We start from the raw sequence: 284,108 nt of genomic DNA on the forward strand, positions 1-284,108 counted from the left end.
ATTGTAGATGTAAACATAGTGGTGCATGTCTCCTTTTGAATTAGTGTTTTTGTATTCATTAGGATAAATTCCCAGAAGTGTGATTATTGGGACAGAGGGCAGGTTTGTTTGTTTGTTTGAGAGAGAGAGAGAAGGAGAGAGAGAGGGAGAAGCAGCTTCCCCGCTGACTGTCTCCACTCAGTATCAGGATCAGTGTATCTGCCTGATACAGAACTCCATCCCAGGGCCCTGGGATGATGACCTGACCCAGGCAGATGTGTAACCAACGGAGCTGCCCAGGAGCCCTCATAATAAGGAAGTTCTATTTTTAACTTTTTGAGGAGCTTCCATATTGTTTTCCAGAGTGGCTGCAACTGTTTGCATTCCCGCCAGCCGTGTAAGAGGGTTCCCCTTTCTCCGAGTCCTCGCCAACACCTGCTCTTTCTTGTGCTGTTAATGTCAGCCGTTCTGACAGTGCGAGGGGTCCTCATTGAGGGTTTGATTTGTATTTCTCTGATGATGAGTGATGCCGAGCACCGATTCATGTGTCTGTCGGCTGTTTGTATGTCTTCCTTGGAGAAGTGTCTGTTCATGTCTTTCGCTCATTTTTAATTCGATTGTTCATTTTGGGGGTGTTAAGTCAAAAAAGTTCCTTATAGATTTTGGATACCAGCCCTTTATCTGACATGTCATCCACAAATATCTTCTCCCATTCTGTTGGTTACCTTTAAGTTTTGTTGACTGTTTCCTTTGCTGTGCAGAAGCTTTTTATCCTGATGAAGTCCCAATAGTTCATTTTTGCTTTTGTCTCCCTGCCTTTGGAGACAAGTCTTGAAAGCAGTTGCTGCGGATGAGGTCGAAGAGGTTGCTGCCTGTGTTCTCTAGGATTTTCATGGATTCCTGTCTCACATTGAGGTCTTTCATCCATTTTGAGTTTATCTCAGTGTGGGGTGTGAGAGAATGGTCGAGTTTCAATCTTCTGCATGTGGCTGTCCCATGTCCCCAGCACCATTTGTTGAACAGGCTGTCTTCTTTCCACTGGACATTCCTTCCTGCTTTGTCAAAGATTAGTTGACCGTAGAGTTGAGGGTCCACTTCTGGGCTCTCTCTTGTGTTCCATTGATCTATGTGTCTGTTTCTGTGCCAGGACCATGCTGTCTTGGTGATCACAGCTCTGTAGTAGAGCTTGAAGTCCAGAATTGGGATGCCCTCTTCATCCATTTCCCCCACCCTCTATTGTCCCCCTCCCCACCAGTTTTCTCTCTGTATTTAAGAGTCTTTTCTTTCGGGGGGAGTCTCTCTCTCTTTTTTTTTTTTTTTTTCTTTGTTTTTCTCACACGTAAGTGAATCATGTGTTACTTGTCTTTCTCTGGCTTATTTCGCTCAGCATCATACCTGCTAGTTCCATCCACATCATTGCAAATGGCAAGATTTCATTCTTCTTGGTGGCTAGTGATACTCTCTTTACACATACGCCACATCTTCCTCATCTCTTCAGTGGGGAGATTCTTTTTTTTTTAAAAGATTTTTTTTATTTGACAGATCACAAGTAGGCAGAGAGGCAGGCAGAGGGGGAGGGGGAAGCAGGCTCCCTGCTGAGCGGAGACCCTGATCTGGGGCTCGATCCCAGGACCTTGGGATCATGACCTGAGCTGAAGGCAGAGGCTTTAACCCACTGAGCCACCTTGGCGCCCCAATGGGGAGATTCTTGAAAATTTTTTAAACAGTTATAATTTTGGATATATTCTTAAACGTTTTGTACAATATTTTATGTTTGGGGGAAGCACTTGGAGGAGCCACACAGTCATTTCACTGTGTTCGTCGGGGTCCCTCCCCTCATCACCAGCTACATGCTGGTCCCAGTGCTGGGCACTGGTTCCTTTAAAGTGGTCAAATCTGCAAAGCAAATTGTGGTACCCTTAAAACATTTAGCTATTTTTCTCTATATGAAACTGCTTTCCATGTCTTGGCAGTTGCAAGAGTAATAAGTAAAACCAAGTTTATGAATTGGAGAAGATTGTGCATTAAAATATCAAGAATGTTTTTATTTTTTCTCACAAGCTCTCGCAGAATTTTCAAGTCTATGACAATTGCGTCTCGTTTGCTTTAACAGAGACCTTTTGTTCTGTGGGAGCGCGCGAGCTCTCCCTGACGACTGACGACTTTACCGCTCAGATCTCTCCGCTCGCCTGGTCCGTGGGCCTCACAGAAGCTGTGGTCAGGGTTTCCCGTCAGGTCTCCTGCCGGCGTGCTGGCTGCCTGCTCGGGCCCACAGTCTTGTTGGTCTGCTTTGTGCTGTTCAGTTGTGACCGCTGTCCCCCGTGCTTGAAGGTGCCTGTGGCCGACTGTCAGCGCCTGGGTGCTGTGTCCTGTGGGCCTAGCCCCCCGTCAGGTGTCCTGGAGGCTTTCTGTGGGAAGGCCCACCCTGTCCGCGGTCCTGGAAACTCTTGGGCCCATCCGAGCTGGCACCGTGGAGCTGCAGGATTGCAGCCTGGTGCCCTGACCCCGGCCCCGTATTTTGCCTCTGAAGGGGTCACTTGGGTCAGGGTGTGTGAAGGCCAAGGAGGGGCACATAGCAGGTGTTTGTGGCACTCAGCTGAGACCTGAATGGGGAGAGGCCGGCAGGTCGACAGCTGGAGGGGAAATCTTGAGACAGAAGAGACATTCGCGGTGAGGAGAAACAGCTCGTTTCTTAGAGCCGGGAGCAAGCCAGCATGGTGGGTGCGGAATTGAGATTTGTAGGCCTTGAGGGCCGCAGTGCCGCCGGGCCCGGGGGAGGCTGTCCTTCGGGAACGAGGTGGTTTGGGCCGTCTGTGGTGTCCTCAGCACTGTCGGTGGGGGGGAGGGTTTGGTTTCTAGATTGTTTTGTAGATTTGTGTGATCTTTCTTGTGTGATCTTCTTGGGTATTGCGGCCAAAGTCCTCTTGGAGGAGGCCAGGCCTCGGTGTAGATTGGGTGCGAGAGAAAGGGAAGGAAGGGCTGACATCTGTGTGGGCTCGTGTCCCTGGAAACAGAACATGTTTCGGCTGCGAAGCGAGATCTGGATGTAGAAGGGGCCGACCTGAGAGTCATCCGCTGTCCAGGCTCCCTGAGCCAGAGCCCTGTGCCTGCAGCGGGGACCTGGCCCACCCCCCGGCCCTCCTGATCCTGACGTGTCCGTTGCGCCAGACTGAAATGTGCATTTTCCCGAGTAGCTTCGTTCAGCAGCCTTCAGCAGCCCTCCGGTTCTGACCCGAGCTGAAGTGCAGGCCTCTGTCTGCTCCGTTGCCGAGCACCGCAGGCGGACCCCACTGGACGACGCCCCCTCTTGTAACCTCATCCCGTCGCCGCTGGGCACTGCCACCTGGTTTTCTTCTGCCTGGACCACCCTTTTCGCCGTGAAGCCAGCGTGTGACGCACAGCTGGTCCTGGGAGTCCACTCGGCCGCCACGGTGACCAGATGGTTCAACCCTTTGTCCAGAACCACGTCAGCACATTCTGCGGGCGAGCTTTTCAGGCCTAGTGCCTGGAGCGAGGCGCGGCGGGGCGGGATCAGGACGGCTGGAGGGTAGAAGAGAGCGCGCGGGCGAAGTCCTTCACTGGGAAGTGGGCAGGCTGAAGCGGTTCGTTAGTTTTGTCAACGTTTCATTCATTTGTGCTTTTACAAGAGGGAGTCCGGGAATCAGCGACTGAATAACCGGAGGTAATCGACTAAAGGACACGATGCTGTGTCACCGTGAACAAACCCCAGGGAGGCGGCAGCGGCCTCGGTTAATGTTGCATTTCAGGACCAGCTTGCGTGGAGATTTGGGAAATGATTTTGTCTCTCGAGGTCCTTGTGGTGGTGATCAGCGTCAGTAATGACTTTCTGTTCACTCCTCAGTGCTGCTGCCGGGCTCATGCGCCGAGGACCAGCCTCATCGGCGCCTCGGGAGGTGCTGTCGGCCGCGGGAGGCGTGTCAAGCAGGAAGAGGGGCCGCGAGTCAAGGTCTGTTGTAAAGCCTCGGGATGAGTAGCAGTCGTGTGTGTGTGTGTGTGTGTGTGTGACCTCCCGGACCTTCAGTGATGACCTGGGAGTGGGGAGGGGCGGCGAGTCAGTGGGTGTGACGAGCTGTGCTGTGTCCCGTGCCGTCCCGTAGTTGTCCTCTGCCCACTTGTGCCCTCAGATCGCAGATGGAAGGCGCCCGAGGGATTCTTTGTGCGGATGGCAGCTGCCTCGGTGATGTGCTCACAGAGAAGGGCCTGGTGGCCTCGAAGGAGCCTGTGGCCCACGTCCAGCTTGCTTGTAGCGCTCAGTACTGTGCTTTCCCTGCAGATGGGAACACGCTTTGTGTGTGGAGCACCGAAGACCCTTCGTACCAGGTAGCTAGGAAGGCGCGTGCGGGTGTCCTTGGATCCGATCCCACAGGCGGTGGGACCTGCCCGCTGCGCGGATGCCCCGGGCCCCTCCAGGACCCGCCACAGGAGAGATGCAAACCCTGTGCCAGGGGTGGCGTCCCAGAAAGTAAACGGCCTGGAATTGCCTCGTTAAAGAACGTTCTTGGGTAATGGACGCCTGAAGTGTGCGTGTGAATGTGACCAGACAGGTTCAGTTTCTTCGGTTTTCCCTACAGCACATTAAGGAGGTTATGGCAGAGTCTTTTACATCAAGCTGACAGTTTCGAAGACGTAGTTTTCATTCGGACATTGGATCTGGGCCAGCACCCTCATGGCAAGGCTCTTCTCCACGGGTCTCCCTGGGCAGAACGAGTGGTCCGGTGTCGGGACCCCCTTTCGCTCGCTTTCGGCTTCGGGGCCAGCCCGTGTTTGCCGAAGTTCCCTTTCGTTCTGGGGCCCCGGGCGCTCCCGTCGGGGCAGGACGCGCCGCTCGCGGTGGCCCCCGGGAGTCCCCCGAGTCACGGCGGTTTAGCGCGTTTCTGCGTAGGACTTGCCACCCGCAGGCGGGCTGTGGCCGCGGGTTCGCGTCGCGTCCGTCCCTGGGCGGCTCCGGGCCTCCTTCGGGGTGCGTTTTGGTGCCGCCGCCGAGGCGCAGGGATGCGTTCGTCCGGGTCGGCGGGTCGCACGGAGAGGGTGTCCAGAGTGCTGCGGGGCCGCGGGATCTGGGCTCGTGCGAAGGCCACGTGAGGCTTCCTCGCGGTCCGCGTCCATCAGTCTGTCCGTCCTCGGCTCCCGGTCGGGGCCTCCCGGCGCTCAACGGCGCTGAAGGCGCTTCCAGCTTTGGACGTTCCCCTTTGTGACCCGCGCCCCGCGGCTGCGGCCTTCTCCGGCCAGGTCGTCCGTCCGTCCGTCCGTCCGTGTCCGCGCGGGCTCTCGGCCGTGCGCGCTGCGGCTGCCGGGGAAGGGACCGGTGCGTCCTCTCCGTGTCTGACCCTGGGACCGCTGCTGCCGAGCTGACCTGCCCCGGCCGACCGTGCTCGTGGCCACGTCGGGGGCTTCTCGGGGCGAGAGGACGCGGCCGTGCTGAGTCCTGCGGCCGTCGGGGGCCGCGCGGGTCGTTCTCATTCCGCGCCTCGGATCACGTGCCGCCGCCTTCGCTGTCTGAGGCCGGGCCGCCCCGTAGCGCCCACGGGGCCTCGTGCTGGGCCGGTCCGTCCGGCCTGGTCCGGCCGCTCGGCCGCCTCGGCCAGCCCCGTGGGATCTGCGCGGTCGCTGCTAAGGGTCCGCTCACAAGGGAACGCTTATCTCGGGGGTATTTTGGCTCCATTTTCCGTTTTAGGGGCTCCTCTTGACCCTTTTTTAAAATTGTAAGACTTTATTATTGTATTATTTTTCATTTTTTAAAGATGATGTATTGGTTCGTCGCAGAGCACAGCGAGCAGGAGACGGCAGTGAGGAGTGGGGAGCGGGGGGAGCGGGGAGGGTCGCGTGCTCCGCTGGAGATCACGGCTTGAGCTGACGGCAGACCCCTGACGGCGGAGCCCCCCAGGTGCCCCAAGACTTTATTAATCTCTTTAAAGCAGTTTTAGGTTCACAACCAAACTGAGGGGTGGGTGCCGGGATGTCCTGTGTGGCCCGTGAGCTACCGGTCACCCACGGCCACCCCGTGGTCAACACCCGGTACCAGAATCCTGCCTCGTTGCAGCTGATGACGCTCCGTGGCACGTCCTGGTCACCCAGAGTCCACGTGACCTCAGGGGTCACTCCAGGCGCTGCGCATTCTGTGGCTTCGGACCCATGCATAGTGATGCATGTCCGTGGTTAGGTTACCACTCGGAGAGTTTGCACTACCCTAAAACCCTGTGCTCTGCTGCCTTCATCCCTTCCTCCCCCACCCCGGCAGCTGCCGATCTTTCCCTACCCTTATGGCTGAGCCTTTTCCACGGTTCCTGTAGGTGGGGCCACCCACTGTGCGGGTTCACACCAGCTTCTCACACTGGGTGACACGGGCCGAAGGTTCCTCTGGGTCTGCTCATGCTTCAACGGCTCATCCCTCTTTAGTTGTCTGGATGCAGCAAGTCTGTGTTTCCCTGCGGCTTCCGAGTTCTGGCGCTTCTCAACAGAACTGCTGTGGACATCCGTGGCAGGCTCGGAGTGGCCACACATTTCAGCTCCTTTGGGTGAATACTGAGCAGCGTGAGTGCTGCGTCATCATATGCGAAGAGATGATTTAATGTTGTAAGAAGCCGCCAAACTGCCTTTCACAGTGGCTGCACCGTCTCCCAACGGCTGTGAGTGAGAGACCCGCCCCTCCACACCCACACTGGCAGGTGGGCTTGTCGGAGCCCTGGGTGTTGTTACTCTGGGCGGTGAGCAGTCGTGACGTTGTAGTCTTCATCCGTATGTCCCTGATGACTCATGACGTGGACTTTGCTTTCTTGTCACCTGTGTATCTTCTTTTTTTTTTTTGGACAGAGATCACAAGCAGGCAGAGAGGCAGGCAGAGAGAGAGGAGGCAGCAGGCTCCCTGCTGAGCAGAGAGCCCAATGCGGGACTCGATCCCAGGACCCCGGGATCATGACCTGAGCCGAAGGCAGAGGCTTTAACCCACTGAGCCACCCAGGTGCCCCGTCACCTGTGTATCTTCTTTAGTGAGGTGTCTGTCATGGTGTTTGGCTCATTTTTTTAACTTGGTTATTTTCTTATTGTTGCCTCCTAAGAGTTCTTTGTATATTTTGGGAATAGTCCTTTATCAGACATGTCTTCAGCAAATACTTTATCCCAGTCCGTGCTTTGTCTGCTCATTCTCTTGATGGAATTTTTATTTATTATTTTTTTAAGAGAAGTTGCCTGTTTATTCTTCCCATTATAAAGTGGAAACTAGCATTTACTTTCTCTTAAAAAAATTTTTTTTGTGTGTGTGTTATGTTAGTCACCATAAAGTACATCATGACTTTTTGATGCAGTGTTCCAAAATTCATTGTTTATGCAGCACACCCAGTGCTCCATGCAGTCCGTGCCCTCCTTATCCCCACCACCAGGCTCACCCCACCTCCCACCCTCCTCCCCTCCAAAATCCTCAGTTAGTTTCTCAGAGTCCACAGTCTCTCATGGTTCATCTCCCTGTCCGATTTCCCCCAACTCTCTTCTCCTCTCCATCTCCCCTTGTCCTCCATGCTATTTGTTATGCTCCACAAGTAAGTGAAACCGTATAATAATTGACTCTCTCTGCTTGACTTATTTCACTCAGCATAATCTCTTCCAGTCCCGTCCATGTTCCTACAAAAGATGGGTATTCGTCCTTTCTGATGGAGGCATCATACTCCATAGTGTATATGGACCACATCTTCCTTATCCATTCGTCCGTTGAAGGGCATCTTGGTTCTTTCCATAGTTTGGCGACCGTGGCCATTGCTGCTATAAACATTGGGGTACAGATGGCCCTTATTTTCACGACATCTGTATCTTTGGGGTTAATACCCAGTAGTACAATTGCAGGGTCATAGGGAAGCTCTATTTTTAATTTCTTGAGGAATCTCCACACTGTTCTCCAAAAAGGCTGCACCAACTTGCATTCCCACCAACAGTGGAAGAGGGTTCCCCTTTCTCCACATCCTCTCCAATGCTTGTTGTTTCTTGTCTTATTAATTTTGGCCATTCTGACTGGTGTAAGGTGATATCTCAATGTGGTTTTAATTTGAATCTCCCTGATGGCCAGTGATGATGAACATTTTTTCATGTGTCTGATAGCCATTTATATGTCTTCATTGGAGAAGTGTCTGTTCATATCTTCCGCCTATTTTTTGACGTGATTATCTATTTTTTTGAGTGTTGAGTTTGAGGACTTCTTTATACATCTTGGATATCAGCCCTTTGTCTGTACTGTCATTTGTGAATATCTTCTCCCTTTCTGTGGGTTGCCTCTGTGTTTTGTTGACTGTTTCCTTTGCTGTGCACAGGAGTTTTTAATTTGTTGACTTTTTTTGTTGACTGTTTCCTTTGCAGAAGCATAGGAAGCTTCTGCACAGGAATTTTTAATTTTAATGGAAGTCCAGCCTATCAGTTCTTACTTTCATAGATCATGCCTTTGGTGTCTTATCTGAAAAGTTATCACCAAACCTAAGTCATCTGTTTTTTCTCCCATGTATGTATGTATGTATGTATTTAAAAGATTTTATTTATTTGACAGAGAGAGAGACAGCAAGAGAGTACACAAGCACGGGGAGCGGGACAGGGAGAAGCAGGCTTCCCGCTGAGCAGGGAGCCTGATGTGGGGCTCGATCCAGGACCCTGAGATCATGACCCGAGCTGAAGGCAGACAGTTAACGACTGAGCCACCCAAACACCTCCCATGTTATTTTTAAGGAGTTTATAGTTTTCTCCGTTGTATCATGTTTGTCCCTTAGTCAAAGTTCACTTGACTGTTTCTGACTCTCTTCCTTCCCATTAATCTGTTTGTCCCTTCACCAGTTCCATACAGTTCCAGTTAGTGGAGCTTCCTCATAAGTCTGGAAGGTGGGTAGTGTCAGTCTCCCAACTCGATTGTTGTTCTCCAGTATTATGTGGCCATTCTGGGTCTTTTGCCTTCGTATAAACCTTAAAATCAGTTTGTTGATTTTTTTTCAAAATTAAGGTTTATTTCCCCTATATGCATATAATTCTTAAAGGTCATTACATTCGTCTTACAAAGTTCCATAACAAAGTTGATCCCATACCAAAGGAGTAGTGCAGATGAAAAGGAATCACATTCAGTGTCCCCCGCCCGTATCTGTCCGGACTTTGGTTTTTATCTTGTGATGTTTCCTTCTGTGCTCAAATGTGGTCCACATGTGAGTCTAAAAAATATTTATATTTTAATGGGCTAACTATCCGCTGTAACTTCTTTTATTTTGTTTTGTCTTTTTATTGTAGAACATTTCAAACATAACAAAAATAAGATAGTAAAATGAACGTCATGTACCTGTCACACATTTTTATTTTTTAATTTTAACTCCAGTATAGATAACATACAGTATTACATATTTTTAATAGTCATTCCTATTTCACCTTTCTTGTTAATCTTCCAAATGTTTTTGACTGGGATATTTTAAAGCCAAGTCAGTATATTTTAGCATTTCCCCTCTACATATTTCAGTATGTATCTTGAACAGATAAGGACTTAATATCTAGTAATTTTTCAGATATTAATGATTATAGTTGGTTTATTTGAGTCAGGATTTAAAAGACATCTGCTCATTGCATTTTGTTGGTGTGTCTGCAAAGGAAACGCCTGCTTTTCTGACTTAAAGTGCGTGCAGAACAAGACACAAACACAGCGACAGCAGTGCCGTGACGCAGCCTTCCTGTCCCAAACGGAGTGCTCAGGTCATTTCTCTGCTGCTGCAGACCGCTGCAGTAAATGTCCTTTCTGCTTATTCTTGCACATTTGTGTTTTTATTTCTACAGAATATATTCCTACAGATTAGCAAGTCAAATTGTGTGTACATTTTAGATTTTTAAGATTATGCCAAATTTTGGAATAGTTTACATTCTCATCATTAATGTATGAGAGTACTCATTCCCCATACCCTCACCAGGAGCAAAAAATAAGGACTTCCTTTGGAGCCATGATGGAATAGCAGGTTTAAACAGGGACTATTATCCCCAACAAAAGAGGTACAAATTAAGTGAGCACTATGATTGTACCAACTTTCTACCTGGAGACACATAAACTACCACAACTGAAAGAGGAAGAAATAGAAAAACAGACTGATAACCAGCAAATAAATTGAATCAGTAATCAAAAAAACTACCAACAAACAAAAGTCCAGGACCAGATGGCTTCACAGGTTAATTCTACCAAACATTTATTTTTTAACAAATAAAAATTTAATTTTATTTAAATTTAATTTTAAGTTAATTTTAGTTATTTAATTTACATATATAAATTATGTATATATATAAATTAAGCAGAGAGTCAATTATCATATGGTTTCACTTATTTGTGGAGCATAAGAAATAACATGGAGGACAAGGGGAGATGGAGAGGAGAAGGGACTTGAGGGGAATTAGAAGGGGAGGCGAACCATGAGAGACTGTGGACTCTGAAAAACAATCTGAGGGTTATGAAGGGGAGGGGGGTGGGAGGTTGGGGGAACCAGGTGGTGGGTATTAAGTATTAAGGAGGGCACGTGTTGCATGGAGCACTGGGTGTGGTGCATAAACAATGAATTCTGTTACACTGAAAAGAAATTAAATTAAAAAAATTTTTTTTAGCTTAATAATAAAACAAATACCCCCATTTTATGAGACTGACACGCTGCCTACTGCGCTAAGGAGGCACCTTACGCAAAAGTCAAATAAGCACATGAAAAGATATTCAACATCATGTCATTACAGAAATGGAAATTACAGCAAAATAAGCAAATAGTATACACCTATCAGTATAGTTAGCATTTAAAAGTTGACTATACCACATGCTGGCAAGGATGAGGAGGAGCTGGATCTCATACACTGCTGGTGGGAATTTAAATGGTAAAACAGTTGTTGATTTTGATTTGAATTAGATTAAGTCTATAGATCAAGTGGGAAGAATTGACATCTTGACAATATTGAGGCTTTCTATCCATAAACATGGGATAGTTCTCCATTCCTTTAGTTTTAAAAATTTCTTTCAACAGTTTTATTTTTCCTCATAAAGATCTTATATAATTTAAAAAAAATATTTATTTATTTGAGAAATAGAGAGTGAGAGACAGTACAAGCAGAGGGAAGGGCAGAGGGAGAAGCAGGCTCCCCTCTAAGCAAGGAGCCCAGTGCGGGACTTGATCGCAGGACCCTGGGATCATGACTTGAGTTGAAGGCAGACGCTTAACCAACAGAGCCACCCAGGTGCCCTGTAATTTTTTTTTTTTTTAATAGAGAAAGTGATCACTTGTGGGTAGGAGGGGAGGCAAAGGGAGAGGGGAGAGAGGATCTTAAGCTGGTTCCATGCCCCGTGTGGAGCCCAACCCGAGGCTCAGTCTCCCTGCCCTGAGATCATGACCTGAGCCCAAACGGAGTTGGGTGCTGAACCAACTGAGCTACCCAGGCACCCCAGAGATCTTACACAACTTTGTTAGATCTGTTAGCGTTTCATTTGTTGGAGTGCTGATGTGAATGGTATTGTGCTTTTAAATTCAAAATCAACTTGTTTATTGCTGACACGTAGGAAAGCAGTGGGATTTTGTGTATTGACTTTGTATCCTGCAACCGTGCTGTAAGTGGTGAGTGTCCGGCGCGTCTTGCCGATTTTTTTGGATTTTCTACATAGATGATCATGTCATCCATGGATAAAGTCAGTTTTATTTCTTTCCTCTCCATCACTGTACTTTCTATCTCCTTTTATTGTGTTGTTATGTGAGCTCAGATTCCCAGTATGTGGAGAGGAGTGGAGAGAGGGACGTTCTTGCTCCTAATCTTGGCAGCACAGTTTGTAGTTTCTCACCTGTTCACAGATTAGCTTCGGGTATTTTGTAGATACTCTTGGAAGGTTGAGGAAGTTCCCCTCATTCCTAGTATACATATGGGGAGTTTTCATCATGAATTGTTGTTGGATTTTGTCATATGCTTTTTTCCTACATTTCTTAATGAACTGTACTGTGAAGCAGCTACTGTTTCTATTCGTTTGTTCGTTTGTTTACTGGTTAGAGTGCAAGCACCTATGAATGTGGGGGCAGAGAGAGGGGGAGGGAGAGAATCTTCAATAGGCTCCCGGCCCAGCTGGAGGCTGACACAGGGCTTAGTCTCATGACCCCGAGATCATGACCTGAACCAAAATCAAGAGCCGGATGCTTCCCTGACTGAGCCACCCAGGCACCTGAACATTTTTTGTTATTTTCATGTGACTTTTCTTCTTTAGCCTGTTGATGTGATGGACTAATTGGTTTTCAAATGTCCAGCCAGACTTGCATATGTGGAATAAATCTCCAAATTCTACTTGGTCATAATGTATAATTTTTTAGTATATTATATGGTTTGATGTGCTGATATTTTGAATATTTTGTTGATATTGGCATCCATATTCATGAGGGGTATTTTTTTTTAAATATTTTATTTATTTACTTGACAGACAGTGATCACAAGTAGGCAGACAGGCAGGCAGAGAGTGGGGGGGAAGCAGGCTCCCTGCCGAGCAGGAAGCCCGATGTGGGGCTCGATCCCAGGACCCAGAGATCATGACCTGAGCCGAAGGTAGAGGCTTTAACCCACTGAGCCACCCAGGTGCCCTGAGATATGGTTTTTAATTTTCTTTTCTTGCAATGTCTTTGTCTGGTTTTGGTATTAGGGTAATCCTGGCCTCATAAGATGAGTAAGGAAATATTTTCTCTGCTTCTTTTGAAAATATGTTTCCCTCCATTATCTTTCTTCAGTTTTCTGAAAGAGATTGTAGAGAATTAGTAAAATCTCTTCCTTAAGTATTGTAGAATTCACCAGTGGAACCATCTTGGTCTGGTGCTTTTTGTTTTAGATGATTATTAATTATTGATTTTTTTTATACTTCCATTTAACTTTTCGAACGTACGGAGTAGAAGTATAATGATTGCTTTAATGTCCTTTTCTAGTAATTCTGCAGTCTGGGTCAGTTCTGGTTTGGTTTCAAGGCCTGCTGGATCTGGATGACCCATGGGTGGGTGTTTTCCACGATTAATGGAAACCACGATCTTGGTTTTTGACTCCTTGAATACCTGATTATTTTTGATTGACTGCTGGACATTATGTATGACAAAATGCACAGCGAGCTGGGCTCTGGGTGATCCGAACTTCTTTCCGAGAGAATTTACGCTTGCTTCTCGTAGCCGGCTGGCTGAGGGCACTGGCAGTCCCAGGTCACGAATCCAGTTGGACTGTGAGAACTTGAAGGTGAGCCTGTGAACACCTTCTCTTGCCCGTTCACTGTCCTTCCTGGGGCCTGGCCCTTCAGGTCACTGCTCTAGGCCTGGGCATTTGAAAACATGCCCTTCTCTCCTACCTTAGTAGGCGGTTATGCTTTTTTTTAAGGGGAAATTTATTAAAATCCATTTGTAGTGTTTTAAAGGAAAAGCAATGCGTGGAGGCCTCAGCCTGAAGGTCGCCAGCCCTGTTCTCTGAAGTCCTTTGTCCAGCTGTGGAATTCTTTGCCCTTTTCCCAATAAGATAGGTCTATTTGTGCCTGAAAAGGATGCATTTAATTACACCATTTTGGGGCTCCTACTGGAGTAAGTGTCTCAGGTTTCAACTGCCTTTCCTGGGATTGTCAGAAACCTGCCGTTCGGCAGAGGTCTTCCTGGGTGAATGGCCTCCCATGTAGGGTCCCTCCTCTGTTTCCTTCTTCTCTGTTCTTAATTCTTTGCTGTGTTCACTGCTCTCTCATGTCTTAAAGTGTATCTGTATGTTCTTGGCAGTTTCCGCCACTTTCTTGTTCTCATCAGGAGCTTGGTACAGGTGACCGGGCCGCTGTGAGCAGAGATGGGGCGCTCCTCGTTCTCGCGTTGAGCGACGGCTTCGCGTCCAAGCGCCCACTGTGTGCTGCCCATCAGCTTCAAAGTCCCTGCGGAACACCGCCCCCGGGTGACCTGTGTTCCTCCTGGTTCTGTTCCCCCTGCTTATGCCGCGGTCCCCCAGGGTTTCCGCCCGGGGCGCTGATTATCCGTGCTTCTGCCCCTCCCCCAGCCCTCCGTGCCCACGGGTCTGAGTCTCCGTCTCTGCCACCCCAGTTGAGGCCTTTCTGTGCTTGCTTTGGCACGCTTGGTCCCACTGTCCCCACTGCGGTCCATCTTCCATACTAGCAGCGGTGTTGAAAGTTTGCTCGTCTGAAGACGGGTTTGCTGGTCTCCTGCTTCTGCGTGTACCGTCGCTGCCGGCTTCCCGTTCCCCGCCGTGCTGGCAGCAGCCCGCCCACAGCGCCCGGCCTTTCTGTGGCACCGCGGTGTCCCGCGCTTGTCCCCGGACCCTCTGACATGCGCCCTGTCGGCCAGCAGCCCGAGCACTGCCCTCCTCTTGGGGATTTGTCTTCATTGCTATGTCCTTCACTGTCCAGCGCAGCCTTTCTTCTCGGGCAGCGGGCAGGGACGGGGTAAGCCTTCGCCTACTCAGTGACTGTCGAGGAGGTGGAACAGCGAGGTGACCGGTGCGGCTTTCCTCGTGCGGCTCGGAGTCGCGTGCAGGGACAGGGCTCACTCGAGGGAGTGACCAAGTGGAACACTAACAGGAATTTTAATAAATGAATATGGGGGGCGCCTGGGGGGCTCCATGGGTTAAGCCTCTGCCTTCGGCTCAGGTCACGATCCCAGGGTCCTGGATCGAGCCCCGCATCGGGCTCTCTGCTCAGCGGGGAGCCTGCTTCCCCCTTTCTCCCTGCCTACTCGCGATCTCTGTCTGTCAAATAAATAAATAAAATCTTAAAAAAAATGGATATGTGAACTAAATGTATTTGAAAACTCAATCCGTTTGATTTATTAGGTTTGAGATCATGCTGTTATGTTTTTATTCTTCAAGTGTCGTGTGTAGTTTCTGAGAGTTTCGTGTCTGTTCCCTCTTGCAGCCTCTGACCCTCGGAGGCCACCGCGAGCCGGTTACTGCCGTGGCGTTTGGGAACGCAGCGAGTCCGCTTCTCCTCTGTTCTGCCTCACGAGATCACGTTATAATGTGGAGACTAGATGAGTGCAGACAAAAAGCACTTCAAGGTAGATGAACATTCAAAATATATTTTAAAAATGTACAAAGGGAATAACTCATCCTTCAACAGCTTGGTTTTATAACGGGGCTTGGAGAATTTTTACTCCTCCGACCCGGAGACCAGCCGGGTGTCCGAGGTGGCTGTTCTGTGCGGAAGCGCGTCAGACGTTCCCATCTCGGACCCGGGCCCTGTGTGAGGCTACACGATGGGCTCATTGGTTTAGGCTTGCGTGGCTTGTTACTGTGAAACCTGTGGTCTTTGCTGAGAGTACGCAGGCAAGGGGAAATACTCTTTCCTTCCAGGCAGTGAGGAGCGGCAGACCTGTACCGGACGCGCAGGCGACTGGTTATACTTGTGGGGAGCACAGCAGAGAGGGCAGGTGAGGGGGCAGAGGACGTGGCCAGACGCCCTCACGTGCTGCCGTCTCTGGGGAGGCGGCCTTTGCGCCAGAGGAGGGAGGGGAAGCCGATGGCAGGGCTGGCGCCGGGCAGGGGCACCGTGCCGGGCGTGTGCTCGGGCCCTCTGTCCCGAGAGCTCTACCTGCAGGCCTCGCTGAGGAGGGGCCCCGTGGTAGCAGCACGGGGGGTGTCGGAGAGCGTTCTCAGGTGAGCTGAGAAGCAAGGCAAGGACCAAGCTCAAGGGTTTGAGCTTTAGGTCACGGAGCACACGGAGAACTCCCAGGATCGCTCTAGAACACGAGCATGGGGGTCTGAGGCAGCAGCATACGGAGTGGTTTATGCCTCATCTCGCGTACTTGGCAGTTGAGTGTGTTAGCACAGACACATGTGCACAGCCACACACACATGCACACACATGTGCAAACCACACAAGCACACGCACAGCCACACACGTGCACACACGCACATCCCATGCACACATGCACAGCACACACATGCACTGCACACGTACATACACATGTGCACAGCACACACGAGTGTAGTAAATATACGGCACACGTGTAAATGCATCCAGCGGTGTATACATGTAGTAACGCAATCTCCTGTGCACATACACACATGCACATGTACGCTACACACGTGCATACAGTAAGTGCACACATGCACACAAGTACGCACGATTCGGAAGCATGTTCTTGTGCGTACATCGCAGGCACACCCATGAACGTCGGTACACGGGTCCGTATGGACAGCGAAGCACGTGTGTGTTATCTGCTCCCACGGAGGTCTTTGTACGCAAGTACCCTTCCATGTGGGAATGGGCTGCGCTCTTCGGAACTCACACGCCCGTGGATGCAAGTGGTCTGGTCCGTGGACGGGGGTGCAAGCCGTGCCGGAGCCACACCCTGGCGCTCCCATCGGTGCAGTGGGAGGCAGCTGCTCCTGTGTCCCGGAGCTCCAGCAGTGGGGCTGGGTAAGCTGCCCATTCCTCCTCCAGGGAGGCGGCAGGGGCCTGGCAGGCTGCAGCCCCACCAGGCTTGCTTTCCATCCTGTGGTGGGTGTGGGCAGGTGTGTCGGATTATAGCATGTCCAACATGATTGTGTTTGCACTTGGACTAGAAAGGACGTTGTGACCTGGGGCTGTCCTTGGTCACTTGTCCCCAGTGTCCTTTGCTGGCTTCGTGTCATTCTCTCATCTCTTCACATCGGAATGTGGGCTTTTCCTCTTTCCCATCAAAAATTACTGCTTTAGTGATGACAGCAGGCTCTGATAGCTGCCCCCTCTGCTCTCGCCGAGGCCTCCCTCCTGCTTGTGGTCTCCCATGTGAACTGCGCCGGACCCCTGCACGCGGACGTCTGACAGCATTGCCGCTTTCCTGTCCCGATCGCCTTCCCCCCACCTGCCTCCTGCTTCCCCGCAGCAGCTCAGGTCACAAACCGTGGCACTGTGCTTCTTCCCTGCACACCTCCATACCCGACCGACCCCAAGTTCTGTCTGCTTTACGTTCAGACTGTAACCAAACCTGCACACTCCTCACCCCGTCCACTGCTGCCCTGCAGTCCGGCCACAGCGGTCACTCAGCGGGGTACCATGTTCGGTCCTCCTGCCCACCTTGCCCAGGGCTCTGCTCTCCACTCAGCAGCCAGAGGTCCCTGGAAGACCGGAGTCTTGAGCACGCTACACTTCTGCCCAAGCCTCCCAGTGCCTTCCCACCTCAGGCAGACTAGGGACTGACAGAGCTATGGGACCCCCAGCCGAAGCCCCCGTCTCAAGGAGCAGCCCGCACTTAGTCCTGCCCCTGGGCCTTTGCACCTGCTGCTCCATCTCAGGATCATGGTGGATTCTGCCACATCCTTTAGGATCTACTCAAGTGTCTCCATTGCCGTGGGCCCTTCTGACCACCGCCCTGGACCCCAGTCCCTTTGTGTGCTTTGCTTTTTCTGACGGTATTCACTTCCTTCTATCGTTGTACGTTGCTTGTTTACTAATTTTGTTTATTGGTGTCTAAATGTCCTGACCCCTACCCCAGGTAAGCTTTCCACAAAGATAGGACTTTGTCTCCTTGTTCACCGATCTGTCCCAGGTGCGGAGGGAGATGCCTGGGTAGCACAGGTGCGTGTTAGACACTCAGGGAACGAGACCATGGGATTTTAGCCAAGATAGAACTCCAGTGATGTGTGCACATCTCCCCCCCTGTAGTCTGCGGGCTCAGTGACGTGACCGTGCTGGACAGGGCCCTTCCACAGGGCTGCTGAGTCCTGCTGCGTGGTAGCGTGTTCGTTCAGGGACGCTGCCTGAGGCTGCGGTCTGCACATGTTGTCACCTCAGGCCTGCAGGCGTGCCTGGAGACACCCTCCTGGGGGTAGAGAGGCTCCGGTGGCTCCGGTGGGCACCCGGTGCCTTCCGCCTGTCTGACACGGACCTGAGCAGCTCACACGACTGAGCCGGGAGCTGGCCTGGTCACAGGGGAGGGAGGGTTGGGATCATGCGTGATTCTGTATGACCCCCGTGTCTGTGCACATGCAGCCTTCCCAGAGACCCATTATCTGTGACGACGTGGAGTCGTTTTCTGATGGTTGATCCCTGCGTTCCACAGATGTCCAGAGCTGTTTACACTTGATGTTTTTAATACTGTCAAGGAGCCGAAGTCACACCCAAGCTCGTGGTCACTCTGCGTGCCATGTTAGGGGAGAGAGCCACATTGTCAGCACCTTCCTGTGACCTCCCAGTAACCTGCCACTAACGCCGAACTTCCGTCTAGGGCTGACTCCTCGGGGGCTGGTCGTGGGCACCCTGCTGGGAAGGGTGCTGTGTCTGAGGTTGAGCCCGGACGACCGCGCGGCTGCTGTGTGCGCTGGAAAGAAGATATTTGTGCTGGATACTGCGGTAAGGTTCGGCAGTGGGTGAGCGTGTGGTGAGCACGGCCGCCCCCCTCAGCAGCGGCACTGCTTCCCGGCGGTGGGGGAAGGTGTCCGGACCCTGCCCTCGGAGCGCCGCCCGGATCCCACACGGCTGTTGTGTCCGTCGCGACGCCGGTCCTTGAGATCAGGCCATCGAACACGCGTGTTCGGGCAGATGTTGGCTGCTCTGATTTCTCCTCCTCTGGTGATTGTCCAAGCCCTCCCAGCTCCGTGCTTTGTTCATCGCTTTTCTCAAAGCCCGCTTCCTGCCCTGCTGGACTTCCTCACCTGTCTCTTACCTGGGTGGGTTTAAGGAAACGTGTCTCCTCTGCTAGGCTCCGCGACTTCTGCATCTCGCATCTGACTAGGAGACGGGAGCCCGCTGGGCTCTGCTGGGCGGGCGCGAGAGAGCAGGGCTGGGCGTAAGGGCACCTCCCGCTTGCTCAGAGTGCGCCCTGTGCTGCAGACCTGCTCCGGAGACGGCTATCCAGGGCCTGGCCTTGGCTTTGGTTTGCCAAGTGAATGCAGTTGACCAAGCTGTTTGCCCGCGGGGAGTTTTCTGCCCTAGCTACTTAAAAAAATCTCGGTTAGGGAAGATGTTAGGCATAAAATCTTCACTGGGGATTAACTGATGTGTGCTAGGCAGTTTGGGGCACAGAGTGTGCCTTCCTCTGTTCATGTGATTCTCGGCTAAATCGTGCAAGTGAGGCTCAGTGTGACACAGTTTAACTGAGTGCTCACGCTGTAAGTGAAGTCCCAGCCGATGGGACGCGTCGTAGGGTTCAGTGATTCCATTAAGGCAGCCACCACACGTAGCAAAGCTCACCAGCTTCGTGTTGGGAGAAGGAACACAGAGAGCTGGGGGTACAGCAGGCATGTCAGGTGGGAAGGAAGCTGAGCTGTCCCGGAAGGAGAAGGCGAGGAACCCGAGTCAGGCCTCGACCGCGCGGATGGAGAGCGGGGGGGCAGGTGCCTGTTCCAGACTGTGCGGCCCTTAGTGACCAGCTTAAGAACTTCGCTTTGAGAGACGTCAGCTGATCCCAGAGCATGCACACTGATGTCCACATGACCATAAACAGTGAAGGGAAACCGGTATTTTCCGGGATACGATGTGATCATAGACAAGGACTATTTCGTACTGTAGACATTGGAGGTAGCAGAAATGTGCATTTCCTAACATCCAACCTGGGAAGTATCCATGTTCTGATGCACATTATGACCCCCCTTTTATCTTTAGTTGCCTGGCAATAAGAGGCATAAGGGGCAGGCACAGGCTCAGCTCAGCCGTCTGAATTTTCACTTCTCGGTTCATGGACAGGTAGCCTCACATTTGGAAAGGGGAGTTACGCAAAGTAGAGCTTAACGGAAACCGTTTTCTGTGAGATGTGCGTAACTTCTTAATAACCACAATCGCCAGAACATTCAGTTACTGATCTTTCTTCACAAATCCTCCCAGAGCCGGTCTACACTAGCCGAGCTGGAGGGTCACCGGGGCGCCGTGACCGCAGCCGAGTTCTGTCCGTGGCAAACACGCATCATCGTCTCGGTGTCTGAAGACAGGAGCTTTAAGGTCAGCCGTGGGTACCGGAGTGCTTTGTCCGCTGCCACCGCACACCTGTGATTTTATTTCTGCCACACTCTGTCCTGAACTTGGCCCGAGGTGCCAGCTGGCATGTCCCAGCATTCCTGGGGGGCTTGGGTCAGCTCTGGGACCTTCCCCCTCAAATCCAGGGCCCAGGGGAGCTAGAACATTAATGGACTCCACAGTATTTCCCTGGGGGCCCAGAGCAAAAAAGCCATTTTCCAAAATCAGAGGCTTCAATCAGAACTCAATCGAGCTGAAGAAGAAAATAATTTAAGACGCCAACTCTGTTCTCCCCCAGCTCCCAGCCAGCTGGGGTTAGCGTTGCTATGCTGTTGGCCCCGTGAGGACTTGTACAGCGGAACTGGAAGAAGAGGTGTGGGTGGTTTACACCGGCAGGGGCGGGCAGGAGAGAGACCGAAACTCCTCCTGGGTCATCTGGCCGCTTCCCTCCAGCTGCCACAAACACACGGGCTGTGCCTAGATGGGTGTGAGGAGGTGTCAGGAGGCTTTTGAGAACGGGAGCTGAGTTTGGAAATCACTAAAGTGGGTCCAAAAACATGCCCTGGCACCTTACAGACGGCGGGGAGCATGGCCGGCCCCCTCTCCCGGGCAGGCACCTGACAGTCAGATGACGGAGACTCTGGCCGGCCCCTCTCTCTGGGTGCCCGAGATGTCTGCAGCCTGTCTTGGGTCTTCCAGACCCGCAGGTGCTTCCTTCTGGAAATGTTCGCTTTTTTCCATATGATTCTGAAATCTTTCATGGTGTTTCTACAGTTTTATTATGTATATACCTATTTTATTATCTTCTCCTTCAGGTAACCGCTCACACAAATTAATCTGTAGCCGAGTAGATGTATCAGTTCAAGCTACATCAGGAATGTGGATCAAAGCAAAATTTATGTGTATCTTCTGAAGAAATGTGTGTGTTTCCGAAGGTTTGGGATCATCATGTGGAATCACTGATCTACAGCTCCTCAGTGCTAACAGGTGCCTCAAAACTCGTGTGTCGGATTTGCCAGTGGGCTTCTTGGAGTCGTTATTTCCGCGTGTGTTTATAAGCTGGAGGTGTCCCACTCAAGGGGGTCGAGAGTTTCCCTCTCATCTACACCTTGTAAGGATTCACTGGACAGGTGTATTTCTTGAAGTTTTTAACTTAAAAGTAAGCTTATGCTTGCAGACTGAGGGGCGTACTGGTGGGGGGGAGAAGCGTGCAGCCTGCCTCTGCTGTGCCCGGGAAGAGGGGCGGCCAGGCCAGCACAGGCTGCGTCTGCCTCGCGGATCGGAGGCTGTGCTCAGGCGGGAGGTTCTGTCCAGCCCCTGAGCTCTCAGTCTGTCTGGTGGGGAGGCCCCGGTATAGGCCACTAGGTCTTCACACACGTCCTGGCTGGTGTCCCGCGCTCCCGGCGCTCGTCCTGCTGCCCAAGGAGCCCCTTTCTCGGGATGAGTCGCACAAAAGTGCAGCTTAGCACACGGGCCATGCCTCGTTACCCAGTGCCTTCCCAGAGACTGCGTGTCCTTCCTGGCATCACAGCCGTGCATGGAGGAGGAAGCTTTATCAGCTGGGGTACATTGTCAGTCTCAGGGACAAAACACATTTCTTGGAATTCCGTTGACATTATTTTCCTGAAATTAACTTGTGGAATTATTATTGACTGTCAAGAAAATAGTTACTAACTCGATTTTGATATCATTTAGTTTATTTAGGACATGTTTTTAAATGTCTTTTTGTCTTAATTTTCCTCCTGAATTCTTTTCTTTTTCTTTTTTAAATGATTTTATTTATTTATTTGACAGACGGAGATCACAAGTAGGCAGGGAGGCAGGTGGAGAGGGAGGGGGAAGGAGGCTCCCCGCTGAGCAGAGAGCCCGATGTGGGGCTCGATCCCAGGACCCCGAGACCATGACCTGAGCCGAAGGCAGAGGCTTTAACCCACTGAGCCCCCCAGGCGCTCCAGTTTTCCTCCTGAATTCTTGACAGTGTAGATTCAGAATAACTTTTAAAATGACATGCGAGGCAGTAGTTCAAACAGTAAGCATCATTAATTGCTGTTTTCCTGACTGATGCCATAAATGTGTTACTTCTGGTGCCAGTTTCATGGCTATTGGGTGCAGCGTGGGTGATGGCGCTGCCGGGCCTGGGGGCGCCGAGCAGCGGGAATGGCCGGGCCTCCGTGGGGAGCTGCTGTGGGCTGTGGGGGGGCGGCTTCGCTCCCTCCCCACGCACGCACCTTCTCGAAATGTGTACGCACTTAGGGTTTCTGCTTCCTGCTGCGGGCATTATTTCAGGAGCGTTCAGACTGACGACAAACAGTAGAAGTAAAACTCAGATACTTTCCGCCAGAGTTTTGACAGATGCGTGTCGCGTGCCCCGTCCACAGCCTCCCCCCTCCTGAGTCTCCTCATCCACGCGGGGAGCCGGCAGCTGGTGACAGGAAGCGCGCATGGCCAGGTGAGGGAAGCAGGACCTCCAGCGCCGCGGCCAGACGCCGTGGTGACCGCGTGAGCGCCGCCGAGAGGTCTGTGCTCGCTCCCCGGTGCTCCTGCTGGGAGGCCCGTGGGCCCAGGGTCGCGGCGGGGCTCACGCTTACACGCGCCCACCACGGCCGGCACAGGAGCCAGCTGTGCAGTAGTTTGAAAAAGACACTTGATTTTTTTCAGAACTTACTTTTTTTAGGGGAGAAATTCGGGTGTATTCACAAAGCGTGGGTCCTGTTCTCTTCTTAAAAAGTTGCTGCTGAGTAATTTGGGCAAGATGCCCTGTTGGCAAATAAGGCAGCTCTCGCTCCTCCCATGGGCGGAGCACCTGGCCTCCGGCAGTTCGGGTCACCGCACGCGGGGTGTCCGTGCGCACGGGCCGCACCCCACACGCCGGCCGGGTGTCCCGCAATGTCAGCCAGTTGTGACGCCGTCTGCCTGGAGCCCCGGGAGATGGGCCCCTTCACACGCCGCCCACGGCGGTGCGGCCTCGGGCTCCGCGTGACCTGGCCACTTCGGGACGGGCCTGCGGCCCCTGCTCAGTTCCACGGACCTGCCGGAGCGACCTGCGGACCTCAGGGGACGCCTCTTGCCGGCGCAGCAGCCCAGTGCACGAACACTCGGGTGTGGATTGGGGAGCGCGGCGGGAGGGCAGAGGCAGTGAGAGAGAGAACCTCGGTGACTCCCCACCCAGCAGAGCAGGGAGCGCGACCAGGGTTCGGTCCCGGGACCCTGAGACCCCAACCTGCGCCGAAACCAAGAGGAACACCTCACCTACGGAGCACCCGGCCTCCCGCTGCTGACCAGTCTGGTAAAGGAGGCGGCAGAGGACGGAGATGAGCCCCAGACGGAGGCACACAGCACAGGGGGAGGTTGGGGAGGGTCACCCTCCGGCGCGGACTGTGCACGGACGTGCTCAACGACCTGGAAGCTGGGATTCCCTGGAGGCCTCAGTACGCAGGCCTGACCAGTGAAACCGGTGGCCACTGGTGACGGAACCCATTCTCCAGCCCCCACCCCTCCCCAGGGTGGGGCTGAAGGGTGCCAGCCTCTAATCTCGGGATTCATTCTCCTGGCAACGTGCCCCCACCCTTAGGGTCTTCTCACCAAAAAACACCTTTGTCACTCAATGCTGGGGAAGTTCTTAGGGTTTTAAGAGGCCTGTGCTGGAAACAGGAAGTCCAGAAACGTGTATTTCTTGTTGTAAATCACAATATCACAGATGTATTTTTGGAAACTAAGAAGTTTTACTTTTCCTTTTGACAAAGGTGACTGCTATTACTGTGCGCTTTTGCCAGTGACATGCCCACCGGACTTGTGGCTGTGTTCCTGGTGCTGGGTTCCGAGAGACTGGCCTGACCAGTGGGGATCAGAGTGCACGCCCTCTTGGGCTGTGGTTGATAAACTCGACGTCTGCGGAACGGACGGGCGGGGCTCGGAAGGGGCAGGGAGGGGTCCGACTGGCAGAGGAGGGTCCGGCAGGCTCTCGGGCTGCGCACACACCCTTCTCCGGGGCCTGGTCCGCGTGTTCACCGGTGCCCTGGGGTGGCAGACCTGCGGTCTGTGCCTTGTTGGCTTTTCCAGCTTTGGATCTTCAGTTTGGTCGAAGGACATCATTACCGTTGTGTGGCACGAGCTGACCTGAAGAAGACGACAGAGAGTTTCTCCCGGAGGACTGAGTCCAGGCTGTGCAGCCGGCCAGGTAGGCGGCTTGGAGGGAGCACCGTGCAGGGACAGCTCTTAGTGGGCGAAGTCTAGCGTCTGACCTCAGACATGCCCCAGCACCAGGGACAGCGCAGCTCATCCTGTGTGCAGGGGTGAGGTCCGCTGATGAGGAGAGCACGCGTTCCCCCCACCCCCGCTCCCCGACCCAGGCAGCCTCTTCTCACCTTCTGGTGGTTGTCCTGGGCCAGCCCCCGTCTCTGCAGGAGTCCCCTCCCTCTGCTCACAGTGGTTTCCATGTGGCCAGGCCTTCCTCCTTCCCCATTTGTCCGATGCCTGCGCAGCGTCACCGGCACAGGAGGGTTGGGGAGGCGCTAGGGGTCTTCCTTCCCGTGGCCGCGCTGTCCTGCCTCACCTTCCAGCGAAGGCGTCTTTCCCTGCTGGCCTCAAGCTTCTCATCACCGAACTTCCTTTCGGTGTAGCTCTGTGTGTGTGTGTGTCTTTAGGCAGTTTCTTTTGAAAGAAGGTCAGAGATTACCTTTATCCACTATATCTGTTTTCTTCCTATTGCTTTCAGTCTTGGCTTTCATTGTTTCTTGTGTAAGTGCCGTTTATTTTAGGTGAACGTGATCCTGCTTTAGGAACAGAGTTAACCTCCGTTGTGCCTGGAACCCCCCTTTCTTCCGGACAGGCCTCTATACGGGGTGTGCTCGGCGATGATCAGCTCAGTATGAGTCATGTGCACGTGTGGCTGTTTTCCTTGATCGAGAACTGATCCGAGTGCCTCTGACCCACACGCATTTCCTCCAGCGTCCCGTGCTGCCGGCTGGCTGCCTGCGACTCGGTGGGCCCTTTAGTCCCGTAACTCAGCTGATCAGTTCTGTTCCTAGAAGACAGTCCGCCTCCCTGCACAGACGGCTTGGAGGAGGGACAGGAGGTCGAAGCAAGCCTCCCGGTCCTGGGTCTGGCGTCATGCGATCTGTCCGTCATCCTTCCTGCCGAGTGTGGGGGGTGAGTGTGGCGAGCTGCCCTCGTGCCCCAAGGAAAGCCTCAGAAGTGTGAGGTTCACTTTTTAGGAATGATTAAAATAAAGCCAAAGTATTTTTGTCTTTTGAAGTAATAATATTAAGTATTTTTAGGATTGCATATTCTAAGTCTTAAAGCCGGTAAACTGAGCAGTTGTTTTTAAGTTTGTTTAATAAATGAAATTGGTAATTTTGCTCAGCAAAGTCTAGGCAGATCTTGATCGTAACGAGGTAAAGGGGACGTAGTTATACGTCATTTTGAACCTCCCCTATGTGCCCTGCCGCAGACGTTTCAGAATGTACTGTCACGGCTGTCCCTCCGGAGTCCCGACAGCTCTAGGGACAAGGAGGGACGAGCCTCTGTCTTCCCGGACAAGGTGGGGCTTAACAGGGTGGGGAGCCGACCGTGCTGCGGGCCAGGCCCGTGCACAGGCGCCCTGCTGGGTCTGCCCCCGACGCAGGGCACGGGCATCTGAGATGGCCTGTGCCGAGGCTCCCTGAGGGTCGGCCGGGCTTCCTGCCCCAGATGCACAGGGACTGGCTTGGCCGACCCGGGGACGGCTGTGGGAGCCTGAAGTCCCGAGAACGCACAGGATGTCAGGGTGGTCAGAGGCCCCAGGGCACTGAGAGGCCGGTGGCAGAGAGGGCGCCAGCCGTGGGTCCGGGTCCCAGGTCTGGCCCAGCCAGAGGAGGCTTCTCCATTGAAAAGTAGAATTGGAGGCAGGTCTGTTTGCCCGCCCTGGGGCTCTGCGGCTTCCGTCCGTTTGCTGCTGCCTCGCGTGGCAGGACCCGCCGTGCGGCGCTGGGCCTCTCGCAGGGACGCCCCCTGGGCAGAGAGTCCCGTGGCCTCAGGGAAGGGAAAACCGTGCAGATCGTGATCGAGTTGGGATCCACTGTGGCTCTTTAGTACTTGTCTGCACCGGACGGCAGGTGTCCCTGGAACCTGAGATACCAGCCGAGCGCCAAGAGCCGCCGCCTGCAGCAGCCGTAGGGTTGGGGGATGGGAGCCTGAGGAGGGGGATGAGCTGGGCGTTTTCTCTTTCCTTGAAATTAGTCAGTCTTCTGAGAATGCCGTGTGCTTATGGATCGGGAGCTCCGTGGGCCTGTTCCTTTTTAACTTGGCAAGCTTTGAACTGGAAGCCGCCTTACATTACAAGGGTAAGATCGAGTTCAGTTCCTCTTTTTCTCTGGCATCTGGGAGAGTGACCCTCTCGGTGTAGGACGCTCGGCCGTCAGAACGCGCAGCAGGCCACGGGCAGCCTCTGTGCATAGGGTCCCAAGGACACGCTTCGAGTCTGCTCCCAGCTCTTGGTGGCTCTCCCTGCCCTTGGTCCCCAGTCCTCCCGTCCTCCAGGTGTGTGCAGGGCCGCCAGGGACACTTGTTTTCCTCAGCACTCCCGGGTCTGTCCCAGCTCCTGCCCAGGATTCCGAAGTCCACACCATCAGTGTTTCCCCTGGAGACGTAGCACCATGACCAGGTGACTCACAAGCTAGTCGGACTCAACTTGTCTGAACTGAGCTGGGCGCCCTCCTGTCCAGCCCTGGTTCCGGCCCTCAGGTTCTGTGACCACCATGCGCGGAGTCGTCCCTCTGCCCTCCCTGTGTGCCCGCAGCCAAGGTCGCCTCTGGATGCAAGCTCCCTCCCTTCTCTATTAAGGCCCTCGTGCTTTGGGGACAGAGTCTGAGTTCTTAGTTTGGGCCAGCCCATCCCCCTCCTGGTGGGAAGTCACTGTGCCTTTCCTCACCTTCGGGACTTTGCTAGAACTCTCCAAACCTCTGCTGGCCTGAGCTCCTTTCTCTCCTCCGCTCATCCTGGAAGCTTCACCTGAACCTGCTCTGGGAACCGTGTTCTTCCCGGCTCCCCGTGGCTACAGTGTGCGCAGCGTCTGTGGTCTCTCTGTGGGCGCCTGTGTCCCCATGACTGTGGCTGCTCGGGGCCGGCGGGGGTCAGGGCTCGTAAGGGCCTTGCTCCTCGTGCCCCAGCAGCCCCAGCACGGGCCTGTGAGCACGGCTGTGTCAGCGAGGGGCCGGTCCCCCGCTTACCGCCAGCGTTGCTGCTCTGTTTCTCTTTGCCGGGAACGAAGACTTCAGGAGCCTCAGCGTTCGGGTTGCCGGGTCCTGCGCAGTGGAGAGCGGAGCGGGGGGTGACAAGGTGAGTCCTGCCTGATGCATGTCTCCGGGCTTAGCTGTAGGCTCACTCGGACCCACAGAGGACCGTGGGGCTGGCTGGCGGGTCACCGTCTCGTAGGCGGCAGGTTGGGACGCACACGGGGCCACTCGCGGCGACGGTGACTGCTGAGGTCATCGGGGCTGTGCTCACGATGGGCGTCGCGAACGTGTGCTCCGTGTTGACTGTCCCGTGCAGGCCGTCTGCTTACTCACGTCCTTGTTTGGCCACAAGATCGCCTTGCTGGAAATCCACGTGGCCGCTCTGGTGACGTCGCAGCGGAGGCACGCCGCGGGAAGGGGTCTGTCCGTGCTGCCTCGGTACGGTCTTCCTGCGCAGGCTGTACGTGTGCCGCTGCAGCGGCTCCTAGAGTTCCCGTCCCTTTTGGTCTTAAGAGAGAAAAGTAAAGCCTAGTGAACTCCAGGTGTGCTAACCCTGTGTGGAACAGGTGATTGCTCGTGGCTTTACTTCTGTCTTGTGCAAGACCAAACGATGCCTCATTGATCTTGCTGTAACCCAGGATGGAGTGGAAATTAGGAAATAGCACTTTTATTAAAAATACTACAGTGTATTTCTTAGAAGGGTAAGGACGAGCTTGACGGGTTGCAAACCTTGCACGCCCATACGTACGGGCGTTACGAGCTGCTTGTGACTGTCCTGAAATGCAGGTGTCCTTGCTGCGAGCGCGTGTGCGAGTTTGCTCTCCCGGTGCTGTTTCTGTTTCTCCCTTAGTGCCCACGTTCTGTCCACGTCTCCGCTGCGCTTCAGATCCGCGGAGGAGAGGGCGCGGCCGGCTCCACAGGCGCCGTCCAGTTCGGGTAGTGTACTTGGGCGCTCCGCACCAAGCTCGGGGTGCTCTCCGGGTCCGCGCGCGTCCGCACCTTTCTCTTGCTTTGTGAATTCATGTTGGGCAGCAAGAAAGTTCCGGGTTTCCTCCCTTCTGGTGTTCCTTCATTTCTCTGCCTCTCACATGGGCGTTACCTGCCGTTTGTGGGAGAGAACGTGCTCGATGTTTCTTTTCCCGAATTGGGTAGAAGTCTTAGGGCTTCAGAAACATTTAGAAACGCTGATGGCTCTTGTGGCCAGAAGAGCCGTAGTACCTGTGGCCGCTCATTTGTCGCGGGAGCGATCTTTCCTTGCTCGTCTGTGCTGAGGAATTTTCAAGCCCAGCACAGACACCATGCTGTTGGACCTGTGGACGGCGTTTCTAAGACACGTGCACGTTTGCTTACCTCGTCCTGATGCTGTTACGTGGAAACCAGGGCTAATCCTCTGGTGTCTTGTGTTAGCCAGCCCATATAAATTATTTCCCATTCTCTCAAAAAATTTTCTCATTGTTTTATTACAAGCATAAAACAAATGCATTTGTTGCTTTTTACAAAGAAATGATTTTAAGATTAACTTCTGTTTTAAAATGGTAGACTTCATTACATCTCATTTATTTCCGTTATAATAATCATTGATAATGATTGTTTTTTTCCTTCAGTGACCAACCCAGCATCCTAATCAGTCTTGTTAAAAAGCCCCTATTGACCTAATTAAAAGCCAGTCGAATAGTAGCTCTAAGCAGTAGCTCGGTCGGTCTGCTTTTATCTCCGTCTCTGGTGAGGGACTCAGCTCCTGGAGGCCAAAGTACTAGGCAGGGCTGGGCGGGCTGGGCCCCACTGCTCGGACCTCCAGGCTCTCCGCTCATGGGGATCCTGTCCTGCCCAAGTGGGCCCCTGTGTCAGCTGTCGCCTCCCTTCTCTGGGAAACCTTCTGACATCCTTGACTGTCGTCCTGAGAAAGACCGTGCAGAGCCCCCGAAGGCCACCCTCACAGGTCCCTGCCTGCCAGGTCCCCTGGGGATGGGATCTGCCCCACCCCCTTCTGACCCTTCCTGCTCTCTCTGCTCCCCGCTCCCTCCCGCTGGGTCTGGAAGCCAAGCCGAGCACTGCTCAGCAGGAAGTTGCTGCCGGTCCTTATTTAAGTAGCAGCTTCCTCAAGGAATTATCCATTCCTGTGTCCTTGTGTTACTCCAAGTGGAAGTAGTGTTTCACTCTAATGCTTTGGGCATTTATTCAAATAGTATCATTGACATATTCATGAGCTTTCTTCTAGGAATTTCAAGACCTTCTCCTGATCAAGTATACTAATGCCTCCGTAAGCGTATTATCTGATCCTGAAAATACTTTCCTGGAGGCTTTACTTTCCGTGGACACTTTTCCTTCCCTCAACACTGATGTGGAGAGGTTTTCTGGGGCCCCTCTAGGGTGTAGTTTCATCTCCAGGTGTCCCCTGAGGGGCCGGCCTCTCGCCCCGGAGGGCAGGGCTCTGCCTTGTGTGAGCCGGAACGTGTCCCCACCTCCTCATCCCATACCTGTCCTGTTAATGGTTTGCTCCTCGGCTTCACTCGGCTTCTGAAGGGAACGCGGTCCAGGTTGTCAGGTTTGAAACAGTGCCAGAAACAGAACGAAATCTGTTTCTTTTTTTTTTTTTTATTATTTAAAGAGAACTATTTTAAAAATAATTCAAATGTTATTCAATTATCCATTTTTCTAAAGTTATTTTTCTACTCTTGTACAGAAAGCTCCTTTTGGATACCAAGTATTAAACGTATGTAAAAATAAGGAATTCTGGCAGAATTTTATCTCCTCTGAGAATTTTTGAGATTTATAAATATTTGTGGTGAGTTCACACAGTGTCAGAGTTTTTATGGGTCTGCAGTGTTGTGGGAGACTAAATAGGGTTATAGGTTTTATCGCCATTGTGTTTTAGTGGCTTTTCTTTCTTATTCCGTCTTCTGGTAAACAAGAGCATAAATGAGGACTCTGAGCTCGCTTATGATCGTGGCCGTTCTTGTCGGTAGGGAAGACGGCGTTGCCACAGTTTCTGGAGCGAACGGCTCCCGACGGGTGGTCTTGATGGTCCCGTGGACAGAACTTCACGCAGGCCGGGCGAGGATGTGGGCCGTGTGGTTACAGCGCGAGCAGACGTGTCCGTCAGGCGTGTTCGGAACATGTGACCGTGAACATACGTTCAGTACCGTCCGAGGAACCAGAAAAACCCGTTCTTGTTTTCTTACTTTTAAGGCCCTTGATGTAACCTTCTTTGGTGGTGGTGGTGGGTTTGGCATCAAGTATGAAAGTTCTGAGGTTTTTAGGGCACAGCCTCGCTCCACTTGTGTGGCTTTCTGTTCTCAAGGCACTTGGTTCTTGTCACGTTCAATGGCTGCTACCTTTGACGCTTGTCTTACAGCGGTGCAGAGCGCCGTTAAGGACCAGCCCCTGGTTTTCCACAGCAAAGTGAGGTCGTCTGGGTACGCGTCCACGCCACGGTGAGTAAATGTCTCAGAGGCTGCTCGTGCTGGGACGTGGACGCAGGGTTCTGGACGCCTGAGCCCTCTTCTCCCATCCTCCTGCGGCTGGCGTCCTCCCTCATCTGTGCCCCAGCCCCTCCTCAGCCCCAGGGGACCTGCGGCTCCTGCGGCAGATGCAGAGCCTGCAGTGCTGGCCTAGGGCCAGGCCACCCTCTCCTGCGCCCCCCATCCTGATGACTCTGGGCACGGCCTGTGCAGAGTGTGCTGCTTGCCGCCTGCTCCGGGCAGCTTGGATGCAGGTGTGGGGGGCTGTGGCTGTGCCCCGTGCCACCCTGAGGCTCGGCACCCTGGGGCCCAAGGTCTTGTTTCTTCATCTGAGTAACAGGCCAGTACCGGGCGACTGTTCAGCTACCACCAATATGCGATAATCCGATTTCATTAAAGGGGGGATTCAGCGTGACTTCCCAGTAATGTCACTTCTGTTTCTGAGTAGGTTCGCAAATAGTGTCCACAAATGCAGCTCAGTTTCTGATGTGAGTCTGTAGCTTCGTTCTCCGGAAGGAGACTGTGTGTCCAGGATGCTTCCGCAGGTGTCTCAGGGAAGGATAGTTGTTAGGGTTAAAGTAATTGAATGTTCAGTGTGGGACGCAGAAAGCATAAATACATTTAAATATGTATGTACATTTTGCTGCAAAATACAGGTCTCTTAAGAAGGAAGCTTGAACTGTAATCTTTGAGAGTAACATGGTTTCTTTCCACAGCACAACTATGTTCTTGCCAAAGACCAACACCAGGGGCAGCGGTGGCCGCTCTTTACCACGGAGCCACATTCACAGGTGGTACAGCTCGTTTTCCCAAAGTAAATGTGATGTAATTTGGGGAGGCCTTTTGAGTACTTCAGGAGACTTGTTTCCAGCAGTTGTACGGCCTAGGACGTGTTTGGGGATGCGTTACGACTTGGCTGTACATGGCCTTGTGGTCACATTCGGTTCTTCCTTATTAACCCTTTTTCGGACAGGCGGCTCTCTTCACCACCTTAACAACTTAGGAATTTTAATTTTGGTTAAAATTCTGTTTTAGAAAGCATTGGGGTCAGTGAATGACGCTCTTGGGTAAGTTTGTTAGGTAGTAGCTGGGCGGAAGACCGTGTGCACTCACAGGGCTGTCGGCCCGAGATGAGTGCAGGGGCCTGGACTTGCTTCCTGTCCAGCGGGCGCTGCACCTGCGGGACCTCAGCCAGCCCTGCTGGTCCCCGGGCCCCGTGCGCCTGCACAGGGAGGTGTGGGGAGACCCCAGGATGCTCCCCGTCGCACACATGGAGGTGTTGCATCTGGACAGATTCCGGGTGGTGGTGCTGGCTGAAATGTCACTTGCTCTCGGCCCCGGCACATCTGTGCTTGGGCGGTCACTGGCAGAATGCTGGTTTCACCCCGTTCTGGGATGTTTCCTGTGCCCCGAGGCTCTTCCTGCCCTACTGTGCTGCTCCTGTCTCAGCGTCGATGGCAAGGATGTGACCCCAGCAGGTGCCCTCAGACCCTGTGATACCCAGACCGGGGGTTGGGGACAGAACACAGCACCAAAAGCTATGCTCAACTCTGCTCTTCTTGGTGACATTTTCCTACGAGAGCCCAGCTCTCCAGGCGGAACCAGTGGCCTTTGACACGTTTCTGGCCCGGGAACCAGCATTTGACGTGTTTCTGGCCCGGGAACCAGCATTCCGCTGAGGGGTTTCAGTGAGGGGAGGACCCCAGACAACGTCCTGGGCACAGGCCGGTGTTCCTCTGGGAATGGCTGCTCTGATCACCTACCGAATTTCACTCCAGAGGGGTGGCGCTGCCGGGCTGTGGGGCGGGCTCGCCCGGCCAGGCTTTCCAGCTCGCGCGGCCTCCGAAGGTGTGACAAAATGTGACTTGTCACCAGTAGCTTCCAGCTTTGACAACAACCTCTGCCGAGCGCCTGGCGCCTTTCCAGGCTCCCGAAGCGCGTAGAACACTGTGTGACGGGGGGCTCTGGGCTGAGGAGAGGGGCTGGTGGGGGGCACGGGGGTGTCAGGCAGGAGCCTGGCCTCCAGCGCCCTGGCCGGCCCCCGTGCCCGTGGCCTTGCTGCTGCCCAGAGGCTGCCGAACTACTTGCTGAAAATGAACCCTGAGGAGACTTTGCCTTAAGTTCCACGTGTCTTCAGTGGGCTGTGCTGCCCGCTCCCCAGTCCTGTGGGACTCACCCCACCAGGGCCACCCCAGCGCGTGTCCTAGCCGTCGGTCCTTTTCCCCAAGCCATCCGTGGTCTCTTCCACAGACTGGGAATGTGGTTATTTTCACGGCAGATGCAGGCCGTGTGCAGAGGACGTGAGCAATCACTGTGTGACGCGCAGAGTAGGAAACCAAGAAGGGCAGTATGTCTGTCTCGCCGAGTCCTTGCACAGTCGCCCATGAGAAACCCTTGACGGTTTGCCCTTAGAATGCAAGCGTTTTGGCTTCCTGGGACGGAAGTGCACTTTGCGGAGCTGTTTCGTGGATTCGCACGTGTTTCTGGGCATTCAGTGGGAGAGAATGAGGCTGCACGGGTAAACGGGAGAAGCCAGCATTTCCAACCCCTCGTTTTGTTTCTTACCTCACTTGGAACTCTCTTGATCTTCATGGTCCTGCTGTTTCTTCAAGTAGGGAGTACCCTTTGCGGCTTTCTCTGCCAACCAGAGTCCACAAGCAGCTTGTCCTCGCGCACGGGCCGCCCGCCGCCGCCACCTGCGTCCAGTACTCAGGTACGCCGCACCCGGGATGCCTACGCTGTATTTTCAGGGATCTCTGAACTGCCACTGTTCCGACATAAATAGAGCTTTAGAAATCCTGGTGGCATGAAGTTCTCTGGCATTGTTGGAGTCTGGATGAAAGTCAAAGGTCACGTTGCCCTTGAGTGGCCTGGTGTTAGGGCCTTTGCGCCGGCTGCCACCACACCGTGGGAGCTCCTGTGTTTGGAATTAGGGGCTCGCCTGGGTTTGTGCCCTGTGTGTGACCCTCCCTCTGTAGTGCTGGAGGGAGCCACAAAGGGGGTGAGGGGCTGGTTCGCGAAGGTTGGGGGAGACCGCTCAGGGCGGGTGAACCTTGATGTCCTCTGTGATCGCCATCCCTCCTCGGAGGGAGCCTTTCCTGCAGGGCCCGGCGTGTGCCTCTGCCGGAGTCGTCTCTGGTCTTCCTCGGGAGAGGGAGTGGGGAGCAGGTCCTTTCAGGGTGGCCCTGTGATCTGAGCTCTGTCTTCAGAAGCACGCGCTGTTTCTGCTTTCTAGACTCACCTCGAGGTGAGAAGATGTGTTTGCCCTCAGTCCAGGTGGCTGGAAGGCCACCCCTCAGCATTTTGAGGGCAGTCCTATAGTTTTCACGCCTTCCAACCATGCTGAGTTCCCTGCATTTTTCTGTGAGTGTCGCCCAAGCATGTCTGAGGGATGTGGGGAGGTAAGATGCGTGGTGTGGTCAGTGCAGTAGCTTCGTGGTGTGAGATAAGAGGTCTTATCTCTGCTCCTGTGATTGTGTGGTAGGGTTAGCAGTAAGGCTGCAGAATCGTGGGGGCCTCTGGCTTAGTTCTGCCCCGTGTTAGGGGTAGGGTTGGATATTCCTGCGTGGCTGAGTACTGGGTGTCTTTACTGTTGATGGGAGGCAGGTGCCTTGGGGTCAGGGTTCTCTGGGTTCAGAACCCCGTGCTGACTCTGACTAGCCCTGCGGCTCCTCCCTTCCGGATCTCTAAAGGACGTCCTGGGCGAGGCCACCTGGTGGCCCTGCAGAGGATGGTTGACCACTGAGCATGTGCTGTTGTAGGATCTCTTACTACCTGACAAAACAGATCGGGTTAGCTACAGATTCTGTATTTACCTGCTGCACGCGTGACTCCTGGGAGCTCTGACTTTACAGGGATGACCTTTACTGTGTTTAAGCAGGAGATGGACGGTGGCTCGCCTGCGGCTTAGCCAACCACTTGTCACTGGTCCTCCGCGCCGATCTCGGCGGGACGCCTGCTGTTTTCTCAGGTATGGTGTGTGTTACTTCTAGTTACTGTGAATTACGGGGAGTCTCCTGTCCGGGTCCGGGTTGCTCTCCTCTCCCAGATCAGACTGGCCTAGAAGGAGGGCTCGTGTGGAGGTTCAGCGAGACGGGCCCTGCTGAGCCGGCAGAGGGGGTGGAACCGGGGGCCAGGCTGCAGGACCGTCGCGGTGCCCCACGGTCAGGGAACACAGCTTCTCCAAAGTTCTGTGGGGGCAAAGTCTGATCTTCCCGACATGACTGAAGCACATTTGGAAAATTAGGAGCATCTGTACATAGGCATTTTTTTTTAAAGATTTTATTTATTTATTTGACAGAGAGATAGATCACAAGTAGACAGAGAGGCAGGCAGAGAGAGAGAGATCACAAGCAGGCAGAGAGGCAGAGAGAGAGAGAGGAGGAAGCAGGCTCCCCGCTGAGCAGAGAGCCCGATGTGGGGTTCGATCCCAGGACTCTGGGATCATGACCTGAGCTGAAGGCAGAGGCTTCAACCCACTGATCCACCCAGGTGCCCATAAAAACCAATTCTTTAAAAAAGGGTGAACTTGAGTGAGAACGTGTTGCTTTCTGTGTTAAGTTCTCCGGCTGCTGTTGCCATCCTGCATTCCTTCTCCGAGGCACGGGGCCCCACGTCTCAGGCAAGGCCCCGGCCCCAGGCAAGGAGAGGACTCGGATGTGTCTCATTCCGGTTCCTTCTGTTCCTGAGCTTTTTCACCCCAGTGTGCACGCAGCAGGGGCACCTGCCGTCCGAGGCGGGAGGCCGCCGGTGTGGCTGGGGGCAGCCGAGCTGAGGGGACGAAGGACGAGCCCAGCCCAGGTCCCTTCTGGGCTCGCCGGGCCGCTCGAACCGGGGTCCCTTCTCTAGGCCTTGAGGTCAGAGCTGCTTGTGTGCGGGGCGGAGCGGGGAGCAGCCCCTGCGGGCTCCCCCGGTGTTGTCATTCGCGGTCAGCCCTGTCCCTGCCCGCCCGGCTTATGCCCCGGCAGGGTGCCCCTCACAGTTTGGCGACGAGAGCACGTCTGTTGTCCTTGGCAACTCCATGGACCTCGTGTGGGTGCCCAGGCCTGGAACACGAGTGAGCAGGGAGGGACGGAAGGAGGGGGGTGTCCCCGCTCTGCCGTGGATGACCACTTCATTGGCAAGAATTACACGCGGCTGAATGGTGGTGACTTTGCTGCACGTGTCCCTCTGACGTGCGGGTCGTCGGCCTCGCCACTGCCCGGTGAGGCGGTGCCGGTCCGCGCTGCGCTCTGCGGCGTTGAGGAAAGGCTGAGAGCTTGTGGGCTCTCAGACACAATGACCCTCGGCGAAACCTCCCACGTGCCATTCCTGGCACGGTGACTGCGTGGTGGCCCTGGCCCAGGCAGCTGTGGGCGCCACAGGGCCTGCGTCCTTCTGTGTATAGCCCAGAACCGACGCCAGAGGGCAGCAGAGCTGTGTCGGGGACTCGGCCGCTGTGGGCTGGGGTCCGCAGGGCACTCAGGTGTCGGGCCTTCACGGCTCTCGCGGGCTGGCTCTCCCGAGCTGGTGCAGCTTGGTCTGATCCTCGGGTCTCCAGCCGCAACTGTCCTCGCGGGGCGCTGGCTTCCGTGCACGGTCACTCGTAGGCTGCTGCAGCCGGAGGCGGGCCAGTTTCCGGCCAGACACGGGGGCTGCAGAGGAAGGCAGCTGCGCTGCGGTGCTGGGGTGGCTGGGCCTGTCCCGTGTGCCCCGTGTGGCACAGCGCTGTCCAGAACCCCCAGCTGTGCTGTGGTCAGGGCAGTCGCGCCCCAGCCTGTCCTCTCGGCCCCTCTTTGCTGCAGAAAGCCCACGGTTTCATGTCCCCAACGGCCCGTGTCTGCCTTTCCGCGGGTACCTCTGCTTCTCCGAGCAGCAGGTGGCAGCAGCCTCGGGACCCTGTGGAGATTGCCTCCTGGCTAGTGACCTGTTCACACGGCCTCTGAGGGAGGTGGGATGCAGAGTCGGCCTACGTGAGCGAAGGCAGATGCCCAGTGGGAAGGAGCATGGCTGGCGGGCGCTGGCGAAGGGGTTGTGGGTCCGGCTCCCCAGGGGCGCATCCGTGTGCTCCCTTCCGCACCCTCAGGACCGCGTGGACTGCTGGGCAGCATGGAGCTGAGGCCCATGGGGACAGGGAACCCACATGCAAGGGCAGGCTGTCCCATTGACTCTTGTGTGATGGGGTAGTTGACGGACCGCGTTGGGTGCCCAGCCCCCAGCAATGCACATGCCCTGGAACCGAAGGAGAGGCTACTGCTCCAATGGCTGGGCCCGTCCCCGGACACTTAGGGATCTGACATCCTGTTGGTTGGACTTGAGGAGGGGTCACATCAGGAGGCATGCTTTCGCTGTCTGCCAGGTCAGGGCCAGTGCTGGTGGCAGCAGAGGTCAAGGGGTCATAGCGGCTCAAAGGACAGACCGCGGCTGGCATGGCGGAGCTTCTCTCCCGGGGTCTCGATAGGGAGTGAGAAGCGAGTAGCCACGGAGTTCTTGAGCCCGTGGTGGGGGTTCCTTCTCATCTCACGCCTGCACGTCCCCCGTCTGCTGCTGAGGCCATTGTGGGGCGCGATCCTTGACCCTGTCTCTGGCAGGCGGCCTGTGGGCGACCGTCCCAGAGCTGAGCTCCACCGCGGCCTGGGGCCCAGACCCTGACAGCCCTACAATAATCCGACCGTCTGTGGCCGTGCTCAGCAACTCCGCTGACCTCCGCCAGCATTAAGGGAATGACGCTCCTTGAAGACGCGTTACTGGGAAGCCCGCAGATGTTGGCACATCTTGTGATGCTACGTTCTGTGCGTTTCTGCAGCTTATGTTCTTCTTCTTCTTTTTTTTTTTTTTAATATTTTATTTATTTATTTGACACAGAGAGAGAGAGAGAGATCACAAGTAGGCAGAGAGGCAGGCAGTGCGGGGGGAAGCAGGTGCCCCGCTGAGCAGAGAGCCCGACGTGGGGCTCGATCCCAGGACCCTGGGATCATGACCTGAGCTGAAGGCGGAGGCTTAATCCACTGAGCTCCCCAGGCTCCCCAGGCAGCTTATGTTAATGCGCTTTTTAAACATATGCTTTTTACTCAGCCTTTAAATGGAGTAGAATTCATGTCCTTGGGCTTCGGTGTCCCTGGTGCCACCAGAGCTTGGAAATGCCCTGGCCCTGTGCTCTGCTGGACTTCCGGTGGGACTGTGCTCTGCCAGATGGTGGTCCCAGTAGCCCCCTTGTGTCTCTGTTCCATTAGGTCACGACGGGCCGGTGAGCACTGTGTGCTGGAGCCAGGACGGCAGGTGGCTGCTGTCTGCTTCCCGGGACGGGACACTGCGGCTGTGGTCGCTCCGCAGGGCAGAACACGTGTTGTGTGTGGTAAGGCTCAGGGCTTCACTGGCCAGCCCTGTGGTCCCCAGACCGGCGGTCCCAGAGGCATGCTGGCGCTGTCTCGGGGCCCTAGGCTTGTACCCTCTCCGGGAGTGTGGGATGTGGGGTGGGGGGCTGCTGCAGTGCACCCACTGTGGTCGCGGACGCATCACTTTTGTGTGCGTGCGTCTGTGTGTGTGTGTTGTACACGTGTGACACACATGGGCATGTGTACACTTGGACATGTGCACAGTTACCTGTTCGCACGCGCTTAGAGGAGACCATTTGGAGGCTGTAGGAGCGGCGAGAAGGGCCAGTGAGGTGCTGTCGTGGCTGAGACGGGGAGGAGAGGGGATACCGGGGCCGTGTCCCCACGAGTCAGATCAGGGCTGGCGAGCGGCAGGTTCTCAGAGCTGGGGTTAGCGTGGACCCCTACGGGTCTCACTGTGAAAGGGGGACTCAGCTCCGGGAAGACCAGCAGGAGGGGAAGCCGTCAGACCCGGGGCTCCAGCGCGAGGTGTGTGGGAGCGGCTGCAAGGGCACGGGTCTGCTGTGGCGCCGTGGATGCTGTCCTTTGCCACGCGTGACACCGGGGGTTCTGGAGGACACACCTGAGGGCTGACGCCTCAGAGCTGTGTCCCACGGTTAGAATTTGTCCTTAGTAAACTGCACCACTGACGATGCTCACTGCCAAGTATCAACTTTATTTTATTGTAAAGTTTTTAAGTAGCTGGGATTCAGATACTCGTTGCAGGAACATTTGAGTCATGTCGTCCGCAGTGGGCGTGTGGGTTGGTGGGAAACCGTCTCCGCGTGTCTGTCCTCTGCCTCCGTTGCAGGGGCCGTGATTCCCGATTTCTGTTCCAGGGCAGGGACATGTTTTCCAAGCCCGTTGGGTCCGCACAGTTTTACTACCTGGACGCTTTCATCTTGTCGTCTTCTGGCCCCGAGCTCCAGCTCCTCAGGCACCACCTGGACGCCAGCAAGGACGAGATCCGCAGGTGCGCGGCCGGCTCTTCTGCCCCTGCTCCCTGTGCTCGGGAGGCCGTGGCTCATGCTGGGACAGAGGCCGGTTGCACCAGCTGCAGTCACCGCACCCCGGGCTCCTGGGAGAGCCGAGGGGCGGGCTTGTCCCTCCTCCGAGCTCGTCGGCAGGGCCGCGTGCGGGGGCCTCGGTGCGACCAGAAGCTCTGGGCTTCGGAACGTGGAGCTCTTGTTGGCTCAGCCCTGTCTCTGATTGATGTTATGCGGGACAATTCCTGCTGCGTGTGTAGAGAGGTTAAACCAGGAACCGTTTCCTACACACGCGCACATCCACAGCTCAAACGTGTTCGCTCCTCCCTGTGCAAGTATTAACACTCGTTTTGTTTTCAGACTTTTTAAAGAAATAAAACGTTATAGGGATATTCTGTGGCCTTCCCAGGCCGGCTCCCACCCCTTCTTCCCTGTTTTTTTTCCTACTGTGGCAAGTGAAGCTGCCGTCTGTCACCATACGCGTCACCCAGGTCTGTTCACCTTGTCCCCTGTGCTGCACCCCCAGCCCCAGGACCTGCGTGTCGTCATCCCCTTTCCCACCTGTTCCCCACCGCCCGCCTCCGCCAGCCACCGGGTCGTTCTCTGTGAGCATGAACCTGTTCTGTTCTGTCACTGGTGTTCTTTGTTTCTTAGATTCCACGTGTAAGTGAGGCCGTGGGGTATCTGCTTTTCTCCGACTTCGCTTAGCGTCCCACTGTCCAGGCCCATCCTTGCTGCACATGGCAAGGACTCCCCCTCTCTGACGTCTGAGTCGTGTCCCTCGGGGCGTCGGCGTGGCTCATCTGTCCGTGGACACCCGGCTGTTTCCAGTCTTGGCTGTTGTAACTTTGCTCTTGTGGAGATTGGCATGTTTGCTCCCGTGCCCGCAGCAGACCTGTCGCCGAAATCCGAGTTCTGTTTCTGAGATTTAGCCACATTTGTCAGTTTGACTTCAGTCTCTTTGCAGCAGCTGTTAGGACATTTTATGCAACAAGAATGTGCTGCGGCTTCCTCTCCCGTCCTCTTGTTGCCAGAGATCAGCTTCTTCCGACTCAGCCTTGTGCTCGAACCCGGGCGGTGCTGGATTCCTTGTGCCCGTGCGCACACGGACCCTGATCCGCTCTGCTCTGCCGGCAGCGAGCTGTGTGTGGCACTCACAGTGAGGGCAGGTTTTGTCTTTCTCTGGAGGCTGTCCTCTCTGTGCAGGGGATGCCGTCCTTCCTGTAACTAAGCAGCTGACTGTGGTGCTTCATTCAGCCTGGACCGGAGCCGTCTGGAGGGAGGAGGCTGACAGGCTCGAGGACTGTGCTGTTCTGTTCCGCTGCTCTCACTGTATGATTCCAAGGTGGCTGCTGTGGCTCCAGGCATCACAGCCATGTTCTTCCAGGAGCACGAAGGGGGAGTCCATGCCAAAGCCAGCAGGCTGCAGACCCTGGGAGCATCCCAGGCCTTTGGGGCTGGGACCTGTCTCAGGAACGTGTGGACAGGGATGGTCGGGTTTATAGACTGGCGGCCGCTGGAGACTCCCCTCCCCCATCAGCGCATCGGTGGTCTGATCGTGGGGCTTCTGGAGTCTGAGCTCAGGGTCTGTCCTGCGTCACTGTGGGTTCTTGGTCACCCCAGTTGCTTGTGCCCGTCGGGAGACCTGTGCGCAGGTTTTCAGCTTAGTAGCCTTATTAGGTAGCTTTTCAGCTGTGGAGGAGGAGCACACTTGGCAGGTGCCCCCGGATCTCAGCTGGAAGCTTCGCCGCCTCCTAGGTCAGCCGCTTGGCTAAGAGCTGTGTGCTGAGGCCAGGATGGGTTTGGCTCAGGTGTGGTGTATCCACGGGTCACGGCTGCCCATGAGCCGGGCGCGGGCGGCGTGGCCGGCCCACGGCAGAGAGTGCTGCTCCCTGCTGCGTTTCCCCCGCAGCTCCTGGCCCCTGGGCTCGCGAGGCCGCGGCGTGTCGTTCTGTGCCTGCCCCTTCCTGGCCTGAGTCCGGGGCAGGTTAGGGACTGAGTGTGACGAGCCTGGTGTTTCTGACGTCTTCCCGGTTTTGACGGTGCGGTTCCCTGGAAGGAGGTACTGTGTTTGCAGACCGTCCGCTTCCGGTCCAGCGGCCAGAGCCGCGGCACGGAGACGGCCTTCACGCCTCCGTCCTTCCGCGCCGGCCTCCCACGCGCTCGCGGGGTCCCTTGTGAGCTGGGGGACCCTCCAGCGTGGTTGTGTGCGGCCCGGGCAGCCTCACTGCCTCCGTCTGGGGAGACGCCGCGTGGAGCTTGCTTGAGAAGGGCCCTTCCCGGGCCTGCTGCTCGCCCGGGCTGGGGCTGCTTTCCCGCTTCAGCGCCAGCGTTCGCCAGGGCGGGTGACTCTTGGGAAGTGGCAAGGTGGCCAGGCCTCAAACGATGGGACGCCCGACCTCACACGGCCGCAGGCATGAGCGCCCCTCGGCCCCGCTGTCTGCTCCTCGGCAGGGCTCCGGCCGGCCCCTCAGGGTGCCATGGCCCCTCTCGTGGAGCAGAGCCTCCCCTGCCCATCCGCGTGGCCTGCTCTGCCACAGCAGTACTTGGGCCTTAAATGCGGACGGTCCCTTCCCTGTTCCCACACCCCTCAACGCCCCCTGATTTCAGACACATGTGTTCTCCCTGGGCTCGAGGGATCTTTCTGACATGCCTCTCCTGGTCTGTGGTTTCTGCAGAGCATCCCCATGACTCTCCCCACGAAACACTGGCTTTCTAGCCCATTACCACCTACTGTATGATCCCGTGCATTTTTTCAGCAGTGATGCATAGTGATTTGTGGGATCTTTGTGTCGTCACTGAGCTTCCCCTCAAACCTCTCCTGTGACTCTGTTTGCCCTTGAGTCTGTGTAGCTGACCCCTGCATATCTGTTGCCCCCAGGACCTGCTCCCTGAGTCACTGTCTCTGTGCCTAGCCTGCATAAAGGGCCGCAGGCCCCTGTGCGGCACTCACCGCCTTGTGGAAGGTACAGGCTGATGGCCTGTTCATCACCCCCCCACCCCACGCAGGCTCAGATAGGAACCGTCCTGGTGCTTTGCCCCACCCCCCACCTGCCCCTGCCCCGCTGGGCCATCCCCAGAGATCTCCCCTGGCCCTGCCTGGGCCACGATCACATTGAAATATTGCTAGCAGGTTTCTATCCTTTACAAAATTGTTAGGGATTCTTGAGGTCATATGTTTGTTAAACCAATACTAACTGCTTGCATTATCCTTTAGAAAATATTAACAACATATGTGCTCGTGGAAATACAGATAATTTATAACTAGTTGGAAGTCTTCTTAAGTATACATAATTATTTTAGAATTAGGAGAAAAATTTGCTTTCTCACAGACAATAATGAATTATTTGGAGCTTTATATATTTTTTCATGAAGTTTTCCTAAAGGAAAAGTTAGAGTTTCCTAAAAGAAAATTAAGGCAGCCGACTTATTCCTTTGATGTTATAAAATAGAATTATTAAGTGATATGAAAACTTTCTTCATATTCAGCTTTTTAATGGCAGAATGCGCAGTTGTGGGAGAGAAACAGAAAGATCGATTATCCTTATTTTTTTTCAGATACAGACAGAGGAGCTGGTGCAGACGTGTCTTCAGGCTCCGTACGACCGGTGCGACGGGGATCACCAGCTTATCAGCCGTGAACGACTTCTACTCCTGTATCCTTGCCTCTGTTCTTGGTTTCCACGCCCCGAGCTTCAGCGTCCCGGCAGGAGCGTCTGCTGAGGGTCCCGGCTCCAGGCGCCGGCCGGGGCCGCGGGACTCAGGGCGCGCACGTCTTCTGCGTAATTACTGCACAGCGATCCCATCTCCGCGGCGAGGAGAACTTCACAGGAAAACCGGACACGCGTGCCACGGAGTGCATGACCCACAGCAGGGTCATGTAACCCGGCATTTCTGGTCTGTAGTTTATTGTACAACGTGTAGTAATTTTGTGCCTTTAAAAAATGGGCCAGTACACTTGCGATGGGCATCCTTCCATTAGCAGAAGTCGGCCCCGGCTCTCTGGAGCCCGGCAGAAGTCGCAGCAGGGACGCCGAGTAGGAAACTGAGTCTAGGAGTTTATTTTTTGACTGGCATTATCCGTTTTAGTTAAAAACATTGATTTTGATTTATTTAGAAGAAAAGCTCTGATCTTCAGGAATTCGTCTTATAAAATCTGAAGTTATTCGGAGGTCTAAGTTATGTTCTTTGAAGAGTTTTATAGTTGAAATTTCAGAAGGACTGAGATAAGGCATTAGAGGTTTTAGAGTATTTTAATTAGAAATGTGGTGCCAGAGCCCCTTGGTACACTCAGAGCACAACACCTAGCAGAAATGTGTCCTTCCGAGTACTCTGGCCTTAAACGGTGCTTTCTGCATATTTTAGCATGAGCGCTGGGCTAGTTACCGAACTGTGATCTTTCTCCCACATAGGTCACTGACGGCGGTGTTCTGGTGGCCATGGACGTGGGGTTGTTCTGGTGCTGACACGAACCCCGAGTCCGTGGGCTGCTGCTGTTGCCCCGAGTGTGGGCGTGGGCAAGGCGTGGCTGGCGGCTCGCCGCGCGGGGAGGTGCGTGCTCTCGTGTGGCCGGCTCCGGCGGCACCGTCCACGTTTGCACTTGCACTGCCTGATTTGACCCTTAGACCGGTCTTCGGAGCTCCGTCCCTCGCGATGCAGCTGGGCTTCCGGCTCCTGACTGGGGCCTCTCCCGGACACCTCAGATCTCATTGCACTGAAGTTAGACCTCTGTGCCTCCCGCCTGGAGGTGTGCACCACCGGGTCTGCCCTCGCCCATGGCTCAGCAGCTGCTGCTGGATGCAGCAGCAGAAGGGGGGAGCGGGCTATGCGCGCAGACAGTTGTAGCCGTCATCGCTTGCGTGTCTTCTGGTGCCCCACAGTACTCACTGCGTGTGCGGGGCCCCCCTCCCCCTGGCGGATGCTTGAGAGGCGTTCCCTAACTGCGTCACGTAGATCTGGTGCTTGCGGCTGGCAGGAACAGGACTCTCGAGGTTTTCGACCTCAATGCAGCGCGCAGTGCAGCCCTGATAGTGGAAGCCCATTCCCGGCCTGTCCACCAGATCTGCCAGAATAAAGTGAGTAAGCTGTTGACAGCGCTTATCATGTGTGAAATTGTATCTTTAAGTGTTGGACTCGTACAGATGTCTGATGCAGGTTTCTAACAGTTTGCTACCAAATATCCAATGCTATTTTTTTTCTTGTCATCATTCAGTTTTCTAGGCCTTGATGTTTGACCTTAGCAGATGGTTTAATATCGTATGGAATGTAACTTTGTATTTTTGTCTTTGATTAATTTATGGGCTTATTTTTCAACTGTACTAGTGATGCATTCACACTTAAAACTTGGTGGAGGGTTTGGGTGTTTCAGACTAAACAACCAGTGAGTCACGTAGCTCCTGCTGGAATGGAAGCCACCGTCAGGAACCAATGGTTTCCCTCTTCCAGATGCACCTGCTCTGTCTGGACAGGGTAGTGGTTTAAGACTACCCCCAGCTGAGGGTTAGAGCCTGGAGATCAGAAGGGGTGCCGTTTTGATGAATTCATTGTCTTGTACTTTAGTTTAAAAGACACTTTGCAAACCAAAGACATCTAAGAGATTTGTAAACAAAACTTCTCTTTTTAAGACTACAACTACAATTTTGTTTTTTGATATATTTGGAATAACTTGAATTTATAATGCCTTCTGAAATCTGCATTGTGATTTCAAGGATATCATTGTTCTTTGATTTCTGGGGTTTTTTAGAGGGAGGAAGAGGGAGAAAGAATCCTAAGCAGAGGGGCGCCTGAGTGGCTCAGTGGGTTAAAGCCTCTGCCTTCGGCCCAGGTCATGATCTCAGGGTCCTGGGATCGAGCCCCGCATCCGGCTCCCTGCTCAGCGGGGAGCCTGCTTCCTCCTCTCTCTGCCTGCCTCTCTGCCTGCTTGTGATCTCTGTCAAATAAATACATTAAAAAAAAATCGTAAAAAAAAAAAAAAAGAATCCTAAGCAGACTCCACCCCCACTATCACTACCATCATTTTTGTGTATGGAAAGTGGTTTGTCGACATTTCCATTAAGATCCCTATTTTCTTTTTCTTTTACTTGCTCTCTTCTTTCTTTCTGGGACTTGTTGCAGAGCCCTGAAAACTTGAGATGAAACTTATTATGAAAATCTGAAAATCTCAGTCTGAGATTTATTTTTTCCATTTGGTTCTAAATTTGTTTTATATTGTTTCAGCTGATTAAATTGGAAATACAAAGTGGAGTTTTGGAATTTGAAATGCTTTTTAATTATAAAAAATATAACCGTAGTTTTAAGATAATGGTAAAGATAATTCTTTTAAACTAAATAATTTTCTCATGTTTTCAAAAGAAGTTGTTTCATTTTGAAAAATAATGGGATGCTATTTTGTCTGACAGCTCAGTGTTCCCTTTCCATTCCTCTGTTCCCACTTCACGGTAGAAGACTTTTGAATCTTTTGCATTCATTACTTTTCTCTGTTGCAGGGTTAAGTGAGATAATGCAGGTGAATCTGTTAACATATTCCTAGTTCATGAAATGACAAACATTCTTCCTGTAATTTTTAATTATAAATTTATGAAGGTTGATGGGCATTGCCTTAAAAACTCTCACTTCTCAAATCCACCTAATTTCACACAAACCCTTTGTTCCTGTCACTGTTGAGGGTGGAGGCTCCGGAGTCTGCTGTTTGCCGTGGAAGGTCGGAATCTGAACTAAGAAATCGCTTTCGAAGAAATTATAACACAGGACGTGGTGGGTGGGGACAAGGGTCATTTTACACCAAGCTGACTGTGCGAGGGCCATCGTGTGAAATGACGGAGGTGCCGGTGGTCATGAGGATGTTTCCGGGGTCCGGGGAAGACCGGAGAAGGTGCACCTGACTGGGCCCCTCCCCCGTCACATATCGTCAGGCAGAACTTGATTTTAGGAGGAATTGGAAGGCACATAAACTAGGTTGCCTTAGCCCTTGCAGTTAGTGCGTCTGGGCTAAAAGCCAGGAGGTTCCCTGTGCTCCGTGCATCCTCACAGCCTGACTCCCAGACACAGACCCACGCGTGAACGCCGGAAGTGCGCCCAGTGCTGCGTAGTCAGCCGCTGCCTGTGCAGTCTGTGTGTCTGTCCTCGGCCCCAGGCGCCGCCTGCTGCCACCCCAGTCCGCGTCTCCGCAAGGCGCTTCCTCCGCGCGGTCGCACTCCAAGTGACCATGTCAGTGTCTTCCTTGAAATTCCTCGAGGTTCCCAGGGACTCGTCAGACAGAGTCGGACTTGACTGCAGGCCCTTGCTGCCCTCCTGTCTCATCCCTCTGTGGACTTAGGTCTCAGGCTGGGCCTGTGAGGGAACCTAGGGGTTGCTGGGCCCAGGCCCTCGTCTTGTTCCAGAGATGGCTTCGGTGGGATGTGTCGTGCTCTGGTGACTTTTAGCTCCTGGCAGGGGGCACTCGCCAGGACAGGAGGAGGCCCACCCCCGGTGTTTGCCTGTGACACTCTTACAGGCCGTAGCTCACGTGTACGGACATGGTGGGCTGAACGTGCATGAGCGCCGTCCTCCGAGACCCTGATGCATGCACACGGACACTGAGACACTTGGTGTCAGTTCCCTGAGCCGCATCAGCGGCGAGTGCGCCCTCGGCTGAAGTGCCGTGGGGTGCTGTGGTCTCGGGGCCTCCGTGCCGCGTCTCTGTGTCCAGGCTTGGGCCTTCCCCACAGCCGGGTCACGAGCCTGAGGAGCAGAGCTGGGGTCCGGTCCCTCCACGACTGCCGCACTCACTACGGTGAGGTCGTAGGGGACGGTGGAGGCCAAATATGCCAGAGCCTGCCCCTGTCCCCACCAGTCTCGTGGCCTGCACCGGATCGGGACATGCAGATGCACACATGAACACGTGTACTGCTGTGCACACGTGTGTGTGCACATGTATCAAGCCAGTGACCCATTCACCTAGATGTGTGTCTCGGCGGGTCTGCACCGGCGCGGTAGTGAGCCGTGCAGTGCACGTGTGCAGGAGAGAGTGGGGTCCTCACGGCTGACGGATCGGGGTCCTTCTGCAGGGGGGCGGGTTCACACAGCCACACACGCGCTGTGCCGAGGCCCCTCTGTGTGCCCTCTCTGAGGAGGTGAGGTGGGCACAGGGCCAGGCGGTACGGGAGTGGCCGCGTGTGCGTCAGGAAAGCGGCATGTGGGCCCATGCGGGAAGCCCGAGGTGCAGCTTGTGGGCTCTGGGCACCGGGTGGGCTCTGTTGCGGGTGCAGGGCAGCTGCCATGGAGGCCGAGCAGGAAGGCGAGGGACCGCGCCGATGCTTGCGTGGGTGTGCGTGAGCGAGCTGCACGGGCATGGAGACGGTGACCTTGCGCCTCTGGCTCCGGCGGGAAGGGCTTGAGCTGCGCTCTGTGCGCTCCCCCACGGGCAGGGCGCTGGTGCCCGGGGAGCGCATGGTGCTGGGCAAGCCCCCCTCCGTGGAGTGGCGGTTGGGGGACGAGAGAAGGGATGGGATGGAGCGGCAGGTGGGGGATGGGATCCCGAGCGGGCCGCGCCAGCTTGCGCCACGCCCCTGCACCTGGTGGCTTCCCGGCCTCTGGCCGAGGGGGCGACCCTAGCTGCTGCATGGGCACACGCCCTGCTCCCTCCGCTCGGGAGATGGAGCTCCCCCTGCCCGGGTAGCCGCCTGGGGCCGCTCCTGCCCACATGCTGGCTCCCTGGCTGGTGTGGAGAGCTTGGGGCTGCAGCCGGCCAGGGGGCGGGGGGCTTAGGATGGAGCCTGTGTCCAGGGTGTGGTGTCAGACTGGACGGAGGGTCCCCTTCCTGATGGACATGGGGTCTCTGGGACGGTGTCTCTGCAGAGCCCGAGGGAACTCCGCTCCAGGCGCACCAGGGCAGAACCACTGCTGCGAAGAGACAGCTGTCCTTCCTCCTCGGAGACACGGTGACCGCTCCGTCCCTCTCATGAAACCTCTCGCCGTTCCGAGTTTTCATGCGTTGGCTGTAGGAAACTGCTTAACATTTCTTCTCCGTTAAGTAGCAGCTTATGCGATGACCCAGCAGTAGCCTGGTCGACCTCAAACTGATGTGGTCGTCCAGTGACGACTGGTATTTGGGGCATCGTGGTGTGTGCTCTGGGGGGGCGGGTGTGGTATGAGGAAAAATAGTCCTGAGGTTTTTACTTGCTGGGGACAAATAACTGGTTTGATTTCCTGAAAATACCCCTCTGAGTGGTATGTGACGGGAGGGTAGGGACGGAGTGTGAGGTTGCAGACGCTCACACTGGACTCTGATAGCCTGTTCTCCTTTTCTAAGCTTCTCTTAGATTTTTGTCCCGTTACACAATACGCATTCAAGTGCTCTGACTGACCGCGGCCGTGTGGGGGCTGCTGACCCAGCAGTGCTCAGGGAGCACAGACCCTAAGTGGCCCAAATGTCATATTTCCAGTAAAACGTGAAAGAGATCATTCCGAATTTCTCTCGAGCTCAGGAAGAGCGTAGCCACGTTCAGCACACAGCAGGAACGCTCTTGTGCAAGTGTGCGGCCGTGCAGCCTGAAACCCCTGTCCTGGGGATTGCCCCGCGGTCCTGGCTGGAGAAGCAGACTGTTCCGTTTCATCACATTCACAAGAGTTCCACACCGAAACATGAGCGCCACAGTTTCCTGTTTTTAAATGGTGTGATAATATTAAGTGATTTATTTTTACAATGAAAATACAAAAATCTTTTTTTAAATTTATTTTTTATTTAATGTCGGCACAACAATATTCATTATTTTTGCACCACACCCAGTGCTCCATGCAGTCCGTGCCCTCTATAATACCCACCACCTGGTTCCCCAACCTCCCACCCCCGCCCGCCCCTTCAAACCCCTCAGATTGTTTTTCAGAGTCCATAGTCTCTCATGGTTCACCTCCCCTTCGAATTTCCCTCAACTCCCTTCTCCTCTCTAACACCCCTTGTCCTCCATGCTATTTGTTATGCTCCACAAATAAGTGAAACCATATGATAATTGACTCTCTCTGCTTGCATTCCCACCAACAGTGGAAGAGGGTTCCCCTTTCTCCACATCCTCTCCAACACATGTTGTTTCCTGTTTTGTTAATTTTGGCCATTCTAACTGGTGTAAGGTGATATCTCAATGTGGTTTTAATTTGAATCTCCCTGATGGCTAATGATGATGAGCATTTTTTCATGTGTCTGATAGCCATTTGTATGTCTTCACTGGAGAAGTGTCTGTCCATATCTTCTTCCCCTTTTTTGATATGCTTGTCTGTTTGGTGTGTGTTGAGTTTGAGGAGTTCATTATAGATTCTGGATATCAACCTTTTGTCTGTACTGTCATTTGCAAATATCTTTTCCGATTCCGTGGGTTGCCTCTTTGTTTTCCTGACTGTTTCCTTTGCTGTGCTGCAGCTTTTGCTTTTAATGCCATTCCGATCAAAATTCCACCAGTATTCTTCAAAGAGCTGGAGCAAATAATCCTAAAATTTGTATGGAATCAGAAGAGACCCCGAATCGCTAAGGAAATGTTGAAAAACAAAAATAAAGCTGGGGGCATCACCTTACCTGATTTCAAGCTTTATTACAAAGCTGTGATCACCGAGACAGCATGGTACTGGCATAAAAACAGACACGTAGACCAGTGGAACAGAGTAGAGAGCCCTGATATGGACCCTCAACTCTATGGTCAATTAATCTTCGACAAAACAGGAAAAAATATACAGTGGAAAAAAGACAGTCTCTTCAATAAATGGTGCTGGGAAAACTGGACAGCTATATGTAGAAGAATGAAACTCGACTATTCTCTTACACCGTACACAAACATCAACTCAAAATGGATAAAAGACCTCAACGTGAGACAGGAATCCATCAGAATCCTAGAGGAGAACATAGGCAGTAATCTCTTTGATATCAGCCACAGCAACTTCTTTCAAGATACGTCTCCAAAGGCAAAGGAAACAAAAGCGAAAATAAACTTCTGGGACTTCATCAAAATCAAAAGCTTCTGCACAGCAAAGGAAAATACACAAATCTTTTATGATTTATTGATCTCTTTAAAAATTATAGCTATCGTTTTCCCCTTATATATAATTAAAACTTGACTGTTACTTCTTTTCAATGCCTGAATAAGAGATACACATTTTTGTGATTTGGATACACAGTGCTATACAGCTCATTTGATGTAAAAAATTAAATATGTAATAGTTGAAATAATTTCTTATGGAAAATCATATCACACAGAGAACTTTTTGTTTTCTGCAGGAATGGTCAGTAAAACCCATATGATCTCCTTGAAATGTATTACTTTATTATCTTTTTTTTTTTTTCTTAAAGAAATGAAGTGCTTGGTCAGACACAATCTGTATCTTTCTGCCTTGTTCTTCTTTCATGACCGCAAGTGGATTTGGTGCAGCTCTTTCCCAAGACACATCAAATGATTTCCTGGGTCGTGTGCTGTGTTGTTCTTGCCCATAACGGCAGCAGACTGTGCATGTCCCTGTGCCACCTGACGCTTATTCCCCACTAGAGAGTTTCTAATTCCCAGTATGACTTTTTTTTTTTAACCTAGACTTTATTTAGATGTGTGCTTTTAGAGTTCTACACACACGAGCTTGTTTTCGGTAAACTTTTTGTGGCTGGTTTCTGATTTCATGGATGGCATTCTATGCACGTGACCCATCTGGCACTGATTCTCCTCTGCTGCTGGGATTTCTGCATTTATTGAGGAACCGGCTCCCTGGTGGATTTTTATGGCTATCACGTGTGTGTATGAAAGGAAGGTGTTCTCGCCCGCCATGGTGTACAGATGGCCACTGGCCCAGCTTTATTAATCGTACTCAGGTTATTCATGTTCCTAATTTTTTGTACTCTCGATTGTTTTTATTTATTAGAGAAATGTATTAACATCTCTTCCTATGATTGTAATCTTGTCTATTTTTCTTATAATTCTATTACTTTTTGCCCCATATAGTTACAGGCTGTGTCATTCGGGATATTTAAGTCAGCCTTCTTGTATTTCCATTGCACTGCTCCTTTTATAATATCTACAAACTATTTCTAATGAGGTCTTATTTGCCTGGTGACTATTTTTTCGAGTACTTATGCAATCTGTCTTGCCTTGTTTTCTTTAGTATATGCTATTTTCCCCCCACCCTTCACATTCAGCCTTCAAAAATAATATTTTAAGAGCTTTTCTTGAAATCCAACTAAGAATCTTTTTTTTAACTTGTTTAGTCTGCAATTGGTATGATTACTCATACATTTTATGCTTTCTACATTAAAGAGAAAAAAAACTTCTGTATTTCCTATTTATTATGCATTTTCTTTGCTTATTCATTTCTTCTTCCTTAGTCTCAATTGGATTGATTGAAAAAAGATTTTAGTTCTCTTTTTATCCCTGTGAATGCTTGTGGTTTTTTACTGGTTAGCTTCAAGAAACTGGCAATGCCTCCATCAGAAAGGACGAATACCCAACTTTTGTAGCAACATGGACGGGACTGGAAGAGATGATGCTGAGTGAAATCAGTCAAGCAGAGAGAGTCAGTTATCATATGGTTTCACTTATTTGTGGAGCACAACAAATAGCATGGAGGACAAGGGGCGTTAGAGAGGAGAAGGGAGTTGAGGGAAATTGGAAGGGGAGGTGAACCATGAGAGACTGTGGACTCTGAAAAACAATCTGAGGGGTTTGAAGTGGCGGGGGGGTGGGAGGTCGGGGTACCAGGTGGTGGGTATTATAGAGGGCACAGCTTGCATGGAGCACTGGGTGTGGTGAAAAAATAATGAATACTGTTTTTCTTGAAAATAAATAAATTGAAAAAAAAAAAAAAGAAACTGGCAATGTTGTAAGGTATCATAACTCTGCCTGCCTGTTGAACTAGGTCTGGGACTTGTTCCCACTCAGGGCCTTGCGCCATGCCCAGCGTCAGTGCATGAGCTCTGGATGTGTGCTGGACAGCTGTGGGACGGTCTGGATGTTAGAATTACAAGGTGGCTTGACCTTGTCATCGTTAGTGGACTGTTAAGCTCTCTTGAGAGACGTAGCTGGGTGGCCATGAGTGCATTCCTCTGTGTCATGTTTCTCACTGAAATGGGTATAAAACAGTTTACGTCTCTTAAGTTTGTTAAGAGGATGAAATGTTCAGTGTTTAGAATGCTGTTGGCACAGAATTAAGACTCTCTGTTAGTCTGTTGTTGGGTTTAGGTAAACCTTCATTTCCTATTTGTAACTGAAGAATGACCTTGACATACATGCACACTGCAAGGATAAATGCTTTCAGATGTACTTTATTACGTTTTTCTCTTTTTAAAAAAGATTTTATTGATTTAATTGACAGAGGTCACAAGTAGGCAGAGAGGCAGGCAGAGAGAGAGAGGAAGGGGAGCAGGCTCTCCACTGAGCAGAGAGCCCGATGTGGAGCTCAATCCCAAGACCCTGGGGTCATGACCTGAGCCGAAGCCACTGAGGCACCCATGCACCACTTTATTACATTTTTCTTAATAATATGGATATTCTTGGCATGGAAGGAAGATGGACATTTTTTTCTTGTGTTATGTTGGTCACCATGCAGTACGTCATTAGTTTTTGATGCAGTGTCCGAAGACTCATTGTTTGTGTGTAACTCACTGTTCTCCAAAGTGGCTGCACCAACTTGCATTCCCACCAACAGTGGAAGAGGCTCCCCTTTTGAATAATTGTTAATGGTACACTTTAACCTTACGAACTGTTGGGGTATGTTTTCCACATAGGAAATACCACAGAGAGTTATAAAAGTATGATGAAAGATCAAAACACTACAATATTAATACACCAAAAATTATTTTTAAAGTATAGATCATAATCCATCTTCAATAAATTATCTGAAAGATGCTCTGAATGGGGCATTTGAAGTCTGAGGTCAGTTATTAATGTACTGGTCATCACACCCAAAGACCCATGTGTCCCTGGCTGGGGTCACTTCAAGGACCCACCTCTGATCTGATCCATCATCACCTCCCCTCATGCTGCAGTCAGAAGGAAAGCCGAAGTGACAAAATACCTCCTGGAAAGAGCTGAACTACACTCCATCAGAAAGTTCTGTACTCCAGGTACAGAACCATGTTTGGACACAAACATTAAATAACTAGGGTTCATAACAATGTCCATCTTGAATATCAGATTGATATCCAAGATCTGTAAAGAACTTCTTGAACTCAAACGCAAAAAACAGATAATCATGTCAGAAAATGGGCAGAAGACATGAACAGACACTTCTCCAAAGAAGACATACAAATGGCTATCAGACACATGAAAAAATGTTCATCATCACTAGCCCTCAGGGAGATTCAAATTAAAACCACACTGAGATATCACCTTACACCAGTCAGAATGGCCAATAACAAGACAGGAAACAACATGTGTTAGAGAGGATGTGGAGAAACTGTTGGTGGGAATGCAAGTTGATGCAGCCTCTTTGGAGAACAGTGTGGAGATTCCTTAAGAAATTAAAACTAGATCTTCCCTATGACCCTGAAATTGCACTCCTGGGTATTTACCCCAAAGATACAGATGTCGTGAAAAGAAGGGCCATCTGTACCCCAATGTTCATAGCAGCAATGGCCACGGTCACCAAACTATGGAAAGAACCAAGATGCCCTTCAATGGATGAATGGATAAGGAAGATGTGGTTCATATACACTATGGAGTATGATGCCTCCATCAGAAAGGACGAATACCCAACTTTTGTAGCAACATGGACGGGACTGGAAGAGATGATGCTGAGTGAAATAAGTCAAGCAGAGAGAGTCAATTATCATATGGTTTTACTCATTTGTGGAGCATAACCAATAGCATGGAGGACAAGGGGTGTTAGAGAGGAGAAGGGAGTTGAGGGAAATTGGAAGGGGAGGTGAACCATGAGAGACTGTGGACTCTGAAAAACAATCTGAGGGGTTTGAAGTGGCGGGGGGTGGGAGGTTGGGGTACCAGGTGGTGGGTATTAGAGAGGGCACAGACTGCATGGAGCACTGGGTGTGGTGCAAAAATAATGGATCTTGGAACACTGAAAAAATTAAAAAAGGCAAAAAACCCCCCAAAATTATTCAAAAGGATGTTTTTGGAGACCAGTTCTGAAATTGTTATAAATAAGAAAAATCTTTGCGTCTGTTTCTTACTTGACATTCACTGTTGTTCATCATCATTTCATGGTTTATGAATTCAGCCTCTAAAGAGCACGTCTCATTTCCTCCCCTTTGACCCTAGGGATCGTCATTCACGACCCTGCAGCCGCTGCTGTATAACCTGTTTGCCACCACAGCCGCTGGGGACGGCGTGAAGCTATGGGACATGAGAACCCTGAGGTGAGGCCCGTCCCGGCCTGCAGGCCGCAGGTGGGGGTACACCGGGACACACGGGCTCAGTGCCTGTGAACTCAGTTTGACGTCTTTTTCCAAATGCGGCGTGATTGTGGTGAACCCGTTCCCGCTGACGCATCTAAGAGAGGCCTGACTTATACACAGAACAGGTCATAGCAATTGGGCATGCTAACGGGAGAGGTGCTGGGCTTTCCTGTCTGTGCGTGTGCCCTGTGCCCTGAGGGTCAGAGATGCACGGAGGGGGCGGGTCATGAGATGCTCCTAAGCGACAGTGATGGGAGTGTGTGCATCAGGCCGTTCCTGTTCCGTTTCGGGGAGTGACCACTAAACAGCGCATGTAGCCGAGCGTCAGCAATGCTTGTGTGTGCGCCTGCACACAGCTGGGTCGCAGGGGCGGCGTGAACAGTGTCCCTGCTCGCCTCTGTAATGGCAAGGTGGGGATAAAAGGCCCTGTGACGTGTGGGGGCGTGATCCCAGGGGCCGGCTCTGGCGGGGGCTCGGTGGGGCATCCTGGAGCCCCCGGAGCCCAGCCCCGTGCTGGCCCTCGCTGGCGCAGGCTTTCCTGGAACTGCTCCCCCCCACCCGCCCCGGTCCGTAACACTTGGCGGGGGGTTGGCCGGAGCACCTGACCTGCTTGAGAGAGCGCTGCGCCTGCCAAGTCTTCGATCAGTGATCCAGGTAATCTGTGGTTTGGAAACGGTTGGTTTCTATTTTGCATGTCCGGGACGGCCTGCGGCCTTCCATGGCTCGTGAATGCAAGTCCCTGCGCTGGTTCGTTCGTTGTCGGGAAGACAGGCTGCACGTCAGCGTGCTTTGCCCCTTTGTGTTAAAATTAAAGAATCATGTTTTTCTCCTGGTGTTTCTCCTTTTCCTATAGATGCGAGCGCTGTTTTGAGGGACATCCAAACCACGGATACCCCTGTGGGATTGCCTTCAGCCCATGCGGACGCTACGTGGCTTCTGGTGCGGACGACAGACACGTAAGTGCCGCCACGCGCGTCGCTTCGTCTTCAGTCCTGACCCCAGGCTCATTCTTGTGGGGACAGTTTATGAGCACAAACACCGTTAATAAGCGTGACGCGAGAGCTGTGACCGGCCCTCCTGTGTTAATTTTGGTGAGGCCTGATTTTTTAACCCCCAGTCACATGTTGATTCATTTCTTCATCCATTCATCAGTCGCGGCTCACGTTGTGGGCCGCGTGAAAGGAGCCGCACGCTGCTCTCCTGCGGTCACCCGGCAGCAGCGGTCATGCGTAAAGGCCAGATCCGAGGTTTTCTCCGGGAGTGTTTCTTTTGGGTATTTTCGGGAACAATGTACTGATTTTATCGTGCGTTTTTCTGACTTTCCAGAGGAGCGCTTTTATTGATTCGCAGGGCTTGGGACGGGGAAGGACGCAGGGAAAGGGACTTTCAGAATCGGCCCTGGCACGGCGAGGACTTGGCAGGGCCCGGGCCACAGTCTCCCGTGCGTCCTGGCGGTCACTGCCTGTCGTGAAGGTGTCCTGCGTCTCCCGGTCGGCCACTTTGGGCCTGACTCGCAGGCCCTGGCGACGTCTCCGCCCCGGGCCGGCTCCCTCACGCTGCGGCAGCTCTGCCTCGTTCGGACTGTCGCGGTGCCAGGGGTTCCCTTGGGGCCGATCCGCTCGCAGATGTGCGGTGTCGTCGCGAGGAGCCGCCGTGTGGGGGCGTCGCCGGTCAGCCGGCCCCGCAGATCTGGTCACGGGTGGCGCCGGAGGGGAGAGCCGGGCGCTGCCTCCGCGGCCGGTGGCCCAGTTCGCGCTCTGACGGGCGGTCGCCGTGGTGCCGCGGCCGCGGCTGGTCATCCTCCTTGTTCGCCGGCGGCCCAGCGGACCCCGTCGGCGGCGGCTCTCAGGCTGCTCGCGGCCCCTCCCCCGCGGACGTGGCTGTGTGGCTGCGTGCAGGGGTGAGGCGAGCAGACGGGCTCCGTTTCCCTGAGCAACGCGACGCCACCCCGGTTCAGCCGTGCGCACCCAGCCGCTCAGTGGGCGGCCCGAGACCCTAGAGCCGCACGGGCAGCTCGGTCCCCCCTCCCGCCGCTCGGTCTCGGGGTGCAGCTGCTCACACAGAGCACGGGGCCTCTTTACTGGGCCGGGTCACGGGCGGGGCCGTGCTGCTGTCCTGGGCCACGTTCCGCTCTGCCGGCACCGGCCGGTCAGAAGGACACCCGTCCCTGGGCTCGGCCACGAGGTTGCGGGACCCTGGGGGCCTGGACGCCTCCCAGAGAGCTGGCGGCCGCGGGCGGCGGGCAGGTGCTTCCCGCTTTCATCGTCGTCTGCCGGAGGACCCGCTTTTCTCTCTGCGCCCGCCTGTGGCTTCTCACACCCTTCGCCATCGGGTCCTCCTGCGCCAGTTGGCCGTGGTTCAGAGAACGTGTGTGATTGTCCGAGAGTCAAACGCCAGTTCCGACGCTGTGGCTGGTGGCTGGCCGCACACTCCTCCCGCAAAAACTCCAGCCTCGCTCTCTGTCCCTCGGCTGGGCCCGCACCTCGAAGTTTCCTGTGAGTGCTGGTCTCTCCCCGTCAGTGACCCAGTCCCCGGGCGCTGATGGTGCCAGCAGGAATGCCCACACCTCTGAGGTTCTTACCTGATGGCAGACTGGTTTTCTGCTGCTTCCTCCTGTGGGACACAGCGTGGAGGGCACCGAGGGGCCGCGCCCCAGCTGGCCCCCAGCCCTACCCCAGCTGGGACACCACCCGCTGCCCCGCCAGCCGGCTCAGTGTATATTTTATTTCATTGTTAAATTGATTTTTTAGATTTAGTATTATTTTTTTTAGAGAGAGAGGTTGGGGAGGAGCACAGGGAGGGGCGAGAATCTAAGTGGGTTCCATACCCAGCCTGTGGCACAACTTGGCGCCTGATCCCACCACCCTGAGATCATGACCCGAGCCGAAATCCACGGTCAGACCTCAGCTGACGGAGCCCCACAGGTGCCCCTCAGTGTACTTATTTTAGTGATGAAAATCCCTTCCTCTGCTCAACATACATTACATGAGAAACTCTCATGTCTTATGGTGGATTTGGAATAGAAACTAATACATTCCCATTTGTCCTCAACATACTTAAAACCATTTTGTGTTAGTTCCCTAGGGCTGTTGGAACAAGTCACCATGAATGTGACAGCTTGAAACAGGAGAAGTCTATTCTCTCTCACTTCTGCAGCCTGCAAGTCTGAAGTCAAGGTGTTGGAGGGTTGGTTCCTCCTGGGGGCCCTGAGGAAATGTCCGCCCCCCCTTCCCCTCCTGACGTTCGTCTGCTGGTGGGCATCTTGGTTCCTTCCACAGTTGGGCTCTGGGAGATAATGCTGCTATAAACATAGGGCTGCATGTCTCCCTTCAAATGGGTGTTTTTATATTCTTTGGGTGGTGCAGTTACTGAGCCATAGAGTAGTTCTACTTTTAACTTTTTGAGGACCCTCCACACTTTGCACCAATTTGCATTCCCACTAATAGTACATGAGGCTCCCCTTTCTCCCCGTCCTCACCAACACCTGTTGTCTCTTGCGTTGTTGATTCTAGCCATTCTGACAGTGTGAGGTGGTATCTCACTGCGGTTGTGATTTCATTTCCCTGGTGATGAGTGATGTGGAGCATCTTTTCATGTGTCTGTTGGCCATCTGGACGTCTTCTTTGCAGAAATGTCTGTTCATGTCCTCTGCCAACTTTTTAATCGGACTGTTTGGCTTTTGGGTGTTGACTTGGATGGGTTCGTTGTAGACTGTGGACACCAGCCTTCATCAGAGACGTCGTTTGCAGACATCATCTCCCATTCCGTAGTTGTCTTTTAGTTCTGTTGATGGTTTCCTTTGCTGTGCAGAAATTTTGATCTTGGTTTCCCCCCACTAGTTTCATTTGGGCTTTGTTTCCCTTCCATCAGGAGATGTATCAGGAGAGTTTTCTATGATTGATGTCAAAGAGATAACTGCCTATGTTTTCTTCTAGGAGTTCAGTGGTTTCAGGTCTCACATTGAGGTCTTTCATCCATTTTGAGTCCATCTTGGGGTGAGGTATAAGAGAATGGTCCAGTTTCAGTTTTATGCATGTGGCTGTCCCTTGTTCCCAGCATCATTTATGGAAGAGACTGTCGTCTTTCCATTGGACATTCTGTCCTGCTTCGTTGAAGATTAATTGACCGTATAATCGTGGGTTTATTCCTGGGCTCTCTGTTCAGTTCCACGGATCTGGGTGTCTGTGTTTGAGCCCGTGCCATCCTGTTGTGTTCGTTCCACCCTCGTAGTAGATCTTAGGATCTGGCATTGTGATACTTCCAGTGTCGTTTTTCTTTTTCAAAATTGCTTTGATTTTTTTTTTTATTAATTTCAATTAGCCAGCATGTGGCCCATCATTACTTTTGATGTAGTGTTCAGTGACTCACCGGTTATGCGTAACACCCCGTGTTCGCTCGACACACACCTCACTGCACACGTCAAGTGCCCTCCTTCACATCCCCTGGTTACCCCACCCCTCCACCCCTCCTTCTGTAATCCTCAGTGTGTTTTCTGGAGTCAAGAGTGTCTCATGGTTTGTCTGTGTCTCTCTGGTTTCTTCCCATTCAGGTTTCTCTCCCTCTGTGGGCCCCACGCTCTTCCTTATGTTCCGCGAATGAGTGAAACCACGTGATTGTCTTTCTCTGCCCGACTTACTTCACTTAGTGGGATCCCTTCCAGAGCCATCTACAGATTCAGTGCAGTTCCTACCAGAATACCAACAGCATTTTTCACAGAACTAGAATAATCCTAAAATTTGTATGGAACCACAAAAGACCCCAAATTTCCAATGCAATGATTTTTAGGAAGGAAAAGACACTTTAAAGAACAAATTAACAGAGATAGCACAAATGGTGGGAGCAGCAAACAGAGGGGGAGAGAGAAGCAGGCTTCCTGCTGAGCAGGGAGGCCGGTGTGGGGCCAATCCCAGGACCCTGCGATGATGATCTGGGCCAAAGGCAGACACACAACCGACTGAGCCACCCAGGCACCCAGGAAAAGACCCTTTATGATGCCAAAGGCTAAAACTCACAAGGAAAACATAATATCTATTCATCCATGAAAATAAACAGAAGAGCAAATTCGTAAAGCAGATATACAAGCACTGAAACGGTAAGTAGCCAGACACCAATGATGGGGCTTTAACAGATCCGTCTCTTGCTCAGCGGACCAGCTGCACCAGCATGTGAGGTTATAGACGGCGTAATCAGCCGTTTATCATCTTGTGGAGGTGCAGAGCTGTACTTGCACACCAGCAAGGAAGGCACATCGGACACGGGAATGTTAACCATATATGAATCCACAGAAAACACAACAAATTAAAACATGAACAAAAATAGCACTCTCTCCATGACGCAGTTAACCCATAAATTGGTAATGAGACATAAAACAAGAGTTCCTGGCCTAAGCGAACAAAGGTTCTGTTAGAGAGCGCTGGGTTTAAAGATGTAAAACAAAATGAAATTGTAGTATCTTTTGAAAACAATGATATTCCCAACATGATATTTCAGTGTCTCTGGAATATAATAGAGCCGTGCTTGGAGGAGATTTTAGGGAAGGGACAGTAGGTGAAGTAACTCTGTCTGTAAAGCAGAAAAAGGAACAGCAAAATAATTAAGTAGGACATTGATTGACAGAAAAGACAAAAGAGACAATAAAGGAAATACTTACTTTTAAAAAAACACAAATTACAAAATAAACTTCGGCTAACCCACATTTTTGAGACAGAGCTTAATATATAATTAATAACAAATGATGAGGGGGAAAATGGAACAGAGGAACTTTTGAAAGTTGGGAGAATGCTTTTCAGTGTATGCAAATAAACATGAAAGGCATATAAAAATGGAGGAGTTAATGTAACACAATAAGAAATAAGAATTAGTGGATGACTTGCACGAAATACATCAGAATTTTCCCAAAAGACAAATGGACAGATTAGTTTTTATAGAATAGAAAAAAAAAAAATTCCGAGAGTGTTTCTGCAAAAAAGTACTAGACCCAGATGATTTCTCAGGGGACTTTACCAAACTTTTAAAATCAGAAATACGTAACTCTTGAAGGTAAATAAGGAAAGCATCCAGATTATTTTTTTTTAAATGAACATAACCGATATGAATACTTGATAAAATTGCAGAGAAAATCTACATTTTACTTATAAATTCAAAAATCTTAAGTGAGATAGGAATAAACAGAATCTGACCACACGTTTACAATAATTTATCAATGCTCATGAGATTCCAGGACGGCTCAGTATCGAGGAAGCCATCAGCCAACTGGAATGAGATTGTGTCATCATTTTTGCATATGCAGAAAAGCCATTTCAGCACAAGTCCCCATTCATTTCATACAAAACATCCCTTACGGGATAAATGTGTGGACGCTTGTTTCAAATGATAAAATACTTGTTCACATGCCAGCATCTTACAGGGCAACAGCCAAGGCAGCCTCTGATCAGGAACAAAGCAAGGATGCCCATGAGCCCCACCACTGTGTCATGGAGCAAGATACGAGAGACAGTTGTACCTGAAAAGGAAGAGTTGAAACTACCATTATTCATAGATGATAAGATTACATGGTCGTTATTAACAGTGAAGTAAGTCAGGAAAGTGTTGACGGCAGGATTTGAATTACTATCTGGAATTTCATGGTCTTTACCTATGAAAACAATGATCGGTGAGAGAACATAATAAAGAGGAGAATCCATTTAAAAGACGCTTAAGAAGACTAAAATGTTCAGGCATAAACCTAATAAGAACTCTGCAAAACCTGTATGAAGAAAACTTAGTTTTCCCCCAGAAATGTAGACTTGAAAAATGCAGTGTCTTGACTTTTCTTACATAGGGTGATTCTGTCTCACAAAGAAATTGGTTCTCTGTAGATAAATTGTAAACTTAACACTTTCGCAACAAAAACTGAACAGGTTTTCCTGTAGATAGTCACACTGTAAAATTATTTCAGACAGCAAAGAAGTAACGATTGTTGACACTCTGGAAAAAAGCATTATGTTGGGAGCAGGGAGTCTTGCTTTACCAGTTTTCAAAAACACTGTTAGAAGGTCTCTAATTAAAACAGTGCAGGGGGTGCCTGGGTGGCTCAGTCCATTAGGTGTCCGATCCTTGGTTTGGGCTCAGGTCATGACCTCTGGGTCCTGGGGTCCGGCCCCGGCTCTGTGCTCAGCAGGGAGTCTGCGTGTGGATTCTCTCCCTCTCCTCCTGCTCGTGTGTGTCCTCGCTCTCCCTTGCTCTTTCTCAAAACCCATAAATCTTTAAAGAAGCCAGCGTGGAACGGCTGCGCACACATGAGAACGGGGTACTTCTGAGCACCGGCCACTGGAGTTGTTCGGCAGCACCTGCTTCCAGCCCTCCTGCGCGACCGTGCGGAGCCCCCACCTGCCATTCCCTCTGACGGACACCAGAGTTCCCTGAAAGATTAGCTGCTTTCAGGTCGGTGGCAAAAAGATGAGCCAGGGGCGTCTCGTGCCAAAAGTAAAGGAAGAAATCGAAGCGTCAAGGGTCAGGCCTCGGCCGCCGGGAGCAGCGCCAGACCGTCGTCCAGAGAAGGCGCCACGGAGCACGAGGGAGTCCTGACAGTAACTGATTTGAAAACGTTGCATGTCTAGGTTCTTTCCACAGTTTGGCCCCCGTGGCCATTGCTGCTGTGAACATTGGGGTACAGATGGCCCTTCTTTTCACGACATCTGTATCTTTGGGGTAGATACCCAGGAGTGCAATTGCAGGGTCGTAGGGAAGCTCTATTTTTATTTCTTGAGGAATCCCCACACTGTTCTCCAAAGAGGCTGCACCAACTTGCATTCCCACCAACAGTGGAAGAGGGTTCCCCTTTCTCCACATCCTCTCCAACACATGTTGTTTCCTGTTTTGTTAATTTTGGCCATTCTAACTGGTGTAAGGTGATATCTCAATGTGATTTTAATTTGAATCTCCCTGAGGGCTAATGATGATGAGCATTTTTTCATGTATCTGATAGCCATTTGTATGTCTTGATTGGAGAAGTGTCTGTTCATATCTTCTGCCCATTTTTTGATGTGTTTGCCTGTTTTGTGTGTGTTGAGTTTGAGGAGTTCATTATAGATCCTGGATATCAACCTTTTGTCTGTACTGTCATTTGCAAATATCTTCTCCCATTCTGTGGGTTGCCTCTTTGTTTTTTTGACTGTTTCCTTTGCTGTGCAGAAGCTTTTGATTTTGATGAAGTCCCAAAAGTGTATTTTCGCTTTTGTTTCCTTTGCCTTTGGAGACGTATCTTGAAAGAAGTTGCTGTGGCTGATATCAAAGAGATTACTGCCTATGTTCTCCTCTAGGATTCTGATGGATTCCTGTCTCACGTTGAGGTCTTTTATCCATTTTGAGTTGATCTTTGTGTACGGTGTAAGAGAATGGTCGAGTTTCATTCTTCTACAAATAGCTGCCCAGTTTTCCCAGCACCATTTAAATAACACTCCAAAAGAAGTAACTAAAAGCAAACAAAAATCAAACAAAGCCTGACCAGTTCCCATTTGGAGGTGACTGGGGCAGCGGTCCCTCACTCAGAATCATGTTCTTTTAAGGGAAATAATTCAGCAACTGTCTTGCTTTTCCTGTTTGGACACTGATACCCTCTTTGAAGAAGAAAAGTTATTTTTTTAGGAAACAATTCCAGACAAATGGAATGAATGGCAGAGTTAGAATATTCCCCTCTTGCAATCTCAAAGTAATTGACTTTGGCGAGTGTCCTCAGTAGATGACATGATCAGATAAAGTCGATGGTCCCTAGACAGCTCGAAGAGACGTTTCTCCAAAGAAGACATAGTAGTGGCCTGCAGGTTCATCATGCTTCATCAGGGAAATTCAAGCCAAAAGAGTGACACATCACCTCACAGCTGCTAGGATGGCCATCCTTGAAAAACCGGGAGATAAGTGTTGGCAAGCATGTGGGGAAATTGGAACCCTTTTGCACAGCTAGTAGGGATGTAAGTTGGTGCAGCCACTCTGGACAATAGTGTGGAGGTTCCTTAAAAAATTAAAAATAGAATTACCATAGGGTCCAATAATCCCACTCCTGGGTGTTCATCCAAAAGAATTGAAATCAAGAGCTTGAAAAGACATTTGCTCTCCTGTGTTACTGCAAAATTATTCACAATAGCCAAGATGTGCAAATGACCCAAATATTTATTAATGGATGAATAAGAAAATTTGGTGAATACATGTAGTGGAATGCTGTTCAACTTTAAAAAGAAGGAAATCCTACCATTCGCAATGAAGTAGATGAACCCGGGGGATTTTATACCAAGTGAAATACGCCTGGCCCAGGAGGACAGGTGCTGCATCGCTCTATTTCTGTGAAGATTCTGAAACAGTTGTACTCACAACGCAGGGAAGTGGGCTGGTAGCTGGCAGCCAGGACGGGCCTTGGGGAGACAGACGTTGGTCAAAGGCACAGAATTTCGGGTATGCAGGACGAGTCTGGAGCTGTCGAACCCAGGCCCACAGTCAGCAGGATCACACCTGCACTTGCACGTTAACAGACCTCATGGGCAATGTTCTCACTCCGTTAACAAACAGGCTGACGGACGTTCTCCAAGGACGTGGTGCCGTCACACTCAGCCCTCCTGACCAACATCAGCAGCATTCAGCGCGCACTACGTTAGGTGGTATGGGCATTCCTAGAGATATTTTGGGACACACCATGCTAATAATCACCATAAAGTATTCTTAAGAAAAATCAGTAGAAACTGGACTGAATTGAGTCTTTGTAGATAATTTCTGGCTTAGGGCACACACGCAGGGTGACGGAGCCATTGGAAGACATCGCACAGAGGGGAGCAGACAAGTCCTGAGTGGCACATTCTTCAGGACACTGACCCCTTGTCTTCAGCGAGTCTCTGGCATGGGGGAAAGGATTGCTCCAAACAGCCGTGCTGGAGAGACGTAGCAGCCCCCTGCGGACCCTGCTGGAGGCCTGCGTGCAGGGACGCTTGTGGACGCCGGCAGTGTGCTCTGACTGGGCTCTCCAGGACTTCCTCTGTTTCATCTGGGTACAAAAGAGCAGCTCAAGCATGCGCACAATGTCTGTGTGTCTAGAAATCCTCACAAAGTACGGGGCATATCATCGTAGCAATTTGCTAAAAACACTTCATAATTCTTCAGTCACAACAATTAAATGACAAAAGTAAAGAACAAACATTTGGTAGTTGGACAAGCAGAGCAGAATCTCGACAATGTTGTGTTTGGGTTATGCATGTATGGGCGGGTTATGTGATTCCCCATACTTTTGTATATATCTGAAATTTTTCATAATAAAGCCAAGCACAGACTTTGGAAGCAGAAGCAGACACGAGACCTGGGTTTTTCCATTGTGCGAGCCCTGCTGTGTCGGAAGGAGGACCCTCAGGTTCGAGGGAGGCGGGCTCTGTGTCCCAAGCCCAGACCCGTGGGATTTCCTCTGCAGCGGTGTGCAGTGATGGCTGCTGTAGGTTGAGGTAGGCTCTGGAGCTGCGTTCCGGGACACTGGCTTGAATCTCACCTTCTAGACAGCTGCAGTCAGACTGTGATGACTCCGTCAGGGTGTTGCCAATGGTACAGGGATCCAAGTGGCGTTTTTGCCAGATCCTCTGCCCCGACGTGTGATCACATTTTTGAAGAATGAAAAACGGGTCCCTTGAGATGACTGGTTATGTAAGTGGTCTTAGGCCCAAGGACGCTGGAAGAGTTAGAAAGAATGCAGATGACAACTCACGCAGGACTCTGCTGGGTGGGCAGCCGGCGGTCCACACCATGCCGGGGACCCCCTGCGTGGCTCTGCCCGACCACGGTGAGGGCTCTCCGAACCTGAGGGCGAGCCCAGAGTCCCACCAGTAACGTCCATTGTTCACATGCTGGTGGCTCCGTGTGCCAAAATCCGGGGCTTCCTGATGGAGTCTGGGCCTCTGCTGAAGTGGGCAGCAGTTCTGTCCTCGTGGGATTAAATAAGGCTGGGGGCTGAAGCCGGGACCCCTGGGTCTTCTGAGAAAACTGTACTTGGTGTGTGTGGGGGAACCAGAAAGGCAGTGATCTGAAGCAGCACGCACAGTTCTGGGAAACATCGCTTCTGGAAACACTTAAAAAAACACAAAAAACCAAAGTGAATGAGCATCTTCCCCTGCCGACAGCATCACCGCTGTCGGGAAGCTTCCGGAGTGCGCGTTAACTTGGGTTTGCAGTTCCTTTCCCTGCTCCTGTGCAGAAAATCCAGGCAGTGGGCGGCGAGGGACGTGGTAAGAGTAACGTGAGACGAGAAGGCGAAGGCAGCTTCATCTTCGAGGACACGGTTCAACAGAACGACAGAACGCTCGCCCGGAACTGGTCAGAGCAGCGCTTGGCCTGAAGCACACGGCCCTTCTGCTTGCGACTTTAGGCGCAGTGACTGACTTCCTAAGGGTTATTGCAGGTTGTATTCATTTCACAGTACATTTTAGCTGGGGCTGCTTTCCCTTGGGTGGGGAGGACTAGCTTCATGAGGTGGTTTTTTTTTTTTTTTTTAAGATTTTATCTGACAGAAAGAGAACACAAGCAGGAGGAGGGGCAGAGGCAGAGGGAGAAGCAGGCTTCCCGCTGAGCAGAGAGCCCAGTCCCAGGACCCTGAGATCATGACCTGAGCCGAAGGCAGAGGCTTCTCCGACGGATCCTGCCAGGCCCACCGGACTCAATGAAGCTAATTAAAACCTTGTGTTCTGCGCAGGGACTGTAGTGGGCTGAGCTGTTATTCCTGTGTCCTCAGCATCAAACAGGTGCATCCTGTGCATTGCCAGGAGACTGTGGCCACTGTTTGAAAGCGCAGCTGGTGGCAAGTCTGTGTCTAATTAAGGATACTCTGACATTTACAGCTGCCCAGCTGCTTTTGTGTTGAAACCTGGCCACAACCAGAAAGATTGAGTGGATTCAGGAACCTTCTAGGCAAAAAGATGTTTCATTTAAAAGCGTTTTCATATGGAAAACAAAGGGCTGTCTCTTAAATGACCCTTATCTAGATGCCTGTCATGATGTCACAGGATCATTTTATCTGCTTGGCGAGATCCAGGGCCACAGCAGGGCCGTGCTGATCCCCACTCAAAATTCGGTAAAGACATAAGGAGTCTCAGGAAGGACTTCGCGGACGCTGCTCCGTGAAGAAAGCACATCGACCTCCGGTCCCCGTGCTCTCAGAGCCCGCCCACACCTGTCGGCCTCCTGCCCTGGCCTTCCTGGGGAGGGAGGGATAGGCGGCCCCCTCTCTGCCTGTCCTCTCCAGCCGGCCCCCCAGGTGCATGGGGGCCGCTCTGTCCGGACCCTCTCCATGCCTGCTGTTCTCCATCATCTGGACAGGCGTTCCCTGCCGTCCGGCCGTGTTAACCAGAGCCATCACCGGCTTGTACTTGGCTGGCTGCTGTAACTGGAGTTGTGTCCCACGCTGGACGAACCACGAAGCTGGTTCCTGAAGCGTTAGCCCTGCCAGCCCGATTCCCTCCCCTCCCGACCTCTTTCCCGCTGCGTCTCGTTTCTTGAAACCCGGCTTCTGGCCTCATGCTTCCCTACCCCTCTGCTTCTTCCTCACCCTTCCTACTCGTCCCTCATCTCTGTCATAAGTTCATGACCCAGGTCACAGGTCACCTTGATGTTGCGCACTGGCGGTCACCTAACTCTGGAGCGTGCAGAACTGGCTTCTCGGGCATTGGCTTCTCAGAGCATGGTGCCCCTTCTAGGGTGGTTTTCCCCGTGGAGACACCCCCGTGCTGAGATGTTTGCTCCTTGTGACTCTCTACGGTTTGGGATCCGGAGAGATTCAGGTGTGTGTGACCAGTGGATGCCTCCAAGAGTCCCGTTTTGTACTGGCACACGGTTTACATAGAGGGCATGAAGTTGTGATCGGTTCGCTCATTTGAGGAGCTCTGTGCAGGTGTGTGTGGACGCTGCATTCCCGTGGGCTGCTGCGGAGGACCGAGCCTGGTGTGGGTTTAAGCTCCCTGGAAACGGCCAGCGGGCGCTTGCACTGGCCGCACCACTGGCCAGTACGGCATCAAGGCTTTGGCACCCACACGTGTGCACTGATGGCAGTGATGGAAACACGCCGAGCAGGGCAGGGTTCCGGTGAGGCGGCCACGGTGCACCGTGAGGGGCTTGGACTACGACTCGAGCAGCTGTGTAGCCTGGTGTCCTCGTGGGCAGAGCAGGGTCGGTGATGGCTGTGTCTTTGGAGGTGGGGAGGATGACACCAGGGCGTCGGTGCATGTGTCCGTGTGCAGGGGCCTGGGCTGTCCTTGTTAACCTCCCTATTTGATGATCACATGTGATGGGTGTGGGAGCGCTGTTGCCCTTGGGGGCCTCCTGAACGCAGATGTGGGGAGAGTCCGGAGTCCAGAAAGCCCTCAGTGTTATTCAGCAGGACGTCCCACCTGAGTGTGTCCTGCAGGGAGGCTAGTGCTGAGCTGTTGCTGCAATGGGAGGACGTCCGAAGAGGCCCTGAGCCCCCTGGGGACAGTCGAGGTCACAGGCAGCCCCACAGAACAGCAAAGGTTTAGAGTCAGAAAAAGCCAGTAGAACATCAGTGTTGCATTGGATCAGATGGGCCTCATAGATAAACACAGAACATTCCACCCTAAAAGTACAGAATTCTCATTCTTCTCAAGTGCACATGGAACCTTCTCCAGAATAGATCACATGCTGGGCCACAAATCAGGACTCAACCGATACCAAAAGATTGAGATGATTTCCTGCATATTCTCTGATCACAGTGCTTTGAAACTGGAACCTCACCACAAGAAAAAGTTTGGAAGGAATTCAAACCTGAAAGCTAAAGACCACCTTGCTTAAGAATGCTTGGATCAACCAGGAAATCAAAGAAGAACTTAAACAATTCATGGAAACCAATGAAAATGAAGACACATCGGTCCAAAACCAATGGGTTTGAAGTGGCGGGGGGGTGGGAGGTTGGGGTACCAGGTGGTGGGTATTATAGAGGGCACAGCTTGCATGGAGCACCGGGTGTGGTGAAAAAATAATGAATACTGTTTTTCTGAAAATAAATAAATTGGGAAAAAAAAAAAAAAACAATGGGATACAGCAAAGGCGGTCCAAAGGGGGAAATACATAGCCACCCAAGCCTCCCTCAGAAAAATTGAAAAATCCAGAATACAGCAGCTCTCTTTATACCTCAAAGAACTAGAGAATGAACAATAAATTAAGCCAACGGAGGAAGGGAAATTATCAAGATTAGAGTAGAGATCAGTGAGATAGAAACTAGAGATACAGTAGAACTCATCAATGAAACTAGAAGCTTGTTTTTTGAAATAGTCAAGAAGATTGATAAACCATTGGCCAAATGAATCCAAAAGAAAAGAGAGAAGACCCAAATTAATAAAATTATGAAGGAAAAGGGAGAGATCAGGACTAATGCCAAGGAAATAGAAACAATCATCAGAAATTATTATCAACAGGGGCGCCTGGGTGGCTCAGTGGGTTAAAGCCTCTGCCTTCGGCTCTGATCGTGATCCCAGGGTCCTGGGATCAAGCCCCACATCGGGCTCTCTGCTCAGCGGGGATCCTGCTTCCCTTCCTCTCTCTGTCTGCCTCTCTGTCTACTAGTAATCTCTGTCTGTCAAATAAATAAATAAAATCTTAAAAAAATTATTATCAACAGTTACATGCCAGTAAGTTAAGCAACCTAGATGAAATGGATGCATTCCTGGAAAACTATAAACTTCCAAAATTGAACGAGGAAGAAAATGACAACATGAATAGACCAATATCTCATAACGAGATTGAAACGGTGATCAAAAACCTCCCCAAAAAACAAGAGCCCAGGACCTGATGGATCCCCCTGGGGATTTCTATCAAACTTTCAAAGAAGAAACAATACCTGTTTTTTCCTGAAGCTGTTTCAAAAAATAGAAGCAGAAGGAAAACTTCCAGACTCTTTTTATGAAGCCAGCATTACCCTGATCCCCAAACGGCAAAGACCCGACCAAAAAGGAGAATTTCAGACCAATATCCCTGATGAATATGGATGCTAAGATTCTCAACAAGATCCTAGCCAACAGGATCCAACAGCACATTAAAAAGATTATCCACCATGATCAGGTGGGATTCATCCCTGGGTTACAAAGATGGTTCAACATTCACAAATCAATCAATGTGATAGAACAAATTAATATGAGAAGAGAGAAGAACCACATGGTCCTCTCAGTTGATGCAGAAAAAGCATTTGACAAGATATAGCATCTGTTCCTGATTAAAACTCTTCAGAGTATAGGGATAGAGGGAACATTCCTGAACTTCATAAAATCTATCTATGAAAAACCACAACAAATATCATCCTCAATGGGGAAACGCTGACAGCCTTCCCGTTGAGATCAGGAACACGACAAGGATGCCCACTCTTGCCACTATTGTTCAGCATAGTACTAGAAGTCCTAGCAACAGCAATCAGACAACAAAGAGAAATAAAAGGTATTCATATTGGCAATGAAGAGTCAAACTCTCTCTCTTCACATATGACATGGTACTACACATGGAAAACCCAAAAGACTCCACCCCCAAACTACTAGAACTCACAGCAATTCAGTAATGTGGCAGGATACAAAGTCAATGTGCAGAAATCAGTGGCTTTCTTATACACTAACAATGAAAATACAGAAAGGGAAATTAGAGAATTGATTCCATTTACTATAGCACCAAGAACCAGAAGATACCTCCCATTCCGAGGTGCCCCTAGAGGTCTTGCTTCTGCTACAATGTGGCATTTCTCTTTATTGCCAGTAGACGCCACAAAATACTTGTTTGCACTATTTGTTACTTAAAAATTCGAGTGGGGGGCTCCTGGGTGGCTCAGTGGGCTGAAGCCTCTGCCTTCGGCTCAGGTCATGATCCCAGGGTCCTAGGACCGAGTCCCGCGTCGGGCTCTCTGCTCAGCGGGGAGCCTGCTTCCTCCTCTCTCTCTCTGCCTGCCTCTCCGCCTGCTTGTGATCTCTGTCTGTCAAATAAATAAATAAAATCCTAAAAAAAAAAATTGGAGTGGATCTCTCATTTCTTACGTCACTTCAGAATGGCACCCAGTCCCAGACTTCTGTCCGTAAATTGGAGTGTCTGACGGCAGCTGTGTGTGTATTTACACGCATACGTATCTTTTCACGTAGTAATACAACTAGAGAGGAGGGTACATTTTTACTTTCAGTTTTATCAGCATCATACAAAATGTTCAAAATATTTGAATTGCTCAAATTCCAGACTAATTAGCCAGAAGCAAAGAGTAGAAGGTTTTGTCAAGTTTATGGGAAAGGACAGCAAATCCCCACTTTGGGATTGCAGGAAGGTTGGACTGTGGAGGCTTGAGGGGCTGCGGGTCCATGAATCCAGTGGGGACCTGACCAGGCGAGGAGGGGAAGGCAGGCATTGTGGGGTCACTGGTCTGTCCGGGGCCTTGACGGCGATGTCACCCGCCGTGGGGGTGCTGCCGCCATGCGCCTTCCCGGACCGTTGGCCCTTTGGCGTGGAATCCCGTGTGTTTGTCTTGCAGGTGTACATGTATGACGTGGGCTCGAGCACGTTTTCTCACAGACTGGCTGGACACACGGACACCGTCACTGGCGTGGCCTTCAGCCCGTCAGTCCCTCAGGTACGTCTGCTCGTCCACGCCGCATGAGGCTTTCCTCGCGTTTTCTGTATCTGCTGGCCTCTGTCTGGGTGAAATCCCGTCACGTGTGGGGTGACGAGCCCATCATCGCGTGCAGGGACACCGACACGTGCGTCGTCTTTGGGCGCACTTGCTCGTGGCTGCAGAGGACATGGGCGTGTGAACACGGTCGTTGGCGGCCCCAGAGCAGCTGAGAAAAGGGTGTAGGGAATTCGGGTGGAGGAGGAGGACCACAGAATTCCGAGACATTCGCGGAGTCAGGAGAAGGGCCGGGAAGAGAGCAGCGTGAGCTGCGGGTCAGTCAACGGGAGTGTGCCGTCCTGCAGTAGGATCCTAACTGTTCGCGCTGAGGTGCGGCGAATATTTGGGGATGTCGGTTCAGAGGAGAGCGTTACCGTGTGAGTGGGTCACCTGGCGGCGTGTGCACGGGTCCACGCGTGAAAGAAGTGGGGCCGCCCTTCCCCCTCCCTTGCCCCCTGCCCCGCCATGCCCCGCTCTGCCCACTGCTTCCGTCAGAGGCCCCTTAGACACTCGGGCACATCTGGCTTTCAGTGGCACTGGATGTCAGAGGCACGGATGCGACAGGCTGGCCACGTCACTGACCACAGAGCCCCTGTCCGTGCCACGGAAGTCCTCACGTGGCTCGGCCTGGCGTCAGCCGTGTCGTAGCCGTGTGGGGCACTGCGGGGGGGCGTTCCGGTTCAGGTGTTCTCTGCACGGGTCAGGACACAAGGCCGTGCTGTGACGACCTCGGGGGCCCGCTTTTCTGATTGGTCGCACGTGCTGTCGTTCGCTGGGATTGAGGCTCGGATCCTCTCGCTGACCTGGCACGGGCAGGGGAGCGAGGGTCCGGGAGGGAAGGGGCGCAGACAGGTGGCGGGGCGGGAGGTCCGTGGGGCCTGTGGCAGAGGGCGGGCTGCGGGCCCCGCAGGCAGGGGTGATGTCAGTGGGCCTGAAAATGCAGAGTCGGCATCAAAATGCGTAACGGGAGGAGGACGGCTCTGAACAGCTGACCGGTTCCCCGCACCGTTCGCGGAGGCACGGGAGGCGAGGGGAGCGGGCCGTCCCCCGCGCGCTGATTCCTGACGTGGCGGAGGGGAGGTCGGGCCCAGGCTGGCTTTCTGGCTCTTCCTCTCGGGGCACTGGGTGGGCACACGGAGCACGAATGAGCATTTTCAAACGTTAACGTGCGACGCCGTTGAGTTTCCGCAGCGCTGCTGCCGCCGCCTGCCTCGTTGTCTTTGCACATGCGAGTTCGTGACAAAAAGCCTCATCGTTCAAAAGTTTTGCACGTGTCTGATCACAGCTCTCAGAAAGATCTGTGAATGCTTCTTCAACAGTGTCCTCGAGGTGTTGAAAAGTCTCTGTTTTTTAGTGTATTGGTTTGATTTTAAGACACACATTATCCCTTCACTAACATTTCCAAAGCAAAACTCAGACTCCTGCTTCCTCTCAAGTGCGTGTCCTTCTGTTTACAAACGTGCTGGGACCCACGACCCAAGCACCCGACTCAGCTTCTGTTGTAACAGATCGATTAAATGGTGCATCAAAACCACAATTTGATATTTTTATTTGTGAAAAAAGACTCCTCTGAGTTCTAATCACATCAACATTCAACTATTAACGTATTAACGTGTTAGCATTTCAAGCGCATGTGTAGGCGCAGACATGCCCGAGCGTGGTCGGAAGGCGGGGGTTCGAGTCTGCAGGCCGGGGCGCCCTGGTCCGCGGGGAGGGCGGGCCTGTGGGCGAGGGTGCCTCCTCTGTGTCCGGTCGGCCAGGATGCTGGACTGTGCGGCGTGCTGCCTTCCTGGTGGGCGCCTGAGATCATCCTCTCTCCTCACAAGAGGAGAGGAAAGAAACACCACCCCGGGCACGTGACGGGGGACACCACACGTCTGGGTTGGTGGCATGGGTGCAGTGAAGCCTGACAGCCCTGAACCCCGCGGACCACAGCAGCTCACGTGGCTGCCTTCCCTCCACCCCTGCCTCACCTTCCTACATTTCTCCGTGGCTCGAAAGCTGGGTGACTGCCCTCGACTTGATTCGTGCTTGTGCCGATCAGCCCTTTATTAACCTGTAAGATTTTCTCCTGGGTGTGTGGTCAGTCCCTGCCCTCCACAGTGGCCCTAGTGCTGGGTCATGCTGGGGACGGTGCTGGACCTGCAGGTCCAGGGAGGAAACCCAGAGGTGCCCACACAGCCTAGGGCTGGGTGCCGTGACCCCAGCGTCATGAGTTCAGTAGGGCAGGGATCACGAAAGCCCTGCAGAGTCTGCTCTGGTGTGTCTGTGTCGCATCTGGGAACTTAACTTAAGGGCCTTCTCCCAAGTGGCCGGATCGTACCGAGGAGGATGCTGACCTTATGCCGGGGACTCAGCACGACTCTTGGAAAGGCAGGAGATGGATTGCTTGACTAGATTTTTGTTAAGTACATTTAATTATGAGAAATATTATTCTCTCAAAATCAAAGTTTGGTTCTCTCAGAAAACTGCTAGATATGGTTCAGGAAGTTGTGTTTTTCACCAGTGCTGTTGCTCAGTCATCAAAATGAGTCTTGTGGAAGAAGATCGCACTCGCACTGATGAAATTATTCTCACAAGGCGTGTGGCTAAGAGAGGACTCCGAAAATGAGCAGGAACCCTGGCAGCTCACAGGGAGCGTGGGCTCAGGCCCCAGAGACCGTGGCAGCATCTCACATCCTGCTGGGAAGGGCAGCCGAGTCCCCACGGCCCACGCTTGTCTCGAAGGCTGGGCCGTCAGCTTGCGGTCACTGTGCACACAGAGGCCACTGGTGTACTTGTCCTAAGACACATCCATTTAGATATTGCGCTGTTCAGGGTGGGAACGTGCACCCATCCCCAGTGATGTCCCTGGCTGGGACTGTGGCCGAGAGGTATGAGGAATCCAAACTCGGTGCTACAGAAGAGAGAGGACAGGTGTGTGAGCTGATGGGTTCTGGTTGGAAGGGACGGGGCCACCAGTGACATGGGAAGTTCAGGAAGAAATTTAGGGAAACTTTGGTTTAGCCATGGCAGAAAGCTGCTCCGTGTGCAGACAAGTTGGTGCAATTTGTTGGAGTGTGTGACCGGAAGTCACAGACGTGTGACCAGAAGTCACAGACATGCTTGTCATCACGTTACTGAACTTACTGTGTCAGTACTGTAATCATCAACTTCACCTTGTATCCAGTATGAAATTATAAGAGCACTGATGTAAGATAATATGAAAGCACTTTTTTTTGGTCTGTAAGTCATACATTTACCTGTCTATTTAATTATTGTGTTATGTTAGTCACCATAAAAGACATCATTACTTTTTGATGCAGTGGTTTAAGATTCATTGTTTAGGCAGCACACCCAGTGCTCCATGCAGTCTGTGCCCTCCTTAGTACCCACCACCAGGCTCACCCAACCCCCACTCCTCTTCCCTCCAAAACCCTCAGGTTGTTTTTCAGAGTCCACAGTCTCTCATGGTTTGTCTCCCCCTCCCATTTACCCCAACTCCCTTCTCCCATGTCCTCTGTGTTATTCCTTATGCTCCACGAATAAGCTAAAACATGTGATAATTGACTGTCTCTGCTTGACTTATTTCACTCAGCATCATCTCCTCCAGTCCCGTCCATGTTGCTACAAAAGTTGGGTTTTCATCCTTTCTGATGGAGGCATCATACTCCATAGTGTATATGGACCACATCTTCCTTATCCATTCGTCCGTTGAAGGGCATCTTGGCTCTTTCCACAGTTTGGCGACTGTGGCCATTGCTGCTATGAACATTGGGGTGCAGATGGCCCTTCTTTTCATTACATCTGAATCTTTGGGGAAACAAAAGCAAAAATGAACTTTTGGGACTTCATCAAGATCAAAAGCTTCTGCTCAAGTGCCCATCAACATAATGCAGATAGATGGTTACATACTTAAAATGTTATATATAACCTCATGCTAACCTCAAATCAAATTTATAACAGATACACAAAAAATAAAAGGAAAAAATCAAGCATAATACTAAAGAAGGTAATCAATCACAAGCAAAAAGAGCAAAAGAAGGAAGGAAGAGAAAAGGAATACAAAAACAATGAGGAAACAATTAACAATAAGGCAATATCCGTGTACAAACCTATGTATCTCGTGTAGCTCCTTTGTGCTTTTAATTTGGATTAAAAAATGAAAATTGTTTGTATTTTCATATGACTCAGTATGATCAGTGATCGCAGTTGAACCTCTGTTTGTGTATCAGTCCAAACAGCTGAGCCTCCCAGTGATGATATTAATGATAGCAAATATTTACAGTGTGTGTTTCAGAAAGTCAAACAAATAGGAATAGGTTTATTTTGTGGGAACAGGGACATCTTCTGAGAGTTCCAACTGCCACAGAGAGGAGGTTCTTTCAAGACCTAGCCTTTGTACTCAAAGTATCAATCAATTCATAAAAATAAAAGGAAAATGGAAAATAATAGCATAGTAATGCCCACTTGGAAAAAAGAAAGCATATATATCATCATGAAGTTAGGGGAAAAGTTCAAAGCTCTGGACCTAACTTTGAGGGAGTCCTGATTTCCCTATGTCTTCTGACTTTGTGACTGATCTTTCCCCATATGGTCCAAAATTTCTTCTCCGCTTCCTTCATTATAGCTGATGGCTTAGCAAATGTAAGAATACAGCATATTCATATGAACAGAATTAATGTTAAAGTTAATGGTGAGAAAAAGAGCAAAAAATTAGAAATTACAGCATAAGAAATTTTATCTTCAAGTAATCATAGAGGGCTATCATGTAAGTTTATCTTTTTTGCTTTTGCATTAATAATTTATTAGATGTCACTTTTTATTTGATATTACAGTTTTGAGACCAAATAAACTTTTTTTTGGCAAAAAACAAAACAAGACAAAAACTTCTGCACAGCAAAGGAAACAGCCAGCAAAACAAAGAGGCAACCCACAGAATCAGAGAAGATATTTGCAAATGACAGTACAGACAAAGGGCTGATATCCAAGATCTATAAAGAACTCCTCAAACTCAGCACTCAAAAAACAGATAATGTCAAAAAATGGGCAGAAGACATGAACAGGCACTTCTCCAAAGAAGACATATGAATGGCTAACAAACACATGAAAAAATGTTCATCATCAGTAGCCATCAGGGAGATTCAAATCAAAAGCACATTGAGATCCCACCTTACACCAGTTAGAATGGCCGAAATCGACAAGACCATAAACAACATGTGTTGGAGAGGATGTGGAGAAAGGGGAACCCTCTTCCACTGTTGGTGGGAATGCAAGTTGGTGCAGCCTCTTTGGAGAACAGTGTGGAGAGCCTCAAAAAAATAAAAATAGATCTACCCTATGACCCGAAAACTGCAGCATTTGAATTTTTAAGAGAAGTTGAGATTCAGCATATTTTAGGTTTACTTTCTTAGATTTTTGAAAAGTGGGAGCATTTTGCTTTTTAAGTTTATTTTTATTTAAAGTATTATATATTCATAGATATTATATACATCTTGAATATATTTGAAATGAATCTTGACAATTTTTATTTTTTAATTTAATCTTATTTTTTCAGTGTTCCAAGATTTATTGTTTATGCACCACACCCAGTGCTCCATGCTATACATGCCCTCCTTTATACCCACCACCAGGCCCTCCCATCCCCTACCCAACTCCACTCCAAAACCCTCCTAAACTTAATTCATTGCCTGAAGACTTTTAATCTGTTCATCATGAGTAACTTTAACACAAAAGGAAGGCACTTTGCTTGTGAATATTGACATTTACTTGATTTCTAAATATAATAAATAAGATATTAAATTGAATGAGCTTAAGGAAACTAGATCTTAATATTAGAGCCTTTAGTAAATTGAATTGTAATTTTAAAGAGTCAGAGTGAACCATCAGTCTCCAGCATTGCTGTGGAGATGAGAGTGAGAAGGCGTGACGCTGAGTCCTTCCTTCCCGTGGTCCCTCTGGAGAGTCTGCAGTTGCGGGGGCACGAGGACGGGGTCCAGGTAAGGCGGGGTGTGGGCGCCGCGTGGGGTCAAGCCCGCCCTGTGGGGGCTGCCCGCGGGGCGCACGCGGAGCTGAGACCGTGGTAGCTGGCGGAGCGCATCTGCCACCACAGCGGGCACAAAAGCCCGACAACAGTCCTGCGTGGCCTTAACCGTAGCTCAGTCTTTGAGAAAGTGGCGTGCACGGGGGCTTCTGGGGGTTCGTGGCCTGCACTCGGTTCAGGATTGAAGGTTACTAAAGCGGCACTGAAGACATCTACCGTTCACTCAACGGGACACATCTCCCCCTTTTCTGTGGTGACGTCATTCTGCGTTGGGTCACAGACGTCGCTGCCTTTTACGAGGACGCTTCCTTAGCCCTGCAAGGCAGAGTGGTGGGGTTTGGGCTTGAGGTCGTGACCCCGGCAGTGTGTGGCCTGCTCCCTCTCTCAGCTGTGTCGGGAGACGGACGGCCATCTGGCAGAGCTGTTTGTCCTCTGGACGGGAGGTGTGTGCGGTTCCACCGCTCTCACTCAGGGCGAAGCCCTGACCCCCAAGCCCGTTGCTGTGTGAGGCGAACCTACAGAGTCACGTCCGTGAGTCACGTCCGTGAGTCACGGCGGGTGCAGTCGCTCGTCTCGGCGAACGGCAGGTCAGAGTGGTCATCATCGGAACAGTTCTGGCTTCTCGTGGAGCCTGTTCGAAGGCCGGGAGCACAGGGAGGATCTGCTCAGGGGCCACGAGCATGGACATTGCAGGCACCTTCTCGGGGGAGGCAGGAGGTCACGGTGGAGCACGGACACCTGCTGGGGCCCCCCAGCCAGAGGAGACGCCTGTGCTGCCCTGGCGGTCGGTCCTGCCCAGACAGAGCTGGGTGTTCTCCAGCAGTGTCCCGATGACGCTGAGTGTTGTAGCGTGATCAGGGTCTTACTGTGGATGTTACAGAACCTTTCTTCCATTTGTCACTGATTGAAAGGGTCCCTCCGTGCGCGGTCAGTCTCGGCCAGAACCAGGCTCTTGAGGAAAGATCAGTAATAGAGGTAACCACGGAGCTGATGCTGTCAGCGAATGTGAAAATGGAGCTAGGTCTGCAAAACGCGCCTCTTCACGCTGAGGTCCTTGGCGATGGCTCCGTTACAGGAAGCGGATGGCTTCACTGCGTGTGTCCCCAGAACGTTCTAGCGGTTCTGCAGTTCGGGAATACATACCGTGGAGGGAAATTCTTTCTTCACCATTTAAAGTCAGGAAGGAAATAAATACGGATTTTAGACTTTTAATGTCCGGTGAGGTGTTTTTAGTAGATGAAAGTTAATGACCGACCCCCTTACAATAAACAGAAGTAGACCAGGATCCCCAGTGTTCTTTCTAACTTAGAGTTTCCATTCACGACGGTGTTTCTAATTTAGGACATCACGTGGAACTTAATATTAAAGGTCCGTCTCCTTGATGACTGATGGAGAGCGAAGTTTCATCTTAGTATAAAATTTTACAAAAAAAAAAAAAAATAGACCTGCCTTTAGGAATCGGCCTTCACGTCCCGGTGGAAAGAGAGCAGAGTCCACGCTGCGCCCGCACCTCTGCCGGCTGCTGCTGGGGACACCGGCTGTCCAGCCGCCGGAGCAGTCAGCGGGGGTCTTTCTCTTCTCCAAGCAGAGCACCTCTCTGGGATTGGTGCCTTACGAGTGCTTCGTGGAGAATGGCCTTTCCTCTTACTCTTCTGAACGTGGAACTCAAATAGATCGTTGGTTCACACGCCCGTGACTGTTGCAGAAAACGCTCCCGCAGCTCACGAGAGGTGGGGCTTCGGGTGAGCAGGAGGAGCGCGCGGGCCGCGGCTGTCGCAGGCCAGACTGCACTGCCGTCGGGGGCTCTTCCTCGTGTGGGGGTCCTTGGGGGCCCTCCTGCCTCCCCAGCCTCCCCTCTGCGTCTTGGGCTGTGAGGCGCGGCGCGGACTGTGGCAGGAGTCAGGGCCGGAGAACCAGGCTGGGGAGCAGGCGGCAGCCGAGGTGCTCCTCAGACCGGGGGGCTGCGTGCGCTCTGGCCACGCGCAGGAAACCAGGCTCCAGCCGTGTGCGCCGTGTTGACACACAGACCGGAGGGCGGGAGCCGCGCCGGCTGCCCTCTGCCTTCTCGTGCCCGTGTCTGGTCCTCGTGGCGCCCACCACGACTGCCCGGGACAGGAAGAGCTCGTCACCTGTCCAGCACTGGGCGCCGTGTGGACAGGAGTGGACGCAGGGGCCTGGGCTGCGGAGGCCTCGTGGTCTTTGCGGTGAGCTGCGAAGTCGTGTCTCGTACGTGGCTCTTCTGAAGTTCTCCGGCAAGCGGGTTCTCTCTCGAACCCCCCGCCCCGGCACGCCCCAGCCCCTGCCCTGCCCCCACCCTGCCCCCACTCCCACCTTGGCCTGGGTGACTCCTTCACGTGTGGACTCCGGGATCACCAAATTAGGCCAAACAGTGAGCTTGATAAATCTTATCTTCATGGTTTGGACTTTCAAATTTAAAACAAGAAAATAATGTACTTTAATTCTACTCAGTCCTTAAAAACCATATTGAAAGGAAAAAGGGTTGTGTTAACCTGCTTGTTTCAACAGTCTGTCTCCCTTTGCTCTGTCGTGAAGAAGTAGGTCTGTGCTCGCCCCTTCCACTCTTTTTTTATTTTTCCAATTTATTTATTTTCAGAAAAACAGTATTCATTATTTTTTCACCACACCCAGTGCTCCATGCAATCCATGCCCTCTATAATACCCACCACCTGGTACCCCAACCTCCCACCCCCCCCCACCTCAAACCCCTCAGACTGTTTTTCAGAGTCCATAGTCTCTCATGGTTCACCTCCCCTTCCCATTTACCCAAATTCCCTACTCCTCTCTAACACCCCTTGTCCTCCATGATATTTGTTATGCTCCACAAATAAGTGAAACCATATGATAATTGACTCTCTCTGCTTGACTTATTTCACTCAGCATAATCTCTTCCAGTCCCGTCCATGTTGCTACAAAAGTCGGGTATTCGTCCTTTCTGATGGAGGCGTCATACTCCATAGTGCGCCCCTTCCACTCTTAAATAGGATGGTTTGTTTTTAAATCCTACTTGACGTTTTTGGTGGAAAATCAGTTTGGTCGGCTGGACGTGTGTCCGCGTCGGCAGAGGCTGATTGTGTGGAAGAAGCCCACGGGGCCCCCTCGGTGCAGAGACACTGACGGGACCTCCCCCTCCCCCAGCACCTGCCACTCCGCAGGCTCTGTTCCGGTTTCTGTTTTGAGTCCGTGACGGTCCCCACGCTGCCCTCTCCGGAGTGGACGGAGTCATGGCCACTCTGGTGACTGCGGTGGACCGCGCGGTGAGCGCAGGTTTTCCCCAGGAAACTTCACTGTCCTCTCTCCGCGCGCAGCCTTTCCTGCCCGCTGGCCGCCCTTCCGCAGACAGCCCTGCCCCGTGCACCCTCCCCGCCCGCGTCCCCCGTCCACACGCGCCTGCCTCGCACACGGCGCTCGTCGCCACCACCTGTGCTCCAGCCCATCCCACTCCGCCTTGTGTCTACTCTGGTGCCCTCCCTGCCCTCCTTCGCCCCTAGCAGATGGCACGGATGCTTCCTTCTGGGGCCCTTGTCTCCAGGCCTGCCCTGCCAGTGACCCCCCAACCCCTGTCACCGGCCCTCGCCGGCCCACAGGCCACGGTGGAGGCAGGCCACCGTCTGTGCCTGCACAGGGCAGGGTGCTGTGCGCTCCCTCCAGATCCCGCCGTGCACGCGTCCCCCTGTTTGGATGCATCTAGTTCAAGACACTTTCTAGTCTCCTCTGATTTCCACACTGATCTGTGGGTTATCCAAACACCTGCTGTTCTGTCCCCAAGTGTGTGGGGACTTTCCTGAGATCTGTCCTTTAATGACATGTGGAGACCAGGCACGGCGTGGCCTGAAGCCTCCGAACCGGGGTTCACGGCCCAAGTGTGTGGGGGTGGGTGGGGCTGCGACGTCTGTGTAGGCAGGTGGCCGTCGCTCGTTGTGTCTTTATCAGCCGGCAAGAGCGCCCTCGCGGTCCGTCCGTCCAGACCTGTGGGTTCCCTCCGCCCCGTAATGTTTGCTGCGAGCGTTTGGAAGCTTGCTGGTTAGGGCAGGACGGCTCTGCTCTCTGGCTTTCTTCCCTTGTGAAGTGTGCTTTGATCCGAAGGGAGCCCCTGCAGCTCTCTTGATTAGTGTTAGGATGGGGTTTTCTGTTCTGTTTCCTTTTAACCCACTTGGGTCATTTATTTTCAGTGATTTTCTCATAGATACTAAGTTTTGTTTCGTTCTCTTAACCAATTTGACTGTCTCTGCCTTTCACTTAGTGTGTTCTGTGGTTCCATTTGATGAGATTATTAATTTTTTGAAAGATTTTATGTATTTATTTGAGTGAGAGTGAGAGAGAGGGAGCATGAGCACGGGAAGGGCCACTCGGAGTCCGACGCGGGGCTCCATCCCGGATCCTGGGATCACGACCTGCACCGAAGGCAGACGCTTCACCGGTGGAGCCCCAGATGCCCCCGTTGGACGAGACTGTTGATAAGATCCCGTGTAAGCCTCTGTCTTGTCTGTTGCGGATTGGCCCCTCTGATACTCCTCTCCATCTCCTGCCCCCTCCTGCGCAAGTAGATACATCGTGTTTGGTTTTTCCACGTCTTCACTTTTCCTGGCTTTTGTGTGCAAGTCCCTGTTCTGTTAACTTGCGGGGCTGAGCAGGGCCCGGAGCGCGGTCACCGCACACGTGCGGCTGGGCATGCGGGGTGGCGAGTCACACGTCCTCACAGTCCGTACAGAACTTGGCTCGTTTTGACGCAGTCGGTAGTTACCTCCTGCAGAGACCTTAGAATGCCCAAGCCTGTGTGTTCGCCTTGTCATCCCACATTACGCTGCTGGAGCCTTGGGTTTCTTCTCTCTAAAGTTCGGTAGTTGAACTTGGTGGCTCTGTGGTTCTGCAGTCGCTTTCTTCTGCGCAGACAGGCCTGGAACAGCGCAGGCCTCCGAGTGTGCACGCGAGCGTGGTGGTTTCTGTGTCTGTGTGTACAGGGTCTTCCATTTTGTGTCACACAACGTGTGCATACACGAGACGCGTGTGCAGCTGCGGGCTGATCCCGCGTGCGCTGGACGGGTGGCTTAGGGCTGCAGGGCGACCTCTGGATTCACACCCACAAGGCGTCGACTCAGTGCTCATTTGGCCTCTGATGCCATGCGCGCGGCTCCCTGCACGCGGGCTGCGGTGGGGTGCATTCACAACGTCCTTTCTTGGCTACACAGCCACGACTTTTACCTGGAGCCAAAAAAAAGGGTTTGAGTTCATCGTAAGCATTTACTTGTACTTTAATCACATTCTTCTTAGGAAGTGGGAACGGAGTCATCTTCACAGTGCAGAGGGGAAACTGAGGCATGAAGACGCTGACAAGCCGACATTCTTGAGCGATGCTGTGCTGTGTGGTCTGCCCTCCGTGGAGCTGACATCAGCCCAGCGCGTCCCGCACGACACACCATGGCGCTGTGTGTGGACGCAGACGGAGGTCAGGGTGCCCCCAGGAGGGGCCGGGAGACACGAGGGGCTGGAGCTATGGCCGCAGACGTGGGAGCAGAGGCCGCGCGCTCCTGCCTGGGGAGGCTTCCGTCCTGGATTCGCACACCAGAACTGAGTTCCACCACGAGACTTTGTTCCGTGGCGGGCAGGGTGTTCTGTTTTTCTCGATACGGCGATAGCTCTCTTTTCTTTAGCCGCGAGCTTTCAACTTCGCTTTCACATACGAGGTTCCAGTTCTGAAGCCGTGTCCTTCCCGATGTTTCCCGCCCACCTCATCAGGCCACATCACGGAAGCTCGTTTCATTCCTAAGAACCTAGGAGTCCCACGTACCTTCCTTTAGGAAACCGTTCTGTGGAATCTACGAGAGTCAACAGCAAAGCCGAAAATTTAAATTTAACACAGACTTGAAGATAAAGCCAGCTTTTGTCATATTACTTGTTTTAGTGTTCAAGTAATTTTCTATAAGAGCCAAATACTGTACCAGAACTCGACCTTCCACTGTAACGCAGGCATAGCCTGTGCAGGCCGTGCGGGCTGCCGACAGCAGGGGAAGGAGGCTGAGCTACGAAGGCCTCTGGGTCTGTCAGGCCCCCCAGCACGTGGAGAGTGCCTCGCCGTCTGTGCGCCACGTGGAGGACGGCCAGCGTGCACCGTCGGTGAAGGATTTACTCCGGGACTCAGAGGCGAGTGGCTTCCGTCTGGCCAGCGAGGGTCCAGACGAACAGCCTGTCGGCTGTACACTGACGGCTCGCGCACTTGCACGAATACGAGGTTGGGGAACGCTTGCACCAAGGTCTGCTGGAGTGTTTCTGGAAATACCAGGGTATTTTGGCCCCTGTCCTGGATGTTCCGTTTTCGCAGATGCATGGAAGAGGCTGGAATGTGAACGTTCACAAGGTCATCCGGTTTTGGTGCAGCTGGGCCTCGGGTCATGCCTGGAGAGTCCGCTCTGGGTTACCTGGGAGCTGGTGTACTGGTGTCTGCTGCACACAGACCCTCTGCACGCAGACTCTCATACCCCGGGCTGCAGCCCCTGGCTTCCAGCCACTTCCCCCAGAAGACCCATGTCTGACATGCAGTGTCAATGCCTCCGCCGGACCCGGCCAGACTCCTTCTTAGGTTGCACCTGTCTGTCTCCGACCCGGCTAGGGGGACGGACAGCACCGCCTCCTGATTCAGATAGCTCAGGGTCACTAATTAACATGCCTGAAACACAGCAGTACGTTAGAGAGGAAGGTGGCTGGTGCCCAGAAGGCATCACTTGTGTCGGAGATGGGAAGTCGAGAGGAAGAGTGAATCCAGAGCCTTCTGATGAAATCTAGGTCACACTTGCCTGTTCGAAGCCGGAACATCTCAGATCACAAAGGGCTATGATGCCATGATCTCACTACTTTCTTACTTCTTACGGAAGCTGAAAGTGTCTCACAGACAGGAGGCCCCCAGAGCAGCGACGGGGATGTCTGTGCTGTTGATGCCCACGGTACTGTCCAGTGCAGAGAGCAGCGAGGAAACCATCTAAGGTCTACTTCTGACCCTCATCCTGACCATCGTTTGTGAAGGGTTCGAGCAAGATATTTTTCTATACTTGGATACATTTTTTAAGGTTTTATTTATTTATTTGACGCAGAGAGAGACAGTAAGAGAGGGAACACAAACGGGAGTGGGAGAGAGAGAAGCAGGGTCCCCACTGAGCAGGGGGCCCAATGCAGGGACCCAGGACCCCGGGATCATGACCGGAGCCAAGGCAGATGCTGAATTATGGAGCCCCTCAAGCCCTCCAATACTTTGATACTTTTAATCAGAACTGAAGTATTTTTTGAATAAGAATTAAAATGGTGGGGTGCCTGGGTGGCTCAGTGGGTTAAAGCCTCTGCCTTCGGCTCAGGTCATGATCTCAGGGTCCTGGGATCGAGCCCCGCATTGGGCTCTCTGCTCAGCGGGGAGCCTGCTTCCTCCTCTCTCTCTGCCTGCCTCTCTGCCTGCTTCTGATCTCTCTCTCTCTGTCAAATAAATAAATAAAATCTTTAAAAAAGAATTAAAATGGCAAGATTGAAGGTAGAAGCAGCCGGTGTGGACCGTGCTGCCACAATTGCGCTGATAGTGTGCTCAGAGTCACGTTGGAGGCTGGCTCTGCCCCTCTCGTAGGTAGGCGGTGGTCACAGTCACTGTGACCCGGTGCACATGTCCCTGGGATCCACGCCGCTCCAGAGACAGGACATCCCCTTCACTGGCACCTTCCATGGCCCAGAGCAAAGAGTGTCCCAGCATCTGCCCCAGAGCCTGGTCTATCTTTTCTAGAGCGCCAGGCAGGGGGACCCTTTCTGTGCTGCTGGTTGTCCTGGTGGTCCCTCCTGTATGTGATGGAGAGCTTTTCCGTTGGGTCAACCAAGGAGGTTCTGGTGTTTCCAGTTTGGGCGTTCAGGACTAAAGCTGCTTCTGGTGCAGGCATCTGTGTGGAGATGTGTTCCCTTTTCTCCTGAGCAAGCAGATGGGGGCACGGCTGCGGGGCAGGTGCAGGCTCAGAACCTTCTAGAGCAGGTGCCATTCACCCCCCAGCATCCCTGCATTTCCTTAACAATGCCTGATATCGAGCACTATGTCCTGTGATTATAGGCCTATTTTTAACTGTTCATTATTACTGCTGAGTAGTAGAACTTTTTGCTTTTTATTATTTTTAAAGGTTTACTTATTTGCGAGAGAGCGCGTATGTGTCCGTGAGGTGGGGAGGGGCAGAGGCAGAGAGCACCTCAAGCAGAACCCCGCCGAGCACGGAGCCCCATGCGTGTCTGGATCCCACCATCCTGAGATCCTGACCGGAGCCGAAACGAAGAGTCAGGTGCCGCACGGAGCCAGCCAGGGCCCCCCCACCCCGTTGAGGAACTTTAGGAAGTGCCTTCCAGATACTCTCATAGGTATATGTGTTGCCCGTGTTTCCCCTAATCTGTGATTTGTCTATTTGTGTTGTAATGTCCCTTAAAGAACGTAAGTGTGGGATTTTTATGAAGAGCAAATTTTACTTTCCGGCCTGTCTGGAAACTCTCGCCACGCTGAAGCCTGCAGGCACATTCGCTGTGTCTTCTTAGGGGTCGTTCCTTGTTCGTGTTCATACTCAGCGGTTCGTTCAGTGCGGTCAGCCTCCTGCCGTTCCGCAGCGGCGCGCTGACCTGTGCGCAATGCGGGGCGAGCTGCGCGGGTCCTCCGGGCGGCGGGTTCCCGATCACGACAGCGTGTCCCGTAAACACACATTCTCTTCCACGTGGCCGCGGCCGCGACGTTCCTTCTCTCCAGCCGACTCTGTCGTGAACGCCCGGTGTGAGGTGCGTGGCGCGCGGACTGTGTGCACCGGGAAGGCTGCCCCACAGCGGGCTGTCGGTTGTTACGGTGTCGAGGCACCGCAGGTTACGTGTGGCATCCTGGCACGCAGGGCTTGGCGTCCCTAAGCCCCACGCTGTTCGAGGATCAAGCGCAAGCGAAAACACAGCGTCCCAGCGTCTGTTCTCACTGCCCGGGCACGGCCAGCTGCGTCCTCGGGTCGGGTCCTGACAGCTGCGGCCGAGGCGCTGACCGGGGCTCCTGCTCGTCCTGTCACAGAACCTGGACTGGTTCTTCCAGTCCTGACGGCAGAGGCAAGCCGCCCTGGGAGACCTTGGAGGATGGAGGTTTACGTAGCGCCGGCCGGCTCGGAGGAGGGTCGCCTCCCGAGGTCTGAGCCCTGAGCACAGACAGAGGAGGGACCTTACACGCTTTTACTCCGTGTCTGTGCCACTTCTCGGCGGCCGCGGCCGGGGGGCAGGAGGGACAACCTAGAATGACCCTGGCACCGGGACTGGGATCTCCCCGCGGGACTGGCCGGCCACCTTAGGAGGCAGATTTCCCTTCTCATCCCCTTGCAGTCGCCTCCAGACACCGAGTTTAAGGGCGTCGTTTCATTTCCTCGGGGTGACAGTAAGGAAGGACCGATGGCATCTGGTGTCAGCGGTCTGCGCGGTCGTTACCTGGTCCGGGCGTTCCGAGTACGAGGACCACATGCTGCTGTGAGGAGGGGCCAGACGGGGGGGTCCCACCCAGTTGTCTGCCGGAGCGCTTCCCACCGCGAGCGACTCCCTCCTGCCGCTGGGTTGGGGCTCCTCGGACACCCCCGGCCCGTGAGCGCAGAGATCAGGTTCCCACTGCGCGGCTGCGAGCCGGCTTCGGAGGAGCAGGACGCCGGCGGGTCGGGCTGGCGCTGTCCGGCCAGGCCAGGCTCAGGGAGGGCGGAATGTCCGCTGTGCGCGGTCACGCTAGCCCCGCACCGGACCGGGGACTTCCTGACGGCGGCGGCGCCCAGGGTGCTCCCGACACAGCCTCAGGCTCACGAGAAGGGGAAGGGCCGTGGGGGAGCGTCAGGGGCGACCAGGAGGTCTCGCGTGCACGTGGGACGTCGCTCCCAGGGAGGCCAGAGACCGGGGGAGAGACTGACGAGCGAGCAGCGTTGTCGTGGGGGGGTGTCCGCCCTCCGCCGGGTCGGGCAAGCTGAAGGCCGTGGAGGACCAGCGCCCCGCGTCGCGGGAGGCCAGGACCGCCCGTGGTTGGGAAGACCGTGCTGCAGTGCGCCCGGGAGCGGACAGCTGGCGGCCGGCCGTGAGAGCGTCCTCGTGGCAGCCCGGCAGCAGGTCAGAGCTGCAGACAGGTAAGGGCGGCAGAGCACCGTAGGGTCCCCCAGTAAACAGTACTAATGGCAAGTCTCCGGGGAAAAGTCCGGTCAGAGGTGCAGCAGTGCAGAGTCCGACCCCCAGGAGGAGGGTCCCGTGCCGGCGGGAACCAGGCACCGCAGCGCGCAGGTGTCCGTCCATCGTGGTCTCACTGAAGGCGAAGCAGAGCGGGTCTGTGGGGGTTGGCTGGACTTTTACTGGTGTGGCTCCTCGTCCGGGTGACGGGCTGTGTTCGCTTTAGAGTGGTGGACCCGCGGGGGGACAGCAGAGACCTTCAGGGCAGTGGGGTGCTTAGGAAAGAGTGTGGGGCCCCGTCCACTGTGGTGTGCGGGGGTCCCTTTTCCAGTCTTTGACCTGGACTGAGTCTCAGCTGGAAGGAGTGCACCTGGGGCCCCGAGGGGATCGGGGCTCTTGGTGGTCACCTTCGTCATTTATTCAGGATGGCCCAGGGCCTGAAGTTGTCTTTTTATTTTTTTATCCCCAGTCTGACGTACGTTTCCAGGAAGGCTCTCCAGGCACGGGGGAGGCCGTCGCACACTAACCCGAAAGGGGAGAAACCTAGCCTCCCCGCGGTGCGGCGGGCACGCAGGGCGGCGGATCTGGCCGTGGGAGGTTAGTCCCCCGAGCAGACTTTGCCAGGGTCCCCTTGAGGGTGCGGTTCCTTCGCTCTCCTTTCCCTGAACGTCGGGGCCGGTAGGCGATGCGGCGCCTCCAGGTGATGCTGAGAGACGGTCAGGACCTGGGCATCGTCTCCTACACACGCGGGCCCGTCGTCACTGTGCACGGTCGACGGCGGGCCGAACTGGGGCCTGACCTCCCACACGAGGACTTTGGCTTCTTCTGGCTTTGCTCCATGCAGAGCGCGTGCGCGTCATCGCCAGGAGATGTCTGGGCCCCCGCTCGGCTGCCCGTCTGCGTCTGTGTCCAGGTCTCCGAGCGGGGCTGCGGCCCTCCTCCCCCGCACTCCTGGCGGGGCCGAGGCGGGGCCGGGTGTCGCGTCAGTGCATGGCTGCGGGCTGCGGGCGGGTGCAGGGGAGCTCCTTGGCGGCGGGGGGGCCCTGCTGCCGTTTTCCCCAGGTGGGTGAGCCGGTGGCGGTCCTTGACTGGGCGCCCTGCTGTTGTTAGGATGAAGATGTGCCCGTCTGGCATCACCCATCGTCCCTTCTTAGTCAGGGTGAGCCCCTCAGCCGGGGCCCGTTTTGTCAGTGTGACCGGGGGGAGGGACTTCTCCCAGGGGTGTCCGTGCCATCGCCAAGGAAGGGACTCTGTCTGGGTCCCCACTGGCTGGAGTCTTGGCAGCCTCATCTGCCGGATGATTTCCCCGCACTATGGGGTCGTCTCTTTTCTGGGTCCCTTACTGTGCACAATTGCTACTTCTCTTGGAAGCCAGATGGCTTCGAGGAATTTTAGTATCTTCCTTGTTGTTGATAGCTTTTCCCGCGGCGGTAAGGAGGCCCCTCTCCTTCTGGATGACCCCATGTATGTGCACAGGAGCAAAGGCGTACTGAGAGGCATGTGGAGGTTGACTCGCTTGTCTTTGCTGAGGGTGAGGGCTTGGGCTAGGGCATGGAGTTCAGCCCGTTGTGCTGGCCGTCCAGCTGGTAATGCCTTAACCTCCAGGACTTGAGTGGTCACGGTCACTGCATAACCTGCTTTCCGGGCACCCTCTCGTAGGTCACGGCTGCCGTCACTGGACAGCGTGAGCTCCGGATCCTTCACGGCTCGGTCCCCGGTCTGGACGCTTGCGTGGGCTTCATCAGTCGCCTCGGAGCAGTCAAGGTCTGGTTCCCCCTCTTCCATGGGGACAGCGGCTGCTGGGATTAATGTTCCAGCCTCAGGTGCATGGACTTGGCTGTGGAATTTCTGAGATTTCCTTAGCTGGCAAAGAGCGTTCCTCTTGGTGATTGCTTTGTGGGTTCAGAGGATTAGGATTTGTTTGTTTGTGTTCCATTTTAGTGGGGCTGGAACGGCAGTGTTTGGAGCTAGAGGGCTGTCAGGAAGCTGGACTTTCTGTTCCTGGACCCAGAGTGTGGCAAGGCTCCTAGCACATCTGCCCCCTCACCAAGACCCGTGCTTCCCGTCTGGCCCACTCTGCGCTCTGCGGTGCGACTCCTGCTGCCGGGACCACACACCCCAGGCCGGGCTCTCGTCGGCAGGCTCCCCGCTCACAGCAGTGCCGCCGTCCCCAGAGCACCGCCGCGCCCTGCCAGTGTGGAGGCTCCCCCGGCGGTCACGGCTCCGATCACGTGTCGTCCCCATAGGCTGACGGCTTTCTGTTTGAGTTTGTGTGTGTCGAGCTGGGGGGTACTGGTTCTTTGCCATCGAAGATACTCGTCTGCTGAATATTGACGATTCTGTATCAGAAGTGGGAACGCGGGCCATTTTCAGGAATGGACTCTAAAGGGACTCGAGGCGCTCCGTGTTCCACATGTCCCAGACTCGAGGCGCCCCGTGTACGACGTCCGTCCCGGCAAACGCCCGCCTGCCTGTTCCTCTCATGCCGTGGCGTCTGGCGCAGGTGGCGGGCAGGTACCCAGGGTCAGGAGAAACAGGGAGGAGCGACCGCACCAGTGGAGAAGAACGCAGAAAGGGGCTCTGGTGAGGAGTACCAGAGGGTGAGGCAGGGACCTTTAAGGGAGAATTTAATACTTTCCAGGGAAACGTGACTGTTGGCATTTATGCACGTGTGGTGCTGGGGTGCGCACCACCTGCACGGAGTTTCCGCGTGCCCAGGCCGGCCCTCTGTCCCGTGTCCTGTCCCCTCCCACTGACAGTCACGCGGATGTGTTCAGAGGTGGACCGAGGCCGGTGTCTTAACCATGTGGCCCGGCCAGGCGAGGCCTCCATGTGGGTCCCAGCCGCCACCTGCCCTCGGAGCCCTGCATGGCCATTTCCGTGGGTGTGTGTCAAGGCTTCTAAGGCCGCGTGGTGCTCAGACAACACGGGGGCCTCCCTTGGAATTTCCAGGACAAGCACGTCAGACTCGGAGGCAGAAGCCCCACGCTTGCCCGGCGCCGGCTTTCCACGGACTCCCGTCTGTGCGGGGGACCTGCCCGAGCCGGCTGCTGCCGCGCACTCTGAGGGGCGGCCCCAAACAACCTGATTTTCACGGGCCGTGGGCATTCAGAAAATGAAATAAACACAGTAGAATAAACTACAGCAAATTGAAGTAGAACTGCAAAATAATTTTATTGTAACATAAGAACTAGAGACAGATGAAGAAGCCAGGCAACGTGGCCCCAACTCTGTCCTCTCTTGACACGCGACAGCAGAGGCACAATACTGTTAGTGGAACCCGGTGTTCGTTCAGACGAGCCAGCTCGTCTGGCCGCAGGACGCGGAGAAGGTTAGACTTGGCCAGAGGACGTTCTCAAGAACTAGTTAGGTGTTTCCAACGAAGGCTCAGCATCGCTGATGAAGGAGAAAAGAGGCCTGAAATGGAGACTGAAGTCCTTCCGTGCAGTGGAAGGAAGGGAGGGGGGAAGGGAGGGAGGAAGGGGTAGAGGGAAGGAGCGAAGAAAAGGAAGAAAGGAAGGAAGGAAAGAGAGAGGGAAGGAGGGAAGGGAAGGGAAGGGAAAGGAGGGGAGGGAGGGGAGGAGGAAGGAGGGAGCGAGGTAGGGAGGGAAGAAATACGCAGCCACCGCAGTAACCCAGAGACCCAACTTCAAAGTGCTTTTCCTCAAACCACGGCTGGAGAAAGGAACAGCAGAGGGTCCTGTGTTTAGATGTCACATGAGCCCAGATGACAGTTCTGGCCTCCGCTCACATGTTTCAACAGTGAATCACATTTGAAATAAGGATTTGCCAGTGTGTTCTCATCACCGAGGACCGAAATGCTTGCATGTGGACGGGAGCCTGTGACCACAGGCTGATCCCCAGTGGGGAAGCACACGGAGCGGGATGGGTTGTTCACGGCCCGGTCCCCAGGGGGGTTGCACATGGGGGCGGGGGTGTCGACGTGTTCCCCACGGCGTGCACAGCCCATGCTCTGGTGGTCTCTGTGGTGCTGTCCTCGGGTCCTCCGCAGCCACTACTAGCTTTGCTAAGGGGCCCTTTGGTTCAAGGCGACCCCGGGGCAGAGGGATCCGCAGGCCTGGACCGGTTCCCTTTCAGAAATCGTCTGTGGACCTTCTGTAGGTCTACAGGACACTTAGCGTAGGTGTAATTCATGGTGGACGTCAGACTCTTCTAGAAGTTCCCGTTTTAAAGTCTCTTTTAAGTTTCTTCTTGATAATTGCTCTGAAATTCGTTCCAGCCCACAGACCGAACTTTCGGAATAAGGTGCTTGTGAGTTGGAACCCGCCCTAGGCTCACTGGGGCCCCAGGGCTGCTACGGGCTCTGAATCCCAGGCAAGGCTCCCCGAACGCTGTGCCTTGATGTCATCGGGCCACGACTTCAGGACTCAGCGCCGCTTCGGATCACTGTGTTCTGGAAATGCTTTCTTGAAAATTTTAAGCAATCATCATGACAACAGTGTTTATTTCTAACAAAAATATAGGCCCCTGCCTGCTTCTGGAGCTGATTAGCTGGAGCTCTGTTCTCCACTGAGATGAGATGTTGACTTTGCAAAACCGCTCCGTGGGCTGGAAGCGGTGCCCCAGGTCCCCCGGGAAGGCAGTTTCATGAGTCGGGTGTGCGTGCCCCGTGACCAGACCACGCTGTGCACGCCCAGGGGTCACCTCGGCCTTAGAGCCGCGCTGTAGCCTGTGAGAGGCCACGAGTCGGGACGTCCTGAAGAACACTCAGCTACTGATTTCAGCCGGAAAGTTGCTGTTGTGAATCCTTCACCCTCTTCTGCAAGAGATCGACAACCCCTTGTATCTAAGATTCTTGAAATTCTTTGTATTTTAAGTTCCAGTAAATTCTTCCACTTGCCCTGAAATTAGCAATTAACACAAAATGTTAAGCATGTTCTTTATTGCCTGTGATACTGGATGACTCCGGTCAGCTGACCGCTGAGGGCTCGCTGTGCTTGCTCCGTGCCCCTCTGTGCTCCCCGCCAGATGAGGATGTCCGAGCTTCCGCACGATGAAGGGAACACCCGACTGGACAGAGACACGTTGGCCTCATGCTCACAAGGGCCTCACCTTCATGCTCTCGTGTCCTCTGCCACTTGGGGTGGGAAAACTCCTTACGCCTGTCGGTTCAGGGGGAAGAATTCAGAAACGGGATTTAAATGAGTCCGTGCCGACTCTGGCCAGTTTGGAGCGCGATAGAAACGTGTCCTAGGATGACCTTCCCGCTGCGCACGGTTACCCATCTGCCCACCTTGGCACATGAGGAGCAGCCGAGAGCTGGAGGTCAACGCCGGCCGTCTGTGGGCAGAGGCAGGGCACAGCACAAGGTCTCGGCACTTGGGGCTCGCGGCGGCCAGGATTCATCCGAGAACTGTCCTCAGGATGCGGCAGCTCCTGCCCCAGGGGACCCGCGGAAGCTCCGCTCCGGTGCGCATGGAAGGCAGGAGGGCGTGGGGCGGGGGCGGCAGGGGCGATGCCCGTGATGAGTCTGCCGACACGTGGATAGGTGTGTCCTTCTCCGTGTGCTGGCGTTCGGTTGCCTTTGTCTGCACGTTGTCGTCTGCACCGCACGGGCTTTTGAAGGTTGTATCTGGTGTATGATTTTCTTTAGTTATAAATGACGCCGTCTCTGACATTGGTTTCCTCAATTATCCGCATACGAGACGAGGTGGGGTTCTGTGATGTGACTTTGGTCGCGTTCTAGGGGTTGCTCTTTGTGGTTTGTTTTTTGTGGAATGGTTTTGGTTGTCCTCTTGGGATTTTCTCCGTGGATATTCGTGTCATCTGCAGAGACGGACCGTTTTCTTCCCCGCAACATGCACATCACTGGGCCTCACTCTTGCCGTATTGCCGTTGTCGGGGCTTCCTGCACCGGGCCGACTGACTTGACTTTTGTTCCTTGTGTCTTTTCAGGAAGTCCTACACTTCGAGTGTTAGACTGTGTTTGCTGTGTTTACCCTCGTGCGTGGAATATCGGTTACGAGACTTTCTGTGTTGCTGCATGTGTCAGTACTGTGTTCCGTCGTGTGGGTTCACACGTGTTTACCCTAGTTCAGCAGCTTGAGGAACTTGTTGTCGTTTCCAGCTTGTGTGTATTATGAGTAAAGCTACAGAAGCATTCATGAACACCTCTTTGTGCCAACACATGTGTTTAGTTTGTTTGGATAAATAACTTACCTATAGAATTTCTGAGTTCTATATGAAATATATATTTTGTTTTATAAAACAGGTGCCAAAAAGTTTTCCCAAGTGGCCACTGTTCCCTTTCCAGCACTGAATGTATAAGAATTCCCCTTGTTTTGCAATGAGGGCAGGGTATTTCTTATTCTAACACCACGTAAATATAATGCAAAATGTGATCATCTGCCTGTTTCAGTTGTGGACAAGCCTATGTGAATCCTAAATAGAACAGGGCCAACTGACTTCAGCTGTATGCTTAAAAAGGCATTTTGATTAAGTACGATTTATCTCAAATGCAAGGTTTGTTCAACATTGGAAAATCTAATGACTTAATTCACTATTTTGATAGAAAATATTTTGAATTATCTCCGTAGATGCAGAAAAAGCATTTAAATCCATGACTGTTTAGGATGAAAAGAAAATCTAACAAAGTACGAATAGAAAAGAGATTCTTAATCTGATGAAGGTTATATGCCAAAATTTATAGGAAATATTATACTTAATAGATTTTACATCTATTCTCTTTAATATCAGGCATATGACAAGGATAACAACTCTTACAACTCCTTTTAACATAATATTAGAGATTCTGATCAATAAAACAAAGAAACAAATGAGAGTAAAAAGGCTTGGAAGAGGAGAGACAAAACTCATTATTTGCGGATGGTTTGATTCATTTAACTAGAAAAGACGAATAGAATCATTAAGCTTTTAGAAGTAATATAATTCAGCAAAATTTCAGTAAATTTGCTGCATGTAATATCTACTAACAATAATCAATGTCCCAGTAATAACTACCTGAAATTAAAATAAAAATAAGATCTCCTTTAGAATAACAAATAATACTTGAAAGTATCTAGGAGCTTAACTAAGAAAAATAACTATGGAAAAAACTTTAAAACTCCAATAAACTGCATAGAAGATCTGAATAGTATTCCATATCCTTTCATAATTTTAGTAACAACTTAATATAAGGTTGCCACTTCTTCACTAATTTATACATTTATTCCAATCTTAATAAAAATTCCAGCAGGATTCAATAAACTTATTCCAAAGAACATTTATTGGAGAACAAAAATCCATAAAGGCAAAGTCAACCTTATATTTTATTTATCAGATATTAAGACATGTTGAGTGAAATAAGTCAAGCGGAGAGAGTCAATTATCATATGGTTTCGCTTCCTTGTGGAGCATAAGGAATGACACGGAGGACATGGGGATGGAGAGGAGAAGGGAGTTGGGGGAAATCGGAGGGGGAGGTGAGCCATGAGAGACTGTGGAGTCTGAGAAACTAACTGAGGGGTTTGGAGGGGAGGAGGGTGGGGGGTCGGGTGAGCCTAGTGGTGGGGACTAAGGAGGACACAGATTACATGGAGCACTGGGTGTGGTGCATAAACAGTGAATCTTGGAACACTGAAAAAATAAAATTTAAAAAAAAAGACCTACGAAACCATTGAAATAAAAATAATGTGACATTAGTTCAAGAGCTGAAATAAAGCCAAAAGAATATAATTGAGAATTCAGAGACAGACCCATGTATATTTGGGGACTCAAAACATATTAATGTGACATCATAAAACAATGGGTAAAAGAGTTATTATTTGGTACAATGTTTAGGTAAAATTGATCTCTATAGTGAGAAAAAAGAAAATTGTATTTCTGTTTAAACATATATCTAATGATTCAAGTATCTAAATGTGAAAGGTAAAACTATAAATAAATAGGGGAAATGTAGAATAGCTTTATGACCTATGCTTTGGAAAGACTTCATAAAACTTAAAAAACTTGAAAGTATAAAACATGAGACAAAAAAATTTATGAATTTATTTTCATGAAAATTAAAGATTTATTGTTAATGAAGATACCATCACAAAAGTAATGATTAATAAGTGACTATAATATTTAAAACTGAAAAGTTAGTACAAAAAACGGATGATTCTTGCTGCACCTCAGATTCACTGGGGGCCTGGGTTTTTTTTTTCTGTTGTTTGTTTGTTTGTTTTTTAAAGGTTTATTTTCTTTATTTCACAGAGTGTGAGCAAGCACCAGTGAGGGGGTAGAGGGAGAGCGAGAGAGAATCTCAGTCAGATTTCATGCTGAGCGCAGAGCCTAATGTGGGGCTCAAATCCGTGATCCTGAGTTCATGACCTGAGCTGAAATCAGGAGGAGGACACTTAGCCGCCTGAGCCGCCCAGCTGTCCTCGGGCCTGGGCTTTAGCGTTACCCTTGGGCCTCACTTGCTCTCACTGAAACCAAATCTCTGTGAGTGGAGGGGGGTGCTTGTGTTTATGTAAGCCCACTCCATGCGATGAAGATTCGGAATGAGGCCACCAATGGAGGAAGATGATTGTGTGTACTGTCCTGGAGACTTAAAATAAATGTAGTTGTGTGTTTATATTATTTATCTTTCCTACAGCTCATTTTGTTTCCTCAATAACGATTAGATTTTTCCATAATTCTTAATAATTCTAGCTATTATCCCTTCAAATATTGTCCTTTCCAATCTCGTTGTTCTTTCCTTCTGGAACTCTTCTTTTTTTTTTTCCAATTTATTTATTTTCAGAAAAACATTATTCATTATTTTTTCACCACACCCAGTGCTTCATGCAAGCCGTGCCCTCTATAATACCCACCACCTGGTACCCCCACCTCCCACCCCCCTGCCACTTCAAACCCTTCAGATTGTTTTTCAGAGTCCATAGTCTCTCATGGTTCACCTCCCCTTCCAATTTACCCAAATTCCCTACTCCTCTCTAACACCCCTTGTCCTCCATGATTATTTGTTATGCTCCACAAATAAGTGAAACCATATGATAATTGACTCTCTCTGCTTGACTTATTTCACTCAGCATAATCTCTTCCAGTCCCGTCCATGTAGCTACAAAAGTTGGGTATTCATCCTTTCTGATGGAGGCATGATTCTCCATAGTGTATATGGACCACATCTTCCTTATCCATTCATCCATTGAAGGGCATCTTGGTTCTTTCCATAGTTTGGCGACCGTGGCCATTGCTGCTATGAACATTGGGGTACAGATGGCCCTTCTTTTCACAACATCTGTATCTTTGGGGTAAATACCCAGGAGTGCAATTGCAGGGTCATAGGGAAGCTCTATTTTTAATTTCTTGAGGAATCTCCACACTGTTCTCCAAAGAGGCTGCACCAACTTGCATTCCCACCAACAGTGGAAGAGGGTTCCCCTTTCTCCACATCCTCTCCAACACATGTTGTTTCCTGTTTTGTTAATTTTGGCCATTCTAACTGGTGTAAGGTGATATCTCCATGTGGTTTTAATTTGAATCTCCCTGAGGGCTATTGATGATGAACATTTTTTCATGTGTCTGATAGCCATTTGTATGTCTTGATTGGAGAAGTGTCTGTTCATATCTTCTGCCCATTTTTTGATGTGTTTGCCTGTTTCATGTGTGTTGAGTTTGAGGAGTTTATTATAGATCCTGGATATCAACCTTTTGTCTGTACTGTCCTTTGCAAATATCTTCTCCCATTCCGTGGGTTGCCTCTTTGTTTTTTTGACTGTTTCCTTTGCTGTGCAGAAGCTTTTGATTTTGATGTAGTCCCAAAAGTTTATTTTCGCTTTTGTTTCCTTTGCCTTTGGAGACGTATCTTGAAAGAAGTTGCTGTGGCTGATATCAAAGAGATTTCTGCCTATGTTCTCCTCTAGGATTCTGATGGATTCCTGTCTCACATTGAGGTCTTTTATCCATTTTGAGTTTATCTTTGTGTATGGTGTAAGAGAATGGTCGAGTTTCATTCTTCTACATATAGCTGTCCAGTTTTCCCAGCACCATTTATTGAAGAGACTGTCTTTTTTCCACTGTATATTTTTTCCTGTTTTGTCAAAGATTAATTGACCATAGAGTTGAGGGTCCATATCTGGGCTCTCTACTCTGTTCCACTGGTCTATGTGTCTGTTTTTATGCCAGTACCATGCTGTCTTGGTGATCACAGCTTTGTAATAAAGCTTGAAATCAGGTAAGGTGATGCCGCCAGCTTTATTTTTGTTTTTCAACATTTCCTTAGCGATTTGGGATCTATTTGATTCCATACAAATTTTAGGATTATTTGCTCCAGCTCTTTGAAGAATGCTGGTGGAATTTTGATCGGAATGGCATTAAAAGTATAGATTGCTCTAGGCAGTATAGACATTTTAACAATGTTTATTCTTCCGATCCAAGAGCATGGAATGGTCTTCCATCTTTTTGTGTCTTCTTCAATTTCTTTCATGAGTGTTCTGTAGTTCCTCAAGTACAGATCCTTTACTTCTTTGGTTAGGTTTATTCCCAGGTATCTTATGGTTCTTGGTGCTATAGTAAATGGAATCGATTCTCTAATTTCCCTTTCTGTATTTTCATTGTTAGTGTATAAGAAAGCCACTGATTTCTAACAATTGTAAATATCTATGCTCCCAATATGGGAGCAGCCAATTACTTAAGAAAACTGTTAATCTGGATAAAGAGTCATATTGATATGAATACACTAATCGTAGGAGATCTTAACACGCCTCTTTCAGAATTAGACAGATCATTGAAGCAGAAAATCAATAAAGAAACAAGAGCATTGAATGACACATTGGACCAGATGGACCTCATAGATATATACAGAACATTCCACCCTAAAACAACAGAATACTCATTCTTCTCAAGTGCACACGGAACCTTCTCCAGAATAGACCACATACTGGGTCACAAATCAGGACTCAACTGATACAAAAAAACTGAGCTTATTCCCTGCATATTCTCAGATCACAATGCTTTGAAACTGGAGCTCAATTACAAGGAAAAGTTCCGAAGGAACTCAAACACCTGGAAACTAAAGACCACCTTGCTTAAGAATGCTTGGATCAACCAGAGATCAAAGAAGAACTGAAACAATTCATCGAAACCAATGAGAATGAAGACACTTCGGTCCAAAACCTATGGGATACAGCAAAGGCGGTCCTAAAGGGAAAATACATAGCCATCCAAGCCTCGCTCAAAAAAGTTGAAAAATCCAGAACACACCAGCTGTCTCTACACCTTAAAGAACTGGAGGATCAACAACAAATCAAACCAACTCCACACATAAGAAGGGAAATCATCAAGATTAGAGCTGAGATCAATGAGGTAGAAACCAGAGATACAGTAGAACGTATCAATGAAACCAGAAGCTGGTTTTTTGAAAGAATCAATAAGATCAATAAAGCCACTGGCTACACTAATCCAAAAGAAAAGAGAGAAAGCCCAAATTCATAAAATTATGAATGAAAAGGGAGTGATCACAACTAACACCAAGGAAGTAGAAACAATCATCAGAAGTTATTACGAACAGTTATATGCCAATAAGCTTAGCAACCTAGATGAAATGGATGCATTCCTGGAAAAATATCAACTACCAAAATTGAACCAGGAAGAAATCAACAACCTGAATAGACCGATATCTAATAACGAGGTTGAATCAGTGATCAAAAACCTCCCAAAAAACAAGAGTCCAGGACCTGAAGGTTTCCCTGGGGAATTCTACCAAACTTTCATAGAAGAAATAACACCTATTCTCCTGAAGCTGTTTCAAAAAATTGAAGCAGAAGGAAAACTTCCTGACTCTTTCTATGAAGCCAGCATTACCCTGATCCCCAAACCAGGCAAGGACCCTACCAAAAAGGAGAATTTCAGACCAATATCACTGATGAATATGGATGCTAAGATTCTCAACAAGATCCTAGCCAACAGGATCCAACAGTACATTAAAAAGATTATCCACCATGATCAGGTGGGATTCATCCCTGGGCTACAAGGATGGTTCAACATTCGCAAATCAATCAATGTGATACAACAAATTAATATGAGAAGAGAGAAGAACCACATGGTCCTCTCAATTGATGCAGAAAAAGCATTTGACAAAATCCAGCATCCTTTCCTGATTAAAACGCTTCAAAGTATAGGGATAGAGGGAACATTCCTGAACTTCATCAAATCTATCTATGAAAGACCCGTAGCAAATATCCTCAATGGGAAAAAGCTTGCAGCCTTCCCGTTGAGATCAGGAACAAGACAAGGATGCCCACTTTCACCACTCTTGTTCAACATAGTATTAGAAGTCCTAGCAACAGCAATCAGACAACAGAGAGAAATAAAAGGTATCCAAATTGGTAATGAAGAAGTCAAACTCTCTCTCTTCGCAGATGACATGACTCTTTATATGGAAAACCCAAAAGACTCCACCCCCAAACTACTAGAACTCATACAGCAATTCAGCAACGTGGCAGGACACAAAGTCAATGTGCAGAAATAAGTGGAACTCTTCTTAAGTGAATATTTATACTCAGTCTTGTCATCTAAAGTCTCCTTCACATTTTCTATCCTTTCAACTGTATGAGCTACATCCTGGGCGATTTCTTCACACCTGCCTTCCAGTTTATAAATCCTCTCTTCAGCTGTTTCTTAACCGCTCTTAATTCATCAAATGAAATTTTATGTTTGATGACTCTAATTTCTAGTTTCACTTTGGTTGTTTTCAGTCTTCTAGTTCTTTATTATAACAGCTTATTCTTTTATTATGTTTCTAGCCATTTTAAGCATATTGATCTGCAGACCATGTCCAATGGCTGTGTTGTCTACAGTGTCCAGTACTCCATTCCTGCTGAGCCTCGTGTCCAGTATACTTCATAGGGAAGGGTCCAGAGATGACCTTCTGCAAGCTTATCCTTGAGGGTCCTGCATGGTTTTTGTGGAGGAGTGGTCCCGGTGGTCTTTGGTCTGCTCTCCCAGGTGCTCTGTGAATATAAACAGCTGAGACCACTTTTTTTTTTTAGCTAGTTCCTTGATAGGGATTTCTTTGTTTCTCATAGTGTAGGTGAAAACAGCAGACTCTATATGTGCTGCCCTTGGTTATGGATATTGGAGGTGATTTCCTCACCTCAGGCTGGGACGTCTCCTCTCCCTGGTGTCAAGGTGGCCTTCCCTGTCCGTGCTTCACTCAGGTCTAAACATCTGAATATTCTGACTTTTTACAGGTTTCTTGGCCCAATTCCCTTTATTATGAGATCCCACATCTGCACCTTCTGTGTTCACATGGCAGTTAACGTCCACGTCGTCCCCCTAGCACATACATGCACACTTTGCTTTAACAGAAACTGTGATTTCCTTGGGTAGAAAGTGATGTCATAAACGTGTCACCCTGGGTTTTGGTTCCTTTCCCAGGCTTTCCTCTATTTTCCTGCAGCTCGTCCAAGCTCAGAACATGAGTCCCTTCAGGAGTCACTAGCCTTGACCTTGCAAGAGCAACGGTGAGGTCAGAACCCTCCTGCAGTGCATGGCATGCACACCCTTTCATGGGATGTCCTGATTTTACTGAAGGAAAAGACTTGTCCCTCTCCCTCAGAATTTGTCTTTCTGTCTCACGGCCCTTCTGGAACTTTCTACCCCCGTGGTTGTCCCAGGAGCAGCAAGTTACTGAGCACATGAGCCTGCTTGGGCCCCACGGCAAAACTGGAACCAGCACAAACAGTGCCCGGAGCCCAGAGCTGAAGTGACATGGGATTTTGTTGCCACTTGTTTTGTCTGTCTGTCTTGTTTTCTTCTGACCATGTGGACTGGAAAATTAGAAACATGTGGTTTCTAAAGAGAAAGAAGAAGAAGGACAGCATGCTGGGGTGGACACCGGGGATGACGGCAGGGTGACAGGTGCTGGTGCTGGTGACGGTCGCGTCTACGGCTTCGGCTCTTCCTGACTCCGGAGTCCATCTTCGTTGTCGAGCACGTTCAGACATTCCAATGACCACGTAATTCAGTGCCTTTGTGCTCAGCTTGTCCAAGCTGGGTTTCTGTCCCTCACTACCAAAAGAGTTAGCTACACCCCTCCTGTGAGTTCTCACAGCGGCTTCCGGCCTCCCGGGCAGAGCAGTCGGAGACTCTGCCGTTCCCACTCTGGGCTGTACTTTGTCACCCGTCTTGCGTCCCATGTGTCTAGACATGTCTCTGTCAGGCTAACTCGTGTGCTGGTTCCTGAGGCTCCACCGGCCTCGCAGCCCCGGGCCCTGCTCCCCTCTGCTCTCTTCACCTCCGAAGGGCACCTGCACCCCAGGGAGCAGCTGATGCAGACAGTGGGGACGTGCAGCTTGCATGCTGTGCACGGCGATGAAGATCTGACCTCTGGAGGTTGAATTCCTAACCAAATTCAAACGAAACTCACCAAAATAAGAGCTACTATGTTTATGCCCTGGATCTTGTTGCTTATCCTAATGTTTCAAAAGTTTGGAGATAGAATTGCCCCCACGATCTGAAGCTTATTTTTATGTTGTGTGAAGACATGTTCTAAGAAAGGGTTATTAGTGTTGTAAGACGTCATTAGTATGAGGTTTGTAGCGGTGCTTTGCAGCCTGAGGTATTTAGAACAGATAAACCTCATTTTTTAAAAATCCCAGATGCATGTGATTTATAATAATTGTTTCTGATATATTCCAATTAGAGACAGATTTTAAAATACATTTGACACATGTCCATGAGCATAAGATTACTTGGGGACTTGTGGATAAGTGAAGGTTTGCTTCAGTGTGAAATCTTATTTTAGCCATTTCTTTGAAATAAAGCCAAGTTCTCCTCTCAAAACAATAGACACTGTCAGGCCAAAATCTGAACTGTACACACCAGACCATCACTCTCCGGGTTATGTAAGTGGTGTCCTGGGTCTGAAAAGTGCAGATTTTTATCTGTATCTGTCCTTCATCTGTTTGGTCCACACGGTTCTGTTGGTTGCATTGTCCTACGCGTCTGGTTCTGGTGGGTGCTCGACACCCATGAGCAGATACAGCCCTTCTCACTCTGGGAAGGTAATGTCACCCCAGTACGTCTCCTGGATGGAGGTAGTGGGCCGTGACTTACTCCTCACTGTACGGCAGGTATGTGGTAGAAAATGTCTGGCTCCAAATCTGTGTTTGTGATCTGCACACGGAAACTCTGGAAGGGATCTACCATCGTAATCCGGTCATGAGATCCGAGATGCCTGTGCTCGGGTCTTCTGAGGCAGGGTGTCCGTGTCAGCCCGATATCGCTGTCTGTATCCATAGAGGAATGCGCCACACAGGGCATGGTGCTGTGCTAGAAACACTCAGATATGGTGCTTTTGTTATTTCTGCATTTCTCATGTTTGATTCACTGAATCACTTAGGATAGCAAAGACCCGTCCGTGTCAATCAACGTGACATGTCACCCAAGAAGTTGTTGATAGATGGATGATCACTTAAGATGTTATCGGGACGTCTTGAACCTGTCAGTAGCTAAGAAAAGAAGAAAAACGATGGTGTTAGGAAAGCCGAGGTGATCTGGGATAGGTTTCCCAAGGGAGCACGAGGTGTGGATACCCGGGGAGCTGCGGGCACAGCACCCACCGTGTGTGGGCCGAGCCCGCGTGTCGCCGGGGGACACAGAGCCCCGCTGGTATGCGCTCCCGGGGACGGCCGAGCGGATGTCTGTGGCAAGCGTCGGTCTCTGCACGCACTCTCAGGTGCGTTGCTTTCTCCTGCGTGCCTCACTGGCTGGCGGTCAGTGTGGTTCCTCGCCACCCCAAACCCTGACTGGGCTCTGCAATGGACAGGATGCGTTGGTATGAGGAGGGGGGCCTTGGTCATGACGTGGAACCCTCAGGGACCGGCTCTGTGCCCCAGAAAGAGCTTCAGAAGGCCGCCTGCAACGTCCCCTGGAACGCACTGTGCCTGCTGCCTCGGTCTCCTGGGTCCCAGCCCATGAGCAGCACACCTCGGTGGTTCCTCGGCCGTCGACCTGCTGCTTTGCCTTCCAGCCCAGGCTAGACAGGCTCCCGGGGTTGCTGGAGCAACTCATCTGGAGCACACAGGGTGAGCCGGACAACAGTGAGGCCCTCATCAGGGCAGCCTGGGCTGTGTCCGTGCAGCATCTCCGCCGGGCCCAGGTCTGCGCACCTCCTCCACCGCTCCGTGCAGTGCCGGCTGCCCCGGACTGTGCTCTGGGGTGAATGGATGGATGCGTGGGACGCGGCCCCCACAACTGTCCGCTGTCACCCGCTCTCCGGGCGTGACCCGGGGAATGATCCCAGGAAAGGGCTACACCCCTGGAGTTGGGGCTGTGTCCTGCTGTCCTGTCTTCCTCTTGGCCAGCGGATTTTAGAACATCTGGGTCTGTGGACAGAAGCAGTGAGGTCATCGCCTACTGACTATTCTCCTACGGATCTTCTACCTTTTCTAAGGCAGAGGCTCTTAAAAATCAAATGTACACATGGCTCCTTGTGATGTCATCTCCTCCTTTACCCGGCCAGTGGGCTCAGTGGGCCCCGGTGTCCCTGATGCAGGGCGCTACAGCGACGCGTGGCTGAAGAGAGGGAGGCCGCCTCGGCTCAGGCATGACACGGGTACTGAGTTGCAGCACCGTAGCGGCAGGAACCGCGGACAGGGGAGGGGAGGGGAGGGGAGGGGAGGGAGGGGCAGGGAGGGAGGGACCAGCTGTGAAAGGCTTCGGGAGTACGCCTGTCCCTCATGCCCTCGAGGCAGCCATGCCTGGTGGTGACATGGACTCCGAGAGCATTTCCAGGCCCACGGGGCACAGATGTGGGGGGAGCACCCTGCAAGACCACAGGCCTCTGACCTCGTGGGTCTCGTCCAGATTCCTGACGTAACACTGGATTGCTGGTGTTTGCAAGGGGGACGAGGGGCTACGGGCGTCATGCAGCTCCAGGAGGGTGTGAGGCCTCAGGTGTGGTGGTTGTGGGCACACGGTGGGAAGGTCAGGCTGGGACGTGGCCCCGCTGGGCGAAGCCACGGCAGCGCGAAGCCCTGGGGCCGATTATGCATTTGGATGAACAGCAGATTCAAAGAGCCATCCAGGTTTTGGACCATAGGACAGGTCACGGTCACAATGGCTTCTTCAGGCAAGAAGAGGATAATTGATGGGTTTGACGTCACCATGGACGACGTCCCAAGTGGTGATTCGTGTAACGTTTCAAAAGCGCAGAACGCGAGGCAGTGTCGCTGTGGCCAGCCAGCGTCGGCAGACAGCGGAGGCCACCTGGGATGCGGCGTGAGAGCACGGGGGCCACAGCCCACGGCCCCCCCTGAGCTCAGAGGTGGGCTTTGCCAGCCGGCCCCTGGGAACAAAGGAGCAGGGAAGGGGCCTGGCTCCTTGTCTGCGGAGCCCCCCTCTCCGCCCAGAGAGCGAGCCGCCCTCGGCCCCGGGGAAGAGAGTGCAGCGGTGGGAAGCCGGAGGGCTGGGGCTCCCGTGCGCGGCTCCCGTGCGCGGCTGAGAGCCGGCAGAGGCTCCTGCAGGCCGTCCTGTGGTCTTCCGGGCACGTGGCGCTCGCTGGCCTCAGAACAGCCGCGACGCGTGGTTTGCAGTCATCAGCCATCGGTGTGGTGAGGTCACTCTTGCTAATGCACTTTGTTCTGTGCTCTAGAAAGTCCCCAGCGAGCGGAACCCACACCGTGAGTGTGCAGGGCCCTCCCCTCAGGAGAGGGACGGAAGCACACGACGTCGTGTTTTCGGTTGCAGCTCGCCACGGTCAGCCTGGACGGAAAACTGCAGCTGTTCGGAGCCGGTCACTGACCGCAGGGGTGAGGGGCCTGCATGGCCGGCCAGGGGTCCTGCTCACAGCCCCACCGGGATTTGCGTCCCTTCGCTCCACGGCTCTGCTCTGCCACGCGCACGCCTGGGGGCTCCCTGCGCCTCCCAAGGGTCCCCTTGCTGGACGACCGGAGTCGGCGTCCAGCACTTCTGCACAGGACGTGGTCAAGCTGAAACAGAATGCTCTTCAATAAAAAGTAACCTGGGGTTTGTTTCCTGACAGACTTTGTGGGGTGCACACGGAGCAGTGGGCGGCGCGGCCCACCGGCCTTCTGACCACAGGCCCTGGCTTTGCTTGGTGACTGGGGCTCTGCCCCCAGGTTGGCTTCTGGGCCTTTCCCCCCAGCAGCGGTGGGGTCCCCAGGGTCCCCCACGAATTCCGCAGACACAAACGGCTGTCCTGGGGTGGGCAGCAGGCGTCTTTCCTCTGACGCTCCAGAAGCAGGTCTTTCTGGGACCCCAGGAGAGTCAGGATTCTTCCAGACGGTGAACGGCTGACCGCACGCAGGCCGCCCGGGGCAGAGCCTCTCAGGCCGGCCTAGACAGGCCGCGGGAAATTCTGGCACGAGCCCTGCCCTCCTCTGGTCCTCTCCTGCCGAGAGCTGTAGAGCTGAGGGCTGGGCTGGGCTCCGGCTCCACGTGGGACGTCCGCGCACCCGCCACAGAGACACGCCCTTCCCAGCAGTGTTGGAGGAGCCACATTTTAGAAAACCCATTTTTCTTCTTCCCAACACTTGGGAGTTCTTTTATCCATTTATAGCAATTCTGTTGTTTCCCTTGTTAAAACAAAGTTACTTCGAAACTGGTTAAGAATAAGTAAGCGAAGCGTAATTCACGAGGCAAGAAAACCCTGGACTCTTACTTCATAGTCTTGACCTCGGTTACTGCCTTGCGCGTCTCTTTCCGCATTACTCTCGGTTCTGGGGAGACGCACGTAAGGCGGCCGTCCGAGCCCGTCGGAGGGTTCTGGGGTGCTGCGGCTCTTACTCTGCTGTGCGGTCGCCGCGGCCGAGGCTTCCAGAACCTTCTCCTCTGGCAGGAGGGAAACCACCCCCGTCAGCCCCGCTCCACCCCACCTGGCCCTGACCCTCCCGCCCCAGTCCGTGGATTCCACTGGGGGGGTCCCACTTCCTGGCTGGCTCGCGTCCCTGACGGTGACATCCCCAAGGTCCCTCCGTGGTGCAGCCGGTGCCAGCCACCCCCCCTCCAGCCTTCATGGCACTTGGGTCCCTCTGCCTGTTAAACCTTCCGGGACCCCCTGTCCTCCTGCAGAGTCAGGCTGGGCGTCCCCTCCCCGCAGCCCGAGCTCCCTGGAAGCCAGGCTGTGGGCCACCGTGAGCTCCCTGGTCTTCTGTTTTCCTCTGAGGGACAGAGCCCTTTACAGAAAGTGCATCTCACTGTGAAAGCAGATTCAGGGGCAGAGGGACTTGCCGGGGTGGGGGGAGCCCGCACTGGGGTGAGGCCCTGGGGAGTGGACTCAGGTGTGGGGAAGATCTGAGTCTGGGGATGAGGCTCAGGAAGGATACACAGGTGTGCGAGCTTGCACGCGTGTGTGAGGTTGCAGGAGTATCTGAGCTCATGTGGGGTGTGAGCCTGAGTGCATGTGAGCTTGCACAGGTGTGTGAACTTGCATGGGGTGTGATCTTTATGAGTGTGTGAGCCTGCACAAGTGTGTAAGCTCACACAAGTACCTGAGCTCGCACGGGCGTGCACGCTTGTGTGGTCGTGGGAGACGGACTCTGCCCAGCAGGACTTACTTGCCCGGCTGGGCTGTGCACACACGCTCACGTGTCAGCCGGCTTGCCGCTGCAGCCCGCTCCCATCAAACCTGTGCTCTGCTAGGGTTCCCCATCCCCCCTCGCCCCTTCTTTCCTCGGATAGCCCGGAGGACGGCAGGAATTTCATTCCTGGCTCAAGACCTTGGCCCCATAGGACCACACGGAGCCTTCCCTCCCTCCTTGTTTCTGCAGGTCCCAAGCCGCCCTGTTGGTGGGCCCGTGGCTGGTGTCCCTCGGTGCCGCTGTTAGCTTGGGGACACTGGTTCTCTTGGAGAAGGCCCGTCAGTGCCCTGGGGTGGTGAGCCAAGTGCATGGGCAGCAGGTGACCGCGTAGCCCCCGGGACCCTCGCACGTGGCCGCAGGGAGAAGCCCCGAGCAGGTCGCACCGGGGGGCCAGTCGCAAGGAGAGAGGAGTGCAGACCCTCCTCTCCAACAAGCAGCCACAGCAGACATGTAACGTGCGGAGCTGATCCATGGTCTTCCGCGTGCCCCCTGGAGATCAGGAAACCGGCCGACTGCCCCTCGGGACGCACACGTGTCCCTTGGGAGCCTCCCGCAGGCCCGCAGACGCTGCCCCTGCTGCAGGGTCCCCGCGCGGACGAGCCCCGGCCGCTCCACGCACCAATCTCAGGTCCTGTCTCCGGGCCCTCGCTGCCTCGCGTGGAGGGGCACAGTGTTCACTGACCTGCCGGAAGGCTGGCTTTCTCATAGTCAACGCCCTTTTCTCTGCCCCACGGCCCTTCTGCAGCGAGAGTGCTGGGGTCCCTGCTTGCACCTCTGTTGGGCCACAGTGGGAGCGGCATTTTCAAAGGGTTTATCTTCTGGTGTCAGAGTAGGGCAGGGGTGGGGAGGGAGGCTGCCCCTAGGGGTCTGTGCTCTCCCCATGGGTGGAAGGACCCCACAAATCCAAGGTCTTTTGTCCTAAACAGAAATGAGAAGATTGGAATTTTCAAATTTCTGGAAAAAGATAGCAGGTTTATGCTCCTTCCCTGAATGTGTCCATTTCCCAGGTAAACCCGTGAGAAGCTGCTTCTGTAGTAATGTCTGCAGGTGTCTCGTGCAGCTCCGGGTGAGCCAGGTTCTCCCCGACAGCGTCTGCACAGAAACATTCCCAGTGTTGTGCTTTCCAGTGCAGCGGGAGACTCATTGGAAGGGAGTGTTTTCTTTGAGTGGCCTCAGACGGTGCCCCTTCCCTGGGCATCTGCTTTGTGGGGGCCTGAGCGGGCGGCCCCCCTGCAGCCCATGCTAGGGTTGCTCTGGTGCTCGGGGGCACAGCTTCCCTCCTCAGCTTCCCCGGCAGCTGACCCCGTCCTGACCTCTGCTTTCCACCACGAGCTCCCCGCAGGAACCCCTGGGCGGACGCAGAAGGACTCCGGTTCCGGGCCTGGCCCAGGGTGAGGGGCCGAGCAGCCCAGGCCTGCAGGGTGGTGGGCAGAGAGAGCTCTGACTCCGACACACGCTCCAGTGATGTTCTCATCTCGTCGGCCTGCACGTCAGGCTCGCCGTAGCCAGTGTGCCTTTCTAAGCCTTGGCCAGACCCCACACTGTATCCCTGACAGCTGTTTGTCACCTTCTCTGTCCCTGCGTGTGGCCCGTTGTGCTCCAGACGACGTCCCACACCCGGTGCCGCAAGCCACAGCCAGACCCACTGGCTGCTCGGGGCTCCTTCGTCCTACTTGCTGGAACCCTGCCCTTCCCGGAGTCTTGTCTGCCGCAGCCTCAGACCCGCTCAGGGAGTTGAGGGATGATCTGGTGGCTCCAGACCTCCCGGCGCGACCATGGTGTCCCACGCGTGCGTGGCCAAGGCTGAGGTTCATGTGGCTTTGCCTGGGCCAGAACCAAGGAGCTGGGCAGACACACTCAGCCCCCGGACCCTGCTCCTTGCTGCTTCCTCACTGGTAGGAGATGCCCTCGGCCCCCTCCTCAGAGGATAAGGATGTCCTCCCAGGGGCACAGCAGCTGCCTGGGGGCAGCCCACGTGCTGTGAGGCACCTCCTTCCCCTTCGGTCCCCCCAACACCTGCGTCCGCGGCTGTTCTCCTGCCTTCTGGGGCCCGTGTCACCTACCACAGGGGCCAGCCCCAGAGCTCCTTCCTCAGCACGACCCTCCTGCCGTCTCCCCCGCGCACCCCGCTGCGCCAGCTCCCAGCCGCCCCTGCCTTTCCCGCCCTTTGCCCCAGGATGCCTGTCCCTGGTCTTCACCCGGAGTATTCTACAGCTGCCAACTGGCCAGGACGAGGCCACAGCAGGAGGGGGGTTTCCCGGCTGCCCTTGTTGCCTGTGCCCGTGGGACCCTCCCTGTAAGTCCTCCTCCAGCTTCACAAGTCCCATGACCACGACCAGGACAGCCGCTTCCCTTCTCAGCCACAGGACCGTTACCCGAACGGGCGGGCGCCTCGGGGAGCAGCGAGGCAGTGTCTCTGCTCTGAGCACACCGCCAGCTCGCCGCGGGCACTTCGGGGGCTCCTGTCCTCATCCTCCTGTTTTCCTCCCGCTCCGCGCCTGCCCCCGTCCCGCCCTCCGGCCGGCTCTCCGGCACCTCCGGCCCTCCCTGCCGCGATCGCTCAGGCTCCCGATGCTCCTGCTCTTGGAGTGTGTGTCCTCGGGCTCAGCCGCGAGTCCTGCTGCCTTAGGCGGCCGCGGCTCTCCCGGTTCAGCCGCTTCCGGGCGCTGCAGGCCTCCTGCTGTCTCGCCAGGACCCTGCGTGCCCCTGGCCGGTTCAGAGCCCATCACGGCACAGATGTCCCTTGTCTCTCCGCGGATCTGACTCCTCCTCCCCGCTCCGAGTCTGCGGGCCTCGTGGCCGGCCGCACACCGGGCTCTCCTCCCACTCCAGCTCCCACGAGCCTGCAGGAGCCTGTCCTGAAACTTCGCTCACATCAGCCCTTCCTTCTCTCTCTCGGGGAGTGCAGCGCAGCGTTTTCTGGAGCGATCACACCCGTTTTCCTGGAACCGGGCTTCTCTTTCTCCGCACTTGTGCAGAGGAGGGAGAGCACGTTGGCGTTGGTGGGGGAGAGTTTCCTGGCTTTTCTTGGCCACAGGCCCCCCTGGCTCCCCCCCACGGCAGAGGAGGTGCTGGGATGCAGACAGAAGTGAATTCAACACTGGGCTGTGGAATTCGGTGTCTATAGACGCGGGGATGTGGGGAGGTTGGGTGGGATCTGAAACCCCGCTGTGTCCGAGCGCACTAACGTGCCTTTTCTTGTGGGATGGAGTTTCCAGAGCTGAGGGGTTGTCAAAGGGAGCGGAAGACCCGGGGCCTTTGGAGCAGGGTGGCTGGGCGTGTGGGGTGGACAGCAGCCCACGGCCGAGACTTCCGGGAAGCGACGCCGCGCCCTGCCCAGCTGCCCCGTGCGTCCTGAGTGCCCTTCGCGTGTGGAGCTCCGGAGAAGCGTGGTCCCTGCCTGGGCCGGTGTGGAGCAGAGACAGCACACGCCGCGTGGGCAGGGGACGGCCGCCTGTGAAACAGCCAGCACCCAGAGAGGGGAGACCCCGTGGGATCCCACCCTGAGCGAGGGAGGACTCCAGCTCCGACGGACGGAGCCGCAGACCTCGGCCGGCCTTGGCAGAGCACCGCCCCGGCCACAGAGGAGGGGCGTTGCTGGGCGTGTGCGGGGCGGCCTGCGGGGCGGGCTCTGGGCCACCGGCGGGAGGGCCCGATCCTGCAGGGGCGGAACGCTGGGCTGTGTCCCCAGGAAGTGGCCATGGGCACATCACCCTGAGTGGAAGGTCGCCGGATAAACGGAGCCCCCTCTGCCCACGGACGGGGAGGGGGCCGCGCGTGGTCCTTCTCCACCGGGGCCTCGGAGGAGGGTGCCACAGGGAGTGGCTGCCCTGACCTAGCCCAGTTCTGTGACCGGGCTCCCCTCAGGCTCCCCCAGGGGCTCTGGCTTCACAGCCTCGTGCACCGCCGCCCACCTCCCTGCCGCGCCCGTCCCCGGAGCAGCCGTCCAGCGTCAACGAAGCCCCTGTGTCGCCGGGAGGTGGGCGCCACCATTCCTGTGCCCCTGCCCCAGAACGTCCACGCTCCCGGGGAGCAGGCACCTGCCAGGGAAGCACAGCGGGCACGCCCGGACCCCAGTGCACTGCCGTCGCATGGGCCACGGCGCGGGGCGGACTGGAGGACGGCTCCCAGCGGCCAGTGCCAGTCGCAGGTGGGGGACGCCCACGAGGAGAAGCCTCTTCCCTTGGTGGCCGCTGGACGGGTTCTCCTGTGGCGGGAACAGACTCGGGCGCCAGCAGGACCCCGCCGGTGCGCTGTGTGGGGCTGTGGTCTCAGGGAACGGACCCGGCCGCCCTGTGCAGCAGAGCACCGGACTCTGGGCCGAGGTCATTGTCTCCTCAATTTTTTTTTTTTTTTTTTAGTCTTTGATAGCTTCATTTATTTCTTTTTTTTCCCCCAATTTATTTATTTTCAGAAAAACAGTATTCATTATTTTTTCACCACACCCAGTGCTCCATGCAAGCCGTGCCCTCTATAATACCCACCACCTGGTACCCCAACCTCCCACCCCCCCGCCACTTCAAACCCCTCAGACTGTTTTTCAGAGTCCATAGTCTCTCATGGTTCACCTCCCCTAACAATTTACCCAAATTCCCTACTCCTCTCCATCTCCCCTTGTCCTCCATGCTATTTGTTATGCTCCACAAATAAGTGAAACCATATGATAGTTGACTCTCTCTGCTTGACTGATTTCACTCAGCATCATCTCTTCCAGTCCCGTCCATGTTGCTACAAAAGTTGGGTATTCATCCTTTCTGATGGAGGCATCATACTCCATAGTGTATATGGACCACATCTTCCTTATCCATTTGTCCGTTGAAGGGCATCTTGGTTCTTGCCATAGTTTGGCAACCGTGGCCATTGCTGCTATAAACATTGGGGTACAGATGGCCCCTCTTATCACGACATCTGTATCTTTGGGGTAAATACCCAGGAGTGCAATGGCAGGGTCGTAGGGAAGCTCTATTTTTAATTTCTTGAGGAATCTCCACACTGTTCTCCAAAGAGGCTGCACCAACTTGCATTCCCACCAACAGTGGAAGAGGGTTCCCCTTTCTCCACATCCCCTCCAACGCATGTTGTTTCCTGTCTTGCTAATTTTGTCCATTCTAACTGGTGTAAGGTGATATCTCAATGTGGTTTTAATTTGAATCTCCCTGATGGCTAGTGTTGACGAATGGGAGAAGATATTCACAAATGACAGTACAGACAAAAGGTTGATATCCAGGATCTATAATGAACTCCTGAAACTCAACACACACAAAACAGACAATCATATCAAAAAATGGGCAGAAGATATGGACAGACACTTCTCCAATGAAGACATACAAATGGCTATCAGACACATGAAAAGGTGTTCATCCTCACTAGTCATGTTTTTGATTCTTCGGGTAAATCCCCATCGGTCCTAACGGAGGCTCTTGCCGAGACCCAGGCTTTGTTACAGCGAGAACGCACGGAGCGAAGACCGTCCCCCAACAGAGGTGCCACGATTCCAGACAACGTTTCTCTCTGTTCCGTGATCCTGTAATTTATTTTATCCGTACCAACCACAGTATATATTCTGGCTGAAATGAAAACTTTAAACACTCTTGCGTCCTGTTTTTAACCCAGCAGAGTGTCTGAAATACTCCCCTTACCGTATTCGGGATTCTTCTGCATATGTGATCACGCGTGAGTAAATGAAAATGACTTTCTAAATTACGCGGAGGCTTTTTACCGTCTGCTGGAGCTCTTCCCATCCCCGGGACGGCACGTATGCAGCTCTGTTCCACGTATTCCCTGTGTTCCCCAGAAAGCACCTTTACTTCAAAGGCGCAGTTTAACCTGGAAGAACTGTAGGAGGACGGCCCTTCGTATCCAGCTTCACAACGAACGCGAAGACAGAAATTCTTGAAATTAGACATTCTGACCAACAGAAAACTCTAGTGTCAGATGCTTCAGTGGCGAAAAGCCCAGTCCTCCGCCCCCCGCCGGGAACGTCCCCACGAGATCCCACAGCGGCCCAGAGCGCCGGGAAACCCGCAGGACGCAGCCGCTTGAGGCGCACAGGAGGCCCGTTGAATGAGCGAGGGGAACGTGCTGGTGACAGCAAGGAGCGAGGTCTCCGCGTCCTCCCGACACACCGGAGATGCGTGTGAAGAGGCCCCACGTGGGCTCAGTCAGGCACCGGTGCTCACAAGCTCACACGTCACCTCCATCTCAGGCTGTGTCCTTGGGTAGCTTCTGGGGTCAAAGAAGGGCAGAACCCACAGGGCGGGACAGGAGCGGGGTGGTGGCTGGGGTCCGGCTCACGGGTCCTCCTGCTTCACTGCCTCTCCATGATCTCCTCCGACGCTCCGCCCCTCGTGGCCAGATCTTACACCCTGTGTGTCCTTCTCGCACGGGTCCCGAGGGCTGCACCAGGGGTGACGGTCGCCTGGCGGTGGCTCCCTGTGCGGCTCTGGCTGCGTGGGAGGCAGAGGCCATGGCACCAATGCAAGCGTGTCCGACAGAAAACAGGGAGGAAGACAGTGATTCCCAAAACCAGGGACAGCTTTTCCCCAGGAGCCCCATGGTCCGACTGTTGGTTTTGGTATTAGCTGCGCTAGGCTGGGGGTCGTGTCATTCAGGGCTTTCACTTGTGTCCTGTGTGTCTTCATAAAGGTGGTCCATCAGCAGACCCATCGGGTACACACGTACACGCTTGGTTTGGGAAACCACACAGGGGCCTTCTTGTGAGATGGAGATGATGTCCAAGGCCATCCTATTCTGAGGACAGCTTTTCTCACCAGAGACATTTCAGGTTCCGGGAGGATGGGCTTTGCTGGTGATCATTCAAAGCTCCTTCCTCCAGGGTGACGAGGGACCAAGACACCGGTGGTGGCTGGTGGTATCAGTGGAGGACAGAATGTGCCCACCTGGCCTGCAGGAGAGGGAGGCTGGGGATTGTGTTGCTATGGGACAGGTTCTCCCCTGTCCCCACATACCACAGCCCAGCCAGCGGGGGGAACCATGACCAGAGATTTGTCTCACACATGCCCTGGGTTTCTCTGGGGCCACCCGGTATGTATGTGGGCAGGGTGACCCCATACTGCCGGTGCAGTCGGGCAGCTTTTGTTTACTTCTGTTCTTAGGTGCTCTAGTGTCTGTACCCTGGGAAAAGCCACATAAACCCCTCCCAAATCTGAATGCAGCCATCACTGGCTCTGACGACATTTGTAGCAGGAACCCCTGGTCCACGGTTTGATGGGCTGCCTGTGTAGTGTGGTTGATGGAGAAAGAACACCCACGCCCAAGGTCACTGGTGGTATGTGCCCAGACTTTGGATCAATATTCGTAATATCAGATGAACTAAGAGTTCGAGGAACTAAGAAGATGTGGTGCGTCTACAATGGAAAATTACGCAGCCATCAAAAATGAGAGCTTTCCATTTGCAACAACGTGGATGGGACGAGAGGGTACGATGGGGAGCGAATAAGTCAGTCGGAGAAAGACAATCATCGTATGATCTCCCTGATATGAGATCAAGACAGAGGATCAACAGGACAGAGGATCAGAGGGGAAGAGAAGAAAAATATGAAACAAGACGCAACCAGAGACGGAGACAAACCATAAGAGATGCCTAATCTCAGGAAACAAACAGAAGGTTGCTGGGGGCAGGGGCTGGGAGGATCGGGTGGCTGGGATGGGCATTGCGTTGGAGTGCTGGTGTGTTAACATCACATCTTTATCCATTCATTGTGGACATTGCTGCTGTAAACACTGAGGTGCGTGTGCTCTTCAAACCTAGTGCAAGTGCTGGGTCACAAGGTTGTTCTATTTTCAACTTTTTGAGGAACCTCCATGCTGTTTTCCAAAGCGGCTGCCCCAGCTTGCATTCCCAGCAACCGTGTAGGAGGCTCCCCTTTCTCTGCATCCTCGCCAGCATCTGTCATTCCCTGACTGGTTAATTTTAGCCTTTCTGACTGGTGTGATGTCGTATCTCACTGTGGTTTTGATCTGTATTTCCCTGATGCTGAGTGATATGGAGCGCTTTTTCGTGTGTCTGTTGGCCATCTGGATGTCTTCTTTGCAGAAATGTCTGTTCATGTCCTCTGCCCATTTCTTGATTGGATTATTTGTTATTTGGGTGTTGAGTTGGATAAGTTCTTCATAGATTTTGGATACTAGCCTTTTATCCATTATGTTCTTTGCAAATATCTTCTCCCATTCTGTCTTTTGGTTTCATTGACTGTTTTTTTTTTAAAGATTTTATTTATTTATTTGACAGAGAGAAATCACAAGTAGATGGAGAGGCAGGTAGAGAGAGAGGGAAGCAGGCTCCCTGCTGAGCAGAGAGCCCGATGCGGGACTCGATCCCAGGACCCTGAGATCATGACCTGAGCCGAAGGCAGCAGCTTAACCCACTGAGCCACCCAGGCGCCCCCATTGACTGTTTCCTTCACTGTGCAAAAGCTTTTGATCTTGATGAAGTCCCAGTAGTCCTTTTTGCCCTTGCTTCCCTCACCTTTGGGGATGTGTCTTGAAAGAAGTTGCTCTGTTCTGAGGTCGAAGAGATTGCTGCTTGTGTTCGCAAGGATTCTGATGGATTCCTGTCTCACACTGAGGTCTTTCATCTTTTGAGAAGATGAAAGTTGAGTCTCTTTTCATGTGTGGTATAAGGAAATGGTCCTGTTTCATTCTTCTGCATGTGACTGTCCACCTTTCCAAGCACCATTTGTTGAAAAGACTGTCTTCTTTCCATGGGATGTTCTTTCCTGCTTTGTCGAAGATTAGTTGACCATAGAGTTGAGGTTCTATTTCTGGGCTCTCTGATCTGTTGCATTGATCTATGTGTCTGTTTTTGTGCCAGGACCATGCTGTCTTGATGGTCACTGCTTTGTAATAGAGCTTGAAGTCTGGAATTGTGATGCCCCCAGCTTTGGTTTTATTTTTCAACATTCCTCTGGCTATTTGGGGTCTTTTCTGGTTACTGTAAATTTTAGGATTATTTGTTCAATTTCTTTGAAAAAAGTTGATGGTATTTTGAAAAGGATTGCATTAAATGTGCAGATGGCTCTAGGTAGTATAGACATTTTAACAATATTTGTTCTTCCAATCTGTGAGCATGGACTATTTTTCCATTTTTTTGGTGTCATCTTCAATTTCTTTCATAAGTATTATACAGTTTTCAGAATAAAGATCTTTATTCCTAGGTATCTTATGGTTTTTGGTGCCATTGCAAATGGGACTGATTCCTTGATTTCTCTTTCCGCTGCTTCATTATTGATGCCAGGACTAATACATGAATTCAGCAAAGTTATAGGATATAATGCCAATATATGGGAATCTGTTGCATTTCTAGCAAAATACTTTAAAAAGATGCAAGAAAATTTTCAACATTCTGATAGAAAACGAAATAATTAAAAGCAGATTACAAAAATCTGTCTGGCCTCTGTGACAATGACGTCCAGAAGATAAGGGGCTGGCGCGGCCCGACCACGTGAGCAGGTGGCCCCGCGGAGCGGCTCAGGTGTGGAGGCCGCAGAGAGCTTTGGGATAAGGCGAGCTGACTCAGAAACCAAACTATTCTTGAAGCAAGATTCCTCGAAGAGGCAGTTCCGCAGTGTGGACGACATAACTGAAAGAGAAGGCGCCTCTTGATGGGCACAGACGCTGGTCCCGGGAGCCCCGGCCGACGCCCAGCAGCTGTGCCTCCCAAACTGCGAGGTTTTACTCTCGGTCACGTCTGGGCTGGGCAGTGGGACCCGGAGACCGTGAAGCCGGAGGGACCACGTTCTGGGCCGGTCAGCAGAGCCTCCACGTGAGCGAGAGGCAGGACACACAGACCGCAGAGCCTTCGAGCTCAGGGACTGGCAGCAAAGCGCTCGGGGAGGACTCGGGCCGAGCCCCGACGGAGGCAGTGCAGTTCCGGGCAGCGGCCCGTCCGGGTCTGTCCGGGTCAGGAAGAAAGCGGTACTGGCTTCTGGGGCGTCTGCAGACGTGCGGGTTGCGGTGCCTGTGGATGCCGTCATTCTCTTCTTGTCCCCGCCACAAATGTGCTTCCCGTCCGGTGTCGCTGGGCGTGGCAGGGCTCTGCACTGGTCCCTGCTCCCGGGAGGGGTGGCATGGCCTGGCCCGCGCGCCGCCTTCTCCTCATTCCACAGGGTCCCTGCGCCAGGAGACCCCGCGTTCCCACCTGCGGCCGGCTCCTGCTCTCCACCTGGTGCTCCTTAGTCTGTGTCGTCCCTGGACTCCGGGACCCTCCGTCCCTCTTGCCTGATGCGTGTGTGAGCACCGGCGACCTCGCTCAACTCTGCGCCGAGTCACGAGCCTGAGTGCCCTCGGGGGGCGCGCCCCGCCGGGAGCGCTCTGAACTCTGCCCTTCTAACGGGGAAAGGGAGGCCTGGCTTCCAGGAAGGGGGGTCACACGGAAAAGGGCATCATGAGTCGCGCACAGAGCAAAGCCCCCTTGTGTCTGTCCTTCCTGCGGTAACTTTCCAGGGATATTTCACGGAATCCCCGCTCACAAGTTTGCAAGGAGTGTCGCAGCCGCCCAAGAAGAGAAGTGAGCTCGGAGAGGCGGCAGCTCACTCAGGACTGGAGGCTGCCGAGGGCTGGAGCGCTGCTCCGGAGGACCGGCCACAGCCCTGCAGCCCGCCGCGCCTCTGCGCACACGACCCTGCAGGTGACGTGTGTGGTATTTGCCGGGCGCGGGCGTAAGGCAGAGGTTGAGCTGAGCCATTAATTTCCATTAACTGCTGAAAGGGAATGTGACTTAGAAGATCACTATCAGGGAAAAAACACCCATGCCTTCGTGATTTGGGCAATGTTTTTGTTGTTTTTTTTTTTTTTCAGATTATTTATTTATTTATTTGACAGACAGAGATCACAAGTAGGCAGAGAGGCAGGCAGAGAGAGAGAGGAAGGAAAGCAGGCTCCCTGCTGAGCAGAGAGCCCGATGCGGGGCTCGATCCCAGGACCCCGAGATCATGACCTGAGCCGAAGGCAGAGGCTTTAACCCACTGAGCCACCCAGGCGCCCCTGATTTGGGCAATGTTTTGGGAAGGTATGTTTTTGGAAAATGTAGATTTTATAATTAAATAATACATTTTTTATGACCAAAGAAGAAGTGGTGAATTCGAGGAGTTGTGAGAGCAAAGTAACAGTCAGAACGGAAAGGACGGCGGAGGACCTTGCACCCCAGACGACATTCTCTGGAGCCCGTGAGGGAGATGGACCCAGAAAACGGAGTTTGTTGTGGAAAGAGCAGAAGAGCAGGCATCGGACGTGACTTAGAAACGCAGACTTTGTTTGGCTCCACAGTCCTAACCGAGTCACAGAAGAAAGTCTCTGAAATGCAGCGGAACGGATATCGGAGTGTGGATTTTCCGAACTAAACTGGGTTGAGGAGAAGTCAGGAGTGCTTCGGGGCGGGGGGGGGGGCAGCCCGCAGCAGGGGAAGGCCCGGTGACGGGGTGTCGTGCCTCAGCAGAGCCCCAGTGCCTCGTCCGGAAGCGGGGCGGCCGCCCTGTGCGTGTCGGTTTGGCACCTGCGGACCCCCGGCGACTGCTGACCATGGGGAGCAAGCCTTCCCGCGGGGCGCAGGGTGGCTCGGAGTGAGATCCGGACGGTGGCCGTGGTGACCTCTCCTCGAACACGGAAGGAAGCCTGGTTCCCCGCAGGAGCTCCGAGCGCGTCTGTGGGGGGCAAACAGCAACTCCCCTTGCAGAGAGCAGGGCGGCCGGCGCGCTTACCCTGGGTTCTGCGGAGCGAGGTCTGCACGGCTGAGCTCCTGAAGGGGACCCTGGGCGCGCAGCAGAGAGGCCGACCAGCCCAGGCAGAGAAGGGCCTTGGGGAAGCTACATTTGCAAGGGGAGAATCCGTGAAGAACTTGCTGGGGGGCAGGGAGCATGCGCTCCTTCCCTCCGTTTCCCCCGACGGCTGCGGTCCCGTGGCCCGTTCCCGCCGTCGTGTGAAGCTGTTCTCTCTTCAGGACACGATGCGGCCGGAAGCGCGGCCTGACCTGGACGTGTGCTGGGGCGGGCGAGTGGGCCACCGCTCTGGGGACCTGCTGATCCTCCTCGAAGCGCTGACCGCCGGCTGGCGTCTGGTGTTACGGGGTTTCCCGCTGCGGGCCGGCGCTGCCACGGGAGCAGACGGGCCGCTGTGGACCTGAAGGCTGTGTGCTCCACGGGACAACTAACGATGGACAACGGGAGACTCATTTGTTCACCGAAAAATCCATCCAGACGTTCACATAATTAACGCCGCGGCCCAGCAAGTACCGGAAGGTATTGGGAAAGTGCCCAGGACAGACCTGACGCTGAGAAGGCGAATCGTGTTTTATAAACAGATAACTCACTTTTGGAACGTCTGCTTCAAACATTTTGGGTACAGAGTCTCCTGCAGTACTGTTTCTAGACAGTCGGTTTCTCCTACTTATTCTGATTTCCTGGGGGAGGAGGAATACTTTCTAAGGGGAAAGATTTTTTTAGAATAGAACAAGTAAGTTTTCCGCTTAAGAGTAAAACGCTGTCTGCTCAGCCCACGCAGTGGCCGCGTGCAGGCAGCCCTTCGGGGCTCTCTGGAGCGGAGAAGTTGGGGACCGTCCCATGCTGCGTGCGGGACGGTCCCTCTCCCGGCCCCGGGCTATGAGCCCCCGACCTGGAAGGCCCGACCGTCACATCATGTGTCCTGGAGGCTGGGAACCGGACTGTGAGCTGCGGCATGGCTCCGTCTACACCCGGTGAGAGGACCCCAGAGAGGTCGCGTGTGCAAGATGAGCTGCCCCCTGGGTGTTCTCCGTCCCCCGAGCGCCTCGTAGTAAGGCCCGCGCCTTTTATTCCTGCACGAGGGGCTCCTGTTTCTCAGAACCGAAGGGCCCGACCCGACGCCTCTCATGCTCTTCGGGAATGACTCGGTGTTAGAAATTTGCAGACCACGCGGTCTAGGCGTGTCGACACGTCTGCAGCCTCCCATCAGCACGGTGAGCTCCCCGGCTCCGTTCTGGGGTCGGCGGAGCGAGGCCCTGGGGGCGTCTCCTCCGCTCACGCGCGGACGCGGCGAGAGCTCCCACCGCAGGCCCACGTCTGGGGACGGGGTAGGTGCCGCCGTGTTGCTTCTCTGTCTTTCTTTCAGAAACGAAGGACGTGAAGCTGGATCCTGTCTCTCGCTTCAGAAGCTCTCGGGGTTTGAAGGAGAACCCGCAGCGGGGGCTTCGCCGGCCGCGGGCCTGCCCTGTTGTGCTCGGCTCCCGACGCGGCAGCTCCCCCGGGACCTCCTGTCCGCAGCTGGGGTCTGAGGCGCCGTCCTGGAGAAATGCTCAGGGGAGAGTCTGGACCCGCGAGACTTGGGGCTCAGGCGCCCTGGCCTGTGCGTCTGAGACAAGGAAGCCGAGGCTCCGGAAGCATCAGTGGATCCCCCACCTTGGAGAACGAATTAAAAGCAGATTCTGGGACTAAAACTCAGTTTTCCCCAACTTCCAGTCCGAACACTCTTCATGGTCTTAACTATTTGAAATTACTTTTTTTATATATTTTTAAACTTTATTTTATTTCTTCAGCATTCCAAGCATGGTTAATGCGTTTGCTTTGGTCACGCGTCCTGGCCTTCGCACTCCCCTTTCAACCGTCCTGAATCGCTGCGTTGCGCGGCTCGGGTGCCCGGATGGCTCTGCGCTCAGGACGCCTCAGGACTCGATGCCCGGACGCACGGGATAAATACGCAGATTCACGAGCTGCTCGCCGGCCCGGCCACAGCTGACCTCTTTCTCTTGGACTGTTGGAAATAGTGAACGTTTCTGCGTTGCTTTTGTCTTGTGTTTTTTTCTCTCTGACCGAAAGAAAAGCACAGAAGATATTATATCAATCCTGACTGGAAGCAGGTGTTTCCCCACTAGGCACATGTCTCCCGAGAAGAACCCGTCTTGACCTTTACTGTTCACGTGCGTGTGTCGGTATTGTCTTTGGCTTGTTGGGCACGGGCTGGCTTCCACACGGAGAAAGCACTGAATTTGCCCCAGTGTGCTGTGCTGCTTCCCTAGGAACCGCCGCGGACTCCTGAGCTAACGTGGGGGGCAGCGAGCCAGCCGTCCGCTCGCCCTGTGCCTCCCGGAGCGGCCGTGCGCGCGGGGAGGGAGACGCCGGCTTGCGCTCAGACGCCTGGAAGAGCTGCTGGGGAGCGTGACTTGGAGTGTGGCTGCGCCTCTTGAGGGGGCCGGGGGCTCTTCCCGCTGCTCCGTTCTTCACACAGGGGCATTGGAAGTATGTGTGTGAGCATCTGTGAGCGTGTGTGCGCGCAGTGTGTCTCAGTGTATGCGTGTGTGTGGGCACGTGTGTGTGCGCGCAGTGTGTCTCGGTGTGTGCATGTGTGTGAATATCCATCAGTGTGTGTGTGCACAGTGGCTGTGGGTGTGTGCATGCGTGTGAGCACGTGTGTGTATTTGAGAAGGCTGCTATGAGACCTGACTTATAGGCCAGTGAAGGGACAGGGAATAGTAGTTCCCGTAAACACATTTAAGACCTCATCTACAACAACGGCAGCCTCGGGTTCAAGCGTAAGGAAGGGTGAATGTTTCAAAAATGGTGTTCAAGAAAGTCGAGTTCTGTTTGTATCATGTTAGAATATTTGTCTCTACCATATATGAAAATATGTTCAGAGTTGTATGTAAAACTCTGAATTGGGAAGATCCTCACAGTTTATAGAGTGGAAAGGGTTGGTTCGAAGACACACACCATCTCACCTCACGTTCCCTTGTAAAAAATGCACCAAATGTCACAAAAGGGAATCTTGTTAAAAAATAAATACACTCAGAAAGATCAGATATACTGGAGGGGATCAAATAGCTATAAAATTTTGAGCGATAAAAGTTGGAAGAAGGGTGATGGATTCGGCACAGGGAGTCCCAAGGGTTGGAAGACCCCACACATGTCACTCGGCTGGGTCCTAGCTCTGCTCACGGCTGCCTCGGGACTCCCTGTGCCTGCCGAACCCATCACCCTTCATCCGACTTCTCTCTATCTCCCAAAATTCTATTACTTTTATACGGTGAGGCAGGAATCCCTCAGAATCCTAGAGGAGAACACAAGCAGTAACCTCTTCGACATCAGCCACAGCAACTTTTTTCAAGATATGTCTCTAAGGGCAAAGGAAACAAAAGCGACAATGAACTTTTGGGACTTCATCAAAATCAAAAGCTTCTGCACAGCAAAGGAAACAGTCAAGAAAACAAAGAGGCAACCCATGGGATGGGAGAAGATATTTACAAATGACACTGTAGACAAAGGGGTGATATCCAAGATCTATAAAGAACTCCTCAAACTCAACACTCAAAAAACAGATAATCACATCAAAAAATGGGCAGAAGACATGAACAGACACTTCTCCAATGAAGACATACAAATGGCTATCAGACACATGAAAAAATGCTCATCATCATTAGCCCTCAGGGAGATTCAAATTAAAACCACATTGAGATATCACCTTACACCAGTTAGAATGGCCAAAATTAACAAAACAGGAAACAACATGCGTTGGAGGGGATGTGGAGAAAGGGGAACCCTCTTCCACTGTTGGTGGGAATGCAAGTTGGTGCAGCCTCTTTGGAGAACAGTGTGGAGATTCCTCAAGAAATTAAAAATAGAGCTTCCCTATGACCCTGCAATTGCACTCCTGGGTATTTACCCCAAAGATACAGATGGAGTGAAAAGAAGGGCCATCTGTACCCCAATGTTCATAGCAGCAATGGCCACGGTCGCCAAACTGTGGAAGGAGCTGAGATGCCCTTCAACGGATGAATGGATAAGGAAGATGTGGTCCATATACACTATGGAGTATGATGCCTCCATCAGAAAGGACGAATACCCAACTTTTGTAGCAACATGGACGGGACTGGAGGAGATTATGCTGAGTGAAATGAGTCAAGCAGAGAAAGTCAATTATCATATGGTTTCCCTTATTTGTGGAGCATAACAAATAGCATGGAGGACAAGGGGAGATGGAGAGGAGAAGGGAGTTGGGGGAAATCGGACAGGGAGATGAACCATGAGAGACTGTGGACTCTGAGAAACTAACTGAGGGTTTTGGAGGGTGGGAGGTGGGGTGAGCCTGGTGGTGGGGACTAAAGAGGGCACAGACTGCATGGAGCACTGGGTGTGGTACATAAACAATGGATCCTGGAACACTGAAAAAATAAAATCAAAAAGACAAAAAAAACGCATTACCGGCCACTTCTGAGCTGGGCCTGAGTGGAGCTAAAATCAGGCATGATGGTAAAGATGCTGGAGATCCCTTCCTGCTTCCACGCCTGGGGGCAGCAGCCCCAATCCTGCCTTGCAGATAACTGTGACAGCGGAGGGATGCCCGGTTCTCGAGGGAGCATGACCACTGTCCCGGAGTGTGGCCAGTGCTTATTTGCCAGTGGTGCATGCAGGGCTCCTCGCCCCACCCCTTCCTCATTTAGGGCCTGCAGATCAGGGGTCCTGAGGTCCCAGCGGACGTCAGAGGGCTTTCCGCCCACCAGCCTCAAGGAACTAAAGATGCAGATACCGGGGCTCCCAGCCAGCGGCCCAGCCAGACAGCCCACAGTCTCCGTCACATGCACCAGGGGCCACCCACCGCCCGATATTCCCCTCGTCTCTGTTCCCCGGTCACAGTCGTGACCAGAGAAGCAGGAGCGAGTGGAGGCCTGAGGCATGAAAGACAAAGCTCAGAAGATCAAGCAGAAAGCCGTCCGCTGGAAGGAGCAGAAACGGGCTTGCTGAGGGAAAGGGAATCTCCCATCAGCAGCCGCAGGGACATCAGGAGCTGTTGCCTCTGTGAACCAGGAACAGGACACCGCAGATGAGAAGCAGCGACAAGAGAGAACCACTCGGGGAGCAAAGGTGATTTTCACCTCTAGCAGAAGTTAAAATCTCACCTTCCCAGCCCAGGACAGGGCACCCGGACAGAACGTCTCCTGGCTCGCATGCCCGGTGGTGGGCCCCTGCCCCGTCCACAGGCCCTGCCCTGGATGGCAGACGACGCCTGCCGTGACCTTCGGTTTGAGAAAGGCCAGCTTACATGGAGGCCTGGGCTCTGCCACCTTGCTGTGGTGGGGGGGTTTCTGGCCTGGTCTTGAACAGCCTCGAAACGCTGGGAAGGTAAGGCCTTGCTTACGGTGGTGCCCACAGGGGCCTCTGTGCCTCTCAGGGAAGCTGGAGCCGTCACAACCCAGAGAACGTGGCCTTCCCTGGGGGCTTGCAGGGCAGGGTCACCTTCCCACGGCGACACGGGACATGCTCGCAGACACGTGCAGGTGCCTTGGAGTGGGTCTGGGCACACACGTTCATTCCTGTGTTGTGCACGGGTAGATCGGCCTGATCGTGCGCAGAGGCAACGCTCTTCTCCTGGAGGCCGTGGCATCAGCGGGCCACCTGCCAGCTCTGTCATTTCTCCGTGCCCCCTCACTGCTGCTCAAATCTTCTGGAGCCACGTGCTGGAGAAGGGAAAGGGACACACAGGCGCATCGGATTGTAAAGGGAAAATTTGCAACATGTCACTAAACGGGACACTTCTGTCGCGTTATGGTTTCCTGGGCTGGCGTTTGTGGCGGGCGCTCACGGACCTAACCGCGCCTGAGCGGCCGCGTCGACGCTGTCAGCGACGTGCGCACGAGGACGGCGTGGGACCCTTCCTTTGGCGCCGACGAGCGCGTCCCGCTCACCCCCAGGGCTGCCTTCCCTGCCAAGTGCAGCAAGAGTGAAGACGTGCGGAGAGACCGGGACGCGGGCTCCAAGCAGGGCCCTGTGGGGTAGAGGGCGCCCCGGCTCGGTGCCGTTGGTGAGATTCCGGGCTCTGCGGCGACGAAGGGACGCGGCCCCCAGGGCCCAGGTGCCTGTGAGAACGAGCCGCACGCCCCGCGTGGTACCAGGGCATCATCTTCCTCGGGACACCGGCTGTTTCCCACCGCAGCTCCAAGACCCCGTCCCCCGCATGGCCGGACGTCACGGCCCCCGCAGCAAGGAGGTCCCTGCCCTGGGCCGTGTGCCCTCTCCTCTCTCGCGGGACCTGCCGGTGACAAGGTCTCTCTTCCTCCGTGGCCTCACTGCCAAGCCACGAAGGATCGTTTGCTATTTTGGCCGAAAGCTTCCTTCTCTTTGGAGGAAAATACAGTTGGCTTCCATGCCCGAGACAGATCTGGGAGTCGGCGTGCCTCGTCAACATGCCGGCGTGGCGGAGCCGCAGGTGGCATGAGGCCCCCGGAGGGGTTCGAGGCTGCGGGAGAGGCTCGCGGTCCAGCGTGAGGGACACAAGAACTTTGATGCTACAAATGGGAAAACTAGAAAAAACTGGGGAAACCACTGAACAGAACAGCCAACACACACACCGGTATGAGGTCAGCTGTGCCGAGGACACAGAATGTTCTGGAAAGCCCAGAGAGGTCAACTGAAGGGAAGGGTACTGGGGAAGGGACCGAAGCCTTGGGTTTGGGATCAGGGAGTTGTTGTGGTGTTGATGTTTATTTCGCTGGTTGTCGGGGAAAGCGCTGGTCTGGGACAGGGGAGCGAGTGGGAAGCAGAAGGGGCAGGCGACCCGGTAATCAGAGGGCAGGTGGGGGCCGTCAGGGATTTGGAGACCGCAGAGGCCTGACCGCATAGACATGTCCGTGGACAGGTGCTGCGTAAGTGGGCAGTTTCTGAGGGGGGGGGTTCTGGGCAGGTGGGCCGTTCCTGAGGGGCAGGGGGGCCTGGCACAGGCACGGGGGGCCCTGCCTGTCCCGTGAATGTTCCAGGGGCAGAGAGAAGCCTGCTGCCAGGATCACGTGGGCGGGCCTCGCCCGAGCAACTCCCCTCTCCCCGCCCGAGGCCCGTGCTGATATTCCGTGGTGGCCTGGGCCGCAGGTGGGCACAGAGACGTGTCCAGCTGGCATCACCTCGGGGGAGGGTTCTCCACGGATGAGATGAAAAGGCATTCGGAAGGGGGCAGGACCTCAGGTTCAGGCTGGTGATGCCTGGTGAGGACAGGCACAGGCCTTGTGGGATGGCTGACCCCTGTGTCCACTTGGCCAGGACACGGTGCCCGGCTGCTTGGTCAAATACTTATCCAGATGCAACTGTGAAGGTGCATATATATATATATATATATATATATATTTAATTTATTTATTTTCAGAAAAACATTATTCATTATTTTTCACCACACCCAGTGCTCCATGCAAGCCGTGCCCTCTATAATACCCACCACCTGGTACCCCAACCTTGAATTATTTTATTTTATTTTTTTGAAGATTTATTTATTTGACAGAGATCACCAGTAGTCAGAGAGACAGGCAGAGAGAGAGGAGGAAGCAGGTTCCCCGCCGAGCAGAGAGCCCGATGCGGGCCTCGATCCCAGGACCCTGGGATTATGACCCGAGCCGAAGGTGGAGGCTTAACCCACTGAGCCCCCCAGTCGCCCCATGAAGTTGCCTTTAGATGATACGAAACATATGCGCCACTGGGCTTTGAGTCAAGCAGCTGACCTCCCATGATGTGGTGGGCCACGTCCAAGCCGTTGAAGGCCTGAAGAGAAAAGTCCGGTGTCCCCTGAGAGGGAAGCCCTTCCAGGCCGGACCATGGACGCCTGTCTAGGTCTGCGGCCCTTGGAGTGCAGATGGGCTCTTCCCTTGGGGTTCGGCCTCCGGGTGTGCCTGGAGAGTGAACTTGCCAGTTCTCACAATCCTTAAAATAAATCCTGATAGATATAGACAGACAGACAGGCAGGCACGCTGGTGTCCTGTTGGTTCTGTCTCTCTGGAGAACCCTGACTTGCCCCTCCTCCTCCAGGGAGCCAGGTAGGGGCGAGGAGGGCAGTTGTGGTCACAGGCCGTTCTTCAGCTGCGGAGCCTACAGGAGCAGCTCCGTGGGCAGCCCCAGGACCGGGGTGTGCCTGGAGAGGGAGGGCGAGGGGGCTTCCGGGCCAGGTGAGCCGGGAGGGCGGGGCTGGCAGATGCAGCTGGTCTGGGAACGTGGAGGAGGGCGGGGCGGGGGCGCAGGGGCCAGAGGAGCTGGTGAGCGGCGCGGGAAACCAGGGGCTCCTGGTCGAGGGCCACGAGCCGTCCCAGGCAGACTGCCCGGGAGGAGACGCGGCCGCGCGCTGTGCCCTCGAGCTCGGGTTGTCGTTGGGGGAGCGGCTGCTTTCGGAACGAGACTGGCCGAATGGACACAGTTGTCCCTCCACGGAAAGAAGAGCGAGAATTTCTAACTAAGCAGTGTTGGCACTGGCGCGGCATGGAGTCCGGGAGAGACGGAGGCATCTTGTAATCATGTCTCTGCGGTAATTTACAATTTGTTTTTACTTAAATTCAGTTTAACTAACATGTAGCGTATTAGTTTCAGAGGTGGGATTTCGCGACGCATCCGTCTCATACACCCGGTGCCCGTCACATCACGGGCCCTCCGGAATGCCCGTGGCCCGTGGCCCCGTCCCCCGCCTGCCCTCCGGCAGCCCTCAGGTGTTTCCTGTGACAGTCGCGTGGTCTGCTTCCGTCTCCGAGTTCTTCCCATTCAGTTCCCCCGTCCCTCGTTCCTCTGCACTATTCCTTATATTCCACACACAAGTGAGATCATGTGATAGCTGTCTTGCTCTGGTGACTCATTTCTCTCCCCATAATACCCTCGAGTTCCATCACATTGTTGCAAGTGGCACGATTTCGTTCTTTTGGACGGCTGCGTAGTAGTCCATTGTGTGTGGACCACATCTTGACCCGCTCGTCTGCTGGTGGCCACCGTCAGAGATTTTTCCACAGCTGGGCTGTTGTGGACGTCGCTGTTCTAAACGCTGGGGTGAGGGGCCCCTTTAGATCACTACATGTGTACCCTTTGGACGAACACTCAGTGGTGCGATTGCCGGGCTGTAGGGTGACCCTCTGTTTGATTTTTTGAGGAACCTCCACACTGTTTCCCATGGTGGCTGCACCTGTTTGCGTTCCCATCAGCAGCGCACGAGGCCCCCTTCTCTGTGTCCTTGCCAATGTCGGTGGTCTCCTGTGTTGCTGTCTCTGGCCGTGCTGGCCAGTGTGAGGTTCACTGTGGCCTTGGTTGTCTTCATGGTAATGTTAATGTGATATGAAAAAAAAATAAGCTACCTGGAATTTAACAAGCAGATGAATTGATCAGTTCTTTTTTTAATACTTGAAAAGATGTTTTAATATCACCACGAGACTTCTTTTCCCAAAGCATTTTTTCTGATAAATCCTATCAGTGAAAAATAAGAGAAACAAAAGCAAGCAATTTTGATTTAAAATGCGTTCATTCCCCAAAAGCTGGCTCAAGAACATGCCACCATCTCCTCACACATTTACGTCCAGTTTCTAGTGTGTGGAAGGCCCGGCAGTGGGGACGGTCTGATTCTGATTTAACCAGCGGGAACCCGCCTTCTCGGTCTGGAATGTGAGCTCTGATCGCAGAGACTTTGTAGTGACATCGACTGTCCGCTCAGATTTTCCTCACCAGAGATCCAGACCATTCCTTTGCAACAACGGAATCTCGGCAGAACGCGCTGCCCCGGAACTTGGAGAGAAAAGGAGAAGAAAGTTCAGAGGCACAATTTGGTACAAACTCTGGAGCTGGGTGACGATGACTCCTCGCCTCTGGAATGTCACAGGCCCCCTGGTCATGCTCTGCTGGCAGGAGGAGGCGTTGTTTATGCCAGGCGGGAGAAGTCACTTGAACTCCTGTCCTTTGATCAAACATTTTTTTATGAGACCTGAATAAATCATTCTTCTAAAAGTGGCATCCCGGGCAGGGAGACGGTGTGCCTTTCTGAGGGATCCAGAAGCTGTGCTGCCCTTCCGTAGGGGAGAGGTTCTGCCTCGAGTGCCTTTGGCCTGACCCCGGGCAAGCTCCCTGACGCCTTCTCCTTCTTCTCCTTCTTTTTTAAGATTTTATTTATTTATTTGACAGAGAGAGATCACAAGCAGTCAGAGAGGCAGGCAGAGAGAGAGGAGGAAGCAGGCTCCCCACTGAGCAGAGAGCCTGATGCGGGACTCGATCCCAGGACCCTGAGATCATGACCTGAGCCGAAGGCAGAGGCTGAACCCTCCGGGCCCTCCAGGCGTCCTCTCTCTGTCTTCTTAAATGCCCTGCTTGTCAACCCAGTTTGACGGTATCTTTTAGACAAATATCCCCTCAGGATTGGCCAGCCAGAGAGTGAGAAGCGAGAAAACAGGAAAGAGTATGTCCTAATCTGTGTCCAGGGTGTCCGCCCATCGCTGTCAGGTCACACGTAACCAGCGCCGTCCAGGAGCTCTGCCGCTGTCTTCGTGACGTTCAGGAAGAAAATATTTCTTAGGAGCACACAGAAAGCATGAAAAGTAACTCAAAAAGGAGAGAAACAGGGCTTCATTAAAATAAAAAGCTGTCCAAGGGCAGCACTGAGGACATGAAAAGGCAGGACAGGGTCCTCTGCACCGCGAGGTACTCACAGGGCTCACAGGAGCCCCTCGGAACAGGCTGCCGACCGCGGGCGGACGCGGTGGAGAGCAGCCCTTGCGAGAGCAGGTGAACTCAGTCCGCGAGGAGGGAGACCCGCGCCCCACCGGAGGGGTCTGAGACGGAAGACACGGAAGTACCACTTTCGGTGGTACCGGGGCAGCGAGGACACACGTCCGTCCCGGGCCAGCGTCACGTGGCTCGGCCACTTCGGGACCGTCTCCAGGCCGCTGACTAAATCCAGACGCCCAACCGTCGAAGTCCTTGGTGTAACTCCGAGGAATGAGGAAACGAGCCCACAAGACGACGTGCGCAAGAGTGTTCGTGGCTCCTTCACGACGGGCACGAATGGCGAACCACCCAAATGCCCGCGACCCAGGGGACGGCCTGTGAACCGGGCACCGTCGCGCGGTGGACAAGCACGGTGTGGTACATGCTGTGAGCCGCGAGCACGCACCGAGGCGCGAATCCGGCAGGCGGTGTGTTGTGTGGACGAAGCCAGGCTCTGGGATCCCCATGTGGGGGTCGTGAGGATGAAATCGGAGCAGTGGTGGTTTCCAGAAGGCCGTATAGACCGGGAAGGGTGAAGGGGACCTCGGGTAGCATGGGCACGAGGTGTTCAAACCTGCACTAGACAGTGGACGCCCGAAGTGTTAGTTGGGCAAATGAGTAAATGGTTTCTGGTGTGGACACAGCGTGTGAAATGATGGTTTTCTGAGAGGGCCACGTGCGTACGTCACCCAAGCCACGCAGAAACCTCGGTCCGTCCGTAAGCCCCTCTGCACCCCAGTGTCCCTGTTGTCAGTGGGTCGTGGCAGTGTCCACGCAGCCGGCCACTACTAGAGTGGATGTTTTCACTTTGTTTCAGTGTCCTTTTCGTGTGTGTTTTATGTTTATTCTCTATTTTTCCTCCATTTCCCTATGGGAGTGTTTGCTTTTCTTTTCTTTTCTTTTTTAAAGATTTTATTTATTTATTTGACAGGCAGAGATGACAAGTAGGCAGAGGCAGGCAGAGAGAGAGGAGGAAGCAGGCTCCATACTGAGCAGAGAGCCCGATGCAGGACTCGATCCCAGGACCCTGGGATCATGACCTGAGCCAAAGGCAGAGGCTTTAACCCACTGAGCCACCCAGGCGCCCTGCTTTTCTTTTCTATTTGTAAGAGCTCTTTACATAGGAGGTGTGAGTCCTCTGACTGACACTCAGTGCGAGTAATTTTGCTCGTCCATTCTTGAACTCCCGTAAGCCTGGACCCTGATTTGCTGCGACCCAACCCTGAGCTGGCAGAGCTCACCGGGGATCTCGCAGCTGCCAAATCCCACGGGTCCTTTCCCAGCGCAAGCCTGCTCCGGGTCACACTGGGCCTGTTCTTCCCCACCCTTTTCACGAACTTGTCCCGCCTTGTCTGCCGTACAGCACTCCCCACCTGCTTCCCCTGCTGCCCTTTCTGCTGTCCTGCCTCGGCCTCCCTTGAACGCTCCTTCGCCGCCCTCACTGGTCGCTTCAAACTGACCATCTCTTCTGAGTTCATCCAAACTCCCCAGCACACATCCCATGGCGCACAGGCGTTGAGGAAGGCTTGTGGCTGGATGTGGTGGCGCGGACCTCGGAGCGGGTACAGAGGCTCCATGCTGTAGGGGCCAGCCTGGCAGACCGCCCACTCCGGATAGCCACACACGCGGTGGCCCCCGTCTCCTCTCCCTTCACACCGCCCGCTCCCCATTCTCACGCAGACAGCCCACGGTCAGCCAGACGTTCTTCCTAAATCCCCACCCCGTGGGCTGGCCTGTGCTTTACACTGCAAACACCTCCTGGAGTTTCTGATTCCCACGGGCAGGGTAAAACCCGGTGTGCACTGAACACTCCCGTCCAGGGCACGCACACACGCCACAGGGCCTGCGTGCGGTAAGGGCAGGACGTGGGCAGCTGAGACAGAGACAGGGAGAGATAGAGACGGAGAGACAGAAATAGAGAGAGATAAAGACACACAGAGACAAACAGAGACAGAGAGATAGAGACACAAAGAGAAAGACAGAGACAGAGAGATAAAGAGACAGAGATAGAGACAGAGTCAGAGAGACAGCAATAGAGACAGAGAGAGAAAAAGAGACAGAGATAGAAAGACAGAGACAGAGAGAGATAAGAGACAGAGATATATAGAGACGGAGAGAGATAGAGGCAGACAAAGAGATAGAGAGACAGAGACAAAGAGAGAGACAGAGACAGAGAGAGATAGACCATGAGAGAGATACAGAGAGACAGAGATAGACAGAACAGAGACAAAGAGAGAGATACAAGAAGACATATAGACCGAGAGAGACAGAGACAGAGACACAGAGGTAGGTAGAGATGGAGAGAGATGGAGAGAGGGTCAGAGCTGTCTTTGCTGCCGGACAGATTTTCTGCTTTGCCGGGTGCAGGCAGAGGTCCTGGAGGTTGGCCCCTGGGTCAGTGACATCAGCAGGGATATTTATCAGAGGTGCCGGCCCCATGCTGGCCCTGCAGCAGACCTGGGCATTGGGGCGGGTTCTGGGCCTTACTTTTGTTTGGGAGCCCCTGGCATCTAGGGTACTCGCTGGGGCCTGAGAACCACGGGACGAGGAACTTTCGAAGGTCTCCGCGTGAGGGGCTGACAGATGCGGGTTGGGGCTGGGAGGAGCTGGTAGGTCCCTTTCCCACCGAGACGTGGCCAGAGGGGCAGGGCGTTGTCCCCTGGAGGGACCGATGGAGCAGTTCGCAGCGGGTCCCGGGGGTCGCCTTACAGGAGGAGCTGTGTGGTATCAAGCGTCTTTGTGATCTCGAGTGTCCCGGCTGTGTGCTGGGGGTCCAGCCGTCCTCGGCTGTCTGCAAACGCTGAGCCCCCGTGGCCTCCGTGTGCGCATCCCTCCGGCCTGCGCGGTCTTAGCTCATTCATTTCTGAAGAGTTTCGTTTTCTTTATTGTGAGTTTCATATTTGTCTGTGTGTATTTCATAGCCAGGAAAATGCTGAAAAGTCACTAATTAAAAGAAAAAGTCCTAAATGTTTTAACCTCGTGGCTTCGCCGTCCTGTAAGAGCAGAGGAAGGCGGCTTCCCCTAGAACCCACGATGTGTCCCGAGCCACCGTGGAATCTGGCTACAGTTTTGGGAGAACGAGAGACTCAGTGTCTCCCTCGCACAGCAGGGCTGGCGGGAGGCGGGTGTGCTCGCCAGTCACGTTCTGACGCCCCGTCCTCACTAAGCAGAGGCCAAGAAGCGTCTCTTCTGCTGATGACTGAGATGGGAACGTGGGGGGCGCTCCGTCCTGAGAGATCACGAGGTAGCTAGGGGTCCACACAGAGATTTGTCCAGGGTAGGGCAGCGCGGGCTGGGGTCTCTCTCCCCGCCGGGCCCGTGAGGTCCTCCCCTCCTCCGAGCACCAGCCGCTTCTCCCCCTGCTCCCAGCTTCCCCGGCACATTCTCACACCCTCATCGCAGCACCTGGGGATGGTTTCTTCTCTGGTTCCCTGGGAGGGGGTCGTCTCCCTGGCTAGACGGTGAGATCCCCCGGCACTGCTTCCCACACCAGAGCCATCCGAGGCCTCTGCATGGCACACCCGGGGACAGCAGGCTCACGGAGCCTCTGCGGCTTGTCTAGGTTCCCACGCCGGGCGGCACGGGGTGGGGGTCTGGGCTGGGAAGCCGCTGCTCCGTTTCGTTTCCCACCAGCCGGTCGGAAGCCAGCCGGACGGCATAGCCGAGCACACGGTCTGGTGCGCAGGGAGCGTAGCTCAGCATCACGGCTACAATGATGCTCGGCAATTGTGTGACTTCTTCAAAAAACGTTTCTCCTGGTGACCTAGTTCCTTGAAGCAAACCAACACACGATTCCAGTGAGGAAGCCCCACCCCACGAGCTGCTCGTGTTGACTGTCCTCAGAAGAGCTGGAGCGAAGGCGACTGTGTTGTCCTGCTGAGGCGTCCCGTGGCACAGCCTGGCGCCGCGAGACGTGGCCGGACGTGGTGCGGCACAGTGGGTCACGGACAGCAGCTGGATTCCACCTCGTTTCTGCCCACTGGGGTGCTGGGTTTCCAGAAGCCCTTTGGAAGTGTACAGGGGATCCCTAGTGACTGTTAGGCGCAGACATTTCGGCACCCCACAGAAAGACATTTCTCCCTGCGAAATCCCTCTGCCATTGCCGGCGCCTGCCCCACCCCCGGCCCCTCCGCAGCCCTTTTCCTGCTGGTCCTTTGGTTCCTTTCCCCAGTAGATAAAAATAGCAAAGTGAACATAACACTTTCAAAACACCATAAAGAAATCAAACCAGAGGAAAGAGGACAAGACGTCTGCACATGAAGTAGGCACTTGTGTTCCCTTCTTTGTTTGAATCCAGCTGCACAGTTGTCCAAGCACCATGGAAAGTTTAATAATTTGGAAAGAACATTTTCCTACAGCAAATGGATTTTTGGTCTGGAAGGATCCATTTACACTCGAGCTGTGGGTTTAGTCTTGCTCTTTGCCGGTGATATCTTTGGCCACGTTGGTGTTTATTTAAGCCGAGTGAAACGTGCCCACGCAGCTGAAGGAAGACGTCTGTGTGGGACCTGGGTGCGGACGAATGTGCCGCCAGGAGCTCAGTCGAACTCCACGATGGGCTTCACTGGTCCGTCCTTCGCGCTGCCCAGTTTCCTGCGATCTGCCCGCTGCCCGTCTCTCTGATTCTGCTGATGGCTGTGAACCGGGGCATTGCTTGCGTCTCCCACCAGCAACCGTGGCCTTCGTTAGCCAGTCCTGGAGAAACTTCCTTCAGTTCTGTTGCTGCTGTTCCTACCCTAATCAGCCCTCTTCTTCCTTCCCAGTGGGTGCGAAGAGCCACAGACGCATCCAGAATTCTTACCTCGCAGACGGCCGTGGCTCGGGAGCTGGCATCTGCTCGCGCAGCGCAGCCTTGTTCTCTTCCATCCCGAGCACACGATTTCCCTCTTCCAACCTCTCCTCGAAGACCTGAGAGATCTGCTCTACAGTTCGCTTCTCCCACGGGAGTTAGGACACCCTTTGCCCCTCCCTCAGGCAATGTCTGCCAGTGAGCGTTCCTGCTTCCCTGTGTCAGGAATGTCAGGGAGGAAAGTCATCTTGTTATTACCTTAAAACCAGTGTTTGGGATTCCATTTACTGTTGGGTGGCCCGTCGTGGTGAGCACTTCCCAGTCTGTCTTCAGTGATCGTCGCTTATCACTCAAACAATGTCTCAGAATTTTCTTTTCTTTTTGCACTCTAATTTTGCTTGGTTGTATTGGGTTGAAAATATCATTTGAAATGCAAGTACTTGGCCAAAGAAAGACCCTCATCCACACGTTGCCTCTCCTTGCCCTAGTCAGAATCAAACCGTGGGTGGGCATAAGCTATTTCTAAATAACACTAAGAACTAAGCCATCTCGAACAACTCTACCAGCAGTAACGATTCATTCTTGTGTTTCCAAAGACGCTACTGTTTTTGTAGTGACTCGTGCTACGTGACCTACGCATTTACTAGAACCTACTGTAGACTTGCCTCTCCACCCCAGCCCCCGTCCCCAGGGAGCCTCTGGGGAAGAGCTGAATGGAAACAGGTTCAAGGTTGGCCAGGTCTCTGTGGCTTTCGTGGGGCTCAGCTCCCGACTCCTCAAAGACCGTGCGATTTCCTGTTCCTGTTGTGAGTTAACTATTCCAAGCTCCATGCTTCTAATCCAGATACAAACCTCTAACCAACAATGGACTTTCTGTGCAAACACCAATCCCGCAGTGTTTGAAGAGGCAGGGGAGGGTGCAGAGAGCTTGGTGGAGGCTGGACCTGCTGTCCGCTCCATCCACTCGCCGTCCACAGACCTTGGATCCCTGACATGTGCCAAGCACCATACCAGGCACTCTTTTATTTCTTAAATTTATTCATTTTTTTAAATTTAATTTTATTTTTTAAATTTATTTTTTATTTTCAGCATAACAGTATTCATTATTTTTGCACCACACCCGGTGCTCCATGCAATCCGTGCCCTCCATAATACCCACCACCTGGTACCCCAACCTCCCACCCCCCGCCCCTTCAAACCCCTCAGACTGTTTTTCAGAGTCCACAGTCTCTCATGGTTCACCTCCCCTTCCAATTTCCCCCAGCTCCCTTCTCCTCTCCATCTCCCCATGTCCTCCATGCTATTTGTAATGGTCCACAAATAAGTGAAACCATATGATAACTGACTCTCTCTGCTTGACTTATTTCACTTAGCATAATCTCTTCCAGTCCTGTTCATGTTGCTACAAAAGTTGGGTATTCATCCTTTCTGATGTCTCCAAAGGCAAAGGAAACAAAAGCGAAGATGAACTTCTGGGACTTCATCAAAATCAAAAGCTTCTGCACAGCAAAGGAAACAGTCAAAAAAACAAAGAGGCAACCCACAGAATGGGAGAAGATATTTGCAAATGACAGTACAGACAAAAGGTTGATATCCAGGATCTATAATGAACTCCTCAAACTCAACACACACAAATCAGACAATCATATCAAAAAATGGGCAGAAGATATGAACAGACACTTCTCCAATCAAGACATACAAATGGCTATCAGACACATGAAAAAATGTTCATCATCATTAGCCCTCAGGGAGATTCAAATTAAAACCACATGGAGATATCACCTTACACCAGTTAGAATGGCCAAAATTAGCAAGACAGGAAACAACATGTGTTGGAGAGGATGTGGAGAAAGGGGAACCCTCTTCCACTGTTGGTGGGAATGCAAGTTGGTGCAGCCTCTTTGGAGAACAGTGTGGAGATTCCTCAAGAAATTAAAAATAGAGCTTCCCTATGACCCTGCCATTGCACTCCTGGGTATTTACCCCAAAGATACAGATGTCGTGAAAAGAAGGGCCATCTGTACCCCAATGTTCATAGCAGCAATGGCCACAGTCGCCAAACTGTGGAAAGAACCAAGATGCCCTTCAACGGACGAATGGATAAGGAAGATGTGGTCCATATACACTTAAATTTATTTTTTAAAAATTATTTTATTTTGTTATTTTTTTTTCATCATGACACATGTACTCTTTAATCCTCAACATCTATTTCCTCCATCCCCAACCCACCTCCCCTCTGGTGACCAGACTGTTCTGTATAGTCAAGGATCTGATTCTTTTTTTTTTTTTTTAAGATTTTATTTATTTGTCACAGAGAAATAGAGAGAGAGAGAGAGAGAGAGATTGTGCCCAAGCAGCGGGAGCAGAGGCAGAGGGAGAAGCAGGCTCCCCGCTGATCAAGGAGCCCGAATGTGGGACTCGATCCCAGGACCCTGGGATCATGACCTGAACTGAAGACAGAGGCTTAACCCACTGAGCCACCCAGGAACCCCAAGAATCTGATTCTTGGTTTGCTTCTTTCTCTTTTTTTTTTCTTTGCTCATTTGTTTTGTTTCTTAAATTCCAGATATGAGTAAAATCATATGGTATTTGTCTTTCTCTGACTGATTTATTTCGCTCAGCATAATAGTCTCTAGCTCCATCCGTGTTGTTGCAGATGGCAAGATTTCTTCTTTTTGAAGGCTGAGTGGTGTTCCACTGTGTGTCTACACCACATCTTCCTCATTTGTTCACCAGTTGATGGACTCGTGGGCTGTTTCTGTAGTGTGCCTGTTGCAGAGATGCTGCTGTAAACAGGGGTGCGCATATCCCTTTGAATTAGTCCTTGTGTACCTAGTAGTGCATGCTGGGTCATAGGGTAATTCTGTTTTTAACTTTTTGAGGAAGCTTCTTACTGTTTTCCAGAGTGGCTACACCAGCTTGCATTCCCACCAACCGTGTAAGAGGGTTCCCCTTTCTCCGAGTCCTCACCAACACCTGCTCTTTCTTGTGCTGTTAATGTCAGCCGTTCTGACAGTGCGAGGGGTCCTCATTGAGGGTTTGATTTGTATTTCTCTGATGATGAGTGATGTCGAGCACTGATTCATGTGTCTGTTGGCTGTTTGTATGTCTTCCTTGGAGAAGTGTCTGTTCATGTCTTTCGCTCATTTTTAATTCGATTATTCATTTTGGGGGTGTTAAGTCAAAAAAGTTCCTTATAGATTTTGGGCGTGATCCTGGAGTCCCGGGATCGAGTCCCGCATCGGGCTCCCAGCTCCATGGGGAGTCTGCTTCGCTCTCTGACCTTCTCCTCGCTCATGCTCTCTCTCACTGTCTCTTTCTCTCTCAAATAAATAAATAAAAATCTTTAGATTTTGGATACCAGCCCTTTATCTGACATGTCATCCACAAATATCTTCTCCCATTCTGTTGGTTACCTTTAAGTTTTGTTGACTGTTTCCTTTGCTGTGCAGAAGCTTTTTATCCTGATGAAGTCCCAATAGTTCATTTTTGCTTTTGTCTCCCTGCCTTTGGAGACAAGTCTTGAAAGCAGTTGCTGCGGCTGAGGTCGAAGAGGTTGCTGCCCGTGGTCTCTAGGATTTTCGTGGATTCCTGTCTCACATTGAGGTCTTTCATCCATTTTGAGTTTATCTCGGTGTGGGGTGTGAGAGAATGGTCGAGTTTCAATCTTCTGCATGTGGCTGTCCCATGACCCCAGCACCATTTGTTGAACAGGCTGTCTTCTTTCCACTGGACATTCCTTCCTGCTTTGTCAAAGATTAGTTGACCGTAGAGTTGAGGGTCCACTTCTGGGCTCTCTCTTGTGTTCCATTGATCTATGTGTCTGTTTCTGTGCCAGGACCATGCTGTCTTGGTGATCACAGCTCTGTAGTAGAGCTTGAAGTCCAGAACTGTGATGCCTCCAGTTTTGCTTTTCTTTTTCAAGATTACTTTAGCTATTTGGGGTCTTTTCTGGTTCATACAGATTTTAGGACTGTTAGCTCTAACCCTGTGAAAAATGCTGTTGGCATTTTGATAAGTATTTCATTAAATGTGTGAATTGCTTTGGGCAGTATAGACATTTTAACAATATTTGTTCTTCTTGTCTTTGAGCGTGGAATGCCTTTCCCCTTCTCTACATCATGCTGGATTTCTTTCTTAGGGTTTTGCATTTCTCAGACTGCAGAGCTTTCACCTCTTTGGTGAAGTTTATTCCTACAATGTTACTGTTTTGGTGCGATTGTAAATGGGATTGTTTTATTAATTTCTCCTTTGCTGCTCATTATTTGTGTGTAGAAATGCAGCAGATTTCTGAACATTAACCACGTATCCTGTGACTTTACTGAATTCGTTTACCATTTCTAACAGTTTTCGTGGGGTCTTGAAGGTTTCTATATACAATATCATGTCATCAGCAAAGAGGGAGAGTTTTACTTCTTCATTTTACCAGTTTGGATGCCTTTTATGTCTTCATGTTGCCTGATTCCTGTAGCTACTGTTGCCATTAAAAAAGCATTTGTCCATGTGTTAGGTCTGTATTTGAAGGGGACGGCTACGGTCCTCACACTCCTCAAAGGCAGGAACTCTACCGGACCGAGGGGGGATCCCTCTAGTCTCATTCAAAGCAGTGCAGGCAGGCCCTTGGACAGGCTTAGTGGACTGAAATGTCAGACCTGAAGAATTTGCTTGGCCCAGAAGGCAGGTAGATGCGTGTTGGCATGATTGGGGGAGGAGGGAACAGGATGAACGAGCCACCAACTGCCCGCTGTTGTTGGAAGTCACCTAGCCTTCCATGACATAGGATGATGGGGTACCAGGCCTCTATGGCTGCCCTGGGTGGCAGGACAGGGAAGCAGGCTGGGGTCTCACAAATCCAAGGAAACCAGCTGAGACACGGTGAAGCATTCGCTATAAACAGTGTTCGTGCAGCCGGTCAGCTCCAGAGCGAGGTCTGAAGCCTGTCCTTGCTCCTGGGAACGCACGTGTGCAAACGTGTCTGGGCATGAAGTCACCCACCCCCTGGTTCAGCCCCCAGCCTGTGTCAGGCTTCGCTGGCGGGTCCAGGGCTAGAGCAGCAGACAAAACAGGAAGAGTTCGCTTATATTTTATAGGACAAAATGGAAGAAACAAATGTATAACTGTGTTAGCAGCTGATAGCTGTTTTTTAGAATTCAGATTATGAGTTATTGTTGCCCATGAATTTTGACTGATTGATACAATAAGGCTCTACAATAAAATTTTTGGCAACACGGAAGGATCTTGAGGGCATCCTGCTGGATGAAGTCAGTCAGACGGAGTCAGACGAGAACTCGTGGCCTCTCCCGTGTGGGATCTACAAGAAAGCAGCAATGCCACGAGCTCTGGGATCTAGAGGGCACACCGGGAGCTGCCGGAGGACCGAATGAGAGAAGGGGTCACAGAGAAAAAGGGGAAAAAAAGATGGAGGACCCCAAATTCAAGATACACGCGGTACGCAGGAGGCGTGGGAGTCTCGGTGTCGACGAGGTCCTGGCTTGAGCGCGCAGTGGACATGACTCTCACCCCACACAGGGGCCGGAGGACATTCCCCTGCTCGGCAGGGAGACAGCAGGTGACACACTGCCCTGCAACCTCCCTTCTCTCCTTCTCCCACACAACGCGCAGTGAGGTGGGAGGAGGCGGTGGAGGACGGGACGGTGAGCGCCGCACCGTCCAACACTCTGCTACGCGCCTTCATCTCACTGTCCTCTGCCCTTGGCTTCTTGCTCCTCTTATTAAACTGGGTCAAGAAACTTTGCATTTTGAGCTGCTGAGTCTGGCATAGGAGTGTTCGAAACACTTCCTTATGACTCTTTTAAAGTCTGGGAAAAAATGAGAATTGGGAAGATTGGCTGTCGTCAGGCAGCGCTCCCGCTCTCATCCGCTGGCACCCGAGAGCCCAGCGAGGACACGGCGGTTCTCTGCTTGATGAGGGGTTATCTCGCTGCAAGGAGAAGAAACGCATTCTCTAGCTGTTTTAAGAAAAGTAAGTGGAATCAATTCTCTAATTTCCCTTTCTGTATTTTCATTGTTAGTGTATAAGAAAGCCATGAACCATAAGATACCTAAGAATAAACCTAACCAAAGAGGTAAAGGATCTGTACTCGAGGAACTACAGAACACTCATGAAAGAAATTGAAGAAGACACAAAAAGATGGAAGACCATTCCATGCTCTTGGATCAGAAGAATAAACATTGTTAAAATGTCTATACTGCCTAGAGCAATCTATACTTTTAATGCCATTCCGATCAAAATTCCACCGGTATTCTTCAAAGAGCTGGAGCAAATAATCCTAAAATTGGTATGGAATCAGAAGAGACCCCAAATCGCTAAGGAAATGTTGAAAAACAAAAATAAAGCTGGGGGCATCACGTTACCTGATTTCAAGCTTTACTACAAAGCTGTGATCACCAAGACAGCATGGTACTGGCATAAAAACAGACACATAGACCAGTGGAACAGAGTAGAGAGCCCAGATATGGACCCTCAACTCTATGGTCAATTAATCTTCGACAAAGCAAGAAAAAATATACAGTGGAAAAAAGACAGTCTCTTCAATTAATGGTGCTGGGAAAACTGGACAGCTATATGTAGAAGAATGAAACTCGACCATTCTCTTACACCGTACACAAAGATAAACTCAAAATGGATAAAAGACCTCAAAGTGAGACAGGAATCCATCAGAATCCTAGAGAAAAACATAGGCAGTAACCTCTTCGATATCAGCCACAGCAGCTTCTTTCAAGATATGTCTCCAAAGGCAAAGGAAACAAAAGCGAAAATAAACTTTTGGGACTTCATCGAAATCAAAAGCTTCTTCACAGCAAAGGAAATAGTCAAAAAAACAAAGAGGCAACCCACAGAATGGGAGAAGATATTTGCAAATGACAGTACAGACAAAAGGTTGATATCCAGGATCTATAATGAACTCCTCAAACTCAACACACACAAATCAGACAATCATATCAAAAAATGGGCAGAAGATATGAACAGACACTTCTCCAATGAAGACATACAAATGGCTATCAGACACATGAAAAAATGTTCATCATCACTAGCCCTCAGGGAGATTCAAATTAAAACCACATTGAGATATCACCTTACACCAGTTAGAATGGCCAAAATTAGCAAGACAGGAAACAACATGTGTTGGAGAGGATGTGGAGAAAGGGGAACCCTCTTCCACTGTTGGTGGGAATGCAAGCTGGTGCAGCCTCTTTGGAGAACAGGGTGGGGATTCCTCAAGAAATTAAACATAGAGCTTCCCTATGACCCTGCCATTGCACTCCTGGGTATTTACCCCAAAGACACAGATGTCATGAAAAGAAGGGCCATCTGTACCCCAATATTTATAGCAGCAATGGCCACGGTCGCCAAACTATGGAAAGAACCAAGGTGCCCTTCAACGGATGAATGGATAAGGAAGATGTGGTCCATATACACTATGGAGTATGATGCCTCCATCAGAAAGGACGAATACCCAACTTTTGTAGCAACATGGATGGGACTGGAAGAGATTATGCTGAGTGAAATAAGTCAAGCAGAGAGAGTCAATTATCATATGGTTTCACTTATCTGTGGAGCATAACAAATAGCATGGAGGACAAGGGGCATTAGAGAGGAGTAGGGAATTTGGGTAAATTGGAAGGGGAGGTGAACCATGAGAGACTATGGACTCTGAAAAACAGTCTGAGGGGTTTGAAGTGGCGGGGGGGTGGGAGGTGGGGGTACCAGGTGGTGGGTATTATAGAGGGCATGGCTTGCATGGAGCACTGGGTGTGGTGAAAAAATAATGAATAATGTTTTTCTGAAATAAATAAATTGGAAAAAAAAGAAAAAAATATATTTAAATTAAAAAAAAATAAAAGGGCAAAAAAGAAAATAATTTAATAAAATTTTCATTTATTTTTCTTTATTTTATCTTTTCAGTGCCCCAAGGAAAAAAATCTCATTTATAGAGCAGTAAAAGTCAAAATAGTATGAAATGAGTTTAATAAAAATAAAGAGAAAAGGTTTTAATCTTTGTGAGTCGCTTCAATTCAGGCGTCTCTCTTGGAAGCAGAACGTGAGTTTGGGCCTTGCCTTGTCAGCCGATCTTTAGATACGTGTCTGATAATACTGTTGTCTGAAGTGATGACGACGAGCGTGATAAGCAGTTTAAACGGTCATTTAAAATGCCTGCCGGCGCTCACCACTGTCAGCCGCTGTGACTTACTACCTCATCTAAAACCGAGGAGGACCTCGGCCGAGGCAGGTTGTGAAGCCTGGATTTTACAAATTGACGAGCAAGGTTGAAACCCTCAGTGCCTCCCCTGAGCACGTGCTCTCTGACACCTGTAATTCTTCCAACTATCAGCGGGACCCAGTTAGATGTCTTCACTGTGTGTGACTCTTGTAAGATTTCAGGAAGCCTTTGTGGGTTGAATCGATCTCACTTTGGTGCATACTGGTGAATGTGTTTCTGTGACTGTTGCATTCAAAGAATAATCAGCTCGTGACTGCCTCTGTCCTCAGCCCTGTCAACTTCTGTAGGAAAGGACTCTCCGTTTCATTCATGGCACTCCTTCTCCAGGAACGGGTAGAGCCTGGAGGACAGTAGGGCTCTTTAAATATTTATCGCATGAATAAATACGCGAAGGGAGGACTTATATTTAAAGAGTTTTCTTCAAACTGTGAATGTGGCCCCAAGGTTTTCTGGCACCTGACGCTGCTAAGAAATGGAAAGCCAAGAAGAGACCCTAAGACGTGGCAGAATCTTGTTGGTGCCAGGGAAGAAGCAAGACGCTTAGTAAACATCGCTTGTTCTCAGTCAAGTGTTCTGAGAAGCGCGTTTTCCACGAGGATGACAGTGCTCGGGGTCAGCTTTAGTGGGACGTGGGGGGCACTGTCACTTCTGGGTCCTGAACTGGGGTGACTTCTTGCTTTGCTCCAGTCCCCAGCTCTGCTGACCATCTCAGGGTCATGACGTGTGTACTTGTGGAGAAAAGATGAGCCTGTGTGCAGAAAATGTCACACAGAGGTGGGCTGTGCAGCTAAATGACTCCAACATATGCTTCTTCCTGGACTGTGTGATGCTTGTGGCAACTGTTGTCTTTACAATTTTTAATTTATGTTATTCTTTTATTTTAAATAAATATTCTCATGTGTTCCTAGATTTATGTGTATAACTGTCTTAAAGAGAAAACTGTAAAACATTCAAGCCACACAAAACCTAGGATCCTATGCTTATTAAAATTATAAAAATTAAGGGGACTTTTAACGTCCCTAGATTTTTACATACTGAATAACATGAAATACACTTTTATGGAATAGAAACTGTAGAGATTACAAGAAGAGATTGCTCAAACCACATTAGTTGTTATGAGAAATGATACTTGTCTCTCTTGGTGAGCATTCCATGGACTAAGAAGATGAACAATATAGAAGATGATCTTATGAAAGTTTTATTTATGAAAAAGGTGTGTGTGTGTGTGTGTGTGTGTGTGTGTGTGTAACACAAAAAGCAAGTTGTGTTGGGTGCCTGGGTGGCTCAGTCAGTCAAGCGGCTGCCTTTGGCTCAGGTTGGGATAGAGTCCCATATTGGGCTCCCTGCTCAGCAGAGAGCCTGATTCTCCCCCTCCCTCTGCCTGCTGTTCTGCCTAATTGTGCTCTCTGTCAAATAAATAAATAAAATCTTTAAAAAAACCCAGCAACAACCAGGGTGTGCCTGGGTGGCTCAGTTGATTGAGGGGCTGCCTGAGGCTCAGGTCCTAATCCTGAGGTCCTGGGATCAAGACCCACATTGGGGTCCCTGTTCAGTGGGGAGTCTGCTTCTCCCTCTCCCACTCCCCCTGCCTCTGTTCCCTCTCTTGTTCTGTCTCTCTGTCAAATAAATAAATAAATCTTCAAAACAAACAAATAAAACCCCAAATCTGAGGAGGAAAACAGAAATGCTAGACCACATTACATTTTATCAGTAATTACATTAAAAGTTAACGATCTAAACATTCCAAATTAAAGGCAGAGATCGTCAGGGAGGATCAGAAGCTTCAAACAAGAAGACACGGGTGGTTTGAGCACGGAGTGTTGGCAAAAAGAGACCGTGCACATGTGGAGAGGAAGCCACGGGTGCCGAAGAAGATGACCTTCCGCGTGCTGGACCCTGCTGGAGGTAAAGGGCGAGCTTGCAACGGTGAAGTGCCCTTCTCTTCATTAGGGAGTCGGCACAACCACGGACGTGCTGGTGCCCAATGAGAGACCCTCCAGCGCACGAGGCCAAACCGACCAGATTAAAAGTGGGGGTGGATAATGACTCGCTGGAGCCGGGTCTTAACACTCTCGTCTCCGCACTGATAGGCCAACTGCACAGTCAAGACGAAACCTGGCCCAGGACCAGCATTGCTCGGAAGGGTTTCCAGGCTGGAACTGGTCTGAACGTGGGCTCGGGGTGGGGAAGACCTGGCTTGTGGTTGCGAGTCCTCTGGGGAGCAGGCGGGGGCTCCCCTCCTGCAAGGTGTTTGGATGCCCGGGCAGGGCCTGCTTCTCTCGGTGAGGAGCTGGCAGCCCCTCGGCTCCCTCCTTAGGCTCCCTAGGCTCCTTCTCTGCAGACAGGCCCGGGCAGCACTTGCAAAAGCCCATGGTCTCCTTCGAGCCCATCAGCTGCCCGGTAGCTGACGTAGTGCGTGGGTCCCCACACGCACTTTAGGTTTGGGCCACTGAGGGTTCCTTCCTGCCCAGCTCAGCAGCGCAGTGTAAAAAGATGATTTTCAAATTGCATTTAGCACTTTGTTTTTAGCAAGAGAGCATTCCAGGAAACGTAGTTTGTCCTGAGGGCAGAAATGGAAACTACTTTCTGGAAAACATGGTAAAATCAGCAAGTAGCACACACTATCCATCACCACCGCGTGGCTTCCCACAGCAGAGAGAGATGACCTCGGTGGCCGGCCCGCGGAAGGGTTAAGTCGAGCGTGGTAGGCCCGCGTGGCCGAAGGCGGCCTGCAGCTCCTCGGGGGTGGGGAGGGAAGGCGAGGGGCCGCAGTGGCTGCGACCAGCCGCTTCCGAGAAGGAGCTCTGTGTGTCCTTGTTTGTTTCCAGCAAGTATTTGAAGCGTTTGCCATTTGGAGGAGTCACCCCGGTTCCCAGGGACCACAGGCCAGAAACATTCCTCTGGAACCACCGGGCGGCCTTCCTGACTTGCCGCGGGTACAAAAGTGCAGGCTTTCGCTTTCTTCGCTCTGCATATTGGAGGCCTGATGGATGAAGTGGCCTGGGCTTGACCCCCCCCGGGGCCCGAGACTGGCTCCTGCAGGCCACCCCGAGCTCCAACTCCCACCCTGGGGCTCTCCGTTCTGTGACGCTGCTTCAGCTTGCTAGGAACCCGCTCCCTCGGACCGAGCTGGAAAAGTCATTATCATCCCTAAGATGCACCGACGTTAGTTAAACACACACCCCTTGTGGGTTTGAACAGTGTGGGCCTCTCGCAGCCGTCTGCCGAGCGCTGGAATGTGAGCACGGCAGGAGCACATCCCCTCCTGTTCTTCTCACCTCGTCCTGGACGCGGCAGGCGGAGTCTTGGCTCTCTGTCCCAGTCGGAGACTTGGCTGCAGCCAGTCTCTCGCTGCTACTGCAAAGGCCCTAATAACAAGCAGCTGAGGGCAGGGCAGGGCCCAGGCTTGGACGAGGGACGGAGCCTCCCCCCGGCGAGGTCTTCCTGCCGCAGCAGAGCCCGTGTTGTGCGGCTCGGTGGCGGGGTGGGGGGCTGGGGTGGGAGGCCGTTTTGTGCTGCCCCTTGGGGGTGACCAGACTCCTGCCAGTTTGCTGGGGCACAGCTGACTGGAACGCGAAAAGGGCATTTAGAACAGGGAAGTTGTCGTCTCAGAGGAAAAGTAGCAAAAGAATCAAGTCAGTGAAAGTTTAATGCTTTAAAGCCAAGATATTTCTTAACACGAAGATGGGCGGAAGACAAAACCACTTAGCCAACACCCCCCACGCTGCCATCATCCCTCCACTCAGGAAGAGATTCCACCCCAAAAATAACAGTAAAGAAAAACCAAAATGAATATGAACCAAAACTAACCCTCCCCCACAGACGAGTGTTTTAGTGACTGACCCGACCTGGATGAAGGGGGTTGGCAGCTTCGGGGAGCCGCTGTCCGGACTCAGGTGGGAGCTGTCAGCGCTCCCCCGGCCCCTCCCGCCTCCTGCTCTCCGGCCCCGCTCCAGAAGAAGGGCCAGAGCCAGCTGGACTCGGCTGTGGCATCTCGATCCCTTAAACGAGTGGGGCTTTATCTCCAGAGAGCACGTGCGCCCTAACACTGCTCCTCTAACGCGACGCCGGCAAAGGAAGGAGGGACAGAGACGCAGCGGAACAGATCGTTTGCAGAGAACGTTCTACAGCATTCCTCAAAATGCTTGAATCCGTGCAATCCCAAATGCACGGAAGTCGTCAGTCTGTAGTATCTCTTTAGAACAGTTCCCTGGACGGCCCCCTGGGGCGGCTACCAGTGTCCCCAGCAGACCCGAGGCTGAAGCGTGGCCTGCGGAGCCGTGCTCTGCGGGAGACCCCGAGACCCCGAATGAGCCTCTTAGCACAAAGACCTGAGGTGTGCGTTTCTGTGTGTTAATGAGATAGCAGGAGACTTGCTTAGAGCCCTAAGTCAATGTGTTTTGTTAACAGAACACTCGAATCAGGACGAACATCTTCCCAGACAGTGTTTTCTCCTTCTACTTGTGAGGGTGGGGAGTGGGAGGGAGAGGGCCCCACGGATCCCCCACACCACCCTCGGGGCCCAGGCCCCCCTCGGCCTGGTTGTGCTGGAGCCGCTCTGGGCCTCCGTGGGACAGTCCCGTCAAGTCGAACGTGTCTGAGCAGTCCAAGGTTCTAGTTTTTAGCCCGTTAGGTGTTCTCTCTTAAAATAATTGGAAACACATCTGCGGTTTTGCTGGATGGGGCACTGGGGTGTTTGGACAGTTCCATCTTCTCTCTTGCAGTCAGCTTCTAGATTACGTGTCTTCAGTCTCGGCTTTTATCATATCCTCATTCTAACCCTTGAAGTCACTTTGCATGTATCATGGGGCGAGACCCAAACCCTCTGATCGGGTTCCAGGGTCTCAGCAGATGGTTCCTCCCTCCTCTCTGTCCGCTGCTTCCCGAAGCGTGAGGACTCCCTCCAGAGGGCTGTGTCCTGGGACCGTCTGGGGCTGTGGGCAGCGTGTGGGAGAGAATGCCATCTCCAGAGGGAGGCCCTGCAAGGCATGCGTGCCAGAGGGACCCTCGTCCCTGCTCCGGGATCACGCTGGTCCTCCAGGGGTGCTGGCGTGGGAGGGCCTGTGGGGCAGCCCCGAGCAGGCCGTCAGCCCACCTGCCTCTCATCTCACAGCCTCACGAACACGCAGGTGGGAAATGGAAGTCACTGCACCATCGTCGGAATCCTGGGCTGTCTGTCCGCTGAGCACGGCCTGGTGTTACAGGGTGTAGGACCGGTGTTCCCACCCAGAGCATCTGTCCTGGGCCCTTGCTTTGGAAACAGGCCCAAACACCAGTCCAGGGCTCTCTTGTTCAAGTTTCTTTAAGCCAGAGCACAGTTCCAGAACTGATTCTAAACAGAAGCTGATACCGAAACCTCCCCGCTAGAGTGAGGGAACACCTACACCGTAGCACACATGCGTTTTAAGCACCTTGTCTGTCTTTGGGAGCCTAAGAACCGGTCCTGTCCACCACGAGATTTCTTGAGCTCATGTGACTTCTCCTATGTCCCCAAACCTGGAAGGACTCAAGTTTGTTTCACTATTGAATCCCTGACACAACAGTGAGAGGCGAGGGCCGGGGGCAGGGGCGTGCCATGGACTACACCGGCCTGCGAGGCCCCATAGCTCACCGGATGGTGGCACTCTGCCCCCTGAGACTGCCCGGAAGGTCGGGAAGGCATCAGGGTCTCCACGGTAAGACCCCACACTGTCCTCTCGAAGGGGGCACCACGCAGGGCCGCGCTCGGGGTGTAGGGAAGTGAGCCCCCTTGCCAGCAGAGCATTTACGTGAGTTATCGGGAATTCTTGTGCGCAGTTTTGTCTACTGTCCCCCATTTACTTGCTCATTCGGTCCTGGGCCTACGCCCATGTGGACTCACTGTGCTTTCTGTCTGGGCTACAGTCCGGTGCGGCTGATTCTTTGCTCTGACTGGTCCAGCCGGGCCGCTGGGGCTCTGGTGGTCGCCTCCTGCGTCCCCTGGCCGCCCGCCGCCCGCACTTCGCCGCATTACAGGAAGCTCCGGGCACATCGGTCCGTTTCCATCCCGGTCGGTCCTGGACGCGGTCGTTTCTCCACGAGCCTGGGGCTTCTCCTGGAGAAGGGCGCGCAGAAGCCGCCGTCGGGGCACCGGTGCGCTCCGGCCGCTGCGGTGTGTCCGCCTCCGGGCGGCCTCCGTGGACGTGTGCTGTCGCCCGCACAGACAGGGCGGGTCGCGTCACTTCTCCGCACGTCGCCGGTTTCTCCTCCGGACCGGGCGGCTCTGACCGCGCCCCCGGCCCCTCTCGCCGCCCCGAGGTACACGTGCGCCTCACGGCGTCTCTGCTCTCCTCGGCACGAAGCAGATCCCCGCTGCTCTTTCTTTCCAGTGACTCGGGGAACATGAATTCGGTTAAAAATGCTACGTTGAAGTGCGTCTCAGTGTTCGTTAGGGTCTTCGTGCGGCACGCTAGCTGCTCGGACGAGGTAGTGGACGTGGAGGGCAGGGACGGTGTTTCCCGCTTCTGGCTCCTCCCCCCGCGCTGCGGACGCTCCGCGGCGTCCTGGACCAAGAAGCCTCCTCGCTCCGCAGGCGCGTCGGGGAGCGCGGTGCTGGCCGGGGTCCACAGGGGACCTGCGCCAGGGGCCCCCGGCTGCGGGGCGTCCTTTCTGCATACAGACCACCCCCATCTCTAGCCAGAGCGGATCCCTTTCATGGCAGAACACGGAGAAGAAAGTTATACTTGTATTTTTGGTAGAGAGCCACAGATACTGATGAGAATGGGATTTATTTATTGGTTTATGTATGGCTGGGACTTGCTTTTTGTCTTTGGAGAAGTGTGGAGTCACCAGGGCTGTGGGGAAGAGGCAGAAGGAGCTGGCTGCCCCCGGGTGGGCTCGGGTGGGCTGTGCGTCCGGGGGAGACAGAAGGACCCATTTCGTCCCATAACCTACAGCTTCTGTTGGTAGAACAACCCATGTTTAATGATCAGAACATTCACCATGCAGCACCCTACACGTCCTCGTGGCTATTCTGTGATTGTGATTTTTTGTCTCTGGTTTCCCCAGAAGCTTAGGGGAAGCTTTAACTTTTTAGTGGAAGGGCAGAGGTAGAAAAAAATGGCAAAATTTTCTTCTGTGTCACAGTTAGCATTTTGGCCCTTGGTCTTATAATTAAAGGACTTACAATTATGGTCCTGCGGGATGGTCCGAACTTGTCCTGTGCTCCGGGTTTTAATGCTTCCTCCCCGGGAGCCGAAATTACTGTTTCTCATATCCACCGCATCTTATTTCTTAAACATTCTAATAACACTGCAGTTTATTGAAGTGATTTTTGTGTAAAATTAAGTTATTTTAAATACTGGGCATGCTCGGGAAGCCGGCAGTAGTGATGGTGATGGCAGAGTGACACGTGTGTCTCTGTTTTCTTGTGACTTAGCAGGGAGTGTGTGACTGTTGTGTGTGGGTGGGGGCCGCACCGTTCCCTCCCCGGATGGGGACAGCGCTGGGTGTGACCGGGGCTGGGAAGGAACATCCACTGTGCCTTGGCCACGGCCCAGGCCAGGCCCCAGGAAAGGAGATACCGTGGGCATGCTATGAACAAGGCCAGATATAAACCCAAGATTGACCTTTTGGTTGTCCTCCTTAAACACTCTTAGGACCCCCCATGCCCCCCTCGTTCCCTGCCTGAGCATCTCGCCCGCCTGCTCTTTCCCGGTGGGGCGGGGGAGGCGTGCAGCGAGCGGCGTGCGTGCGGACACACGCGTCGGGAGACGGCTTCCCTTAGCAGACTCTGAGCTTATTCTCAGAAAGGCTGAGATGCGTTTCGATCAGGGACCTCCGATCTGAAGAGCACCTCCCAGACCCCAGTCCCCCTTAGTTTTGTAAACCGGGCGGCAGCCGAGTGTGCCACCGAGGGTCTTCTGGCGCGAAGAGGAGGTGACACAGAAAGACGACTCTGCTGTGTGGAGGCTGGAGAGGCCACAAGGTGGGAGGAACAGATGGGGCCACGGCCACGGCCACGGCGCTGGTTGTGCAGGAGCATGATGGGGGAAACCGAAAACATACGAGCCTTCGAGAGCCTCTTTATAAGAAATAAGGAATTAGAACTGTGAGTGCAAAATGAGTTAGGAAGTATTCTTTTCGGCATCAGTATGGTTGGATGCAGGTGTGTTCCTGAGGCTGTTCCTGGACCAGGGTGGCCAGCGGTGACAAACACGCAGAAGCCCTGGGAGCCACACACTCCGAACTGAGCACACCGCAGTGCACAGCACAGGGATGCTCAGAGACGCCCAGGGTGGCCAGTCCACGGACACGGTGGGGAGACACAGCAGTCTCCCGTGTTTGCTGTGACAACAGCTAACTTCTGCAAGGAAAGTGTGTGCATGTGTGTGCTCATACATGCACACATGCACTCACACACGCACAAGTAAGTGTGCACACACACGTGTGAACACACAGATGCGCAGGCACACACACACACGGCCCCACATGCATGCACGTGTATGCGCCTGTGTGCACACACACCCGGCCACACATGCACACCCCCACACACGCACTGATGCACACAGACGCATGTGTGCTTGCCCATGGTGGATGTGCACAGGTGTACACACATGTGAGTACACACAGACGCATGCACACGCACATACACACCAGCTGAGAAATCTTAATATTTAACCTTCTTGAGCCTCACGGATAATCCTTTCCCTCTGGGCTGGACATTATTAGGATCAGAATCACAGTGGTGCTAACAGAGAATTAATGGGATATTTAGGGGGAAGCAAATATCTTCAGGATGCAGTGACTTAGTGGGTGTGGCCAGAAAGGACATAGGAGGCGCCTGGGTTTCTGACTTCAGCACAAATTAAGCACAGAAGAAAGTGCACATTTTGCGGGAGGCAAGTCTTAACAATCAGCCTGTGTCCGTGAGGAAGCCAGCAGAGAAGAGAGAAGCAGCAACGGCCTTTTGTTTCAGGGCAATTTCTTGTTGCCAAAGGGGTGAGGGACACACCAGCTCGTGATTTTTACCCCCGGCCGTGGCCCTGGATCCCACCCTTGCTCCCGGCGTCCTGGTGCTCCACATTCCGCACCGGGGAGAGCTACCACTGAGCAAGGTCATTCTGCAGCTGGCAGGATGGACTCATGGGTGGAACTTTTAAATGTTAAGATCGTTTTCATGCCTTTATTTCATTGGCGCATTGTCTGTGTTAGGACCCAGTTCTGGTGACCCGCGGTGGAACAATGTTGTGTAATACGTCATTTTCCGGCCAACGGTTTACTAGGTCACGCCATCCCGCAAACAGGGCTGCGAGGTGCGCGTTTCTGAACCTGGGGAAAACGTTCCTGTACAAGGGAATAGTGTCGGGTGTGGAGAATCTGAAGAGGCCGAACGAGCCGTGTGGGGGCGGAGGTAAATGTGTCTGTGTCTGGGAGGGAAGCGTCCCTGTCTTTTAGAAAGCCGTGGGGCGCACGAGAGGCCTGCACACTCGGGACACTGCCGGAGACCACACGCTGGAATCCAGATTAGCAGCTTTGGGAAGCTGAGGGAATATCTAAGTGCTACGCATTTCTTAAACTTTCCCAGAGTCCACTTTCGAGCAGAACGGCTTGTGCTTGAAGTGAGCCCGAGCTGTCGCCCTGAAGAACCCCTACCTGAAAGCTGCAGCTTGCCGGAGCCTCACGGGCGCTGGGAGGAGGGCTGGCCCGTGACGGTCGTCCAGGGCCCGGCCTGCGAGCTCGCCTCGGGGTTCAGGGTTCCGGGGGCTGCCTCCTCCTGTGGGGCAGCTGTGGACAGGCTGTTGCCACCCTGCAGGTGGACCACAACCTCTGGGGCCCAAACTCCTGGAGGACGGGTGCTGTGCTTTCTGGGGGTCTGGCTCAGCCTCTCTTGCTGTGAGGGGAAACGTGTCCCTCTCGTCTCGCACACCGGTTCTCCGCGGGCTCTTGTGAGCGACGCGCAGGTCCGCAGAGAAGACGGTTCTTCGGAAACTCTGTCTTGGGGTGGCCACAAGCAGCAAGTACACCTTTGACACTGGACAATTATCCACCCGAGAGTGGAATTTGGTATTCAGTCAGCACCGGGAGGCCACCAAGCACCCCACTGCCAGCCTCTCCCGTGCAGCGCGTCTGCCACAGGAAGCGAGTCACTGGTCACCCCCAGAGCCAGTGGCTGTGCCACACCACAGGGAGGAAAAGGCCAACCTCACAGGGGGCTTCAGAAACATTCCGGGTGGAGATGCTCTGCTGGGACTAGAAGTCTTGCAGCGGCCGGTGAGGGCAGGTGCCAGCGCCTGGACACCCTGAACTCCAGGGGAACCTGCCTTGGGTGCCTTCTCACCAGCCACATTCACTCACCCGATTCCCTTGCGTGCTTGGGGCTCAGAATGCCTTTCCTGCTCCTCAGGACCCCAGTTCCAAGACAGCTGCGCAGTACCCCAGTGTGACCCGACGGAGGCAAACAGTCTGAAACCCGGTGATGTCTGGGCTCGGGACGGGTGCTCCGGGAAGCCGCCTGCCGGAGAGGGGGAAGCCCAGCCCCGCTCCCGCTCGGCCGCAGCAAGTCCTGCAGAGCCGGCCTGTCCTGACGGGACCGAGCCACTGCGTCGGGGGAGGGAAGCGGCCGCCCGGTGCCGCCCAGCCCCTGCCCCTCCAGCACAGGCTGGAAAACAGCTTCCCTGCGAGGGACACGGAACTCTCTTGAGCTCTCAGAGGGGAGACGAGCTGGGAAACGGCCACTGGTCGGGAGGCGTCTGCGGTGGATGCTAAGACGCCGCCAACATTCGGCTGATGTGCACGTGCGGCGTCTGCGATTTCTGTCTCAAAAAGCGGGAAGTAGTAGCTGGGGCTGCTGGACACAGCTCTCGGGACACCCCCTTCACGACAGACACCGCCGTGTCTTCCCACTCCCCTTACAGGGGCGAGGAAGTGCCAACAGCGTCTTCCCGGGCCCGCTCCTTCTGCCTCGTCCCGTCCCGCAGGCCTCCTGAGTGTGCAGCGGGCATTCTCCGTGTTCCCCGTGTGCCCAGCTCCGCCTAGGACGGTGCCACCTCCACGGCCCAGTCCACACAGACCCTCGAGCACACACACGGCTGCTGCCCTTGGGTGACTTCTGCCGGACTCCGTGTCATCTGCTGCGGGAAGCTCCCTGGACCTCCTGCTTCACAGGTCAGAGCTGCCCATTCTGCTTTCCTCGCGGATGTCACACCCTGTTAACCGTGTTTTTTATGACTCCTCTTGGAGAGTCGGTTTCATCTCTCTGAGCGTGAGGCGAAGTGTGTCCCGTCCGCTGTCCTCCCGGCAGTGGCCCTCGCCTGGCCCAGGATGTGTTCTGCACCTGTCTGTGGAAGACAGACCGAGCGGACGGAGGGTTTTCACATGCTCTCTGCCAGCCCTCATCTCTGTCTCCCGTCACGGTCCCAGACTGCTGTGTGATGCCCAGTTCCCGCTTACCCAGCTCCTGGAGGTCGTGCTGGCTAGGCTGGTGCAGCCCACATCCCACACGCACGGCTCATGGGATAATTCCAGGCACTAACTTTCACTCCTTCAACTCCTCTCAACAGCCCTACACCACGCCAGTTCAGCACTGGTTATGTTTAAACCTTTCTTTAATAAATAAGCTAATGTCGAGAGCACCTCTGTGTGGAGCCATGGTTCTCCAGAACGGAAATATCAAGATATAAGAGAAATACAGGCGACTTTCTGTCATTGCCATATGCTGTGTCAGGAGATGTGAGCAGTCCGGTGTAGGTTTGTGCGGCTGTGAGCTTAAAACTCCAGTTTTTCAGTCAGAAAGGATCATGCCACTGCCTCTTGCTGAAGGGCTGGAGTTCGTATCCTCTGTTGCTGGATCACCCCAAGTTCAGGCATGACCAGTACTTGCCACACGTGCTTGGTGGGCAGCTGGAAATGCCACCTGCTCCTGGCATCGGAAGGTAGCTTGAAGCTGAGGATATTTCCAAAGAGAGGCAGGTTCCTTACAATTATCCCTGAGAGACTACTTTTTGGCAACCCTCCTTCGTCAGGATTCTTGGTTAAGACAAGAATCCCCAGCCTTTATTTCTACAGGGGTTTTTCCGTGTTCGTGAGGTAACAAGGGTGCCTTGTTGACCCTTTCTTTATGAAGCCTCAGTGGCCCCAGAGGCTGGACCTTACATGACCAAGACATCAGTGGATGGTGATAGGCGTGACTTCTTCAGGAGTTCTTGAGATTGATTCTCTAATTTCCCTTTCTGTATTTTCATTGTTAGTGTATAAGAAAGCCACTGATTTCTGCACATTGACTTTGTATCCTGCCACGTTGCTGAATTGCTGTATGAGTTCTAGTAGTTTGGGGGTGGAGTCTTTTGGGTTTTCCATATAAAGAATCATGTCATCTGCAAAGAGAGAGAGTTTGACTTCTTCATTGCCAATTTGAATACCTTTTATTTCTCTCTGTTGTCTGATTGCTGTTGCTAGGACTTCTAATACTATGTTGAACAAGAGTGGTGAGAGTGGGCATCCTTGTCGTGTTCCTGATCTCAACGGGAAGGCTGCAAGCTTTTTCCCATTGAGGATGATATTTGCTGTGGGTCTTTCATAGATAGATTTGATGAGGTTCAGGAATGTTCCCTCTATCCCTATACTCTGAAATGTTTTAATCAGGAAAGGATGCTGGATTTTGTCAAATGCTTTTTCTGCATCAATTGAGAGGCTCATGTGGTTCTTCTCTCTTCTCTTATTGATTTGTTGTATCACACTGATTGATTTGCGAATGTTGAACCATCCTTGTAGCCCAGGGATGAATACCACCTGGTCATGATGGATGATCTTTTTAATGTCGGATCCTGTTTGCTAGGATCTTGTTGAGAATCTTAGCATCCATATTCATCAGTGATATTGGTCTGAAATTCTCCTTTATAGTGGGATCTTTGCCTGGTTTGGGGGTCAGGGTAATGCTGGCTTCATAAAAAGAGTCTGGAAGTTTTCCTTCTGCTTCAATTTTTTGAAACAGCTTCAGGAGAATAGGCGTTATTTCTTCTTTGAAAGTTTGGTAGAATTCCCTAGGGAATCCATCAGGTCCTGGGCTCTTGTTTTTTGGGAGGTTTTTGATCACTGCTTCAGTCTCGTTACTAGATATTGGTCTATTCAGGTTATCAATTTCTTCCTGGTTCAATTTTGGAAGTTTATAGTTTTCTAGGAATGCATCCATTTCTTCTAGGTTGCTTAACTTATTGGCATGTAACTGTTGATAATAATTTCTGATGGTTGTTTCTATTTCCTTAGCATTGTGATCTCTCTCTTTTCCTTCATAATTTTATTAATTTGGGTCTTCTCTCTTTTCTTTTGGATTAGTTTGGCTAATGGTTTATTGATCTTATTTATTCTTTCAAAAAACCAGTTTCTAGTTTCATTGATGCGTTCTATAGTATCTAGTTTCTATCTCATTGATCTCTGCTCTAATCTTGATTATTTCCCTTTTGTGTGTGGAGTTGGATTAATTTGTTGTTGATTATCCAGTTCTTGAAGGTGTAGAGAGAGCTGGTGTATTCTGGATTTTTCAGTTTTTTTGAGGGGGGCTGAGAATCAATTCCATTTACTACAGCATTAAGAACCTTAAGATACCTGGGAATAAACCTAACCAAAGAGGTAAAGGATTTGTAGTCGAGGAATTACAGAACACTCATGAAAGAAATCGAAGAAGACACAAAAAGATGGACGACCATTCCATGCTCTTGGATCAGAAGAATAAATGTTAAAATGTCTATACTGCCTAGAGCAATCTATACTTTTTGTGTGTGTGTGTGGATATAATTTTTTTATTAAATTGATTTGTTTATTTTCAGAAAAACAGTATTCATTATTTTTTCACCACACCCAGTGCTCCATGCAATCCATGCCCTCTATAATACCCACCACCTGGTACCCCAACCTCCCACCCCCCGCCACTTCAAACCCCTCAGATTGTTTTTCAGAGTCCACCATCTCTCATGATTCACCTCCCCTTCCAATTTCCCCCAACTCCCTTCTCCTCTCTAACACCCCTTGTCCTCCATGATATTTGTTATGCTCCACAAATAAGTAAAACCATATGATAATTGACTCTCTCTGCTTGACTTATTTCACTCAGCATAATCTCTTCCAGTCCCGTCCATGTTGCTACAAAAGTTGGGTATTCCTCCTTTCTGATGGAGGCATAATACTCCATAGTGTATATGGACCACATCTTCCTTATCCATTCATCCGTTGAAGGGCATCTTGGTTCTTGCCATAGTTTGGCGACCGTGGCCATTGCTGCTATAAACATTGGGGTACAGATGGCCCTTCTTTTCACTACATCTGTATCTTTGGGGTAAATACCCAGGAGTGCAATTGCAGGGTCATAGGGAAGTTCTCTTCTTAATTTCTTGAGGAATCTCCACATTGTTCTCCAAAGAGGCTGCACCAACTTGCATTCCCACCAACAGTGGTAGAGGGTTCCCCTTTCTCCACATCCTCTCCAACACATATTGTTTCCTGTTTTGTTAATTTTGGCCATTCTAACTGGTGTAAGGTGATATCTCAATGTGGTTTTAATTTGAATCTCCCTGATGGCTAGTGATGATGAACATTTTTTCATGTGTGTGATAGCCATTTGTATGTCTTCATTGGAGAAGTGTCTGTTCATATCTTCTGCCCATTTTTTCAGCAACGTGGCAGGATACAAAGTCAATGTGCAGAAATCAGTGGCTTTCTTATACACTAACAATGAAAATACAGAAAAGGAAATTAGAGAATCGATTCCATTTACTATAGCACCAAGAACCATCAGATACCTGGGAATAAACCTAACCAAAGAGGTAAAGGATCTGTACTTGAGGAACTACAGAACCCTCATGAAAGAAATTGAAGAAGACACAAATAGATGGAAGACCATTCCATGCTCTTGGATCGGAAGAATAAACATTGTTAAAATGTCTATACTGCCTAGAGCAATCTATACTTTTAATGCCATTCCGATCAAAATTCCACCGGCATTCTTCAAAGAGCTGGAGCAAATAATCCTAAAATTGGTATGGAATCAGAAGAGACCGCGAATCGCTAAGGAAATGTTGAAAAACAATAATAAAACTGGGAGCATCACATTACCTGATTTCAAGCTTTATTACAAAGCTGTGATCACCAAGACGGCATGGTACTGGCATAAAAATAGACACATAGACCAGTGAAACAGAGTAGAGAGCCCAGATATGGACCCTCAACTCTATGGTCAATTAATCTTCGACAGAGCAGGAAAAAATATACAGTGGAAAAAAGACAGTCTCTTCAATAAATGGTGCTGGGAAAACTGGACAGCTATATGTAGAAGAATGAAACTCGACCATTCTCTTACACCGTACACAAAGATCAACTCAAAATGGGTAAAAGACCTCAACGTGAGACAGGAATCCATCAGAATCCTAGAGGAGAACATAGGCAGTAACCTCTTCGATATCAGCCACAGCAGCTTCTTTCAAGATACGTCTCCAAAGGCAAAGGAAACAAAAGGAGTTCATGAGATCTCCTGGGGGCAAAATGGCAACAAATAATCAGAAAAGTCCCCACACGATGAGAACAGATATGGGTATGAAATCTGAATGGCCAAAAGCAGACTCAAGTGTTTCCAAAAGCAACTGCCCAGAACCTGCTGTTGACAGACTTGGAGGAAGGCGTGGTAGAAGAACACACAAGCAGAGGCTCCAGAAGAGGCTCTGGCTGGCGGGTCTCCTCGCTGAGCAGGCGGCAGCATGAAATGTGCACGCACTATTGTGCTTCAGAGGCCAGTAGCCAACGGTGACACCACAGAAGTTATCTTTCTTTTTCAACAGCTGTTCTTCCTCCTTGATGAGTCTCCAGGTTGCCTTCTTCTAAGTAAATATGGGTTCGGCGGTATTCCACTTACATTGCTCTGTACTAAACTATTAAATGATTGGTATATCCTATTTTGGGGGGAGATTCCAAGTAAGTTATGAGATTGGTTCCACATGATGTGCATTGTCCAAACCAACGTTACATGGTCCAATCGAAGAAATATTCAAGTAAGATTGGGAGCACATGCTGGTTTCTCTTTTATCATGATTTATGCAACACACTTAAAAAAAACATATTTGGAGACTTAGAGAACATTCAGTAGAATTCCGTTATTCTAGTAGTAAATTTAGAGTAATTCTATTGTGTCACTTAAGAATTTGGGGTGCATACAATTCATGTGTCTCTGTGAGACAAATATGCTTGTCTTCTCCTCAAAGGAATTGTATACTTCTCAAATTCCTTGATTAAAGCCAATGGTTCTATTTGTTTATAATTCTTTTAGTATCATAAAATAAATTTGCATTTAAAAGTGTGTGCTACAAACCGTGAGTTGGGTCTAGGCGCTCAGGTATTTCCCCAGGGTCCTGACAAGATGCTGGCTACATTTTCCCTCCCGAGAGATCCTTCCAGGGAGCATTAGGATGAATGTGGGGGGTCAGTAGTCCAGGCCTTGCTCTGGCTGAGCATGGAGACAGGTCCTTTCAGCTGATTCAGGATTACTAACCCTTCCAGAAATGCAGCTTCACGAGTGGTGACTCATTGGCAGCCCACTCTCAAATGCCAGCCGACCTCAGGTTTGTGTACTGCTGGTCTACCATGCCCAGAGACAGCAGAGTATCTTCCCATCTCAGTCTCTACCCAAGCTGTTTAGAAAAGAGTTTATAGAGGGCACGGCTTGCATGGAGCACTGGGTGTGGTGAAAAAATAATGAATACTGTTTTTCTGAAAATAAATAAATTGGAAAAAAAAATAAAATCTTTAAAAAAAAATAAATATCCTCATTTTCTATTTTCACTCACCTTTCATTATCTTATTTCTGTAGGTTCTACTGAGGCAACTGATGGAAGAGCCCAGTTACCTTGAGGGCTGTTCCAGCAGCTCTTCTGGGTGCTGCCCAGAAATTGCCATCAGTTTCCCTCTAACATCTCTCTGGAGAGCTCGGCATGCCACCAGGCACCACTGAGCAAGGGAGGAAGGGAATGTGAGGCTAGGTGGTGATCACTGTCTCCTCTTCTTCCTCCACTCAGCAGGCTGCTATTGGAGATGGCAACACTACAGGCTCTGGTATCGTCCACCACTTTCTATGTCTCTGGAAACAAATTGCACTTTGCTTTGGCCTCAAATATCTTGAGTTTTGTGATTTAACTATATGGTCAAAGCTACATCTGCCATTTATAAAATAAAACCAGACATAAAGACAAGAATTCAAGATATTCATGGGTAGCTTTAAACAAATGCCAGTAAATACAGTATTTGTGTGCATTCAGAAAAACAAACTCTAGTAACCATGGGAACAAGAGAGGCTAATCAAACCTGTTGTTAATATTTTAGCTTTTTGTCTATATGGCTCTGTGTGCATGTCTGTGTCTTTGCCAATGACAGAAATTTAGAAGACCACACAAATTTGGCATCCTTCTTCTCTTGTTCCAAGTAGATTTGGGATAAATTATAATAAAAACCGTCATTTATGGACAACTTAATTTTAAAGTGATATATATATATATACATACACATATACATGCATATACACATATACATATACCTGAAATATATATATACATGCACACATATTTTATATGTATCTATAACTATAACCATATATATGTATCTCTCTCTCTATATATAGATATATACATATACATATACATATATATGTTTTCTCCTGTACCTCGAGCATGATGGATGATAGTAGAGTCTGGAGTCTAACTTCCTGGATTCAAATCCCAGCTTCATTCTTACTTGCTGTGTGACCTTGGATAGGTCAGACCATTTCTCTTCATCAATTTCCTTGTCTGTAAAATAAAGATAATAATAGCTCCTGACCACTTATTGTTAAGATCTGAATGAGTTACTACTCATAATGCATTTAGAATGGTGGATTAGAAATGTTTGTTAATGCACGCATACTGTCTCCTTTATATTTTTTAGAGCAGTGTGAAGTGGTGTTATTTCCCCTTTATTGAAAATGAAGAATCTGGACTTTGAGAAGTGAAGGGATTTGCCCCAGACTCTCCAATGGCTTTATTCTCTCAGCCTTGAATTCTTTGATTTATTTCAACTGAGGCATGTTGTGAAAGGTTATATTCTCAGACATTTTTCACTGTATTTTTAGACCATCATCATCAGCACCATTATAGTTATCATCGTCATAATCGTCATCATTTTCATCACCATCAAAAGACTTTCATTTATTGCTTAACTATTTGCATTGGCCTTCTAGAAGCTTTAAAACTAAAACACATTTTTCTTATTCTTTCCAGTGTATTTATTAAACACTAAATACGGGCTCACCCCCTGGGGGAAATGACAGGGTTTTCTTACTGTTCAGCCTCATCCTTCTTGGGGTCAGAGGCTGGTTCTCTGAACAATCACTGATTTTATATAATCCATTTCACCAGCTCCACAGGTGCACTCTCCCAGGACCCCAGAGCAGATCCTGACCCCAACCTGGTCTCAGTGTCCTGTTCTCATAAGAAGAAGAAAAATTTATTGAGCCCATTAGTATTAAGCTGAAGATGGTTATTATTATATATGTAAATGATTAGAAACCAAAACCAAATGTTTTTTAGTCCTAAGATTTTGTATTTATTCCATCTGAAGACCATGACAATGGAACAATTCTCAAAATATTGGAAGATGACACAACTATGAGTCAATCTTGTTCTCAAACAATCATTAATAGAGATCCATTGGCCATCCAAAATATAGCAAAGGTATTTTGTATTCCTAGAAAGGCTTTAGCTGGAGAAGTCATTTTAGTATTGTCTACAAGTTACCACCCCAAAGATACCTACTTCCCTGACTGCAAGTATTACCTAGGGCCCGAGTGGGAGGAGACTATTCTAACCTGTGTATATATTCTTCTCTCATGATGACCCCCTAGCGCCATGTTTGGATGTATGCATGTTTGCATGTTTATAGCTCATTTGTATGTTTATTTATTTATTTATTTTAAAGATTTTATTTATTGATTTGACAGAGAGAAATCACAAGTAGATGGAGAGGCAGGCAGAGAGAGAAGGAAGCAGGCTCCCCGCTGAGCAGAGAGCCCGATGCGGGACTCAATCCCAGGACCCCGAGATCATGACCTGAGCCGAAGGCAGCGGCTTAACCCACTGAGCCACCCAGGCGCCCCTCATTTGTATGTTTATAAGGGTTAAAAGTGTGTATGTCTATGAGCACTGATGTCCTTACGGACAACTGTGCGCAAGGATTCAAGGGCTGATGTTCTCGGTCTCCTGTTACAGAGACCGAGCTCAGTCGCGGACCTGTGTCCTAGCTCTCCATCTGGCAGACTCTCCAGCTTGCTACAAGACCTCTGCCTTTGGAACAATCTGATGACCTTTCCAATTCAGGTCCTCTATTTTTTTCCTTTTTCCTTTTTTTTTTTTTACTGAGGTGAAGTTCACAAAATAAAAAATTAGCCATTTTAAAGTGAATAAAATGCATTTAGTGCATTCACAGTGTCATGCACCTACCACGTCTGTCTAGTTCCAAAACACTCACCAACTAGAAGGAGGAGTCCCCTTTTCTGCTGCCCCAACCCTGACAATCACCAGTCTGCCCTCCGGCCATTCTATATCAGTGAGGTCACACCATGTCATATTCGTGCCTTGCTTCTTTGGCTTAGCGTCATGTCTTCAAGGTCCATCCACACGGTGGCCTGGGTCGTTCCTCTTTGTGGCTTGATGACATCGCATCGTCCGGGTAGCCACGTTGTGTTTATGCTTTCCTCTGTTGACGGACATTCGTTCTTTTCGGTTTGGGGCTATGCTGCGGACACACGTGTACATCTGCGTGTCTGACCTCTGACATTTTCTAACATTTTTGAAGTCTCACCAAAAGGACATTTCGTCTTTGGAATCAATATTTATTTATCAGGAAAACATCATTAGACATTTAATGTGAGAAACAAAAGGATAATTTGTTGTATGAAGACACTCTGAGCTTTGATGTTCCTCATTAAAGCATACATGTTTATTTAAAGCCCCAAAGGACTTTTAAACCCTACTTGCTTTCCTAAATTGTATGATTATTATGGGAAATGGTATTTATAGCTGAATATTTTACAAGTATTAAACATGTAAACACTCCACTATGAATTCTTCATCTGATGCCAGAAGAATTACCCTGGGTCGTCACTGTCTGCAGAGAGTCAGCGTTCAAAGTCGTTAGAAAGCAGCACATTTGAAAGGGATGCCCTTTTCCTTACTTTCTCTTCCCAAGCAGAGACAACGTGCATTTGCAAAATGCTTACATAGTCATGGTGTGCACTTGACTTTCTTTCTTTGTTTAATGTTTGTGACTTACATCTCCAAATAGAAACTTGAAATTATTGACTTACTTTCTTTGGACTCATGGGTTCAGAATTATGGGCTGTGAATTCAGTTTGCCACAGACGCTCCGAGTGCACACGGCTGGCCTCGTAATCATAATTCGTTCATCAGTCATTTGTTGTCTGTGCAACAAGCATGAACCTGACGCAGATCGCGTCCTGTCGGCCAGATCGCCTGGTGGAGAAAAGAGTGTGGATTCTGTCAAGGGGTTACTTTCTCAGTGTGTATTTTCTACCTTCCTTAGAGGGGAGTGTGGGTGAACTTTAAAAAGGCTTAAAACGTTACAGAATGAAATACTTATCTAGGGAGGAAATTTTTACCATCCTGTGGGGTCAGAAAAAGAGGACGATGTATTCAATGACAAGGAATGTCTTTATATTCTTAAAATTTGGACAATATCTTCCACAGATCGAGTCTAAAATAGGAAATCATCAGCTTAGGAAGCAGCTTGAACACTCAGAGTCCGTGAGGTGCTTCCACGCGCTGCTGACCCGTCCTCCTCCCCGGGCACCAACAGGCTCAGCAGAGCGGGCACCCCTGCGTCTTCACGGACACATGCTCCATATTTCTGGGGACCGATGCACGTGGGTGCTGGTGTCACCTGTCCCTAAATTTCTGACGCTTCTTGGTGCAGGTACGCCGCTGTCACGTTATAATAGATGTGCGTACCGGGATGACCCGAGTGGCACCTGGGAGGTTCTGGAGAACTTGTGGTTTGGTGAGAGCAGGCACTCTTGGTGGCAGCTGCTGTTTGGCCTCTTTGAAACCTCCACACCCGACCTCACGCCAAAGATGGGCTGAGGAGGCAGAGACCCAACTCTCTTCCGCCCACGGGATGAGTGCGGACGATGCCGGACGCTCACGGGAAACCCTGTGGTTGCTGCCCCGACCGCTGAAGCAGGTCCCTGAATTCAAGGGAAGTGGACACCCAGCTGGCTGCCTGCGGCGGACGTCGGGGCGGTGAGGATTCTTTCCGGATGAAAGGCGTCCAGCGCATCCCCCTGTCAGCAGGTGGCCACTCGGTTTCCTCAGAGGAGGCGGACAAGCGGGGCTCGGCAGTGGTTTCTGTATGTGACGTGTCAGACATCGCACAGTAGATTTGTCAGCTCTGGGCTGTGGAGCCCCAGGCTCATGGTCCTATCCCTCCTGCTCCCACACAGCCCCTGAGCGGGCACTGGGCTGGCCACAGCACAGGTGCGTGAGTCAGTCATCCGTGCGGCTGGCGCGTGCGTACATGTGTGGGTTTGTGTGCGCGTTCATGTGTGTTCATGTGTCTGTGTGTTCATGTGTGTGCGTGTGTGTTCATGTGTGTTCGTGTGTGCGTGCGTGCGTGCATGTGTGTGCTCCTCGTTGCAGGGGATCTTCTCAGCACAGGAATTACACGTCATAACAAGAATTTCACTCTCATAGGTGATCTCCACTTCCAAAGGCCCATGCCACAGGTCACGATGCGCACATCACTCAGTGACAGAGACAGTGCCCACACAGGTGATGGAGCCAGTCCACAGGTGCAGCCACGAGCCCCTTCTCTAGCTCCCCACTTCTGTCACCTCTCTCCCTCCAAGGCCCTGACTAAACCATCAAGTCCCCATCTCTGTAGAGGTAGATGGACAGCCTGCGTCCGTAGGTCTGTACATTCTCACTTTAGGTGCTGGGATGACCAGGCGTGTGGTTAGGCTCTGGCCCTCCGTGGTCTCCAGGGCCGCCCCGACTGGCTCTCATGGTGAAATGCGAGGGATGTCTCCGTTGACCTGGTTTGAGCTTCCGGAGCCTCCGGTCTTCTGGTTTTCCAGCTGCACATCTAAGAATCAGGACGCAATCCCTGACTCTCGTGGAGGGTCGGGGCAGGGTCAGCCCGGGGAGAGTGTTTTCCTCCAGGCCGGTACCTCCAACTCCCCAGCGCCTGGTGATACCATTCCTTCTCCTCAAAGCAGGGTGAGTACTCTTGGGAGCTCCTGGGGGATAAGTCAGCAGAAATAAGACCAATAAAGAAGGATTGTGTAAACCAGATCCCATTAGACTTAAGCACAGACAGCTTTCATCTGCGGCCAACCCAAAACAGGAGCGTGGTTTTTTGTTTTTCTAGGAATGTTCAAAGCACAAAGCCAGCAAGATGTGCCCATCTCAGCCAAAGAACGGAGTCCTCATGGTGAAAGCCACAGGAAATCCGACACGCACCTAATAGTGTTGCCTGGAGAAGAGTATCAGAAAGTATTTATTTAACAGTTTGATAATAATAGCCATTTGGGGAAGGATTTCTATCCAGAAACTGAGTGTTTCTACCCTATTAGCAACCGTACCAGATTCTCAGATTAAATTTCTGGACTGACCTACCTACCCTTCCTTCCTTCCTTCCTTCCCATAAAACAGGTTGTAAAGGACAGAGCTGGCAAGTACATTTTGATGGTTCTTTTACTTTGATTTGATTCTCCTTACAATAATCAGTGCACACAACTAGAAAAGCCCTGAAGTCCGTGTCTGTCTCCTACAGGCACCTGTCCTGGGCCTTGGGTCTGTGGCATTCCCGCCGCTCACAGCCGGCTTCGTCCTGGGACGGAGGCCTCACGTCGTGAATACTGTTCTTAGCAGGATGCGTTACCTCCAAGAGGAAGGAGAGTTTTGATCCTGGCAATAAGGGTCTTTAATGCAAGGACCTGGGGCACGTGACCTCGAAGAGTTGCTCTCATTTTAGGTTCTTGGGTTTTCAGTGGAACGGATCGTGTGTCAGCTGGCACCCGCATTGCTTTGTGTAAATAAAAATGGAGTAAGCAAGGAAGAGTTTATTTCTCAACATGTGCGCGGTTGGAGGGAAAAGCCGCTTGGGAAGGGTGGTAGCGTTTCCATGGCGTGCTGAAATCAGGAGCTGGACGCACCGGCCGCGTGGGAGTCCCGCAGCCTGCGTCGGCGTGCTGCCCCGCGCTTGCCCCGCGCTTGCCCCGCGCTTGCCCCCGGCTGGCCGGGAGGGCATCTGCCGCGTGCCCACAGCCCCCTTCGCTGTCCGCTGGTGGCATCGCTCCCTGTCGCCGCCCGGACGGGAGCCGGGGCGACTCACACTGCCTCCCTCCGCCGCCACCCGGAGCACGTCGAGGCGACTGAGACACCCCTCTCTCCCCCCCGGTTGCCAGGCCTCACACCGGTCCGGCGAGACGGACGAACGAGGATCGTGTGGGTCGAATTAGCCGATGTTAGAGCAGCACACGTCTGTGGCGTGACGGCAGGCGGTGTCTGGCTACGGGTGCGCCCGAGGGAGGGAACAGGCACGGATGCGATCCGGGAAACACGTTTCTGCCCACAGATTATCTGGTAATTTGGGGTGTCCCTCCCCAGCCGCTCTGGGCTCCGTGGAAACGATTAGGCTTTGTCGGCCGGCGGACACGGTCTCTCCCGCTGTCACCGCAGCAGGACACTGTCCCTGACATGCGGAGGTGATCCGGCCTCTCCTCCGGGCCAGACACCCTGTAAAACTCAGCGGGAAAGAGCTCCCGCCGCTGCCCAGACTCCCCCGCAGCGGGGGCGGCTCTCGGGGAGGTCGCGGAGGCCCGGAGCGAGGCTGGGGGCGGCCGCCCTCGAGCACCGCGGAGCCCATCTGCGCGCGGGGGTCGTCCCTGTCTCCTCGGCCAAATCGCGAGCTCGTAGCGGCCCGCACGGCTGTCTGCGGCCTCTGAATTTCCCAGAGCGGCTGCCGCTCACCCGCCTAACCTCAGTGGACTGCCCACTCTGCTTGCGCCTGTGGCCTCCGGGTGCCAGGCCTTTTCCTCACATGACAGAACAGAAGCCCCCGGTTCCTCCGTCCCCAACACCCTGCAACAACGCTTCCTCCTGACGCCCCGAGGACAAAGCAACCCCCCGACGGGTCCCTTCACGAAGCAGCCGGTTCGGAGACTAGCGTGTTTGCGTCCGCTGGAGCACAGCGTGACTCGAGCTGCGGCACCGCCGCGCCGATGTCCCCGTTTCCGCACGAGCCTCTTCATCACGGCCCCTGCAGAAAACACGGACGCGCCGTCCCTGGAGGGCGGGGGCAGTGAATGACCTCAGGGTAACCACTCCACAGACAGATGCCGCTGTATTTCTCAGTTTGAAATACCCATGGCATCCCCTGAGCCCACTGGGGGGCAGACGGAGCCTCGGGGCAATGCCGGGAACCTCAGACCAGCATTTTCATCGGGAAGTCGATTCTCTGCTCTGTGATGAAGGCAGCCCCACGGCCTGGCTCTCCACGCTCCCGGCCGGCCATCGTCTCCCGGAATCCGTTTCTCACCCGACCTTCTGCCTCTCTTTGGGATGAGCCCCCAACTGCCCACGGGTCAGGTGCAACTGCCTGTGGGGCTGGCCTCGTGTGAGGGCCTGGAGAACCCTTGCCTTCTGAAAGCCGAGCTTCTGGCTGTCCCTTGGGAACCAGCTGGGCTGGCCAACCCGGGAGCTGATCAATTCAGCGGGAGTGGAGGAGGACGGAGTCAAACGGGACAGGAGGAAGGGCCAGTCCGGGGCCCCTTCCCAGGGGGCCGCTTGCACAGGGAGGCCCGAGTCCCCTGCGGCCTGGCAGGTGGTGCCTCTGAGGATGTGGGCTGAGGCACTTGTCCATGGGCCTCCTGAGATCTCTCAGCTGTCCCCCTCCCTGGATGAGCTGGCCTCTGGGGCTCCGGAGACCCCTGGATCCAAGAAGCAGAGGGAGGCAGGTGCCTGCATCTGGGCACACAGGATGCCCGGCCCGGCCGAGAGCAGAGGAGGCTTGGGAAGGTGGCAGGGGCACAGCACACACCTGCTTCACTGCCCTGCTGAGCCCCTAATTCCCAGAAGCCCAAGGAACCAGGGGCTGTGGTTGTGATCTCCTCAGGGCGGTAATGGCCCGAGTCCCGGGATGCCTGCTTGGCACTGCCGGGTCCACGTGGGCGCGGCTGGTGGGCTCCAGCCCAGCGTCTCTCGCCAGAGCGTCTGGCTCTGCCCTGAGCTTCGCAGCCCCCACATGTCCTGTCACCACACACGCCTCTTCTCACTCCTTCCTCTGCTTTTCTGCCGCACGCACGAGGCCGGAAGTCCCACAGAACCAGGAAGCAGATCCTAAAATGCCGGTGGAAGGGCTGCTGGCCCTTCTCTCCGTAACCCAACTAGCAAATCACCAGGATCAAACCCGGGGTCCCGAGTCCTCCTGAATCGCCCTCTTTGTCCTTGCAGTGGACTGAGCCGGCTCCCAGGTCCGCGGAGGCCCTGTCGCTCGTGTCCAGAACCCCCGGGCCTTCTGTGAAGTCTGTCCTGCACGTTTGGGCAGAGTGAGGAAGAGAGACCACCAGCCCCAAGGACGACTCTGAGTGAGGGACGGGGTCTAGGCTGTCATCCTTGAGACGGACACAGACACAGCCCAAGGACGGGGCCCTCTCGGCCTCCTGTGGCTACTGTCCCAAATTTCCAGACTCAGCGGCTCACACAATTCTTCTGCACTTACGATCTTGCAGCTGTGAAGTCTCAAATAGTCCTTAGAGGAGAAAATCAAGGTGTCCGTAGGGCTGTGTTCCTCTCTGGAGGCTCCAGGTGCTGGAAGTTGCCAGAAGCCCTTGGCTCATGGCCCTTCTGTTTGCAAAGCCAGGGAATGCCGGCAGAGTGTTTCTCAAGATGCTGTCCCTGGGTGTGCCGCTCGCATTCTAGGACCCCTGTCACCGTGTCGGATAATCCAGGATCATCAACTTCCCCGTCGGAGGCTGACCCGTTAGCAACCTAACTGCACCTGTAACTGTGCCTCCTGTTTCCCGTGTAGCACAACACACATGGGTCCTGGGAGCAGGTGTGCAGATCTTCCGGGGGACGGGCAGTACGCTGGCACCAAGGCTCGTCCCAGCAGAGACCGGGGCTAAGCTGGAGGCACCGTGGACTCACCAGCAGCACCTGGCACCAGAGCAAGAGCCCCCGCGGGTTCCTGTGCTGCTGAGAATGGGAACTGGGCGCCTGCGGGGCCGGACTGAGGGGGCCGGACCTGTTTCTGAACCTGGGACCACGTGTGGGGCTAGCTGGGCACGGTGGAGGCCTTCCACTCTCCCTCCCTGCGCGGTCCGGTCCCACTGGCATCCGTGCTCTTTTCCTGGCAGACGAGCTCATTTTCTTGTCTGTTCCGTGGGCGCACCGAGTGCCGCATCTCACGCGGCTCGACGCACGCCTTCGTGCTGTGATTTTATACCTACTTGAAGCTTATGTGCCTGACATTTAACGTATGCATCATTTTAGCTGCAGACAAGTGTTTTTTTTTTTAAGTTTTGATACTGTTCTACTTTTTATTTATTTCCTCATCGCGTCCAGCTAGCCGGCACGGAGTGCGCCGGTGTTTTACGCGCGGCCTGACAGCCGCTGTCTTCCCAGTGGAATGTGTAGCTGGTTTCCAGCTAACGTAGCTACCGTTCTGGTCAGGCTCCTACCTGTCACCTTCCCGTGTGCGTTTTGCTCGAGCAGCCCAAGAACCCGTGTTGAGCAGGAGCGCGGAGTCGCCGAGCCCTGCAGATGTCCAGGATGGGGCCGCGTGGAGCGTCTCTGCCGCGGCACAGGCTCTCCGAGGGTCTGGGAACGCGCCTTCTGCAGGGGCTGGTGTCGAGGAACATGTGCGGCCCCCGTGAGGGTCACGTGACTCCCCAGACTGAGGACTCGATTTAAAGCTTCTGCCCGGAGACGCGCCCCGTGTCCCTGGGCCGGAGCCAGCCGCCGCCGGCCCATGTCTGCCGGCTGGTTTCCATGGCCTCTCGCTGCGGAAGTCGTCAGGAATTGGTTCTAGACGTGAGAATCCACAGCCCGCTTTCTCTCAGCACGGCAGGCATGTCCGTTCCAAACCAGGCCTCCCTCCCAGCCCTGCCTTCTCCCTGTCCTCGTCTCCTGTCACCTGGCGGACGTGTCCGTCCTTCCGCGGCCGTGACCTCCCCCCAGATGCTCATTCTCCCTCCTTTTCGACCCGTGGCCCCTTCCGAGTTCTATGGACTGTGCGACACTGTCGGGGCCGGCGGCCGGCTCACCGCATCCCCGGCCCGGCTCCTTCTCCTTCATTCTGCTCCTGGTTCGGCCCTTGCTGCCCCACGAGCCACCCCGGCGGGGCGTCCTGCGCGCTCAGGGACCGACTCCTGACCGGCCGTTCGGGCCTGCTGGGCGGAGGAGGTCCCTGCGACGCTTGGGGTCACACGGGCTTGGGGAATTTTAAGAAGAACTCCCGGACTCATCGGCTACTGTTTGCCCCGGGATCGCTGACGGAAAAGGACTCCAGCGGGACACACGCCGCACACGGCTTCTTAGAAGTTTTTCAAGTTTTGATGACGAGGCAGCTGGTCACAGTGTCACGGCAGAGGTCTGACGGAACGTCTGGAAGACACTCGCGCACTAGAGGACGCCCTGTCTCGGCTCCTCACGGGAGGGGTCGGGCCCGGCGCTCCAGCCGCCAGATGGCCAACGGGCACTAACGCCTCATGTCTGGTCTCAGACTTTCTTAGGAGCCCAAGGGGAAGCCACAGACTTGGCACATTCTGGATTCGGGGGGAGGCGGGAGCCACAGCTGTGCCCAGAAACGCAGCCCCCGGCATAAAGCCCAGAGCCCTCCATGGTGGTAACAGGAGATGTTCTGGAGTCTTCCCCACAGACACCCCGGCGGACGTTGCACGGGGGTCTCGGCGTGTGTGGGTCGTCGCCCTCCCCGGCACCCCCAGAGGACGATCCTTGGGCAGCGTGTTTTCTGCCAGGAGAGGCTGGAGGCCGTCCATGCAGACGCCACCGTGTCGCCCCCCCTGCAGGCCTGGGTCTGGGGCCTCCGTTCCCCCGGCTCCCAGCATGTGGGAGACTGTGGCTAAACCCCGTCAGCTCCTGTACGGGCATCTGTGGGAAACCTGGGTTCGGCCCTGGAAGGCCTCTCCCGGTGTTTCCTTATGAGGGTGGAGGGGACACGGGGGCCGAGTGAGTCCGGCTTCTCCCGTGTCTTCCCTGCCCACACCCTCTCCATGCACATTCAGGCTTCGCCTGGACACTGGGGTCATGTTTTCGTAGTGTCAGCACCAGGAGCCAGAGAGGGAAGGGCCGTTTAAGGCAAACAAGCTGGCCGTGGGGCTCTTTCCCGCCAGGGGCACCAGACAGCCCCCACACTGCCGGCGGGACCGCCTCCCGAGCGTGAAGAGCCCCGGAGAAGGTAGAGGGAGCGGGCCGGTGGGGTGGAACCCCAGTGAAGCCTGAGTGGAGAAGGGGTGCTTTAACTGGGGGAGCCTGGCCTCGGCTTCTGAGACTGCCCTGGACCAGATGTCCGTGTGGTACCTGCTGCCTAGACCCCCAGCAGGGGAGCGGCGCTGCGCGTGGGCCCGTGGTCAGCCCGTGGCCCATCGGCGACTGTCTTCTCGTTCAGCCGGCTTCCGCTGCGTGATGGCCATGAGCAGCCCAGGTGGTTTATTTTTCCTGGAGGGCGTCAGGGCTGTAGACCCAGTTAACCCGTCCTGAGGCTCAGAGACCTAGTCTCACATCAGCCGTGCCTGTGGGGCCGGCGTCCGTGTTGAGCCCCCGGTTCCCTGACGCGTCCGTGGACACCTTCCTCCCAGCCGGATGCCTGGCTCCCGCTCGTCCTCACCGACGTGGCCAGGGTGCGCCAAGGCGAATGGAATGTGGATGGTGGAAAATACCAAAAACCCAGCAGGCCATCAACCCAAACCAGCCGACCCCAAAGAATTTCCACAGGATTCAATTTCAAGCTTTGACCAAGGCTTTGAATACTTTACTCCTGAGCCAGTCTTGGGTAAAAACTGAAATGAATAAAATGCGGTGCGGGAATGGAAAAGGCTCGTCGCTTCCTGCCCGCGGAGCCTCCGGCGTCTGACCCTGTCCACAGGCGGCCGCCGCGCACGGCAAGCACTCCGCTCCGTGAGTCTGGGTCGTGTGGCTGGGCCCTGGCCGCGGTGCAGGTCCTTCTCCCCGAGCAGGTGGTCCACCAGCAGATGACACAGTCAATGGCAGTGAGACAAAACCAGGCCAACTTCCCCAAAGGGGCGCCGCCTCTCCAGGTCGTCAGGGTGGCTGCGTCGGCGCAGTCTCCGGAGCCGAGACTGGCTTCCGTCTGAGCCTCTGTGGGGCGCGACGGGCCCACAGCTGCCCGGGTGGCAGGAAGAGCACCCAGGCCCCGTCCACGGGGTCCCCTTCTCCCCGTGCTGTCTGTGCTGCTTTCAGGGGCTGGGGGCCGGGGGCCGGGCCTGGTGTGCGTGCGTGCCCCAGAGCCCTGCTACAACGCTTCCTTGCAGACCAGCCGGGCAGGACGATCCTGGGGTCGTGACCTCATGCAGTTTTCGTAAGAGCTGGTCCAGAGCCGGACAGCACGGTTGGAGAGGGACAGACAGACGGCTAACCTCGCTCTGACTTCAGACTCCCCGGGGCAGCATGTGGGCACAGTTCCTCACTGACCCTGCTGGCTCCAGCGCACGTTGGGGGCAAATGGCCTGAGGACTTGGATTCTGGGAGACCAGGTGGAAGGGACAGGCCCTGAGGTCATGGGTCTTGAGAAGGGGGAGTCACAGCAGCGTAGGGAGCCACCGGGGGGCGGGGAGCGTTCCAGGAGGCCGGATGGCGGGTGGGGGAAAGGATCAGAGAGACAGAGGAGTGAACGGTTTCAGTGATGTGTTTAAAAATTTCATGTACCCAAATCCTTCCACTGAACCCGTTTTGGAAAGCCACCCTGCCAGCTCTGGGCTTCCAAGCCTGCTCTTCGATGGAGACGGTCACTGATGATCCCTCCTCATTCCTTCTTACGCGTCTGTGACGCACTCTTGGAGAGCCACGTGGGTCAGGACCCACAGCAGGAGTCCAGGGGTCCACAGGTTCATCTAGATCTTCCCACTGCCACAGCGGGGACCGTGGAAAGTCATTGGTGGTATGAATTTAATAATATGTCTCATTCAACACCATATATCCCACACATGAGCATTTCGGCGTGCAACGAACATGAAGACACTTTATGTTTCTCTTGTGTCCGGAGCCTACAAACTGTGTGTGCGTTTTCTACTTCCCGCACATCCGCTCGGCCCGGCCAGCTTTCCGGGCTCAGAGGCCCCGTGCGGCTGACGGGTTTCCTGTTGGGAAGGGCAGGGTGCACGTGGCGGGTCAGGTAGCCGCCCTGGGCCGTGCCGGCCGCCGACACACACCCGCTACACCCGTCCTCCTGCGCGTTTCCCGTCGTCCCGTATCTCACACTTTGGGCATTTACGACACACACTTGGCCCCGGTGTTGGGGCTGCTCGGTTTTGGAGAACAGTTGCAGGTGAGCGGCTGTGGAGCTCACAGCCCCGCAGCCCCCATCCAAGCCGCTGAGGAACGTGGACCGCTCGGCAGAGGGCTGGGCCGTGGGCTCCGCCGGTCAGCGGGCCCCGCGTGCGCCTGTGCAAAGGCAGGTAGAGGCCGGGAGGCTGAGAGCAGGGTGCGGCTGGTCCGGGCGCGGACGGAGCCACAGGAGCCGCCGCGCCGCAGGCTAGGATCTCCGGGGACGCCTGGCCGGTGGGAGAGATCAGCAGGCGTCTGGGGACCCGGGACGGGGAGCGCCGTCATGAGTGAAGAGGCGGTGGTGGTTTAGGAGCGTCTCGTAGGGCTGCCTCCCCGTGCGGAGTCCTGGGTCCCTTCAGAACCAGCCCTCAGACCTGCTTTGGTTCCATCAGAATTATTGAGTTTTAGGTCAACCCCCAGAGGCTGCTCCCTGGGTTCTTCCCGGAGACGTCTGCAGAGACGGCTCCACCTGAGAAAACGATGTCCCGTGGGGTTGCGGGGAGCCCCTCGTGCATCAGGAACCTGCGAACACCCCCGGGGGGATGCTGGGACCGTGGCTGGAGCGGCTCGGGACAGGTGCCGTGGACTCGGAGCCGCTTCAGACGCCGGCGAGGGGGCGTCGGGCAGGCCCACCGGCGAGGCAGTGCACGGACTGAAACATCGCTGGCTGCCCTTCCCAGTCCCCAGCGGCAAACAGCAGCTTACAAAGTCCGATGGATCTTTACCAAGAGTCTCTCGAGGGACCCCCGTGACGCCTGTTCAGTTCACCGTCTCTGTCCGAGCGCACCCCTCGCAGGGCTCGCGGGGAAGCCGCGTGGGGCCGCAGGACGATCTTTACTAGAGAGACGTCGGGGGGTGGGGGCGGACACAGCCCCGGCCGGACCGAGGGCCGCCCAGCGCCACCTGCCAGCCCGGCGCTTGCCGCCCGTGTTCCTCGGCCCTGACGGCCTCCAGCATGGCCCGTGCTGGCCCGTGTCATTCTGCGTCCGGCCTCTCCTGGTTGTGCGCGCTCTGTTGAGCCGAGCCGTGTTGCTGGGTTCATTCTCGTTAGGGTCGAACACGCCGCCGGACAGATCCGGTACGATTGATTTCCCGCACTAGGGAGGTGCCCACGCGGGACGCCAGGTGAGGCCGCCGGGTCACGTCTCCCGCTCCGCACGCCCAGGGCATGGCCTGGAGGCCGAGTCTGCGGGCATTGCACGCCCACACATGCCCACACGCACGCACGGCCATGCGCACCCACGCCCTGTGCTGCAGCAGGTGCGGCCGGCGGGACTTGCCGCTCCAAGACCTCGTCTCCCAGCCCCACGCGTGGTCAGCCTCCTCAGGGATCTGTCCTCGAAGATCTCCAGCTGCTACTTCCACGCGTGCGGTTCTCTGTTCCCAGGTTCACTTTCTGGCTTCATTTATTTCTTGTATTTTAACTTGGCCTGTAATCCTGTTTTCGTTCTGGGTGACATTTGCAGACGTGTCTTCTGGCCTACGAGATATTTCCTGAAGTTTATCTTTGACATTGTTCACAATAACATACGGGTATCTTGTTTAAAAAATGCATATTTACATGTGTGTGCATTTCAGACCTTCTGTTTGATTCTTTCCAAAATCTACCTGCTAATTTCTGGTTGTCCCCAGTATCTTCCTTGCATTTTTAATTGTATCGTTTTTCACTTAAATTCTTTACACACCTTTGTTCTAGATGCTCTATCTGACAATTCCAATGCCTAAAGCCCTCAAGGGTCTAATTTTGCTATTTCCTCCTGCAGAATCTAGCTTATGGCAGCTTTTTTTCTTGTGTTTTATAATTAAGGACTTCAAGCTCATCATCAGCAGATTTTGTGGAAATCCGAGGGCTGGCTGTGTGTTTTATATGCTCGTTCAGAGAGAAGAATCAGCTTCAAGGGACCCTTTCACATTCTTTTCTTGTCTGGAGGGTGGTTTACAGCATCCGTCCTGTCTAGTGGGGCAGGCACTGGCGAAATGGAGCCACTTAAATAAAAATCAGCCAGAAGCAAATAAAATAAAGTCTGTTCCTCATTCCCACAGGCCACATGTCAAGGGCTCAGTAATCACACGTGGTGACTGTCATGTCTGCTGTTGCAGAGAGCTGGAGCGGAGAGTCCCGTCCTGGGTCGAGGGAGGGATACAAGTCTGAGCCCTAAATCAGGAGGCAGGACTATAATGATAGTTTCCTACACGAATGGTGAGTTTTCCACGTGGAAAGGGAACCACTCCGTCCTCCGGGTAGCGTGTATTTATACAGGGGCTTCATTCCACGCCTCGCTTTCTTGGGCTGAAGACTTGTCTCCATTCGACAGGGTGGTTCGGGGAACCCAGGGCGTCACATGTCTGATAGAGTAAAAATCTCCCCCGGGGAAGCCGGGACTTCAGTCCCATCTCCTCCGTAGGAGGGTTCGACCTTTAGGATTTCCTGTGAAATCTCTTCGGGCTTAGCTAAACTCTAACACAATTTCGGTTGTGACTCACCATTTTTTGAAGTATTTTGTAGGACAATACTCCCCCAAACAGCCCCCGATTCCATACTCATCCTCAGCTCAGCATAGAAGAGAACGAGATGCCTCACCTGTGGGAGCATTTCTGGCCTCAGGACGGGAAGTGCTCACCTCCTGCCTTCCCTCTTTGCTCCTGTCCAACCCTGCTGGCTTGCCGTCGCGTCCGACTGTCAGGACCTGCGTCTTCGTCTCTGTTTCTCCTGCAGCCAGCTCTGCTGGGTCGGAAAGGCATCAGTGCACACTCTTACTTTTGGCATTTAAAACGTTGTCTGTTGGGGGTGTCTTACTTGGGGGGTTTCTGGCATGAATGAAAGGTGTCTACACAGCGTTGAGCACCCCATGGGCTTGGCGATCCCGCTGCCGTGTGCCTTCCAAGGTGACGGAGCTCTTTGTCCTTAGGAGTTCACGGTCGAGGACTTAGCTCCTAGATTTTAAAGAACGTAAGTCAGTCGGAAGTTTCACATGAAGAGTTTGGTGAGGACGAATGGTCGGCCAGGAGTCGTAAGGGAGCTGATGCGGACCGTCTCCCCAGCTGTCATTACTCCGCTCCCGAGAATGCCACCAGGAAACCGCAAGGTACTGTGCTTTTTTTTTTTCCCAGCATAACAGTATTCATTATTTTTGCATCACACTCAGTGCTCCATGCAATCCGTGCCCTCTATAATACCCACCACCTGGTACCCCAACCTCCCACCCCCCGCCACTTCAAACCCCTCAGATTGTTTTTCAGAGTCCATAGTCTCTCATGGTTCACCTCCCCTTCCAATTTACCCAAATTCCCTTCTCCTCTCTAACACCCCATGTCCTCCATGCTATTTGTTATGCTCCACAAATAAGGGAAACCATATGATAATTGACTCTCTCTGCTTGACTGATTTCACTCAGCATCATCTCTTCCAGTCCCGTCCATGTTGCTACAAAAGTTGGGTATTCGTCCTTTCTGATGGAGGCATCATACTCCATAGTGTATATGGACCACATCTTCCTTATCCATTTGTCCGTTGAAGGGCATCTTGGTTCTTTCCACAGTTCGGCGACTGTGGCCATTGCTGCTATAAACATTGGGGTACAGATGGCCCTTCTTTGTTTTAAGGTCTGCTGGACAGCAAGAGCTCAGCACAGAAGTCACCGAAAATCTTTTTAGTTCTATTTTTAATATTTCCCTTGTTTTTTACAATGAATCTCTAAGACATAGGTAGACGTTTACTGCAACACAAAGCAAATATCTAGGGCTGGTCACTTAGTACAATTTCTTTGATGAGGTTCACTAGTCTTCAGGGTCTGTTACGGACTCTAGGGGTCCTTCAGGGAGTGGATTTGTACAGAATGTTCCTGCCGATGTCTTCAGAACACTCTCTTACAGCCCCGTAGCCAAGTTGTAGACCTTGTTTTCAAATGTGTTGCTTATAGGAAGGTCAGACCTTTAGATGAGCACCACCTGAACATTCCACAGAACACAGAAACACATTTACTAGATTAAAAAAAAAACTTTAATTTTCTTTTTTGGAAATTACCAAGTGTGCAGAATCGTCTGGTGAGAGCCATTCCTTAATAATCAAAAATAAAATCTCTTTGGTTAAGACAATGAAAATTGCCAGAGTCGTTTTCATGGCAGCGAATGGCCAGCTCTGTGCTAGGAAGGCAGCGCGATGGTCTTTAATGGGAACCTGTGATACTGGAGATGTTGGACACGCACGAGCCTTACAGAGGACACGCGTGTTGAGTACGACAAGCCGCGGCTTTGGAGAAAGTTGTATCTGAGAATCAGTTTTGTCCTCTTTCAATCAGAGCCAATAAGTCTTGCTTGATGAGATCATTTTGAGGAGTAAACAAGATTAAGTATATAAAATGCCGGGCACAGAGCAGACGTACCACGATGCAGCACGGTCACTGAATTACCGCCAAAGTACCCTCTTTCCCACGCAGGTGGTCTTCCGCGAACGTAAGCCAAATGCAAGACCTTGGGTTCCGATTGTGCACCACAGAGCTTTTTTGGCATTAGAACTGTCAGTATGGAAAACCATATACAATATACCACTTAGTCTAAAAACAGGAAGAGACCAATATGTATGTCTCCCTGTAAGAGCCAGAGAACTTCTGAAGCGTCGTCCACAAGAGAAGGCAGCAGCAGGGGTGGGTAGGTCATGAAACCGGCCATCTTAGAGCAGCACAGACGTCTTTGAATGTAACTTGTTTTGTACCTTTAACCTGGTGTCATACAAATTATTTACATAAGCATAAAATGCAAATAGATCTTTAAAGTTCAATTTCCCAAAATCCAAGCATAAAAAGAAACAAGTGACTATTAAGTATATGCGGTAGGTGATACGCACATAGAGAAAATGTTATGGTGACCCTTAAACACAGTCTACTGAATGTTCTTTATAAAGAACACATTAAGGATAAAAAGAACTTTAAAAAGCTAATCATTTTTTTTATTATAATCATATTGTTGGATAAGCATGTGGACATTGTTATTCTAAGACCCTTGGGCATGGTATTGTGGGATAAGGAACGTTAGTAGTTACACAGGATTTCACTCTGCCACGTACAGCATTATTTAGAGCCAAGTTTCTTGGCATGGGATGAAGGAAGCACACATGTAAGATAGAAGAGGTTTAGAACAACCCAGAGTTTTGAGTGGAATTGGCTACATCAGAATGAACTCATGATATATTTTATAGTTAAAAAGAGTCCCTTAATTTTGTCCAGTGGTCAGGAGCGCCTCCAGCTCCAAACGACGTCCTGCCCTGCCGTTTCCCACTAGAAGGCGTCGGGCGTCCTGAAAAACTGCTGTGTCTAGACGTGGAGGAGGAAACGCTGGAGTCGAGCTGGGACCGTCCGGCCCTTGACCGGCAAAGACACAACCAGAGACAGCGGGGCTGACGCCAGCAGACAGTGCGCATGAATCGAGCGAGGTCCAGCCGCGAACGGACTGGCTGGTCCCGCTTCTAGGATGCGAACGGACTGACCCATTGTTTGAAAATGGTGAAATCCGACAGAAGGTCCTTCATTGTCTTTCCTCTTTTGTGGTGACTGCATGTTAGCCGACCACAGACTGCAGGGACCTCACGGAAGGAAGCATTTCTGCTGAAGGAGGAGGAAGGGCAGGAGAGGACCCAGTGCTTCTGCGAGGACTGATGGAGTCAACCGGCAGGACGTGTGCTCCGAGCTCAGGAAGACGCAGCTGGACACTCCGTGCCTTCTTAGGATAAACACGACCCGTCTTTTATAACATCCCACAAACCAAAATAAAACCTGATCAAGTCTAAATCCAGCTGTCGACCCCCAGGAGGAAAGAGGACGGAGAAGCCCATAACGGTACCATAGGGCAGTCCCCAAAGTCACCCAAATCCAGGCTGTAGAAACGGCTGTCACAGGCAACTGGGTGCTCCAGTGCCTAGGAGACAAATGGAAGAGACGGATGCAGAACCCACAGGAGTAAAGCAGACGTGAGAGACGCACCAACCCGTCCTGACATGTCATCTTAGACCCTAATTCAAGCATCCGCATTACAAAATGTGACACAAGATAAGCGGAAGTTTGAACATCGGCGGGACATTGGAAATAAAGATTGATCATTAATTTTTAAGGTATGATAAAAATATTTTGGTTAATTTCAAAAATAGAGCTTATGTTTTAAGAATACATATTACGCTATTGACAGGAGAAAGTTTATGAGGAGTGGATTTCCTGAAAGACCGTATTGCTGGGGTCCGGTTAGGGGTGTGGGTGTGGTGGTTGATGAAGCGTAATATGGTTTCATTAGAAATAAGAGGTATTTTCGAAAAAAAAAAAGAGGTATTTTCGTCTCTAATCTATAGGAGTTGAGGTAACAGTGTGCCGTCACCAGTTTCACTTTCTGAATGTTGTATGGACAAACAGATTTTTTTTCCAATTTATTTATTTTCAGAAAAACAATATTCAGATTTTATCTTCAAAAGTCAAAATTACATCTCATTTCACATAAAATAATAAAATTACCTGGGAAGTAGTATAACCCTGTATGAAGACTTTTTGGGATTTTGATACAGACAGACACACGTGATATCAGAGGATAGGCCTCGGACTCTAGTGGGGACCCCACACACACCACGTCTGGTTGGAATGACTCATCCAAACATAACATGCCTTTTTCTAATGGTGGTTAATCCCAGTGTCGTTTCCAACCTCCTCAGCATCCCCATCAGGAGCCAGCTGGAGATCTGTCCGTCTGTCCATCGGACTTGATGAGGACGTCGACCTCGGTCACCTCAATGTCCTAACGGATCGTGCGCTTGCCAGCCTTGACACCCACAGTGTCCACAGTGCTGTCCTTCCGTCCCCATCTTCTCTGTGACTGACTCCCCGGTCAGGGTGACCTCGACGGCCACACAGCGGTCAAGCTTGTTTCTCCCGGGGCTCACCTCCGAGGTTATTGGTGCTGCGCTCAGAGCAGCAGTGTCGTACGCCTCAGGAAGGGGGATGGAACGTGTGGATGTGGACGCCGCCCAGTTGGGAGGGAAGACGCTGGGGTGCGGAGACTTGAGGGTGAAGGATGCGGGAGTCCGTCGCTTCTGGGTCCAGACTGGTACCGCGCTGCCTGGGTCGCATCGCTTGGGCATCTTCTTTGAAGAACTCAACACCCTTTGAGGAAGGACAAACAGCGCAGGCTTTCTACTGAGAAGCATTGGCTACGTCCTTAATCTAACCAAAATGGATAAACAATTACAAACTTCAGTAGTTAGGCATAGAAACAGGAAAATGTGTTCCGTGAAGAAGAAAAGAGAAACAAAGATGTTAGATTGACCAAAAACGGACTTTAAAGCAACTTTACAAACATGCTTATTGATTTAGAGGAAAAGATGTAAATATGGAGGAAACAGAGCAGAACCAAGTGGAGAAATGGAAATTATCAAAAATAGCCAAATGGAAACTCTAGAAATATAAAATTATAATGCCTGAAGCTTGAGAAAAAGAAAACTGAAAGGCTCAAGAGATGAACATAGAATAAAGATCCGTGGAACTGAAAGACAAGCCACTAGGAACTCGGGTTTGTAGCTGCACGGCAACGAGGACTCCAGCAGAATCTGGCGGGCTTCCTGGTGGAGGAAGCGCGGACAGAAGGCCGTGGGGGCTGCAGGGCGAGGGGGAATCCACAAGAGGGTTCTCCTTATTTTGTATGTAAACCCACACCTGGCTCAGCCTGAAACGTGACTCACCCGTACAGAATAGACCCAGGTCAGCATAGCCGGGGCTCAGAGGGTTAAACGTTCGCTTGAACTCACCCTCACCGCAGGTGAGAACTATGGACTGAACCTAACCAGGAGCTTACTTTGCTAGAACAAAACTAACAACAGCTTCAAGAAGGTGAAGACGTAACCAAAAGTCGATACAAGATAACAGTCACAGTGTCCAACATACAATCAACATCTATTTAACACACAAAGAGGAAGAAAATGTGACCCACTGTCAAGAGGAAACACCGGGAAAGGAGGCCGACCTCGAGCCGACCCAGGTGCTGGCGCCAACAGCTGTTGTAACTGTGCCCATTGAGATAAAAGGAAAAAAATTGAATGAATGGAAATACAGGCATTATCAGGAGGTAAATAGGATAATAATTAAATATACGTATGAAATGGAAGGTCTGGAACTGGAAAATACAATCTGGAAAACGCCACAAGATGACCTCAGTAGCAGAACGGAGGCGACGGGAGAGGGAAGCAGAACTGGCCACGGAAGAGCACAGGAGGGAGAGGGGAAGGAAACGAGCGGAAGCCAGGACCTGGGGCCCGTCTGAAGGACGCAGCCTCGGGCAGCGGGATCCCAGCAGGAGAGGAGAAAGAGATCGCGCGACGGGTCGGCGGCTCGGGCCTCCGTGACAGGACACCCCCACCGCCGTCACCGTCGGCTTCGGCCGAGGAACCAGCAGGCGGCCCACAAGCGACCGCTCCGGGACGCAGGCCTGTCTGGGAGCGCGCGCTCCAGGGTCACACCAGCCCCGGGGCCTCGTGGCACGGGCAACACGTAACACCCTCCAGCCAGTGCCACGGTGCAGACTGGGCTGCCGCCAACCCCCCGGCTTTCAGGGCAGTCCCCCAGGGGCTGTCCATCGGATGCCGGAGCGCTCGGAGGGAAATTGCAGATGGTGCGCCATGCTGGGGTCCACGGCAAAGGGAAGACACACACAGCGCCGTTGCGGACTGGAGGACCATGGCTCTCTGGCAGAGTCCTGAGATCTTAGCCTAAAAACTGACAGCCCAGGACTCTTGTTTTGCCTTCACAGGAGCACAGGCTTGGGGAGAGCCCACGGGCATCGACGGTAGCAGTCCGTGCCTGTGTGCGGAGTCCCGTGGAAGCCTCCCTCGGCAGGCTCGGCTGGTTCTCACCGTCTCACAGTGGATCTGTAACCTCGGGGTGTGGAGGGCCAGTGCCCGCGGGACCCCAGAGAAGCCCTGAAACCTGCTGCCAAAACCGAAAACACATACCGTCTATATATTGGGGGTAAACTTTGTGTCTTAATTCACGTTCGTGAAAGGGATTTAAAAATCGATAAGGTTTAGCTGAACAGACCATTATTACTTTGCTATACAATTCTAAATTTAACTCACAACTAAGATCATTAGCCTCTTCTAGGTTAGAAGTCACGCTTTTGTTTCCCTCAGGACTTAGGTAACAAGTGTGAGTGTCTTCAATGTCAGATGAAGACGGGAGAGGCTATGTCGGAAACTCGATTTATATTCATGTTACTTTCACGGCAGAAGATTTAACTTTTCGCACATTTAGAAGCACATTTACACTAAGGAAGTGTGTTGGCTCCTGGCTGCTTCCCCGGCCCACTGAGGGGACGGTGAGCTGCTTTGTGGGTGGCTCGGCTGCACCTGTGGAGAACGGAAGGACGTGGCTGTGGGTCCCGGGCACTGGGGTTATGCAAGGCTCTCCCCTGCGCTGTGGGATGATTTCAGGGGACGCATGGCCGTGGGCGCTGTGGGAGGTTGTAAGACTTCAGATTACCGGTGTTTAAGTTCGCACGTTTTGATGGGAATTGTGGATTATCTGTGTCACTTGCATTTGTGCCCGGTAAAAACAGATACAAGGGCTTTTTAGACTAAAATAAGAATTGTTGAGTTTTGTTTTATGGGCAAACGTGTGGTGTGGTCTGGGGGGTGTGCGCTGTGGGCCTGTTGGATGCGGTGTTCCAGAAGTGTTCACGAAGTCAAGTTGACCAATAGTTCTGGGAAGACCAGCTCTAACCCCGGCGGGTGCTTTTGTAATCGGTCAGCTGGGAAGGGGTGTCGATGCCCCCAGGGAGCAGGGCGCCTGCTTCTCCTTGCACTTCTGTTGGATTTGATTCCCCACAATTTTTCTTGTGAAGTTTGTTTTCTCTAAAACCAGTGTAGCCAATGCAGCGGCCCTTCGCTTAGTGTTCATGCGGGATCTTTCGTCGTCCTCCTGCTTTTAACCTGTGGCGAAAGCTCTTACCTTCCAAGTGCATCTTGTGTAGACAACAGTCGTCAGATCTTACTTTATCCTCTGTTCCTGAAGTTCCTCTTTAAGTGGGTGTTTCCAGATGCTTCAGATTTAAAGTGATTGACGACTGGGGCGCCTGGGGGGCTCAGTCAGTGAAGCGTCCGCCTTCGGCTCAGGTCATGATCTCAGGGTCCCGGGATCGAGCCCCGTATCAGGCTCCCTGCTTGGCGGGGAGCCTGCTTCTCCCTCTGACTGTCACCCCGCTGTGTCCTCTCTCTCTGACTCTCTCTCTCAAATAAATAAATACAATATTAAAAAAAATAAAGTGATTGATTACTGGCATATTTAGATTAATATCTGCTGTGTTTCTAGCTATTTCCTCTTTACTGTACTTGTTCTCTACCTCTGTTTTTTTCCTACTTTTTTGCCTTCTCGGGTTTTGAGCATTTTATGATGTGATTTTATCTCCTATCTTAATATATTATTTATACTTCTCTTATAAACCTTTTTATTTGATGTCTTAGAGTTTGCAACATGAGTTTTCATGGATTACAAATCCATGAATACCACCGGACCCCTTTGTGGGTGCTGTAGGCTTCTTGTAACAAAGTATTCCCTTCGGCCCTACTTGTGCCATTTATTTCATTATTCATGTGCTGTTGATGCCTGATACATTGTTGCTATTCATATTATAATGTAAACACATTATCTTCCAGATCACTTAAAAATAAGAAAAATAAAGGATTGCGCATTACCTCCTTTACGCTCCTTCTCTGAGGGCACATTCATGAGCCTTTCTTTGCTTTTGGATTCTCCAAGACATTTGCTATTGCTACTTTACTTTGGAAGGATAATTATTCTGAATATAGAATTCTAGTTTGGTGGATTTTTTATACCTACACTTCTAATATTTCATCCCACTCTTTTCTTGCTTGTGTGGTTTCTGAAGAAAATTTAGTTATAATTTATATCCTTGTTCCTATTCAGGTAGTTGGGGTTTCCCTCCCTTGGATTTATTTAAAGATTTTTTCTTTGTCTTTATCTTTCCATAGTTTAAATGTGACTTGTCTTATGCCAAAGCGTGTGTGTGTGTGTGTCTGTGTTTGTGTGAGTTCACTGTTCATCCTACTGGGTAGTATTTTCTGAGTTTCCCGGATCTGTGGTTTGTTTTCCATCAGTAAATTTCAGGAGTTGTTTTCCTTGATTGCTGAATCACGGGGTAGTTCCATGTTTAACTTCTTGGGAACCTTCCATAGTGATCTCCCTATGGCAACACCTGTTTCCATCCCCACCAACAGCACACGCAGCTTCCCCTCTTTCTGCCTCCTCGCCAACACCTGCTGTGTCCTGGGTTGTTGATCTGAGTTTTTCTGACAGGTATGAAGGGAGATCTCACTGTGGTTTTTTTTTTTAAATTTTCAGCATAACAGTATTCATTATTTTTGCACCACACCCAGTGCTCCATGCAAACCGTGCTCTCTATAATACCCACCACCTGGTACCCCCAACCTCCCACCCCCGACCCCTTCAAAACCCTCAGGTTGTTTTTCAGAGTCCATAGTCTCTCATGGTTCACCTCCCCTTCCAATTTCCCCCAACTCCCTTCTCCTCTCTAACTCCCCATGTCCTCCATGCTATTTGTTATGCTCCACAAATAAGTGAAACCATATGATAATTGACTCTCTCTGCTTGACTGATTTCACTCAGCATCATCTCTTCCAGTCCCGTCCATGTTGCTACAAAAGTTCGGTGTTCATCATTTCTGATGGAGGCATCATACTCCATAGTGTATACGGACCACATCTTCCTTATCCATTCGTCCATTGAACGGCATCATGGTTCTTTCCATAGTTTGGCGACCGTGGCCATTGCTGCTATAAACATTGGGGTACAGATGGCCCTTCTTTTCACGACATCTGTATCTTTGGGGTAAATACACAGGAGTGCAATTGCAGGGTCATAGGGAAGCTTTATTTTTAATTTCTTGAGGAATCTCCACACTGTTCTCCAAAGAGGCTGCACCAACTTGCATTCCCACCAACAGTGGAAGAGGGTTCCCCTTTCTCCACATCCCCTCCAACACATGTTGTTTCCTGCCTTGTTGATTGTGGCCATTCTGACTGGTGTGAAGTGATATTTCAATGTGGTTTTAATTTGAATCTCCCTGATGGCTAGTGATGATGAACATTTTTTCATGTGTGTGATAGCCATTTGTATGTCTTCATTGGAGAAGTGTCTGTTCATATCTTCTGCCCATTTTTTTTTCCAATTTATTTATTTTCAGAAAAACAGTATTCATTATTTTTTCACCACACCCAGTGCTCCATGCAAGCCGTGCCCTCTATAATACCCACCACCTGGTACCCCAACCTCCCACCCCCCTGCCACTTCAAACCCCTCAGATTGTTTTTCAGAGTCCATAGTCTCTCGTGGTTCACCTCCCCTTCCAATTTACCCAAAAGCACATACCCTCCCCAATGTCCATATCCCTACCCCCCTTCTCCCAACCCCCCTCCCCCCAGCAACCCACAGTTTGTTTCGTGAGATTAAGAGTCACTTATGGTTTGTCTCCCTCCCAATCCCATCTTGTTTTTTGATATGCTTGTTTGTTTTGTGTGTGGTGAGTTTGAGGAGTTCATTATAGATTCTGGATATCAACCTTTGTCTGTGGTTTTGGTTCGTATTTCCCTGTTGATTGGTGATTCCTGGCTGTCATGACTTCAGATGTCTTTTGAGCTCTATTATTTGTCCTTCTGGTACTATAATGATGTGTTTGCTAAATATTTTAAAGCTGTCCTGCAATTCTTTTATATTCTGTTCTGTTTTTTTTTAATGATTTTTTCTGTTTGCATTTCAGTTGGACATTTCTACGGACATACCTTCAGTCACTGAGCCGTTCCTCAGGAGCTGTGTCCTGTCCACCGATGGGCCCAGGGGTTTTCTGTATTTCTGGTCTGGCCAGTGTTTTTGTTCATAGCAGTCCCTTTTGATACGTTCTTGGAGTCTCCATCCCTAGCCCTGTATGAGCCATTTTCCTTGCATTTTGCATACTTTCATTTAGCTTAGGGCCTTAATGTATGGATCCCCGTCCTTCTAGAGTCCTGCTCTGATACCCCTCAACGCTCGGCATGTCTGTGTCTGGTTAGCAGCTCTCTTCATGCTGCTCCATCTCTGGTCCCTCAGCGCGGCGCTTCGTCTGCTGGCTGGCGGGTTACAGCAGACGTACGAGCTGTGCGGTGAGCCTTCAGCAGGACGTCGGCAGGACGCGGGCCTGGCTGTGTCCCCAGGGCCGAGGTGCCAGGACCTCCCTGTCCTTGTGCTCATCTCCGTAAGACCTTCTCCTTAGCTAACATCTTTGGGCTGAAATCAACTGTCAGTAGAGGGAGCCCCACCTGCCCAGTACGGTGTGGGGAGGGGAGGCATTTTATTTATTTACTTTTTGGTTGACTTTCCACATGTACCGGGCTTCTGGCCCTGGGCTCTTCCCTTCACGCGAATCTTGGATTTTTCCTGCCTCAACTGAGCCTGGGGGCTGGTGGTGGCTGGAGTCCAGGATTGCCTCCCTCCAGGCGGGACAGGAGAGCCCTTTCCCCCAGAATGTACGCCTTTGCTGTGGAGACCTCTCTGTGCAACTTGCGGAATCATGTCCTTTCTCCCTTTCTGCCACCCACACGGGGGCTCTTTCTGGCCTCCTTATCACAAGCAACTGGGAAATCTGAGAGGCGAAGCCCACGAATGTGGGAGCCCCCCGGAGACCGCCGCCCAGGGGTTCTCCTTCACGACTGTCCACACTCCGCTCCTGCAAAGTCCTTCATCCAAACTGCCACTGAGGCATTCCCACCAGCCCGTGGTCCATGTCTCTGTGGGTCTCGGTGCACTTGCCCCTTCAGATTTCGGGGGGATTGAGGGGTTCCCTGTGACCTCCGTTCTCCAGTGGATCTAAGCAAAGTTGCTGAATTTCAATGTTTTTCCAGGATTTTACTGTTGTGAGGAGGAGACAGGGGTCCGCGCTCTCTGTGTGTCAGGCTGGAACTGGAATTCCCGTTTTGTGTTTCATTTTGGGGACTCGCCACATCCTCTGACTTTCCTGCCGTACTTCACGGGTGCAGAATCTTCTTGGGAAATATCAGCTCTGGTTTCCAACTAGTTTAAAATCATCTGCCTTTCTAAGGCTGAAGAATAAAAAGACAAGCCCCGCACTGGGAGAGCTTGTCTGTAACCGCAGCGTCTGGTCAAAGACTCGCATCCAGACATCAGTCGTAGTATCAGAACTCACGGTGAGAAAACAGCCCATTTACATCAAGCAAGATGGATGACGGCGACAAACGATCCCATGGAGAAGTGCCCCACCTCCGCAGACGAATTAAGGCCACACGTGGCAGCACCGCCCACCACGCCCCTGCTGGAGTGTTTGCGAGTGACGGACGGGCCATGGCTGTTAGACGTGTGACGATGACAACCAACTTGGAAATGGTCCGGCATTTTCTTAAAACCTAAACCCACTCCCTGTGTGCCATAGCCTCTGCTCCTACTTACCTAAGAGAAAGGCAGGCCTGTGTCTTAGCAAATATTTGTGCATGGATGTTCAGAGCAGCTTTATTTTTAAGAGTCAAAACCCAGGAACAACTCAGAACTTTATCAAAAGGGTCATGGTTAGGGTAAGAGCCAAACAGCACAGTCCTGCTCAGCCTCTTGGAGGGGAGGCCGTGTGGACCTGTCTCGGGACAATCATGCTCATCGAGGGAAGCCGGGCAGAAGAGTGTGTCCTGTGGGTCCCGGGTATGGACGTGTGGACGGTGCACGTCCGTCTGTAGGGACAGAGAGCAGATCAGTGTCTGTGGATGACCTTGGGGAGCAGGGAGGAGCCCAACGGAAAGACCTGGACGGCATGTGGGATCTTGCAGGGACCGATGCACAGACTCATCATACTGATCCCGGAGATGGTCTCACTGGCGACATATGTCAGACTTCCAGACCACACACCTCACTTCACTTACCGCATGTTGTTCGATTCAATTTATGGAAATTGTAGAGATGGAAACAGCAATCCGTGGTGACAATGGGCCGGTCACTGTTGGCCTGGGGCCCAGGTGGGGGACACGTGGGGGTCTCGGGGTCAGGGACTCGCTCTGCATCTCGATGGCGGTGGTAATTCCCGCACACTCGTTTGTCAGAGCTGGCCGCACGCTACACCTGAGCTGTGTAGGACACTCAGCACATAGATTATACCTCAACGTGTCTTATTAGAAGCGCCGCGTCTGGTTGCTGAGTTTGGTTCTGTGGGGTTCTGCTGGGGAGACTTGGGGGGTTAAACAGCCCCGAGAAGAATGCACGGGATTCTGTGGGGAACAGATACACCAGTGGTGAACCGAGCCTGTGCAGCGTCCTCAAGGAGGGAACAGCTCCTACGCTGGGGTGTTCCTGGGTGACTGTCAACGCATCTGTGTCAGACAAATATTTACACAATGTTTGAAACAGTGGGACGAGTCTTTTTGTTCCCCTGTGAGGAAACCCCGCCTCAGGAAGGTGCGGACATGAGTTCAGAAACGTTCACACCATCAGAGATTCATGGGAGCAGAGAAAACACTCTGTTCTGAGGCTCTGATTCAACCCACTTATTTCTAATTCTTATTCCGCAATGAAGGAATTAAAACCATCTGATTTAGTCATGTTTGCAAAATGCTCCTATTAGTAACTACTTTGAATGTTTTAATAGTCTTTTTATAATCGTTTGGTAATAGCCCCCCTTTTACATTCGTATGTGGAACTTGGATGTAGGGTGAGTAACATAAATGACCTTTAGCATCTACGACAGTCGTGTGTGATGTCCAAAAATATCTCGTTAGCCTTTCCTGAGTGGGCTCCTGCCCCGGGAGGCTAGGGATGGTTTTAATTATTTGTTGAAGAGCACAATCTACAAACTATTAAACTATGATGAAATGGAAAGGTTTTTCTGAGGCGGCCACAGACAAGGCCCTGCCCGGCAAGATGAAAGACGGAGCATGAGTCACTAGTGCAGGGAGCTCTGGTGCCTTCCCCAGGGAGGGATCCCGGCCGCTGCCTCGACTGTGCCCCCCACGGCCTTCTCCCCACGGGGCCGCGGGGCCTGGGTGGGAGGCCGGGGTCAAGCCCGGCCCAGCGGCGCCGCGTGTCCCAGTGGACGTGGGCACCGCCCCCCCCCAGTGCGGACCGGCACCTGGAGCGTCCCCCGTGCATGAATCCACTGACGTGAGGCTTTCCTTCAGGTTTCTGGGGCCAAAGCGATGCAGACAGTAAGCAAACGTCAAGGAGACTTCACCCAGCGGACGCGGTGGGTCCGCAGCCCCGCGGCAAACGCAGCAGGGCCGGGAGAAGGGTGAGGAGTGGCCGTGAGCGGAGGTGGGAGAAGCCGTCGGAGCCGGGCTTGGAGCTTCGGGGAACAGGCTCAGCGTGGGGGTGGGGGGCTGAGGAGGCAGAAACCGCATGGTCACACGCGGACCATGAGGCTGTGAGTGTGATCACAAACGAGGGGTGTAGGTCAGGGTCTCGTGATGACCGAGAACTCCTGCTGTTTCCGTGTCCTTGCGCTCCCGCGTGGTACACCTGCCCGAGCACCCGGAGAAACGGCTCGGCCTGTGGCGCTACCCGTGCTCTGAGCAGCCGTCCCCATGCGCCAAGGGTTCCAGCTCCTGGGACAGCCCTCTTGCCCTCGTCAGAGATCCGCAGCCCCAACTTAACTGCAAGGCCGGCGGTCCCCGTCTCAAGGAGCCACCGCAGACCCCCTCCCGACAGGGAGGGTTCCGAGCGAGGCTGGCAGAGGCCGGCACTGCTTCGGCCAGTGGGGCGGGGCGGCGAGTCTGCGAGGGTGCCCCCGGCTCAGGAGGGTGCGCGAGGTGGGGCAGCCGGGCAGGACACCGAGGGTGACGGGGCAGCGGGGCGGCTCGTAGGACGTCCACGGGCAGCCCAGGCCTCAAGCCAGACACACAGGTAGGCAGTGTGTCCGCCGTGACCCGGGTCACGGGGTGTCATGGGAGCGCAAGGGGACGTCCCCTACTTACTGGGAACGGGGAGCCGTGAGCAGAGGAATCCTTTCGAGGGGAGTCTCCCAGGAGAAGGCCCAGGTGAGGGAACATGGCAGGAGGAGCGGCGTTCGAGGCGGCAACGGCATCTGCAAGGGCCAGACCCAGAGGAGCTGGCGGGTCCACACTCGTGGTGCCCGAAGGTCCGGGCTGGTGTGCCCGCCGCAGTGGCTGAGGGTCCGACACATTCCCGGGACGTCCGAGGATTCTGTGGGGCCAGTGGACCACCAGCCACGGGAGGCCAGGCCTCCCCCGAACGGGATCTGTTTGGGGTGAAAGGAAGGTCCGGTGCGAGTGTGGATGGGGATGGGCACGAAGGCAACCAGAGGTCATGGGGGGTCAGGACTGGGCTCCCCTCGCCGGCTCGGGCTGGCCTTCTGCGGCACCGGCCCGCACATGCATGAGGCTGTCCGTCCGCCCGGCAGGGGCTCACGCACGGAGCCCGGGTTATCCTCCCAATGGCCATGTCCTGCCTCACCAGCTGTGGGACACTCTTGGGACTTCAGTTTTCTTTTTTTTTTTTTTAATTAATTTATTTATTTTCATCACAACAGTATTCATTATTTTTTCACCACACCCAGTGCTCCATGCAATCCATGCCCTCTATAATACCCACCACCTGGTACCCCAACCTCCCCCCCCACCTCAAACCCTTCAGATTGTTTTTCAGAGTCCATAGTCTCTCGTGGTTCACCTCCCCTTCCAATTTACCCCAACTCCCTTCTCCTCTCTAACACCCCTTGTCCTCCATGCTATTTGTTATGCTCCACAAATAAGTGAAACCATATGATAATTGACTCTCTCTGCTTGACTGATTTCACTCAGCATCATCTCTTCCAGTCCCGTCCATGTTGCTACAAAAGTTGGGTATTCGTCCTTTCTGATGGAGGCATCATACTCCATAGTGTATATGGACCACATCTTCCTTATCCATTTGTCCGTTGAAGGGCGTCTTGGTTCTTTCCATAGTTTGGCGACCGTAGCCATTGCTGCTATAAACATTGTTAAAATGTCTATACTGCCTAGAGCAATCTATACTTTTAATGCCATTCCGATCAAAATTCCACCGGTATTCTTCAAAGAGCTGGAGCAAATAATCCAAAAATTGGTATGGAATCAGAAGACACCCCAAATCGCTAAGGAAATGGTGAAAAACAAAAATAAAACTGGGGGCATCACGTTACCTGATTTCAAACATTATTACAAAGCTGTGATCACCAAGACAGCATGGTACTGGCATAAAAACAGACTCATAGACCAGTGGAACAGAGTAGAGAGCCCAGATATGGACCCTCAACTCTATGGTCAATTAATCTTCAACAAAACAGGAAAAAATATACACTGGAAAAAAGACAGTCTCTTCAATAAATGGTGCTGGGAAAACTGGGCAGCTCTATGTAGAAGAATGAAACTCGACCATTCTCTTACACCGTACACAAAGATCAACTCAAAATGGATAAAAGACCTCAACGTGAGACAGGAATCCATCAGAATCCTAGAGGAGAACATAGGCAGTAATCTCCTCAGTATCAGCCACAGCAACTTCTTTCAAGATATGTCTCCAAAGGCAAAGGAAACAAAAGCGAAAATAAACTTTTGGGACTTCATCAAAATCAAAAGCTTCTGCACAGCAAAGGAAACAGTCAAAAAACCAAAGAGGCAACCTACAGAATGGGAGAAGATATTTGCAAATGACAGTACAGACAAAAGGTTGATATCCAGGATCTATAAAGAACTGCTCAAACTCAACACACACAAAACAGGCAAACATATCAAAAAATGGGCAGAAGATATGAACAGACACTTCTCCAATGAAGACATACAAATGGCTATCAGACACATGAAAAAATGCTCATCATCATTAGCCCTCAAGGAGATTCAAATTAAAACCACATTGAGATATCACCTTACACCAGTTAGAATGGCCAAAATTAGCAAGACAGGAAACAACATGTGTTGGAGAGGATGTGGAGAAAGGGGAACCCTCTTCCACTGTTGGTGGGAATGGAGGTTGGTGCAGCCTCTTTGGAGAACAGTGTGGGGATTCCTCAAGAAATTAAAAATAGAACTTCCCTATGACCCTGCAATGGGACTTCAGTTTTCTTATTTATAAAACTGGAATCCTAACACTCTGCTGTTCACATGGTGGCTCCTAACCAGGCCCTGTTAGCAGTGACAACCTGTGCATGGGCGCTTTGCCACTCCGTGCTGCTCTGGGAGGGAACCAGCCCCGTCGGGTGACTCGGGACAAGGACGCGGGATCCCGTTGGGGGACACTCAGTAGGTACGTGTGTTGGAGGAAAAAGGAAACCTTGCTGTGGTCTATCCCAGAGGCCCAAGGGGAGTCTGGGAAGAGACGGTCACGTGCTGTGTCTGAAGTGACCCCAGTGCGGCAGGAAACATCTGGTTCAGAGCGTCCACCTGTGACTGGAAAGGCAGAGCTCGAGGGCGTGTGGGTCTGGATGTGCGAATCTGGAAGGGTCCCTGGGGACACTGAGGTCATGGGAAGGACGCGGAGGGGCACAGGGGCGGGTGAGCACCGAGGCTCGGCATCCGCGCGAGGGACCGGAGCGGGTGGAGAGGAGCCGGGAGGGGCGGCCGGGGCGGAGCAGAGGCGCGGGGCCCTGCGCAGGGAGCTGCGGTTGCCGGGGTGTGCGGGAGGGTGTGCGGGAGGGTGTGCGGGAGGGTGTGCGGGAGGACGCGCTGCTGGTGTCCGTGTCGTGTGCGCGCAGCGTCCTGCGAATCCACCTGCGGTCGGATCCAGCCAGCCCGGCCGCAGACCACCCGCTCATGACACGGCTCCGTTGGGCCGGACCATCCGCGGACGGCGGGCGGGGGCTGGCGCGTGAGGCATCGGGGCAGGAGCGGCGCCGGCGCGGCCCACGTCCATCCCTGAGGCGCCGGCGGCTTCGCCCCGAGGCAGCGTTCCGGCTCACGCGCGTCTACACTTCCCGCCGCTCCTTCTCTTTTCTCCTTTCCCTGCGGCGCGGCCGAGCGAGGGGCTCGGGCACCGGAGCGGCTGGAACCGGCGCCGGCGCCCGCACGGGGTGGGTGGACGCGACGGCGGTGTCGGGGGGGACGGGCCGTGCGCGGCTGCTCCGACGGCTGCGCGGCGCCAACTCTGGCCCGAGTGTGGACGGGAGGTCCCCGTGCTCGCGGCGCCGCCCAAGCGGGTCACACGGCGTCCCTCGTAGCGCACGCGGCGGCCGCGGTGTCCGTGTCCTCCCTGCTATGGGACGTGCGTGGTGGCGAGTCCCCGCGCGGACACGCGCACTCGCACATGCGTAGCGGCCTCCGGTGTCGCACCGCTTGTCTGGGCCTGGAGGGTCCTCCCGTCCACGCGGGCTGCATCCGTCTGTCCCACGGGTGCTCTGCCACACGTCACTTCACGTGGCCGAGCGTGATAACGACGGTGGCGCCGTGGTCTTGGTGCAGCCCCGTGTCCTCAGCTCCGGGTGCGCGACCGGCTGCTCCCACCCGGGTCCGGACGTGCCCATTTGCTCACATCGGAGGCGCCGTGGCCCTCGTCCACAGCGGCGCAGCCGGTCCGGAGGTCTCGCTGGGTCCCTGGTCCCCCGTGCAGAAGCCGAGCTCTGTGTACGACTCACTGCTTATTAATCAAGAAATAAAGGAACAGAAGAGAAAAAGGAGAACTTTCCTCACTCACCTGGCCTTAGCCGCAGAAGCGGGACCGGCGCACGTCCGCGGCGCCGATGACGCCCACGAGCGAAGCCGTTGCCGGTACTTCACACTCGGCTGAACTTACCTCCGAGCGTCTGCTTCACGGGAACCGGTAAAAGCTTGGATAAGAGCATCAAACCACGACGTTGATAGTCTCCGGACCGCGGAGCCCGGGCAGCTTCCAGCCGCCGGCCGGAGGACGCCGCGCGCGGCCCGGTGGGAACGGGGGCCTGAAGCCGGGCTCTGAAGGCCGCGCCAGCAGCCGCACCGCGTTCCCAGAAACGAGCCCGGGTGACGGGTGACCGGGCCGCCCTCCCGACAGGCTTCCGCGCGGACCTAGTCCACCGCACGCGGCTGCCGCAGGAGCCTTCCGGAGCGCCCCGGAGACGCACGGGCAGAGACGGAAGCGGAGCCCCTTCCTACTTGTGTCTGTGGCCTCGGTGGCCCGGGTCGCGCACCTCTCAGGACTGGGGACACGCCTGGGTCTCCCACCGGCCGGCTCCACAGCGTGGGGCAGGCGCTCCCCCGGGACTTTCGCACCCTCGCCCCCAGGCCAGGTGCTGCCGGGAGGCCGCGTGTTGGGGCACAGGCCCCTCGCCCGTAGCTGCAGCTCCCAGGAGCCTGCCGTCGTGGGAGCAGCTCTTGCCAAGGCAGGAGGTGGAGGCGGCAGGCGTTTGCCGGGTGGTCCCGGGCGGCGCCCAGCACTCTCCCAAGGCAATGTCCCGGGCGCTCTCCGCTCCAGCAAGCCGTCGAGGTGACGCTTTGATCAGAGCAGGAAGGTCGCTCTGTGATGATTTGGCGGAGGGGGTCTGGAGGTGTCCCCGCCGTCCCTGGCTCACCACCAACCCTGCTTCGCTTGCCGCTCTCCAGGCTGCTCTTTGCGGACCTCCTCGCCTGGGTCCAACCCATTCACCCCTGCCTGCTGGTTCCTCCCTCTGGTGTCTCCCATTCCCTCTTCCCGCGCCTGTGCCTCCTCCTCCTCCTCCTGCTCCTCCTCCGTGGGGGAGCTGGCGGGCACCAGTGGAGTCAGCACCTTCTCTCCACAGCCGCAGGGCTGGTTCTTCCCTGCGGTCCCACTTACAGGGCTTAATGCCTGCACCCTTGGGGGGACGACCAGCTCAACGTAGCCTCGCGGCTCCTTGCATTCCCTCGACCTGTACCCCGTCTTTGTTCTCTGCCATGACTGAATACTTCCCATTCCGTCTGTGGCCCATGGTCAAAGGCTCAGCCCCATCCCTTGTGGCAGAGGCCAGCAGTCCTATCCCCCCTCCGCCCACAACCCAGTGCCCTGCAGCTGTGCTCCGTCTAGCAGAGAAGTCCGTGTGGCCCTTGCGTGGATTAGGATAGAAGTCGGGACCACTCCCTGTGTCCACACAGTGGCCGGGACGGTCTCTGTAAATGCAGACCTGGCCACAGGATACGTCTGGTTGAAAACCATTGGCTGCCTGTTACTTTGCCGGATGAGGGGTAATCTGGGGCACATTCTGCAGGGGGGACTTGGCCGTACTTTTCAGAATCAGAAACTCACATGCCCTTTGCTCCTATATTCAATGGCAATGCTGTCATAGGTGGGGGATGGCATCCAGAGGGGCATAAACACTGGAGCAGACCCACACTAGCAAAGCCTGGAGGCGTCCCGATGGCTCACCAGCAGGGACGCGGGCTGAGCAAAGGGTCATCCAAACCACACGGTGCGCTGTCCTGGCACATGGTGCCCCGTGGGCCAGTCTCCAGCGGCGCCGTGTTCCGTCCAGCCCCTGGGAGCCCTCCAGACCCTGCCGTCCGTGTCTGCGCACAACTTCGCCAGCTCTGAGGGGCACCCCCCCCGTTTCTCCAGGGAGCCCCATCTCAACATGTCACTCACGTGGCGTCTCTTCACAGACCTTCTTCCGGTCATCCTGAGTGGAGACCGTCGTTCCGTGGAAAAAGTCACCTGTCACTGGATTGTGTTTGTGCATGCATGTCCTCCGCAGACACAGGGCTGGGGGCCATGGGGAACGCAGCGGCAGGTGCGGGTATGGACAGGCGGGCTTGCTTTCCACGAAACATCCTCTCAGATTTTAATCTTGTGCCATATGCCTTTACTGTGCATTTGGAAAAAATGAAATTAAAACAGACAAGCAGAATCCAGAGCTCCGGTGTTAACAGACAGGGAGGCCAGGCTCCTTCAGCACAGCCCTTTGGGGTGCAGCTGCCTGGCTCCCATGGCCTGCCCACCGCTTGCACCTTCCGGGGGCCGGGGAGCACTTTCTTTTGCCCACGTGTGCCTCCCACACCTGTGTCCTCCCCTGGCTCAGGCGGTGTCCTTCTCCTGGGGGCTCTCCTGCCGTCAACCCTGCACCCCCTGGGCTCGGTCGGGTGCGGGATCTGTGGAGCCTGTGTGCTGGCTTCTCCTCCTTCCCTTATTCATGGGAACGTCCCGCACAACTGCGCCACAGCACGGGAGGGAGAGATCGCATCTCGGTCCCTAACAGTCACACACATAACCGACGCTCATTAAATCCTAAGCGATTCCAGTTGGTGTTTACCTCCAGGAGCTGGAGCTGTCAGCTCAGGCCGGCAGCCCCCTGCCCGTCTGGTGGCTACGGGCGCTTTCCCCGCGGTGCTCAGCAGGCGATGGGAGGTCGCCACGGGCGCCCCGGTGACCGCCTGAGCGCAAGGTCGGCGACTGGTCGTGCTTCACGGAGCACTTTGTGTGTCGTCATTTAGCTGTTATGTAGTTCTTTCAGAAAAATAACTGTCTCCCCACTGGACCTGACCATGTCCTGAAATTAATTTTGATTTTGGGCAAATTAGTTCAGAATAAATAAATGTTAATATAAAAAGTTTTCTGAGGGGTTTGAATCGGTGGCGGGTGGGAGGTCGGGGTACCAGGTGGTGGGTATCGGAGAGGCACAGATCGCATGGAGCACCGGCTGTGGTGCAAAAACAGTGAATACTGTTACGCTGAAAATCAATCAATCAATCAATCAATCGATAAAGTTTTCAGTCCAGGGGCACCTGGGTTGCTCAGTGGGTTAAAGCCTCTGCCTTCGGCTCAGGTCATGGTCCCAGGGTCCTGGGATCGAGTCCCGTGTCGGGCTCTCTGCTTAGCAGGGGGTCTGCTTCTGCCTCTGCGTCCGCTCCCCCCACTTGTGCTCTCTCGTGCTCTCTTTCAAATAAATAAGTAAAATCTCTAAATAACAAATAGAAAGGAAGGAAGTGTCACCATCTGCATGAGTTCTGAGAACTGCGCTGATGCTATTGATTCTCACGGTTTCTGTTGAGGGGACACGGGCTCGTCCAGACTGGGCCCTGCGTGAGTCTGTGGGATGCCTCCGAGGGAGGTGGACAGACACTGTCTCTCCGAGCGTCACTATCACCGAACAACGTCCTCCCCTAGCAGGTTAGGGGTGGTGCTGATTCGGCCAAAGGAGGGAAATGTGGGGGCTGCTTCCTTTGCTCCCTGTTTCATTTGCCTGGAAGCTCTGGGTGGGCTTATGTATACACGGTTGTGCTCTAACGGGACAGCTCAGCTCGCACAGAAGCTGGGATCTGGAAGGAGCCCGGAGACAGCTGCCACGGGCTGTACCGACGAGAGGACCGAGGACCGAGGACACCGGGGACCCCCAGTCCAGCCTGCGTCTCCCGGGTTGGACCTGTCTGTCACGCCCACGTGCCTCTGCGAGCTCGGCCCCTGCGGCGGGACCTCCAGGGAGGCGGCTGGGTGCTGTGAGCAGACGGGGGCAGGCTTGGGGGACTCTGCTCTTGTCAGAGTGAAGGTTAGAGAACTTGGCCTGTGATAACACTCCCGGGGCCCGGAGGCGGTGACCACGTGCTAGATCTGCGTGCTGGGTCATCGCCCAAGTGGGCCCCTGTGAATGTGGGTGGGCGAGCGGGCCTCTGGCTCATTCCATCACCCTCACCTGGCCTTTGTCTCTCCCTCCAGGATTTTGGCAACAAATACTGTGGAAGCCCCTAAAAAGTGGGGTAAACTTCAAAAAAGCATGTACGTATCTAACAGTTAATACACAGACAGCGTTTGGCCGAGCAGGTGTCAGGGCTTGTGAATTCCAAACCAGCCCAGCAGCGCTGTTGAGTCCAGTACCGGAGGGGACCCCTGGCCCCCACTCTGCCAACACTGGGGGCACCCACAACAGTGGTGCTGGCAGTCGCTCCCCGTCTGGAGCTCAGTGCCCGCTGCGTGCTGTCGTCTCCGATGCTCAACGGACCCAGTGAGCCACGGCCGCCCTCGCGGCTGCTTTACGGCAGGGTCAGGGCTGCGCCCGAGCCAGCGGAGCTCAGAGCTGGGGCTCCCTGCTTCTCCCCATCCCTGCGCTAACCCTCCTCACCAGAGGCAGAGTCGAGGCCATTGGTGGGGCTGTGTTTCTCCCTCAGTTTAGTAAGAGCTTTCAGGAAGCTTCAGGCATGTTGGTTTGCTGTCATGGGAGCGATACTTTGCGCCTCTGTTTAAAGCTAAGGAAATGCTTCAGGACATTTAAAATTCTCTTACAAATGAGGCACACAGATGACGCTTCTGCAGTGCACTCAGTGCGTTTTACTGCTGGGAACTGAATGTGTTGGACAGATTTTTCATCACATGAAGACGATCATGAGCCTGCGCACAGCGATGTTGAAACAGATGTTTGCACGGAGCGCGATATGAGCTGAGGGCAGGCCGCGTTAGATAAAGACCCTGAAGGCATTATGCCTGGAGACCCAAGGCAGGTGCAGAAAGACAAACACTCTATGAGCTCGCTCCTATGTGGAATCCAAAGCCAAAGTCCAGCAGGAGAAATCAGATTTGTGTCACCAGAGGCGGGGAGTGGGGCAGGGGGAATTTGAGGAAGGGGGCCAAAGGCACCAAGTTCCGGCTGTCAGATCATCGAGGGCAGACTGTGGCAGTCCCTGCTGTAGGGTGCACAAGAGAGCCACAGGTAGCAGGTCCTAGGGGTGCTCATCACAAGGGACAAACACTTCTTCTCTTATATCTACGGGAGAGAGAAACTTACTGTGGAGTTTGTTTTAGAGTGTATGTAAGTCCAATCAATATACCGTCCACCTAAGTTTCTGCAGTGCTGCATGTCAATGCTATCTCCATAGCAACAGCAATCAGACAACAAAGAGAAATTAAAGGTATCCAAATTGGCAATGAAGAAGTCAAACTCTCTCTCTTCACAGATGACATGATTCTTCATATGGAAAACCCAAAAGACTCCACCCCCAAACTACTAGAACTCATACAGCAATTCAGCAACGTGGCAGGATACAAAGTCAATGTGCAGAAATCAGTGGCTTTCTTATACACTAACAATGAAAATACAGAAAGGGAAATTAGAGAATCGATTCCATTTACTATAGCACCAAGAACCATAAGATACCTGGGAATAAACCTAACCAAAGAGGTAAAGGATCTGTACTCAAGGAACTACAGAACACTCATGAAAGAAATTGAAGAAGACACAAAAAGATGGAAGACCATTCCATGCTCTTGGATCGGAAGAATAAACATTGTTAAAATGTCTATACTGCCTAGAGCAATCTATACTTTTAATGCCATTCCGATCAAAATTCCACCGGCATTCTTCAAAGAGCTGGAGCAAATAATCCAAAAATTTGTATGGAATCAGAAGAGACCCCGAATCGCTAAGGAAATGTTGAAGAACAAAAATAAAACTGGGGGCATCACGTTACCTGATTTTAAGCTTTACTACAAAGCTGTGATCACCAAGACGGCATGGTACTGGCATAAAAACAGACCCATAGACCAGTGGAACAGAGTAGAGAGCCCAGATATGGACCCTCAACTCTATGGTCAATTAATCTTCGACAAAGCAGGAAAAAATATACAGTGGAAAAAAGACAGTCTCTTCAATAAATGGTGCTGGGAAAACTGGACAGCTATATGTAGAAGAATGAAACTCGACCATTCTCTTACACCGTACACAAAGATCAACTCAAAATGGATAAAAGACCTCAACGTGAGACAGGAATCCATCAGAATCCCAGAGGAGAACATAGGCAGTAATCTCCTCAGTATCAGCCACAGCAACTTCTTTCAAGATATGTCTCCAAAGGCAAAGGAAACAAAAGCGAAAATAAACTTTTGGGACTTCATCAAAATCAAAAGCTTCTGCACAGCAAAGGAAACAGTCAAGAAAACAAAGAGGCAACCCACGGAATGGAAGAAGATATTTGCAAATTTTCTGAGGGTTATATTCTCATTCTGCTAACATTTTTGTTGAAAAGAAGCACAATTTAATTTTAATAAAGTCCAAATATAAATGCTTTCTTTTATGGAGTATGCTTTTGATGTTACATCATATAACTCTGCTAAAGCATGGCCACAAAGGTATTTTCCTTTGTGTTCTTGCAGACTTTTTAGAGGTTTAGGTTTTACATTTAGACGTCATTTATTTTGCATCCATCTCTGTATATGATGCAAGATATGGATCAAAAGTTACATATTTTCTTGTTTTGTTTTTGCATATATTCAATTTTTCCAGAATTGTTTTCTGTAAAAACTATCCTTTCTACACTGAGCTTTGTAACTTTGTCAGAAATCAGTTGTTTGTACATGTATGGGTCTATGTCATAACTCTTTACTCTTTTTATTGATATTTCTATTTTTTTCAATAATACTGTCTGTCTTGATCAGTTTTGTGATGAGACTTTAAATCGGATAGTGTTTGTCTTCTGACCTTGTTCTATCATTTCAAAGGAATTTTGTCTATTTTAGTCCTTTGCATTTCCACACAGATTTCATAATCTGTTTGTCAATGTCTACAAAAATATATGCCCATATTTTGCTTGGGAATGTGTTGAATCTACGGGCCAGTTCGGGGATAATCAGCATCTTAGAAGTATCGAGTCTCCTGGCACATGAGCACGGTAAACGTCTCTCCGTTGACTTAGGACCTCCTCACTTACTCCCAGGGTTTTCTAGTTGTAAGCAGTCACTGCATCATTTCATTTGACTGATCTCAGAGTATCTCATGTTTTTGTTATTATATACGGAATTCAAAATTTCAGTTTCTGATGGTTCATTGCTAAGTGCATAGGTACAATTGGTTTTCCTATAGTGATTTTATATTCCGCAGTCTCACTAAACTCATTATTTGTAGTAAATTTTTTTAATTCTTTATTTCTTTTCAGCATAAGAGTATTCATTGTTTTTGCACCACACCCAGTGCTCCATGCAATCCGTGCCCTCTCCAATACCCACCACCTGGTTCCCCCAACCTCCCACCCCTGACCCCTTCAAAACCCTCAGGTTGTTCTCCAGAGTCCACAGTCTCTCATGGTTCACCTCCCCTTCCAATTTCCCCCAACTCCCTTCTCCTCTCCATCTCCCCTTGTCCTCCATGCTATTTGTTATGCTCCACAAATAAGTGAAACCATATGATAATTGACTCTCTCTGCTTGACTGATTTCACTCAGCATCATCTCTTCTTTTATAATTCACTCAGATTTTTACAGAGATGATCATGTGGTTTGTAAATAAACGGGCAGTTTGGGTTTTATTTTTCAGCCTCAACACGCTTTTCCTTGCCTTGTGGCGCTGGCTGGAACTTCCAATGCAACGCTGAGCAGGAGCAGTGAAAGAAGACACCTATGTCTCATTCTCTGTCTTTGGGGAAAGTGTTGTCTTCATTAGTTGTAGGACTCGTAGAGATGCCCTTTATCAGGTAGAGGAAGTTCTTGTGTGTTCTTATTTCCCATGTGTATTTTTATTGTCTTTCTTTCTGATAGACTTCCTTTAACATTTTATATATTGCTGGTCTGTTGGTGAACAATTCTTTCCAATTTGTTTGTCCGATGAAGTGTTTCTTGTACTTTTGTTTTAAAAGTTATTTTTGCTGGGTATAGAATTCTAAGCTGGTATCCCCCCCCCTTCACTACAGTAAACACAGGGCTCCACTGTCTGTACATTTATTTTGATTGTTTCTTACAAGAAATCTACTGACATTATCGATTTTGTTCCTCTAAATGTATTATTTTGTTTCTGGCTATTTACAGTTTTCTCTTTATTGCTGACTTAGATGATTTGACTATGATGGACCAGGCTGTAGTTTTCATTTTACCTTTGAGTGGGGTTCATTGGGCTTCATCAATATGTTGCTTTTTAATACTCTACACATTTGGAAATTTTTAGCATTATTATTGTTTTGCCCCTCCTTTGGGGACTCCTGGTACAAGTATATGTATCTTCTTGAGGCTGCCTTATAATTCACTAATGCTTTGTTTATTCTAAAATCCTCTGTTCTCTCTGTATTTTTTTCATAGGAAGTGGCTCTTGTTTGGCCTTCAAGTTCACTGATATCTTTTTCTTCAATGTAGAGTTAGCGTACGTGTATTTTCCACCTTACTCATTACAGTTCTTACCTCTGAGGCTCTACTTGGATGTGTTTTATATCTTCAATGTTGCTACTTAACTTTTGGAATGTCCAGAATACATTTGCAAAAACAGTTTTAATGCCATTTTTTGCTATTTCTAGCATCCACATCAGTTCTGGGTAGTTTTATCGGTTTCTTCTCTTTGTAGGTTCTACTGTCCTTCATCAGCGGATATGCAGTCATCTTTCATTATATACAGATACTGAGTATTTTACTCTGTGGCCATATTGAATATTTTTTTATATCCCTATAAATACTCTTACATTCAATTTTGGGATTCAATTAGACTTGTTGGGGCAGTTTTACTCTTTCTGGTCCTCCTTTTGAGATTCACAAGGTGGGATGAAAACAGCACATAGTTTAGGGCTAATTATTTCTCTCTTCCAAAGGCGAGAACTTTCTGAGCACTGTACTCAATGTACCATGAAGTGCCAACCACGCTACATGGCACACCGCCCCACATTCATCGGGACGACTACTGTAAACAAAATTAACCAGTATTGGTAAGGATGTGGAGAAACTGAAAACCGTGGGCCCACTTGGTAGGAATGGACGATGGTACACCCATTATGTAAAATGTTGATGGTTTCTCAGAAATTAAACATGGAATTACCATGTGATGCAGCAATTCCACTCATGGGTGTTTACCCAAAAGAATGGAAACCAGGGTCTTTAGGACGCATTTGTCCACATATGTTCATAGCAGCATCATTTATAATAGCTAAAATGGAAGCAAACCAAGTATACATGGATGGACAGATGGTAACAAAATGTGGTATATCCATACAATAGAAAATTCTGCCTTATAAAGGAAGGGAATTCTGACACCTGCTTCAACGTGGATGAACCTTAAGGACATTATGCTAAATGAAAAAAACTGTCACAAAATGACAGCAGTATGATATTCCCCTTATAGGAGATACTGAGTGTAGTCAAAATCATGGAGACAAAAAGTAGAATGGTAGTTCCCAGGAGCTGAGGAGAGGGAAAAATAGGGAGTTAATGCTTAATGAGTATAGAGATTCAGTTTTATAAGATGTAAAGATCATAAAAGATAAATCCACTTTCTAGGGAGATGGATGTTGGTGATAGTTATGCAAAATTGTGAGTGTATTTCATTAACATCACTGAACTGTGCAATGAAAACTAATTCAGATGGTAAATCTTATATGATGTGTATTTTAGTACAATAGAAAATCGGGAAAAAATGAAGATAAAATCTCCCCCCCCAAAAAAATTTAGGGAGTTCATCACCCTAGACCTGCCTTAGAGAAGTGCTGTGGGAGTGTCTTCGATTTGGAGTGAAGGAGCACTGAACGAACACAGAAGCGTATGAAGGAATGTGCCTCGTAAGGGGAGGTAAGGACCTGACCCACACGGAATGCGGTGGACTTTAAACGCTAGTATGGAGTCAAAACACAAAATTATTAAAATAACTGTATAAAAAAGAAGCAGATTTTTTGATTTGGCCATAGATGTGTACACTAGATACAATTAATCTAAAGGAAGATAAATACCTAAATATGAGTTAAATTGTAACATTTTTGTATAATGCTTGGTTTGGGTCTTGAATAGCCCAATACTTACTTTGTTTTGCCAAATTTTCCTTTGACTTTGGAGCAGTGGCTTCATTTTTGAATAGGCAATTTCAGTTAAAAATATGTGTATTAGGACTCCTGGGTGGCTCAGTGGGTTAAGCCTCTGCCTTCAGCTCAGGTCATGGTCTCGGGGTCCTGGGATCGAGCCCCGCATCGGCCTCTCTGCTCAGTGGGGAACCTGCTTCCCTTCCTCTCTCTCTGCCTGCCTCTCTGCCTACTTGTGATCGCTCTGTCAAAAATATAAACAAAAAATCTTAAAAAAAATGTGTATTCATCCTAGGTTCTTTTTAAAAAAACATTTATTTACATTCAGTTTATCTATTTATTCTTATTTAAATTCAGCCAGCCGACATACAGTACACCGTTAGCTTCAGACGCAGCATTCACTGACTCATGGTTGTCAGCCTGTAGCAGCACAGGCTCCGGGGCAGGGCGTAGTGACTTGTCCGTGGATTCACAGCCCTCGCTCATTCCGTCAAGTGCCATCCTTCATGCCCATCACCCGACTACCCCATTGCTTTACCCAGTAAATTAATAGACCTCTAAAAATAAATTAATTAAGAATACCTCATGCGGATTTTCTCATGGTTCTTCAGAATGAATACAATAAAACACTTCATAAAACTTTATAATTACAGAGAATTTCTATGATTTTTTTCTGTTTTGCAGTAGCTTGGAAACCAGACGGACAGTGTTTCCTTTGACACCGTCAGTGGCAGCAGCTCTGTAGACTCATCTGTTGACGGAGTAAACGGTGCCCTCCTTGCCGTGGGTGGGCCGCATCCGGTCCGTGGAAGGCTCCAGCACATGAAAGGCAGGCCCTCCACGGAGTGACAGAGCACTCTTCTTGCCTGACTGTCCTTGAGCTGGGGCTTGGGCTTTTTTTCTCCTTCTGAACTTTGACAGAAACACAGGCTCTTTCTGGGTCTTGAGCCAGCTGGTCACGAGACAGGGAAGACACCGGTCCTCCTGGTCCTCAGTCTGTGTAGACGGCTGGACCCGAGCTCCTGGCTCTCCCAGCTTCCGCGGGGAGTCTGCAGACCCTGAGCCTGGCTGGCCTCCTCGCTGCGTGAGGGGCTTCCATGCCATAAATCTCAGTCGGTGGCTGGTTCTGTTTCTCTGGGGAACCCTGGCCAACACATGAGGTCTGCCAAGTACTTTGGAAAATCATCCAAAACTGAGAAGAACATAAGGCCCGTGAGCCTTTCGTACGAGGTTGTGCGCGTCAGGATGTCTTGCAGAGCCAGGCCTCGCCCCTCACTCGCGACGGCATCGGAAAGAGAGAAGGAACTTTCGGACCCTTCCTCGGGATTGCACTTTGCAAGCTTTCTCTTGCCCAATCCTGGGAGGCGCGTTTACATCTGTCTTGCTAGCTGGGGCGGTTTATAATTACTGGAATTCTTCTGCCCTTTTGGACTAAATACTGAATTCCGTAATAGCACGGCGCACACATGCGGACGCCGGGTGAGCGCGGCCCAGAGCCTCTTGGCCCGAGCGCTGCTCCTTTGTCTCCGCGCTCAGATTCCTGCCTAATTACAAAAAGATGCTGCAAATGTCAGTCACATGAATCTGTTTGTAAAGCCCATGGCCGCGTGTGCTCTCCCAGGACAGCCCACTGGTGACCCAGCAGCGCGCCGATTCCCTCCCGAAAGACGCGATTTGGGGCAAGCGTGGGCGACCTGCTGGCGCCAGGCCTCCCTGGCCGCGGCGCTTCTGGATCTCTCGGGCTGCGCCGGCTTGCGTCCGGCTGGGGCCCTGCCGGTTCCGAAGGCCCGGCTGCTCCGTGGGCTGAGCGCGAGGGCTCGCGGCGTGAAGGTGGAGGCGAGTAGGGCCCGGGCCGTCAGCGTCGCGCCGAAGCTCACAGACGTCACGCAGAATGTCCCTTGGGAGGAGCACGCGTTCTGGGCCCCACCGAACGCGCGGTCGTCCTGACGTTGGAGAGGCGCACGGCTCTCCCCGCGTGGACTCCCAGACGGCTTCTGCGGGAGGCCCCGTGTATGGCCACCGCTCGGAGGCCTCGCTACCAGGGCTCCGGACGACCCGGGGGAGAGGAGCACAGACGCCCCGGCTTCCCCGGGGAGAGCAGCCGGACGTCCTCCCTGCTCCCGTGGCGCGTCCTCCTCTTTACTTCTCTGCTTCCGCGCTCCTGTGCCAGCCTGGGCCCCGAGGAGCTTCCGGAGCTGGGGGCTGCTCAAAGCCGGGTCCTCCCCTGCAGCCGGCGGCCTCCGTGACCCGGCAGGCCGAGGCGGGCAGCCCCCACGCGGCGGGGTCGCGTCCCCGGATCCCTCCTGCTGCAGCCCCGGGGCCCCGCTGACAGGCCCACGTGCGAGTGCAGCATCTCCCGGGGGTTCTCTTGACTTCGGGGTCTCGGTGAGCTCACACGAATCCCTCCTGCGGGCTCCTGGCTTCCCCGGGGCCGCACAGCCGCCGAGCTCTGTTCACTCCTTTCCCGGAGGGCCCCGCAGCGCGGCCGAGCCTCTCCCGGCACGTGGCTGCTGCTGCCCTGCCTCCCTCCGCCGCGCATCACGCCGCATCACCGCCGGCCGCCCGCCCGGGCTCGGGAGGCTGTGTGCACCGGCCCGGGATGGCGGGACGGGACCGGCCCATCCTCCCCAGACGGTTTCCTCCCGCTGCTGCTTCTCCTTCCAGCACCCAGTTCTGTGGACGCCTCCAGGCGCCTTCTCTTGAGCCTCCCTGCTCTGCTGTGACCTGGGGATGACCGGCTGGAGGCGGGGTCCCCGGGGAGCCGTGAGGCCCGTGGAGATGGAGGTCACGCTCAGGCGCCTGAGAAGACTTAGTCCTTCCTAAGGGCACCAACTGTGTCCTTCCTTCCAGGAGGTGGGCCTGCTTGCACATGAGCCCGGCTCTGCCTTCCTTGCTCCCCGCCTGTGGCCGGCCCGAGGTGTTGGCTATCTCCCACCGGCCAGCACTGCCAGCCTTGCCGTGGCCACAGCCACCGTTTGGGCCGTCAGACTTCCTGCAGAGACTTTCAGATCCACCTGAATCGCGTCCCAAAGCCCAGGGAGCAACCCGCACCGCTCAGCAGGAGGCGTTGGGCCTTGGTTCTGGTTCCCACAGGGGACTCGAAGGGGCTCTCTTGGCTCCGGGCTTTCCCTCGTGGTCTGTAAACTCAGCACCTTTCCGCCTGTCTGTCCGTCAGCGATCCTGGAGCCTTCCCCTGGGTAGCTTCTGGGGGGACGAGCGTTAAAAAGACAAACTTTTGCCCTCGGGGATCTTACACACGTACCTTGGAGGACACTTACCGTTTATTCGCAGCCCCAACGTTTCTGCGAAGATGCTCTGTCTTCCCAGGGCTGCTGGACGTCCTCAGGTCGTCCCCGGTATGTCCGAGAACCCCACCCGCCCCGGAAGCAGGACGCCTTCCTTCGAGACACGGCTGGGAGACACAGCCGGGCAGGGAGGGCCGCGGCGTGGTGCGGGCTGACCTAGGTGTGGCCAATGCTGTCCACACCGACAGATGACTGAACGTTTGACCCTTAGTTTGTGTAAAATACGGCTGGTCACACCCGCGCGAGGTTGTGTCGTGAGCTCTGAGAGCGTGTACCTCCGGGACAAGGCAGGGGGCCGGCACACAGTAGGCGCTTCATACAAAAGGACGTCCACCTCCTTTTTCTAGCCCCGACCCGCCAGCCCGCAGCTGCTCCAAGCCACAGCGACCCGCCCGCCTCCCCCAGCTCGCCCGGATCCACCTCGGGGCTCGCGAGTGCTCCTGGCGAGCGCACTGACGGGCTCCCTCACTGTCCCTTCAGAGGGGGCCGTCTCCCTGCTGGTCCTCGAGCCCCGTCTGTCTTTACCTGGTCATGTGCCTGCGGGTCCGGAGGCCCCGCTGAGGGAGGGATGCCGACAGTCCGTCTCCGCCACCAGCAGCGGTGCAGGCAGCCCTTCCGCTCCGGGGCCTCCGGTCCTGGCAGGCGGCTCCTGTCACCTGTCCTTACGCTCGCCACCGACGTCCCACGGGCTACGCTACTGAGTCCTGCAAGAAGTCGTCCTCGGGAGGCCAGGGCTCCTTCCGCGGTCAGCCTCACCGCTCCAGTGAGCACCTCGGTGGTTTCGGGCACGTGCTGTTCGTTCCTTCTACACTGACTGACTCAGCGAAAGAACAAGGACACTAATTAATGATTGTCAGACACTCCCCTCTGATAGCACAACTCCAGGATAATCTGGATTCTGGATGAAACCAGTAGGGGACCGTCCACCTCTCCCCAGCTCACGGTGCCCCATGTCACAGCTGAGAGCGGGGCCATCTGCACGGCCACTGGCTCCATCGCCTAATCGTCCGGTATTCCCCCGAGCACGTCCTCCAGGTCGGCCTGCAGCGGAGCCCGCGGACGAGCCCTCGCCCCGATCCCCACGGACACCTGCTCACCTGAGAAAGGTGGGGAACGGCCCTCCTGTTCGCGGGTTGGGAAGGGGGTATTAGGGCTTCCTTTGTGGACATGGGGTCTACAACACGGCACCCCCTTTTTAAAAAAAGATCTTATTTATTTATTTGACAGAGATCACAAGCAGGCAGAGAGGCAGGCAGAGGGAGAGGAGGAAGCAGGCTCCCTGTTGAGCAGAGAGCCCGATGCGGGGCTCGATCCAGGACCCTGGATCATGACCTGAGCAAAGGCGGACACTTAACCCACTGAGCCCCTGGCACCCCAACACGGCACCTTGAATGGAGTTGGGGAATGGGTCTGAGCCACGTGAGCCATGGGCTGCAGGGGTGAGGCAGGCATCAGCACCCTCTGGGAGGGCCCCTCAGGGCAAGCAGGGCACCGCATTCTCACCGACTCGGTCGGAGGACAGGCAACCCCTGCCGAGGGTTCTGGTCCTTCCAGAGCCTCTCAGAGCATCCAGAAGGAAGAAGCACCTGAGCAGAGAGCCAGTGCCCCCGCATTTCATCACCCAGACGGCTGACCTGGAGGCAAGGGCACGGGTCCGGGAGACCCATGGCCTCGGTCCCTGCTCCTGGCAGTGCCTCCTGACGGGGGTTTTTCCAGGTTGCTGCTGCCTGCTCTGCCCCATCCCTGCCTCCAGAGCAGCCCGAGAGGTGCCCCCCCCGCAAGGGGCCGGGGAACTCTTGGGCTTGCTGCTGTTTTGGAAGAGCAGAGGGAGGGCAGGCAGGGTGGGCTTCTCCAGTGGTAGCGTCACACGGGGCACCTGGGCCTGCCTCGGGAGGAGGCTCTGACTCCGTGTGTTCTGTGGCTGTACCCATTTTACAGGGAAGAAAGCCAAGGCCCAGAAGGAGACTCAGCAGCCTCCTGTCACCGGGTCGGGGCTGGAACCGGGCTCTCTACCCATCCCGTCCATCCGATGACCTCTTCCAGGAAATGGGGTCTCCCCACAGCTGCCCCACTGCCTACGTGCCCAGTGGGCCCGTCCACCGGACCCCCAGCCCCCCATCTAGCATGTTTGTGTGAGTGAGTGCTCAGTACACACCAAGAATTTAAATAACCTATGACCTCATCCTGCCGGGCCTCCATCCACATGAGCTTTTTTTTCAGGAATTTTCTCCTCCTGCTACCAACCCTGGACACACTCACACAGAACTCACATACTGTTGTTTCTCCTGCTTCCCGTAACCCGCTCCCCCAGAGGAGGGCAGGAAAGCCCTCTGCTTACTCACGGTCCAAGGAGGGACTAAGAGAAAACAGATGCCTGGATCCGCCAGCTCTCACGCAGCCGGCAGCTCCCGGCCCCGCGTGTCACAGACCCAGCTGCTCTGGGACCTCGGCGCGCCCCCTCCCCAGAGCCCAGAGCCAGCACGGGGAGGCCAAGTGGTTCCCCCCCTCCCAGGCCTCGCCCCCAGACCCCCAGCTTCCACAGCGACCCAGGGGCCTCTCCGGGGTGGCCTGGAGCCCCGACAGTCACCAGCATTGGCCCATCCCTCTCCTCCAGTTCCATCAGAATGGCCCGCTCTGACCTTCGGTGCGGAAAGGACGCTAGAGGCCACTTCATTCATTCATCTGTCAGTCCAGTCGCTCAAAGATATTTACTGAGCATCTACTGTGCACCAGACCCTGTCCTTGAGGTACTGGGCTGACGGTGACCAGCCTGCCAGGACGTGCCCTGCCTTGCACTGACTCCCACGTGTGGACTGACACCCTTACCCAGCCCCAACCCATGGGCCCCCCTGCCGTGTGGACCCCCCCACTGCATGGACCCCCCTCTCCCCAACCTCCGGCTGCCATGTGGGCCCTGCGTGGACCCCTGCCATGTCTCCTGGGGGCGGGCTGGTGCCCAGAGGTCCGTGGTTGGTCGACGGTCTCTCGTGAGCTGTCAGCAGAGAGCGGGAACCCTGACCTGCTTCCTTTGTGCATGAAATCTACGTTTCCCCCAGAAGCCCCAAACCCCTTCTCCCACGTTTCTCCAGGCTGCTTTCCTCCCTGCAGCCTCATTCCCTAGCTCTACGGTCCCCTCTGTCCTCAAACCCCATGCTGGACCCGAGCCCGGGCCCAGGGCAGCCAGGTCCCTTGGGGATGGTGTTCCCATCGTCTGAGCATGTGCTGCGAGAGCACAGCCCCTGGGCAGGTCTGGAGGTCAGGCCCCCACCCTCACCCCCTTCTGTGGAGGGCGCCCCGGGTGAGGCCATGTGGGTCTGCGTGCCTTCTTCGTTTTATTCTTCATAATGAGCTCACGTCTGTGAGCTCATGTCCACGAGCTGGCCTGTCCCCACTCAGGAGTGTCCATCAGCTTGAGGCAGGCTAAGAAAGCTCACTTTTGGCCAGTCTGGTGCTGGTCACTCTGGCCTGGGGCCCGATTCCAGAGCCGGCTCTCTCACTGGGGTCTGGTGCTCGGAGGCCTGTGGACTCCTGTCTCTCCTCTGCTGTCCCCGTGCTCCGTCACAGGACCTGATGACAGGTCACATTCACATACATCCTGAGGCAGACACCCACGGCTCAAACTTCCACCGTGACCAAGGCGTCTAGTCTTGAGGGAGGCGTGCGCGGCCGATGACCAGCTGCGGGACCTGGCCCGGGGCCGGCCGGTAGGTGGGACATCTGCTCCCTTCTGCTTGCTGGCAGGGCGGCTGTGCACCTGGCTGTTGTTCCCGAGAGGTCCAGGCTCTGCAGTCCCCTGAGTGAGGCTGGACTCTGCCAGGTGTCCCTCCCTGGTCCATGACTCCTCTGGAGGGCAACCAGCGCCCGCCTCACGGGGGAAGCTCAGGAGACGAATTAGACTTGAGCTCTTAACCAGGCGACGCCACTTCTGTCAGCTGGTTTTCTGCCCTAGGCTGGGCCCTTTCCTCTTGCTCCTTTTTGTGCTCCCGGGCCTGAGGTCCTGCCTGGTCGGGCCCAGGTTGCTCAGACCTCTCAGGCCCCTCCTGGCTCCCTCTGCATCGTCTGACTCTCTAGAACAGGCTCTTTCTCTGAGCCTGCCTCCCTGCACCTGCCTCCCTGCACCTGTGTCTCCTGACTCATTCATGTCATTTTCTCAACAAGTAAGGCATTCTAGAAACTTAGGCCTGGCCCCACCCAGTGTCCACAGAGAACTAGTGACCTCTCATTCTGACAACTCTGATGGTCATCGTAGACTCATTTTTTTTTTAGCCCGTTGAGATCTTTTGCTCCATCTTCTGAAGCTTTAACCTTCCTGGCTTCCCCGCAGTGGGAGTCTGCTTGCTACTCCCTCTGGGTGTTCACTGGGCACTGGACAGGCACGTTTGCAGGCCAGACCATAGGAGGCCCCGCGTGGTCCTCACAGGCTATTCTCAGGTCAGCCTCCATGCTGTGTCCTCAACGTCAGCCTCCACGGACCTTGTCTTACTGACGCAGACCAGAAGACCTGTCTATCATAGGATGTCCACTGGCCGGGGGGAGGGGGTCCATGCCACCACACTGAGACTTGGAAAATAATGACCATCATGATGGAAGTTTCTAGAGCCTGGCAAGGAATCTGGATTAGTTTCCTAGGGCTGCCTTAATGAAGCACGGGATGCTGGGGCTTAAAAATGACAAAAAATGTGTTGTCTCACCCTCTGGAGGCCAGAAGGCTGAGATCCAGGCAGGGCAGGACAAGTCCTGCCTCCTCTAGCTTCTGACCCCACAGCAATCATGGATGCTCTTTGGCCACATCTCTCTGTCTCTGCCTTTGTGCTTACATGATTCTCTTCTGTGTCCTAATGTTCCTTTTCTTATAAGGACATGAATTATTGGCCTATAAGGCCTGTCCTACTCCAGTAGGGCCTCCTCTTAACTTGGCCAAATCTGCCAAGACCCTATTTTCAGTAAGTTCCTGTTCACAGCTTCTAGGCAGACACTATTCAGCCTCGTCTGGGCAGCTTTGGTCCCCCCTACCACACTTCCTTAGATACATACTTTCCCCTATCCTCCCAAACTGATATTTTACCCAAGTCTCTATGGGGCTTCCAAGAACTCTTAGGCAGTCCTACCATGCCACACACTTTGCTCTGGGGCTTCCCTGACACAAGTCCTCTTTGTCCTATGAAGGCTGGCCAGGATCCTCCCTTCCATGCACAGTGGGGGCCATGGGGTCTAGCTTCATCCTGCCCCCAGCACCTCCCTCACTTCCATCATCCATGGAAACATTCCCAGGACCTGGCGCTGGATTCTGCTCCAGCTCTGAGCTGCCTCTGCCCTATTTGTGCCAACTTGTTTTTCTCTTGCACACAATCCGTTCTCTCTGGGGCATCTCTCTACATGAGTCGTCAGCTCGTGTTGTCTCCTCGAGAAGTCCGCCCTGATCGTCCCCTTTGGAAGATACCAAGGAAGAAATATTTTCTCTGTTTCCTCTGAACATGCATCATTGTGTACGGGTTATTCCTCCTAACCAGATCTGAAGGTCATCTTGCCATCTCGTTTGCTCCTGAAATGCTAAGAGGGCCTCTCAGTGAATGCGCCAAGTGAACGAACGGAAGAAGTGCCTTCGAAGCATCGTTTGCTGACACAGTGGGGCGAGGTGTCTAAGCCTGCGCTTTCTGGCCACAGATATGGCCAAGCAGTAAGCAGAGTAAGATAAACCAGTAAATGGACAAGTATCCACCACAGATTCTTTAAGGGAAACCTGGTTATACATTCTTTGGAATTTCAGATAACATTAATTTAGTGTAGTCTCGGTATTTTTTATTCAAATGATGACTTCAGCACCAACGAACTGGCCACAAGAAGATATGTCATCTTAAGACATACACATTCTGGGTACATCAGGTAAAAAGACCTTCAAAAAGTGAGGGAAGCCTGGGGGGCTCAGTTGGTTAAGCCTCTGCCTTCAGCTCAGGTCACGATCCCAGTGTTCGAGCCCCGGGTTGGGCTTCCTGCTCAGCAGGGAGCCTGCTTCTCCCTCTCTGTCTGCCTCTGCTCCCCGTTTGTGCTCTCTCTCCCTCCCTCTGTGCTCTCTCCATCAAATAAGTAAATAAAGTCTTTAAAACAATGCAGTGAGCAAGGATCATCATCATTCAGTTCCAATCTCCATCTCCACCTGCCCCATCCTGAAACACCACAAGAAGCTCTAGGAGCTGGGGCACAGCTGCCTGCTGTCTCTGGCCCCTCTGGGGCCCCAATCTGACTCCCTTAAACCCAGCGGGGACCCAGGTGAAGTGAATGTCGGGTCCCTCTTGATCTTATCTTGCTAATTTATATCCACGAGGGCTTAGAGATAACCCCATACAGTCTCTTTAATGTTCTTCAGTGGAAGCTTGACCTGTCCGTTGCTGTGCACATTGATGCCCAGTCAGCATGACGGCTGTCTTCCCAGGACCAGCCCATGCGGCTGACCCCACGTCAATATTTCTGTCCCCTGTCCACCCTGCCTGGGGTGCTACCTCCTCCTCCCTCTGTCCACCTCCTCCTCCTTCTCTTCACTTCCTCCTCCCTCTGTCTACTGCCTCCCATTGTCCGCCTCCTTCCTCTGTCCACCCCCTCCTCCTCTGTCCATTTCCTTTTCCCTCCGTTCACTCCTTCTTCATTTGTCCACCTCCTCCTCCTCTGTCTGCCTCCCCCTCCCTCTGTCATCACCTCCTTGTGACCACCGTCTACACTGCTGTGGGAGAAGTTGATCTCTGGGGAGGGGCTGCCCCATTATTATTCTTGAGTCTTTACTCTGCAGGCTGTCCCGTAAGGGAGCCCATGGAAGCTGACGAGGATTTGTCTTGTCCCTGGGGATAAAGTGCCAGAGGGCTGTGGCCCCGTCCTGGGCGCTCGCAGGGGAGGCTTCCCGTGGGGTCCAGACAGCACACGGGGCAGGGTTTGGATGAAATGAATCCCCCCTCCTCTTTCTCAGTCATCTAGCTGCAGAAAATAAAAGTTTCCAACTTCTTGGGCCAAATTCCCATTTTGCACATGATAAATTAATTCAGCCCTAGAATAACCTCACCCATACATCGACTCCTCCCCCAGCACGCCGCTGTACCTTACTGACGGGGACCCGTCTGCTTGCACAGCCCTTCTCCGTCTGGCTGAAGGGAAGCTTACTTAAAACCCCAGAACTTGCAGACTTTCTCTTACGCGAAAAGGGGAGTTCCAGCCAATCTTGCTGGTTGTATTTATAGCTTTTTATTTCCTGAGAGAAGACAGGAAAAGCGAGAGCTTGCTTTCCCCGTGCGAGGCTCCTCCTCCGTGGTCCCCAGCGGGAGGGCGGCCGGGGCGGGGCGGCACCAGCACCCGTGTGCCAGGTGCTCGGAGCGAGAGTGGGATCGGAGGCGGATTATGTCACTCCTTCGAAAGATGAACTGAACGTGCTTCCTCCCGGGTCCGACTGACAGCACCACCCAGAAGCCCGGAGCGTATAAAGCAGCGGCTGCCTCCGGGCGGCCAGTGCGGCGCCGACCCGGCTCGTGTGCTGCGAGGGCTGAGTCTCCGGGGCTGAGTCTCCGGCGCGTCGCAGACCCCGGCCTCGGCCTCAACGCCCGCCTCCAGCCTCGCCACAGCTGCCTCGCGGGCCACGTAAGAGCTTCACACAATTACTGAAAAATCATTGCATTGTCTTTACTTTTTGGAAATGGCTGTTTTGATTTCTAAGAAGGGAGAAGGAAAAAGTGCCTCCTAGATTGGCAGGGTGAGGTCTTCCCACTGCGAGCAGGGCTGCCGGGAGCAAGTCCCCGGAGCGTCCTGTCCGCCTCCTTGGAGGGCGTTGGGGCTGACGGTCCTTGCGGCACTGACTCGTGTGCTTGCCTGTGAGTCTGCCGCAGGCCCGTGTTTTCAGCTTCAGAGTAAGCAGCCCCCAGAGTTTGTTGTGGATGTGGGGGCCATGTGGGAGGTGTTCGAGAAAAGTCCTCCTCAGCAGCCCGAGCGCAGGGAGATCATAGAGTCTGCGATTCTAAACATTACTAACTCAGAAGTGTCTTTGAATGTCACTAATGGGTCACGCACAAGCGTGTGAGGACCCTGGAATCCAGCTGTGATGCAAGTGGGGGCCGATCCACACAGGAAAGTCTGGACCGTGGTCCCCGGAGGGGGCTGCTGTGTGGCTGGTGGGGAGGCTGTGCTGGGGGGGAGGGGGGCTCCTAGGTGATCTTGTCCCTCTGATGGAGGGAATTAGGATTCGCTCAGGAAAGTTATTGCTGCTTGGATTGCTGATATAAAAGAATTTTAAGAGGTCTTTATGCATTCTAATTACATTCTGTTGCAGAAAGTCTTTGAAGTCTTTCTTTGGAAAAATGAGAGCCCAAACACAGTAAGTGTGTGGAAGTCAAGGGCTCAGAGAGGGCAGCGTGCGTCCCTATGTCCGTGCTGTGTGTTGTACGGGGCACGGCATGTAGTAAGTGCAGTGGCTGTCCCTGCCGCTCCCGGTCTTGCCTCGACCTCGTGAGATGAGATGCGACCCCCTCATTTGGCCAGAGTCCCGATTCCGGCGACACTCCTGTTTTGGGGACCAGACAATTTGGTTTTGTTAGCAACAGAGTACAAACTGCTGTGTTTAAGACACTCAGGAAGCTGGACCTCTAGAGCTTGAAAAAAGTGCCTTTTGGGGGGATCACACTTTGCCAGAGCCAGCCATCCACCTTGGTCTGCAGGGGACAGACAGCACACATCTGGTCGAGGGGACACGGGGGCCTTGGTTGCACTCACTGCCGTTCACACTCAGTGGCAGGGGTCACTCTGGGTTGTCTAGAGTGCTTCCTTGTGACCTTGGGCCTTGGAGAACCCAGATAGCAGGTCTGGGCACAGCCATCCAGGGCATTTAGCACACGCCCGTGCCTGCCGTGCCTGCCACGCTGCCTGCGCCCTTTACCATGTGGACTCCCTCAGCTTATTTCTCACAGTGACCCTGTCTGTGGAAGCTTCAAAGAACTGCTCTTCATTTGACAGGGGGCCACAGTGGGGTAGGAGGGTGAGCAGGCCCCCCTGGGGGCACGGCGTTGAGCCTGCCCACGAGGGCCCGCCGCCTTACAGTGCGCGGCTGGAAAACAAGCCGGCCCAGGACTTGTTTGTGGAGAGGCTGCATGCAGCAGAGTCAGACTCGAGAGGGGCCCCGCTCCCGGGGAACCATCCTCCATCCCAGGAACCTCAGCTTCCAGGTCACCAGATCCTTCTGGCGAGGGATGCTGGTTGGCTTTCTGCAGCCCTAGTAGCTCACGAGCTTTGCTCTCCTCCTGGAGGAGACGCTGGGGGCTCAGCGGGAAGCAGCCTGCTGCTGGGAGGGACCTCCGGGCCCCCCGTGCAGGGCAGGATGCTGCCGTGGGAGAATCAAGGCAGGGAGGGCAAGGGTTAAGAGCAGAGTAGGCTTCTGTCCAGCACTCCTGAGTTCTGGCCCAGTGTCTGCTGGCCTGAACCATGCCAGCTGAAAATCCTCAAGGATGGAAAAACAGGCTTGCAAGAAAATAGAACAGCCGAATAAAAGTGATTGCTAAGTGGAATGCTATTTGTGTGTGTGTGTGTGTGTGTGTGTGGTTAGGATACACCAAATTTAATTTACTTCTCCTGCATGTAGTTAATATTTATTCTATTTAAGTTATGCACTTATTTTTTTCTTGACTATTTACTCAAAGATGTCTTCATAGATGATTTTCTAAATAATGCTGATACTTTCCTAAATTCATGCTTCCTGGGTTTAAGTCTTGGCTACACTTCTCACCAACAACATTGCTCTGGGCAAGCACTTAACTCTTTGGGGTCTTCATTTACCCATCTGTAAAATGGGCATGGTAATAACAGTATTTGCCTCTCAGGTCAGTATGAGGATCAAATAATATGAACATTTGAGATGTGATTAGTTCAGTGCTCTGTCGGCACGTGCTGGTCCAGTAAGAACCAGCTGCAGTCAGAAGCACCCTCAGAAAAGCCAACTTCTTATCAAGCGTTTACTTTCCACAGATCCACTTGTTTCTGATTCTGATGCACAAACTGTCCATGTGAGTGAAAATCCCAGGCAACACGGAGAGTTGCCGCCGTGTATGCCTGTGTGACCAGGGTCTGCTTCCTCCGTAGGGCTCGGCTGCAGACGGCAGCATGACCTGGACGCTGGTGCTGCTCGCCCTCTGGGTCTCGTCTAACGCTCAAGGTGAGTGCGGACAGTGTCCCTGGTCGTCCGGGGCTGTTGAGTGCCAGCAGCTGACGTGACTGCCATTCCTTAGAACATCTGGAACCTCCTTCTCAATACATATTTACTTACTTTTGAGTTCACATAATAGGAAATTACTTATTTTTGGAAAATCTAAGTATTAGAGAAAAATACTTTCTCCTTGACACACAGCATTGGCTGTGCACATTGAGCCATTTTTTTCCCACCGGCTGAATTTGTAACTGGAGGTGGTTGGTGCTTCAGAACTCTCTGCTTCCCACTTTTTCCCCCACTTGAAAATGTATCATAAGTATTTCCCCACGTGTGTATTTTCTTACCACATGGTTTTGTGTAGTACGCTGTCGGGAGAGAACCCGGATATTTTTAAGGCCAATCTCCATCGACATCATAAGTTTATCATCGTGAGTATAAATGACGCTGCCGGAAGTCCTTTTGTGAATAAATCTCTACTCACGTTTGTGATTCTATCTTTAGAAAAAGATCTAAAAGTAAAATTGCTGAGTCAAAGGTTTAAACTACTGTAAGAATTGTTGTCACGTTGCCCAATGGCTATAGTAAGGGTCGTGGAATTCACAGTCAGATCAGCAACACTGTAAATGTAACGTTTGAACTTGCCACGTAGGAGATGGAAAACTATGCTTCCCCTAATATTTCTATTCAATTACTTTGAATTATTTAACCCATTTTATTTTGGGACGGTCTGATCACTTTTCTTTCCAGTCATTCGCATGGTGACTTAAAACTATTGACCTGTAGACTGGAGACCGGCCACTGTCTCAGAGCAGTCTGGAGAGCATTCAGTAACACTCTCAATAGTACTTCTGTGAAATAAAGGGATACAATGTAACTTGTGTAATCACAGACTATGCTTCTGCAAGTAAAGAGATACAATGTAACTTGTATAAGTCACGCTCTCTATAGGAAAGCAACGTGTAATGTAATCCTAACAAGACAGAGGCCCCTTTCCTTTGCAGGATTGTTTTCCTGGGCCATCACATGGTAGACACAGGGCCACACCTAAGCCTCAGATCGGGTGGGAGAACAGGAGACAGATTCCAGAAGGTGTGTGGAGCCTGACTCGGGGCAGTGCATCCTCCCCTGAAAAAGTCTGGCTGCGGAGAGTGCCAGCTAATCTAGACAAAGTGCTCGGCTTACCTTCTGGCATGTGCTCCCGCTGTCTTGGGGCCTCGCTTTGGGAAGCAGCCCAGAGACAGAGGATAACGGTTTTACGTGAGAGCTGTCATTAACGCCCTAGGAGAAAGGGGGGGGATCCGGGGACACTGAGGCTGCAGTGGCTCCGTTACACGTGATATCACGGTTTGCTCCCTGCCAGTAAGAATGCCCTCTGGGCTTGTGCTCATCCTGTTTGCTGGCAATCACTCTGCTCTGTCCCCACTGCAGCCGGTGCCCAGGACGAGGACATGGCCTTCGACCTTTTCAGCATCAGCAACATCAACCGGAAGACCATTGGGGCCAAGCAGTTCCGGGGGCCAGACCCCAGTGTGCCTGCCTATCGCTTCGTCCGCTTTGACTACATCCCACCAGTGAACGCAGATTACCTCAGCAAAATCGCCAAAATCATGAGGCAAAAGGAGGGGTTCTTCCTCACGGCCAGCCTGAAGCAGGACCCCAAGTCCCGGGGCACGCTCCTGGCTCTGGAGGGCCCCGGCGCTTCCCAGAGGCAATTTGAAATCGTCTCCAATGGCCCAGCAGACACGCTGGACCTTACCTACTGGACAGATGGTACCCAGCACGTCATTTCCCTGGAGGACGTGGGCCTGGCTGACTCCCAGTGGAAGAACATCACCGTGCAGGTGACGGGGGAGACCTACAGCTTGTACGTGGGCTGTGACCTGATCGACAGCTTCACGCTGGACGAGCCGTTCTACGAGCAGCTGCGGACAGAGAGGAGCCGGATGTACGTGGCCAAGGGCTCTGCGCGAGAAAGTCATTTCCGGGTACGTGTGGCAGGGTCTCGGCCGGTGCGTGAGGCGGGTCGAGGGAGCTGGGAGCGGACCAGCAAGGGCCTCTCTGAACCTGATGCCCGTGCTGGCGCAGGTCAGGCCTGGCCTGGGAGAGACATGCCACCGTGCGTGGACACACAGAGACATGCACATGCAAACGTCACCTGTGTATATGCACACGCACAGACCCATACACTCATGTGCAAGTCACACACCTGCACGCACACCACTGCACACGCACACACACACACACTCGCGCACACTCTTTTCTCAACTGCAGATGAGCAGAGGTGTGTTTCTCACCTGTGCAAACGGTCACGGGTTTCCAGACGGAAGACTGATTTGATGACCGAGACACCAGTCCCCTTCCGACGTTCTGGAAGTCCCAGGCTCTGCATGTGGAGTCCGCTGCCCGCTCCCTGTTTAGCACTGAGATGCTAGGAGATCTGATTTACAGCCGTGCTTTTTAAGAAAAGGGCTGTGGATTTATGAGGGGCTAGCTGCACATTCGTCTTAAAACACATTCACGCTGAAGTAGATTTTGGAAGCGCTCTCTGTGACCACAAGCGTCTAGAACCCGCAGTGGGGTCAGTGCTTTGCTCACCTCCAGATCTGCCTTCTTGGGAAATCAAGGTGCCATTGAATTCAGTTTTTGGAGGAGAGGCGAGCGTCCTCACCGGCCGTTGAACTAAGCCCTGGTGGCCGTCAGGGAGGTCCTGTGGGCCCCGCCAAACGAGCCGCTGACCCCTCACAGGGTGGAAGGCTCTCTCCCCTGAGAGAGTCCACATCTGAGAGTCGAGCACGGGGCTTGTGAGACCATTAGCCAGGCGCCGGCAGCCAGCAGAGTCCCTGCAAAGGACGTGCAGCCCAGAGGTCCGACCGGACGTGTTCGGAAGACAGAAGCACATACGAGTCTGGGGGCCACCCTCACGGTCTTGCAGTGCGATCCCTGGTCTGTGCTGTGCTGAGAGCAGAGCCTCAGCGGTAACGGACACGCCAGCGAGCGCCAGAAGTACGGAGAGAAGCGTTCTCGCTTTCCCTTCCATGTTTATACATTATGTACTCATATTCCATGTCTTTTATATATTATGTAAACACCTTATGTGTTTAAAATGTCACCCAGCCCAGCGTCAAACGTTTGGTGTCTGTCCGCTGCTCTCCTTCTCTGCAGGGCTTGCTGCAGAACGTCTACCTAGTGTTCGAGAATTCAGCGGAAGACGTCCTGAGCCAGAAGGGTTGTCCGCAAAGTCAGGGAGGTAGGTGTGCCTGAGCACCGCATTCTGCGTCTCCTTTCTGGTCTTGCATGGATTTCTACCAGGAGGTGTGTGCATGTCTGTGTGTGCATGTGCGTGAGCGTGTGTGAGTGTGTCTGTGTGTGTGCATGTGTGCACATGTACATGCGTCTATGTGGGGGGCACTCGTGGGGATTTAAGAAAAATATTCTAATAAAGGGATTACTGTCTTTGAGTGAGTTTGCTGGTCAACTTAGACATGTTGACATCTGAAAATTTATAAACTGCCTGAAAGATTAATTTTGAATATATTTTAATAATCTAAAATAATCCATTTTATGAGCCAAAAAGCCGATCCGTGCATTTTAACATGAATCCATGCAAACTTTCCAGTCTGTTAGTGTGTGAAGACCACCTCTGCAAGCCAGCAGCTCTGGTGGCCGTGGTTAGCGGGGGTTTCTCACACTCCTCACAGCTGCGGACAGAGCCCGAGGAAAACCTCCACACTGTGGGACCCATTGACATGATCTCACATCGTCTGTTCATGGCCGTTTGCATTTGCCTCCGGCCGTAACCGGACAGCCTGTTCCCGAGCATTTGCTTTATGCAGCTCATTCCGCTGGGCTCCGTAAACTCAGCACCAGTAAATCTTCAAAGTACCTCTGGGATGGGGTGGAGGCGCCGGGGCTCTGGGTGCATGGTGGACGGAAGGACTCCCTGTAGGCTGGCCGCCCGCACGGTGCCCCCTGTGGCTCCTTCTGTGAGTTCCTCTCACTGAGACCCTTCCTCGCGTCAGACGGTGCCGTCGGGTGAATGCCGGTCCCTCGCTCACGCGCGGCGGGTGGCGTCTGTAGGGCATGCCGGCGGCTCTGAGACCCGCGCTCCCCCGCACCAGGGCTGGACCCGGCCTGCGCGGAGCTGGGACCCTCATGTCCGCCCTGCTGGAGCTGGACGTGCCGCTCGGAGGCCGCTCGGAGGCCGCGCCCCTCCCGTCTGCACCTGCTCCCGGCTGGGCCGTTCTCCTCGGGGCAGGAAGGGAATCCCGAGAGCCATGTTGGCGGACGGCGAGGGGGAGAGGCTCGCAGCGCTGCTCCCGCCACACAGGCTCCCACGATAAGCCCCTCGTGCGTGGTACCTGCTGCGGCTCTGGCCTCATCCCGTGTCTCCAGCCCGGCTAACAGGCCAACTACCGGTCCCTGTGATTTAAGCCACTGCCTTTTTGGGAGGAACGTGCTTTTTCAGAAAAGACTAGGATAGTAAACAGACGTCTGATGCCAACTGCTCAGGAAGGTTTCACAGAGAAAGCAGAGTGGCTTTTGGGGTGTCCTGACACGGGGGGCTGTGCCATGTGACGGGAAAGCTGAACCCCACCTGGGTGTTGAGTTCCTGGAGACCTGCAGCCTCCACAGTAGGACAAGAGGCTCCCGTCTGGGTCCAGGTCTAACCACAGGCAAGACTGCCGCAGAAGGGGCAGAGGGGGGTGGACGCCGTGACTGTGGGGCATCCCGTCCTAAGGAGGTGCTCTGTGGTCTGTCCGAAATCAGGCGGCGGTGGGCCGTGGGGTGCATTCCTGGACGCAGTATTGTTTTTAATCTGATACCCGGGAGCACTGGCTGACGTGTTTATGTTTGGGGCTATGCGCCCCTATCCAACCAGCAAGCCGGGGGAGCTCCCAAGGTCAGGATCGTGGCAAGGATTTATCACAGCAATAAAACCTCAGGAGCGGGAGGCCCTGCAGGGCGACAGTGTCCATGAGGTGTAACTCAGCAGTGAGATGCTGAGATCACGGGGCACCTTACTCCCGTGGCAGTCCTGTGCTGGGGGCCATGGCCGTGTCCAGGCTGGTCCCGCTCCTGCGAGAGAGAGCCCCCTCTCTGGACTGGCCTAAGCCTGTTTCCAGTTTGTGTCCCCACCATGTATGTCCTGTGGTGAGGACCCCAGAGGGTTTGTGTGGCTTCAGGGACAGCAAGGGGGTCCCCTGGTCGAACGTCTGAGGGGTCTGCCCTTCCCTCCAGGGCATGGTGCAGGGCCCAAAGAGAGAGGACGTGAGTGCGAGGGAGGCCCAGTGACGTCCTGACCAGCAGGAGGACCGTTGCTGCCTTGATGCAGAGCAGGCGGCCCCAGTAAACGGTGTTTGGACTAGAAAAAGGGGCTAGTGAGGTTGGGGAGCCGTGGATTTACCCAGAGCACGTGGGTGGAGGCTGGTCCAGCTGGGGATGGAAGACAGGCTGGCCCGGGAGATCGTCTCCTCCTGTCGGTCTGAGTCACTCGCGGGCCCGACTCCGCCAGGCGCAGACCGTCTCCAGGCTTCCGCCTTCCGCTGCCGCCTTGCTGCTGAGCACCACGGTCGCGTGGCCCGTGGCCATCCGTGGTGCTGCTGGCAGCTGTCCCCGAGCGGGCAGAGTGCCGTTGGACCAGCAGGGCCGTGCCGGACGCCGTGCCGTCACGTGCCGTTCTCGGGTGGACCTTATGCCTGTGGCACCCCCTCCCCGTGGCCAGGCCACACTCACCGCCATCCCTGTGCTTCTGCAGCTGAAGCCAACGCCATCAGTGAGACCACAGAGACGCTGCACCTGAGCCCTCAGGTGGCGCCCGAGTACGTGGGCCCCGGCGCGCCCCGGGAGCCGGAGGTGTGCGAGCGATCCTGCGAGGAGCTGGGCACCATGATGGCCGAGCTGGCGGGGCTGCGCGTCGTCGTCACCGAGCTGCACGAGAACCTGCGGAAGGTGGTGGGTGCCGGCGGCCGCGGCAGGGCCAGGGGGCGGGGGGCAGGGACCTCGGGATCCCAAAGGCCCGCGGGCTCCACGGGCTCAGGACGGTTCTCAGCCAGGGGACGCCCGTGTTCCCAGCAGACACACGTTCCGAGGGCGGGGAGGCGCTTCTGGGGGAGGGACCACAGAGGTCTGGGAAGTCAGGGTGTGGTCAGGACAGCACCAGCCGGGTGACCAGCACCTCAGGGAGGCGACCGTGACTCAGGTGACAGCGGCCGGCTTCTCCAGGGACGTACCCTCCACTGGCCTAGGGGACAGGAAGAGGGTGGCTCCCGTGAGAAGGGAGGGAGCAGCGGGGAGGATGCCCGGAGAGTCTGCCCGTCTGGGGGTGCCCGTTTCCACCCTCTGCCCCACAGGAAAGGGCCTGGGGCTGTGTCTGACTGTGGTCCAGGATGGGGTGGGACCAGCTCCGTGTCCACTCCATGGGGAGACCGAGGCAGTGGGCATGGTGAGCTCACAGCAAAGGCTTAGCGCCTTCCAGAACCTTCCAGTGTGTCTGTGACTCTGGAGCAGGAATGGAAGCAGGAGTGCCAACCGTAGCCCCACTGCCCCCCGTGTGTGGGGGCACAAGTCTGCTTTGTGGGCCTGTCACCAAGCGAGGGGAGGGTCTTCTTGGGAGACGTGGGTGGCCTCGCTGCCACCGACCCTGCATCCAGGGCTGCCACGCAAGCAGAAGGGGATGAAAAGGGCTTTGGGACAAGCTTGCTTAGCTTGGAGTTGGGGACAGGGACATGGATGACCTCCCAGAAACCTCCTGGATAGTGTGTTTCTGTGCGTTTTGGGGCAAGAGTGGCCATGCCTTTCTTGTGATTCTCTTGGGGACTGTGACCCACGCTCCTACGTGGTGGGGAGACACCCACAGCCCGTCGGCCGGGGGAGCACTAGAAACACCTATCGGGGGCGGCCCATGTCATTTTCACGTACTTGATTCTGTTTAAAGCCTGCGGTCTTCTCCTCCCGTCTGTAATCCCCGAGACAGCAAGAATTAGGTGTGTCCTTGCCACTGGGCTCCCAGACCAGGTCTGCCGCTTCTGCAAGAACGGGTGAATCCGCATATTGACTGTCAGTTTTCAGCGGTGCTTGGCCGGCAGGGTCCCTTCTCTGTCCAGCACTGCCGGGTGCTGGGCCCCGAGTCACGGTCACACCCAGGGCTAGAGCCCTCTGGGCAGACGTGCCGAACAGTGAGCTCCAGACCGTGGGTCCGTGGGGCGCCGGGTGTGCGGGATGCTGTGGCGGGCGATGGTGACGAGGCTGCCGACGGCGGCCGTGGCATGACCTGCTCGGGGGAGGTTCTGCGCGGCCTGATGCCGTCTCACCGAGGGGGCCGTGGCGCCCCACGCAGAGCCCTCCGCAGGCCGGCGGCTCCAGTCCAGACCACGGGCGCTCTCAGGGCACGGAGGCGATTCCTTCTCGTCTGTGGGCACGGGTGGGTGCGTTGTATCTGTCGACACGGAAACGTTGCCTCAACCTTCCAGTCCAGCGACAACCAGTTCCTCTGGGAGCTCATCGGCGGCCCGCCCAAGACGAGGAACATGTCCGCTTGCTGGCAGGACGGCCGGTTCTTCGCGGAGAACGAGACGTGGGTGGTGGACAGTTGCACCAAGTGCACCTGCAAGGTGAGACGTGGGGACGCGTGTCCTCTGAGGGCAGAGAGGCCTGTGTGGGTGGCCGCACTCCTGGCTTCCCTGGTGAGCCACGGAACGTGTGAGCCACGTCGGGAGACCCAGTGTGGGGACCTAAGTGAGGCACCAGCCAGCCCCACTGCTTTGCACTAAAGAGATGAGCTCCAGGGGGTGAAAGACTATTTCACGGGAGGCGGGAGGCAGCCGGGGCAGAGCTGGCCGGCACCCATAACTCCGGGCAGCTCCATGGGGCCGGGGGGCAGGTCACAGACCACATGGTGATCAGTAGGTAACTTGGCCTCTTGCCCTTAGGGAGCGCTCCCCGTTTCCACCAAGGGCGGCCTCTGGGGTCAGCAGCATGCCGAAACCTGGCCCTCCCGCCCCGTGCACGGGCCCAGCCGTCCCCCCAGCCCTTCCCATCCAGCCCTCGCACTGATGTTTGCTCGTTTAAATGAGGGTTTCATGGACCCCTTTTTTGCCTGCAGAAATTTAAAACCGTTTGCCACCAAATCACTTGTCCCCCTGCGACCTGCGCCAACCCGTCCTTTGTGGAAGGAGAATGCTGCCCGTCCTGCTTCCACTGTAAGTGCGCGTGGGGCTTGGGCCACCGCCTGCCCATCTGTCTGTGCCTGCTTGCTGCTCTGCCTGCTGACCCGCCGCTGGCCAGGACCTCACACCTGTGAGCTGGACGTGGGGGAGGGCGCAGGCCGCCTCACCCCGAAGCGGTTGGCACTCACGGTCCGCACTGACCAGGAGTCTGAGCGTCCTTGGAGTTCAGGCTCCTGTCCTGTCACCCGGGTGAGGAAGTGGACTCAGTAGCTGCTGTGCAGGGATAGAGCAGCACTGGGAGCCGGGCACCGAGGGTGTTAGGGCAGCTTGTAACCCTGCCGGCGCACCCCACAGGGAAAGACGACAGGAACAAAGCCCATCAGAGCCTCCCCCCTCCCCACTGCTTATAGACGCACCCCCAGGAGCAGACACGGGGTGGGAGGGCGCCCACGGGCTGAGCCCGCGTCTGTGGACATCCCCTGGCCTGCAGGGCTCTCGGGAGCCAGGGTCCAGCGGAGGCTCAGGTCCTCACCCACGTCCTGCTGTGCCGTGTCGCCGGCCCCTCACCTGGGGGTGGTGGCTTTGCGCAGACGCCTTCCCAGGCTTCGCTGCCCCTGTGTCCCAGCCGGGGCAGCCCCGGGCATGTCCCCCTCTCCTGCCGCTGAGCTCCGCCACATCGGTCCTTCTGGGAGCCACGTGGGCCCCTCTCTCCTTCCCGTGTGAGCGTGCCGGCCACTCCGCGGGCGCCCGGGTTCCCGGAACGTTTGTTCTCTCGTGGTTGTTTATCCTCCCCTGCCTGGTCTGGGGCCTGGAGGCCGAGGTCACAGGCTGGGGACGCCCTGCAGGCTTTGTCCCCAGGGCCGCCCCTTCTCATGTGCCCTCTGGATGCAGCTGGAGAATGGCAGGGGCTGTGAGGTCAGGCTCTGACACTCTGATTTGGGGCAAAATATAATTTTTCTGGGGCTCAATTCATTGTCTGTAAAATACGGGAGGGTTACACAGCCTACTCGGGGTTAGTGTTTTTTTTTTAAGATTTTATTTTTTTTATCTGAGAGAGAGAGACAGTGAGAGAGAGCGTGAGAGAGGAGGTCAGAGGGAGAAGCCGACTCCCCGTGGAGCTGGGAGCGCCATGTGGGGCTCGATCTCGGGACTCCGGGATCGTGACCTGAGCTGAAGGCCGTCGCTCAACCAACTGAGCCACCCAGGCCTCCCAGGGTTAGTTTTATGATTGAAACGGACAGTGTCGAGGCAGACGGCGTGTACGAGAGCCTGAGGCGCCTTCCGAGTTGATACGCACCGTGCGTGGCGCGAGGCAGATGATGAAAACACGATCCCGAGCGGAGCCCGCGTCCGACTAGAGGGGACCTTCCATGCTGCCGAGTGTGGTCTCCGTGACCTTATTCTCATCTGGTTTCCTGCGTTCTGGAATGTTTACCCCTTGCAGGGCGCGCACCCCGAGTACGATGAGGGAATCAGTGCGTTTCCTGCTCCCCAGACAGACCTCTTGCAGGGTTACTTACAGAAAGTAATCACTCAGATGATTTTCTTTGCAGGAAATTACCTTTTTATTTAACTTGTCCTGATTTAAATTGTCTGGGACTAAATTTGGTGACCTGTAATCAACCAAAATCGAAATATTTCATTACCATGTGTCACTCAGCAACGGAGGTTGAAAAGGAAGCATGTTAAGTCTTAGTACGTCCCATAAAGCCCCGTGTGGACCTGATTTCAGACTCTTTCCTGTGAACCATCTTCAGAAATCCGTAGACCCCTTCCCCGACCCTGGTGGCCAGCGTGGCTCGGCGTGCAGACGGTAGACCCCAAGGCCTCCACCATGCTCTGCGGCGCACCCCACGCACCTGCCTTCCCCAGCACGTGGCTTCCGCCTCGCAGGCCCTTTGCAGGCCAGTCTGTCCCGTGGCCACCCTGGGCAAAGCTTGACAGACCCTGTGCTTCCCACCCAGCGCTGGATGGCGAGGAAGGCTGGTCCCCCTGGGCAGAGTGGACGGAGTGCTCTGCCACCTGTGGCTCAGGGACCCAGCAGAGAGGGCGGTCCTGTGACGTCACCAGCAACACCTGCCTGGGGCCGTCCATCCAGACGCGGGCGTGCAGCCTGGGCAAGTGTGACCATCGCAGTGAGTGTCCAGGCCTCTGGGTGTCAGGGCTGCGGTGGGCATCGCTCTCCTGTGGGTGGGGGCGCCAGTGGGGTCGGGCTGGGCTTCGGGGACCCCTTAGGCTTGTCTGGGGGCTCCTGCGGGGGAGGGTCCTTCCCCGGCCGCTTCTCTCCACTCCTGCATGTGAGCAAACGTGGGGCCAGGGCTGCCCTGACACGCTTGTCCTCGTCTGTGTGCCAGTCCGGCAGCACGGGGGCTGGAGCCACTGGTCACCTTGGTCGTCCTGCTCAGTGACCTGCGGCAGCGGCAACATCACGCGAATCCGTCTCTGCAACTCGCCCGTGCCCCAGATGGGGGGCAAGAACTGCAAGGGCAGCGGCCGCGAGACCAAGGGCTGCCAGGGCGCCCCGTGTCCGAGTAGGTGGGGTGAAGGCCGGGTGGGAGCGGGTGTCCGCACACGGCGGGGCGCTGGGGTCTGGGGCCAGGCCCGTTCCTGCCGGCGGCCGTGGGGCCGGGCCCGAGCCATCGAGGCACCACCAGACCTCGCAGGCTGCGTGCTGGAAGCCGGCCTCCGGGTGACTCCGGAAGGCCTGCGAGCCCTGACTTCACCAGAGCCAGCCCAGAGAGACGACAGCTCACCCACGATTCAGGGAAATATCAGTTTGTACCGTGGGCGCTGGGCGGTGCGCCCTTCACCGGGGGCCACGTGCAGGGCCCAGAGCGGTGGGTCTCAGGGGACGGGTGGGTCTCAGGGGACGGCAACCCAGGGTGCCAGGAGCCTCTCCGAAGCCCCAGTCACGCCTGCGAGGACAGCCGGCGAAAAGGAGAGTGTGGGGAGCTTCCCCTCACTGCTGAGCTGTCCGTCAGACGAATGTCAGCTCTTCCATGGTGGGGCCCCTGGGCCGGCAGGCCCCGGCCAGCGGCCCCCTTCTCCCCACGGCGTCCGTGTGATTTTCCAGAGGTGAAAACCACACCCGCCCACATCCGCGGTCTGCTCCGCCCCGACTCGGTGCCGTGAGCGCGCACTCTTCCCCGTGTTCCAGCCCCACGCGGGGACCCTGCTCCGTCTGGCTTAGGTCGCCTTCCCCGCCAACCCTCTGTGCTCTCTGCCTGCAGTCGACGGCCGGTGGAGCCCGTGGTCGCCGTGGTCAGCCTGCACCGTCACCTGTGCCGGCGGGATCCGGGAGCGGACGCGCGTCTGCAACAGCCCCGAGCCGCAGCACGGGGGCAAGGACTGCGCGGGGGACGTGAGGGAGCATCAGATGTGCAACAAGCGGAGCTGCCCCATAGGTGGGCGTCGGGGGCGGCTCCGGACGCGGAGGACGTAGGGCCGAGCGCAGAACAGCAGAAAAATAGGGAAGAAAGCTCAGCTCTGTGCGCTCGACCGTAACTGCTCTGATCACCGAGCTTGTCTGTGTTTTCACATAAACACGGAGACGCGCGCAGTGAGGGAAATGTTTTGTGCGACGACAGCCGTCCAGGCTCCCTGCAGCCCCTGCACTTCACCACCTGAGGGTCTATTCTTGAGGTGGCGACTCCACCAGAAGCCCCAGCCCCCCCCAGTAACTCAGTTTCCCTGCAGTGAGCCCCTCCTGATGCAGGCAGCGCCTGCGTCCTTCTGCGAGGGGCTGGGGGCGCAGTCCTGTGCTGACCCCGCTCTGCTTCCTCCCACACAGACGGCTGCTTGTCCAACCCCTGCTTCCCGGGAGCCCAGTGCAACAGCTTCCCTGACGGCTCCTGGTCCTGCGGCTCCTGCCCCGTGGGCTTCCTGGGCAACGGCACGCACTGTGAGGACCTGGACGAGGTGGGTCCCTGCCCCGGGGGAGGGGAACTCACGGGGACCGGGCCGGGGCTCACGTCAGCGTGCCCCGCAGTGCGCTGTGGTCACCGACGTCTGCTTCACCACGAGCAAAGCCCACCGCTGCGTCAACACCAACCCCGGCTTCCACTGCCTGCCGTGCCCCCCTCGATACAAAGGGACCCAGCCCTTCGGCGTCGGCCTGGAGGCAGCCAGGACCGAGAAGCAGGTGAGGACCCCGGCCCTTTGCCCTGGGGAGAGGCTGGAAACCCATCGGGGAGAACCTGGGTATTGGGCAGAGGGGGCATGGAAAAGAACAGGGGTGGCCTCCCTAAGGTGGGCAGAGGGCTATGGGAGTGGGAACCTGTCCACCAGCCCCCCTGGACCACCCTGGTGGGTGCAGAGCACAGCGTTCCTGCAGGAGCCCAAACGGACCGGCTGGCAGCACACGGTTCCCTGTGGGCTCGGACATCATGTGCCGCTCGGAAGCCACTGGAAAAGCCTCCAGAGCGAGCATTGCCCCGAGTGTCTGCACGCCTTCCCAGCACCTGCTGTCCCCGCAGCCTCTGAGGGTCCCTGCTCCCCTGCGCTGGTCCCCAAGTGCCCACCTCACACCCTGCCTGGGAGGGGTGAGGTCCGTGTGTCCGAGCCATGTGGCCCTTCCCCACAGGTGTGTGAGCCTGAGAACCCCTGCAGGGACAAGACGCACACCTGCCACCGGCACGCGGAGTGCATCTACCTGGGGCACTTCAGCGACCCCATGTACAAGTGTGAGTGCCAGACGGGCTACGCGGGCGACGGGCTCATCTGCGGGGAGGACTCGGACCTGGACGGCTGGCCCAACAAGAGCCTGGTCTGCGCCACCAACGCCACGTACCACTGCATCAGGGTGAGCGCCGGGCGCGGCCCCAAAGGTGCCCACCCACAGGCTCCTGGGCCTCCTACTTGTCCAGGAACCCCCATTCGGGGTGGTTGCGGCTGTTCGGACGTGACTCACGGGTGCACACGATCAGGGGCTCTGGGGGGTTGCAGGGGCGTCCTCTGCTCGCTCCCCACGGCTCCCTGTGCCGGAGAAGGCTCATGTGTCACCACCTCTGTGGGACGGGGGGCCTGGGCGTGACGGTCCTGGGAGATCTTTGCCGGCTCCAGCCGTGGCCCCGGGGGTCTGGTCTGTTTGGAGGCTGGGACTCCTGGGGCACACGGGGACACAGAATTGAAACGCAGCTCAGGTTTGAATTATGACATGACTGGAGTGAAACAAAATGATTTTTCTAACGACACCAGTTGCCCACTTGTGTGAAGAGCTGAGGGGGACGTGATTTGGACTCTGTGAAGGAGTCCCCGTCACGGGGAGGAGGGGGACGCCGCGGGCTCAGCCGTCCTCCAGGCTCTCAGAGTGGCGGCTCTCCCCCCTCGGGTTTTTGCTCTCTGGTGCTGTTTCGTGGGGGTCCCGGGTGAGGGATGCCAGCCTCCCTGTCTGGCCACGCTGGCCACAGGATGTCGTCTCCAGTGCGGCCTTGCCGGGCCGAAGACAGCTCCCAACCTCCAGGCGACCGGCTCCGTGCCCACGGCCTCACTCCCCTGCCCCCGCATGTGTTCTAACTCGTGTGCGTTCTCTGCTCGCAGGACAACTGCCCGCTGCTGCCCAATTCCGGCCAGGAAGACTTCGACAAGGACGGCACCGGGGACGCCTGTGACGATGATGACGACAATGACGGCGTGGACGATGAGAAGGTGAGGCCGGTGGGTGGCTCTGGGCCTCGGGGTCGGGTAGCCAGGGAGGGGAGCCTCGGCCCAGGTCCCCGGACACGTCTGTGAGCTGCATTCCCGGACACGCAACCCGGCACTGGCCGGGCACGGGCCGCAGGTGCTCTGCTGGGAGGCCGGCAGGAGTTGGACCTCTCGGTGGCTCAGAGGCCTGCCCGCCCTCCTGGGGGAGCCGGCGATGAGCGCAGCCGTCCCCCGGTGAGTGATGTGCCGTCCCCGCAGCCGGGACACACTGGCGCTTCCCGCGGAAACTGCTGCAGGACGCGAGTGAGTCTGCGTGCACACGGGCGCACACCGCTTGTGGAAGCGTGAGTCTGCGTGCACACGGGCGCACACCGCTTGTGGAAGCGTGAGTCTGCGTGCACACGGGCGCACACCGCTTGTGGAAGCGTGAGTCTGCGTGCACACGGGCGCACACCGCTTGTGGAACAGACCCCGCGACTCCTCCTGGCTCCGCCACATCCGCCTCCCACCGACCCACGGACCCTTCGCCACCCGCCTGCTCACTTGTGTGACGGGGACGCGTGGGTTCTCACCACGAGCCACACAGTGTGTCATCGTTGCAGGACAATGTCGGATGCATCCGTGGCCACCCAGTGACGTGGTGACAGTGACGTGTTTGCTGGGGCTGACCGCTCCGTCCGTGAGGGCCGTCCCTCCGTCCCTCCGGCTCCCGTGTGGGGTCCCAACTCCTGCCCTTGCCTTTCCGTAGGACAACTGCCAGCTCCTCTTCAACCCCCGCCAGTTCGACTACGACAAGGACGAGGTTGGGGACCGCTGTGACAACTGTCCGTACGTGCACAACCCCGCGCAGATCGACACGGACGGCAACGGCGAGGGAGACGCGTGCTCCGTGGACATTGATGGGGACGGTCAGTCCTGCTCCTTGACGTGGACACGAGTTCCCGAGTCACCGTCCCCCGACAGGTGTGGCGTAAGCCGGCTGCCCCGTGTGTTGGCACCGGATGAACCGGGACGCTCTGGTGGCAGCTCAGCCTCACCCAACCCGTCCCCCCTGGGGTCAGTGGGGGTCGTCAGCCTCAGGACCTCCCCCCCCAGAACCACAGACACAGCGTCTTCCTTCTCCTGACCCAGGCCCCAGCCCTGCACCCTGTGTCCTTCCCGCTCATCCCCATCAGAGCCCCGCAAGCGAGTCCCGTCTCCCAACAGATCGTGCCTCTGAGACGTGTCGGACGGCAGCGCCCGCCCCCGTCTCCCTGCCTCGGGGTATCCCTCCCCAGCCCTTGTTTCTAATGAGAGATGAGCTGGCCGTGAGGAAGCTGCCGGGGTCCCCCAGGCGTCAGGAACTCCGGCACCTCCAGCTGGCACTCCACCCGAGAGGCTGGGGCCCCGGCAGGCGCCCCCGTGCGGGCGTCTGCAGGCTGGGGCCAGCGGGTGCCTCTGCCCTGGCCGTGGCCGGAGCACCAGCCAGCCCTTCCTGGGGATGTGTTCTTGCTGCTCTCCGCATCCTGCCCCCTCGGGCCCCCCTGGTCCCGGCGGGAGTGCCTCGGTCTGTCCTGAGTGTCCCGCTGACTCAGCGGTTGTGCTCTCCAGGGTTTTGCCCGCAGCGGACGGGGTTGTGTGACCCACTGTTCGGTCGTGTTCCCGTGGCTCCGGTGCTGACGGGACTCAGCACCGTGGCGGGGGGTCTTGCGATGAGGTATCGCGGGAATCGCTGGCCTCGGCCTCTATCGCTTTTCCTCCGCGGAGCAAATGGTGACGGGGAGGGAGCCCGCCCCGGGTCCAGGCCTAGGGGATGGAAGCGAGGGAGACGGTCCGCACGGTGAACTCGGCTCGCCGTGAGAACACAGCTTCTCGTGGTGCCGCGTTGCCCGGAAACCTCCGCGAGGTTCAAACGAGGCGGATCTGGACTTTGACAGGAAACCTGACGTGTTTTCCCACGAACGCTGTCATGGTTCCGCGTCACGATCTTAGATCCTCGTTGTCAGATGGACGTTTGGCTCTGAGTTGCTCAGTGCAGTAGGAAAAGCTCTTTTGTCTTTCCCTGGATCGCCCACAGACGTGTTCAACGAGCGGGACAACTGTCCGTACGTGTACAACACTGACCAGAGGGACACGGACGGGGACGGCGTGGGCGACCACTGCGACAACTGCCCCCTGGTGCACAACCCGGACCAGGTAGCTGATCTCGCGGTCGGTCCGCTGGGTCGGCGAGCAGCGTGGGGTCGGGGGGTCTGTCCCTTGTAGACCGTCGTGTGCTGGCGGCTCTCGGCTGCTGGGAGAGCACGCGGCGGCCCCGGCGTTTCAGGAGTCGGACGGAAGCCGTCACTGACCCGAGCGTTCACTCCCGTATCTCGGTGGCCACAGGCCAGATGCCCGGTGTCTTCCCGCCCTTCCCGACGGGAGCTTCCCTCCGCTCATCTTCCTTTCCGGGAAGCAAACGGGGAATCCGCTTCTCCTCCAGATTTGTCTTTGGAAGATGCAGCGAACAGAACGCGTCGTGGCCGGGCGTGGGCTAGCCTGTCGCGGACGTTGTCGCAGAGGCACTTGGTTCTGCGGTGTTAATTCTTTCCGGGCCTCTTCCCGTGACGTGAGCCTGTGGGGAGCTGTCGTGGCGGTGCCGTGTCCTGGCGCTGCCCCCGGCGCGGACAGCCCTCCTGGGGACACAGCCGCGCACGTGCAGGAGGCGGCCCAACCCCAAGGTCCACGGGATGCCCAGCCTGGCGCCCCACGCGCTGGGCAGACACTCAGAGTGGGTCTTGCTCTGTCCCCCAGACCGATGTGGACAACGACCTTGTGGGAGACCAGTGTGACAACAATGAGGACATCGATGAGGACGGCCACCAGAACAATCAGGACAACTGCCCCTACATCTCCAACGCCAACCAGGCCGACCATGACCACGATGGCCAGGGCGACGCCTGTGACTCAGATGATGACAACGACGGGGTCCCCGACGACAGGGACAACTGCCGGCTGGTGTCCAACCCGGACCAGGAGGACTCGGATGGTAGGTGCCTCAGCAGGGAGCCCCGGGGGCCACGTCCGTGGAGGAAGTGGGGCGCTGTGCTCCCCCCCGGGAGAGCCCGCCGGGCCAGGCCAGGCTCCGCCTCGGGGTGGCTCTGCGTCACATCTGTCGGTGGTCTCTGCAGAGAGGCCCCGCAACAGGCAGGACGAGGCGGGGGTCTGGGGCACATCGTGTCGCCTCCTGACGGTGAGGGCTGCGGCTTGCCATGGACAAAGCAACAGACAATGGAGGCTGTGAAATATCAGGAAAAGGGGCAGGTTTTCTGGGCAGCTAAGCCCACCCAGGGGGCTGCAGGGGGACCTGGGACCCCGGGAAGGTCTCCAGCAGACAGTGATGTGCACGCTGTGCCCGGGGCTTCTGGGGGAGTGTGAGAAAGTGGTGGCAGGTGCGGGAGGCGCTGCTCGGCCTTCCAGAGCGGAGATTGGGGGGCGTCTGAGACACGGAGCCACAGGTGCACAGGGACTCGGGGCCTGGGGCCAGCTCCAGGGGTCCCTTCCCTACCCCTGAGCCATGTGCCTGATTCCTGTGGGACACGAAGACCTGTGTGGACCCACGGCACTTGCTCAGGCCACCCGCGGTCGTGTGGGGGAGGGGCCGGCTCGTGGGAGGGCTCAGGGCTTCCCGGTGTCCTCACGTGAGTGCGCCCGCCTGCGCCCGTCGTGGGCCACGCACCGCTGGTTTCCAGAATGGGACGGGAAGTTAGCTGCACTCGGTACCTTTTTCTCGTTCCAAAGCAATCGGCGCTCACACGCGCTAGTGTAGGAAGCAGCCGTTGTCCTGGGGGCAGTCGTGCTCACGCAGACTAGCCACTGTGGGGCCCTGGGTCCCCCCTGAGCAGCCAGTGGTCTGGGCCCGCCGCACGCCCCCACCCCTTCCACCACCTTGCTGGACACGTTGAAAGAAGCTTCCAGAAAAAAGAAGGTCGTCCGTCCCCAGGGACAGTCATTTGTAGAGTCAGAACTCTGCTTCCGATCGGAAGATTAGGGGCAGGGCGATGAAGAAAGGTCTGTCGGAAAGCTAGCCGCGGAGGTCCAGTGACACCCCCAGAGCCCGCAGCCCAGGGCTGCGCGGGGACCCTCAGGGCCGGCCGGGGCTGCCGCTCACGGTCACCGCTCCACGGCGCGTCTCCGCGAGCTGTGAGGACGCGCCAGAGAGGCGGGCGGCAAACCCTCTCCTCCGTTTCTCCTCCTGCTTGTGCCGGCGGCAGGCGACGGCCGTGGGGACGCTTGCAAGGACGACTTTGACAACGACAGCGTCCCGGACATCGACGACGTGTGTCCTGAAAACAACGCCATCAGCGAAACGGACTTCAGGAACTTCCAGATGGTGCATCTGGACCCCAAGGGCACCACTCAGATCGACCCCAACTGGGTCATTCGCCACCAAGGGAAGGAGCTGGTGCAGACGGCCAATTCGGACCCCGGCATCGCTGTCGGTGAGCCTCGTCCTTCCTGGTTCCTGGGGACGAGGTGCCCACAGAGCAGGCAGGAGGCTTGCGGGGGTGGGGGTGGGGGTTAGGGCCGTCTCACGGGAGTCCCCACCCTTCCATGTCGGCCTAAATGGTCTTGACAAGGGCCTGGGGAGTCACATGTTTGAAATCTCACATCCAGGATGCCATTTTATGCTGTGGATTTGGTCTGTGAAGTGCTACATGACACAGCACGGGTCCGCCGGCATCTAGGACGTGGGATCTGAACACGCCGATGCCCCTGCGTCCGCAGCGGCCGAGGCACGGAGCCGCAGTGGACTCGTCCTGGGCGCATCCGCGGGTCCCGGGCCGACCTGGCGTCTCCCCACAGGCTGTTTCCGACCCAGTCCTGTGACTGAATGTTTCCTTGACACCAGGTTTTGATGAGTTTGGGTCTGTCGACTTCAGCGGCACGTTTTACGTCAACACCGACCGCGACGATGACTACGCCGGTTTCGTCTTCGGCTACCAGTCCAGCAGCCGCTTCTACGTGGTGATGTGGAAGCAGGTCACGCAGACCTACTGGGAGGACCAGCCCACCCGCGCCTACGGCTACTCCGGCGTGTCCCTCAAGGTGGTGAACTCCAGCACGGGGACCGGCGAGCACCTGCGGAACGCTCTGTGGCACACCGGGAACACCCAGGGTCAGGTGAGGGCGCCGGCCCCTCCGCGTGGCCTTGTGGCTGCCGCGTTCTCCACGGAGCAGGCTCCGCCCCGTCCAGAGAGGCCCGGCCTCCGGGGCATCATCCGCTGGGACTCGAGCTACAGCAGTCCTAACGCTTTCCTGTGCAGCCCCTCCCTGCCCGAAGAGGCCAGCCTGGCGCTCTGAGAAACGCAGCTGACGCTCCTCTTGTAGATTAAGTCTGTCGTTTGTACCTTCCTCTAGAGAGAGGGAGAACCGGTGTTCAGTTGAGCTTTTTGCCCCAGGCCCCGTGTTGAGGCAGAGGATGGAGGACCCGAATCCCCGGCTGGCTCTGGCCCAAGCTTCCCATCAGGGGATCCTGTCCAGGCTGGAGATTTATGCCATGAAACCCCTCAGACGGCGACGTGGCTACCGAAGCCCAGGGGGATTAGTTAGCCCAGTGATATCTTTGTTTCGCATTCGGTGCCGTGGGACCGCGGTCAGGACTCGGGCGCCAGCTAGACTCGGGACGGGTGTGTTTTCCCAGGTGCGTACGTTGTGGCACGACCCCAAGAACATCGGCTGGAAAGACTACACCGCGTACAGGTGGCATCTGACCCACAGACCCAAGACCGGCTATATGAGGTGAGTGGGACTCAGGACCAGCCCGTCCCCAGGGGACGTCCCTCCGCAAGGAGGTCTCCCCACCGCGGGGCACGTCAGAGCGTCAGCAGACACGTCTGCTGGAAACTCCCACTTGCTGCCCTCGTCTCTGGCACATCACAGGCCTTTTCCTCCCCTGCCCCTCCCGGCACACCAGTTCTGGGGAAAAACCAAGCTATGGAAGCGGAGAACATTAAACTTGCCGCATTTGTGGAGCTCAGAGGAAGATAAATGACTTTCCTCCTGATCAGCATTCTGGGCAGGGACAGAGAGTATCCATCGTTATGATTTTTTAAGGAGTTTATTTATTCGTCAGAGCCAGAGAGCGAGCGAGCAGGGGGAGAGGCAGAGAGAGAAGCAGGCGCCTTGCGGAGCTGGGAGCCCGATGCGGGACTCGATCCCAGGGCCCGGCATCATGACCTGAGCCGAAGGGAGACAGTTAATGATTGAGCCACTGAGGCGCCCCAGAAAGTGCACATTAGCTGCTTCTTTGCAAAAGTACCACCGGCCTCCTTCAGAGAACAGACTCGTCTTTCTGTCTGTCACTGTGGACGGCCGCATTTAAAAGCCATCACGGAACCCTCACACGGGTCAGGCTGAGAGGATTTTGCCCTTCCAGCGTGACAGCAGTTGTGAGTGGTTTGGATTAAAACAAATATGGATGATTTAAATCAGGTGTTTGTTTTCTCCCAAAGTTAAACTTGGCTAGAAAGTGCAGGACTGGGCTGGGTTCTTCCCAAGGGCTGGGAGCAGGAGTCTGCGGCAGGAGCGAGCGGCCCGGGGCAGGGAGCCCAGGCTCGCTGTCTGGCCGTGGTGCTCGCTCGCCCGCGGCCGCCTTCCCGTCAGGGAGGCCGTCCTGCTCCAGGCATTCAGAGATAGCCCCGTCCTAGCCGCCGCGAGGGCAGCCTAGCGGGTGGGAACGGCGGGCACGTGGCGTCCGTGCCAGGGCAGGCCGTGGTGCCCAGTCCGTGCGGCCTAGAAACCGTCCCCCCGCCGCGGCGGCTGTCTGGCTCCTGGCGCTGGGGACCGAGCGGCCCGGCTGAGTCCGAGGGGCCAGCTATGGGCAGCGGCGGTGCTTGCAGCCGTGACCTGTTGCTGCTGGGGGGCTGGCGAGGACGGAACTGACCCCGACCGCCGGCGCTCACCCCGCACCCTTTCTGTTTGCAGAGTCTTAGTGCATGAAGGGAAGCAGGTCATGGCGGACTCAGGACCCATCTACGACCAAACCTACGCCGGCGGGCGGCTGGGTCTGTTTGTCTTCTCTCAAGAAATGGTCTATTTTTCGGACCTCAAATACGAGTGCAGAGGTGGGTGAGAACCTCGCCGTGCAGAGACCGGGGAAGGGACGCGCACCTCAATGGTCCTTTCGCAGACGCAGCGTGCGAGGCCGTGAGCGCCCGCTCTGTTCGGGCAGCCCGGTTTGTTTTCTTTCAGTGTCTGTTTTAAATCGAATGTGAATTCCTTCGGTGGAACCAACACTTCCCAACTCACAGGCTCTGCCTGTTCGTCGTACTCTGTCCTCCGCACATGTTCCGGACCACGAGGGTGTTTTAGACTGCGGCCTTGCTAAAGGAGGGAGGGAGCGAGGGAAGGAAGGAGGGAATAGGGAGGGGCAGGGAAGGGGGGAGGACTGGACGGGAGGGGGGAGAAGCAGAAGGAAGGCGGTTCAGGCAGTTCCGAGTCTAGGAATAGATTTGAATCACAATACGGCAGACCTGGAAGGCTGCCCCCTTCCATCTGTCCGTCTGACCTACACCTTCACGAGCACCTGAAAACATTCCCTCCTGCTGATGAGGTCAGGGAGGCTCCAAGGTGCCTTTCAACCACCCCACGCTGGAGACCCACATAAAGAGGGAAGGGAACATGGGAGCGGCGCTTCTGGCGTTGTGGTGCTCTGTTCCGCGTTTCCCTCGTCGGGTTGTCTTTGCAGACGTGACGTTCCCGCCCTCCTTCCTGTGCACACATCGGAGCATCCATCCATCCATCCGTATTGTGGATTTTTCAAAACTTAGGATGATATTCAGGTTCCAGGTAGAACCAAATAAAAGGAAACCGAGCCCGCGGTCCGGCTGTCCTAATTCCACTTACGGCTGTTTGCTCGTAGACGTGTGAGCGGAGCCCGCCGCACCTCCAGAGACGTACTGTAGACGCTGCGCCCTAGACCCCAGCGCACGGCTGCTTCCAGCTTCTCTCTTCAGCAGCAGCTCCTGCCCTCGACCTGGACACGGAGGGTCGTGCACCGCCACCGACCCCGAGCCCGCGAGCCTTCGGAGGATCCGTGTTGAAGGTGAACGTGCAGCCACTCCAGGAACAGCGTGGGGACGCGCGACACTTTCTGTGCAGTGACCATGAGCATGGCATTCCATCGTGTTTTCCTTGTTTGTTTAAAAAGAATGACGTTTACATATAAAATGTAATTACTATTGTATTTATGTGTATATGGAGTTGAAGGGAATATTGTGCACAAGCCATTATCATAAATTAAGCAGGAAAAATATTGCTACGTGACTTTCAGTGTTTGAAGCCATTTCCGTTCCAGTAGCCGGCAACCCCGTCCGGTCGACCCCAGAGACGGGTGCGCCGGAGCACGGCGAGCCGTGGGGGCAGAGAGGTCGGGAGACCCGTCACACGCTGGGGAGCTGGCTGTCTAGTCGGCACGTTAGCAGTGAGGAGAATGAATGAAAGCCCTTCCCCCACACCCCTGCCCACAGCGGAAGCCCCTGTCCGTGGCAGAGAGGGGCAGGTGTGTCCCAGAGGGGACATCCGGGAAAGCAGCACGGGCCCAGTGGGGGTCCGGCAGAGCCTCCCGCCCGACGGGCTTGAGCGACCTCCTGGCCGGCTGTCCCCCGACTCTGCTCTGTCGTTGCCGGGATTCCTGCTCAGCCCCCTTGCCCGTCTCACTGCTGGAGGACTGACCAGCAGACGGACGCCTCCGCCAGGACACCTCCGCCGCTCAGTCCTGTTCTAGGCTTTGAAACCCGGCCAAAGCGGCTTACCGAGTCTGGCAACACTTTCCACTAAGGTTCCCGTTACAGATGTTTCCTTAATATTTATTAAAAGACTGTTGATGCAGCTTCGTTCGCCAATAACTTATTCTAAATACATCACGCGACACATGTTGCAGGATTTCTGGGAATAAGTGTGTAGCACGTGTAGGATAATATAAAAATGCAGTCACCACAAAATGCCTTCCTGTCAGGACACAAGCTTTACCCGATCACAGTATTATGGTGCCGCGATAAAGCTTAACATGGGAGAGAACACGTCACTGCTCGTGGGAGTTTATAGCGGAGCCTCGGTGGCGCTGCGGCTGCGGCCGTGACTCCGTCTTTGTTCCGTTGCCGGTCGCTGTACGTGGGATTTGGGATCTGAGACTCGGAGCGCTAAAGAGAAAGCAGCAGCAAGCCTTGCAGAGGCAGCCGCTAACCAGGCACACGTGGGTCGTGCGTCACGTGTGTGTCGTACGTCACGTGCGTAACTTACACAAGTTCGTGTGTGTGTGTTCTTTGCTTAAATGGCGCGATCTTTCTACAGAAAGTAACACTCGCAGTCCACGTGACGGGCTTGAGAAGAGAACTTGGTCTTGTCCGAGGCGGGCGAGTCCTGCTCCGCTCTCCGCTGACCGGGCCCGTATGTCCGTGTACGGTACAGAGGACGCACAGCTCTGGTCCCGGCGGCCACATTCCATTTGATAGAGTCGCGCGTTGCTTCCTTCGAGGTGGATTTTTTGTTTTGCTGCACTGTTCTGTGGAGCCGCGTCCCCAGCACAGGGGCGTTGGAGCTCGGACTGGACGGGACGGTCATGGAGGCCGCGGAGACCGCGGAGACCGCCGTGTTGGCGTCCCTAGCCAAACAACACAGCGCCGTGGGAGGCGATGTGAATATTTAGACTGTACCATAGTTTTTTTGGTATATTATTTATGTTTTTTTGAACAAACTTCTCTTCCAGATTGAGGAAACTTCATTCATTCTGCCAAAGACTGTAAATATTTATTTATTTGTTTACGTGGTCAACATTTCACCACGAAAACCCTGCATTTAGCTAGAGCCTCATTTTTATACTTTGAGGATTAACAACAGGAAATAAATTGTAAAAAGGTTTTCCATAAATGAATCTCTCTCCCTTTTTAAAAAAGAAGTAGCAGGGCCTCTAGTGTGGGGAAGGGAGCCAAGCCCCCGCAGGGCAGAGTCGATGTCCTGCCCCCCTCAACGTTAGCTCGTTCTGGTGAAGGTCTCCCCTCTGTCCTTCCCAGGCGAAGGTGTAGGCGCGGGGGCTGCGTGGAGGAAGCGACTCCGCTCAGGGCCAACCTCGCGGGTTCCGTCGGCCGCCAGAGCGGAGCACAACCTGGTCGCCGGACGCCCCTTCCCTCCTGGCGCTCCTCAGCTGAGCGGGAGGGCAGAGGTGTGCAGTGGTTGGACCGGAGTCATGGAGGCGATTCGGGGGGATGCTAGCGACACAGGAGCCCCCTCCCCCACTGAGCAGCCGCGTGTCTCTGAGCCGCTCCCGACCCAAACGAGAGAGGAGCGCACGTCCGTCCGTGCGGACGCGCGCACACACACACACACACACACACACACACACAAGCTGTGCTCCAGGGCGGGACTCGTGGGGTTTCCCAGGGTTTCGGGGAGGCAGGGATGGGGCAGAGACGGGAAACGCGCGTCGGAGCAACCAGGTGCCGGTAGGCCGTCTGGGGACGCGGGGGGGGGACCCTGCTCTGATCTGGGAGGTGAAATGGTTTTTGAGACACAAATGTGCAGGGAGAGACCAGGTCTCTGTACCTCAAGTCAGGGAAGTGACTCGGGCTGGTCTGCAGGGGCCTGGCGGAGGGGCTTAGCACCTCTGACTCGAGAAATCAGAACAATGAGTCTTGTGCGGGCGCTCAGGGGGCTGGGTGCGGCGGGGAGGCGTCTCCGCACACGTCGTGTTTTATGACTCACGGTGGAAGTCGACCGGCTGCTCCTCTCCCTGCCCGAGGCCCGGGGCCAACCCTCCTGGGACCGACGGTTTGTGACCGACAGGAGCGAGCATCGCTGGAACGGGACGCGTCACGCCGAGAAGCTTGCCGTGTGGTCTCTCATTCCCTTCTGGGCAAGCTTCCCACCTGGCGCAATGCATGGGTCTCCGATGGGCGGTGTGTTCCGGAAGGGGCTGCCCCTGCGCACACCCTGACTCGCGAGGATCCGGAGGGGGGTCCGGATGCTCAGCAGGGGACACGGTTCCGGGACAGAGCCCCGTCCCTGACCGTCACCGGCAGCCGGCCGCTCCTGCTGTGGGTTCAATGGGTCCTTCCTGGGGTTTCTGTGGGTTTCAATGTCTCAGGCACGGTTTGCTCAGTCTGAGTTTCTCCAAGTTGAGTTTTGGCCCTGGCAGCAGAAGGGGATGGGGGCTTGTAGAGAAGCCACGCACTGCCACACACGCCCCCGAGGCCTGGGTCCAACGGCCCACCGTGGAGCCCAAACCCAGCGTCCGCCGTGCAGGGTTCTGTGAAGGGCGGAAAACCCTCAGACAGATGGGACCGGCTTACAGCCTGGAAACCCAGTGCGGGAGGGAACAACCCTGGACTTCTGGGGACAGCCGGAGCCTGGCCAAACCTCTTCCCAGGGGAGGGACTTGTGGGGAGGTGAGGTCTGCGGATGGGAGCAGACATTCTCAGCCCGGCGAGGGCCCGTCTGTGCTGGGGAAGCCGGGGGGCCCGCCTGCCAAGACATCTGGGTCCTGAGCTGCCAAGTGTCCGTCCACAGCTGCCCGCTGACCCTCACAGTCCTTGCACAAGGTGGGCGGCCTGGCCGCTGGGCGGTCACGGGGCCTGGTAGTGGCAGGCCTGCCTCGAAGGCTATTTCCAGCTCCCACCTCCTGGCAGAGAGCGCCAGAAAACTCTTACTCCTTTTCAGACATTGCTTTCCCCCCAGAACGGCTTTCACCCCAACACATCAAATGCATTGTGAGAAGTGACTTTTGACTCCCCAGTGTCCGGCAGATGCCCTGAGCCGACACCTCGACACCGTGGCTGTAGTCAGGACATCGCCTGGATCACAGCTAGGCCCAGTGCCCACGGGTGGACACAGCATGGTCAGAGTTGGGGCCCGCTGCCCAGCGGGACCGAAGAGGAGGGAGCCCCCAGCTCCCGGCCTGTCTGCCTGCTTGTCCCCCTGCCCCCGGGACACATGGGGACTCACCTTCGCGCTGTCCCAGTGGGTTTTCTCTCTGCTGTAACTTTATGATAAAAGGACAGTCTGACTGCAAGTTAGCTGCGTGCATCCCAAAAAAAAAAAAAAAACTAAGTAGAAAGAAGAAAAAGTGTTTGCATAATAAAACTTAGTTACATTTTATTTTATGTGGTATTTATTCACTTTCAGATTGCTGATTATTATTTATATAGAGTTTTTCTTTTATCCATGGATTTATTTTTCTATTTGTGAACATTGTTTAGTTATTGTGGGTTGGGACAAAATGCATGTAATCTTTCCTGCTTAAAGATGGAATTATTTTTCTTTTTAATATGGTTTCAGGAACAAATTACATTATTAAACAAGACATTTATATTAAATGTGCTACCATATGTTTAATGTGGGATATTTCAAGCGATGTATTTAAGGTTGCATTGAATATTATGAACACACTCCACACCCACCTCACGAGGACAGGCCATCCGGAGGGACGGAGGACGGTGTCCTTGGACGTTGTCCCGGCGCAGGTAAGAAGCCTGGCCTCTAGCTACTCTCAAGGAGGGGCAGGAGCTTCACGTCAGGAGGATCCCACCCGACTCCGGAGTTTCCGTCTGTGTTTGGGAAGACTCAGCAGGGACTGAGGCTTGTCCCGCACCAGGGGACAAGGACGCAGGTTTGCAGGGCCCCTCCGGGGAGCATCTGTGCCACTGGCTGCCTTCCGGGCTGTTGCGTGTCTCTTGTTAAAGGGACCGAGATCTGCTCCTTCTGGAACCCATCGCTAGAATGCCATAATGGGTCATTCAAAGTCTTCTCAGATAATTTCTTTTTTCTTTTTAATTCCCAAGGTCTTTCTTTTCTAATGCCATATCTTTCAGAGGTTAAAAAAATGGGAGTACACCTTAGTTTTTTTAAAAGACTTTATTTACTTACTGAGAGAGAGAGAGAGAGAGCACAAGCAGGGGAGGGGCAGAGGCAGGGGGAGAAGCAGGCGCCCCGCTGAGCAGGGAGCCTGATGCGGGACTTGATCCCAGGACCCTGAGATCGTGACCCGAGAGGAAGGCAGAGGCTTAACCCACAGAGTCCCCCAGGCGCCCTGTGCTATTTATTGCGTAATTAGAAGATCCATTGCTATGGAAAGCAGCACGGTGGTCCTTCAGGAAGTTAAACACAGAGTTGCCATTTGGTCCCGCTAGTCCACTCCTGCACACACACGGCAAAGACCTAGACACAGACTCAGACAAACACTCGTCCCCGGGGGACGCCTGGGTGGCTGCAGGGCTCCGAGCAGAGCTGCCCGCAGACAGCAGGCAGCCTGTGAAACGCAGTCCTGTTCTTCGCGTGGAAGGTTACTAGCCTCAGCCTGGGAGATGCTGGGACACTTCCAGCGCCGCGTCCCACGTCGGGCCGCCCATGGCTCTGCAGCCCTCGTGGCCGCCGCCACGGCCCCGCCGTCTGCGTGTGTCCGGGTTGGCGTCTCTTGTCCCCTGAGCCTCAGGTTCCCGTCTTTGATGACAGCGGTAACATTCCTTACGGGGTCACTGCCGGAATTAAAGGCTATTAAAGGCATAGCAGTGACTGAAACTGGGCATGAGGTGATCTGGAGAAGGGGGCGCGGTGGTGAGAAGCGACCGGGAGCCTGCGGGCAGGAGAGAGGCGCGCGCCCCACCCACACAGGTGGAGGACTGGACTCCGAGAGCCACGGCGAGTCTGGAGGAAGAGCCGGCCCCGGAGCTGCCGGGCACGGAGCCAGCATGGGGAGCCCGAGCCCCGGGCGCAGGGAACTGGGCGCACTCCCTGCAGGGGCTCTGCGGGAAGGACTGGGTCCCGGGCTCACGGGAGGGGAGCCGGCCACCACGTGAGGTCGCCCCGTACTTCGACTCCTTCTCAGCCCGCAGGACAGCCGTCAGCGGCCTGGAGAGCTCGGGATCTGGGCCTGATCTAGAAGATCCTGAGTGGGGGAGGAAGACCCACAGAAGGGGTCTCAAAGCAAAGACGCCGGTGGCAGGGAGAGAGCCTCCAGCTTTGTCTCGCCCCTCACACTGCTGTCTGTCTTATGAGAAAAAGTGCAAGCTCCCACCAAGAATTCTTAGGACAAAATTCCTAAAAGAACTGAAAACAGGAGGGGGTCTGGATGAAAACTCTCCAGCCCTCGCAGCTGTGACAGGTGTCTTGACACAGGTGTGCACCTGCTGGGTCCCCCTGGGTGCTGCACAGACAGACGGACAGGCTTCACAAACAGCCTTCTGCGATGGAACCTCTTTCCAAGGAGAATGTCCTTTGGGTGTCGGCGAAAGCAGAACAAGGCCAAGGAAGACAGGACGGCTCAGGGCTCGGGGCTCGGCGGGGCTCAGGGCCCCTCCCCACATCTCACCGATGATCTATACCCCGGCCCCGGCCAGCCCCGGGCAGGTGTGGGAGCCGAGGGCGCTCTGTGCGTGGGAGAACGGAGCTGGGAGCCGTGAGCCCGGGATGGGGGAGGCGGCCAGTCCAGAGGCTAAAGTCCCCAGGCAGCAGCCTCTGAAGGAGATGCAGAAGCTTCTCAGAAACACCCAAAAGCTAACCAGAATGTCCTGGGCGTAACCTTGCACAGGAATGCATTGTAAAAGTTTCAATGTGTTCCTCTGTAGGTTGATTTGCTGAAAGATGACTGTGCTCTTGGAAAGAGGGTGGTGAGTCGTAGAGCCTAGAAGAAGGGGCGGCGAGGAGGGAGGCCGGCCGTGGGGCCAGCCAGCGGGCTTCCCAGGAAGCGGGCAAACGCCCAGACAGCCCCATCCTCCAAGGACCGGGCAGTCACTCTGTGATGCTTATCACAGTGGGGTGGTTACAGCTTTTATGATAACAAAAGATGAGTTTCCTCGGGTTGATTCTCTGATAACCAAGAAAACTTTGCAATTGGGCTTTGTCTTAGCTCGCTTGCCTTGAAGCAGAGCGTGGCCACGGGCGTGGGATGAGGTCATCTGTTTTGGAGGGTGGTTCTGGGAATCTGGACCGGGAGCTGGGAAGTGAGAGGCTTAACACCCACACCCAGAGTGCGAATCACTGTGGACACTCCAGCCCAGCACTCCCCAGGCTGTTGGAGGACCCAGATGGTCCTGGGGAAGGAAAGGAGTCCGGGCATTTGTCCACCTCCTGTGCCCTGGCTCTGGGTGGCCCTCACCTGTGGGCTGATCGGGAAGAAAGGGTTCGCAAGGGGCTCAGGGCCAGAGGTCATCTGTTTGGCGTGCGAGGCAGGAGGGACGGAGGGAGCCCAGGGGCTGGGGCTCCCACAACGCAGGTCCGAGGGCGTGGCCACAGCTCAGGTGTTCTTGTGGTGGAGACAGTTCTGCCCAGATGGTCCGTCCCGGGCAGGACGGGGCATGTCCAGGCATTCACGTCCCGGGAGAGCAGCGGTCCTCCAACTGTGCTCAGTCCTTCCGCCAGGTGCCTGCCCGGGCCGCGGCCCCCATGGCTTGCCCAGCCCTGACAGCGTGCCCTGGCGTCCAAGCTCAGCTTCTGTCATGTTCACCCCAAAGACTGGCCTCCCTTGGGCCCAGCTTAGAAGTCACCATTTAGAGTTCAAAATAGCATTTTCCACTGTGTGCTGGGACTCCTGAGGCGCAGCCTGTGTCTGGGAGGGTCTCCTGTCCCTGGAGGGCCCCGTCTTCTGTTGTGGGGTGCACCGCCCGTGAAGGAAGGGGCGTCACGAGCCCCGGGCCCGTGGTGGAGCTGTGCCGTTTCTGTCTTCCTCCCCCGTGTAGCGCCGAACCCCGACCCTGACCCCGTGTAGGCGTGGCTGCTTTGGCAAGATCTGAGGACTGTTCTGACAGAGTAACTAGGTCATAGAGTTCAGGACCTGGGAACACTGAGTGGGACTCGGTGGGGGACCTGGAGCTGGAGTCCCTTCGCCCTGGCCTGGTCCCCTCTGTCCTGCGGCAGCGTCTGTTCGGCCTTGCCCGAGCCCTGTGGATCGCTCCCCTGGGTGACAGGCAGAGCAGGGAAGGCCTGGTGTCCCTGTGCGTCTCTGCAGAGCCCTGGCCCTGGGGGAGGGGAAGCCAGTGGCCCCGAGCAGACGGCATCTGCCCCGCCGGGCTGAAGGAGCAGGAAATGGGGAGGCGGCACCTCCTCAGATGCGGAGGGTGGGATCACACACACACACACACACACACACACACACGGGCCCGGTCACGGGCTTACGTTCACAGAGACAGAGCGTGAGGATGAGGGCGACCCTGGGCCAGTGGGAGGACGTGTGCTGAGGCGAGCCGTTCCCGCACATGTTGCCCCTGAGCACAGGCCTTCTGTCCTGCCTCCCCATGCAAGACGGCGTCCCGATCGCACTGTAGCGTTAATGAGGGCCCGGAGCTCAGAGAATGTTCCAGACAGGCCTTCGGCCAGGTGAGAGGATGACCCCGGAGGCTGAGGGAGGCAGGGGGACTCTGTGGGGTCTCTGCCTGTTCTCCCAACGCCCCCCACCCCCTCCCGCTGCTTGTCCTGCTGGGTGGCAAGGTGAGGAAGGGAAATGCAAAAATACACTCTGGGTGCAGTAACGTTAAACGAAAATGCCCTCACTTACGAAAAGGAAACTAGAAATTGGAAACCCTATTTTCTCAATTAGTTTTAACAACAAATGAGGTGGTCCAGGAAGATGGAATGATCTTTTTCTGTAAACGGGGGCCTCAGCGGAGGCATTAAGAGACTGTGCATGAACGAACTTCAAGCAAACGGGGAGGGAGTCAGGATCCCTAATTTTGCTCCTGTGGCTTTTGGGCTTTTACCCTTTCTGTGCGTGACCGTAAGCTACCTTTCATAGCTTTGGGCTCTTGGGCGCTTGGGCTATTGACCTTAATGTGGTGTTTCGTATATTCTCTAATTTTTAAACTGAAGTAGTCTTCAACATCTTAAGTCCAGAAACCTTAGTCAAGAAAAGCTCAAAACCCAGAAATAGCTATTATATTACTTGCCAAAACATGACTTAAAAAGCATTTCTTTGAAAAAAACCAAAACAAAACAAAACATTAAGTCATTTGTGGTTCCCTTAATGGCTAGTGAGAATACATCTGCCTTTTACTTTGTTATAAAATGGAAAGTTTCAACATTTACCTTAGATAAGTAACATAAATTTCGCCAAACACCAAGATCCCATTTCCCAGAAAAGAGCCACTGGGATGGGCTAAGCTAGGAAGAGCCCAGGTTCCTTGGGCTGATTGCCCGTGACCTCACACAAGGCTCCCCACATGCAAACCCAGACCCTTGTCTCCTCAGCTCCACTGCTGTGGGAGAGCACCGACCCCCGGGACCTGGCCAACAGATGTGCGTGCCTGGGGTCAGGGTGGGTGCGGGGCCGGGGGGACTGGCCATGTGGGGTGACCCAGGGTGCCACGTCCAGCTGGGCCTGAGGAAGGCTTACGGCACGTGTGGGAGCGCGGGGGAGACAGAACCAGGAAGGTAAGCAGACCCAACAGAGGACAAACTGCCACACACGAGCTTAGAAAGCCCTCTGGGCGCAAGTCATAAAGGGACGTGCGTCATTCATTCCCTCTGCCCTCCAGCAGCGGCATGTCGGACCCTGCCTGGGAGCCAGGGTCTTTCGCTCTTTGGACGAGAGAGAAGAGGACCTCGCGGAGCGGACTCACTCCTGTGAGGGGATTCCAACCATCGGCGCCCCACGAAAAGTCACAGGGCGACCGCTGGCCTGGACGCGTGGGCTGTCCTGCAAGCTGACTGCCGCGGCTGGCGGGCGCCGTCGTGCCCTGTGTCTGCCCACGGAAACGGCAGTGAAGTCTCACGTGCTGGTGACAAACGTGTGTTTTGACCTCATGTAACAGTTTGGCTCCTGACGCCCCAAAATGAAACAGTCTACTGGTTCCGCCTTAAACGTGGCTGTGCTTTGCAGTTACTGAGTGTTTCACGTCACGTGGTGCGGTCCCCAAACAGACCCCCACCCCTGTTCTCCTCAGCCTGGACGGGCAGGAGGGGCTGGTCCTGGGCTCCCAGGGCCTGACCTAGCAGGGTTGCTACCTCTACATGGAAAGGGACTTTATTTTCTAGCGGTAGAGAGTAAGAACAAAAAACTCGGCGGGTTCTTCAGTCCCTAAGTGTGTGTCCATATTTGAGCAAGGATCTGGGGCTGGTTATCATGCACGGATCTTTTTGTGTAAAATAAATGTGACTGCTAATATGGATTTTGAAAGCTTGAAAAATATCTTCCTCATTTTCTCTTTAATTTCTTGTATCGCTGCACGGCACACAGTGACAGACGGAGGGACGGGGAACATTGTAACGAAGGAGTCAACGTGCAGCAGTAGCTTCGCGGGCTGCCCGTCTGCGTCCACCAGCCGTGTCTTCTCCCTGCCGCGGTGATACGACACCAAGAACCCCAGATTTCGTTGGTAGGAAAAACACCATGTGATCCGTCTGTCCGCACCACCGACCATTGTGTGGACAATCTGGAACACAGAGGCTGTCCGCTCAATGGGTTAGCTCAGTCCTGGTCCCACTGACATGGGCTCTGGTTTCCCACAAGCAAAGTGTGTGCTCTAATTTCAAGGCTATTACGCGTCAACAGCAAAGGAATATTTACGACGTTGCATTGCAAGTATGTGTGACCCTGTCCTTCACTAGACCGAAGTCCATCAGGGACAGGGACCTTATTTCACATATTTGTACGTGGACAGATACGGAAGTGAAAACGGCTCTAGTTACCTTGAGAAAGCAGGTTTGGCTGAAAGGGCCTGTGTTCCATGGGGGGCTCGGGGAGACTCAGCCTGCCAAGAATGGAATACCTCCCCCAGATGCTCTAGGAGGCTCTCTCCCACATGGTCTGCGGGCCAAGCTTTTCCGTAAAGCAAGAGGAAAGACTAAACCTCTTGGTTTTTATTCAGATCATCAGATGTATGATGGAAATCACTGATGTTGAAATGCTGACTCTGCACGTAGGAGTGTTTTTCCCTGGTTGTGAAGCCCCAAACCAAGCCTGAGAGATGAGTGGGGCGGGGGTGGGGGGACGCCAGGAGAAAAAGCATGAGCGTGTCATCTGAGGTCGGCTGCCTGTGGGCCCTCTGAGCCTTGGCTGAACGCCTGTCCCTTGGGCTGTGCTCAGGAAGCTTCTCCGAGAAGCCAGAGGAGACTCGGGGGTGGGCCGCTCACTCAGCCTGCGGACCGACACGGGCTTGAGTTGAACACCGGGTCCCGAGTTTCCCCCACGCCAGCCTGGGCAGAAGCTGGTACAAAGAGTGGGATATTTTGGCAGTCAGCTCCGCTCGGTGCTGTCATCAATGACGGGACGACGCAGACACAGGTTGGATAAAGGAGGCATCAAGAGGTGGCAACAAACCTACCAAATTCCATAGATTTTGTCTCTGAAGGCAAAGCTGTCTGGCTGGAACGCAGAGTCGGAGAGGTCCATGCCATAGTCACACCCCAGCCTCAGAAAGGTCCGAAGGCCGGGGAAACCCGGAGGCAGCCCCGTCAGGGAAGGCCAGGCAGCATCAGGCCAGCGCCGTGTCGCACAGATGCCCTGACACCAGCCCTCGCAGCTGCAAGGCCCGCAGACCCCTCCCCAGCGCGGACCCTGTAACTCAGTCTGCGGAGTCAGAAAGCCGTGAGCACCAGAGCAATGAGACGGAATGAGCTCGTCCACGGTCAGCGAGCCGCAGCACCGTGCATCATGCTCGGGGGCTGCCCCCGCTGTCCGCCAGAGTGTGCGGTGACCCCCCGGGGGGTGCAGGTCTGACGGGCTCTGGCCGGGCCCGAGGCGGTGCCACGTGTCACAGCCCAGTGGTGATCTGGCGTTGTCCATGCCTCCTTGTCCTCAGCGGGTGAAACAGCCTGCCCTTCCGCGTGCGGACGCCAAAGCACAAGGATCAGACTTTCTGGGAGAGGTCAACGTGTGAGAACCCGTCAGCACGTGCCGCCGGCCATCCAGAGTGGAGGAAGGGTCCTCTTCCCAGGAGTGGACGGTCTTTATGTTTCTCGTGGTAAAGTGTGTCCGATGTAACATTTCTGAGGGCGAAACACCCTGTCTTTGTGTGACGACAGGACACATGCTCCGTCCTTCCACAGAACCGCTGTGGGCACGAGGACCCTGGCGGCTGCTTGTCTCTGAGCCCTTCCTTCTTCATCCCGACTCGATTCTCACAGATCATGGCTGAGGGTAAGTGAATGCTCGCCCGGAACCATCCACGCCTCTTGTGAAACGTGCCACGGCCAGACTCCACGTGGCGTCCCTTTTTATAAGGAAAGTCTCAGAAGGTGGCCTCCCTTGGAGCCACATCCTAACTTAGGGCACCCGGAGAAGGCACTGGTGTGGCCTGCAGACCTCCCCGCTATGCCCACCGCCCTTGGGCCTCACCTCCTGGGTCTGCCCGCCGCGCCCGGGGTCCGGCCTCTCCCGCAAACCCTCCCTTCTCCGCCGAACAGCGGAATGAGCTCTTAAAAACTGAACTCTGAGGGTGGTTCTTACTTAAAGCCCTTTGGTGAGTGTTGTTTTAGCTCAGTTCCAAGCCTTGACATGGGGCAACACTGAAGAAGCCGTGGGATGGCTTGGGTCTGCTCAGATGGGGAGGGGGAGGCAGCCACGGTGCTGAGCTCAGTCCTTGGGGAGCAGGGGTGGATTCACTGGGGCTGACTCCTCTGGGCAGGGTGGGCACCTTCTGGGGCTGCTGTCCCTCTGGCAGTGACCCGGCATGAGGAACCCCCTGAGCAGGCGCGGGACACGGCGGGACCTGGAGCCGCCTGGGGGAGTCAGGATCCTTCCTTCTGTCGCAGCCTCTCTCCACCCAGAGGCCCTCGGGCCCAGCCGGTGGGGCCCACGTGGCTTGCAGTCCCCAGCCAGCGTCACGTCTAATGCAGCTGACAGGTGGCCTGGCTGAAGGGGAGCCGAGGAGCTGGGACCCCGCACAGTCACCCTGCTCTGCCATGAAGCCAGGCTGGAAGTCGCCACCCCCTGGGAGATAGATGTCCCGCTTCTGGGTGGGAGCAGCGTGTCTCCCTCCCCCTGCGGTGCAGCCCTCCATACTCTGACCTCAAGCCGGCTCTCTGGCACCTGAAGCCACCCCAGAAGACCCTTGAGCCCGGAGGCTGGGACCTGTCTGCCAGGTGTCTCCCCAGGTGGCCAGGGGCCCATCTGCTGAGAGCACTGGGACCACACTTCCAGAAGCACCCGTACCCTCAGGAGCCCCACCGGCATCCAACAGGGTGGGAGACCAGGTTTGTGCTAATTTGGAAGTTCTGGGAAGGACAGTCATGGCGAGGAGAGAGCGGGGGACTCTGGCTTCTGGGTGGGCGGGGTGACTGGGGTGTCTGCGGAGGCCATGCTCCAGAGGCATCCTGACAGCGGGAGGGACCACCAAGGATACTGGTAGGCACCGAGGAGGCTCAGTGCAAATGGGGGTACGGCCGTGGGAGGTCAGGATGGGGCTCACACAGACGCCGGCTGGGTCTCATGGAGGATCTCCCCCTTGTGTTTGACAAGGGGGCAGAGGGAAATAAGAGTGACCAGAGGGAGACAGGCTGGGCTGAGCTGCTGGGGGTGGAGTTTCTGTCCCTTGGGGCCCAGAAGGGGTTGGAGAGATGCGCTCCGGGTCCTGGCACGAGCTGGCCGGATCCTTCCTTAGAAGCCGTTTCTATTGAATGAGTTCCCATAACTATTACCTCAGCTTGGAAACTGCTTGCAGAACGTCTGCAGGGTGATGTCGAGGACTGGTGCGCGCAGGAACAACCTGGGCCACAGCCACACACGACTCGACCCCGTTAAAAGAAGTCTTAGGCGGTGTTTACGGAGACGCGTTCTTCCCAGCTTCCCAGACGAAGGATGGGGCCTGGAGTCAGTGAGGTGTTTCAGACGCCCTGAGATTCTTCATGAAACGTCCCCTGAAAAGCTTGTAGTGAATCTCTGCAGACCTTCCTTGGGAGAGAAACCAAATCCAGAGGATCTGCGCAGAAAACGAATCCACTGGAAGACATTTAGGGGGTGTGGGAGAAGCTCCCCGCCCCAGGCACACACCGGGAGCCTCGCGCGGAGCAAGGCGGCCGCCCTGGGGCTCCTCTGTAACAAACGGCCTTTACTTTAAGGAGGAGCTTCCAGCGTCTACACGGTGGGCCCGGCCTTAGCTGGGAGGGCAAGTGAAAGGAGATAAGCGTGCGACCCGGGAATTCCAAACTGCTCACCGGAGGGGAGGGGAGCGCTCCCGGGAAGGGTTAGCACCAGAAGAAATGAAGAGATCGGTCTAAACAAAAGAACGTGTTATCACCAATTTCCATTTCATATCTTTCCATATCAACATTTCCAAAGATGGATTCTTGTCACTGAATCCTGTGATTCTTTGGTAGGAAATTATTGATTACTGATTGATGTTATATTTTGGGGATAGCCAATGAGATCAAGACTGCCATTTGCTCTCCTCAGGCACCAGGAGCCTTGGAAGAGGGTCTTCCGTTGCGCTCACATCACGGGGACGGCCGTTGTCACCACTCAGACTTCCCTGTGGGAAGGCGAGGACAGTCTTGCCACTTTCCTCCCCTCTGATGTGGGCTGGGCTGCCTGGATGACGCAGTGTTTTGCTTGTTTGTTTGTTTGTTTTTTATGATTTATTTACTTGTTTCAGAGACAGACAGACCATGGGTGGGAGGGGCAGAGGCAGAGAGAAAGAGAGAGAGATGTCAAGCCGACTGCACTGAGCGCGGAGCCCAATGCAGGGCTCGATCCCACGACTCTGAGGTCACGACCTGAGCTAAGAGTCCCCTGAGCCCCCAGGTGCCCCGAGGCAGTTCTTAAGTGGAAGCACCAGAGTCAAGAACATCAACGTCAGGATATCGATAACCAAACCCTAATAATCAGTCACAGGGCCGACATTCTCTCCACCCTCTCACGCATTAATGTACCTCGTCAAAACCCATGACGCACTTTTGCTCATTTTATCGACTCAGAAGTGCATTTCGTGGCCTCACGATGGCTGCTCAGAGCCGGGCTGAGGCTCAGCCAGGCCCACTGCATGAGGAGCCGTGACAGCTTGGTCTTCTGCCCTCAGATCTGGGTTTCATCACAGGGTTTCCCACGAAGCACCTAACTGATGCCTCTCAGTGGGAGATGTCCGCCCGCAGACTCGCAAACCCCGAGGCCGGGCTGATAAACACGCCATGGGAGGTCATTCTCGCTGACCAAATGCAGAGGAACGAGGGAACGAAGGGGCAACTTCCAGAACGGACCCCTTCCACAATCACTGCGGACCCTGGTCATGTTTCCGGAGAGCGGCCAGTCAGCATTAGGCTGTTTATTTCTGGTGGAATAACCCTGAAGGAAAATTCCCAACCCCTTGAGGCCGGGCGGGAAGATCTTGGGTCCGTGCTCTGCTAGCCTTGTTTCTCCTGATGTCCTACAACATTTCTTACCCTGTGAACACAAAATTGGTCACTGCAAATCACTCCCAATCCCTTGCAAACAAAATTCCAAATACCATCACACTGTTTGCACAGACGAAAAGGAGCCGCCAAGTAAGACCAACAACAAACAAGTGATCTGAAAACATTTTGGCTCCCAGTAGAACAAAGGTTTTGTCCTGCTGGTGAGCAAAGGGGGGTCCAAGAGCGTTTCAGGGGATGGAAGTAGTAGGACCCACGTGCTGTTTGTTTGTTAAAGCCCTTGCCTGGTGACTCTGGGCCAGGACTGACCTCTGTCCCCAGGCCCCACAGAGCCCCTCTCTGGGAGGAGCTGAGCCCAAACCCCCAGGGCCCCAGGGTCTGCGGCGATACAGCTTCACGCTGACCGGCAGCGTGCCCGCCCTCCCCACCTCTGCTGGGTTTCGGAGAAGTCAGATTAACATGGCCGTTTCCTGGTCGCAGGAGACAGAGCAGGTGGAAGCTTGTCCTCGTCACTGCGTACTGAGCACACGTCGACCGCCCTACCCAGCACGTCGGGGTGACCAGCTCCTCTGACGGGCAGCCCCCGGTGTGTGTCACAAGCTTCTGCTGCTAGAGGCCGGAAGCCAGGGACGGCCACTTCCCAAACCAGAGACTTCCTGTCACGTCTGTGAGGCAGAAACCCAGCGTCCGTATCTTCCTTCCGTCGTAGAAAGATCAGTATTTCAGGATTCTGACCCAACTTACTGCCGTTGCCGAGAAGGGTCATATGGGTTTACTCTTACCTCGGACCCCAAAAATCTACCCTGGCCACCGACTCCCAAATGACGTTAGTGCGCACGTGCTGTTTCGGTTGACGAGAATGTTAAGCAGGGTGTCCCCGGGCGGGCTTGGGGAGCACTGGCTGTGCCCGCTGGTCCCCGTAGCAGCCATCTCAGGGGAGAGCCTCTCGCACGGTGGGGCTAACACGGTCGGAGGACGGGTGTGTTGGCGGCTGGAGGGATGCCACGACGGCAGGGCCGGCCCTCGTACCCTCACCGGCAAGCACATGTGTCCCGTGACTGTCACGCCAGTGTGACGCCCTCCCCGAGGAGGGGACGTGGGGCAGTTTGCCAAGAGCAGTCGGTGACTCGCCAAGAAGAGACCCCCCCATGTGTAGGTGCAGTGGCCTAGAGGCTTCCGGTAACGTGCGGAGAAGCCACGTGCGCTCGTCAGGGAGCAGCACTCACGTGTGGGGCTGCCACGCGGACTCCCTCGGCGGTGGGTGCCCCCGCACGGCGGCTGCAGGCGATCGTTGCCAGAAGCACGCCGGCTGCCGGGTCTCCACACGCAGCACGTTCTCCCTCGCACGAGAACGTGCTCGTTGCTTTGGGCTTGCGAGGAAGTTATCTCCTGTGAGGTCAATCTTTTGGCTAAAGATTCTCAAACATTCACGTTTGCATTTCTGCATTAATTAAATTAAAAGGGAGCCAGTGTCTCTGAAAATGCACATGATCTCAACTCATGAGGCTGCTCCTAATTATGGGCCATGTTCCTCTTCCTCGACGGCAAGGAAGAGAAACGTCCAGTAAACGGGCAGACGGCCGCTGGGCCTCGGGCCGAGGCGACGGTCTCCGACGGCGTGGGAAACAAACCTCCTTGTCTGGCCCCTGTCGGCAGAGGCTGGTGTCTTTACTCTTTCCTTTGCCCTGTGGGAGTCCCACGTCCTGTCACCGTCGGTCGCACAACGGCTACTGAAACATGAAAATAACCAGAAACAAAAGACGCGATGGTGACACACGTATCTGTTCCTTCAGCCCCGCGTTGACATAAGCTACCGCAAGTCTGCCTGGGCTTCCACGTTGTCCCATTCTTGGTTTCAGTTTGAGGCGGCGTCCCACGCGCGGCCCGCGCTGTAGCAGTCTTGGGGGGGGGCTGGACTAGGGGAGACGGGCTGGACCCGGAGGCAGCAGTTTGGAGGGGTGCGGCGTGGAGGGACGCCACGGAGCAGGGAGCACACCTGCAGAAGCCTCTGTCTCTTCTGGAGATCCAGGAAGTTCCTCAGAACGTGTCCTGATAACGATCAAATTTTATTATTTTGTCAATTCTTTAGGAAAGTCTCCGACTTCGTAGACACGTGTCTCCTTTCCAGGTTTCTGTGTCTTTTCTTCTCTGGAATGTCGGGAAGGGGTGGGTGCCAGGAGAGTTTGGGCAGCAAAGACCCTTCGTGGGATCCCGCGGACCAGGGTGGAGGGCGGGAGGGGAGGTGGGGCCTGGGGAGGCCGCAGACCCGGTGGTGTTCTTCTCACTGGAGTGAGTGGCCGGGTAGTGGAACGGAAGCTTGGATAATCCCTATACAGGTTTTCAACTGATGGAGAAGAATTATTCGCTCAACACCATGACCACGACTCACCGCGTCCTGCCGCACGTCTGCTACAACAGACAGCCCCGTGGGGAAGAGTGGGGACCCTCTCGGAGCTCACATCTCAAGCCAGAAGTGTGTGCAGGGGAGGGCCCCGGGCGTGCTCGCTGGGCCCCAGCTCGCTGCTGGAGGCTTGGGCGCACGTTCCCAGACTGCGCAGAACCGCAAGGCCCTCCATGTGCCAGACGGGTCCCCGAGTCACAAGCAGGGCACTAGGTGAGCTGGTCCTCACCCGGGTCTGTGGATCCGGGACTGTGGGCCTCACCATCGGTGGTGCCAATTCTGGAGACTGAAACAACAGATATTCCCACAAAAAAGAAAAATAAACGGGTTATGTTTGTTATCCATTATTGACTAAACCTGAAGTTTTGTAGGAAACTTTCTGCCCTGGGCCCTCCTGGGAGCCAAATAGGTCTGAGCCTCCCAGCTGTGTGGCCTCAGGGCGTCCCCGGGGCCTGTGGCGTGAACGCAGCAATGGTTCAGTGGGGGGTCCTGGTCTTGTTCTGTTGTTCCCCAACACTGCAGACTTTGTGGGTGACTGAGAGGGCCCGGGAGGACAGCCGTGCCCAGCGCTCTGTTTTCTAAGACCCGCAGGAGCAAACCCCCTTGTCAAGGTTATTGATCAAACTCATAAATAGTTCATGCTCGTTCTGCCTCCACCCGTGGTCCACGGGGAGCAGGAGACGCAGCTGCAGCAGGAAGACAAGGATGTGATTCTACCCACAAGCGAGACAGAATCCGGGCTGCTGGTCCAGAAGCCCGTGAGCGGGTTGCGGTGCCTGGTGGCCGGCAGCCGAGTCCCGGGAGGTCTGCGTCCTCCAGAAGTGGGGCAGCCCCCCCGACCCCAGGGCGACGGAAGGTGTGTGGGGGCAGGAGGGGACATCCCTGACCGTGCAAGCTGAGCTCCTCCGAGGACCAGGCGCCGTGCTGCGGCCTCGCTCCGTCATCCTCTTGCACGTCCGGGAAGCAAGCTCTCCAAGCAGCCGTCATTACTTCTCAGCAACGAGGAGACCGAGGTGCTCGAAAGAAAGCGTCGTGGCTTCTGGATGGTGCCGTGGTGAGAGGCTGGGGATTTCTACCGTCAGGACTATTCCCTGCGGGTGTACTCGGTCCTGGGCTGGACACCACGCTCGGGGGTCCACACCCGCCGCTTCCACGAATGCTGGGAACAAGAAAGGACCCAAAGAGCCTGCGTCTCTGTAGGGAGCGGCCTGGGTGGTTGGGAGGTGGGAGACCTCGTTCGGTCACTCACGACTCGCTCCGTCCTCAGCCGCGCCCCTCCCCGCCCCGCCAGCCGCCCGCATCTGCGCTGCCCGCGGCCCGGCCCGGCCCGCCACGCCGGCGCTTCCCCGGAGCAAAGCTGAGCTCAGTCCTCGCCACAAACTCTTTATCAAGGAGACACAGAAAAGTCATTCAGGAATTGGTCTTGACGGAATAGATTTCTTTCTTCATTTATCTAAAGGGGAACTTTTTTTTTCTTAAAGAGTACGAGAGGCTACAGATGTGGCCTTGAAAACCAACAGCAAGATGATATATTTTCAGGCCATAAAATAATTTGAGCTTTTAAAATATAAAGTATAGGCATCAGCCTGAAAGTATAGTTTTGCCGGACGAAATTGCCGGGTTCGCCTATTCTTAACTCATGTCGCAACATGAAACCAGCTTCTCTTTCCACTTGGGGACGGCCGACCGATGGCCACGTCCCCCAGGCTGCCCCGAGCTCTCTGGAGAGGCGACCTGAGCAGAGCCTTGGGGAGGCTGGTGGGCGACGCAATGCTCACCGACCTGACATCTGGTCGCCCGCCCCCCACGCCCAGGTTCCCCGCGTGCGAACCAGCACCATCTCCCCCGGGGGAGTCGCATGCGGGGCTCCCCGGGCGCTCGCTATCGGAGCCTACTGTTCACCCCCGAATAGTGCCTTCCACTGCTGTGTCTGCGCAGAGGCCCCCACTGCCCTCGGACATCTGCGTTCCCAGCTCCTGTCCCGGACCGCCGGGGAGACCTCAGCCTGCCCGCTCAGTGGCAGCTCCGCTCGGCGTCTCCCACGAGGAACGTCCTCTGTCCCCTCTCCCAGCCGGAGCCCGTTCCTGCCTCCCTCACGCTCACCTTCTGTGGCCGGGGCCCCGCCCCATGGCTGCCTGCTCCCCTCCTGGGGCTCCTCAGGGCTCCTTCCCCACAGCGCCGGGGGTTAAGGCAGGTGTGGGTCCTCGTCACGTCCCTGTGGTCCCCTGGGGTTCGGCAGCAGCATCAGTAGAGTAAGCACGTCTCCTTCTCCTGGGACTGAAGGTATGGACAGGTGCCCGGGAGCCTTGTCAAAGGCTTTCTGTCCCCGCCGCCTCTGCGGGCAGCTCCCGGGGACCCCAAAGCCGCTAGCGGCTCCGCTCCCCGGCGGCCGTGTGGCGCGGTCATTCCTTCTGCTGTGCCGGGTCTTCGGGGCCGGGCTGCTCTCTCTCCACACCCGACCTGTGGTTCTGCTCACAGGGCATCTTGGAAGCCTTCGTCCTGTGGGCACCTGCCAGCGCCTACCAGGAGCCACGAGGTCCCTGTCCCTGTGCGCTCAGAACAGTTCCAGGAAGGGGCGATGGGCTCGTACACGCACCAGGGAGCACCTGGGAGCGACCCCGTCTGTGAAGAGCGTGAAGCTGGTGGCGGCACGGACGCGGCCGACGGGGCATCCGCAGGACGTCTGGAAGGAGGCGGCAGGGACAGGGGTCAGCGCGGGCAGCGAAGAGAGGCCAGGCAGGGACAGAGGCCCAGGGCGGGACGGTGCGTTCATTTCTGGAGCCGAGCTGTGGGGAGGCAAACGTGCCGTGGAGGACCACTCACCTGGGAGCACATTTGGTCTTCCCGGAACGTTCGCTCACGCTGATGGAGAGATCCCTTTCCCACTTTGTGGGCCCGTGTCATGGTCAGTGGCCCCAGGTCGACCTGTTCTGAAGTCTGGGGCTCTGGGGCTCCCCCTGCTTCAGGCCACGGGGTCGTGGGGTCACAGGCATGCTTTCTGGCCCAGGATCCCCGAGGATTTCTGCACATTTTCGTTCTCTCTGGGAACAAAGGATACCCTGAGTAGCAGCCTTGTGTGCATGGTGAGGCTAGAACCCAGTGCGGGGGAGCCTGGGCGGGCTCCAGGTGGCACCATCCTGTGGGGGTCTCGCTCACCAACCCCTTAAGAGCCGTCTTACAAAAAGTTCAAAGTTGTTTCTCTGCATCTGCGGCCAGGATGTCAAGTTGCTGAGACAGGCTTGGGTCCCCTGATTCCTTTCTCAGACGTTGATAAATCACTAACTCACTTGAAATATTTAAAATACTCTTTAAATATTTTATGCTTAAGGCATTCTCCTAATGCTTTAAAATAGTCTTCCCAGGAGCGCACATTCCCTTCTGCCAGCGACACCAGGCGAGTCACCCACAGCCCTGGCCCCACCCAGAAGGACGCCATGGGGCCCGCGGCAGTTCCCCAGGGGCTCCGGGTCTGGGCTTCACGCCGGACTTCGCTTTGGCTTCAACTTCCAATGTGCTGTTTGCCTTGACCGCATCCATATGCTGTTAATAACCTATCATTATTTCCCACCGTGTGATTCCCAGTTCGTCAGAACTCTTGTGGCGCTGGTGAGAATGACCTAACGTCTATTTGGGGACACAGGAGCATCCACCGTGCCCCCAGACGACTGCCAGGCTCCTGGGAGTCCCGGCGTCTCGGGCCGCGCTCCTCCGTCAGAGTTTGCTCAGTGTCTGAGCCACACGGGGAGACACTTGCCCTACGGCTGCAAAGTCGTAAAAACACGTGCTTCTTCCCCAGGACCTCAAATCAAGAGGCAGGGGCACCCCCTGGCTGGCCTGACCTTAGCCGTGTGCGCCGCTGGTGTGTCCTCCAGTCTGGGGCCCAGAGCCTCCGTGTCTTCGCAGCGGTGCCATCAGGATGCCTGGGACAGCTCGGCCCGCTGGAGGGTCCGACCCCTTGCCGAGAGCCTGCAGAGACCAACCCTCAGTGGTCGGGGTCCTCCCCAGCATGGCGTGGGCGTGTGCTCTCCCCTCGAGTGAGGCAAGAGGGTGCTTAAGTTTCTGGGTGTGAAACTCTGCCGACTGACCATTTCAGGGTCGGGGGCAAGTCCCTCCAGCTGTGTCGTCCAGGACTGGGGACGGGGATGGGGTCCAGAGATCCCAAGGGGCCTGGAGACTGTTGTCCACACTCTGAGGCGTCGTCTGTAAGACGCCCTCTGCGACCTCAGTGCAATGGGGCCCCTCTAATGGGCCTGCCGCCGGTCCTCCCTGGTCCCAGCCTCCAGGCCAGTCTCGGGGCCGTGTGGAGCCCAGGCTGCTTCCCGTCCCTGCCGCCATCCCAGGGCTGCCTCAGTCCTGTGTGCGGTCCGGACGAGCCGCCACGGCCAATCCCCAGAACCCAGACTGGCCGTTATCCGAGCTCTCTCTTCACGGCCCCGCTCTGCTCGCCCACACTTCCCTGGGGCTGAATTTTCAGAAACAAACGTGTCGGAGCGCTCCCGCAGGGACAGGCTCTCACTGCTCCTGGCCACACAGCTGTCCCGCATGACCCCGCGTGAACAGAGGTCAGTGCTTCTAGCCCACGGTGACTCCTGGAAGGTGCGCCGCGCGGTGCCTTCTCACCCGGGAGCTGCAGGACCCACGCTGCCCCATCCAGAGGGGCGCGGAAGCTGGACAAAGCACAGGGCCTCCGTGGCCGACGGGGACCTGGGGCGCAGGCCATGCCCATTGCCGAGTTCACACCTGTGAGAGTGGCCGTGTCAGCCAGCCGTGTGGGACAGACAGCAGTCTCTGCGCTGGGCGGGCTCACCTCCGTCAACGCCTGCCCTCCCTGCGACAACCACAGCCGCTCCGGAGGCCTGGTGGTGGGCGGGCGGGCGGGCAGGCTTCCCGCGGACATCCGGGGAGAGCGCCACCAGCTCTGCCCGCTCTGTGTGTTGGCGAGGCTTCAGGGCACAGAGCGGGCACCGCCCCGGGCAGGCACCCCGTCCGAGGGTGAAGACCGGCACGCGCAGGGCACAGTGAGGGACAGGGAGGAGGAGGCTGTGTGCTGACAGTGGCACAATGCGGTGGGGCTGAGCTTGGACGTGGGGTGCTTGGGTGTGACCCCTTTTTGGTGTCCTTCTGTGATGCTCTCTCTTCTCTTGGCCTTGACTTTGCAGAAAAGTTGAGTTGTTGGGAGGCCTCTGACTTCTCTTCTCAGCTTGTGGGACACGAGGTCTGTGCCGCTCGGGTTCTGGCTCGGCTCGAGCAGTGTGGATAAGCTGGGCTGCCCAGGACGGCCACCCGAAAGCAGTAGCCGTGGAAGACCCGTGGGCGGCCGCACGAGCGGAGGTGCTCTGCGGTTAGCTCTGTGTTCATGAGCCCCTCCGCGGCTAAGCTTTAGGATGTCGCTGTGCTCTTGAGCCACGCACCGGACGCCGAGCCATGGGGACAGCTGATGGCTCTGTGTGGATAAACCTGGAGTAAGTACAGCGGAGCCGTCCACCGAGAAGTCTGGGCACATGGCGTCCCTAGCCCAGCTAGGACGCGCTGGCACACAGGCCTCTCCCAGCCACACAGACTAGATGCCAACAAGTACTGAAGATGTCTTCATTAGCCACGTCTGGCCCCACTTCTCATGGGTCACCCAGCGAGGGTGTGGGAGCGGCTAGCGTTCTGACCAGCGCCGGCTGGCGTCATGCTGAGCTGAAGGAGGGCACAAGCTCGGTTAGAACGTCTCCCTCAGTGGCCGCCCTTCTCCCGTCTGTTCCCAAACATGTGTCTCTAGAATTGTCCTCTGGGTTGGACACCACTTGGAGGCATCATCTGCAGAAGGGAGCCGACAGGGAAGGCAAGGCCACAAACTCCTCCAGGTGACCTGGTGGAAATGCAGGGCCTCCAGCTGTGGAGAATGTCAGGGGACACTGGAAACAGCCTGGGTTTCCTCATTTTCTAGGCCACGCTTGGGTCTGAGAATACCCCGTGGCCTTTGAAGCCGCACTATTCAGCTATGGCAGTAAATGCACACACACCCCCTGTTTAAAAAAGATTTTATTTATTCATTTGACACTAGAGTGAGCACAGGCAGGGGGAGGGGCTGAGGTAGAGGGAGAAGCAGGCTCCCCGCTGAACAAGGAGTCTGATGTGGAGCTCGATCCCAGTATCCTGGGATCATGACCTGAGCAGAAGGCAAATGCTTAACCGACTGAGTTACCCCGGTGTCCCCCATCCCCCTTTCCTTAACCTATTGTAGGTTAACCTTTTTTATTGTAGGTTAACCTTAACCTTTTTTCTTGGCGGAGGGACCGGACAACAGGGAGCATGTTGACCCTGTGTTGACTTTAGCCAGCCAATCTGCCTACGAAGTAGCAAAGACAGGCTGAGCCACGTGGGGCACCACTACACTGTGTTCAAATGCACAGGCCGCCCTACAGCCTGACGGCTTCTCAAAGTCTTTCCTGGCTCTTCTGATTCTGGCTGAAGCCTCCTCTGCCTGCTTAAATGCGGTTTTTCAATAGAGATGGCTGGACAGATCATAGAGGATGGTTGGATGGAGGGTTGGATGATGGACAGATGGATGATGGACAGATGTCTACATCGATGGATGGACAGAGAGATACATGGATGGACGAATGGTTGGGTGGATAGAGAGATGGACGGATGGACGGATAGACAGATGACTAGATAGCTATATGGATGGGTGGAGGGAGGGAGGGAGGGATATAGGTGGTAGGTGTGGGCAGGTACGGATAGGTGACGGGTAGGCAGGAAGTGTTTTTCCCTTTGCTCCTGCATAAGGAGCAGCACCGTGGTTTGTACGTCACATGGTTTTTTGTTTTTGTTTTTTATTTTACCGTCTTTTTTTTCCAATTTATTTATTTTCAGAAGAACAGTATTCATTATTTTTTCACCACACCCAGTGCTCCATGCAAGCTGTGCCCTCTATAATACCCACCACCTGGTACCCCAACCTCCCACCCCCCCGCCTCTTCAAACCCCTCAGACTGTTTTTCAGAGTCCATAGTCTCTCATGGTTCACCTCCCCTTCCAATTTACCCAAATTCCCTACTCCTCTCTAACGCCCCTTGTCCTCCATGCTATTGGTTATGCTCCACAAATGAGTGAAACCATATGATAATTGACTCTCTCTGCTTGACTTATTTCACTCAGCATAATCTCTTCCAGTCCCGTCCATGTTGCTACAAAAGTTGGGTATTCATCCTTTCTGATGGAGGCATCATACTCCATAGTGTATATGGACCACATCTTCCTTATCCATTCGTCCGTTGAAGGGCATCTTGGATCTTTCCATAGTTTGGCGGCCGTGGCCATTGCTGCTATAAACATTGGGGTACAGATGGCCCTTCTTTTCACGACATCTGTATCTTTGGGGTAAATACCCAGGAGTGCAATGGCAGGGTCATAGGGAAGCTCTATTTTTAATTTCTTGAGGAATCTCCACACTGTTCTCCAAAGAGGCTGCACCAACTTGCATTCCCACCAACAGTGGAAGAGGGTTCCCCTTTCTCCACATCCTCTCCAACACATGTTGTTTCCTGTTTTGTTGATTGTGGCCATTCTAACTGGTGTAAGGTGATATCTCAATGTGGTTTTAATTTGAATCTCCCTGAGGGCTAATGATGATGAGCATTTTTTCATGTGTCACCTGGTTTCTACATAACTTCTCAGGAAACGGGTGATGAGAAGGCGCACGTTTATGTTCTCTTTGGTTCGTGTCTCAAGCTGCATATGAAACACTGTGTACGTGATGGTGACCACTGCTGCCGGCCCACAGGCCGCTCTGAGGTGTCGGTTCTTGAGAGAAACAGAACCAACAGGTGCACACAGATCCGTATTAGGGGAGATTTGTTACAGGAATTAGCTCATACGATTGGGGGCCGAGCAGTCCCGCAGTCTGTCCCCTGTGAGCTGGAGACCCAGAGACACTGGGTGGAATTCCAGGAGTGGGGGGAGGGCTGTGACCCAAGAGCACTGATGTCCGAGGGCAGGAGAGGACAGTCAGCCCAGCTCTGCAAGACGGAGTGCGGTTCCGTCTCGTTCTCCCTTCTGTGCTCTTCAGGGCCTTGGTGAGACGGGCCACGTGGACGAGGACCCCGTCATTGGCTGCCCAGTCAACCGACTCGAGTGCTCCCCATTTCCGGAATCACTCTCAGAAACGCCTGGAAGCAACATCTCATCAGCTTCCCTAGTCCTGTTATGGACACACACGTAAGATGAGCCGCCACCGGGGCCGGAGGGGAAGAGCCCACGAGAGCTGTTGTGCCACGGGCCTGCCGTCCGCCCGTCTACACCACTGTCCCTTACACGGCATGGAGGCCTGCCGTCCGCCCGTCTACACCACTGTCCCTTACACGGCATGGAGGCCTGCCGTCCGCCCGTCTACACCACTGTCCCTTACACGGCATGGAGGCCTGCCGTCCGCCCGTCTACACCACTGTCCCTTACACGGCATGGAGGCCTGCCGTCCGCCCGTCTACACCACTGTCCCTTACACGGCATGGAGGCCTGCCGTCCGCCCGTCTACACCACTGTCCCTTACACGGCATGGAGGCCTGCCGTCCGCCCGTCTACACCACTGTCCCTTACACGGCATGGAGGCCTGCCGTCCGCCCGTCTACACCACTGTCCCTTACACGGCATGGAGGCCTGCCGTCCGCCCGTCTACACCACTGTCCCTTACACGGCATGGAGGCCTGCCGTCCGCCCGTCTACACCACTGTCCCTTACACGGCCTCAGATGTGAGGACGAAGGAGGGGAGTCGTGTTCACCACCCACTGAGCAGACTGGTTTCCGCACAAATGAGCTTCTGACGGGTTTCGCTGTCACGTTTTCAGCTGAGGAAAAGAAACAAGGAACACACAGTTAGGTTTTCTGCTTGTTTTGTTTTTAAGGCAACACCAGTAAGCTGATACACTCTGACTCGTCAACTGCCTACATTCTTTCACAAAATCAAAAGTTTATGGGAAGGGGCGCCTGGGTGGCTCAGTGGGTTAATCCTCTGCCTTCGGCTCAGGTCATGATCCCAGGGTTCTGGGATCGAACCCTGCTTCCTCCTCTCTCTCTGCCTGCCTCTCTACCTACTTGTGACCTGTCTCTGCCAAAGAAATAAATAAAATCTTTAAAAACAAAAAGTTTATGGGAAAATTGGAGTCACCTCAGACGGGATTTACTTTTGTGACCTTTGGGTACAGTCATGTGACAGGAGTAGCCCACTGCTCTGCATGGAGTAGATGCTGACACGCCAGACCCCAGGCCCACGTCGGGCCATGGGAAAAGACGAGGGGCCACCTGACCCTGCCCACCACGGACGTTTTCAAGAAGAGATTGGAGGAGAGTCTGCAGCAGCGTCTGCTGACGGACGGGTCACGTGATGAGGGCTCGACAAGGTGACCCTCATTCTGCCAGGGACGGGACGTCTAGAATCCTGCGACATGAACACGTTTCTGCCAATGGCACGCGAGCGACTCCCTAGTTCTTATCTCCCTGGAATGAAGATGACAGAGAAGGCTTAGTTTAAGAGTCGGAGCATGGGTCATTTTTATGAAAACACAGTTTTCATGAGCAGGAAATTGATTTTTGTTACTGTTTTCAGTAAACAGAGGAGTAGGCTGAGGGCTTCTCACAAGCCGAGGGCACAACAGCGTGTCAAACAGGCGGATCCCAGCCCTCTGGCGGGCGGTCGCCGTCTGTGGGCAGTGTCCCACGTCTGGCCACCAGCGGCTGCCATAGCCAGCCTGTCCTGACCCCCTGACGAGGCCACGTCTTCCTCGTTGACCACCGTGTTTCTTGTGAATATTTCGTGTCTTGTGGAGCACATGGCACCGAGCCAGGCCCAGAATCTGTTGTCCTCTCCTTAGTATTTAAGAATGGACACGAGAAACAAACATAAGACTTCTAAAAAATGTGACACTTTTTAATTTCTCAAACAACCTGACATGTACCCCAATGTTCATAGCAGCAATGGCCACGGTCGCCAAACTGGAAAGAACCAAGATGCCCTTCAACGGACGAATGGATAAGGAAGATGTGGTCCATATACACTATGGAGTATGATGCCTCCATCAGAAAGGATGAACACCCAACTTTTGTAGCTACATGGACGGGACTGAAAGAGATTATGCTGAGTGAAATAAGTCAAGCAGAGAGAGTCAATTATCATATGGTTTCACTTACTTGTGGAGCATAACAAATAATCATGGAGGACAAGGGGAGATGGAGAGGAGAAGGGAGTTGGGGGAAATTGGAAGGGGAGGTGAACCATGAGAGACTATGGACTCTGAAAAACAGTCTGAGGGTTATGAAGGGGCGGGGGGTGGGAGGTTGGGGGAACCAGGTGGTGGGTATTGGAGAGGGCACGGATTGCATGGAGCACTGGGTGTGGTGCAAAAACAATGAATACTGTTATGCTGAAAAGAAATTAAAAAAAAATAAGGCAAACCTAAACCACAAATCCCATTAACTTTTGAGTGAATGCTCCTTTGTAAACCCCATAATCAGAAAACACAGCATTATTCCTACCAAGTAACTTCCAAAAAGCTTTAGCAGAAAGACCATGAATAACGTCATTTCAGCAAAAGAAAAAAAAAAGTGCTGTTTCTGTTTCCTCTCGTTCTCACGAGGGCATTTCCGAGCGGTGAGATCCGTGATCTCTAACCTTGACACCGCCGTCCCCTTTATGCCGTTTCTTTATGCTTCTGTCCCTTCCCTCCCTACACTCCCTGCCTGGAGTATGGCAGGGTCTGCTCCAGAGCCCCCTGGGGAAGGGGTGATGGACACAGGCTGGGCGCGGCCGGACCCCTGGCCCACACCCCGTCAGTGTGCGGCTGGTTGATGGGGACACGTGCCCCAGAGCGCCCCCCACGCCCCAGGCCGCCTTGCCCTCCTGGATGGCTGTTGGGGTGAGGAAAGCAGGCCGTGGCCACGCTTGACCATTTCTTCCGTCCACTTTTCTCTGTGACTCATAGTAACAGGTCACCAGGGCAAATGGGCCAAGATCGAAGACAAGCGTCCGATGAGTCCAGTCCATCCAGCGTCTCTTCTGGAGACGGAATGCCCTCCTTTCTTTGGTCTCCAGGGCCTGGCTTTTCCCACCTGACTCACGCTGGCCGTGGCGATCTTCTGCTTTTCCCGAAAACTATGCTGCAGGGGCCACCACAGACAGAACGGAGCCCTGGGGCTGTGCCGCGCGTCCCAGAATCGGCCACTCCCCTGGGGCACTGGCTTCCGGGAAGGGGTCCCGGAAAGGGGCCCTGGGCCCCCCCCTGCGGGCACTCTGCTCTGCGCCCTCAGGCTGGCGGGAAGGCACAGAGCTCAGGGCTCGCGCTCCCCTCCTGACGAGACAAGGCCGGGTCACCTGGGTCAGACACGCCCCGGCCGCAAGGCTCTGGAATCCGGGGGGGGGGTCACGCACAGCCCGTGCCCGTGTGTCCTCAGGGGCCACAGGCTGTGTGGCCACATGCTGGCTCCAGGGATGTGGGCTGGGCGCGCCCAGAGCGTTTCTCCTGCTCCTTTCCTATCTGGGTGAGGGTCCGGCAGCAGCTCTTCCTGGCCTCGGGCCCCCACGTCGTGGTCTCGGTCCTGCTGGAAGCCCGCCCCAGACGCCCCAGCTCCCCCACCTCCCGCCGCCCCTCTGCTGGGAGGCCGCCTGCCTGCCATCCTCGCTCCCTGGTCGCATGGAGTCCCCTTCCTTCCGTTCTGGGACGACCAGTTCTCGGCATCGCAGCCCCTAACGTACGTCTGTCCAGACGTTTCTGTTCTGCGGACCGGCGCTGGCCCACACATCCGGCAGGGGAGGCTTGAACTCGCTGCCATGTGGGAGAACAGCCCAGAGAACGCTGGGGCAGAGTTTGACACTGGGGCGTGCGCAAGGGAGGCGGTGGGCTGGCGGGAAGGGGGCGCTCCTGGGCACATTCCGGATCTCAGCACCCGCGGGGACAGGGGAAGCGGCGGCTGATGCACGACACTTCCCCTCCGGGTCCTAAGCGGCAACACAGAGACATCGCTAGACCACGTGCCTGGGTGTGGATGGCCGCGTCCGAGCTGGCTCCCCGAGCTTCAGCTGCGGTCGGGGGCGTCCTTCGGCACCCGGTGGGCGAGGGCTGCCGTCGTCCCTCCGTGCGGGCCTGTGTGTCCACCGAGCGTGCGCGGCTCCAGGTGCTTCGAGCTCAGCGGCGGCGACCCGCCCCCGTGCCGCTTACTGTCCACAAGCGGGCACAGCCGGTGAGGAGGGAGCGAGGACAGCACAGTGTGCGGTCGCTCAGGAGGCTCTGGGCAGACCCCCCGGGGAGGAGGGGAGAGCCCCGGGTCAGGATGCTCGGGGGAGGCCGGGAGCCGCCCCACGGAGCCACTGGGGTGAGGTGTGAGAGGGGGTGTCGGCCGCCCGGGGGCCCGGACAGACTCAGATGGACCAGTGGCTGGACACACAACAGCGGCCCTTGCAGCAGTTCGGGGGGCTTGCTGCAAAGGGCAGATGGGAAGTAGCTGGTGGACACTGTGGTTCAAAGAAGGTTCTGCTCTGCTTTGTTTTGTGTGTTAAAATGGGACAGATAACAGCATGCGAGCTTGCTGAAGGGAAAAGTCCAGCAGAAAAACAACGAAGCGGGGGAGAGGAGTCCACGTCCGCTGGAGGAACGCTGTTACGTAGGCGCGATCAGCTGGTCCGGGGCCCACGAGGGCGTTTGCTTTGGATGGGACACGGGAGTCACCGCGGCTGCCAGGGCGGAAGGCGGCTGGGGGTGCGTGGGAGCCCCTGCTCCCCACGACAGCGGGCAGTGAGGACGGGCAGCGCTGGCACCGTGAGGAGGGCGGGGGGCGAACGGGGCAGGCGGGGACCCAAGGGCCGGGCCGGGGTTGCTGCTTACTGCTCCGTCTTGGGAGGCCCCCCAGCCGCGCTCCGGGCAGTGAGGACGGACATGGAGCTGAAGAGCGCGGGGTTTAACCAAACCACCCAGGCGAGGTCCGAAGCGTTGTGAGCGCAGGGAAGGAGGCGTTGCGGGAGGCTCCGCGGAGCGAGGTGGGGAGACTGGACAGCAAGGGGACAGACCCACCCTAAGAAGGCGACAAGCTGGAGGGTCGGGAGCTCTCCATACGGCCAGGGGCTGCCGGCGGCCTCACCTGAGGGACTGAGCTGGGACAGGCAGAGGACACAGGGAGATGGTGCGGCTGAGGCAACGGTCACCGAGCAGCTGGAGGAGGAGATGCCGAGTCTGGGGAGCCACAAACCAGGGCACGGGGACGCGCAGTGTGTGCATGGTGTCTCCGCCAAGCAGGTTCGTGAGTCAGCGCTGGGGGGCCGCCCAGTCGGCTGGTCCTGGCCGGGAGCTTTAGCAGAAATGAGACTCTGGCCCCACAAGGTGAGTCTCCTAGGCTCACAGACAGGAACCAGGTCCCTGTCCTGGACGGAGGTGAGTCTTCCCCGAGCTCCCAGGTGAGGCCCTGAGCCCAGTGTCCCCGTGCTTGGAGATGGGGCCCCGGAGGAAACTACTAAAGTCCAGGGAGGTCATTAGGGGGTCCTGACCCTACAGGTCTGGTGTGCTTTCGAGAAGAGGAAGAGGCCAGAGTTCTATTCCTGTTCCCACAGGCCCAGGAGGGGCCCTGTGAGGCCGCGGCGGGAAGGTGAGGGTCCGGCAGCCCAGGAGAGCCCTTGCCGGAAGTAGGCCCGCAGACCCCTGACCGTGGCCTCCCCGCTGCCAGGAGACGCAGGTCTGGTGTTTCAGCCCCCGGTCTGGGGTCCTCTGTCACGGGGCCAAACTCACTGAGGAACCCCTGCCTTCCACTGCCGGGAGGGAAACTGTGCCATCGTGTCAGCCTGGGACCTGGACCACAGTATCCCGGTGACCTGGCCACCTTGGGCTTGGAAAAAGCGAACTCCTCGAGGCCTCCCCTGGAACGTCCATGATGCTCCCAGCGCCGGCTGTCAGCAGCAGCGGCCACGGGCGGGAGGCGTCTTCTGGGTCCTCTGCTTGCGCACCCGTGAGCGGGCTCGTGGTCCTGCCGCTCCGAGGAGTTGGAGCCCGTCTGTGTCTCGCTTCTCTACTCCTCCCCTGGTCATTGCAGAACTCTTCTCTCTTGATCGTAAAATCTGGGACTCCTCAAGCTCCTGCCGGGATGCGTGGGCGGTGGGGGTGACTGCTCGTCACACACGGGGCCCAGGACACGGCCACGCCCTGCCCAGCCCAGTGAAAGCTGAGCTGCTTCAACGAGGGCCCCCAAACGGAGGTTCCCCAGCTGGTTCTGGGGGCAGCACCCTTCGGCAGGAGACCCTCAGAGCTGGTCCCTGGCAGCGTGTACGAAAGCCCACCCCCAGCCCCGCAAAGAGGAGAGACAGATGTTCCTCCTCAGGGGTCACGAGGACACGTTTCCTGCTCAGTCCTCACCCACAAGGGCTTTGTCGCTAGCCTGCCAGGTGTCACTTCTCTGGGAGGTGCGCTCTGGGGGTGGCCACACGTCTGCCAAGAACCAGGGTCTGTTACGACCCAGAAGGGGTGCTGTTGGGCAATGATGTGACACAGGACACTCTTCTGTCCTGGACAGTGACCCAGACACTGCCCCTGTGGGGTCTGCTCTGGTCAGGACCAAGGTGGACAATGGCTGCCCAGCCTTCAGCTACAGCACAAACGTATGGAGGGTCAGGACAGGCCCTGCACCCAGGCCCTGCTGTGGGGTCACGCCCAGGACTCCGGGAGCATCTATGCGCTTCTGGAAAATCGGCCCATGTGGCTGGGTTGTTTTCCATGAAATTGAAATTTTAATTTCCATGAAAAACATTAATGTTAATTGCTAAACAACTTCCAAACTTTGGTAGTGAGGTTCGCTCTGAATTTCTGGAGCTCCTGCTGGACTCTGGACTTCTGTCCCTGAGCCTCGCAAGGCTGGCCCGTTCCTCATGGCAGACAGAAAACCACATCTGATGGAGGCACCGGGGGCCGCCGGGAGCTCTCACACGCTGTCACGTGCTGGGGCCCAGCCGTGACCCCCGTGCCCCTGCCCCGTGAGAGCTGCCAGCCCCGGCACCAAGCGGCTCATGGGACCAGCCCGGGACACGTCCCCCCGAACAACGGGTCAGCCCCCGGGCGTCGCGGTGGAAATCCGCAGGCGGCCTGGGTCCATGCGGGCTCTGCAGCCTGGCCGTGCGCCCCGGACACGTGTATCCACAGGCTGAGGCTGCGGCTGAGCCCGGCTGTCCTCCCGTTCCTGCTGGAGGCTGCTCCGCTCCCCAGGCCTGGCCGCCGCGGCTGCCACGTTGCTCAGAACTTCTGGCAGCAGGAAGCCCCCGTCGGCTGGCGCCGCCCCAGCCCGGCGGGAAGTCTCCAAATGTGCATTTGTTTCCTAACAGACCAGAAATCCTTGACTCCAGAATGATTTCCAGGAATTACAGTATAAGAACTTAGTATGTGAGATTCTAATTTTCTTCCTAAAAAAATAAAAATGAAATCAAAGTAGAAGAAATCGGCCTGAACTCAGCACATTCCATTTTGTACGACGAATGCCTATCCTCCCAGCGCCCGCCTCAGGTCGGGGTCACGGGCTCTCTGGCTTCTCCCCGGGCAGGAAGTCTGGGAGACAGAGTGCAGCTGGGTGGGAGGGTCCGGGGGGCTCCCTGCCGGACACCCGCCTTCCCTTCTTCATGGGGCACTGGCAGGGAAGCCTGGGAGCCCTTCTGACCGTGGGCATCAGGTGGGGGGCTGATGGCCTGGGCGCCAGGCAGGCAGGGCTAGCAGGCGGTGGGCCTGATGTCCTCCAACCCTGGTGGCACCGTTGTGCTTTGCTGGCGGGCGGAAGGGACATGGCTGGAGGGCATCCTGTCCATCCTGTCTGCCCTGGTCCCGCGGTCCCTGCAACATCGGGCAGGCCCTGCGCCCCTGACAGGCGTCCTCGCCCGGACGGTGGCCTCACTGTTCCGAGGTGAACTTGTGAGCACATGATATCGGCCGTCCGGGAAAGAAGCCCTTACAGGCCCATGAGGCCCTGTCCCCACGGCGTCCCGGACCTCCCCTCCGGCCTCTGCGTGCTCTGTTCTGGAAATCACCAGAGGTGCTCCTGACTTAGGGCGCTGCACTGGGTCCCCGATTCTCTGCCCTCAGCAAGCTCCTGGCATTCCCAGTCTGTATACAAGAACTTCTCCATAGACCTATGTGTCTCTGAAGCCACCACCTGCCCCACTCCCTCCCTCCGTCCCCTTTGTCCTTCAATAGCGGATTGGCGCCACTCTTTCCATTCTCCACTGAGGACACCCTTCTGCTCCTCACCCCGTTTCCCCTCTCTCCGCCCCCCTGAGACTGTGAGTCTGTACGGGGTTCAAGTGTGTTCATTTTCCTTTCTTCCCTCACAGAGGTCTCCCCAGAGCCCGTGTCGAGCCCAGCATAGTAGATGCTCAGTAATTACTCGGTGAGTGAATAAATTTAGGGAACATGGAAGCCCCGTGACAAACCTAAACGGGCTGGTTTCACCAGCCAATGCATGAGGTTTGCACATGAAGGCCCTTCGAAGACCTTCACTGAACTCTCTAGACGTTCACCTTCCCACGACATCAGTCAGGAAATGCGATGGGCAGATGTTTCTCTAGCAGTGTGAACGGCGTGAAGACACAACCGATTAACACAGCCGTCTTCACCTTGCAAGCATTTCCTGTGAGCTGTTTTATGTTAAAACATGGTTTCAAGAGCAGCTAGCAGGATTTGAGACCTCACTGGCATCCCACTGCACGAATGGCCAGTTTGGGGGTCTGCAGGGGACAGAGTTCTCCCACTTGTGAGGCAGCTCACTCGCCCCACCCACTTCCTCAGCAGATCTCTGGCCCAATAGAGTGAGTCCCCCACTCCCTCTGACACCCTAGTCCCTGCACAGAGCTCAGGCAGTCTGGTGTCTACACCCCCATTTGAGGGACTGTGGGGTCCAGTGCTAAAGGATGGGTTTCCCATCTGCTCAGGCCCACACATGAATACTTTCTTAAAAATTGGAATTCAGGGGCGCCTGGGTGGCTCAGTGGGTTAAAGCCTCTGCCTTCGGCTCAGGTCATGATCCCAGGGTCCTGGGATCGAGCCCCGCATCAGGCTCTCTGCTTCCTCCTCTCTCTCTGCCTGCCTCTCTGCCTACTTGTGATCTCTGTCTGTCAAATAAATAAATAAAATCTTTAAAAAAATTGGAATTCAGTTAGCCAACATAGAGTACATCATCAGTTTCAGATGCAGAGTTCAATAACTCATCAGTGTCCTACAACACCCAGCGCTCATCACATCCTGTGTCCTCTGTCATGCCCATCCCCCAGTGACCCTGTCCCCCCACCCTCCTCCCTCCAGCAGCCCTCAGTGTGTTTCCTAGAGTGAAGAGACTCTTATGGTTTGTCTCCCTCTCTGTTTTTATCCTATTTTCCCTCTTCCCCTATGGTTTTTCGTTTTGTTCCTTAGATTCCACATAGGACTGAAATCGGGTACTTCTGCTTCTCTGACTTCACCCAGCGTCATGCTCTTTAGCTCCATCCATGCAGCTGCAAATGGCACGATGCCATCCTTTCTGATGGCTGAGTGGTATTCCGTTGTACGGACCGCATCTTCTGCCTCCATTCTTGTGTCGATGGATGTCTTGGCTCCTTCTGCAGCACGGCTGTTCCCATACACAAACTCAGGGCTTAATCGGAGGATCAGATCTGCTGAGAATCGGCTCTGTGCACCTATCTACATCAGTGCATTTATATTTATATTATTATGCATTTGTCATGGGCTTAGCATCACATGACTGTGGGGACAGACCTGCTCTGAAGCAGCAGAGAGAAACTCACACAATACCTAGAAGAATCATCTCGTTCCTTCTGTAAACACAGACAGCCTGGGGCCAGACTTGTAAAGAAAACACACAAGATGAAAGAACAAGAACGACAGGAACAAAGACAAGTAATGACCCTTCCGAACAACACAGAATGTAGAGGAAAGCAGGATTTCACGTACTCGTAACTACCATTCATAGAGAGACTGGGGGTGACATGGAGATAGTACTCTCTGGAGATACAATATCCTTGGGTATTATCATTAGATGGGAAATCCACCAGAAGAAATGGAGGGTAAAGGAAAGCTTCAAGAGGCAGAGGATAAATGAAAAACCCCTGAGAAATCATGGGAGATTTATCACCTTGGTTGTGGGGGGAACAGAGAACATGGGCGGCAGCAAAAACAGAACAACTCAGAGACTGAAGAGGTGTACATACTTAAGATGAAAGGGCCCAGCCCGACACCGAGCAGAGGGAGTGAGAATGTCGTGAACTCGGGCACAGCCCCGTGGACTCCCACGAGAAAGGAGAGTGTCCCACACAGGGCCGACCAGGAGAAAGGCTGAAAGAGGATGGAAACACTTTCTCCCCAGACTTCAGCTTGGCTGAGATCTGTTTGGGTAAAGAATCATTTCAGAACAGGAGGGACCTAATCATGCCCGCAGGCCTCCACCGGGTCCAGTTGTTGCCCTGCGAGCACAAACCCCAGGAAAGTCCCTGCACCTTTTCTGCGGAGATCACTGAAGGATGTGCTCCAGCAAAACCCCTGTGACAGAGGGGAGGGGTGACGGAGGGGGCGGGGTGGTGGAGGGGGCGTGGCATGGTGTGGCGGGGGCGGGGCGGTGGGGGGTGGGACGACGAGAGGCAGGGTGACGGCGGGGTTGGGCGATGGCGTGGTGGGGCGTGGCGGGGGCGTGGCGGGGGCGTGGCGGGGGCGGGGCGGCGGGGAGAGGTGTGGGGGAGGGCAGGGCAGCGGTGGCGGCGGGGCGGGGTTGGGCGATGGAGGGCGGGGCGGCGGCGGGGGCGTGGTCACGCTGTTGCCAGGGAAGGTCCTGGAAGAGCCCCGCGCAGCCGTCTGCGTTTCCCCGCAGGCTTGGTACCTGCCGCGGCGTGGGCGTCCGAAAGTCGCAGCAGCCGCTGCAGCTCCGACCACCAAGTCCACCTGCCACGACGCGCCACCGTAACGGTCCACGTTAAAATCACAAGGAAACTCCTCTCCCAGCCAGACCTTGACATCATCACACGCGCGTGCAGTTCACATTTACTTTGTTTCCCTAATAAACGTTTATGCTGACAGAGGAAGCTTTAGGATACAAATTATTTTATGGGGGCTCTACCGCACCTCTTCCAAACGATGCCAACTGAAAAACGTCACAAAAATTCTGATGCACATAGACAGCGAATCTTGGAACTCTGCGTCACAAACTGGTGATGTAATTTATGGTGACTGACATCACACACTGAAACATTCTGATGTCATTGGGGCGCCTGGGGGCTCAGTTGGTGAAGCATCTGCCTTCCGCGATCCCAGCGTCCTAGGTTCCAGCCCCACATCCGGCTCCCTGCTCAATAGGGAGCCTGCTTCTCCCTCTCCCCCTCCCCCTGCCTGTGCTCCCTCTCTCTCTTTGTCAAATAAATTTTTAAAGAAAAAAAATTCTGAGGTCATTCAGGATGCATATTTTTAAAAAGTTTCTAATGCTATTATCAGTGCCATCATTTTCAATCCCTGAGAAGCAACATGAGATAGCACGTACTTTATTGGCTATTCTATTCCATGTGGAAGTAAAATTTGATGGGGAATGAGCCAACTTGGGATTCTTTCTCAATTATTTCACATGTATGTGGAAAAAAGTTATTTAATGCTTTGATTAGAGAATTTAATGGGTTAATTAATAAAAAGTTGTTACAATGGATTTAAACGGCAACAGTTAGTTATATGCTTTTCTTTTCTTTCCTTTCCTTTTGGGATCATGCTTTATTTGTATTTTCCAATCTCACTCCCAGCATTGAAATTGCTGTCTTTTTTTTTTTTTTTTTTACCTTTTGTAAGAGATGTTGTTTAAATGTACAGACACAGAGGGTGGAAAAACAAAGACATTTCCAGCATCACTGAACAAGGAAGAAATTCTGACAGCGGAGAAGGGGGTAGATACACGGAAGATGTATCTACTCTCAATCCAATAAAATTCTGTTAATGCTTCCCCAATAAAATCGCCTTAAAATATACTTTTAAAAACGCTGGACAAACGTGAAGCAAGGACTAGAGGCCATGAGAGCCATATTGGGATGACGCCGTCCACCTTCATCGGTAGCTGGTCACAAGCCCCGCGGCGATGGCCAAGCCACCAGAGCGGGTCAGGGGCTGCTCGCAGGGACCCGCTGGCCGCGCTCCCGGGTAACCGCATGCAGCTGGCGGGGGGTGTCCACCTGACGTGCGCTCGAGCTGTGGGGCTTTCTTTTTCTTGCGTGTTGACGACCCTTGCGTCCGGACCCGGTCCCCATGCCAGCTGGCCTCGTCTGGCTTCTGTCCCCCGCTGGGTCGCGCACCGCGGTGCATCGCCGGCCCCGCCGCGGTCTCCCTGCCTCACCGAGCGCGCTGCTCAGCATCCTCCGCCCACGAGCCCTTCCCACCACCGTCTCCTCTTCCAGTTGTCCGTGGGCCTCTGGACATCTGGGCCGCTTCTCCATGGCTCCCAGCTGCGGAGCTCGTCTCTCGGCCGCCGCGGGTCTGTGTCCCCGTGTTGCGCGTGGACGCCGGGAAGGCAGGACAGAACGCGTGTCTGTTCACGGAGCATCCGCATGCAGCCACGCACGAGGCCCGCGGAGCGCGCTCAGCAAACGCTCGCTGGGTGGGCGCAGAAGCGCATTTCCCAAGGGCTGGGGTCCTCGTGTCCGCACGCAGCCCTGCCCTTGGCTCCCGCCCTGGCACACCTCGGCGGGGCCTTGCTCCACGAGCAGCACCTGTGCGCTGGGGAAGCCCGGTGAGGCCAGCTTCGGGGTCCCGCTCACGGTGCCCCGACTTCCCGTGTCTGTGTGCTTCTTCGGACGCCGGCGCTGTGGGGTGCGGGAGGGGCGGCCTCCCGGCAGCTCCGCTCGGGCTGCCCTTTGTCCTGCGGGTCAGCCGCGGTGATCCCGCAAAGACGCTGCTGGTTCCCAGGGAAACGGCAGAGGGAGTGAGGCCCTGCCGCTGTCTGAAGGCTGCGGCCGGCGAGGGGAGAAGGGAGCAGAACGGCCTCCTTGAGACCTGGGTCGGGGAGGAGCGTCCCCTGAAGGCCCCGAAACAGGGGGTCCACTTCTGCAGAGGAAGGGAAGCTGTTGCCTATGAAGAAGTCAGCTCGGCTCAGCCCCAGACGGGGAGGACCAGCCTGTGACACCTGCAGCCTCGGGGGTCATGGAAGCTTCTGGAGCACCTTCTGTGGAGGGGACGGCATGCCTGTAGCTTGTGTGGGAGACTTAGCTTCAGCTTTCCTCTGACTCCGAAACCCTTCCTTTCGGGAGGGCTCCAGCGGAACTGCTAATAGGGGGCAGCCTGGGACTAGGCACACAGAGTCACAGACACAGACCCGCGCAGCTCTGGGTGCAGACGCTGGCTCTGTGGGGACGGGGGTGTAGCCTGCTCCCTCCTGTGGGGAACGGGCACTTGGTTATTGCCTTTCTCAAGGAGGAAAGCATGGTCATGGTGTCTTGATAAATTGCTGATCCTTCCTCTTTTAGGACAGTGAGATAAGGACGGTGTGGCAAGCTGCCGACAAAGCCTCCTGCTTACCAGCTGGTTCGTGCCAACCAGCCAGAAGGAGCAGGTTCCCTGGGCGCATCTGTCTCTCTGGCCCGGGGCGCACCTGCCGAGGTCATTACAGGGCCCGCACTAGGCCTGGGGGGATGAAGCCCAGGCATGAGCTCTTGGGCCCAGCTCAGAATGTATGGTTACATTTGCATCTTCAGGGAGACTACGTCCCGCACGGGTGGGCGGCTCTGGGGACAGGCAGGCATGTCCTGGGTTCCGGCCACAGCCCTGTGAGCCCGGAGAGGCCTGGGCACGTGTCGCTGAGCCTGCCTTTGGGTGGCCAGCATGGGAGCAGGACCAACCAGCCATGTTTCTGCAGAATCTGCTCCTCAGACGTTGGTTTGGAAACCGTTTCCTTGTTTGTCTCAGTGATGCTGAAGTGTGTCGGACACCAGGTTTATCCTGAACCGTGGCTGGTGACCTGTCTGTCTGCTATTGGAGCTCCAGATCTCTCCCAGACTCATGCTGCACGAACCCACGCATCATTCTAAAGCGAAGCCGGTGCGGGCTCAGCAGGTCTGTCCTCACGGGCGATTCAGCAAGCACAGCCTCCGTTCCCGATCTCATGGCCTCCACCACGCAGTTTACAGCACATTTCTTAATTTGTTAACAGATCGGCATCTCTTCTGTTTTCAAACTAGTTAGCGCACACGGACCCAGAGAAAGGGGATTAGCAGTGAATCCTGCTAGAGGCCATTCTCTCCAGCCGGGCAGACACAGCAATGTACAGAACGCGACCGGAGGCTTCAGGAGAGACAGACAGAAGCCCCCAGGCAGGCGGGCGCGTGTTGGGGGGGTCCACGAAGGCCCATAGTACTGGCAGACACGGGCCCCCCACTGGAGGAGCCACCGCGGAGAGCATGGTCTCCACACCTGGGGGTTCACGGGGGCCCATGGAGCTTCATGAGTGAGCAGAAGGTGCCTGAGTTAGATGCAGAAATTTAAATGGTGTCTTATTAACTTTCTGCCTTGCATAAACTCACTTGGTGAGCGACTATGATTTAATTTCTATTTGCTATTAAATACAAAGAAATTGTTTTTTTCCCAAAGAAATTAATTTCTTAACTGATTGTTTTTTTAATAATATTCAATTCCAGAAGATAATACATGGTTTCTTCCTGAATATGTTGCAGTTACTTTCCTTAAAACATGAATTCTGCATTTTATTTTATTTTTAGGATTTTATTTATTTATTTGTCAAAGAGAGAGAGAGCACAAGAAGGGGGAGCAGCAAAGGGAGAGGGAGAAGCAGGCTCCCCACTGAGCAGAGAGCCTGATGCGGGGCTCGATCCGAGGACCCTGAGATCATGACCTGAGACAACCACAGATGCTCAACCAATGAAGCCCCCCACGCACCTCGACTTCTGTGTTTCAAAATGTAAGACGAAATGGTCTGGAACTGGGAATAAACTCATTTTTGCTAATCAATGAAAAATTCATAATCTCATTTAGGAAAATTTGCATCGTACAATTTCAGTGCACAACCAAACAATGGTGAAACAGGCTTGCGGAGGGGAGGACACGGGCGAGAAGCGTGAATTCCACCTGCGAGGGAGCCGAGCGGGACCGTCCTCAGTCACCAGAGTGCTCGGTGGACAGAGTTCTTGGCCTCCAGCTCCGGGCCTGTCTCTGCGTGCGGGCTCAGGGGACAGTGGACAGAGGAGAGTTAGCCTGGGAGGGGCTCCCTTCTGCTTGGGAAACAGCTTGCTCTGAAGGACAATGCAGAGCCCCAGAAAGAATGTTAGGAGAATGTGTTGCTTTTTTTCCAAGACATTTTTGTTCTCTGTAATATAGACAGTAATTTATATTTGTCTCAACCTCCCCTTTTGTCTTTAGGATTAAAATTCCCCAGAGAGAATGAGTCCGGCTGCCCCATTCCCGCACCCTCTGGCCTGGTGAGCGTCCTTCCTCTCCTTAAACTTGATTTCAGTGTAAAAAGGACATTTCCCAATAGGCACGTGTTTGTTCTCTCATCAGATAATTGAATTCTGCTTTTTCAAAATGTGAATTATATAAAATGTGAGATATTTAAACTCTTACAGAAGGCTGTAAGATTAATACACACTGTCAGTGTGATGAAAAATAAACTCCGTGTGTGCTCTTCACGAAAGGCCTGGAAGAAAGGGATTCGCGTGGAAGCAGAATCTGCCATCTGCTTCATTTCTTACACATTTCTGAGCCCATTAATGATAATACAGAAAGACCGATTTATGCCCAACAGCTCCCACTGGCTCTCCTCTGTACCTGGCAAAAGTCACTGCAAAAATACTTTCCTAAAAGAAAGAAATATAAGCCCATGGAGAAGCTGCTTCACTTTGCAGACCTTATTTTAGTACTGGCATCCTAGAAATGCTTGTATCTTGTTAAGAACTTGTACTTAATTTTGAAGACAGTTTGGTGGTTGTCAGTAGTGGTATTTGCAAGCCCTCGAGTAGGACGCATTCATGCCGGCATGGTGGACGGGGAAAGGTGACACGGCTCGTGCAGTTACAATTCGCTGATGAGATCCCACCAGTGTGTGCTGCTGCCTGGCCGCAGTGTGGGTTTCTGGACGGGGACAGCAACAGGCTGTTGGGTGGAAACGTGGTGCCTGTCACCATCGACACCCAGCCCTGCCGTGTGGTGTCGGCATCCGGAAGGTCAGTACTTGGTAGGAGCCGGCCCCATTGTTGGCGGGAAGAGACCTTGAGGATGCTGAGAGCCCCCTGCTGTGCTGGGGTGGGCACAGAGGGGGCCCAGGGGACACGGATGGGTGGCTGGCATTCCAGGCCAGGGTCACATGGAAGAACCAATGTACTTGTCACATGCGATGGTCCCTTTGGGAAGGTCTTCGGAGGGAAGATGCAGGCGGGGAAGGAATGGGATCTAGCGGATTCTAGGGCGGCTCTTGCCTATTCTTTAAGGGTTGACTGGCTGTAGCTTCCCCTTGCCCCACCAGTCCAGGTTAGGGCCCTTCTCTGCACATGTGTGTACCTTCCAGCAGATCTAGGGCAGCGTGCAGAATGCTGTCTGAGTTCCTTCCAGAAACCACCTTTCACTCTGTGCGTGTGTGGCGCAGAGCTGGGACAGCGATCGTTTGCGGGGGTCCGTGCGGGCACAGCTCTGCCCAGGCGAGCACTTGCACCGGGCGTGTGCACGTCAGGCTCCGTGCGGCTGGTAGACATAGAATCAGACTCTTATCAGAGCACACCACGATGTCTGTCAACGTGCTTCTGAGCAACGACTCCTTAGGTTTCGTGGTGCCTTTGGTGGGGTTTGTGCCCCTGTCACGGGGACAGCACCTGGAGACCCCGCAATGTCCAATCGCGCGTGTCGTACGCAAGGTCGACCAGAGGAGCTGGGCTCCCCAGGAGAGGACAACGGGCATCCATCACCACGCTTCCGAGACTGGACCCTGCTGTCCTACTGGACCCTGCTGTCCTGCTGAGGCGTCAGAGGCCGCGCGCCGGTCCTGCTCCGTGAGCCTCCCTTTAACTGCCTGCTCACTGGGGTGTCACCGGAAGCCACGCCGAAGGCCGACACAGCCTGTCCTGGGAGCAGATGCTAGTCATCAGCCTAATTCTGCAGCGCGGGGAGAAACCTCAGTGGAAAAGTATGCAGTGTTGTTTTTTCTTAAGTAACCCAAGATTGTGTCAACATCAGCAGCATTTCAAAGTGAAAATCCCCAGAACAGGCCCACGCTTGTGCCCAGGCCGCCCTCTTCTCATCCAACGCTGGGAGCAGAGCTCACTGTGCGGAGGAGGGACAGGGTGACCCCCGACCAGAATGAGGGGGCATGTAGCCGGGCAGAAGGAGCCACAGCAGACCCCTACCTTGGACCACGTGGCATTGACCCCAGCGGCCACCGTTTCCTTAGCAGAGACCCCACAGTCCCGCTCTCAGGAAGTATGCCGCATCCCTCGCTCACGTTGGCCTCATCGAGGCTTCAGAATGTTCATCCTGTGGGATTTTGGCTCATTTCCTGCAGCAGGGAGCCTGGAACCGGATGTTACTGTTAACAGAGTCACGTCATCACAGTGCGTCAGAGCCGGAAGTCCGCGGGGGAGTCTGTGCTCCAGGTCTCAGGGACTCTCCTTGTGGTCCGATGGGCCCCCAGCGAGAGCGGTCACGGTGCGAGTCACACCAGATCACACCCAAGCTCTCGTAAGGCTCAGCCTGTGGGTTTTCAGAACGTCTCTCCAGGCTTTGGTGGACGGAAGTGTTTCCTGAAACCAGCACCTGCTGGAGGCAAACTGTGCCGCCTGGTCTGTGAGCGCCCAACCGAGCGCCCAACCGAACGCGTCCGGTGGTGGGTCTGAGATCCAGGGTCGTCCTCACGTGGGCAGACCGTGCTCCGAGCTCCTTCTGTGTTTTGGTTTGGGTCTGTTGGAGACCGATGCAAACTCTGCGAGGTGCGGACAGAAGTTCCGTGTGCGATTCTACAGATGCTGGCAGATCCGGCTCTGTCAGCGAGTCTGCAGCACTGTTGGGACGGCACCCACAAGCCACGGAGCCTGGACTTTCATGGCTATTTGCTAAGTATGGTCAGTGGCCTTTTAGAAAGAGTGGTCGTAGGTGTTTAGTCTTGGGGCCTAAATCTGCTCCTCAAGTGAAAAGGGAAGAACACACACACGTATATGCCGGCACAAGGCACCCCCACACATGTGTACATGCACACACATGCGTACACACACGCACATGCCGCACACACACACCCCACATGTGTGTACATGCGCACACGCCACTTACATGCTGCACCCACACATCCCACATGTGTACGTGGACACACATCCATGCACACATGCGCACCCCACACACATTTACATGCACACAGGTAGACAAACACGTGTACATGCACACACATGCATGCATGACTACACACAGTGTACATGCCTGCAGTGCCCCACATATATGTGCCTGCACACACGAGTGCACATGTACATGCACATACACGTCCACACACGTCCACACACATTCATGTGTGCACACACGTGCACACACATACGTGACTCCCAGCTCCTCCTTTTCTGGGCCCCCTGCCCTGCCCCTGCCCCCACCCTGCAGGCCTGCAGTGCCCTGATGGCCCAGAGGGAATTGCAGACCCGCTTGGTGGCCCCCGCTTCTACGGAGCGGGCCGGGGGGAGGAAGGAACCACGGGGGCGGTGCAGTGATGAGCGATGTGAGGCGCCGGTTTCCGTCTCCCACAGACCTGTCGCTAAGTGGACCGTTACAGACTAGGTCAGGTACAGGTGCCTTCCCGGCCAACGCGTCACGGGCCGACTCTCAGCCGCCGTGCTCCCGGGGGCAGAGTTTCCGTGGCAGCCACGGGGCCTTTCTCCCGTCCCCTGCAGCCCCGTCATCCCTGTGTTGCCTGCACGTGGCTGCGTCCTGCGGCAGGCCCTGAGATTCTGGAGCCCTGAGGCCTCGATGTCCTCTTCTGGAAAATGGGAATAAGAGACCGGTCACTCCTGAGAAACAGGGTCTTGGTGAAGGGCCATCAAGACACTTGTTAGGGTTCTCTGAGGGCTGGCCCCCACGCAGAGAACACATATCTGTACTGTGCTGTGGTTCAGTTCTGGGCCGAGTGCGCGCCTCTGAGCCCGATGGGAGAGACGGCAGACTTCCCGACAGCTAGCCCGGCGAGGGGCCGCTGCCCCGGCTGCTGCCGGTGGGAGCCGTGTGGGCTCTGCAGGCCGGAACGACCCTCATCCCGGCTCCGTTCCGGGGCCATCACCTCAGCGCGGCTGCCGAGGGCAAGCAGTGAGCACGGCTGTGTTCCCGTAAAGCTCTCTTCATGGAACCCGTGACCTCCTCTCCGCTACCAGGAGTCAGGAGCAGTGGACGACCGGCCAGGGTGTGTGCGGTGCGGCTTTGGGCCCCACCCCCTGTGTCCCCCACCCCCGGCCGAGGTCAGCTGGGTCTCCCAGGTGCTGAGCTCCGCGGCACAGGCGCTGAACCGCGGAGGCTGCTGTTGATGACGTCTGGGCGATCCCAGCAAGGACCCCCCAGCGCCGGCCAGCTCTGCGGGAAGGCTGCTCGGGAGGGTGCTGGGCTCATGGATGGCGAGGGTCCAGTAGGAGCCAGAGCCTATCAGTCTGGGAATAAGAAGAGAGTTCCAGGCCGAGGCCCAGCTGCTGTGGACTGTGCCGTTGCCATGGCCACTGGCATTGCTGAGCCTCGGGGCTGAGGACTGTGGGTCCAGGACAGGGGTCTGAAAACCAAGCTCCTGGAGGCCCCTGGGCCTG

General features: G+C 54.2%; 2 protein-coding genes across 2 annotated transcripts; both read left to right on the forward strand.

The window, feature by feature from the left end:
- The first annotated feature begins 3,772 nt into the window (after positions 1-3,772).
- WDR27 (WD repeat domain 27) lies at positions 3,773-105,072 on the forward strand. Its single transcript, XM_044242223.1, is given in 26 exon segments — positions 3,773-3,890; positions 3,893-3,946; positions 4,274-4,320; positions 14,876-15,017; positions 18,171-18,295; positions 19,766-19,879; positions 20,830-20,881; positions 22,273-22,343; positions 23,954-24,071; positions 24,922-25,042; positions 26,111-26,214; positions 27,141-27,208; positions 27,422-27,543; positions 27,956-28,041; positions 30,461-30,539; positions 31,283-31,357; positions 33,182-33,279; positions 34,447-34,536; positions 37,778-37,899; positions 38,758-38,891; positions 42,463-42,560; positions 43,858-43,979; positions 54,123-54,220; positions 55,113-55,215; positions 70,764-70,862; positions 104,800-105,072. Coding segments are annotated over 26 exon segments (2,514 nt in total). The 3' UTR covers positions 104,854-105,072.
- A 109,190-nt stretch (positions 105,073-214,262) lies between these two features.
- On the forward strand, positions 214,263-239,501 carry THBS2 (thrombospondin 2). Its single transcript, XM_044242237.1, has 22 exons — positions 214,263-214,292; positions 216,777-216,849; positions 218,272-218,828; positions 220,006-220,090; positions 222,599-222,795; positions 224,313-224,453; positions 224,945-225,041; positions 226,973-227,143; positions 227,363-227,539; positions 228,239-228,412; positions 228,799-228,926; positions 228,997-229,149; positions 229,591-229,809; positions 230,547-230,654; positions 231,400-231,559; positions 232,708-232,826; positions 233,424-233,658; positions 234,884-235,111; positions 235,522-235,793; positions 236,314-236,411; positions 237,597-237,736; positions 238,534-239,501. Exons 2-22 carry the CDS (start codon positions 216,798-216,800, stop codon positions 238,539-238,541), a joined length of 3,519 nt encoding a protein of 1,172 aa, XP_044098172.1. The 5' UTR covers positions 214,263-214,292; positions 216,777-216,797; the 3' UTR covers positions 238,542-239,501.
- Positions 239,502-284,108: the final 44,607 nt, after the last annotated feature.

This window comes from Neovison vison, chromosome 1 (genome assembly GCF_020171115.1).
Source record: "Neovison vison isolate M4711 chromosome 1, ASM_NN_V1, whole genome shotgun sequence".
Taxonomy (NCBI): Eukaryota; Metazoa; Chordata; class Mammalia; order Carnivora; family Mustelidae; genus Neogale; species Neogale vison.

What these genes read in the sequence shown, in the direction of transcription:
- THBS2 (XM_044242237.1), top strand. Translation starts at nt 216,798, where the DNA reads ATGACCTGGACGCTGGTGCTGCTCGCCCTCTGGGTCTCGTCTAACGCT. An exon ending in ACGAGAACCTGCGGAAGGTG is followed by an intron (nt 222,796 to 224,312) that starts GTGGGTGCCGGC and finishes TCAACCTTCCAG; the next exon opens with TCCAGCGACAACCAGTTCCT. An exon ending in CAGCCAGGACCGAGAAGCAG is followed by an intron (nt 229,150 to 229,590) that starts GTGAGGACCCCG and finishes CCTTCCCCACAG; the next exon opens with GTGTGTGAGCCTGAGAACCC.